At 34.3% G+C, this 284,928-nt stretch overlaps 31 protein-coding genes, 4 long non-coding RNA genes and 3 pseudogenes across 49 annotated transcripts; 10 read left to right on the top strand and 28 right to left on the bottom strand.

The window, feature by feature from the left end:
- Positions 1 to 742: 742 nt before the first annotated feature.
- On the bottom strand, positions 743 to 2,191 carry LOC135142275 (farnesol dehydrogenase-like). The gene is made up of 4 exons (XM_064073960.1): positions 2,006 to 2,191; positions 1,496 to 1,957; positions 1,272 to 1,427; positions 743 to 1,215 (listed from the first exon to the last, which is right to left on the bottom strand). The coding sequence occupies exons 1-4, from the start codon at positions 2,111 to 2,113 to the stop codon at positions 1,180 to 1,182; spliced, it is 762 nt and encodes a 253-aa protein (XP_063930030.1). The 5' UTR covers positions 2,114 to 2,191; the 3' UTR covers positions 743 to 1,179.
- Positions 2,192 to 7,586: 5,395 nt separating this feature from the next.
- On the bottom strand, positions 7,587 to 8,728 carry LOC135142204 (farnesol dehydrogenase-like). Its single transcript, XM_064073878.1, has 4 exons — positions 8,490 to 8,728; positions 7,979 to 8,440; positions 7,775 to 7,930; positions 7,587 to 7,724 (listed from the first exon to the last, which is right to left on the bottom strand). The coding sequence occupies exons 1-4, from the start codon at positions 8,595 to 8,597 to the stop codon at positions 7,683 to 7,685; spliced, it is 768 nt and encodes a 255-aa protein (XP_063929948.1). The 5' UTR covers positions 8,598 to 8,728; the 3' UTR covers positions 7,587 to 7,682.
- Positions 8,729 to 17,498: 8,770 nt separating this feature from the next.
- On the bottom strand, positions 17,499 to 18,836 carry LOC135142068 (farnesol dehydrogenase-like). The gene is made up of 4 exons (XM_064073725.1): positions 18,570 to 18,836; positions 18,059 to 18,523; positions 17,853 to 18,008; positions 17,499 to 17,802 (listed from the first exon to the last, which is right to left on the bottom strand). The coding sequence occupies exons 1-4, from the start codon at positions 18,675 to 18,677 to the stop codon at positions 17,761 to 17,763; spliced, it is 771 nt and encodes a 256-aa protein (XP_063929795.1). The 5' UTR covers positions 18,678 to 18,836; the 3' UTR covers positions 17,499 to 17,760.
- Positions 18,837 to 22,477: 3,641 nt separating this feature from the next.
- LOC135142401 (farnesol dehydrogenase-like) lies at positions 22,478 to 23,437 on the bottom strand. Its single transcript, XM_064074113.1, has 4 exons — positions 23,330 to 23,437; positions 22,821 to 23,282; positions 22,616 to 22,771; positions 22,478 to 22,567 (listed from the first exon to the last, which is right to left on the bottom strand). Exons 1-4 carry the CDS (start codon positions 23,435 to 23,437, stop codon positions 22,526 to 22,528), a joined length of 768 nt encoding a protein of 255 aa, XP_063930183.1. The 3' UTR covers positions 22,478 to 22,525.
- A 1,286-nt stretch (positions 23,438 to 24,723) lies between these two features.
- Positions 24,724 to 26,504, bottom strand: LOC135142085 (cytochrome P450 6a2-like). The gene is made up of 3 exons (XM_064073746.1): positions 25,391 to 26,504; positions 25,089 to 25,340; positions 24,724 to 25,038 (listed from the first exon to the last, which is right to left on the bottom strand). Exons 1-3 carry the CDS (start codon positions 26,502 to 26,504, stop codon positions 24,875 to 24,877), a joined length of 1,530 nt encoding a protein of 509 aa, XP_063929816.1. The 3' UTR covers positions 24,724 to 24,874.
- Positions 26,505 to 31,201: 4,697 nt separating this feature from the next.
- Positions 31,202 to 33,933, bottom strand: LOC135142047 (cytochrome P450 6a2-like). Of its 5 annotated transcripts, none has more exons than XM_064073696.1 (5): positions 33,798 to 33,933; positions 33,086 to 33,740; positions 31,897 to 33,034; positions 31,599 to 31,850; positions 31,202 to 31,544 (listed from the first exon to the last, which is right to left on the bottom strand). In XM_064073696.1, exons 3-5 carry the CDS (start codon positions 33,008 to 33,010, stop codon positions 31,381 to 31,383), a joined length of 1,530 nt encoding a protein of 509 aa, XP_063929766.1. In that variant the 5' UTR covers positions 33,011 to 33,034; positions 33,086 to 33,740; positions 33,798 to 33,933; the 3' UTR covers positions 31,202 to 31,380. The 5 variants fall into 5 exon arrangements, with proteins under 5 accessions (XP_063929766.1, XP_063929765.1, XP_063929763.1 ...); XM_064073695.1 differs by having other exon boundaries at positions 31,897 to 33,029; XM_064073693.1 differs by having other exon boundaries at positions 31,897 to 33,250; positions 33,594 to 33,740.
- Positions 33,934 to 36,394: 2,461 nt separating this feature from the next.
- LOC135141984 (uncharacterized) lies at positions 36,395 to 37,835 on the top strand. Its single transcript, XR_010282454.1, has 3 exons — positions 36,395 to 36,708; positions 36,849 to 37,229; positions 37,288 to 37,835. It is a non-coding gene; the product is annotated as an uncharacterized LOC135141984 (long non-coding RNA).
- A 1,259-nt stretch (positions 37,836 to 39,094) lies between these two features.
- On the bottom strand, positions 39,095 to 40,877 carry LOC135142078 (probable cytochrome P450 6a21). The gene is made up of 3 exons (XM_064073738.1): positions 39,740 to 40,877; positions 39,437 to 39,688; positions 39,095 to 39,385 (listed from the first exon to the last, which is right to left on the bottom strand). Exons 1-3 carry the CDS (start codon positions 40,848 to 40,850, stop codon positions 39,213 to 39,215), a joined length of 1,536 nt encoding a protein of 511 aa, XP_063929808.1. The 5' UTR covers positions 40,851 to 40,877; the 3' UTR covers positions 39,095 to 39,212.
- Positions 40,878 to 49,517: 8,640 nt separating this feature from the next.
- On the bottom strand, positions 49,518 to 51,296 carry LOC135142289 (probable cytochrome P450 6a13). Its single transcript, XM_064073975.1, has 3 exons — positions 50,170 to 51,296; positions 49,871 to 50,122; positions 49,518 to 49,823 (listed from the first exon to the last, which is right to left on the bottom strand). Exons 1-3 carry the CDS (start codon positions 51,266 to 51,268, stop codon positions 49,660 to 49,662), a joined length of 1,515 nt encoding a protein of 504 aa, XP_063930045.1. The 5' UTR covers positions 51,269 to 51,296; the 3' UTR covers positions 49,518 to 49,659.
- A 10,116-nt stretch (positions 51,297 to 61,412) lies between these two features.
- On the bottom strand, positions 61,413 to 63,098 carry LOC135142290 (probable cytochrome P450 6a21; annotated as a pseudogene).
- Positions 63,099 to 68,655: 5,557 nt separating this feature from the next.
- LOC135142261 (probable cytochrome P450 6a13) lies at positions 68,656 to 70,492 on the bottom strand. The gene is made up of 3 exons (XM_064073944.1): positions 69,286 to 70,492; positions 68,987 to 69,238; positions 68,656 to 68,936 (listed from the first exon to the last, which is right to left on the bottom strand). Exons 1-3 carry the CDS (start codon positions 70,472 to 70,474, stop codon positions 68,773 to 68,775), a joined length of 1,605 nt encoding a protein of 534 aa, XP_063930014.1. The 5' UTR covers positions 70,475 to 70,492; the 3' UTR covers positions 68,656 to 68,772.
- A 6,323-nt stretch (positions 70,493 to 76,815) lies between these two features.
- Positions 76,816 to 78,625, bottom strand: LOC135142035 (cytochrome P450 6a8-like). The gene is made up of 3 exons (XM_064073683.1): positions 77,410 to 78,625; positions 77,112 to 77,363; positions 76,816 to 77,059 (listed from the first exon to the last, which is right to left on the bottom strand). Exons 1-3 carry the CDS (start codon positions 78,518 to 78,520, stop codon positions 76,893 to 76,895), a joined length of 1,530 nt encoding a protein of 509 aa, XP_063929753.1. The 5' UTR covers positions 78,521 to 78,625; the 3' UTR covers positions 76,816 to 76,892.
- A 1,571-nt stretch (positions 78,626 to 80,196) lies between these two features.
- Positions 80,197 to 81,945, bottom strand: LOC135142351 (cytochrome P450 6a8-like). Its single transcript, XM_064074040.1, has 3 exons — positions 80,793 to 81,945; positions 80,485 to 80,736; positions 80,197 to 80,434 (listed from the first exon to the last, which is right to left on the bottom strand). The coding sequence occupies exons 1-3, from the start codon at positions 81,901 to 81,903 to the stop codon at positions 80,271 to 80,273; spliced, it is 1,527 nt and encodes a 508-aa protein (XP_063930110.1). The 5' UTR covers positions 81,904 to 81,945; the 3' UTR covers positions 80,197 to 80,270.
- A 293-nt stretch (positions 81,946 to 82,238) lies between these two features.
- LOC135142362 (uncharacterized) lies at positions 82,239 to 83,185 on the top strand. The gene is made up of 4 exons (XR_010282509.1): positions 82,239 to 82,429; positions 82,474 to 82,575; positions 82,745 to 82,799; positions 82,887 to 83,185. It is a non-coding gene; the product is annotated as an uncharacterized LOC135142362 (long non-coding RNA).
- A 4,551-nt stretch (positions 83,186 to 87,736) lies between these two features.
- Positions 87,737 to 96,422, bottom strand: LOC135142254 (probable cytochrome P450 6a23). Of its 4 annotated transcripts, XM_064073935.1 has the most exons (4): positions 96,252 to 96,422; positions 96,107 to 96,199; positions 88,280 to 89,373; positions 87,737 to 88,228 (listed from the first exon to the last, which is right to left on the bottom strand). In XM_064073935.1, exons 2-4 carry the CDS (start codon positions 96,178 to 96,180, stop codon positions 87,801 to 87,803), a joined length of 1,596 nt encoding a protein of 531 aa, XP_063930005.1. In that variant the 5' UTR covers positions 96,181 to 96,199; positions 96,252 to 96,422; the 3' UTR covers positions 87,737 to 87,800. The 4 variants fall into 4 exon arrangements, with proteins under 4 accessions (XP_063930005.1, XP_063930008.1, XP_063930006.1 ...); XM_064073938.1 differs by lacking the exon at positions 96,107 to 96,199; XM_064073936.1 differs by lacking the exons at positions 96,107 to 96,199; positions 96,252 to 96,422 and adding an exon at positions 95,737 to 95,825.
- Positions 96,423 to 96,702: 280 nt separating this feature from the next.
- LOC135142255 (probable cytochrome P450 6a14) lies at positions 96,703 to 98,388 on the bottom strand. The gene is made up of 2 exons (XM_064073939.1): positions 97,242 to 98,388; positions 96,703 to 97,190 (listed from the first exon to the last, which is right to left on the bottom strand). The coding sequence occupies exons 1-2, from the start codon at positions 98,293 to 98,295 to the stop codon at positions 96,775 to 96,777; spliced, it is 1,470 nt and encodes a 489-aa protein (XP_063930009.1). The 5' UTR covers positions 98,296 to 98,388; the 3' UTR covers positions 96,703 to 96,774.
- Positions 98,389 to 104,172: 5,784 nt separating this feature from the next.
- LOC135142353 (cytochrome P450 6a2-like) lies at positions 104,173 to 106,152 on the bottom strand. Its single transcript, XM_064074041.1, has 2 exons — positions 104,740 to 106,152; positions 104,173 to 104,690 (listed from the first exon to the last, which is right to left on the bottom strand). Exons 1-2 carry the CDS (start codon positions 105,833 to 105,835, stop codon positions 104,272 to 104,274), a joined length of 1,515 nt encoding a protein of 504 aa, XP_063930111.1. The 5' UTR covers positions 105,836 to 106,152; the 3' UTR covers positions 104,173 to 104,271.
- A 51-nt stretch (positions 106,153 to 106,203) lies between these two features.
- LOC135142360 (probable cytochrome P450 6a23) lies at positions 106,204 to 108,394 on the bottom strand (annotated as a pseudogene).
- Positions 108,395 to 115,155: 6,761 nt separating this feature from the next.
- LOC135142355 (probable cytochrome P450 6a23) lies at positions 115,156 to 116,781 on the bottom strand. The gene is made up of 3 exons (XM_064074042.1): positions 115,860 to 116,781; positions 115,559 to 115,810; positions 115,156 to 115,507 (listed from the first exon to the last, which is right to left on the bottom strand). The coding sequence occupies exons 1-3, from the start codon at positions 116,677 to 116,679 to the stop codon at positions 115,344 to 115,346; spliced, it is 1,236 nt and encodes a 411-aa protein (XP_063930112.1). The 5' UTR covers positions 116,680 to 116,781; the 3' UTR covers positions 115,156 to 115,343.
- Positions 116,782 to 118,955: 2,174 nt separating this feature from the next.
- On the bottom strand, positions 118,956 to 136,472 carry LOC135142356 (uncharacterized). 2 transcript variants are annotated; one of them, XM_064074045.1, is made up of 3 exons: positions 136,384 to 136,472; positions 119,956 to 120,203; positions 118,956 to 119,901 (listed from the first exon to the last, which is right to left on the bottom strand). In XM_064074045.1, the coding sequence occupies exons 2-3, from the start codon at positions 120,182 to 120,184 to the stop codon at positions 119,129 to 119,131; spliced, it is 1,002 nt and encodes a 333-aa protein (XP_063930115.1). In that variant the 5' UTR covers positions 120,185 to 120,203; positions 136,384 to 136,472; the 3' UTR covers positions 118,956 to 119,128. The 2 variants fall into 2 exon arrangements, with proteins under 2 accessions (XP_063930115.1, XP_063930114.1); XM_064074044.1 differs by having other exon boundaries at positions 118,956 to 120,203.
- LOC135142427 (uncharacterized) lies at positions 121,120 to 122,565 on the top strand. Its single transcript, XM_064074142.1, has 2 exons — positions 121,120 to 121,161; positions 121,464 to 122,565. The coding sequence occupies exon 2, from the start codon at positions 121,465 to 121,467 to the stop codon at positions 122,563 to 122,565; it is 1,101 nt and encodes a 366-aa protein (XP_063930212.1). The 5' UTR covers positions 121,120 to 121,161; position 121,464.
- On the top strand, positions 136,400 to 138,051 carry LOC135142354 (cytochrome P450 6A1-like; annotated as a pseudogene).
- Positions 138,052 to 142,042: 3,991 nt separating this feature from the next.
- Positions 142,043 to 144,090, top strand: LOC135142093 (cytochrome P450 6A1-like). Its single transcript, XM_064073755.1, has 4 exons — positions 142,043 to 142,163; positions 142,219 to 142,263; positions 142,322 to 143,671; positions 143,720 to 144,090. Exons 3-4 carry the CDS (start codon positions 142,330 to 142,332, stop codon positions 143,881 to 143,883), a joined length of 1,506 nt encoding a protein of 501 aa, XP_063929825.1. The 5' UTR covers positions 142,043 to 142,163; positions 142,219 to 142,263; positions 142,322 to 142,329; the 3' UTR covers positions 143,884 to 144,090.
- A 5,329-nt stretch (positions 144,091 to 149,419) lies between these two features.
- On the top strand, positions 149,420 to 152,063 carry LOC135142344 (cytochrome P450 6A1-like). The gene is made up of 3 exons (XM_064074031.1): positions 149,420 to 149,587; positions 149,641 to 150,989; positions 151,043 to 152,063. The coding sequence occupies exons 2-3, from the start codon at positions 149,648 to 149,650 to the stop codon at positions 151,234 to 151,236; spliced, it is 1,536 nt and encodes a 511-aa protein (XP_063930101.1). The 5' UTR covers positions 149,420 to 149,587; positions 149,641 to 149,647; the 3' UTR covers positions 151,237 to 152,063.
- Positions 152,064 to 159,651: 7,588 nt separating this feature from the next.
- LOC135142050 (probable cytochrome P450 6a19) lies at positions 159,652 to 161,668 on the top strand. The gene is made up of 3 exons (XM_064073703.1): positions 159,652 to 159,820; positions 159,877 to 161,226; positions 161,276 to 161,668. Exons 2-3 carry the CDS (start codon positions 159,885 to 159,887, stop codon positions 161,437 to 161,439), a joined length of 1,506 nt encoding a protein of 501 aa, XP_063929773.1. The 5' UTR covers positions 159,652 to 159,820; positions 159,877 to 159,884; the 3' UTR covers positions 161,440 to 161,668.
- Positions 161,669 to 168,648: 6,980 nt separating this feature from the next.
- On the top strand, positions 168,649 to 170,547 carry LOC135142033 (probable cytochrome P450 6a13). Its single transcript, XM_064073680.1, has 3 exons — positions 168,649 to 168,821; positions 168,883 to 170,229; positions 170,279 to 170,547. Exons 2-3 carry the CDS (start codon positions 168,891 to 168,893, stop codon positions 170,446 to 170,448), a joined length of 1,509 nt encoding a protein of 502 aa, XP_063929750.1. The 5' UTR covers positions 168,649 to 168,821; positions 168,883 to 168,890; the 3' UTR covers positions 170,449 to 170,547.
- LOC135142034 (farnesol dehydrogenase-like) lies at positions 170,247 to 171,766 on the bottom strand. 2 transcript variants are annotated; one of them, XM_064073682.1, is made up of 5 exons: positions 171,545 to 171,766; positions 171,037 to 171,498; positions 170,822 to 170,977; positions 170,693 to 170,775; positions 170,247 to 170,428 (listed from the first exon to the last, which is right to left on the bottom strand). In XM_064073682.1, exons 1-4 carry the CDS (start codon positions 171,650 to 171,652, stop codon positions 170,734 to 170,736), a joined length of 768 nt encoding a protein of 255 aa, XP_063929752.1. In that variant the 5' UTR covers positions 171,653 to 171,766; the 3' UTR covers positions 170,247 to 170,428; positions 170,693 to 170,733. The 2 variants fall into 2 exon arrangements, with proteins under 2 accessions (XP_063929752.1, XP_063929751.1); XM_064073681.1 differs by having other exon boundaries at positions 170,247 to 170,775.
- A 10,376-nt stretch (positions 171,767 to 182,142) lies between these two features.
- Positions 182,143 to 183,998, bottom strand: LOC135142343 (probable cytochrome P450 6a14). The gene is made up of 3 exons (XM_064074030.1): positions 183,892 to 183,998; positions 182,466 to 183,839; positions 182,143 to 182,416 (listed from the first exon to the last, which is right to left on the bottom strand). The coding sequence occupies exons 2-3, from the start codon at positions 183,835 to 183,837 to the stop codon at positions 182,253 to 182,255; spliced, it is 1,536 nt and encodes a 511-aa protein (XP_063930100.1). The 5' UTR covers positions 183,838 to 183,839; positions 183,892 to 183,998; the 3' UTR covers positions 182,143 to 182,252.
- A 6,571-nt stretch (positions 183,999 to 190,569) lies between these two features.
- LOC135142363 (uncharacterized) lies at positions 190,570 to 192,867 on the top strand. The gene is made up of 3 exons (XR_010282510.1): positions 190,570 to 191,544; positions 191,638 to 191,829; positions 191,877 to 192,867. It is a non-coding gene; the product is annotated as an uncharacterized LOC135142363 (long non-coding RNA).
- A 1,033-nt stretch (positions 192,868 to 193,900) lies between these two features.
- Positions 193,901 to 195,969, bottom strand: LOC135142345 (probable cytochrome P450 6a23). Of its 2 annotated transcripts, XM_064074034.1 has the most exons (4): positions 195,760 to 195,969; positions 194,328 to 195,698; positions 194,063 to 194,267; positions 193,901 to 194,022 (listed from the first exon to the last, which is right to left on the bottom strand). In XM_064074034.1, exons 2-3 carry the CDS (start codon positions 195,694 to 195,696, stop codon positions 194,104 to 194,106), a joined length of 1,533 nt encoding a protein of 510 aa, XP_063930104.1. In that variant the 5' UTR covers positions 195,697 to 195,698; positions 195,760 to 195,969; the 3' UTR covers positions 193,901 to 194,022; positions 194,063 to 194,103. The 2 variants fall into 2 exon arrangements, with proteins under 2 accessions (XP_063930104.1, XP_063930103.1); XM_064074033.1 differs by having other exon boundaries at positions 193,901 to 194,267.
- Positions 195,970 to 196,927: 958 nt separating this feature from the next.
- Positions 196,928 to 198,509, top strand: LOC135142361 (uncharacterized). Of its 3 annotated transcripts, none has more exons than XR_010282507.1 (4): positions 196,928 to 196,979; positions 197,047 to 197,136; positions 197,374 to 197,606; positions 197,667 to 198,509. It is a non-coding gene; the product is annotated as an uncharacterized LOC135142361 (long non-coding RNA). The 3 variants fall into 3 exon arrangements; XR_010282508.1 differs by having other exon boundaries at positions 196,930 to 196,961; XR_010282506.1 differs by having other exon boundaries at positions 196,938 to 197,136.
- A 22,583-nt stretch (positions 198,510 to 221,092) lies between these two features.
- On the bottom strand, positions 221,093 to 221,721 carry LOC135141957 (uncharacterized). The gene is made up of 2 exons (XM_064073572.1): positions 221,442 to 221,721; positions 221,093 to 221,391 (listed from the first exon to the last, which is right to left on the bottom strand). The coding sequence occupies exons 1-2, from the start codon at positions 221,543 to 221,545 to the stop codon at positions 221,193 to 221,195; spliced, it is 303 nt and encodes a 100-aa protein (XP_063929642.1). The 5' UTR covers positions 221,546 to 221,721; the 3' UTR covers positions 221,093 to 221,192.
- An 8,173-nt stretch (positions 221,722 to 229,894) lies between these two features.
- On the bottom strand, positions 229,895 to 230,416 carry LOC135141961 (uncharacterized). The gene is made up of 2 exons (XM_064073577.1): positions 230,170 to 230,416; positions 229,895 to 230,119 (listed from the first exon to the last, which is right to left on the bottom strand). Exons 1-2 carry the CDS (start codon positions 230,280 to 230,282, stop codon positions 229,921 to 229,923), a joined length of 312 nt encoding a protein of 103 aa, XP_063929647.1. The 5' UTR covers positions 230,283 to 230,416; the 3' UTR covers positions 229,895 to 229,920.
- An 11,649-nt stretch (positions 230,417 to 242,065) lies between these two features.
- LOC135141948 (uncharacterized) lies at positions 242,066 to 242,557 on the bottom strand. Of its 2 annotated transcripts, none has more exons than XM_064073561.1 (2): positions 242,340 to 242,557; positions 242,066 to 242,289 (listed from the first exon to the last, which is right to left on the bottom strand). In XM_064073561.1, the coding sequence occupies exons 1-2, from the start codon at positions 242,531 to 242,533 to the stop codon at positions 242,091 to 242,093; spliced, it is 393 nt and encodes a 130-aa protein (XP_063929631.1). In that variant the 5' UTR covers positions 242,534 to 242,557; the 3' UTR covers positions 242,066 to 242,090. The 2 variants fall into 2 exon arrangements, with proteins under 2 accessions (XP_063929631.1, XP_063929632.1); XM_064073562.1 differs by having other exon boundaries at positions 242,066 to 242,283.
- A 16,168-nt stretch (positions 242,558 to 258,725) lies between these two features.
- LOC135142358 (uncharacterized) lies at positions 258,726 to 259,307 on the bottom strand. Its single transcript, XM_064074047.1, has 2 exons — positions 259,004 to 259,307; positions 258,726 to 258,953 (listed from the first exon to the last, which is right to left on the bottom strand). The coding sequence occupies exons 1-2, from the start codon at positions 259,114 to 259,116 to the stop codon at positions 258,755 to 258,757; spliced, it is 312 nt and encodes a 103-aa protein (XP_063930117.1). The 5' UTR covers positions 259,117 to 259,307; the 3' UTR covers positions 258,726 to 258,754.
- Positions 259,308 to 270,039: 10,732 nt separating this feature from the next.
- LOC135141955 (uncharacterized) lies at positions 270,040 to 270,664 on the bottom strand. 2 transcript variants are annotated; one of them, XM_064073568.1, is made up of 2 exons: positions 270,314 to 270,664; positions 270,040 to 270,263 (listed from the first exon to the last, which is right to left on the bottom strand). In XM_064073568.1, exons 1-2 carry the CDS (start codon positions 270,505 to 270,507, stop codon positions 270,065 to 270,067), a joined length of 393 nt encoding a protein of 130 aa, XP_063929638.1. In that variant the 5' UTR covers positions 270,508 to 270,664; the 3' UTR covers positions 270,040 to 270,064. The 2 variants fall into 2 exon arrangements, with proteins under 2 accessions (XP_063929638.1, XP_063929639.1); XM_064073569.1 differs by having other exon boundaries at positions 270,040 to 270,257.
- Positions 270,665 to 280,914: 10,250 nt separating this feature from the next.
- Positions 280,915 to 281,301, bottom strand: LOC135142359 (uncharacterized). The gene is made up of 2 exons (XM_064074048.1): positions 281,175 to 281,301; positions 280,915 to 281,124 (listed from the first exon to the last, which is right to left on the bottom strand). Exons 1-2 carry the CDS (start codon positions 281,276 to 281,278, stop codon positions 280,926 to 280,928), a joined length of 303 nt encoding a protein of 100 aa, XP_063930118.1. The 5' UTR covers positions 281,279 to 281,301; the 3' UTR covers positions 280,915 to 280,925.
- A 1,967-nt stretch (positions 281,302 to 283,268) lies between these two features.
- LOC135142139 (leucine-rich repeats and immunoglobulin-like domains protein 2) lies at positions 283,269 to 284,072 on the bottom strand. The gene has a single exon (XM_064073808.1). The coding sequence runs from the start codon at positions 284,070 to 284,072 to the stop codon at positions 283,269 to 283,271; it is 804 nt and encodes a 267-aa protein (XP_063929878.1).
- Between the last annotated feature and the right edge of the window lie 856 nt (positions 284,073 to 284,928).

Here is a 284,928-nt window from a genome sequence, read left to right as displayed (position 1 = left end):
TGCCTGAATGGCGGTCATTTCCGGGTCAGTGGTGGGTCTTAATAATAAAAAAAAGTATATTTTATAATAAATAACAATTGACAATATTTGGATATTTACATTAATTATTTTGGGTTTTTATTATTTTTTAAGAGAGAATTAACGACTTCCCCGCGTGCACGTGTTTAATTTATACAAATTGACAACGCAGAGTTAAAACTCCATCTGTGCGTCCCTGGGTCGAGGCACTCTTTTTTTTGGAAACATTGTTTCGTTGTCATATGGCTAACTAACATAAGATAGCATGATGATGCCTTTTAGTTGTTGTAGAATTTTATTTAAGCCTCCAATAAAACTGGTGCATTATACCCACAACTGTAGAAAAAATGTTGTATGCAACACGTGCAGAATAAACTTTCTAGAGTTTCTTTTATAGTTTGAAATTGTTTTCTGTTTGGTCTTAGATTGATTTCTAACCTGAGAAGCAGATACGATAGAAGGCTTAATTACGCAGATAATAATTAGCTTCCTTGGAGTGCATGTTTGTTAGAAGGAATTATTTAAAGCGAAAATTTGTAGAGTTTTCATAGAAAATTTAGCTACTAAATTTAGCCCTTCGTACCTGTTTCACTTCACTGTTTCAACTTCTCAGAAGTGCTAGGAAAGACATATGATTATGTAAATTAGGTTGCCCCCTTATGTCAAAATGACAGAAAAAGGTTAGAAAGATCTAGGGGCTAATTTAGAGTTTTTTTCTGTCAAAGAAATTGGGTGGACGAAATTCACTGTCCCCGACCCTATTTTATAATGAAATCTACTTTTTCATATTCTAGCTCACGTTCAAGAAGTAAAAGTGTCTAAAAGCTTACATATACATTTTTACTAAAAATTATGTCCTAGGGTGTACATTGTTAGTAAGATTTTCGAAAACTTAACATGACAGAATATGTGTGGAAAATCAAATTTTGATTTTTGTTGCGCTGTAATTGAAGTGATGAACAAATTAATTATTTCATTATTGTTAGTGCTATAAATATTGTACTAAAAAAAAATTACAAGCAATAGTTTTACGATTTTAGAAACATTTCACCACAGTATGGCACTACGTAAGTGCAATACATCCAAGTACATATGTAGTTAAATACATATTGGGGTGATATATGTATATATGTATAATATAGGCAGCTGGTGAACTTAAAATTATTCTCCAAGCGGGGTGATGGTTAACTCATTAATCTGCAAAACAAAAATTTCGGACAACAATACGATAATTAACAACATAGTACGAGCACCTGAACATTTTCAGCAGTAGATAAGACATATCCCACAGCTTCCGCGATATCTTCTGCCTTTAGTATTGGCATAGATTTAAATATATTTTTACGTTCTTCACTAAACCCGGTATTAAGAACTGTTATCTCGCTGGTAACTAATCCAGGGCTGATGCTCTACAAAAATAATAAATAAATAAATAAATAAACAAGAAAACAAAAAAAATAAACAAAGCAAAACTTACAGTGGTTTTAATTTTAGAATCAATGGCACTCAATTCTTGCCGCAGAGTCTCTGTTAAAGCGGTCACTGCATATTTACTCGCAATATAAACGTTAATTCCTGGAAAAGGCACCACTTTATGACCAAGCACACTATTGATATGGATAATATGCCCATTGATGTTATTAGCAGACATTATTTTAATAGCCTCTCGAGTCGCAATGCACAGTCCCATAACATTAACATCGAAAGTTTGCTTCCAATCCGCTGTATCACCATTCCTCAAAAAATTTTCCTTAGCCACACCAGCATTGTTGATAAGGATATGCACATGGCCCAAATTTTCCTCAATCCATTTAAAAGCATTCAGAATGTCTTCTTCTTTGCTGATGTCAGCTTTAATAGCATACAGTTTTCCTGGTTTCCCAGAAAGCTGTTTGGCGTTTTCTTCGACGAGTTCGGACCGACGAGCTAGACCAGCGACCTGAAGAAGAGTAATTACTTCGTTGTAATTTGGTGTTTGAGGACTGACTGTTATTCCATTGTCGACGAGGAACTCAGCAATGGCTGCGCCTATTCCAGAACTTGCACCTGTCACTACGGCTATTTTTCCGACCCACCGATCTAGCGAAAGCACCATATTTGATGTTTTTCTGAAAGAGGCAGAGTAATGACTGGTTGTTTAAACTAAATTATTGAACAATATAGCACGGCCTTGGTATTGATTTACTAGTTGTTTAGTTTCTAAATAAAATCCTATTGTTAGAACTTGGCAATTTATACGGCTCCTTTGGAAGGAAGTAGTAACATTAGTTGTTTTGAATGGCTGTTTTCTTGTTGGAATAGATTTCGTGGTGGGTAACACTAACAAGAGACAATGATTTTACTTTTTATGGATATTTAATTTTTGTTTATACATTGTATGTGACGGGTAAACAACACAAGGTCACGAAGGAGTATGTATTGTTAGACGATTCTTGACCAGACAACGAATTTGGCCTAAATTATCAACAAATGTTCATTTTCATTTATCAATGACGGTCAAACAGCTGCAGCCAACTGCAATCTACAGATTCACAAGACAGTCTATTAAATTTTGGTAGTACATTAACACTGCATTATTAGAAATAACATAAACTAGACGTATTTATTCATGCTATACAAAATATTGATGATTACCTCGACGTTGCACATTTATTAGTATCGAAAAATGTGGGTCTCCCGTTTGTGTCTCTCCTTCATTTTATTATTGCCGTCCAGACAAATTACAATGCACCGTTTCTTTTTATTTTCCTTGCATAAAATAAGGAAGTATTGTAATAGAGCCCATTGAGCGGCCCACTATTTTTATGTTTTCTCGACGTTTCATGACCCTTAGAATATCAAAACGAAGGTTTCTGCTTTCCGTCTGTCTGTCTGTCGCCTGTCGTCTGTTGTCAAATTTTGAAGGTATATTAGGAATATCGTGTAGATGGTAAGACGCTAACCAACATTTGTTAGATCATCCCCACCAAATTTTACATTAGTGAATGTTATTTAAATTGTATACAGTAACATACTCCTCCATTTGTAGTTCATGAATCAGCTTTGGGTTTTTACCCTAGGCATCCAGATTTTTGTAAAAAAAAAATATAATAATTTGACTTTGAAATTTCAAAACCGAATGCCCTGAAACCTTGACAACGTTTTGAACTTGTCGGAAACATGGTAAACGGTCAATTAAAATTTATCCATTTACGCCCGCCATAAAAACAGATGATCTTATTTTATAAAATAACAAATTCCTACATCTGTGATTTTGAGTTATTATATTACGTATTTGTAACGATGTTTCGCAATTTTACTTTGAAACTGTAAAACCAAATGCTCTGAAATCTTGTAAACTTTTACGGTTATCATAAGTATAGTAAATATTGTAAAAATTGATCCGTTTATCCACTCCCAAAGAAACTTGACGTGATCTCTAAAATTTTACCGAATAAATGTAAAATATGCACAGTTTTAAGATTCCTTACTTGTGTTTATCAATACATTATTTTTTTTTTTGAAATACTTATCCAAGGTGACTCAAAAATTTAATGAATGAGGTAACATGTTTTATTACCCATCCAATCTTTCTGAAAATTTGAGGATACAGGACTGTAATTAATAGTATTGCACTGCCTGCCAATTAACAGTCGAGTTAGTTAAAATACTTTTATGGTGATCGTCATTTTATTAAATTACTGAAAATTCAAAATATGAGTTATGCAACTAAACATGGAAGTGAAAATTGTTATTAATAAACATTATTAGTTTATTAAATTCGGATATGTCCAGATCATGATGGATGCTTAAAGTGGACCGAAGCATAGAATACTTCGCTAACAAACTTGTTATTAAGCCTTTTGGAAAATTTTGGAGAGGTATGCAAATAATACATATTCCGAATAGCTTATACCTCTGATTTCTGGCACAACGTGCAGCAAACTAATCACAGTTTTCTTGCTAAATCACTGTGCTTTTTTCTGGAAGTAAATTTAGTGAAGCTATATTGGCTTCCTTTTCTAATTCCGGCGACGTTAAATAATCCATTTCTAAACAATTCTCCATTTTGAATCTTGATTCAGGAAATTTTTGACCTTTTGAACTATGACGTTTCAGGTAAAGAGGTATATATCTGGTTGCCCAAAATCATGCAATAATAGCCCTTATTAATAAACCATTTTCGTACATAAATCATGCATTGCTAATTTTGATAAGGCTTCAGGTAACTTGAGAGCTCCAAGTTCAAAATAAATTGTATTCGTAGATATGTTTTTTTGTCTGACTCAAATATTGTTACACAATGTTGATTTTTTTCCAAAAATCTGGATGCTAAGGGTAAAAACTCAACACGGATACATAAAGCACACATGCAAGAATGTTATTTATAAAAGTATGTCATCATTTTTTAGGAGAACATAAACGAAAAAATTTTGATTAACAATTTACCATGCCTACAATATTTTTTTTTTTATTTTTTTATTTTACTTCAAAACAGTGCCCACCGGGCTTAGGTCCCCATAACAGGACAAGGTAATCATACATACACAAAAGTACAATATTACAAAACAAAAATTGACTAAGTATAACATAATACATCCCTATGTTAAGGCCGAAATTGTCTTTTTATATCTTTTGAGGTAGAATTAAAAATGTCGATATTATCTTGGATACTGGTCCAGTTGGTGAGCATGAAGATGAGAAGTGAGTTGAACATAATATTTATCCTAGTAGTCTTGATGTAAAAAGTATCGTTGCTTCGGATGTTGTACACAGGAATCTTGAAATTTAACAGTGATGTAGAATATAAACGCATTCTTATCGCCCATGTATGAGATTAAAAAGAAATAGGATGGAGTGCTCAATTTCTAGTAATTAGAGAATTTAAACTAAATTTGCTCAGTAACAATTCTTGCGGATAGCTTCATGGGGGTAAACCTTTTCAGATAAATACGAAGCTATTTTAAGAAACCTGCGCTGGACCCTCTCTAATTCTGATATGTAAATGTTATACAAAGGTGACCACACCAGGGATGCATACTCAAGATGTGATCAGACATATGTAGTATACACTAATTTTAAAGTGTCGACATCATTAAAATGGCGGCCGTTTCGTAGTATGAACCCTAAAGATTTAAAAGCAGAGCTGATGGAATCGATATGATATTTAAAACTGAGTTTTGGATCATAGATAACTCCAAGATCACGCATGACATTGGGTCTCACAAGCTGAATGCCGTTAAGTTCATAAACATAAATGAATGGCATTAATTTATGTGTGAATGACATTACAAGACATTTTTCTTTAACAGTTTTACAATTTCAAACTTAAATTGTAAAATGTTACACACTTTTGATTTTGTCCGCAGACATCTGGATGTTTAGGGTGAAAACTCGACACGGATTCATGAACCACACATGCAGGAGTATGCAATCCTCTAAAATTAAATTGTAACAACGCGGCCGAAAAGGCTATTCTTCTGAAAGGCTTGGAAGGGAGTAGAGATGCCGAAGTGCCATAGCCGCTTTTTTTTGAAGTGGGTAGTTTTTAGAAAAGTGCAGAGCCCTGAAAGAATCGACCACCGTAAGTACCGTTATTGGTTTTTCTGTGTGTGTGCGTACCGTTGTTAAATCGCCGTCCCCAAGCGAAAAAAATCCTAGCACCGTCACCGTTGTTGTCGTCACCGTCAAAACTTGAGCACGCGTCGTGTTCCCTCCCGGATCGCCGTATGCTTCCCACACGATTTCCTGTTTCAGGGTCGCTGCCCCCAGGTTCAGGAGGAGCCTGTCCTGAAGGAAGTCGCCATCCAGGAGGAACGACCGTGCCGGACGTTTTAATCGTTTTGTTTATTTTGATAGGCTGGCTTGTAGTTTAATTATTTAAGACTTAGCCGTAAGATTTATTCTTTTAGATTTGGTGGTAGGGAATAAACCCTATTTATTGTAAAATATTTCTTTCCGTTTTATTTTATTTTCTTGTTTTCGCGGGCGCTCACCACCAAAAGATCCGTGTCTACGACTTGAGGCGCAACTCCGGTGCTCCCTCCCCCGGAGAGAGAGTTGGCCCCCTAGCGACCGCCGCTCCTGAGCGAAGGCGCCACCCCTGGCGGCGTGAAGGTGTCCGCATAAGCCTAGGTCGGCCAGACGTGTTTCAATTTCAGCGGCACTAGTCGGCCCAAGGCTTGGCACCGAGGCAAGCCGCCCCCATCGGAATTTCGTCGCAAAATATATAATACCAAAAAAAGGGACAAATTAGTACTTTATTATTATTTTTTTTAAACAGTCCAATTTTGACATTAAACTGTTTTTTTTTTATTTTTTTTTTTTTGTAAAAATCTCAAAGTCCGCGGTTTCTATATGAATCCGTTGCAATCATGATCAAAATCTTTAGAAATCCACAACTTTGTGAAAAATAACCTTAAAAATGGGGTGAAATGTTAAACAAATGCATTGAAAAAACTTCACGAAAAAAATTGACTTTTTCATTTTATTAAAAAAGCAATAAAAAACTTCAACGTCAAAACTGGACTGTTTGTTTTAAAACATGATAAAGTACCATAAATAGATGAAAGAACAGGTAAGAAAACCTTAAATAGATGAAAAAAAAAAACTGGGGTGAAACGTATCATTTTACTTTCTACTGATTTCTGTATAGAAATTTCATCTACAACGTCCAATAATCCAATCCTCAAACCCGAGTCGTTCAGATGAGAATTGAATTTGAAATAATAAACAATGCTTTTGGAATCACCAAAAATTATATTGGATAAATATGTATAAATGAAATCGGCAAAATTGTAAAATTGTCATTACTGTTCTAGAGGGGCATAAACGAAAAAAAATTAATTAACGATTTACCATGCTTTTGATAACCTTAAAACGTTTGCAAACTTTCAGAGCATTCGGTTTTACAGTTTCAAAGTTAAATTGTTGCAGTACTGATTTTTTTCTCTAAAAATCTGGATGTCTAAAATAAAAATTCAACAAAGGCTTATAAATCACACGTGCAGGAGTATCTTATTTTTTTTAATTTAAATAATACTTACTACTGTAAATTTGGACATGACGCCAACAAATTGTTGCTAGGGATTATTAGCCAAATTTTGATCATCTACACGATATTCGTAAAACACGTTTATAATTTGACAACTGGTTCAGTAGTTTCGGAGATGATCTGTCTAATAGAATCGGAACAGACGGTAGACAGACAGACAGAAACGGGTGACCTATTGTTTCGTACTGAGTTTACGCTCTGAAAATAAAAAAATGCTCTTATTTAATACATATTTACATATATCGTTTCTTATGGGTCTGTTATCTTTTTAGGAGTATTATTGTATTTGTAATTGTATAAGTGGAACCTGCATATGCGGAAAATGTAAATAATTGTATAAAAAAAGATTTAGACTGTTTCGGGGCCCGCCGGGAAATTTCCCGGTGTCCAGGCGGCACAATCCGGCACTGACTTACGGTAGAAATATTACCACTGTACAAGTGTAACTACTACAGCAAAACTTCATCTTTTGTCACCGTAACCGATAATCATCAATATTTAATTATCCTAGCAACCCTGTATAGTTAAACACACATTGCGTTAAGCATTATAGCAAATTTTTATTAGAAATAAAAGTAATGTTTTATAAATGTGACGATGTATGTATATATAATATAGGGAGCTGGTGAAATTAAATTTTTTCTCCAACAGGGGTGATAGTCAACTCATTAATCTGCAAAACAAAAATTTCAGACAACAGTAGGATAATTGACAACACAATACCTGAACATTTTCAGCAGTCGATAAGACGTATCCCACAGCTTCCGCAATATCTTCAGCCTTTAGTATTGGCATAGATTTTAATACATTCTTACGATCCTCACTAAACTCGGTATTAAGAATTGTCATCTCGCTAGTAACTAATCCAGGGCTGATACTCTACAAAACAATTTAAGTAAACAAAAAAAAAAACAAAGCAAAACTTACAGTGGTTTTAATTTTAGAATCAATGGCATTCAACTCTTGCCGCAGAGTCTCAGTCAAAGCGGTCACTGCATATTTACTCGCAATATAAACGTTAATCCCTGGAAAAGGCACCACTTTATGACCAACCACACTATTGATATGAATAATGTGCCCATTGATGTTATTAGCAGACATTATCTTAATAGCTTCCCGAGTCGCAATGCACAATCCCATAACATTCACATCGAAAGTTTGCTTCCAATCCGCTGTCTCTCCATTCCTCAAAAAATTTTCTTTAGCCACACCAGCATTGTTGATAAGGATATGCACATGGCCCAAATTTTCCTCAATCCATTTAAACGCATTCAAGATGTCTTCTTCTTTGGTGATGTCAGCTTTAATCGCATGCAGTTTTCCTGGTTTACCAGAAAGCTGTTTAGCCTTTTCCTCGACGAGTTCGGACCGACGAGCTAACCCAGCGACCTGAAGAAGAGTAATTAATTCGTTGCAATTTGGTGGTTGGGGACTTGACTATTATTCCGTTGTCGACGAGGAACTCAACAATAGCTGCGCCTATTCCAGAACTTGCACCTGTCACTACGGCTACTTTTCCGACCCACCGATCTAGCGACAGCACCATTTTTGATGTTTTTGTGAAAGAGGCAGAGTAACGACTGGGTGTTTAAACTAAATTACCGAATAATGTGGCACGGCCTTGGTAGTGCTTTACTAGTTGTCCGATTTCTAAATAAAATCCTATTATTAGAACTTGGCAATTTACGTTCACACTATACGGTTCGCTTGGAAGTGGTAACATTAGTTTTGAATGATTGTTTTCTTGTTGGAATAGATTACATGATGAGTAAGGAAAGATAATAATTTTATGCAGGTATGTATGTAATCCGTAAAGAAATTATAGGTCACGTATGAGTATGTGTGTATGCAACATACATATAAGTGTTATAGAGTCTTTCAGGGTTTTTTTGAATAGAATACTCAATTCGGAAACGGAGACGAGGTATTATTTCTTTTTCAGCAAATTCCTGTTTTTCCGTGAATTGCGTATTTTTCTTATTATTTCAGATAGGGTAAAACTGATTTTTTGGAAATTCTGTGAAGTCTTTAAATTGTACATATTTAAATTAAGATATTATTATTTCTATTAAATATTTTTCCTATACAAAACATTGATGATTGAAGGTGATTGAAAATTTCTCAATTTTCTAAATAGTATAAAGTTACCTGGAAAATAATCCACCCTGTCGTGAAGACAAGCTTCTGTGAAAACCGTAATATGGTAGTCATACACAGAAACAAACTGGTTTTTGTATTGAATCCTCGTCTATTTTGATATTAAAATTAGCACTTAAATTTGATTGTTCATTATACTGGTTTAATATTGTTATTGACTACTTATTATCAATACAATGCTAAAAGTCTTGCATTAAAAACATTTTTGTAATATTTCAATAGGAAATTAAAATTTTCGTGAAATATTTTTTCGCTATTAAAACTATAAGTAGGAAAATTACCAGTTTTTTAAACAATGCTGTATTTGCAGTTATGCAATGCATTAAAAGTGTAATAATTATTGCTTGCTCATAATGCGGAGTATGGAAAAATACAACACCCATTGTGGTAATAAACAAATAATTGGTAATAAATAATTTGTCCAACTTTGCTAAACATGATCCTGTGTAGATAAGCTCTGTAAACAAAATGATCAGTTGAGCGAAAATCGGATTTACGTTGAAAAAAATATTGATATACATATTAGATAATACTCTGTGATGTAAAGAAATTTAATGTTGATGGTCTGATTGGGTTTAACCCCTATTCGAGACAATTAAGAAAAAAACTTGGTTACTTCTCTAAAATGAATTTTGGTTCAGTAGTAATTGGAGCATTTTCTAGAGATAGCGTGCTTACTTTTGCATTTCCATCTATAAAAGTATACTGAAGAAAATACATTGATGTTTTAATTGACCATTTGCTCGCAGTTTTTAAAAACCGCCAGACAGCAAAAATTCACGCAAATTGGTAAACAGTAGAAAGTGAAAGTTATGTTGTGTCCACTCAGATCGCCAGTGCTAAACCCTATAGAAAATCTTTTGGGTAGGGGAGCTTAATGCTGATAATTATTATTATTATTATTAGTAGAAAATATTCCACAGGGCAAGCCCCAATTATAGAATATTTAAAAACACAATTAAAAAACAAGTTATGGTTTATTACCTTAGATTCTACTATAATCCAGACACTTCACCGCATGAAGCGATGCACAAAAGAAATCAACTAAACGTTGGGCGTTATTGGAATATCTGCACATATTAAAAAGAGGTGAAAATTTGCATACATTAGTTCTAGGAGTTGGCAAATAAAATATATATGTTATAATGACGAGATGCACAAGAGTTGGTATTAAAGCACAATTTAGAAAGTATAAATGGACAATCAGTAGAGCCATTTAATATTGCGACGAAATTCCGGATGGGAGGGAGGGACGGACGGTCCGGTGACGGTCCGGAATCTCGCCGATAACGTATGGGGTGGCGGCGTACTTGGGTGCCAAGCTTTGGGTCGACTAGTATCGCTGATATCAGAAACACGTCTGGTCGACCAAGCTTATGCGGCTACCTTCACGCCGCCGGGGGTGGCGCCTTCGGTCAGGAGCGGCGGTCGCTCGGGCGCCAGCTCCCTCTCCGGGGGGAGGGAGCGCCGGGGTGCTCTAAAGCCGGAGACACGGAATTCAGGTGATGAGCCGCCGCGAAAACTCGAGAATAAATAAAATAAAACGGCAAGAGATATTTTACAATAAAATAGGGTTTATTCCCTGCCACCAGCTACACGGCCTAAGATAATAAATCTTACGGCTAAATAACTTAAATAACTAAACAACGGTTTTACAACAAAAAGAATTAACTGTCCGGCACGGTCGTTCCTCCTGGGCGGCGACTTCCTTCAGGCCGGGCTCCTCTTGGCTCTGGGGGCGGCGACCTTGAACCTGGAAGTCGCGCGAAGACGGTACGGCGACCCGGGAGGGTCAACTGCGGACTTCTTACTTCTCAAAAACACTCTTCACCAGGACAGCAGCCACACACTTCCGCACTCTCTGGAGTTGCAGGGAAGAATCCTCTTCTTCCGCCGCGGCGGCGCGGCGAGCGCGGATTTACCCCCGGCTCTCGCGGTACGCGTCACGGTTTCCGGCCCGCGAAAATTCGCTTCGTTACAATATCTTATATACAAATAAAACGTGAGCTCTTTTAACATTTAGCCCTTTTTATGAAACCTACATTTCTCTGTTGGAAAAAATGCAGCGTCGATTCTTAAAATTCCTGTCTTATATCTGTGATGGTGTTTACCCTACAAGAGGAATTCCAAATGATATACTGTTACGTAGATTTGGCTATCAGAGTTTGGTCTGCAGGCGAAAAGCAGCTTCTATCTTAATGTTACATAATATTTTAAATTATCGTATCAAATGTGAAGATCTTCTTAAGATCCTAAAGCTACGTGTGCTAAAACCAGGTTTAAGATCATATTCTTTGTTGCATATGCCTGTCCCAAGAACAAACATATTGAAATCGCCTCCAGTATATCAAATGCTTCAAAACTATAGAGAGGTGGAATCGGAAATTGATATATTTAGTACTTCGCCAGCAAAAATTAAGCAGTTTTTCAGTGTCTAATTCTATATTAACTTAGTTGTTTTTGCCTTTATTTTCTAGTTTTTATTCCTCAGTAATTGGGCTCTCAGCCTGTTGAGGGATTACTCGTAATAATAATAATAATAATAATTAGTAAGTGTTTATTTTTTACCCTACGGGCTTAAAAAGATTCTTGACACTACAATTTGTTCCCTAGTTAACAAAAACCAAATAAATACATTTTATAAACTAAATAACTAATTTTTCTTTCCTTTAGCCCATCCCCCTTGCCAAATCCTTACTCTTGTCCTCTCCACCCCTCTTCCGTCTTCATTCAATATCTCTGTCACACTCTCCTCTCTTTCTTTGCTCTCCTCACAGTCATGCAGCATGTGCTCTATCGTCTCTCGCCCTTCTCCACACATCCTACACATTCTCTCATCTTCGCTTACCCAAAACTTATTATTTCTTTCTTCATTTCCACACCTAAATCTCGCAATTATTTTTTTTTCTTTCGCGCTTTCTCTGTCTAGGTACTTTGGTATTGTTTCTGTTATTATCTTTCTATAGTCTGCATTGTACCTAGAATTACTTACACTCGCTCTTCTCTCTTGTTTATCTATGTCTCTATCACGCATACACAACTCTTCTCTCATACACACCCCCATTTCTCTCTTTCACTCTATTTCCATCCATGCGTATCCCAGCCTTTCATAATATCCTTGTCTACCCTTGTGATGTTCTTTCCCTGCTTCCTTTTTTTTTCCTTCCAGCATGCATACAATATCCTACATTCCTCTCTTTCTTTCAACCTTCCATCATACTTTACAGCTCTTTTCCCAGTATATACTCTTAGTTTCTCTCGTTTACATTCTTCTCTACTATATAGCCTGGCGTCTCTTTCCGTAGCCCTAACATCCACCTCAAATATTTTTCATGTACTGCTTCAATCTCTGCATATTTCTTCCATCCCCATATCTCCACACCATACATTAATACACTCCTAACTAAACTATCAAACATTTTCATCCTTCTTCTTACGTCATGTCCAAATATTCTCTCACCTATACTCCACACCATTCCCATTATCTGCATTGCTTTGACCCTTCTTTCTCTTATGTGTGCTTTTACCGTGTTAGTTGTTGTAAACTTAAATCCTAAATATTTAAACTCCTTTACTGTGTCTATGATTCGATCTTCCCAATGCCACACTTTTTCCTCCCCTTTTCTCCCTTTTTTTCTAAACACCATCATTTTTGTTTTTTCTACATTTACCTCCAGTATCTTTCTTTTTAAGTATCTTTGCAGATTTTTTTCATCTCATTCATTCCACATTCATCCTTCGCCAATATTACCAAATCTTCTGCAAATGCCAAACACCATACCTTTTCTCTCCCCACCAGAATTCCTCCCGCTTGTGCTCCTCTAAACATTTCCTCGATATCGCTTATGTAACAAGCAAACAGACTGGAACTTAATGGGCATCCCTGTCTCAATTCTTTCGTCGTCCAAAACATTTCGCTTTCTATTCCTCGCACTCTCACACTAGTCACTGTCTCTCTATAAATCTCTCTTGCTGCTACAATTAACTTTTCACTCAGTCCTCTTCTTTCCATGCATTCCCACAAACACTCTCTGTCCACCGTATCAAACGCGGCTTTTAGGTCTACAAACAGTGCATATACCCGACCTCCTTCCTTTAGCAACTCTGTTTCTATTAGATGATGCAGGATATATACATTGTCCATAGCCCCTCTACCTCTTCTAAATCCCGCTTGACTTTCCGCTAATATACTCTTTTCGTTCATCTCTGTCACCAACCTTTCATTTAACACCATTGCGTACAGATTATGTGCCGTATTTAGAAGAGTTATTTCGCGATAATTCTCTACTTTTTCTTTACTATCCTTTTTATGAATTGGGCATATTTGTCCTACTCTCCATTCCCTGGGAAAACCTTTACCCGTCCACACATCATTGATTAACTCGCTCAATCTTTCAATCATCCCATCCGTCCCAAATATCCACACTTCGTTTACCAACCCATCCCTCCCCGGTGCTTTTCCCCTTTTCAGTCTTCCTACTTGTTTTCCTACTTCCTCTACTCGAATCTCCGCTTCCCTTTCTCTACCACCAATCCCGGTTTTACTATCTTGCACTACAATTCTCTCTTCCTTTCCATTCAACAGTTTCATAAAATGCTTCTTCCACTGTATTATAGGTATGTCTTCACTAATCGTGATTTTGTTCTTCCGTTCTTTATTTATATACTGCCACACCTCTTGCTCAGTTCTTATGGCTTTAATTTTTTCTTCTTCTTCTTGCTGTATCTCTTCTTTATTTTCTTTGCATCGTTTTATATAATTATTTTTTGCTTGCCAGTACTCTTCTTTTATACCTTTCCCCTTTTTCCACCTTCGTAAACATTTCCTTGCTTCTGTTTTTAAATCTCTGCATCTGCTATCCCACCATCTGTTTCTCTTTTCTGAATTTGTCGTTACAATTTCTTTTCTTATGGCTGCTTTTTCAATTTCTCTTTTTAATTCTTCCATTTTCTTTTCAGTTTTTCTTTAAATTCCACTTCCAACATTTTTTTTTATAATGCTCAATTCCTTTTTCATTCCATACCCATATCTTCTTCTCTTTTCCTACTTCATTCCTTAAGCATCCGCTCCCTCTACTTATGCCCCTCACTTTTACTTTTAGTGGCATGTGATCGGAGTCCACTTTTTCTCCTATCTTGAATGTTTCTACCTCTTCTTCTGCTAATCCGTTTACTATTACGTAGTACATTTAAGATTTCCCAACCTCTTTCTTCAATTAATTCCCATAGCAATTTTCCGTCTTTATTTTCTACTTTATCTTTCGATTTTCGTGTGTTTTCCCCCTCTTTTTTCCTGCTTTTGTTCCCTATTCTGGCATTAAAGTCCCCTCCTAACAATAGAAATTCTTCTTCGGACTGCTAGTAGGTAAGTTAGTGCCACCTCGTTTGTGTTTAACGAACTGAAAGAATTTTTTAGGATTTAACTTAACATTATTTTCAGCATCACGAACAAATTGCCTATATGCCTCCGATATCTCTAATTTAATTGATCTGTTTAAAAGCGCTGTTTAAAAGCGTCTAAATCACAAGGATTGCCATATTTATTGTATCTTTTTCTTATATAATTTTTTTAGTAATATCACGAATGATTTGAGGCGTGAACCGCACAGGAAAATTATACTTTTTTTTCTTGTATTTGGGAACAAAAGTATCCATCAGATCATAATATTTTATTTATAGAAAAAATCACAAGCAACATTGACGTCAGAACAATCAATAAGAAAAGACCAATCAACTAATGAAATTCGGTGAGATACAAGATCCGCTTTACCAAAATTATAGGAAGTAGTATCAGAACGTCCCATCATGGACTCATTATCATAGATATTATATGAAACAGAAATACACAGAGAATGATGATGAATATCCTCTTTTACAAATGGGTCTAGACATTTTACGACACTACATTTATTATTTGACAGCACTAAATCGAGTACTCCATTGTTTACATTTAACACTTTATTGTATTGCTTCAAATTCATAAAATTCATGAAATCTAACAAAGGTAATGCTTTGCCAGAAACGCATTTAGAATCAGCCATGTATATAAAATCAGTTACATTAAAATCACCTTCAATAATTACATCAGAATTGAATATTAATTGAAAAGAAGAGAAAGCATCAAAAACAGAACGAAAATAATCATCAGCCAAGACATCAATAAAGTGAACAGCCTTAAAAGGAGATTGAAGTAAATTAATTTTAGAAGAAATGAGTGAATTTTTTTACTGCTAATATATCACCACCCCCTTTAGTAGTATTAGTTTTAAGAAAACTCCTATCTTTCCTGTATACCACATAAGTATGATTAAATAATTCGCAATCATTAACACCTTTATGGAGCCATGTTTCAGAAAGAGCTATCAAATCAAAATCTGTAGTATAAGAGGAATGAAGAAATTCAGTAGTTTTGGAATTTCAACCGCGCACATTTTGATAATATAAAGATAGAAACTTAGCATCAGTATTTGATTGCTAGAACACTCGCCCGAAAACATCTATTTTGACTTTATCAACGGCCTGTTTATAAGCAGTACCTACACTAATGATAACTTCAGAATCCCACCACTAACTACAACCAAAACCAAATATTAGTCCCTCAGGGGGAAAAACCCGATGAACAAACCCCGAAAACCACCCACCAACAACCTTGTAATGTAGTTGCCACAAAATTCAATAATTAAATAGGTAGAACTCACCAGAATTTGGCCAAAAAACTGAGCAGCGCAAAACACAGGTAGCACCTCTATGGATGGTTAATTAATTAATCGCCAATATGTCACAATGCGAAGAATTAATTCTCTTTGGCTACACCAGCATTGTTAATAATGGTATGAACATGGTTCAAATTTTTTTCAATCCATTTAAACGCATTTGAGATGCCTTTTTTATTAATAAAGTCGTATTTAACAAACAAAATTTAAGCAAATTTTTGTATTCTTTTCCTCTCGAAAGATAATTATATCCGGTATACCAGAAAGTTGAGTTTTAGGACTAGTTTTATTCCTTCTATACATTAACGACTTACCTGCATATTCCACTATATGGTTAATACATCTCATTTCCAAAAGAAACGACAATAATTACAAATATCGATTATTTCATCGCACTCTTACTTTAATAGTTTTACCACACTTTCTGCTGCCCGGTTATCATTCTCATTTATCCTCATTTTGACTATCTCGGCAAAATCTGCATTTTCTTTTTTCCACCTTCCAGGCGAATATTGTCTTAGTTTTTTACCTGTGATTTAATAATTCGCCTTCATTTTTACTTTTCGAGCACAAGGTAAGAAAAGTCGGTCTGTCGAACGGCTACTTTCATGTTCTCTTAATTTTTTATGACCACTAGCTAATGAAAAAATACGTCTCCTGTTTCCGTCTGCCTGCCTGCGATCTGCTGTCTATGTCGATGTTTATTAGACAGACACTCTCCGAGACTACAAAACGAACTGGTATAGTGTTTTAGCAATATCATGTAAGACGATAAAAGGAAAAAAAATGTCTAATCAACCCCACCAACAATTTTTGCTTGGTAATTGCCATTTAAATATTATAAAATAACAAACTGGTCTGCTTGTGGTTTATAAATCCGCCTTGAATTTTTATCCTAGGCATCCAGATTTTACAGTTTAACTTAGAAGCTGCAAAACCGAATGCTCTGAAATCTTACAATCATAAACAATCGAAGTTAAGCATTTAGTGATAATATATAAATGGCTCCCGTTGGTTTTAAACGCTTTATTAAATATATTTAATATTGCCGGTACCTGTGCGGATTGCGCCCTCCCTAGTCAGATGCTGCGTGAGTGTTATTTGTGCCAATGCTTAACATACTTTTATTTTAAATTATAGAGGTTTTCATTGTAAATAAATAAAATTCGCAAAATTAACTTTTAGAGAAGCTGTATTTACTTATTTCTTCGACCATATGTATTACGCATACAATTTTTGGTGTTCCAACAAATGAATGAATGAAAGTTTGTTTAAAAATACGTTCTAACCTAAATATGTTTCTAAATTATTGTCCACGGTGAGTAATATCATATAACTATGAAACCTTGACTCATGTTGGTACGATGATAAAGTACTATTTGTATTCCTGTTTTAGTGGGATTATTTTGGATGACTTAACAGTTTGCGGAAATTCAAGGGCAATTTTTTTTATGTTATGCGTATGCATCCTGTTATATAATAAAATCTACGATTTGTAAAGATACTTAAATTATGAACCAATACAGAGACCTGTATAGAACGATAAAAATAATGGGATAAAAATAAAATGGCACTGATTTAAATATCACATATCTTTAATTAAAGGTAATTTTACATACAGTTAAGTTCCGTCAGCTTACCTAAAACAAACTCATTTTAAAAATCTTGCCTACACGAATTCTGTTAAAGTAATATTAAAGTTATTGACGGTTTATTTCTATATTTACAGCCAATAAAAAAGCGTAACTAATTAGAAATTGCTTTATAAAAATAAAAATATTGTAGAAGTATACATTATCGTGCTTCCAAACATATGATGTGGTCAAGGGGTAGGTCAGTTTAAATTTTCTCTCCAACCGGAGTGATGGTTAATTCATTAATCTGCAAATTAAGAATTTTAAAAAATAGCACCACAATACACAGTACAATACCTGAACATGCTCAGGAGTTGATAAAATGTATCCTATAGCTTCCGCAATATCCTGTGCCTTTAATATTGGCAAAGTTTTCATGAAATCTTGACGTTCGTCGCTTAAACCAGGATTCAAAATTGTCATTTCGCTGGTGACTAATCCAGGACTAATACTCTACAAAATAAATCTAAAAAAACAATAAAAATAATTTAACCAAAACATACAGTAGTTTTAATTTTAGAATCAACGGCGTTCAATTCGTGCCTCAGGGTCTCGGTTAACGCAGTCACTGCGTATTTACTAGCCGTATAAACGTTAATTCCGGGAAAATTCGGCACTCTGTGACCGGCCACACTATTGATATGAATAATGTGTCCATTAATATTATTAGCCGACATTATCTTCACAGCCTCCCGAGTCGCAATGCACAAACCCATGACATTCACATCGAAAGTTTGCCTCCAAGCTGCCGCGTCTCCATTTCTTAACAAATTATTGTCTTTGGAAACACCAGCATTGTTGATCAAAATGTGAACATGACCCAAATTTTTGTCAATCCATTTGAACGCTTTTACGATGTCTTCCTCGCTGGTGATGTCAGTTTTAACAGCATGCAGTTTTCCTGACTTGCCACAAAGTTGTTTCGCCTTCTCCTCTACCTGTTCTGCGCGACGGGCTAGCCCAACAACCTGAAAAAATAAGTTAATTTTTGTAAGTTTGTAATTGGAGACTAACTATTATTCCTTTGTCGACAAGGAACTCAGCGATGGCTGCACCTATGCCAGAACTGGCACCTGTCACTACAGCGATTTTTCCAACCCATCGGTTTAAGGACAGAACCATTTTCGATGTTCGTTATGTAAGAGTAAGTTCACAACTGGATTCATACCGGATTTGTGTTATTGTGTTGTATTCTGCATCGTCCTTGAATGAAAGAAGTTTCGCTTGAAGAGAGGTCACGAATGTCAATTAAAAGTGGTAGGGCAAATAATGCATGTTGCATTTAATGATTCGCTGGTGAGGAGGGAAATTATTAGTTTGAATCATGTCGCAAACTGTATATTAACATGATGTTGTGTGAAAAGGATGCAAGATGCTTCACAAAGAGTGGCTCGAAGTATACAGAAAAGATCACTGCTGGCTTGCAGTGGCCTTGGTGTAATAAATTGATCTACTAGTAGAGTGATTATTAGGATTCGGATTTTAGGTCGTTGAAAAATGAATAAAAGGAGACATTTGTAGGTCATAAAATTGACGAATTAGATTATAAAAATCTTAGTTTAGGTTAAAAATCTAGAGGAAAAAATATTTGGTCAACGAAAAAGCATACATCAAAAAAATATATATATTTAAAAAAAAAAACATTAAACAAAACATTATAGAAACAAATATTTTGTGTAACGAACAAAAAAATGATTAAATAAATAAAGGATCTATAGTTACGTCTACTAATTCTAAGTTATCGCAAAAAAATGGTGATCAAATTAAAGCAAGTCGCATTTAACAAAAAGTAAAATATTAATTCAGGTATTTAAAATGAGTTACAAAAGCAAACTATATATTTCTCTAAATTTTCGATTGTAAATTTACACCTTTGATTGCTTAAAACACTTTTTTGCGCTGCCATAGTTGTAATTGACATTTTACGTTGACACGTGGCGTGTCGTAATGGCAATGAAAAAGGATCTAGCGCCGCAAAATACAAACGAGGAATTTAAGCTTTGAAAAAATAAATTGATTATCACAAAGTAATTACTACTAATTGATAATCATGTATCTAAAGTTATTATAACAAAAAGTGGCTCGAAATTTTAAAAAAGCGCAATTTAAGTTGTAATCTTAAATAGGGGAATTTGTTGATCAAAATTTGGGTTTGTAGTAATTTGACAGTTGACACTATTCGATGGTTTGGTTTATGTTGTTGACAACTATTATGTTATTACTATTTGTTAGTAGTTCTTGTTAATTAAAAAAACCGTTTAAACTTGACGTTATTCGCAACCTCACGCTGAATCATAATCACAAGATTCTCTCTGATCTGGAGCCGTAAATAAAAATGTTTCCACTGGTAAGTATTTCAGACTTATTGGGCTTGTGTCATTCTGCCGCTTTAAAAACGCTGTTAACTTATAAAATTTCGAATGATTTATATTATGTTTGATGCCAAGAGTGCTTTTCAGAACTGAATATATTGTCCACAGTGTGGAGGCTTTCATGATTTCCGACTTAATTTGGAAATAAACCAAGAGCGTCGTTTCAGAAAATTCGCGTATTTTATTTTCTTCGCACCACTTGATGAATTTTTGATATTCGGCTTCATATGGACCTGCGGATTTTGCAGGCAACAAATTTGCAGTTGCTTTATCTGCAATTTTCTGAATACGTGCACGATTTTCCATTTCAACTTTGAAATTCAAAATCTAGACCGGACAAATTGACAGATTGGTATTTGACGTATTTGGTAATAAATTCAATACCAACATAATTTCGGTTCAGAATATTTATTCTTTTAGCGATTGAAAAATGTTATTTTTTCAAAAAGGCAGCGCAAAAAATATTGTATGATACTCGTGTGAAAACTCCATTGCATTACTCACTTACATACAGCGCTCGACTGCGTCTCGCGCCGTATTCCCGTTCGTAATGCAATGGACCGTTTTCAACACTTGTAACATAAATAACTATTAAGTTTTGAAAACGTGCGTTCCACATCACAAGAAGTGATGGGTGCAAAATTAAATATTGAACAATCTACGTTTCCGTTTATGTATGTATTGTTGGTACCATTTCCATTACCGCAAATTACGTTATTTACTCAACATATAAAATCGTATCCTAGATTCTTTTTTAATAGAGAACATAATTTTTGGAACGCCATTTCCCGCACCTTTCCTGGTGTGTTTTTTAAAGATGCAACACCTTTTTCACAATTTCCATACTGTGGTTTAATTTTAAACCTATAGTTTCTAATTGTTCCATTGCATCAGCAATAATTTTAAAGTCAGTTTTAATGTACAAGAGTTCATTTGGGAGAGGTGTATTTGGTAAACTGTTTTTATAAAACTCTACTCTTATTGGTGCTTTTAAAAAGATTTTTTTAACATTGCTAATTATCCCATTGACATCTGGATAATTCAGCCTAATTGTTTTAGACACTAAATGTAACCCATGTGCCATACATGTTAAGTGTCTTATATTTTCATAAAACACCTTCAAATTAATACCAGTTTTGATCATGTATGAAGCACCATCTGATACAAACCATTTAACTTTTTTGTGTTCAGTTCCTTTTGGCCACAATAAAGTTACAAATTAACAATTAAATAAATTATAATAATTTCAATGCTTAAATTATCAATAGCACACCCAATGATTCGTTTATAAATCTTGAGATTGTGTTGCTATTAGTTTTATCAAGCTGCTTCAAAGCTAGTAGAAATGGACGGCCAGCTTCTTCAGAAGATAACTTTCCAATTACTAAATGGGCTATGTATCTTCCTAATCTGTCCGTCGTCTCATCGACGCCAATAGAATTTCTAATTTGTTTAATTTAAATTTATTCCATGAAATATTTGCTGCGGTAAATGCCCTACATAAATCCGTGCAAAATTGCGTAAAATCATTGTCGGAACTAATGTTTAATAAAGTCTGTTTACTGGATTTATTCTTGTTCTTTTTATGTGCATCGCCACTGCAGTGTTGTTTAAAGTGTGATTTTTTTTCGCACTTAAACTAGGAAACAAAAATATGAACATAATACAAGCTTCAGTATTTTAAATGTTTACTTACAACTTTTCCACACACTTTGCAGAATAACTCATTGTCTTTGGTTGAAGAAGGAAATTGAAAATTAGTGTCCAAATTATTCCCTAACCATAATTTGATTTTATCTTTCATGGATGATTTTACCTTAGGGATTTTGAGGATTCTTTACTGTATGCACAAAAATCAAAACCGGTCCCAGCACACTCACTAACACGCAAAGACACTCAGTATCACTAACAATAATCTTCTAAAATACAATGCTTTTTCAGAGATTCACCTCCGCCACGCTTCGTTGGTCGTGGAATCCTATTTTAAGCCTTTTAAAATTTACAATTAGGTCGTTTAATTAACACTTTCGGTCTTTAACGGTAAATTAGGCATTTTAGGTAGTAATAAATGGGCGTTAAATTGACAGAATCTTTTTTAAATTCGGATAAATATATAAATTTCGCTGCAATGCCTGAAGTCGATATAAAAAGACAAAAAACCTAAGATCCGAAGCCTACTGATGAAATATGATTTGTTGTCTTCTAAATTAAATTTGTTTTCCTATGGAGCAAATATTCTATTTCTCTCCCTAGAGAGCAAATGTTCTATTTCTCTCCCGAATTGGCGGTCATAAAAACCGACTTTTACTCCAGCGAGAGCAAAAAATGTATTCATTTTTTACCAATATAACTGGAACGATAAAAGCTCAAAGAAGAGGCTGAGACGCATAAAAAGGATATCAAAGAGATAGGTAGTTATTATACTTTCATAAACTTGATTTTTGTTGTGTTTTTTCTATAGCGTCGGAATGAATTAAACTTAAAAATTTCATAAGTAATAATGTAACAATATTAGTAACGAATAATAATAATTAATGATATTAACATGATTAATTTCAAAAACATACATAAGACATGTAAAAATACAGACCGGGTTTCTCACAACTTCTCACCAATAGGAGTTATAATCAGTTCTTGAATCTAAAATTGTTTGTCAATTATCATTCAAATTTTTATTTTAACACTTACTTGTACGTTTTCTGGAGTAGATAATACGTAATCCACAGCATCTGCAATGTCATCAGCTTTGATCATCGGAAGGCTGTTTAGCAAGTGGATCCTCTCAGCACTGTTCTCTGGATTAAGGTCAGTCATCTCAGTGGAAACTAATCCAGGGCTCAAACTCTATAACATTTCTCTAAAACTAAAACACAACACACTTACAAAAACACACCGTAACTTTAATCTTCGAATTCAAGTTATCCAGCTCTTGCCTTAGAATACCAGACAACGCCCCAACGGCGTACTTACTAGCAGAATAAACGTTGAAAATGGGTATGTTAGCCAATTTATGACCAATGAGGCTGTTGATGTTTATAATGTGTCCACTAATTCCATTTGCACGCATTATTTTAAACGCTTCTCTTGTGGCAGTGCATAGTCCTAGAACATTCACGTCTAAAGTGGCTCTCCAATCTTCTGTCTTCCCTTCGTGAAGATAACTTTCTTTCAGTACCGCCGCGTTATTTATCAAAATGTGCACATGTCCTAGATTGCTTTCAACCCACTGGAATGCTCGTAAAATTTCTTCTTCTTTACTCATGTCGGTTCTGACTGCATACAGTTTCCCTTTTTTCCCATCTAGTGCTTTCGATCTTTTTTCGATTCGTTCGGACCGCCGTGCTAAACCCACCACCTAAAAAGTCTGTCAAAAATTGTGCTATATTGTATTTGGGGTCTTACAATCAATCCTTTTTCAACAAGGTGGTCAGCAATGGCCGCCCCAATCCCGGAACTAGCACCCGTGACGATTGCTATTTTGCCGATCCATCTTTGCATTGAAAGCACCATTGTGGTTTTCTGATAATCTTTTCTTCTCTGAGTTTTTATATCGTCGTAAGATGTAGGCGAGCCTACTTGGTGACCTTTACTACGAGTAATTTACATATTTTTTGCATTTTTTGTGCGCTTTGACGCTAAGATTTGTTTTCAATGTACATAATGGTGGTGGTTAGACAGATATTGAAATAAAACTTTTCAGTTATTGGATATTAGTGAAATTAGTTACACAAGGCCGACAGGTTCCTCGAAACCGTATCATGTAAGAGGACTATTTAAATTAAAATACTGAAAACCACTACTAAACCATTTCAAATCTGTCAACGACTAATGCATATGGATAAATGTAGCACTTTGTAATTTTTTATTCAACGTGTACCAAAGTATAAGTGAGTTTTTTCCTGACGTGTGTAGTGAACCGAGTCGTTGAAAAATGCCACTGGCTAGTAAATTATTCGAACCTGAAGCTATTGAAAGTACAATTACTGCTACAGAGTATTCGGTTTTGCAATTTCTAAAATGTAAATTGATGTTGCACAATTTAGAATTTTTTCCAAAAATTTTAATGTCAAAGGTAAAAAACGAAAGCCCATTCATCAACCACAAGTATAGGAAGTAATTTGTTTTATAAAATTTAATTAAAAGTGGTAGGATATCCTTTAAAAAAATTTGAAATGACGTTATCAAATTGTTGGTGAAGACGATCAGAAAGGGAACCGTTATAAGTAACAAAGAAAATAAATTTAATACTTACATACACGTGTATGTTCAGTCAGTAGGTAAGTAGACTTTGGAACGTAGTATATAATTCAAATGATACTAGGTGGATAGGGTTACATATAAACATAAAGCTGACTAGTATTTATCAAAACTAATGACATACGTCAATTTAATGTTATCATTCTTACAGTTTAATTACTTGCGATAAATATACTTATTTTGCAAAATGAGAAGTCATTAGTGCGACTCAAACGAGTTTTCGTTTTTTTATGTTTTATCGTTTTTATCGTTTCTATGTCATCATAATTCTTTTGTATTTGTTCGTTACAATGTGCGAACCATTGTACTAGTTGAAATAGGGCTTGTCTAGGAAATGGCCACTTTCATGTTTTCTCGACGTTTCATGACCCTTAGAGTCTTAAAAGTATATCTGGCAGTTTTGTCTGTCTGTCCTCTGTGCTTGCAAATATTTTAAGGTTATGATTAACTATTTACCATGAGTAAGATTATGGTAAAACGCTAATCAAAATGCATCCGTTTATCAATTATTCCAACCATTTTACTGGTTAATAAGATTCACTTTAGAATAAATGAATATACTATGAAAACCTGTACATGTATTAGTATTTTAAACATACAAAATTAGTGTAGATTTTATCCCTTTCCAGTACATATTTTAACAAACTTTTGTGCATACATATCCGTCTTTTTATAGATTTATAATAGCGCTCACAATTTATGGGCATTTAGCCAAACTTCACCTTCTGCTGCCAAAACAAATGAATGTACCTGCATCGCAAGTGGCTCCTTTGTTTTTTCATTCACAGTAAAATTGTACTTCCTCAAGAGCGCCGTTAGACCTACTTTAGTCTGCATCAGACCGAAACGCATACCTAAAAATAAATTTGTCTCCAAAGTTGAAAAACTCTATATATTTATGTACCTATACAAATCCTTGGACCCTCTCCGAAAGGAATATATGCATAATGATGTCTTAATTTTTTATTTTCTTCCGTAAATCTATCAGGATCGAACTTCTCCGGATCTGGATAGTATTCCTCATCGTGATGAATACCAAGAATTGGAATTATAACCGTGGTATCTTTTTCAATTGTGATATTTTCGTCTGGTATGTTATAATCGCTAATGCATTTTCGTGTGAGGAACGGTAGAGGAGGGTACTTCCTCAAAGTCTCTGTAAAACTTTGAGTCTTTACACATTTTTAACTTTAACAGACCTACTACCTTCAATCACTTGATTCATGTACTTCATATCTTGAATCGATTGGTAAGTGACCTTGCCGTCATGCTTTGCCAAAACGCTTTCAATTTCATCTCTGAGCCTCTGCTGCAAGTCTTGATTTTTGGAGAGCTCGTACAGGGCGAAAGTCATTGTAGTAGACGAAGTTTCATACCCCGCTAAAAAGAAGACGAAACACTGTGCGGCAATCTCCTCCATAGTCAAAGTTTTGCCATCGTGTGTATAACCCGCATCTTCTGGTACGTTATTTTTCAAATCGATCAGTAGCTGCATGAAGTCTTTCCTGATGTAGTTGTTTTTCTCCCTATATTCAACCGTGTCTTTCACAACCTTCATAAAGAAATTTGCGATATCTCGGGGAACCATCTTTACTCCAAGAGCTCGAGCAAATTCTGGAAAACTCGTACACAAAGCTCGCCGCAGAGCTCTCAGTTTTGTTGTATTGAAAATTCGTTTTCCATATTCACGGAAAGGCGAATCTTCTTGATCGAATATTTTAAGTTCCAGGCCAAAAGCGCAGGAACCGATAATCTCAGTACCGAAACATCCCAGTACTTCTTTAATATCAATAGGATTTTTTTTCTCGGAGTCTAATCGAATTTTTTTTAATAGTCCGTTTAGGCAGTCGACAACGGTTTGGAACATCATCTTCATTTTTCCAGACGTGAAAGTTGGAGTTAGTTTCATACGGAGGTTTCTCCATTTTTGACCCCCAAAAGTGAAGAGATGGGCACTCAGAGGGTCGTCTTTCTCGTTGTAGTACATACCGCGGTCCACAAAATGGTGGAAGTCTTTAGTAAGGACGTTCTTGACGTAATCTAAGTCGACAACAAAGTAAGTGGGAGAAACTAGAAAATACACTCCTCCGTGTTTCCAATTTTTCTTCTTCATTTCGTTATAAATTTTTTGCATTGCCAGTCCTAAATGTTCTTCACGTTGGATGGGACTGGTCAAATTTCCGTAGGGAATTTTGGGTTTCAGATATGGCAAGTTCTTGCGTTTCCAGTACTGGTACTTCCATTTGAAATAAACGAATAATATACTGTTTAATACGAGGAATATGCCGACTATATTTTGTGCTACGTTGTCAGAGAGCATTTCGAACCTTTTTGACTACTGCTTTGATATCAAAGAGATTATGTTCCTATAAAAGTGCAACTGCAAGTATATTGTTCGTGTTTAATTATTTCTTATGACGTAAATGAGACACTGACGTTGAAATTGAAAGTCACTGCGAAGACACATTTGTGGACGCACATATTAGAAAAAATACAGCGTTATTCTAAATGTTTTTAGGTCGTAGGGTCTTGTGGAATTTGTTGCCTACATTTCTGAGTGTACCTATTTTATTTGAACATTAATTGATATATTTATTTAGTTTAAATTAAACAGTGCTATAATACAAAATTTTCAAATGAAAAGCTCTAATTGTCCAGCATTCTGTTCCAAAAATTATGACCATAGTCTTCTGAGCTGTTTGATTTCCGCTGCTCTTCTCCATGTCTCTCCTCATATCCTGTCCTGTGTGGTTGAGCGACATTCTGTCAAAGATTTGACAGGTCGTTAGATACCTAATGAAGCAAAAATTTGTCTATTAATCCATTAAAAACATTAGTTCAATTATTTCACATAAGTTCATCTGAGACATTACGTATCTGACTTCTATAAAAATCGGTGGTAATTGTGGTAGAAACGCAAATTTGTGGATTTTCTTTGCACAAAAATTCAAATCTAATCTGAATAAGATGATAACCATCGCTAACAGTAAGTTAATATTTCAAGGTAGAACTTGTTGTTAGTTGTGTTGACATTATAACATAGGAATGTTATATCATACATAAAATGCTCCATAGTTTGAGAACCACTGTATTACTGTGTTTAATTATAGCTCTGTAATGCTTTATGAAACTTAAATACAACGTTATATATAATTATACCTGTAGCTGGAATTTCAAAGTCTACATACCTCACCTGTCTCTTTTGTCTGTTTAGTAAAATTATTGTGTTCATGGTTTCAAATCACTGCAAAGACATTTTGCGGTAATCGAAATTATTATAAAATTTATTATAAGGTTTTATAGATTCTGTGTGTAGCTGTTTTATTTGAATACCAGTTTCTTGCTGTCATAAAAAGAGGGAACATTCTGAGTTATAAGTTCTTAAAATTAAGGTAATTGTAAACTTTTGAGCATTTAATAAGCTTGTATGCAAAGAATAAATGCAAACTTTGCATTTAAAAGCTACGCAATGACATTTATCGCAAGTGATAATAATTTATCACTTCGATCGAGAAACAAAATTCCACCCCTGTTTCGATATCGTCTACGTCGTAAAACTCAGAAATCTTGGAGCGCACTATACTGTAATTTTATTTTCGAGTGCGTTTTGTTCGGTGTTAGATAATCAGATCCAGTAACAATGGCTTAAATATGATTTTATTGGTAGCGACAAAATTGATGCCTGTGATTCCGGGTAAATAAGGACTCTGTGGTCATAATTACTTGTTTGTTTTCTATTCTGACATGGCTCTCAAGTTCTGTTGTTGTATACTCTTCAGAATCTAGACATCGTTGGTCTACGGTGATGGGGCTAACTGAATCTTTTATGTGAACCTCTACATATCTCATTCCAACTTTTTCGTTCGTGCGTAATTAACTGAACCTCTTCTATTCATATCCCCTTTGTCGACCTTTCGTTCTTCTTTTTATTGTTTTGGTTTCGAACAGTTTTCTCACTATGTTATTGCTTCTATTTTCTCTTCTACTGCTTTTATTTTTAAATTCTCTCTATGCATGTTGTGTTTCTGATTATATTTCTTAGTTTCTATTTTTCTTATAAATCACATTTCCAAAGCTGCCGTTTTCGCTTTTTTTGCTTCTTTCATTGCTTCTAGAGTTTTTCAAATAACTTGCTTATTATTCTCTCAAAATTCTTCTCTATGTTTAAAAAATCACTTCATGCTTTTTCCACCGTTTTCTTTATTTGTCTCTTTAGAAATGCTACGTCGTTTATTCCTTTTATGTTTCTAACTATACCTCGCCTAGAGCCTCCTTCATCATTCCTCGTAATGTCTTATCTGCAATTCTCGTCTTAATTTTTCCTGTTGTACTGATTAATGTGATTCTTCTCTTGGTATAATATGATTTGTTATTACTTTTTTTTAATGTACTTAAGTGTTATAATCCAGGGGCGGCTGGTGGCAGGAGGCACAAGGGCACGTGTCGTCCCAAAATTACAACGTTTACGAACACACTGGACATCTCAAAATAGTAGTTTCATTATATAAAAAATTATCCTGAAATTTGTGTCATAACTCATAATTACCAAAATTAATTTTTTAATCTCGCTTCATTTATATAAAATCTATCAAAACTTACATCTGCAGATGTTGTGTCTTGGATATATATGTTGTTGGTGAAATGCTGATAAAAGCGGAGACCAAATCACGACTCATTTAGGCGTTTTGTTTACTCAGTTGCCTTGGAAACCGTGCGTCTAGTCGTTGTATTTGCTAGAAACAGGTCCTGCTTGAACAGTGACCACTGGCAGTAACTCAATTGCGGGATTTCATTTTCATTCTGTGCGAGTGAAATTGTTTGATGTTTTAAATAAAAATAATGAATTCAGTTGAATATTTAATAAAAAGTAGTCCTCTGCCTTACGACGGTAAAATTTCAGGGAAAAATTTAGGGAGAACCACACCCGATTTATTAATAAAAAAAAGTGTTCATGGCAAAACGAGAGACTTTCGTATGATAAATTTTCGTGGATGTGCGGTTGTGAAAAAAAAATTGTATTGTTTTGTATGTCTCCTCACTAATGACTTAAAACCATCGCCCAGGATTAATTATAGCATTATAGAAGTGCGAATTATTTGCGTCATTTAGTAATACAGACATTCGGAAACAACTAGACACCGCCTATACTAACAATAAAAGAGTCGACAAAAATTGCCATATATTTATTAGTATTACACCGGTTGATAATGTGGATAAAATTTTGTGGAGTGTTCGACTTTGGTTTACGTGGACAAAACGAAAGTAGAGAATCACAAAATCCAGGTATGACTTGTATTTTTATGAATTCTTAAATTATGTGAAAAAATCAGATGTTTCAACATCACACCATCAGTGTAAAATTTTGACAGAAGCCGAAAAGGTATGTGGACAAGTACTTTTTTACTTCCATTGTATATATTTTTGTATTTATTTCCTCTACACAATTTCGTTTATTAATTGGTAATAACAGCCCGTTTTATATCTTCATATAACTCATCAATCAAATTGTGTCCTCCCATTTCAACAGGTCACGCGCCGCCACTGTTATAATCCCAGTTTGCCAACCGCTGGTTACTATTTTCTTTCATTCTCCATTTACTATCGTTTTGAATATGGCAGTTTTTAACAGGACTTTTATCATGTCGGTTGTTATTGTGTCTCATATCTTAGCAAGCAAATTGTTTCCTCTTGTGGTACTTTTCCTCTCATTTCATCTATTTTCTCGCACATTACATCTTTTGCTTCTAATAACTCCAACTTTCCATGATCTTATCTTCTTTTGTATTACCTTTCGTTTTCTTATCTTTGATATTTGTTAGAGAAGTCTTCTGTGGCATGTTTTTTAGGATTGCAAAGAACAGTTTTTGACTGTTATTATTATGAACTGCATTTTCATCTTTTCGCCGAAGTTTTGTTTCATATTTCTGCTTGTAATTTTTGCAATTTTGTAATTTCTCTCACCGATAATTAACTTGAGATTTCCCCATTTGTTTTCCATGTTCCTTTCCTAGCCTTTATTTTTCAGTAGCTTTTCAATATTTGTTTTTAATTTCCCTTGTTTGTTTGTTCCTCAGCTTTCGCATTTGATTTTTTCTTTATTACCCTTCTCTTTTCTTCTAAATTTCTGCTGTGCTGCTTAAACCTCATTATCAGAAGAAAATGATTGCTTGCTATATATGTCCCCTTTCTCACTTTTAATTTTTTACTTTTTCCCAAGCTCCTTTGTTTACAAGGAAATAATCGATCACTGATTTTTCGTTTCTGCTAGTTACTTGTCTTATTACTTTATTTGTCTCTTTTTTAGTAGAATATGTATTTCTGACTTTTTTCCCATTTTTGTCTAAGCATCTTTCAATTCCTTCGTTCTTATTCGCAACCCTACCGGTTGGTTTCCACATCACAGTTTTTTGTTACTTCTAATTACTCCTTCGCGTAGTTTTTCGAAGAAACAATTGTTACATTCTTTTCTTGAGTCTTCGTTTAGTCTATAGGTGACTATTATTGTTTGTGTATTGTATATGTCCATTGTTCACGTTTCAGTATTTTCCCACTCTCAGCATTATTCTTTCATTTATAAAGTTTTTTTTCACATATTTCATTTTGTCTTCATTGACTGTCATTACTGTATCCAGTATCCATTTGGTAACTTCTTTAGTCCTTTGTTTTTCTTTTTCGTTTTCGTAATCACAACATAATGCATTTTCGCATTTTGTAGCACTGGCTCTTTTCTTATATGATTTTTCGTGTTCCAAGTTCTAAATTGAATGTATTATGACGTTTCTGTGCTCAGCTTTGTGTTCTCATTTTTTATTATCATTGAGATAATAACCTTGAGCCAATCACGACGAAGATTATTTATGAGTGTTTTTCTGTTAATATATTTAGTCCATCAATTTGATGAAGTCTTTTTACTATGTTGTTAAATACATTACATTATATTTTTAAATATACGTTATGATATACTTCAATTTTTGACATTGCTTATAAACTTTAATTTTTTTTTTTTAACTCGCTATGTACAATAATTGAACTTCTTTTATTTTCTATAAAAAGGTACAAAGAAGAACTTTGATTTTCTGGTACCTATACCTACTACAACAGCCACTATGTATAATCCATATTATAACATTATTTTAACATAGCACGTAAAGATTATCTTAAACATAACGACATTACAAACGATTATTTAGTAACATTTATAACTTGTGAGCATTTAACCAAACTTCACCCTCTGCCGCCAAAACAAAAGAATGCACTTGCATGGTCAGCGGCTCCTTCGTTTTTTCATTTACAGTAAACTTGTAATTCTTCAACAGAGCCGTCAAACCTACTTTAGTCTGCATCAAACCGAAGCGCATACCTTAAAATTAATTCGTTTCATTAAAAAAAAAATTGAAAACTTGGTAATGTATACCTATACAAAGCCTTGGCCCTTCCCCAAACGGAATGTGAGCATAATGATGCCTCAATTTTTTATTCTCTTCAGTAAATCTGTCAGGATCGAACTTGTCCGGATCCGGGTAGTACTGCTCGTCGCGGTGAATACCAAGAACTGGAATTATAACCGCCGTCCCTTTTTCAATGGTAATATTTTGATCCGGTATCTTATAGTCGTTAACGCATTTTCTTGTAAGGAAAGGTACTGGAGGGTACTTCCTCAAAGTTTCTGCAAAACTTGGATTTTTAAACGTTTTTAAATTTGACAGACCTACCTTCAGTCACTTGATTCATGTACTTCATGTCTTGAATTGCTTCGTATGTGATTTTACCGTTATGTTTGGCCAAAATGCTATTAATTTCATCTCTGAGCTTCTGCTGCAAGTCTTGATTTTTGGAAAGCTCATATAGGACGAAAGTCATTGTGGTAGACGAGGTTTCGAACCCAGCTAAAAAGAAGACGAAACACTGTGCAGCAACTTCCTCTAGCGTCAGGGTTTTGCCATCATGCTTATAACCGTCGTCTTCCAATCTGTTATTTTTCAAATCGATCAACAGCTGCATAAAATCTTTCCTGGTATAGTTGTTTTTCTCCCTATATTCAACCGTGTCTTTCACAACCTTCATAAAGAAAGTCGCAATGTCCTTGGGGACGGTCTTTACTCCAATAGCTCGAGCAAACTCGGGGAAACTCGTCGATATGGCTCGCCGCAAAGCTCTCAGTTTGGTGGTACTGAAAATCCGTTTGCCGTATTCACGGAACGGTGAATTCTCTTGCTCGAACGTCTTAAGTTCGAGACCAAAAGCACAAGAACCGATAATGTCCGTAGTGAAACATCCCAGTACCTCTTTAATGTCAATAGGACTTTTCGTCTCACAGTCTGACTGAATTTTATTTAACAGTCTGTCTTCACAGTCCACAAGAGTTTGGAACATCATCTTCATCTTTCCGGACGTGAAAGTCGGAGTTAGTTTCGTACGCAGGTTTTTCCATTTTGGGCCTCCAATAGCGAATAGGTGGGCACTCAGAGGGTCGTCTTTCTCATTGTAGTACATACCACGGTCCACAAAATGGTGAAAGTCTTTAGTCATGATGTTTCTGACGTAGTCTAAATCAACAACGAAGTACGCCGGAGACACCAGAAAGTAAATTCCCCCGTGTTTCCAGCTTTTCTTCTTCATTTCGTTGTAGATTTTTTGAATTGTCACTCCAAGGTGTTCTTTGCGTCGAACGGGGCTGGATAAGTTGCCATAAGGAATTCTTGGCTTCAAGTATGACAAGTTTCTTCGTTTCCAATACTGGTACGACCATTTGTAGTAACCGATCAAGATCACGGTTAATGCGACGAATACACCGACTAAGTTTTGCACTACATTGTCTGAGAGCATTTCGAAGTCTGGCTCACTACTGCTCTAGGTCAAAGAGATTATGTTCTTATAACTTTACAACTGCTAAATCATTACCTTGTGTAATTATGACTCGCTAATTGTTTCGTGGGAAGTAAAGAAGACGAAATTTACGTATGAATACATTTGCAAATTGAAACTCAAACTTTGTTGGTTTTGTCTTCTCAGTACGTATCGTATTCGCGGCTTAAAATCACTGCTAAATCTAATAGCGAGTTGAGACTGTAATAAAGAATAATGTCTGGTTAAGTGAAGCAGTTGGTAAATAATGACCCCCTCTTTGACCTTGTTTTTTAACCAGTACTACTTTTAATTAAGTACTTATATAATAAATGGTTTAGCGTTTCAACGAATTTTAAAATTTTTCTTTCTTATAAACTAGTTATTTTTTTTTTGTGGAATTGAGTGTTAGGAGTACTATTTCTGGATTTACTTCAGACAGTTCCATCTGTCCGTATCTGACAAACAATTTTGTACTATACTAGGGCATTCTGAACACGGCGATATCAAAAACTTGTTACATTCGTCTCAAAAGATTATTAAGAAAATATTATTTGAAATATACCGTATTCGTCGTTTTTTTGAGTTCTTACTTCTACAATATCGAGAAAATCGCGGACTCTTCTGTTGAAGGGAGCAATTTCGGTACTGTTTGAAGCTTTGTTCTATTAATAACTTTCCTTATGTATTTATAATATCTTAATCAGAGTATCTAGAATGTTTCCTTGTTCACTAACCTCACAGTGGATTAATTTAGATGGTTACTTACTTTTTGTCGATTTTAGATATTTTACAGTAATATTTTCGGGATCATGTCCACCACATCATATTTTAGAAAACACTGGAATAATATTGCCCACAATATCTATCTTCACGTTACAGTTCTGGTTTACACACGGATAACCAATGACGCCCCTTATCTTAAGTTGTTTGTGTCTATAGAATTTAAAATGTTGATAATATATTAACTTCTTTCCCATTTGATCAAACACTTCTTGTAAGGGGCCAGCACGAAATAATTCACTGCGTGCAATGATGTAATGCTACAATTTGATTGCTACCTGCAAAATGTCCTGTATTCGTTCCCCAAGTGATGGGCTGCTTATGTTTCATTTTTGCTATAACCTTATCGTGTTTAACTTGCATTAGTTGAATTTCGTTTTCCTTTAATTCCAATTGCTACTGGTGAATTTTTCGCAGTTGCAAGAGCTGATTGTCTCTATTGGATAATTTTAATTCTAATAATTGGTTTCCCCGCACTTGCGTGCGTAATTTGAATAATACTAATTCCTCTGTCATCTGAGTCAAATTACATGTATTATTTTTACTCACTTATTTAATTACTTACGTTAAATTTCTCTCATCAGCAGAATCGTGGAGGCGGCTAACATCATGGTCGATAGCCCGCAAGATTAATTAGAAAAAAAAAACAAGACAAAAAATTACGCCATTAAGTCGTCAAATTAAGTTATATGAAATTAAAATAATACTCCTATACATTAATAGTTTGTGATGTTGGGTGCCTACCATTCAAACCAATAATATTCTTAAATAATTATGGAATCCATAGATTTTAAATCTGAAAATTATTTTGTATCAATGGGTTTCTATATTCTAAAAATGTATATTTTTTTGTCTGAATGACGGGTCCCGAAAATTATGAAGTATCAAATAATTTTTATTATTAGCTACTGAATTTTTTACTAGAATTCGTTTAATATACCTCTAAAAACAGGGCAAAGCTTTTTAAAAATGTTACTTTTTAAAAACTAGCTTAAAAATGGGGCAAAATCCTTGAAATATTTGCTTTAAAACAGTCAAACATTTTTGAAAATACTTTTAAATATACCTTTGCAAACAGGAGAAAGTGTTTTTTTATAGAAATTTGCTTGTTAAATATATCTTTAAAAACAGGGCAAAATCTTTGAAATACTCATTCAAATCAAACTAATTTCTGCGTGACATTCTTTCGATGTATGAACATAAATAAACAATGGAGATTTAGATTGCTATTACCTAGTGCTGAAGGACATTTTATCCCGTTACTTATGTGCTTTTAATACATTCTACATTGTCCGTACGGCACAGGGGCTGCTGGGGTGTTATTTATGGCGCCGAAAAACGTCAAATCAAATTTTATAGTAAGTATATAAAAAAATATAAATATATATTATATATTGTCCACTTCATATGCTCCCAAATTAACGCTGCAAATAAAATTCACTCAGCTCTTGAAATATCGGGTGCAATTTTAGTAATATTACCAGTCCAATGTTTGTATTTTTCGTACAAAAATGCATTTTACCATTGTAAACTGAAATTTCCGAGCTACAACATTAAGACAATATTGCGGCTCTAGATCTTGCAAGCAAAATTGCGGCTTGCTAATGTCATATGGTATTTGTCATTTTCAGATACAGCAGTACAAAAAAATATTTCAATTAGTTTAGGAACATCAACCAAAATGACAACAATAAATTCAACTTTTTTTCTTCACATCGGACTTATTATCCTGTCATAAGATTCATAATCAATAGAAATGCACCTTACGCCCATAATAATACAGTGTTTCTCTAAATGATTCTAGGGTCGAAGGAGATCATGGAAGCGTGCCGTCTGTCACTTTATAAGTATTTTACTAAATGCCAATGAACTCACAACAAATACCACACGCATCTGTATAACTGGTTGCCGAAATACTTCATACCTTATGTTATTAAAGAATAAAACTTAAGTACAATAAAAATAAACAAACTTATTGCGAGTAAACATCACAGTAAATGTTTCTTATTTTCAAAAATGTTCTGCAACATCCCTTCCTCAAAACTTTGGATCCATTGTTCAATTCATGGTGCAACAGGAACTCCTGACGGCTGAGACAATCTTGACAAATCTGTCGATTACATCTCTAATGTAGGCCTTTAACAATAACAACACGGAAATTTTCCGTTACAGGAAACTATATACAGGGCTTTTATAAATGATTCTAAGGGCGTAGTTGGCCATGGATTTCAAAAATCCCGCTTCGCGGACATTTGTAACATGTCATTTCAAGTCGTCGTTTTAATTGTCTTAATGTTTTTCAAGTGCGAATTACACTCATTCTCGTTGATCTAAGCTCAAAACAACACAACGGTCATTTTCAGAACTCTTGGTGGTTGCGTACGAAAATTTTCTTTTTTGCCAGGAAGCGAAGACTGTGAAAATGGTCTATTCTGTTGAACAAAACACTTTCATCGTAATGTCTTGTTATCACAATGGGACTTCGTAAACGAAGAGTGAGTATATTCTGTAACCGCTTGTAGGCAAGAATATCTGGCCAAATACCGTGATTTAATAATTCAAAAAACATGGTTACAGCAGAGATAACAGAGATATGACAGCTTTTGAATGCTCCATAAGAAATGCATGGGAGCGAAGTGAACACAGAATTTGACGTAAAGGACGGTTGGGGGCGCAACATTTGTGGTGGTAAACCTGATGTCCTAACATGTATGTTAAATGTTACTAAATATATTACTAGTAAAAGTGACATAACGAACGAACAACACGAACTCTGAGATAACCTCAATTAAATATGATGCGATGGTTTCAAATTATAAAAGAAAAGTCATGTTAACTGCATATGTATGTATGTATTTATTACAGTTACATACATTTTAACAAACAATATACTATTGGTAAGTACAGGAATAGTTCTATAAAAATAACATCGATAAGTAAACCGATGATTTTCTACACCTATAATTAATTATTAATCGATGGAACTGGCAAATGCTCTATAAATGGGAAAAAATGATTAATTTCCTCTGTTTTTTAGGTTGCTTTTGTAGTTCCCTATTATGGAATTTCAATGTATAAAATATACGTAATCGCACAAATAATGACAAAAGGTAATCAAGGGGGAGATTACTACATGGATGCTATTAAGGCCAGCTGATTTTTAAGTTGTCTAGGAACTTGAAGCAAAAGTGTATTATGTTCAAATGAACTACTGAAGGCATTTTCTAATTGTTCAATGTAATATGAAAACTGTTCATACGGAACATTAAGATTGCCATAAGATAAAGTTTCAGAATTGTGGGCTTGGAAACGACAATAATGTAGTCTCTAGAATTTCTGCCACATGCATTTGTATATTCATAGCATATCTGAGAAGAGTGTTTTAAGCATGCATCCACTGAGTATCCACATATTTATCGTAAGATATTTTGTTCAGCTAAATCAAACTCTTTGTACTCTATCCTATCTATTTTTAGGGCATTATGAGGTGGTTGGGAATTATTAATTATGGTGGGGATGTTGTACCTCTCACTTAAATTGGAAATATCTTGATTAGCAGATAAGAATTGTGGTGTGATCAAATGATTAAAACAGGACTTGCGTTCGTGGTGTATTTATTTTTTATGTTGTCGGTTCAGTAGATAAGGGAAGAGTGTTAGAGTCTGTGATTTTGAAAATGAAAAGACAGGTTGGTAGAGAGCGGTGAAACGGTTGTGTCGAAAGAGTTCTTAGAAGGTACTCGAAATCTTCGAAGGATAAGAATTATTGGGAAGGGTGAACAAAAGATAAGTTTTACGACATGCAGGTGGACGAAGAGAAAGTTTCAGGGTGATAGTGGTTGGAAGTCAATAAATACAGACTATATACAAATATTACATGTTGCACAATTTTGTGGGATTTGTTAGCCCCCACAAAATGTTGCTAAATCAAAAGCACAATTACCAGTTGGGTTGTGCTGCATATATTTTATACAGAACAATAGCTTGTATTTGCTTATATTCTAATAAAGTGTGATGTAAATAACTATTAATAATATGAGGAAAAAAATAATTTTATTAACACCCGCACAGAACTAAAAGTGACTAAAGTCATCTTCGCAATGGAAAGGTAACATTCAATATTACAACTGTATCTGTACCCCTTAAAGTGTCGTCCTTGAATTTCAACGTTAGATTGTAATAACAATCGTCTAATGGGCTAGAGGGTGCTTTTATTATTATCCTCGCTATAAAATTGTACAGTTTGTGTTGTGTATGCACATTTTAGAGTTTTAAAGGATAAGAAAAGTTAATACAAGCATTTTGAGTAATTTAATGTTTTTTTTTTTATCCATTTACTATTAATCAGGATGTAAACATTACAAAAGCACCAACAAATGTTAGATATAATACAATCATTTTTCGAATAAACTTAATGATTGTAATTTTTTTAATCTTGTCTTTTTCCATTTATGAGGAACCTAGTATTTTTGGAAGAAAGATTAACCACATTTGGTATATTCTTACGATTGGTAATATCCCTGGTAATCAAATAGCCGCGCTACGAAAGTTTCACTCAAATTTAAATAGCGCGCCCGAAAGTGACGGTTTGGGGCGCAGTACATAAGGACTATTGTCGCTTAATTTTGCGAGCTGTCATATCTCTATTATCTCTGGTTACAGGCTCACATTAGAGATGTAATCAACAGATTTGTTCGAACTGGCAGTATCAACAAAAAGGAAGCTCGTGGAAGATTTCATCTGAGGAAATTGTTGATGATTTGAGACGATTTGAGCAGAATTGAACAGTTGAACAACGGTTCCAAAGGATAGACCAAAGGATGTTACAGAACATTTTTGAAATTAAAAAGAGAGTGAACATGTACCTTGAACAAAATGATGAACATTTTCAACATTTACTGTGATGTTTAACCGAAATAAATTTGTTTATTTTTATCGTAATGAATTAGTTTTATTTTTTAAAAACATATGAAGCGTTTAGGCAACCAGTTATACACATGTATGATCTTTGTCATGCGTCCTTGGGCACTTAGTACGGATCTCCGTACAGTTAAATCTGAGAGACAAGACCTACTGCGACCCTATAATCATTTATAGAAAGCCTGTATTAAAAAATATGTAAGCGGTACATAAGACTTCGCCCAGGAAATTGTGTAGCTCTTTCTTTTTTATCAACTATGTCAACGGGAATTGCACTTAAAACAAGGTGATGTTCAAACCAACCAAAAAAGTATCGATTAAAATAAAAATTAAGCAAAACCGGAGCCATTAAACTACAGCAAGGAAGCGTTAAAAATCAATTTATTTCAACTTAAAACAAACAAAAAAAACAAATTATACATATTATTTAGTGATAGCCATGAGTTCATAATCCATATTTCTTGTTGCTACAAAATTCTTTCTTACATTGTGTTTATTCTTTCTGCATTAAGCCAAACTTCTCCTTCCACTGACAAAACAAGACTGTTTGGTTTATAAATAAGCGGCTGCTTTGTCTTTTCGTTAAGACTAAATTTGAAATTTCTGATCAACGAAACTAATCCCATCTTTGACTGTAACAGACCAAACCGCATTCCTACAAAAAAAGTACACAATATTAATTTCTTAACACATGTATATTTCTTACCGATACAATTGCGAGGCCCGTCTCCGAAAGGAAGATGGGCATAGTGGTGTCTTGACTTTCTATTTTCATCACTAAACCTTTCAGGATCAAATTTTTCAGGATTCGGGTAGTAGTCTTTATCATAATGTATCCCCAGCACTGATATCAAAACAGGAGTACCTTCTTCGATGACAGCATCTTGATTTTCCACTTTGTAGTCTTTAGTACATTTGCGATTGAGTGTTGGTACTGGTGGGTGCATTCGAAATGTTTCTGAAGCAAGGTATATATGTAATTCGATGTTTGTGATTATTCAACACTTACCATCAATGACTTGAGTCAGGTATTTTATATCCTGAATGGAATCGTAAGTGATGTTGTTTTGATGTTTGGCCAGAACTTCATTGATTTCACTTCTGAGTTTTTCTTGAATGTTTGGGTTCTTGGATAACTCGTACAAAGCGAAAGTCATCAATGTGGAAGACGTTTCAAATCCTGCTGCAAAGAAAACGATAGCTTGGGAAGCAATTTCGTTCATTGTTAAAGGTTTTCCGTCATGAGCGCCAGATTCTGGGGGTGCTTTGTTCTTTAAATTTATTAACAGTTGCATGAAGTCGTTCCTGGTGTAGTTATTTTTTTCTCTATACCCAACAGTATCTTCAACTATATTCATAATGAACTTCGACGTCTCTTTTCTACCAGCAGAAATATTTAAAGAAGTCGCCAATTTTGGAAACGTTCTGATGAACATGATTTTGAACATTTGTAGCTTGCTCACTGTAAACAGTTGTCGCCCAAATTCTCGGAAAGCCGAATCTTCATCCTCCAGCGCTTTAAACTCCAAACCAAAGGCGCAAGTCCCGATGATGTTTGTGGTGAAACAAGCTAAAACTTCCTTTATGTCTATGGGTTGGTTTTTGAGACTTTCTTTCTCCAATCGTTTTTGTAAACCCTCTTGACACTCTGCCATTACGCTGAACATCATCTTCATCTTTCCAGAAGTAAAAGTCGGTGTCAACTTGGCCCTCAAATTTCTCCATTTGGCCCCCTTGAGGTTAAGAAGATGTTCATGCAGTGGTTCTTTCTCATTAGCGAAGGTATTTCGGTCTACGAAGTGCTGGAAGTCCTTGGTCATCACGTTTTTGACAAGATCCAAATCTATGGGAAAATAGTTCGGTTTGTTGAAGACGTACAGGCCACCGTGTTTCCAGCCTCTGGTTTTCATTTCATCATAGATTTTTTTTATTGTGACGCCGGAAAATTCTTTACTGCGTAGAGGGTTTTTGATGTTGCCAAACGGAATCTGAGGCTGTAGGTAGGGGACGTTGCGCTTGTGCCAGTACTGGTACGACCATTTGAAGTAACCTATTAGAATCACTAAGAAGGTGATCACTAAGGATATACAGTCACCGGTTATTGACTTTGTGATAAACATCGTTGTTGCAATAATTTTGGTATACTAAAGAGAAGTAAATTAAGATCACACAGTTTTATAACATTGATAACAATCGCAATCTCTTATTGGAATTATTTCTTACGTATTATGTATACTGAATAAACAATGAGAACTCTATTTTTTTGTTTGTAATCTAATCTTAAATAATGAAAGTAAAGTCAAGAGCATTTAGCGATTAGGTTTTAATTTGTAGCCAGATTTTTAGTAGCTCCATACTTCCGCCATAGTCGACAAAATTGTTTCAAAGGGACTAAAAAACATATCCTTTGCCTTGTGAAGCGTTACAAGCGTCACGTGTATAGCAGGTGGTGTTTGTTTGTTTAGTAAAGGTTTGCCGGCAAAAAATCTTTACGAGAAAACTCATGATAACATTTTCGTTATGTAATTCATGTTTTTGGAAAACTTAATTTTGTTGTTTTTAATACAGCATTCTTAATTGGAAGGTTACTCAGCCCTAGAACTTGAGGTGCCTACAGATCTTGCTACGAAGTTTTGAATATTTGTTCTAAAACGGAAAGTTGTTTAACCCATCACATATACTATTTAAAAACATGCGCAATAATTTGATAAACAAACAGTTTCTCTTAAATATTCAGACCTTCATCATTCCTTTACGAAAGATACAGTTTGTTTTCAATATTTGAGACAGCTACTTGAAACTAATAAAAAAGAATTTAAGGTAAATTATGAATCACTGTAATTATCAAACTTAGAAAGATAAGATTTTACACTTGTGATTGTGAAGAATGTCGAGATTTTTACGCACGTTGTTGATTTCTTTACTCTTTACTACTAAAATTTAAAATTTGTCACCACACCATCGTAATAACTTGTGTATTACCATGCAGTTACTTTAAATAAAATACCTGTTTTTTTTGTGACATGTCTATAATGCAGTCATTTTAATTATTTAAGTTCTTCAAGTTACAATATTTTGGAATACAAGGTAAACTGGAGAGCCATGGATTTTTGAAGATTTGTCTTGTTAGTTTACCGTCAATTTGAAAATTTGAGTTGAAAGTGCAACGATAAAGGGCAAACTTCATATCTATCTTACTGCTTTCTCGGCATACATAGATTCAATTAAAAAAAACACACTGATTGTGCGTTGCGATTTAAAAACAGAACATTTTTTATTACACAACTTAAAAATCTGTAGAACTCTGGTATTCGATAACTAATGTTATAGTTATTTATTATTTAGATAGAACTTCCCTCGCTCCTGAAGTACCGTCAAATAAACATCTTCGAAAAATTATAAAATTTTATTTTGAGAATTTTATTTTTTACGGTAATTCACATTAAAACAAAGTTATGTGTGGACTGTTAAAGTACAGATAAATAAGCACGATATGCGTAATTGCGTATGGTTCAAGTGAGCTTTTCCATAATAAAATTTTGTATGATGTCACCAACATTTTAGGAAAGATACATATTCATATTACATATCTGAAGGACTCCAAAAAAATGGTAAAAGAAATCCCTGAAGCAAATTTTTGAAAACATTAAACTTCAAAATTGAAAAACTGACTTGGTAATTTTGATATGTTTTAATGTGAATTTAATAGACAGTCTAAAATTCGGATAAATATTGGATGATGTTGTGGATCGTATTATTATCAAATGAAAGAGTAATTAGTTAACTGTCTATTAGATATGCAGTTCATTAAAATAAATTAGAATTGGGAAACTACTTCTTCAACTGTGAAATTTTTATTTTCGAAAGTTTGGTGCGAGTTTTTCAGGACCTTCTTAGAAACGAACCATCCAGCATATACGTTCTTGATTTGATCAATAAAATATGTTGTCTCATTCATTTTTTGTGAATCACCCTGTATAAGTAACTTTAAAAAATACGAATGCACTATAAACCATAAGTATACAGTTATATTTTATTATTATTAATACAAAAATAAGGATAGCGGTAAAACAAATACAACTAAGTGACATTTTTAATAATAAAAGAAAAAAAGCTGCACTCCTAAATAACACTAAACTTATAAGTTGAATGCGTCGAATCTGTTCAAGCAGTTAATACTAGGAGAATTAACAATTGTACCAGGAAGGCTGTTCCATTGGTTCACCACATGGTTTACAAGAAAATTTGAGCGAGACCTGGAAGAAGTTCTTTCTTTGATCAAATTTAACTCATATCTCCTGAGTCTATCACTGATATTCAAATGATACATGTACGCTAAGTTCGTTCCTATGATATTATGCAGTACTTTGAAAGTGAAAATTTCGTCGCCACGAGATCTTCTGTTGGCTATGGTATCCAATCCATACATTTCAAGCTGTTCATCTCCATACTGGACTGCAGTACTCTAAAATTGGTCGAACATAAGTTATATAGAACTTTTTCATTAGTGCAATATTTAATAAGACAAATGTTCAGCTTATCAAATACAGTTGAAGGTTGGCTTTGTTACAAATGTTTGCAATATAAGAAGACCATTCTAACTTGTTTGTAACAGTTACACCTTGGTCACAGTGTGACGTTTCTTCCTTTAGGCGATGGTTACCTAACCAGGTTTTGCACCATTGATGGATTTTATTTATATCTTCCTGAATGTTGTCGTGATTACTTGAGTGATCGTAGATTTTTCAATCGTCAGCGAAAAAGGAAGATTTGGAAGAGATGAGTTTGAGAAGGTCGGCAATGTATATGATAAAAAGAAGCGGTCCTAGGACACTACCCTGGGGAACCCCACTTGTGACAGGCCTTAAAATAGAAAAAGTCTGTCCCACACGTACTTTAAATGATCTTGTTGACAGATAAGCCTCGATCCAACTTAAAAGTGTTCCGGTTACTCCGTATGATCTAAGTTTGAGAAGTCTTCTTTTGGGAATTCTGTCGAATGCCCTCGAAAAGTCTAAGTATATGACGTCAACAGGGATACGACTTTCGAAGGCTTTAGGTGGGAGTTATTCGGCAAAATTTTGAGATGGCGTCATTAATTTGTTAGAAGAGAATAAACGGATAAATTTTGATCAACGATTTTTCATGGTTACTGTAAAACGTTTTTAAGATTTCAGAGTGTTTGGTTTTACAAGTTTCAAAGTTAAATTGCAACATTTTACAAAATTTTTTTTTTTTGACAAACGTCTGGCTGTTTAGAATAAAAACTCAATACGGGTTCATAAACCGCAAGAGCAGGAGTAGGTTATTTCATAAAACTTAAAAACGTTTACTCTTGTAACTTTCTGAAATGACGTCATTCCATTGTTGGTGGGAATGGCTAGACAAATTTTGGTTAGCGTTTTACTATCTGCACGATTTTTTTAACATAGATGTAGAATTTGATAATAATCGGTTTAGTAGTTTCGAAAATTATATGGCTAATAAAATTCGAGAGTGGGAGACGGAAACGCGAGACATACTTTTTCGTACTCTAGGGGTCAAGAAACGTGAAGAAAACATTAAAGTACCCACTCGTTGGATGAACATTCGCTTAAGCTCGAAAAGTAAAAAGTCAATGTAAAATGGAAATTTCGGTAATCTGCAGAACGGCACTTCCTAATATTTCTGCTAAAAGTGATTCTTTTCTTTTCTATATAAAATATGCTTTGTGCGAACATATTATTGCTATTGGAAGACGCCTTTTTATTAGCAATAAAGCTCAAACATATATATTCTGGTAGAATTAGCAATAATTAATTATTAATTCTCTTTGACATTGTTGTTCCTAACACGCACAACATAATACAAACATACCACACCAAAATTTCAATTACACCTTTAGTTATCTCGCCAATTTACGTGTAGTACCAAGTAGTTTAGTTGAGAATTTGAAATACTTATTTAGACTTAAATGATGAATTGTCAAAATGGAACAAGTTTTCGTTAGGAACATGTCATATTGGTCGTAAGTTTCTCAAACAGTCTGATAATGTTAGTCAAAATAGGTTAGCACCAGTAGGTCTGAGTAGTGTGGGTCACTTTTGCAGTGATGCGCCAATAAATGAACGGTAGTTACTATAAGCTCTTGGAGATTAATCTAATCAATGCATATCATTACATGGTCTTAGTACCCGTCATGAGAGAAGTCTTGCCTAAATGCCGGTCATTTTCGAGTCAGTGGTGTGTCCTAATTGTAAGCTCAGATTTTTATGAATTGTTCACGATTTTGATGATGCTTATTTAAATGGAATAAATTTAAAACATATTTTTGTATTATACCTGCATCATAATCCTTGATTAAAACACGCAAGATGCGTGCGCAATCGGGCATTTAAAGCACTAGTGTTTTAAAGTCGTCTAGGCAACAATAAATATTATCAATAAGAGAGTGGGTACTAATTATTCAAATAAATATAAAAATTACAATTATTATTGTTTGAAACTTGAAACCTTGCCGTTTTAAGCTGATTACTATTTGTTAATTGAAACCTAATAATAACTTCTGCATTTTCACTGTTTGGTTGAAAGTCCAGGTGTTGATGAAGTTGATTTATCAAAGTAACAGATGTGTTAAGAACACCAGCAATGCGTTTGGAAACAACTATTTTGTTTGAAGTGGATTCTTCAATATAGCCACTAACCACGCTCGAAAATTTCCACCCTACTTGACGTTTCAGTTCATCCACGCTCATTCCATTGTTTGCCATGATCGTAGCCGAACTTCGTCTAAAAGCTTGACCGGTGTATTTCCTAGCGTCTGGGAGATTCAGAAAACAGGCTACATGAAAAGGACATTTTCCAAAAGTATTAATTCCAACGACTTGCTTCATGCATTTTCCATTGGCATACTTCAACAACAATAGCATTGATTAACATATTTAAATGTGTTTTAAGTTGGTACTGACTTTCAAAAACAAGAACGTATCATCTGGGGCTTCGGTAAAAAATGTACGTAACTTTTCTTCTGGAGATATTAACGATTTTTTGCTCATAGCCTTTGTTAATTCCTTTCATAAACGCATGAAGTCATTCCGCAAAAATCATAACATTTTGTAGAATACTGGAGTTTTTTTATTATTTTAATCATTGTAATTTCATCAATGTTTTTTTTTAATCTATCTTACTAGCTTGTAAAAACCTGAAGATGACTTCAATATGTAATAAAGTCGAAACATGTCGTTATCAATCAGCCTCCTAATGAAAAACTTCGCACGTTCAAGAGGCGGAAAACAAACTCAAATCATCAGAATTTTATGTAATGATGAGCATACTGATGCCTTGACTTTCTATTTTCTTCACAAAGTCTTTCAGGATTCGAAGAGTACTCTTTGTCATAGTGTATCTTCGGCACTAACATGAAAACAATGGTACATTCTTCGATGATAACATCTTGATTTTCTAATCCTTAAAACATTTGCGATTGTGTTGGTATTGGTGGGTGCATTTGCAATATTTCTGAAACAGACAATGTAATTCCTGTGTTTGTGATTATTAGAGAGCAGATTTCTAGGTTTAATGCTTTTTGTGAAAAATGTAAGCACTTCAAAATTTTTTTATATGTGTAACTATGATACAATTTGGAGTCATTTGACACATTTTCTTTTATGCTTATTTGCTTTTTTTTCAATTTTATGCATATAAAACTTATATGCTTATTTAATGCTTTTTTCGACGAATATGAGTTTTAATGCATATTTTGTTGAAATGCCGGCCTTGTCGGGATGACAAATACTTATTAGTTAGCCGTATCGTAGCGTATGCATTTTACCTGGACTTGACCATTGAAGTACACTTACTCAAGACCCTTTCTGTGAATAGGTTTCGGTCTTTTGGGTAATAAAATTTTATTATAAGATTTGAAAAATACTCCATAGATTTTATGACTTTAAATCCTTACTTCCGTTGATAATGAATTAAAGCTTTTAACCAGATGTTCTTTTTCGGCATTTTGCGGCAAGACCGTTGAAGATTTTCTAGAAAAAAGGATTATTGTACCCAACTACCTACCTTAAAATTTTTCTAATGGAAACTTTTAAGTAAATGAACCGTTTATTTCACAACCATCAGTCTATCGCATCTGTCGCAGTACAGTGTTATACGTGGTACTCCCTTGTAACATGTTGAGTTCTTTTTGGTAATATTACTAATATTTTAAAAGAATGCCGAAAGTAAAATCGACGCCGGATGAGTGGGTAAGGGATTTTCCAGAATTAAAATTAGAAAACAACAAAATATTCTGCAGAGCTTGTGTGAAAACCGTAAGCCCACTATTTTTTTTTATCTATTTTCCTTTGTTAATCCTGTTTATCTACGTTGTTTTAGATTCAAAGTGATAAAAATATAACGTGACGCAACATGTCAGAACGACTCTTCATGTAGAAAGGAAGAAAATGTTTGAAGTTTCTAAAATTAAACAGCAGACCATACATGAATCTGTTCCATCTACTTCCACAAAAGATGAGCAGTTTCAGTTTAATTTCGATTTGTGTAAAATGATGATCCAGTCCAATATACCTTTAAAAAAATTGGAGAAAGGCCCTCTTCAAGAATTCGTTGAAAAACACTGCAATCGAAATATTCCGGTTGAAAGTACTCTGCGAAAAAATTATGTAGGGCCAGTGTTTCAGCAAGTTTACAACGAAATTAAACATCGCATTGGAGATAATTATTAATGGTTCGCTGTCGATGAAACAACCGATAGTCGTTGAAGATACGTGTCAAGTTTAATTGTTACTAAATTAGTGGCAAATGGTAAAAAGAATTTTGTTAAAGCCCCGCTAAGAGTGCAACATTTTAAGGAAAAATTTCCAAACATACCATTGCCCCCGAGCCGATTATAACAAGGTGGGAAACATGGTTAGCGAAGATTCTTCTCAGTCGATTAAAGATTGCATAAATATTTTGGAAAACAAAGATTTGCGACAAGATATAGCTTATCTAAGAAGCAATTATCAATTCGTATGTGAGGTAATAGAAAAGTTAGAAAAACCCAACATGTTGTTAGTAGATGCCATAAACTTAGTGAAAGAATTTAAACAACAAGCAAACGCAGTAAGGGGTGATATTGGTACTAGAGTATCTCAAAAACTTGACGAAGTGTTAAATAAAAATGCAGGTTTCGGTGTTCTTTCCGACGTTGCTCGTGTTTTACAAGGCCAGAAGGTGGAAAATTTGGAGTTAGATTCAACATTAGTTGCAAAATTCAAATTTGCGCCAACAACCAGTATGGATGTTGAACGCACATTCTCCAATTTTAAACACATTTTAAATGATCGGCGAAAAAATTTTACAGTGGACAACTTGGAACATATTAGCATGTTTGCGCAAAACAGTTTCTTATGCAGTTTACCTTATGCTTACACTTATAATTTATAATTATAGTTATAAGCATAATTGTAACAGTTATGCTGACGGTTTAGGACCTTACATTGGCAAGCAGAACTGACTTTCTGACACGTAAATTAATTAATTTTGCACATGAATTATTTAGAAATTTTGGCAACTTGTGGCAATATAGAAGATGTTCAGAACTACTCAGTGTATCAGTTAATACAAAAAGAGTTTCTTTTTCAGTTGCGACATAATTAGAGTTCTAAATGACACTGATTGACATTGTAAAAAAATTATGTTGTTGTCAATATAAGATGTAACGATTATGAGTGTTATAATTGTAAGACATAAGTTATAAGGGTAAGTGTAAGCATAAGAAAAAAATTATAAGAAAATGTTTTGCGCAAACACGCTATTACAATCATAAATTGTTTTAAAGAAAAGTGAAGTACGTGTGTAAAATATAAAGTCTAGGATTATTGTAATAATATTTTATCCAAAGTTCTAAGAAGTGTTCTTTGATTTGTAATATGATTATGTTTTTAATGCTTTTTTGCTTAAAATAAAACTTTTTTATTGAAAATGTGCTTATTTAAGCGCTTATTCTTAATTTTTTTGTGCTTATAAATCCGCTCTCTAGTGAATATTGAACACTTGCCGTCAATAACTTGCGTTTAGATACTTTATATCTTGCATGGAAGTGATGTTATTTGATGTTTGGTACCATTTCGCTAATTTCTTTAATTTTTGGGTTTTTTGCTAACTCGTCAGAACAAAAGTCATCAAAGTTGAAGATGTTTCAAACCCTGTTGCAAAGAAAACGAGAGCTTTTTGAGAGCGATCTCATTCATTGTTAGCCGTTTTTCGTCATGGTGTAAAAAAAAAACTTAAAAACATCAGCTGATTAAAATTGCTAATTGTCTCTATATTCTATAATATTTTCGAACGCATTTGTGAGCAAGAATTCTTTTGATACTAAGTTGGTTGAGATTTCTCATAATCTTGAAACTGTTGTAGAAACCAAGTGTCGCGTTTGAAAAATGTAGAGAAGATTGACAACTCTATGTAAATTTATTCACCCTACATAAATAATATAAAATACTCTTCATATTTTTGTAAGACCTGTATCAAGCCACGGTAACTAAAAAGTCTTCGACAACCTTCCAAATCTCCATCTTTAAATATAGCCAACCTGTTACAATATATAGGCTATTACGTTTAAACAAAATACAAATAAATTTGTGTCTAACTTTCAAACAAAATCCCTCACAGATTATTTTGAGATTTCTATTTAGTTTCTAAACTAGTGACCGTAAGCAACCAAATATTAGGCATCGCAGTCTTATCCTCGTACTATATATTCAGGTCAAGAAATATACTAAATTTTGCAACTGTATTTTCAAATAAGTGTAAAAACACAATAATAACCAGCAGTTTGGAGGAAAAACGGCAGAAAAACCACATTACCTCCAAAAGTAATAATTTATAAAATTATTCAAATGTCATGAAAATATAAACAAAAGGAACAATTATATTAAACCATTCAGTGCAAAAATGTTAAATTTTTTGAGCGTTCAACCATATTTCGCCTTCTGCCGCCAGCACAATACTATTTTGTTTATATCTTAGAGGTTCTTGCGTTTTCTTGTTAATAGTGAATTTATAATTCTGTATTAAACAAACCAAACCCAGTTTTGACTGAAGCAAGCCAAAACGCATTCCTAAAAAAAATTGTTAAATACAAAATAACATTTTTACATAATCGTACCAATGCAATTCCTGGGACCTTCACCGAAAGGCAGATAAGCAAAGTTATGTCTTGAATTCTTATTTTCATCATTGAAACGTTCGGGATCAAACTGACTAGCATTCGGATAATATTCTTCATCGTAATGTATTCCCAGTACTGGAATCATGATGCCTTTACCCTTCTCGATCACGAGATCTTCACCCGGAACTTTATAATCCTTCACGCATGTCCTGTTAAGAAAAGCTGCCGGGGGATGTTTTCTTAAAGTTTCTAGAACGAGGTGTGTATTTTTGGAAATTGTCACAACTGGTATTTACCATCAATCACCTGACTTAAGTACTTCATGTCTTGGATTGAGTCATAGATGATTTGTTTATCATGGTTATCCAACACCGAATTAATCTCGGCTCTCAATTTTTCTTGTATGTCTTGATGGTTGGCAAGCTCATAGAGCGCGAAAGACATCAGAGTTGACGAGGTTTCAAAGCCTGCTCCAAAGAAAACGAAACACTGGGACGCCACTTCGTCCATTGTTAGAGGTTTCTCATCAGGGTCCGATGGGTTATTCTTTAATTTCATCATCAGTTGCAAAAAATCGTTCCTATTGTAGTTATTTTTCTCTCGGTACTCTATGGTGTCCTCAACTGTTTTTAGTATAAAGTCAGCCACGTCCATACGTATCGTTGAAAGGTTCAAAAATTTAGCAACCTTAGGAAACGCCATACCAAAAATTCGCTTAAACATGACAAACTTAGTTTCGACAAATATTTGCTTCCCATACTTTCTGAACTCGGAATCTTCGTCTTCTAGGGCTTTGCATTCCAAACCAAAGGCACAAGACCCGATGATGTTTGTAGTAAATCTTGCTAAAACGTCTTTAATGTCGATAGGTTTGTTCTTCAAACATTCTTCCTGCATTTTCATTAGTAGATCGTTTTGGCACTCTGCCATCACCTGGAACATCATCTTCATTTTCCCCGAAGTGAAAGTCGGTGTCAGTTTCGTCCTCATACTTTTCCATTCGCTGCCCGTTAGATTGGCGAGATGCGCTTGCAGAGGGTCTCTTCTGTTTACGTAAAAGTCGCGGTCGACGAAGTAGTGGAAATCCTTCGTCATGATGTTCCTTATGTAGTCTAAATCGATCGGAAAGTAGACGCATCTGTTGAACATGTAGATACCAGCATGTTTCGAACGATTTCGTTTCATTTTATCGTAGATCTTTTTCATGGCGACGCCTAAGTTTTCATTACCTATGACGGAACTGGTTATGTTGCCAAAAGGAATTTGCGGCGGCAGATATGGGATGTTGTGTCTTTGCCAATATTGGTATGTCCATTTCCAGTAGGTGATAAATAGGGCTGCAAGAGTTACGAACAGAGCGATTAAATCTGTGATTATAGAGTTGGTGATAAACATGTTTAAGCCGAGAATATTTTCACTTGACTGAGCGATAACCATGATACTGCGCTGCTTTTTATTTGGTAGAGTGGCAAAAATTGATACGTCGTCACTAAGATTACGCAGCACAATTTTTAAGTTAACGCAACGTAATTTTCGGCAGCAGTCTCTTTTTTCCATTCAACTAGTTCGCGTCTCACGCGTTGATTTAATTTTATTTTATTTTATTTATTGCAGTTAATTTATTCGTGCTTGTGTGTTCTACGGTGTTAGATTTATGCTAATGCTTTGTTCTCACAGTGTAATCCTATTACGAATTAGAAATGGAACTGAAAGAAGACACTACTGTTTTCAAGCGAAATTTATAATTATATTTTTCTCATACGTGTTATTGTAATATGTGTTTAAAAAAGAGACAAAAACTTTCAAACAAAGCTCGTGAACTAAAAGAAGTTTCCTAGGTAGTCTGATATTATGTAAAACAATTAGGACTACAATTTAAACTTATTTTCAAATAAACGTTGTTTTTTTTTCATAATTAGATTTTAAAAACGAAACACCGAGCGATGAAATCCGTGAATGAACTTAATGAACGTGATTACGCGGAGAAATTTCGTATTCGGCACATGGAGAGGCGTGACGCTGCAGAACGATTTATATGATAGAGTAGCAAAAGTACGCCACTGAGATTACCTGGCATAATTTTTAAATACACGCAACTCAATTTCCTGCACCAGTATATTTTTCTCTGTTTAACTAGTTCAAATCTAGCTGTGTCTCTACCCATTATGCTCCTCTTTTTTCCGTTTTTCCATTTGGCCTCTCCATGTACTTGTTTTTAAATGTTCTCGACCTCAAACGTTTGTCTTACATGTTGTTTTTCCATATTCATGTTCACGAATATCATGTAGACACTAAAACGCTAATCAAAATTTGGCTTATCATCCCCACCAACAATTTGATAACATCCCCCCAATAACCAACTGTATAAAAATTAACATTTTCACCAATTACCACGCAAAATGCAGCAAAAATTTTAAAACTTGCATTAAAATACACTTAACATAAAATAATTTTGCATATTATCCCAGCTTTACTAATAATACAGGTTATCTCTATCTGTACTCCAGATTACACATTCCTCGTGAACTAAAAAAAATTGTTTTCAAATAATCATAGTATTCGTGAATATGGAGCTCGTAATGAATGTGTCTACGCGGAGAAAGTTTGCCCTCGACTGATGGATCAGCATGACGCTGCAGTGGACAGTGATAGACTAGCAAAAGTTCGCCACTACGATTACTCAGCATTATTTTTAAATAAATCATGATCATTTTATATTTATATTTTTCAAAGCACAGAACCCTACTATGGTGCTACCAAATTTTTAACACCTGAACAATTGCCTAAAAGCAAAGTATGCAAATTAATACATATTACATACAAAAAAAAAATGGGATTCGTAACGCGCATGGACTTTTCAAACGAGTTCCATAGTATCTACATACTATAAAATCAAATTTAGTGGTTGTGTTAAAAATTTCCTGCACTACAAAATTCTGGGCCCAATAGATTCCACATTCCTCGTGAACTGGAAAAATTGTCCAACGTAGTCTGACTTGCGTAACTGATTGAGGATTACAATTTAAACTTGTTCCATATAAACGCATTGTTTTTCTCAGAGTTAGATTTTGAATATTTGAAAACGGAACATCAATGTATTTATACGAAATGAGCGATGAAGTACATGAATATGGAGCTGGTAATGAACGTACTTACACGCCGAATCATTTTACTCGACTGATGGATAAGGATGACAGCACGATTTATCTGGTACAGTGGCAAAAGTGCGCCAGTAAGATTACGCAGCATGATCTTTAAATGAACGCAATTACTTTGCTACAGTAGTATGCTTTCCTCGTTTAACCAGTTCACATCTACGTGAGTTTCTCCCCATGATGATCCTCTTTTTACTTCCGGAGCGTGGGTACCTAAGCAGCGAATGGCTGCTTTAATTAACCAACGGAAAAACATTTTTTGCCACTGTCTCAGTACATACGTAACTTGAACTGTTTATTATATTTATACTTTGACAGAATTCCACTATTAGCATATTCCTATAACAAGAATCTGCGTTAAAAAAAATTAAACTTCATTGATTTTGTCTCGTCCAAACAGAGGAGAGGACTAATTTAATTAAGTCGCAAAATTATTATTTTTGAATTATTAAATGTAGGTATGCGCGACTTTCCTGCATTCTTACATTTTTTGAGACAATAAGACGAATCCTTCTTGATTGAAACAAAAAAGCTGTGAACCTGCCTGCGTTGAGTATTGAACCCGAGACCTCCCACCAATGAAGCTAATGCACTACCACTATAACAAAGCTGAGCGAGCTGATCATTCTTTTACGTGTTAAAAGTTTTCCGTTTTATTTCATTTTTTTTTATGAGCTTTGTAGCACGGATTGTTCTGGTGAAGAAATCTACAACTGCTGAAATTAAAAATTATTCTTAAATGCCAAAATCTATTTATAAGAGAAAATAAAAATTCTGTATTCGACAGCCACTTGAAGAATGATCATTGGACGAATGTTCCTTGGGGGACAGTCGCGGTACGACCTGGTGATGGTGCGATGTGTCTCGGATGACAGGGAACGGTGTCTAAATAATCTTGTCTCAACAGAGGAGCAGGTGACGAGTTCTTCGCACGTCGAAACAATGGATTTGTCGCGACATGAGTTCAAGGAGCGAACGGAATAACCAATCTCAATTAGATGGGCGGAGTCTCACTTAAACACATGTAGAGAGGTAGTTGGCCTCCAGACACAACTCGCCCGTCCGCTGGGTCTATGAGGTCTGAATTTCTTTCTAAAAGTGCCTTTACACTGCATGATTTGTCATATGACTTCTCATATGACTTCTCCTAGTGCAGCTTTTTTCGTGTTTACACTGTATGATTTCTCATATTACTTGACCCATAACACAAATCATAAGAGCGGTCATAAGCAAATCATAGCAGATTTCCAGAATAGGACGGGGTCTATTTTGAAGAGAGTTCTCGTACGATAATTTTAAATTTCGCGCTTTTTTCAAGAAATTAAAATAAATTGGCAGTTGAAAGTGAGGTTATTATAGATCGACCGAGCCTCTGATCCTAGCCCGTGAAACTGTTTATTTTACTCGAGATCTTTATTACGTCTCGATTGCTTTCTTTTTAATAACCCCACAATCAAGCACAGTAAACCACTTTGATATTTTGCCACTTGTTCACTATTCATTGTATAAAATTTTCACTACTACACACAATTCTTAAATTTAATGTGAGGCTAATACAAAAAATATCCAAAGTCAAGCAAACGTGTTTCGCTTCCCCCAAATGTTAGGTTAGGTTAGAGTCGTTTGACAGTGACACTTTGCTCTCACCCCACCACGCTTCAAGTCGAACGAAAAAATCATATGAGAAAGCACAGCAGTCTAAACTCAAAATCTGCAAATGGTATGATTCCTTGAAATCATACAACTTATCATACGATTTGTATTAGCAAAAGTCATATGACAAATCATGCAGTGTAAAGGCACTTTAATATTACAAGTAATGTAGGGATAATGGATCCCTATCTAGTTCTTTTGAACACCAGTGATGAATCACCCAGTGTAGGTATTTGGTGTACTTTTATAACTCATGAAGCCAAAAAATTCCCGGTCGCAACGATATTGACAAGTAGAATGCCAGAAAAAATTCATATCTAAAATGTTTCGAAAGATATTTGGAAACAGAGTTAAATACTTTTTCCCGAAATCGTCATACAAACAACATTTAATAATAATAATAATAATAATAATTAAATATAACAGAAATTACATTCCATTTAAAGGACAAACATAACAAATATATAAATAATTAAATATATGTGTGTGTAAATGATATATATATACCTATTAAAACTAAATCTAACACTTCATCACCCCTTAACTTAAAATTAAAAAAATAAAAAAATAAAAAAATAAAACCATATCTCTTAATGATCATAACTTATTACTATTTGACGCAGTTGGGTTATAGAACTACAAAATATATCCCATAATTTAATTAATTCCAGTTTATTTAAATAATGCGAAAATAAATACAATGGATCCTTTCGACCAATGTTTGTACGAGGTGTAGGACAGTACAAGGTAGTGGCATATATGGAATTTATTCTTGGCACATAGAAATTTAATTTGGATAGTAATTTAGAGCAATCAATGGAGGCGTTAGTTAATTTGAAGAGGAAGATTAGAAGTAACGTCATTCTTCTAGTACTTAATGTATCCAAATTAAACCTTTGCAGTAAAAGGTTTTGCGGGATGCCTCTCTCCGGCCAGATTCCGGTGTCTTTATGATAGAGGTGTTTTAAAAATTTACGTTGCACATATTCCAGTGTGTTAATTTGTTTATTGTAATATGGGTACCATGCTATGCAACAGTACTCTACATTTGAACGTACTAACGCACAATCAGTGAGTATAGAGTTAATAAATACATAGTCACTGGCACAATAAAGAGTAATAAGGGACTGCACATTACAGAAATCTTTGCAGTTTCGTAGTATGAAACCCAACATTTTTGTACACTTTGCACTTAAGTAGTCAATATGCTGATTAAATGTAAAATTGGTGTCATACAGTAGTCCCAAATGTCTAATAGTCGTACATCTTGCTATACTCGTGTTATTATTGCATAATCAAAACATATATTATTTTTACAATTACTGTACGTCACAACCTTGCATTTGTCAGTGCTCAACGCAAGGTGATTAATTCCACAAAAATTAAAAAAATTGTTAGCATCATCTTGCAAAAGCATACAATCAAGTCGATTGGAGATTTTGTGAAACAATTTTACATCGTCCGCAAACATAAGTATGTGCGAATGTTCAATTACGTTAACGACGTCATAAATATATAATATGAATAAAAGTGGCCCTAGTGTGGAGCCTTGAGGAATACCTGACGTTGCAACGTAGAAAGTCGAGGTGTAGCCTTTGTGATATACAAAGTTGGTGCGAAAAGACAGATAAAAAATGAAAAGGTTTAACATACAATTTGACAATCCAAACATAGACAATTTATTGAGGAGAATTAGATGGTCTACCTTATCAAATGCTTTGCTGAGGTCAGTATATATAACGTCAAGTTGACCTTTATTATCCAGTGTTTCAGCGATATGCTGAGACATGCAAACTAAATTCGTGTTTGTAGATCTACCTACTGAAAATCCATGTTGGAAGGGAGACAAATTACATTTGACTTGAAAATAGAGTTGATGATAGATAATATATTCCAAGACTTTTGAAAAGTTGCATAATAAAGAAATAGGACGATAATTGCTAATATTGGAGCTGTCTCACGATTTGAACATTGGTATAATTTTTAAAGTTTTCCACATTTCCGGCCAGTAGGTATATTGAATGATTAGATTTATAATATGACAAAGGGGTTTTACTAGAACACCAGAACAATCCTTTACCAAAAAAATAGGAACCTGGTCTACATCTGCGGGTTTGTTGTTCTTGAGCCTTTTTATGCCTTCCAAAACATCACTTTCTGTGACATTATTAGCTAGATAAATGCAACTGGATGTTGCTCGATCGTCAGGAGAATGAAGAGATTGGCTTTGCTGACCGTTACTGAAAGTGCTTTTAAAAAAATCAGCAAAAGCATTTACGATGTCAAGAGGCCTATCGTAATAAGTGTCATGAAGATAAACTTTACCAGGTAACGTTGGATGGCCTTTCTTGCCCCTAATATATGTCCAAAAATATTTCGGATCATTTTTACCGCATCTTGAACCTTTTTAAGATATAAGTTATAATCCCTTCGAATAATTTGCTTAAACTTACGTCTTATAACAGAAAATTCATCATAGCTACGTTTATCATGTTTGCACCTTTTGTATTTGACAAAAAGGATCTGCTTTAATTTTATTAGTGCATGAAGTTCAGCTGAATACCAAACAGGAAACTTATACTTACTATATATGAATGTAGGTACATTTTTATCAAAAACTTTGTACAGCATTGAATACATGAGTTCACAAGCTTCATTTACATTACGAATTTTATATAATAATGACCAATCAGTGTTTGATATATCCTCGTAGAGGGTTGGATAATTAGCTTTTTTAAAATTATAAACTTTTGACATACTGTTAACAGAAAAATTCTCCCGAATACCTTGTTTAAGACTTAATGTTACCTTAAGACTAGGGTGAAATCTATCTTCTTTAACAATGGGTTGCTCGTCATGTTGTACTATACAGTCGCTTACGTTACTAAATATTAAATCTAAACAGCCATTATTGGAGTTAGTAATATGATTAAACTGACTTGAATCTAAGAATGACGCCATATTATGAAGATGTTGGCTTTTCGAATCTTGTACCAAACTCACGAAGTTAGGCGCATTGAAGTCACCAATAAGTAAAACACGTAAAAAGTTGTGAATATAATTTCCGAAAGAATCTGTAAAGTGTTCATAGTCGCCAACTGAAATGTCTGGAGGTATGTAAACCACAAAAATATAAAGATCTTCAGGATGAAAAGAAATTTTGCATGCAACTAAATCTATTAAGTTAGATGTCTGTCGAGATGGTAGATTAATTCGCGAAACAACAAGTTCATTTTTAATACCCAAGAGCACTCCCTCTCCCCGTTTGCGACCAGTGGCTTCATGATTCCGATCTCCACGAAAGACTTGATAAGTAGAGGGAAAAAGCTCCGCACTGTTAACTGCTTCATCAAGCCAAGTTTCGGTAATACATATTAGATCGTACTCACTGTCCGATAGGGATGCGTACACTTCATGGACTTTATATTTTAAACTAGGTGCGTTTCCCTCCGTATCTACGTGCATGAAAATTGAATTTTCCTGACTGTACTGTAAAGACTTTACAAGACGCAAAATAAAAAAGATACTTTAAAAAGAAAAAATTTATTCAAAACTATTAATTAGAAATATTAATATAAATTGTCGAATTTGTTATGTATGATTGATTCCCGATAGCGATTTATGACGGAGCTTCAAATTTTCAGTGAAAATCCCAGTCGAAATCTCATTGCCCGCAAGATCGTAGCAGATTGCGGATAAATTATTACTTGTAGAGGGATTATTGCCCATACTAGTAGTCGTGTTTTTTGCTGGCCCTGATTGTATTTTTCTTGGTATATCTAGCTTATTTTGGATTGACTCCTTGATATTGCCGTATTGCCCTCAGCCACCGTTGTACCATACCATCTTCCATGTCTTTTTAAAATGGTATTAGCGCCTCCAGCGTCTACTAATACAGTCGCTGAACTGCGGCGCATACAGTGCCCCGTGTATGCCAGAGGTGTAGGTAACTCAAGATACGTTGCAACTTTAGAAGGGAATTTTCTAAATGAATGTAGCCCCCCTGGTTGGACAGTACATTTCACTTGCTTGTAATTTAGAAATAGTGTACAAAGCAAGATTTCCTTCATCAACAATTACAAAGCGACGAGTTTTTTTTTTAGAATCAGGAATGTGTACTATTAGAACGTTATCTTGATCTTCAGTGTCATCCAGTAACATCTTTGATAATTCATCGCATCGACAAGCTCTCGAAATGCGACCTGTAAATACATACTTCTTCGGTAAGTGAAGTAACTTTTTTTTTTCGACGCCAATCTTCGAAAATTTGGAATGCTCTTTCATACAGGTCTTTTGATTTACACGGTAATAGATCGTTAGTAGTAGCAGCCGCAGCTTCACTCACATCAAATGGAATGCCCTCACAATGATTTTCGTCTTCTTTCATCATCATTTTATGAATTAACACTGTTTTCACAACACACGCACAAAATTGATGAAATTTTTTCGATGTTGTTTACCGACTTTTTAACTATAGTTGTCAACAAAATTGACAAACTTGATTTTTGTGGAATTTGACTCCCTTATCAACTCTTTCCTTTCTTATTACAAAAACCCGATGTTACAATTCACCAAAGAGATATGTAGGGAACTTTTGTCTCTGGAGAAAGAAAAAGTCGTTTGGAGCAAGCACCTCCGTTGTTAATTTCGAAATTCTCTTCTTGATATTCCTATATTCAAAATACACTGCTGCGTCGTGTATGAAATTAATTTCTTCATTTTCAAAATTTACGGCTGCAATTTGTTCAGCTCTTGCTTCATTCCACGGTCTCCAGTGTTTACTTATTTTGACCACCTTTGACTCATCACAGCGAAATACTCGTATCAACTGGAAGTTGCCGAGAGGTAGGAGCGATTCTTTTATTTGGAAATTTAAGGTGATTAGTAAGAGTTACTTGAATCATTTTCAGAACAACAAACAAAATCAAATTCTTATTTAATCAATAAGTACTACGAAATATAAAAATACGGTTCTGGAAACCAACCCTAAAAAAGCAAATTACTCGTGTACTTTTATAAGGATTAAGTACAATAGCAGGCAGTTGAATGTTGACCACGGATTAATGACAATCATAAAATGATTAACTCTGTTTCCAAATATCTTTAGAAATACTTTAAGGCTTGCGTCTGGTTCGGTTTAGCCCTATACTAAATACATTGAAAACATCGTCGCGGTTTCCGGAGTTGCATTTTAAAAATATGAGATATATCGCTTTAAAAAAATTATATTTCGAATTAACAAACTTCAGTCCAGGGGAGCTCCATATTTATTTTCATATCTAGTATGCAGTTTTTACAAAAAAAAATTATAAAGTTGAACAACTTTTACATCACATTTTAACCGGCACATTGATGCATTTTTTGACGAAGTGCTGAAGTTTTTTGCATTCTGAGATAGGAGGTCCCCTGGGGAAAATTGTCAGCTTTCTTTTGATACCATTTATAATATTAAAAAATCCACGACTGAGGTAACTAACTCGCGAAAAGTCAAAATCTATTGAAACGAGAAATCGACATTAAACGAGCTGTGATGCGGTAGCAGAATACAGGTTTACTTAGATTCTGACTTGGTTGGAGATTTCAGTATTTTAAAAATGCAATTCCGGAAACTACGACGATGTTTTCAAAGTATTTAGTATTGGGCGAAACCGAACCAGACGCCACCCTTAATGAAGAATTTTTGCAAAATTTACCAGAAGAAAAGTAGTACATAGTGGTACTCAAGCTAAACATAGCGAACCTTAAATCAGAAAATTGTGGATTTAACGGCTTTGTGGAAACATAAATAAGGGAGATAATAACTTGAAGTTTTCTGATTTTCACCCACAATAGTAAAACCTCCGGAAACAATCCGGAAAGCCTCTAGGAGTTATAGGTTGTGAAGTCCTTAATTTGGGAGGTTTTTCCCAGATAGCTGTGGAAAATAATTTTCTATCTTGTCTGAATCGCAAATCTTTTGTAGTCCAAGAAAAACCAAATTGGCAAACATAAATAATAATAAAGGTGTATGAATTTGTCTAACATTTAACTCCAAGATCGAAAAGTCAGACAAATAGAACAAAATAAGTCATTTTAAATAACTTTAATAAATGTCAAACAAAAATTAAATTTTCAAAGTGACGTTCCCGGATCGTCTCCGAATTTATACATCAACCCTTTCAGTTTGATTTGTTGATCTGTATTAACCGGGGATTGGTACTAACTGTTTCATGTGGACTCCACAAGAAAAATCAAAAGGGTTAAGATCAGGGGAGTGAGGCGGTCAGGCGATAGGTCAACAACGAAGAAGGGTCAGAAGTATTGCCGTTTGGTTTCAAATGGATTCAAAGGTAGTAAAAGGATCTTCTTTTACTTAATTATGGAATTAAAGCATTTTTATTTATAGCAACATAAAAACTCAAGTAAATTTCACTGCCACTGCGATTAATCTATTCTAGGTATTTCATTACATTAATTTTTGTATTCGGCAAGGTTTTTTCAGCACGCAGCTGTCAAACTGCCTCCTCTCATCCTAATTCCATGTAAGTTGGTGGCGGTGGCCGCTAGATATAGGCAACCAAATATTACGTACGTATCGCAGTTAGATCCTATCACGTATACACTATATATTTAAATTAAGTTCAGCAGTACCAATGAATTTTGATTTCTAGATTTTCTTGAGAAATATGCAAAATTTCAAATAATTGCCAAAAAACGCCATATGAATCAGGAGAATGTACAAAAGAAATGTATATAAAATTATCTTTTATTCAATCAGTTAAACATGCACTAAATGTGGTGACAACATATATGAAACAATTATATTAAATCAATGTAGAATTAAGTACTAAATTTTTTGAGCGTTCAGCCATATCTCGCCCTCTGCCGCCAGCACGCGACTGTTTTGTTTATATCTAAGAGGTTCCAGCGTTTTTTTGTTAATAGTGAACTTATAATTCTTTATTAAACAAGCCAGACCCAGTTTTGACTGAAGCAAGCCAAAACGCATTCCTAAAAGAACTTATTAACACAAAATAATCATCTTATATAGTCGTACCAATGCAGTTCCTGGGACCTTCACCGAAAGGCAAATATGCAAAGTTATGTCTTGAGTTCTTATTCTCATCACTGAAGTGCTCAGGATTGAACTGGGTAGAATTCGGATAATTATCTTCATCGTAATGTATTCCCAATACTGAAATCATGACACCAACACCCTTCTCGATCACCAAATCTTCACCCGGAACTTTGTACTCCTTCACACATTTTCTGTTAAGAAAAGGCGCCGGGGGGTGTTTTCTTAGAGTTTCTAAAACGAAATACTTATTTTCGAAAATTGTCAAAAATAGTACTTACCGTCAACAACTTGACCTAAATACTTCATGTCTTGGATCGACTCATACGTGACTTGTTTGTCATGCTTATCCAAAACTGAATTAATTTCAACTCTCAACTTTTCTTGTATGTCTTGATGTTTAGCGAGCTCATAAAGCGCGAAAGACATTAGAGTTGATGAGGTTTCAAAGCCCGCTGCAAAGAACACGAAACACTGGGACGCCACTTCGCCCAGTGTTAGAGGTTTCCCGTCATGCTCACCAGGATTTGTGGGTGGATTGTTCTTCAATTTTATCATCAGTTGCAAAAAATCGTTCCTATTGGTGTTATTTTTCTCTCGGTATGCTTACGTATCGTCCAAATATTAAAAAACGTGGTAATGTTAGGAAACGTCATCGCAAAATGTCGCTTAAACGTCTCAAATTTGGTTTCGTCAAATATTTGCTTCCCACAATCTCTGAACTCCGAATTATCGTCTTCCAGAGCTTTACAGTCCAGGCCAAAAGCGCATGACCCGATGATGTTTGTAGTAAACCTCGCCAAAACGTCTTTAATATCGATAGGCTTGTTCTTCAACCATTCTTCGTGCATCTTCTTTAACAGATCGTTTTGGCACTCTGCCATCACCTGGAACATCATCTTCATTTTCCCTGAAGTGAAAGTCGGTGTTAGTTTCGTCCTCATGTTTCTCCATTCGGTTCCCTTTAGATTGGCGAGATGGCCCTGCAGAGGTTCTTTTTTGTTTGAGTGAAAGTCGCGATCGACGAAATGGTCAAAATCCTTCGTGATGATGTTTCTTACGAAGTCTAAATCGATCGGGAAGTAGATGCATTTGTTGAACATATAGATACCGGCATGTTTCGAGCCTTCTTGTTTCATTTTATCGTAGATATTTTTCAGGCTGACTCCCATGTGTTCTTTGCCTCTGAAGGAATTGTTGAGGTTCCCGAATGGGATTTGGGGTTGCACGTATGGGACGTTGCGTTTTTGCCAATATTGGTATGTCCATTTCCAGTAGCTGACGAACACAACTGCAAGAGTTACGAAAAGACCGATGAGATCTGTGGTGATAGAGTTAGTAATGAACATGTTTACGCGGTGAATTGTTTTACCCGACTGATCGATAAGCATGATGCTGCGGTGCCTTTTATTTGCGTGAGCAGCGAAAATTTTTACGTCACCAAGATTACATAGCATAATTTTTATACGAATACAACTATAATTTTCTGCCGTAGTGTATTTTTTCCGTTCAACTCGTGTACACCTTATGCGTTGATCAAATTTTATTTTATTATGAATTAGAAATAGGACCCAACAAAAACCTTGATACTTTTTTAGGCCAGTTGTCAAAAAGCTTTTATTTTATTATTGATTCTTAAAAGCAAACGCCAAATGCCGAACATATAATACAAAAACAAAATGTCTCCAGCTCGTTTCGACTTTTCAAAAAAATTTCATATGGCATGTTATCCCAAATTGGTCACAGAAGATTACGCATTTTCTAGTGAACTGAAAAATGTTCCATAGTAGTCTGATACTTATATGCAACTCATGTAAGACTACAATTGAAACTTGTCATGACATGCATACTCTGTTTTCTTTCAAAATTAGGTTTGGTCTTTTTAACCGAACACCGATATATTTCAACGAAAACAGCGATGAAATCTGTAATTATCGAGCTGGTAATGTATATCTTTTCACGGTGAATGTGTGAACTCGACTGAACGATAAGCATGATGCTGCAGTACGATGTAGGAGTATTTGGTAGAGTGGCAAAACCGTTGCGCCAATAAGATTACGCAGCATGTTTTAAATGAACGCAGCATAATTTTCTACAGCAGTATAATTTTTCTTTTTAAACGGTTCACACCTTGTGCGTTGATTTAATTTTATTTTATATGTCTTAATTTTTGTGCGAGATTTGTGTGTTAAATTTGTGCTAATACTACCGTTTAAACATACAGGGTGAATTAGCTAAAAAGGGACACTTGGAATAACTTTTTTAATTATGAAAATACGTTAGAATTGTCACAATTTTTTTTATTTTTTTTTATTTCAGTATTAAATTTTACGTGAGGTTGCACCAGCGAACGTTACAGTCCCTAGTTAAAATACAATTTTTGAAGTGGTTTTGCGAAATATTTCAGGGTGGCCGTTTTTTTGCCGGTCAGTGTATAATTGTTGGAATAAATCAACAGATTTAACATAGCAGAAGGCTTACCTAGAAAAAAGTTCGATAATGTTATCAAATACAAATGCATTTAAAAATCGTAAGAAAACGAATGTAATCACTAATCACATTGGATAAAAGTACCAAACCTGCATCATTAAGGATGATCACATTGTGAATTTTTAAATATTTATGATTATGACCATTTCTGCAGAAACATTTTTTGATTTTGCCATTTTTTTAAGGGCGAGGGAAGTTTAGTCGAAGTAACCATTTTTTAACCAAGGATGTCATAGTTGCAATGATTTTACATCAACCAAAATTTGCACATTTTGCAGAAAGTGTGTAATATACTAAACACCTGTTCTTATATGTTAGTATTTAAAATTTAGGCTCACTGTGAATAATAATTAACATTCAAGTTAATTATTATTTCTAAATGATCAAAAACGAAAGTCACACATAATGATTAGAAAATTTATATTATCACTAAGAATTAAACAACGTATCTTTTGATAGCGAACGGCATATAAATACAAATACTCAGTTTTCAAGTTGATTTTATAAAAACTGCTGATAAGTGATCCTCTGTGAGTATAACATAAAAAGCTTTAGTTCACATGATGAAGCTTTCTCCGGTTGTCACGTCAGGAAAAATGAAGCGGATGTTGCAGCTAATAAAAGAATGTTCTTCCCTTTATCAGTCTTTTGGACAGAAGACGCCAAGACACTTATACTTGTGAAGGATATTGGATTGACTATTTACAAAAATGTTTCGGTGCCAATTCCAATTGCTAGACAACACTACGACCCGCAATATTTTCCTAATCCGGAAAAAGCTGATCCTGAGAGATTTAGTTTGGAAAATAGGCATAAAATAGTACCTTATACGTTTTTACCTTTTGGTGATGGACCAAGAAGTTGTATGGGTATGTATTAAAAATAAAGAAAAATGTCTTAGTACTTTGTAACTGTGGTTGTAGGACAAAGGTTTGCAATTTTGGTGAACAAAGTTTGAAGGATTTTTCTTTTGATATAGCAGAGACCACAAAAGTACCCCTTGGATTAGATTATGGTGTACCCTTTGTAACGAACACAGGTAAACTTCAACCAAATGTTACAAAATTATAGTCTCTGACTTGCAGAAAAATAGTTTTTTTTCTGTCGAAATGGATGTTTTCTAACATAAAGTGACACTAATAGTAATATATCTTTAATGTTAGTACTGCTCATATGTATAATTTTTATAAATAAAGATTTTCATCCAACGTATGCATGTTCTCGTAAAAGATCAATAAATATAGTGACTTTTAATAATAATAAGTAAAGTGGTTTATAATTCACTAACGTATATACTTTGACCAGAACTCTTGTGCGGGATCCTGCCTCAGGCAGCTATTGACTTCTACTAATTTTTAAGAGGGCTTATCTAAAGATCATTGTAAACTTGCCGTAGTCGAGATGGCTGAGAGGGGGTTTGTTGAGATGGACCGTAATAAAAATTTTACTGCCACCTGTATTACTCAAGACAGTGGTCGAGGTAAGTAGACAAGTTTATACTAGTCCAAAAGCTATAAGGTAATATTATCATCATAAAAGTAGTTGACCGCAAATAAATACCCCCTTTGTGTGGTTCGCACTAAGCTTACCGGTTGGCAATAAATCGTCTTCTAAACATTTCTTGCTCACATTTAACAGGGCCGGCTTTCAAAGCGAGTGGTTATTTCGGAACCCTCAGCAGCTGCAGGTAGTAAAGAAATAGTGGAGTGGTGGGTTTACATATTTAGTGAAAGCCGCCCCTGAACGAAACCGCAACAGCCGGTTGAGCTACAATGGACACGGTTATTTACATTTTCTATTGTAAACAACCTAACTTCAACACAATGGGATGATTTTATGATGGCCATATAACCTTATAGCTTTTGGTCTACTATACAACGGTGATTTATGCGCGTGAGAAAAGTGTATCGCACACTTTTAAAATTACTGCATTTGCATTCATATTTTTTCGATTTTATTATATACAGGGTGATAGAAAAAAATTAATGACTCAATTTATTTTATTGATTCATTCAAAAACTGCAAAACTGAATAGCTTGAAATCTTGCAGACGTTTTGGAGTTATTGCAGGCATGGTAAATTTTTAATCAAAATATATTTCCTTATCTCCTAAAAACCTGATGACGTCATGTCATCAGCCGAATAAATACTATCTAAAATGTAGGTCACTCCATTTTTCCGAAAATTTGGGGGAAGGTGAATACAATACTACTGTTGTTATTAGTATTACACTGTACCAATCTAAGTTGAAATATGTGTTCATGCAAAAATGATGATTGAATTGATTGACGTCATCACACAACTTTTCTTATAAAAAATATAAAATCCGCAAAATCAAATGTTACAATTTTTTGAAAATGCCGGATATGTTTCAACGAAACAGCTTTAGACCAATTGTTTTTTGGTAAAAATCTGTTTATTATATTTTTCTCCACTGCTACTTCTGACCTTTTCTCCATTTTTTCCTAAGCATGTCTCGATGTTTGTGTTTTTGTTCCCAACCCTTTCCATTAAGTTGCTTGTTACAGTATTTGTCCTTTTCAAAACTCTTGGTGGTTACGTACGAACATTTTTTGTGCTAGGAAGCAAAGACTGTGAGAATGATTTATACTGTTGAATAAGACACTTTCATCTTTATGTTTTGTTATCGCAATGGCATTTCGTAAACGAAGAGTTTGTGTATACTGTAACCGCTTGTAAGCAATAATATCTGGCCAAATACCGTGATTTAATAATTTAAGAAACATCATTTAAGACTCACATTAGAGATGTAATCAACAGATTTGTTTGAACTGGCAGTGTCAATAAAGAGAAATCTCGTATAAGACCTTCAGTATCTAAGGAAGTTGTTGATGATTTGAGACGACTTGAGCAGAATCCGCAAACGTCTTTGACAAAATGTCCTCAGCAGACAGGAATTCCTCTTGCAACATAAAATTGAACAATAGGCATTGACGAAAGGATTACAGAACATTTTTGAAATTAAAAGGAGAGTAACAATGTACCTTGAACAAAGGGTAAACATTTTCAACATTTACTGTGATGTTTAACTGCAATAGATTTGCTTTTTTTTATTGTAATGAATTAGTTTTATTTTTTAAAAAGGTATGAAGCATTTAGGCAACCAGTTACACAGATGCGTTTGTCTTTGTCATGCGGCATTTAGTACAGTTAAATCTGAGAAGCGACACGTTTACATGACCTACTGCGAACCTATAATCTTTTATAGAAACCCTATATTACCCTTGATATCTAGTATTTATTTGGTGATTTCGTTATTCCATGGTTTTTCCACTTCTTTATTATCCAGAGATTTCTTAGTAACCTAGATACGGCTATGGGCAGCAAAGTGTGGAACAACATGCATGAAAATAGTGTCGACATACTTTCAGTTCTCTGTCTTTCTCTTACTCGTTGTAATGTGCACTACATACTAGTGTTATCTTCTTCTAATTTTAGCGACTGTTAACATTGGTTGATAATTTGGCGCACTGATTTAAAATGGTATAAAAGAGAATCATAACTCGAGTTTTTTAACAAGTGGCAAGTTCCTCGGATCTTCACCGAACGGCAGATATGAAAAGTTATATCTTGAGTTCTTATTTTCATCAGTGATCAAACTGCGTAGGATTCGGATAATATTCTTTATCGTAATGAATTCCCAGTACCGAAATCATGACGGTTTTACCCTTTTCAATCACGAGGTTTCCAGTACTCTAAACTCAAATTTTCGGGTAAATGGGATAAACCATTATTTTTTATGTTTTGGATAGAAATTATATGACAAAATTTTTAGATGACGTTATCAGTTTTTTGGGAGGGAATAAATGGATAAATTTTGATTAACAATTTACCATTTTTGGAAACCTTAAAACGTTTCAGAGCATTCGGTTTTGCAGCTTCAAAATTAAATTACAAAATGTTGTATACAGTTTGACTTATTATATATATTTTTTTAATCTGAATGTCTAAGGTAAAAATTTTATTATTGTAAATTTTGGAGATGACGTCATCCTATTAGTGGTAGAGATGATCAACCAAATTTTGGTTTGCATTTTACCTTCTTCTACAATATTTCTAACATAGACCTTTCCATTTAATTTCTTGTAATAATTATTTTTTTTTGTCATAACATAAGTAGTATATTTTTAAAGTCAACTAAAATTAATGTGAGTTCTATTGTAAATGTATGTGCCTACCTACATATAATGATTGTCACATAACATGCCTTGTATATTTGGAAAAAAGTTAATTCACTTTTGTGGAGCCCTAACTGTAATCAGATTGAGTATTTTTTTTTTATTTCTAAATTTAGATTCTCAGGAGCTACAGCAATGATTGCTTCCTTCTTTGTAGGACGAAGATTATGAAAAACTCTGTTTAGATTCTAAGTTAGTGACTATATAGGCAACCAAAAATACGCATTGCAATAAGATCGTTACACTTTAATGACGACGAGAATGAAAACACACAGGTGCTTAAATGATATGAAAACAAATGGAACAATTATCTCAAAAAACGAGAAGCTAATATTTAACACAAAAATTTTAAATTTTTTGAGCATTCAACCAAATTTCGCCTTGTGCTGCTAGTACAATGTTATTTTGCTTATATTTTAGGGGTTCCTGCGTTTTCTTGTTAACAGTGAATTTATAATTCTTTATTAAACAAGCCAGACCCAGTTTTGACTGAAGCAAACCAAAACGCATTCCTAAAAAATATTGTTAATCATAGAAAATAATCTTTCGTAGGTAGTCGTACCAATGCAGTTCCTAGGACCTTCACCGAAAGGCATATAAGCAAAGTTATGTCTTGAGTTCTTATTTTCATCATTGAAACGTTCAGGGTCAAACTGAGTAGGATTCGGATAATATTCTTCATCGTAATGTATTCCAAGTACCGAAATCATAACGCTTTTACCTTTCTCGATTACGAGATCTTCCCCCGGAACTTTATAATCCTTCACACACTTCCTGTTAAGAAGAGCTCCCGGAGGGTGTTTTCTCAAGGTTTCTAGAAAGATATAGTTATTTTGTAAAATTTTCAAAAATGGTACCTACCATCAACTACTTGATTTAAGTACTTCATGTCCTGGATCGAGTCATATGTGATTTTTTTTTCATGCTTATCCAAAACCGAATTAATTTCAGCTCGCAGTTTCTCTTGTATGTCTTGATGTTTGGCTAGCTCATAAAGCGCGAAAGACATCAAAGTTGACGAGGTTTCAAAACCTGCTGCAAAGAAAACCAAACACTGAGACGCCACTTCGTCCATTGTTAGAGGTTTCCCGTCATGATCATCAATATCTGTGGGTGGATTTTTCTTCAAATTCATCATCAGTTGCAAAAAGTCGTTCCTAGAACAGTTATTTTTCTCTCGGTACTCTATAGTGTCTTCAACTATTTTCAGTATAAAGTCGGCTACGTCCTTATGTATCAAAGAAACGTTAAACAACCTAGCAATGTTAGGAAACGTCATCGCAAAAAGTCTCTTAAACATCCCAAACTTTGTTTCGCTAAACATTTTCTTCCCATACTCTCTGAATTCCGAGTCTTCGTCTTCCAGGGCTTTACATTCCAAACCAAAGGCACAAGACCCGATGATGTTGGTAGTAAACCTTGCCAAAACTTCTTTAATATCGATCGGTTTGTTCTTCAAACATTCTTCGTGCATCTTCGTTAACAGATCGTTTTGGCACTCTGCCATCACCTGGAACATCATCTTCATTTTGCCCGAAGTGAAAGTCGGCGTTAGTTTCGCTCTCATATTTTTCCATTCGTTGCCCTTTAGATTGACGAGATGGGCTTGCAAAGGGTCTTTTTTGTTTACGTAAAAGTCGCGGTCGACAAAATGGTGAAAATCCTTCGTCATGATGTTTCTTATGTAATCTAAATCTATCGGAAAGTAGATGCACTTGTTGAACATGTATATGCCGGCGTGTTTCGAGCCCTTGCGTTTCATTTCGTCGTAGATTTTTTTTAAGGTCACGCTGGTGTGTTCTTTACCTTTGATGGAGTTGGTTAGGTTTCCAAAGGGTATTTGGGGTTGCACGTATGGGACGTTCCGTCTTTGCCAATATTGATAAGTCCATTTCCAGTAGCTGATGAACAGTACTGCAAGAGTTACGAAAAGTGCGATTAAGTCTGTGGTTATGGAGCTGGTAATTAGCATGTTTGCGCACGGAATGTTTACACTCGACTGAACTGATCCACAAGCGTGATGTTTGATGCTGTAGTGCGATTTATTCATGACAGAGCGGTTACATGATCATATTTTACTCGACAAAGATAAAACTATTATTAACTCAATTATTGTTTTGTATTTTATTATAATCAATTATTTATCACCAGTTATGTCATAACTGGTTTGTGTTATTGAATATTAACGTATGTAAATATATGCTGATGTTAATAGAGTCATAGACCAGCTAATTTCGTTTTTATTTAACACATTTGCAACTCATGCGTTGATCTTCCTCGCGCTGATCGGATTGTTTTTTCGTTTTGTATATCATGCAGTGTTAGTTTATGTCAATATTCTTGTTTAAATGTCTTAGCACGTAATCTTTTGATGTCCTTAGGAATTACAAATGAAAAGTAACAAAACCGCTTCTTAGATTATATGTAGTACACAAGATAATTTTTACGTTTATGGAGCACAATTGACATCACTGCTTAAAAATTCATCAAGAGAATACCTGATGCTTTCTACTAAATTTCTTGCGGTAGTGGAACAATATAATTTGATAGTTGTAATATAATTAAACATTTTAGATCCGTAGTACAAAACTCAGGCGTCTATTGACTTCCACTAATTTTTGTGAGGGCTTCATTAAAGACTCTTGTAAACTTGCCGCAGTCCAGATGGCTGGGAGAGGGTTTGTCGAGATGGACCGTAATGAAAATTTTGATGCCCGATAAGATTTGTTTCTTTAGTTCTCGGAATGGTTCCCGATTAGAAAATCAGCCGGAAATAATACAATATACTAAACTCACTTGACATACACCTAGTAAAACTTTAATGACAAACCTTAACTTACCTCAGTTGACATATACCTATAACAGTAATAATCCTTGCGGTTTGGGTCTATAAAGCTTACAATAGCCAGTTTGACTTGTAATATAAGGATGGTTTGGCCTAAGCCATTTAAGTCGAAAGTTTTACTAGGTGTATGTCAAGTGAGTTTAGTATAATGCATTACCTGAAGAAGAGATTGTGATAACCCAAACTTCCCGTCTTAAATTGACACTTGAAAAAAAAGTTTGAAAGGCCCACGAAAAATTCAAAAATTCAAATTTGGCCTTGGCTGTGATCGTCTAACAAAAAGGAACCTACGTTGTGTTTTGTTTTTTGAAAAATGGCGGAAACACGTTTTTTCATACAAGTGAGTATACACTTCGTGCGAGTAGAGAGCGCCAAAAATAATAGACAAAATTTTTGGGAGGGGACTAAAAATCGCACCCCTTTCTAGGAGGAAAAGGAGCTGCGAACGAGAGCGATACGTGGCTTGCCATTTCGTATTCACTCCTCAAGCCCATAAACCCTCTATTTATTCACCCACATATAATACATCGCAAATGAAACACAAAAATATAAAAGAAAGAGACAACCGCGAGTTGACAGACGTACACATATGGGAAACCGAACAAGTGCAAAAATCCTACGTTTATGTTTTGAATGAATGCAAATATTTGACTATCACAAATTTAATAAAATAAAGCAAAATCTGAACTAAAGTAAGTTATTACGGGGGTGTGGCGTCAAATTTAAAATTATGGCAATTAACAAGAGCACAACAAAAATATCCATAGGGCGTTCTAGCGGAGTTTGGGGCTCCCAACTGTGGCTGTTCTCCCCCCCGAAGATGATTCTATCTATTGCAAGCCTACCGCACAGCACCTCTCCATTACGAACATGCCGTCCTAACCAGGCCGTTACGGTCGAAAACTAAGGGTTGGAAGTCACGGCTATAAATAAGCTGACAAGATCTCATCGTCCAGACCGTTCCCACTGAATCTATTCAAAGCCTGCATCCCTTGTGCAGATGGAGCGGCAAATCCCGCTAGCCCCCACTAGGAGCCGTTTCTGCTACGTGTTTCGGTGTTATTTAACCTCAATTCTATTTTAAATATTCAATTTCTATGACTGTGATATTATCGACAACTGAACAAGTGTTAAAGTTTCAAAAGACGAATAAACAAAATTTAAATTCGCCATACAATCTTGTGAAATTTTAAACAAAAAATAATTCTTATGTGAGATTAAAATTGGACATCAGATAATTTATACGATGGAAACATTCATCGTCAAAATGCTTACAAACAAAACTTAGCAAAGATTTATAAAACAAAAAATCTGGTGTGAAATAAACTTGTGCAAATAAAAATATTATGTTAGGTTAAAACTGCAGAGCATGAAAATTTACGTTCAATTAAAATTATACAGCAAAGAAAACTACTGAGATTGAAATTGTGAGATCGAGAAATATTGTATGAGGTGAAAAATTGCAAAGTTAACAAAATTTACATGAGATTAATACTTGCCACACTTTATCAACGATTCAAACAAAGAGTTTACATTATGTTAAATTGTTGTCATGATCCAAGTGATTGGTTACTTAAAAACAATTAGCTTTGAGACTTTATAATACCGCCAACTGGTTACCCCAACCAAACGCATAATAAATAAACACAAAGATATCCAGTCATCGTTGCGAGGAAAATGCGTCTCGGTGATGTAAATTTTAGAGTTGCGAGAAAATGCCTCGATGATGTAAATTTTACCGTTGCGAGGAAATACCTCCATGACATAAATTTTAACGTTGCGAGGAAATACCTCGTTAATGTTATCAATCTCTAGCGTTGCGAGGACATGTCTCAGTGATGTAATCAATCTTTAGCGTTGTGAGGACATGCCTTAGTGATGTAATCAATCTTTAGCGTTGTGATGACATGCCTCAGTGATGTAATGATGATAACGATGATAATAACGACGATCACTGCTTAAGGGAAGAAATAATTTTAACCCCCCGCCAGTTTACGGTACGACTTAGTTAATTTAACTGTCGTAAATGGAGTATTAGCAATTTTGTGTGAAGAATTAAGAAGTGTTATAATGTAACACTTACATATTAGCATCCAGAAACTTATTTATAATTTGTAAACACAGGTTGTTATCCTGACTAAGTGAATTTCATGAAATCTTCTAGCAAGTGGTTTATTGAAATAATCCGGATTGTTAAAATGTGTTAGCACTAGTTGACGTTTAAAAAAAAACTAACCTGATCGGTGAATTTACAAACAATAAAACAAATTTACACCACTTGGTCCGCATTGGATGAAAGTCCGCACTTTTTGCGATTAAAAGACCGCAAGAATTAGCTGCGCTTATTAGGGAAACGGTGATGTTGTCGTTAAACGAAGGCTTCCTCCCTTTTATTAACTACCAAACCAACTAATTTAACCTAGCTACTTACAGCGTCCTTTCACCATTCACCGGCACGTCACCGAACCAAACAACAATGACCTTCCCCATGCTTTCAACATGCCGCTCTCTTCTACCCAGCCGACCACCCTCTAACTAAACATGCAGAACTACCCCCAAGCGCTAACGTGCTCATGGTTGCCAATATTTAACGATCTTTTTTATTGAAATTTTTTTGTTTCAAATTAAAATTATTCAAATGTGATTTCGGGCCGCTGTTAATTAATTTCAGCGCGAAAATTTGATTCAAATTCGGTCACCACAAGATGATTAATAAATTTTATCAATTTGATTTTTAAGAGAGTTAACGGAGAGTGCCGAAACAGTGGTTGAAGGTAGGTTATTCCAGGAATTGAAAACACGATTAGTTAAAAAACCTTGGCGACATTATGTTCTATATAATGATTCTTTCAAGAGTTTATAATTGTGGCAACGAAGTCGGGTAAAAGTATTGAACTAAAGAAGAGGTTCCAAATTACAAGCAAATAATTTATGAACAATACGATAAATATGATTAGTCATCACGTGGACGTTGGCGATCAAAGTGGTTAAATTGGATAAGTTTAACCTGTCATTGTAAGACGGCCGATGCTGGCCATAGGGCAGACGAATTGCCAGGCGTTGTACAGATTCCAGAAGAGCTCAGTCGTGTTCCCAGTCCACACTCCACACATAACCCGCGAACTCCAGGACAGGTGGACAGTAAATTTTATATAATGTAGCAAGAACCTCAGGAGATGCGTCTTTAAAAGCTCTATATATGAGAAATAAGGTAGACCTGGCTTTACTACAAATTTTTACAATGTGTGGAGACCAGGACAAGGTGTCCCATAGATCAACATGTGAATCAACTACTATTAGTTTTAAGTTGTTGATAAAATAACTAAATGTAGGATTATTTTTCCAAGGTGTAATACAACACATTTATGAATATTTAATGACAGTAAACAATTGTCACACCACTGAGCTAGGGAGTCAAGATCATTTTGTATTGCTGAGATGAGGTGCAGGGATTACAGTATAGTTTCATCTCGTCTGAGACAAAAGATTTCCGCAATTTTATGCAAAGAGACAGATCGGGTACATATAGTAGGAAAAATAAATGACCGATAAACGAACCTTGAGGGACACCGCTATACACCTCGGCTTCGTCAGACAGATGACTACTGACTTGAAAAATGCGACCTCTTAAATAAGAGGATAGCCAGTCCGACAGTGGTCTCCTCACTCCGAGGTGCTCGAGTTTATACAGAAGTCTGCGATCAAAAGCCTTGGCAAAGTCAAAGTAGATCATGTCAACAGGCAGTTTATTGTCTAACATTTTAGTGCAGTCGTCGACGCAAAGCAATAAATTAGTGATTACAGATCTTCCACGAGTAAATCCATGTTGTTCTTTGGGAATAATATTGTGCTCAAAACAGAATGCTTTTAACTGGGTGACAATTATACGTTCCATAATTTTAACAACAATGGGAGTAAAATTAATTGGTCTATAGTTGCTAGCACTGTACTTGTCACCTTTTTTAAAAATAGGAGTCACTGCAAAAGTCTTCCAGACCTTGGGCAGCACACCCGTAGTAAAAGAACGTTGCATCAAAAGGGCCATAGGCAAAGAAAGAGATTTGGAACATTTTTTAAGTAAAACAGCGAAAGACCGCAAGACCAGGAGAACAAGAATTATCCGAAGAATTTAGACTTTTCTCGATCAACGATAGTAAGTATTTGCTAAGATAAGACTGATTTTGGCCAATGGTATACCCTCCATGAAAACGGAAGGCGGGTGGGCGGAGCCAGTACTTCCTAAGATACGACTGATTTTGGCAAATGACATACCATCTAAGAAAATAAAAGGCGGATGGGTGGGGCTAGTATTTGTAGAGAAAAGACTGATTTTGGCCAATGATATAATACCCTCTATGAAAATAAGGGGGTGGGGAGTGGGCTGGGCTAGTACTTGCTAAGATAAGACTGATTTAATGATATACCCTCCATGAAAACGGAGGGCGGGTGAGCGGGACTAGTACTTCCTAAGATACGACTGATTTTGGCAAATCATATACCCTCAAAGCAAGAAAGGGCGGGTGGGTGGGGCCAGTACTTCCTAAGGTACAACTGATTTTGGTAAATGACATACCATCTAAGAAAATAAAAGACGGATGGGTGGGGCTAGTATTTGTGAAGAAATACGAAAGTAATGTGGGTAATTTAGTCGGAGATTCGGAGAGTCAAAATAATTGGGTAAGTATTTGTGGACGGTGCTTTAGTAAATGCACTTTAAAAAACATAGTAGTAACCTGGGAGTGAGCGTCGATTTATTTTGGAGTTGCTACTGTCTTTTAAAACTGGCGTAGATTTTTTAATGAAAATGTAACATATTTGAATAATTTTTTGTGATTAGCACCATTAACAAACTGTTCGATATAAGTTTTTTTTTTGTTTTTAATCAAAAGCGACAAATGATTAGAAACGGCTCGATGCTCAGTGAAGTCGACACGGTTTCTAGTTGATCTGAATTTGTGCCATAAGTGTCGTTTATTTATGATCGGTGTTTGAACATCGCCATCAGTCCATCGCTTGAGAGGGAAAATAGTTAGTTTTTTATAGGAGGGTAGGTGGGCGGGGCTAGTGCTTGTTAAAACATGGCCGACTAGTATAAAGATTATGGCCTGTCCAAGAGGTACGATACGTGTTGCCATCTATTAATAATTACACTTAATAATTTAGCAAAATTTTAATTTGACTTGACATTATGGGACTTCAAAACGTGTAATGGTGGTTTGTTTCGGTATGAATGCCTTTGTGCCTTTCAAAAAGTGTAAATAATTCTTTTGTCGTTTTTGAATTATTAATAGATGGCAGCACGTATGGTACCTTTGGCATTCCTTTAGACAGGCCATAATCTTTATACTAGTCGGCCATGGTTAAAATAAGATCGATTTTAGCAAATGACATACCCTCTAAGAAACGAGAGGCTGGGTGGATGGGGGTTGTAGCTGCTAAGATAAAACTGATTTTAGCGTGTACTAACCCCGCCCACCCCCCTCTATTGTTTGTTGAAAACTGCCATGGTGGAGAATTACCAAAAAATTCAATATTTAGTTATACCATTTTGTGTAACATAAACTACTATTTATTACATTTTCACTTGTCAAATCACCTTATTCTAAATCAATTCATGCAATTATTATGCTACTTTCTCTGCATTCAACCAAACTTCACCATCGACGGCCAAAACAATGCTGCTCGATTTATAAACTAGAGGCTCCTTGGTCTTCTTATTGACAGTAAATCTATAGTCCTTAATCAGAGATACCAAACCCACCTTTGCTTGAAGGAGACCAAATCGCATCCCTGAAAAAATGTATTAAGACTCCGTCACCCTATCACCAATATTGATACACACCAATGCAATTCCTGGGTCCTTCTCCGAAAGGAATATGCGCGTAATTGTGTCTAGATTTCCTATTTTCATCACTAAACCTGTCAGGCTCAAATTTATCAGGATCAGGATATATGTCCTTGTCGTGATGAATCCCAAGCACCGATATTAACACAGATGTACCCTTTTTGATAACAACATCTTCGTTAGGAATTTTGTAGTCTTTAACACACAGGCGATTAAGAGCAGATGCTGGCGGATGCAGCCTCAAACTTTCTACAAAGAGTCTTCTGTAATTCAGAAGAGTAACATTTTAACTTACCATCAAGAACTTGCGACAAATATTTTATATCTTGAACCGAATCATACGTGATGGCGTTGTCATGCCTGGCAAGCCCTTGACGAATTTCTTTTCTTAGACGGTCTTGTATCTCCTGGTTCTTCGACAACTCATACAGAGCGAACGTCATCAAAGTTGAAGATGTTTCAAACCCTGCTGCAAAGAAAACAAGAGCTTGGGAAGCCACTTCATCCATGGTCAGAGGTTTTCCATCGTGATCCCCAGAAATCGAAGGTGCGTTGTTTTTCAAATTGATCAATAACTGCATAAAGTCGTTTCTGGTGTAGTTATTCTTTTCTCTGTACTTTACCGTATCGTCAACCATGTTTATGACAAAGTCAGCGATGTCTTTTCGAGCTATAGATACATTCAACAATTTTGAAAATTTCGGAAACGTTGTGACAAACACTCGCTTAAAGCTAGACCACTTCGAGGACTGAAACATTTTCCTTCCAAAAACACGGAAAGAAGAATCTTCGTCTTCTAACGCTTTGAACTCCAAACCGAAAGCACAAGAACCGATGATGTTGGTGGTAAAGCAAGCTAAGATCTCCTTAATGTCAATAGGTTCGTTCTTAAGGCATTCTTTGTCTAGTCTTTTTTGGAGATCGTTTTGGCATTCCTCCATCACGCTAAACATCATCTTCATCTTTCCAGAAGTGAACGTTGGTGACAGTTTGGATCTCAAATTCCTCCATTTGTCGCCTTTGAGATTCAACAAGTGCGCTTGCAGGGGCTGCTTCTCATTCACAAAAATGTCTCTATCGACGAAATGTTGGAAATCTTTTGTGACGACGTTCCTCACTAGCTCTAAATCGGTGGGGAAAAACTGTGGTTTAGTGAAAATGTAAATACCTCCGTATTTCCAGCCTTTGTGTTTCATTTCATTGTAGATTCTCTTGAACGTGACACCTGAGTGTTCTTTGCCTCGTATTGCATTGGATAGGTTGCCAAATGGTATTTCTGGTTCTAGATATGGAATACCACATCTTTTCCAATATTGGAATGACCATTTGAAGTAGCATATTAGGATAACGAGAAATGTTACCGCTAACGTTACTAAGTCGCTGGTTAAACTGGTAGTAATGAACATTTTGAGCTTGTAGAGACTGCACTAAACTGTAGTGAGCTGATTAGATATAAAACGGTTTTATAATGGCAGAATCAATTGCAATCTCATGATGAAAACACTCTTATCAAATGACATTGTTAAAACATGAGTGTCAAAACGACAAGTGTAAATATAAGCTTTCCAATAAAGTGTTTCATGTATGGTGTTTATTTATATGTTTATCTTGACTCAGCAAAACTTATTATTTGTACTGTTTACTTAATCTATGTAATGTAGGATTACGCATTAGGACAATGATTTCAAAATTTGTCAGTTATATCATTTGATAAGATTAATTTTAGCATGAAACTACAATTGAGATCTTGCTTAGCAAATCATTCGACACATACCAGGGTATTTAGGCATGAAGGAATACGCCGAGCATGCAAGACGATATTTTTAACACGAGTTCTAGAGGTAACGAAAGTGAGGAATACAAATTGAGGAATACAAATATAAGAGGAAAAGTATTAGGGATGGAATGATAGAAAAGAAATTAGAGAGCAAACAACTTTGATTGTAGGGTTATATGAGGTCATATGATAAGAATACCAAATGAAAGAATAGAAAGATGACGTCATCAAGTTGTTGGTGGGGATGATTAGCCAAATTTTGGCTAGCATTTAACTATCTACATGATATTTCTCACATACGTAATAAATTTGACAACAATCGGTCCAGCAGTTTCGCAGATTACGTATCTAATAAAAATGGATACAGACAGACAGACAGACGGGAGACTACATTTTTTGTACTGTAGGGGTCATGAGATGTCGAGAAAACATAAAAGTGGCAATTCGTCCGATGGACTCAATTACTCTACTTCCTTAGCTCACGCTCGGGAAGTAAAAAAGGCATGGTACTGCAATTTTTACAAAAAGCAAAACTAAGATTATTCGTTGTCAAACACATACAACTTCAGTGCACCCGTAGTTTTCAATTTCTTTGAGAATAAGTAAAAAAATCTTCCCACAATATTTTTTTATGGGGCAATCAAAATTAAAGTAAAAAAGTACAGAACTTTCCTCGCACCTAAATTACGATGAAACATATTCAGCATTTTTGTGATAACGTTATCAACATTTTTTTCAGTGTTGTAGCATGCTACTTTTAATTGCCGGTGTGTGGGGCGTATTGTAGAGACCACGCAAATGACAACAATCGGCCCAGTACTTTCGCAGATTATGTCTAATAATAATCGGGACAAGAGACGGAAATGGGAGACCTATTTCTTCGTACTCTTGGGATCATGAAAAGTCGAGAAAACGTAAAAGTAGAGAGTTGGCCGACCGACTCGATTACAATACTTGCTTGGGAAGTAAAAATTTAACAATAAATTAAATAGTCTCTGATGATATTTACACAAATTTTTAGAAGACCCATACAGTTTTGACCTAACGCAACATAAATTTCTTGTAAGTTAATTCAAAATATTTGTAGAGTATTTAACTCAAAACTGTAAAGCTACATTTTTTCTGTTTTTATCTAAGTAAACGTTTTTTGAGAGACTGCGATTACATTTTCAAAGTTCATTCACTTTGCACATTATTAAAAGAACAAACACTAGGCGGCAGGTCTCAGAACATTGGAATCTGCTGAAATCCCAACCCAAAAATTGTACTTTATTTAATCTGAATGAAAAAAATAAAACAACGAAATGTGAAAAATGACCTTTATTTCTTACTTTAAGAATAGATGTTACTACACCAATAAATAATACACAAAATACAATCTATATTTTTTGAGCATTCAACCAAACGTCCCCTTGCACTGTAAGTACAATACTGGGTGGACTATAGAACAAAGGTTCCTGTGTTTTTTTGTTCACCGTAAATTTATAGTTCTGCAACAAAGAAACCAAGCCAACTTTAGCTTGTAACAATCCAAATCTCATCCCTGCAAGCATCATCATTAGTAATTTTAACAAATCTAAGACTTTTTCTTACCAATACAATTGCGAGGACCTTCTCCGAAAGGTATGTGGGCATAATTGTGTCTTGTTTTCCTATTTTCATCACTAAACCGATCCGGATCAAACTTCTTAGGTTCAGGATAAACTTCTTCATCGTGGTGAATCCCAAGAACCGATATTGTAACATTGGTACCTGCCTCAATCACCACATCATGGTCTGGAACGTTGTAGTCTTTGACGCATTTTCTATTCAAGAGGGCTGCTGGTGGATGAAGTCTTAATGTTTCTACAAAAATGTATGATAATAATAATTTGTAATCAACAATTTAGTAATTTACTCACCATCAATAACCTGATTTAGATAACCTATATCTTGGATCGAGTCATACGTAATCTGATTGTCGTACTTCTTTAAGGCGGAGTTAATCTCATTTCTGACCCTTTCTTGAATATCTTCATTCTTTGCAAGTTCGTATAAAGCGAAAGTCATTAAAGTAGATGAAGTTTCAAACCCAGCCCCAAAGAAAACAACACATTGGGATGCAACTTCGTCCATGGTTAGAGGCTTCCCATCGTGGTCACCAGGATTCGTGGGCTTGTTGTTCTTGAGGTTAATCATCAACTGCATGAAGTCGTTCCTAGTTACTTTATTCTTCTCTCTATAATCTATCGTCTTTTCCACCATGTTCATCACAAAACCTGCAATCTCCGGTCGTGACATAGATAAATCTAAAACCTTAGCCACTTTAGGAAATGTTGTAGAGAAGGTCCTCTTCCAACGCAGCCACCGCGAAGACGTAAACATTTTTCTCCCTATTTTTCTAAACTCAGAATTTTCATCTTCCAGGGCTTTAAATTCCAAACCGAAGGCACAAGATCCGATGATGTTCGTGGTGAAACAGGCCAGAATTTCTTTAATGTTGATGGGTTCTCTCTTCTCGCACTCTTTATCCATTCGTTTGTACAAATCTCTTTGACATTCGGCCATTACATTGAACATCATCTTCATCTTACCAGAAGTGAACGTCGGTGTTAGTTTAGCTCTCAGATTCCTCCATTTCGTGCCACTTAGGTTAAGTAGGTGAGCCTGAAGGGGATCTTTTTCGTTGTAAAACACATCGCGGTCGACGAAGTGGTGAAAATCTTTCGTCATTATATTCCTGATGATGTCTAGGTCGGTAGGGAAGAAACTGGGTTTGGTGAAGATATAAATACCTCCGTACTTCCATCCTTTGTGCTTCATGTCGCTGTAGATTTTTGCTAAAGACACACCGATGTGTTCTTTACCCCGGAGGGTCTTCTTGTGGTTCCCATATGGTATTTGGGGTTGGAAATATGGTACGTTGCGTCTGGCCCAATATTGGTATGTCCATTTACAATAAACAATTACGATAGTTACGAGGGCTACCGCTACCGCGATTAAATCTCCGGTTAAGGAACTAGCGACTAACATCTTCGCTGTGTGGGTGTCTAGACTAACTGAATTAAACCATCAAGGAGAAAATATTTTATAGTGATGTGATGCAGCCTCATTGTACAATTAAATAAACAAACAACTGGACAATTGTGTTGTTAAAGATGATAAAGAAGTTTTGTGTTTTGTAGACAGTAAGATTTAATCTGTCATTCACCGAGATAAGGAATGACTTTGTGAATGTTACAAGTAAGGTAAGTACATAACGTGTATGATTCATGGCGAATCATCACATTGTAAAAACGATAACAGCGGTTATTTTTATTTTTTAACGCTTCATGTAATCATGATTCGTTCAGTTTTCAAGTGTTCTTTTTATCTAAATCTTGGTCAGGGGATTGATGTATAAAGTTAGTATTGTTTGAACTGACACACACAGGCAAATAAACATGCTCATAAATTTTGTGTGTGTGTTCTCTAATATTATCCGATATTATATTTTATATTTTAATTTTTATTATAAGAAATACTTTTACACATTTCAGTCATATTCGAATCTTGAAAGGTAAGTTTTAATAAACTTTTTTATTATATTACATATATTCCCAGCCCAGGAACGAATTGAAGAAAGGGATGTCAAATTTATCAACTAGTTATCAACGAGTTGATGACCAAAAAAAGTGGGTTTCTGCTTAAAAATGATGTTTTCAGGTAATATAATCCACATTTAAACAAAAAATCTTGTTTGAACGTTTGAGGATCGCTTGTGAGTTGAAAAAAGTGTACACCATTCAACTCACATAGAAACAATAAGACTGAAGAATATTAGTAATTCTTAAAGTGTTACCCAAATTGTTTAATTTTTTTTTTAAATTTGCAGGCGATAATAGTGAAACCCCAGGCTTTTTTAAATAATAATCATTCATTCTACCAAGGTTAGTTCATTTTAAATTTAATTTATTCAGTACTGATAGGTGACTGATTGTGACTCATAAAGTGGAGGTTAATGTTTACTGTTGCAGGCAAAACTAAACTTAAACAAGTCGTAAAATAAAAAATATTTCTGCTACGATTGTCAGTGAGAACAATTTTCACTAGTCAAAAAATTTTCCGAAAGAATATATTCCAGATTTGAGATCGAAAAAATCTATGACATATTTGCCCATTGTTGTTTCCCCAAGTTAAATACTTTGAAGACTCCCACAAATTGTTAATTTTTGCTGAAAATATATTGGTACTTGTATTTTGAATTTTGCTGAAAGCAACAGAATGGTAGCGTGCGTTATCCACAACAATAACACTAATTAGTTGTAAGATTTTTGTAGAACATTTTCAATAAACCATTTACAAAAACTTCGTTTATAACTTCGGGGGTATTGAGCAATTCAAATAAAATTCCAGGAACTCTACAATTTTGAGAACTATCATGAAGTACAACGAGTCTCTTTCTTTCTGAAAATGCACTTATGTAGTGCGGGTTTTAGTCCATTTTGACCGTAGTTGACCCCTAGGGTAGAGGAAATGATGTGAGGATTCTAGAATAGGTCAACTGAGATCAAAATGGGCTAGAATCCTCACCACATAATTACTAATAATTACTAATGTTTCACAGGTTATGTTGTCATCTTCTTAGATAAAACAGAAAATATATGTGAGTTGTAAAAGAAGTTAAGTTCGTATATCTTATGCTGGATTCTACTTTAGATCTTTTCAAAGATACAATAAGAAGGGTATGTGACTCCCTAAGCAATCTTAACTTTTCACTTGCTACTTTTCTCTAAAGCATTCCACAACAAAACAAAAATGATCCCAGTAGTTTTAAAATTTCGCCAAAAAAAGGGCATTTTCTCGATTCTTACTGCTCGTAAAATAAAAATAAGCACATATTCGTGATCCCGAGACAATTTTTGAAAATTGTTCGCACTGACAATAGTGGCAAATAGTATATTATTAACTAAGGTTGTGAAGACAGACATTCTAGACCGAGCGCAAATTAGAACCTGAGACGCGCAGCGTCGAGGGCTCTAAAGCGCGAGGTCTAGAATTGGCTTCACAAACGTGGTTAATATACTATTTTTTCCACTAGTAGCCCATTTCCCGTTTTTAATAAATTTTTGTGTGAAAAATGTTGTAAAGTGAACCATCATGTACCCCTCCTCATTCCGTCGTACTTACGCGACCGCGACAAATTTGGCTGAAAAAGGTATGGACCTTTTATCGTTAAAGCGACACGGGGAATGGAAATCCTCCAGCATAGCAGAAGGATACAACGACGGCTCGATCTTCAATAAAAAAAAAATCGCCGAAATCGTCCAAAGCTCATCTACGGCAAATCAAGTCAAACCAAATCGGAACCATGATTCAGTTTCAGTCCCGTAAACTTCATTTTCACTCCCATCAACTTCATCAACTTTGTTTCACCAATTTATCCTCAATTTATAATCAATTCAGGGTTTGGAAATCATTCCAGGGCATAATTTAAAAGCAAATTTTCCAAAATGATCGTTTTCAGGTTATGTCTCAGTTTTTCTGACAGTTGTGGACAGTTGTCACATTAGGTGGCCAACTTCACGTTTACATTATTGACCAAGGTTCACAATTTTCCAAATTACAGACCTCTAGACAAGTCGACAATTAGCCATTGTAATGCTACTAGTGGAAAAATATTTTTTTATTTTACGACTTGTGATTCGGACCACTTTGAAAAGTTTTAAAATTTTATCAAAAAGGAAGGATTTTCTGATATTACTGCCCCAAGAACAAAAGTATGCACAGATTCGTGATCCTGAGAAATTTTCGGATAAAATAGGTATCTCCGGACTGATGTAGAAGAATATAGACGAATCTAGAAGGATATAGAAGGATTTAGAAGGACAGAGAAAGATGTAGAAGGATATAGACGGATATAGAAGGATACAGACGTATATAAACGAATACAGAAGGATGTGGAAAAATATTGACCTAAACACAAGAAAATAGGAAGATGTGGACGGATATGGAAAGATATGGAAAAGCTATGGACGAGCAGTGAAGTACCTGGGGGATATGGACGGAAATAGAAGGACATAGATGGATAATTACAGATATAGACGGATATAGACAGATGTAGATGGATACCGACGAATATAAAATGACACAGAAAGATATAGAAGCACAAATTTTTCATTTTGGAAACATTTCCCATAAGATAGGTCTCTCCGGACTGATGTAAAATGTTATAGTATGATATAGAAGGGTACAGATGGATATTGAAGAAATATAAAAGGATACAGAAGTACATAAACAGACATAGGTGTGTTTAGAAGGATATAGATGTACATAAACGTATATAGAAGGATGTGGAAGAATATAGACCTAAATCCGGGTAGTGAAGTATTTGAAAGGATATAGTCCGAAATAGAACAATATAAAGCGATATAGACAGATATATGCGGATATAGACAGGTATACTTAGTTGGATATAGACGGATATAAAAGGATACAGAAAGATATAGAAGCACAGATTTTTGATCTTGGGAAAATTTCTTTCCGAATCTATTTGAGTATTTCTGAAAATTTATCAAAAAGGGGGTTTTTCTCCGTTATTACTGCCCATAAAGTCAAAATAGGCACAGATTCGTAATCCTGAACAAATTTACCATATGATAAATTTCTCCGGACCGATATAGACGGATATAAAAGAATGTGGAAGGATATAGACCGAAACAGAAGGATATAGAAAGATATAGACAAACAGAGACGTATATACTTAGAATGATGTAAGCGGGATATAGAAGAATATAGAAAGATATAGACGGATATAGAAAAATAGATAAAAGGTATGGACTTAGAAATTTGGGAGAATATACACAGAAATAGAAAGATTTAGAAGGATATATACAGCTGTACGTTGATACAGACGGATGTGGCAATATATAGATGAATATAGAAGGGTATAGACGAATTTGGAAGATAGAAGTTACACACGGATATTAATGGATATAGACGGATACAGATGGATATGTTATAGAAGGTTATTAGAAGAAATATAGTAGGATACAGAGGGATATACAGAGGATATAGAAGGATCTAGACCGATATAGAATTGTACAGACAGTTTAAACTGATATACAAAGGTACAGAGAGATTTAAAAGAAGATAGCATGATCCCGACGGATATTAATAGGTATAGAAGGATTTGGAAGGATCTAGTAGAACAGATTTTTGATCCTGAGAAAATTTCCTATAATATAGACGTCTTTCCCGGCAGATTTAAGAAGTCATTAGGAAGATATTCGTGATCTTGACTCAGTTATTTTTCTTGATATTGTTACGTTGAACGGGTATTTAAAAATCGGTGTGGGTAAAACTCAACAATTTGTTTTTTAGTAACTCAAATTTACACGACTAATTACACACAGCGATTATGTACAAAATAACTCCGGCGCAATTTGCCTGGATTCTCAACATTGACTGGACTCCGCTATTTAAACCCACACTTCTTTTCTAGATGTTCCGTGGTCGAGGTTTTCCTAGAGTACCCACCACGACTTCCGCTTCCAGGCTTTCCTTTAGCGAACGCCGCACATACTAAAAAACCCATAGGCGTGGTACCGGGGCAGCGTATGGGTTTATTTCGTAACAATATAGAGATAGAGATTCAGTTTTAGCATAGTTCGGTTTTCTCCAAAATTTTTTTGTTCTTGTTCCTAGTCCTAACGATTCCTCTTACGAAATTGGACTTTTCAAAACTTTGACAGGGCCTAAACCTAGAAAACGCCTTTTTATTTGTCCTTATCAATGAAGATTAAGTCGAGTTCTCGTATTGTCTTTGCTTAAATTATAAGTATTATTTCTAACGGCTACACTTGTGAAGAGAAGCGTAAACAGTAAAAAACATAAAACAACTTTGCTTTTAAATATATATTCTATTCCTTTTTCGAAAAATCTCTAGTCTTTTTAGAGTATCTAGAAATTTATAATTCATATACAGACATATGAAACAGTGACCAAATATAGATCGATTTTCATTTAAATTTTGATAAGGAAATAAAAATGAGTCCTGAAATTCTGATAAATGATCTACTCTTTTTACAATCTTCAAATCTGTAGAGCCGTCGATTTTTTGAAATTTTAATTACACTCATCTTCAAAGTATTAACGAAATTCAAAAATTATTTTCATTCATTGAAAAATTCTTCTAAGGTTATCTAAACCAACTTCTCCCATCTCCGAAATAGTGGCCAACAAATCAAACTTCTTGGAAAAACTGTAAAATTTGACTTTGCGTCAGTTTATGCATTTTAACTGCAATCATTAAAAATATAGATTATACCAAACAGCGTAAGACAGTAAGAAAAAAGTGCTTCGTAATATGAAGTTCTTTCAGCTGAGCCATGTGGCCCACCTTATAGCGTTCTTCTTATAATGGTGTAAAATGTTATTATGCAAGTTGAGAGTAAAGAACAAGACGAATTCATAAACCACAAGCACAGAACAATGTTATTTTAAAAAAATTAGAAACCATTTACTATGAAAAAATTTGACCTGAAGGCATCAAATTGATGATGGGGATCATTTCACAAAATTTTATTAGCGTTTTACCATCTATAGGATATTCCACACATATCTATAAAATTTGACAGCAGTCGGTCTGATAGTTTCGAAGACTCATTCTTTAATAAAACAGACAGGCAGTCGGAACTAGGAGACTTATTTTTTCATACTCTAGGGGTCATGAAATGACTAGAAAGTATGAAAGTAACCATTCACCGGATGAACACAATACAATACTTCCTTTTACGTCATTTCTGGCCGTGCTGGTCAACAATAGCACTAGTCGGCCTAACCTACGGTTAGACCCATACTTCGAATAGAAAATAATAGGTTTAACTTCTACTCGAACGTATATATTTATTAATAATAATAATGATACTTTTAACATAAACATTTTATAACTAAATGGGTATTTGAAGTTTCTCTGCATTCAACCAAATTTCCCCCTGTGGTGCCACAACGAAAGAATTCACTTTCATCTTTAAAGGGTCTTCGGTTTTCTGGTTAACAGTAAATTTATACTCTTTCAGCAAAGAAATGAATCCAATTTTTGCTTCCATAACCCCAAACCGCATCCCTATACATCTTCTAGGGCCTCCACCAAACGCAAGATGGGCATATTGATGTCTACTCTTCTTATTTTCTTCAGAAAACCGTTCAGGATCAAACTTCTGAGGGTCCGGATAATATTCTTCATCGTAATGGATACCAAGAGCAGAAATGACCACTGTTGTACCTTTCTCAATAATAATATTTTCATCTGGAATTTTGTAGTCTTTAATGCACCGTCGAGTTATGGAGAAAAGCGTTGGATATTTTCTCAGTGTTTCTGGAAACGGCTAATCAAGGTTTTGCTATTTATTAATGAGAAATAACTCACCGTCTAGGACTTGGTCCATGTATTTCAGTTCTTGTAGCGAACTGTAGGAAATTTTTCCATCATGTCTTTTCATAACCGTTTGAATTTCGTCTCTAAGTTTGTCCTGAACATCCTGATGACGAGCAAGTTCGTAAAACGCATAAGCCATAGTATTGGATGAGGTTTCAAAACCTGCCAAAAAGAAGACAAAACACTGGGCTGCTATTTCTTCAACGGTTAAGTTGTCTGTTTCATCGCACTTGCGTTTGTTCTTTATTTCGGTCAGTAGTTGTATAAAGTCGTTACGAAAATACGAATTTTTTTCTCTGTAGCTGACATTCTCCTTAACAACATTGAGAAAAAATTCTGTTGCATCGTTAGGACTTAAAATAAGTCTCAACTTACGCGAAAAATCAGGAAAAGTTGTTGCGAAAGTCATCTTAATAGCATTTGTCTCAGCGAAAACTTTCCTCCCGTACACTCTAAACGGGGAATTGGAATCTTTGAAAGATTTAATATCTAAACCAAAAGCGCAGCTACCTATAATATCGGTCGTATAGCAAGCCAGAACCTCTCTGATGTCTATTGGTTCGTTTTTCTCGAATTCTACACGAAGTCTTTCTTCCAGATTTTTTGCACATTCCACCATACTTGGAAACATGAGCTTCATTTTCCCAGAAGTGAAAGTGGGGCTAATTTTGTGTCTCAAATTTCGCCATTTTGAGCCACCGAGAGCAAAAAGGTGGGCACTAAGGGGGTCATCTTTCTCGTTATAGTAAAACCCACGATCTATGAAGTGATCAAAATCTTTCGTTAGTATGTTTTTGACGTACTCTAAATCAAGGACAACATAAACAGGAGACGTAAATTGGTATATCCCTCCGTGCTTCCATTTCCGCTTTTTCATTTCATTGTAGATCGTGTGAATCGTTTCGCCAACATTTTCTTTGAGGTTGAAAGGATTCTTCAGGTTACCAAATGGTATGCTTGGTGTCAAAAAAGGTACGTTTTTTCGTCTCCAGTACTGGTGTCTCCATTTGTAGTATACCAAGATGAGGGTTAAAGACAACACCCCGAATGTTACAATTAACATTTTATAAGAACTGCTTCTTTGTCTAAAAACACGATAAATACGGAATGACAAAAAATATTATCAACTGAGTCAAAAACACAAAAAAAAGTTGACACTAAAGGCGGATTATCAGCTCTGCTATCGTTGTTTAACCGTTCAAATTATATTGTTTTTATGATTCGTTGCTACAATAAAAAGTAAGTCATTAAAAATAATTTATTGGCATAATGTTAGAATAAAAGGAAAAATAAATCAAACTTGCTCACAAATGACTAATTATACCGCAGATAATAGTTCTTTTAAACAAAATGTAAAAAGACTTCAAACGACGCTTACTCCGAGAGCGGGGAGTCAAAGAGGTAATGGTGATGACTCATAACGCTCGTGATACGAAAGTTGCAAAAAGAGACACTATGGAACAAAGTAAAATAATTTGTTTGTAGAATCTCGACCACCATCCTTTGGGTCATATGTATGTTGAGCGAGAATTAACTGAACAATGCAAATTAATATTGCTGCAGATTGTAAAAGATGGGAAATAACGAGAGAAGAAGACTACCAGAAGAATTATATTTGGGACAGGTGGTGAAAGTCTAGTCACCATTCAACGTTAAGGGTCAGTGCGAAAGAATAGTAGTTCTAGAAACAAATGGTAGTCCTGAGAAGGACCGATTTTTGGTAATGCGTTTTGATTGAGAACGGGTGAACGCGGAGACTAAGCTAATGGGCCGTTTCTACTGACCCAATAGTTAGGAAAATGGTATCTTAACCAGTTGTGTCCTAACAAAATGTGCGGTCATTAAAATCACCCTTGAAACACACTTCTTGACGAGCGCCTGGATTTTCATTGGACCAAATGTGAGTGTTGTGGCTGTTGAAAATAGCATTGCGAGTAAATCCTGCTTGATCTGTAAACAGAATGGAATTTAAAAAGTTAGAGCGTTCATGACATTGCTGTAACAACCATTTGCAGTAAATTACAAGACTTGGAAAATCACCGGGCTTGCACTTTTTGAACGGGGTATGGATATAGGTTTTATTTTTTTTAATGTACTAGAAACTATGAAACTTCAACTTCAGGTGCAAGTCGGCGAGTGCTGATGTCGGGCTCGTCTTTGACGCGTTCCAAAATTTGTTCTTCAGCTTGCAATATTCTTTCTATCCTATCACGTCATAAAGATTTTTTTCATTATTTTTAGGACTCCCGAAACCCCCGCACATAACCTACTGAAGAGTTAATCAGCCATTTTCCAAGTAGCTAGTACTCGTATAGGGGAGGAAAAATTAAAAGAAGCTGGCTAAATCCACAAACAGCTTGTCTCTGTAGTAAATTGTTCTTGGAAGATATTAATAAGTTCCTAACAGATTTTAACGATTGGAAAAATGTTTCTAGTTCTTTAGTTAAATATACTTACATGAAAGAAATATCAAATATGTCAAAGCTTTCAGACTGGATGGAATTAACTAAAAGAAAAAATTGAACACCACTATAGATCCTGAACTTGAAAATACTACAAATGTTGAAAAATTTTATTGGCATAAATATAATAATGCAAAACGTTGGTAGAATTACATCTTCCGTATAGATGGTCTTCACATAAAGTCTATAGGTACCCGAAATAATGGTGAATTTTCCGTAATTAAAGCACACATTAATAGAATGAAGAATCCAGAAGCAACAATTGTTTATTGTCGTGGTAAAGATGTTCATAATTAATTCATTTTTCTTTTTGTACAACGAACAAGAGACATTGTAATAAAAGGAAATATATGGAACATCGCTTCAATTTTCCTGGTGTGAAAGCAGAAGTCGAAGTTTGGTCTTAAGAATATTTGCACTTGGGGCCTCCAGTAGCGACCAAGTGGACACTAATAGGGTCGTCTTTTTCGTTATAGTACACTTCACCATCCACGAAATACTTGAAATCTGTTGTTATCGTGTTTTAGACAAAGTACAAATTTACAATTTTTCCTCATTCCATTTTCTTTTCTTCATTTCTTTGTAAACTTTTTTCATCGTTATGCCGGTCTTCCTTACATCTGAATGACTTCGGGAGCTTTTGAAGATTTTTATTCTTATGACTTAATCAAAGATTGTACAATAATATGTGTATCTGAAGTATTATTTAGATATATATTTCAAACATACAATATTGGTTTAAATTTACCACATATATGTGAACAAAGACATGACAGTTAAACATATTTGTACGATACTTAAACATACTGCGAACGCCATGAAAGCAAGAACTAACTGGAAATTAAAAAATTGTTAATGACAATGTACATAGCGTGGGATTATTTAAATTTTACATACTTTTTCACAAGATACTGGTACATATACTTTGAAAATAAACAACGCTATAATGAAAATGACTAAGTAAGTAACAAGTAAAAGAGTCATTTTACAATTTCTTTTTTCACAAAACGACCACTACACTAGCAGCAACACGTGACACCAAAACTTACGTTCGTTAGACTTAACACAGGACAGGTTATTTTTTCTGAAAATGTTCCAAAAATGTGAAAAATGATCGATCCACATACTAACCATATAATTCTTACAAACATTTTCTAAAAAATTCTTAAAACCATTCCCAAAGACCTAGATAAATCATTTAAAAGTGACCACGAGGTAGGAGCATTTACAGCGCTTAACAAACTTTTGTCGCTTAACGTTTTATTCGACCTTGTACCCCTTTATTTTGGAAATTTATTCACATAGTAAATTTGACTAGCTATCATTTTGTTTATTTTTAGTTTGTTTTTTGACTATGTTGTTGTTACTTACTTTGCACTGGTCTTAGCATATTGCTTTTAGAATATTATAGGCAAAGATTCTCTGGATCATAGTCAACAACAGCAATTGGTTGTTGATTTTCACTTAAAGAAAAACATATACATGTACAACTCTGTGGCGTCAGCATAATGATATTGTTCAGATTATAAGAAAAGAGCAGGGAAGGTAGATGTGTAGACTATACACAATATAAAGCCCCAAAGGGATTCCTGGGTATCTGACTGTGTAACTCGTGGTTTTTCCTGAAACTATAAAACTTCGGTTCCAGCGAATAAAATACTTGGAACCATAACGAGCAAGACTTGAAAAATTCCTTGCTATTTAGTAAATACTAACAATTTGGCTGTTGTTTTTTTTCTAATTTTGCTTATCTTTAAACATTATGACCCGGTTTACAGAAGCTCAATTAAATATACGTCTCCAATAATAGGATATCCATGTTTTTGGAAAGAAAAATAAAAATTATATAACATTTTGCAAGCGACTTTGAAACCGCAAAACTGAATGATCTGAAATCTTGCATCGTGATTAAAAAGCGTTAATCAAAATTTTTTCGTTAAATATTAGGATCAAAAACCAGCTTGAATCATATAAAGTGTTACCAACTGCCAAAAGTGTGAATTAACTGAACAGTGAAACTGATACACGTGGTATCAAAAGAAGTGAATTAGTACTGATGTAAATTTGAAGAGTAGAGAAATATTGGGAAGAAAGAGGTTATACAAAAGATATGGAGAACTTGCTTGTAAATGGCAAATTGTGTCACAAAAAATGCGTTCTTTTGAGAAGATGTAATATTAATTAAAACTAACAAAGTGAATTGGATTCGAACAGTTGAAAACTAACGAGATGAGAAGCGGACCAAAAGAATTCTATTCCAGAAAAGATCTTTTTGGAAAGCTTACCTAAAAATTTCCGGACTGAATTGAAAGACAAATGTTAAATAAGGAGATTTCTACAAGATTTTGTCATGAGAAACGACTGCCGTCCCGATTTTTATTAGACAGATAATCTCCAAAAGTACTGGGCCGATTCCAGATTTTTGGAAAAGAAAACATAAAACAACATTTTACAATTTAATTTTGATTCTTACAGCTGTTTTAAAGTTATGATAAGCATAATAAATTTTTAATCAAAATATATTTACTTATCCCCTCCAAAAAATTGATAACGTCAGTTCAAAATTTTGCCGAATAAATTCCACCCGAAATGTGCAAAATATATATGATCAGTTTAATACTTGTAATTTATTATTGTGTTCATATTTTTTAGATGTGCTTATAGAGGGTGACTCAAAAAAAATGAATGCGTGAATTTATTTTACTGAATAACACAAAAATTGCAAAACTGAATACTTTGAAATCTTCCAGACGTTTTAAGGTTATTGTAAGCGTGGTAAATTGTTAATCAAAATATATATGTTTATTCCCAACAAAAGCTTGATGACGTCATCTCAAAATTTTTGAGAATAAATTCTATCCAAAGTGTGCAAAATATGTTGAGTTTTTAATTGTGGTTTATAACTGCATTCATATTCATATTCATCTATTGTTATTTTTAGTATTATACTGCACCAATCCAAGTTGATATACGTGACTTTGCAAAAATGTTGATGACGTCATCACAAAATTGTGTAGAGAAAAAACTCAACTCGAAAATGTTACATATGTTTCATTGTTCTTTCGGTGCGAGGGAAGTTCTGTCGAAACAACTTTCGACCAATTTTTTACATTTTTAAGAGATATGTGGAAAGAAGATTTTACATAATATTAAATAAGAGTAATAATGGCAATGTTGATTTAATCAAAATCAACTCTACATTAAAATTATATGACATTATAATAGAGGGTGGGATCATATAAATGTGACAACCTGTGACACAGAAAAAAAGGGTCCAAAATCCCCAAAATGTGCGTGACATAACTTATGGAGAACACCTTATTTTGTTCGATGATTTACATAATACTTTTACATATGTACCTGATACAAAAAAATGTAATGTTACTATTACTCTTTCATGAATAGAAATAACATCGTGCATTTGCGTATTTCTTAGCACAATTTTAGGTCCACATAATAATTTATGTCCTCTTACTACCTGTTTTCACAGCTGCAATATTTTACCGCATTTCTTGAAAAATAAATTAACAAAAGGCTCGTAAAATCATAAATTCTTTGTCGGTTCGAGTAAAGAGGGTCCATTTTCCTCGCAAGTGCAACTGTGTAGTGGATCGGGTTTTGAGAGCTTTGTTTGATCGACATCTATCGGCGAGCAAAATTTGCCAAATTATCCTCTCAAATCGACAAGCCCTTGAAAGTAACTCTCGCGAATTCTCGCCAAGTCACTCTCTAGTGGACACGTACCTTAAGATCACATAAGATTCATTATAATGAGGAGTAGGCGATGTCAACGATGACATTTACAGTAAATTTTTTGACGAAATTGTTTTAAAAAGTTCACTAACGTAAATTTTCTATTCTTTAAACTTGTACTTATTACAATACCTTAACATAAAGAGAGTAGTGCCAAATGTCAATGGCAATATCTTTGACATATCCTAAATCTCGACTAGATTTTATGTTCACTTTTAAAAAGTCAATCCATTACAAGCAGGTATGCAACCAACTTAACATTAATTATCCTATGTTCAGAAAAGAAAAAAACCTCACGGTACCCATTACAGCAACTAAAATGGTTCTCAACCAATAAACATTTATATTTTTCCTCTGTGACAAACTAATAGACGTATTGAATATTTTTTTAATGAAGCTTAAGTCACGTTGAATTTTCACTTACGTCTTGATTAGAAAACTGAAACATGTAATTGTTGCACTACTTCGACCTTATTTGTTTAAAATTTACATAAAGCGATATTTGTTTAATTTATGTGCAAGAATGCAAATATAAAAATTAAATGGATTGTAGTGTGTATAGAGCGAGGAGGGTAGAATAAGAACGGAGGGATAATACGGTCGAAAAATGTGGCACCGACCGTCCGAAATCTAGACACCGTTTATGACGGTGTTTGGAATACGCGCTCAGCTAAACCACGCCCCCAGTTTCGAGAGAATCGCTAAACAGTGGCGGGCAAAGTTACTCAAGTTATACATTTATTACTTACTTATGAAAACTAAGTCTGTCTTTCACACATTGTTTACTACCATTCCACGACTTACAAAGTTTGCAGTTCACCATGTGGAATTTATTAAAAACAAAACGGCTCAAAGTATAAAGATACACAGCACGTGATGGAACAAAATAACTGAGATGTACGCCCATGGAGTACGATGGGCTTTTCTCGAGTTTGTAGCCAGCTCGCACATGCGCACAGTCGACAGACCGATCGTAAACGGTGTTTGCGGTAGTTGATTTTGGGCCAAAACCGTACCATTGAAAGCATACGACATGCTCCCTCCGTTCTTATTCTACCCTCCTCGGTATAGAGGCATTAATTTTTGTTTTAAAAATGTATTATCAACAAAAAATATACCGTGGGGTTATTTAATAATTCATACGTTTTTCTCTGGATTACTGGTACATACACTTTAAAAAAAAACACCATTATATCAGTAATGACAAAAAACCATTTAACGTAGTTATCTTACCTTTTAATTTTCTCAAAAGAATCAGGACCCCAGCGGCACCAAAACTCACGTCAGTTGAACTCAAAACGATAAAAATTATTGTCTGTCAAAAAATATGAAGAACAACCGAAATACTGACTATATCAGTTTTGTAAATATTGCTAAAATAATTTAGAACTACAAACCTCGATTAATTAATTTAAACGGAACAATGTAACAAATATGTAGGTTTACTGTGCTTAATAAATTCATGTCGTTCAAAATTTTGACCTTCGTCAATTCTTTTTTTGTTGGCGATATTATTGTTACTATCTTTGTACTACTCTTACCATAAATTTTATCCTCAACAAATTTTTTAATGTGAACAACTTTGTATAAAAGTTTTACATACGTCTTGTAGCTAACTATAGGGCTCGGATGATCCACAAAAAGTTTAATTGAAAATAAATCCTTATTTTTTATCATTGGCTACTCCTGCATGTACCTAAGTTAAGAGAAATCACATAAATTCAATGGATTATACAATTTATACTTACTCGTAGCGTTACTGACTAACACATTTCCTCCCTTTTCAAATTACCAGCATATTATCCGGATTTAGATACTCCAGAAATGGCATAGGCTACAGTGAAAAGTGACATTGCAAAAGAAAACACAACTTTTAAACTAAATGATGTATGGAAACTGACGGAAAACGAGTTCTCTTTAATTACAACGCCGGACTGTATTAAACTTTGTAATCATATGATAAATGCAGAGGAGAATTACTGGAAAAATGAAACGATTATTGACGTCAGAACCTATAATAATAAATAATAGAGTAATTAGTTTTGATGACACTTGTGATCCATGGAATGATTTTGATAATGAAATAAATATTTAAAGATATGTAATATGTTGTATATGTAGCTTTCATTGTTATAAAGTTGTCAGGTAACTTCAAAAAAAAAACTAAGTGAAATTCTCAAACTTTAATTACCAATCACCAAACACCAATGCAGCGTGTTTAAAATCCATTAATTCCCAAATAAACTGAAAAATTTTACAAAACCACCAGAACTATATCTTTTCGACATTCAACCAAATGTCACCTTCGGCAGCTGTTACAAAACTATTCACTATCATTCTCAAAGGTTCCATCGTTCTTGCATCGACAGTAAATTTATAATGCTTTAATAAAGAAACCAAACCTAATTTTACATTGAGCATTCCAAAACGTTTCGCTATACAAATCCTCGGGCCCTCCCCAAATGGTATATGCGAATATTGATGTCTCAACTTCTTATTTTCTTCGGTGAAACGTTCAGGATCAAATTTCTCGGGATTGGGGTAATATTCTTCGTCATAATGGATAGCAAGAACTGGAATCACTACACAAGTACCTTTCTCAATAATAACGTCTTCACCTGGAACTTTATAATTTTGGACACATTTTCTTGGAATTTGCAGCAAAGGTGGATATTTTCTCATACTTTCTGTAAAATAATAAAAATAACAACAGTATAGTCAAGAAAAAAGAAAGTCACCATCAATGATTTGACTAACGAATTTCAAATCTTGGAGGGATTCATACGTGATTTTACCACCAGATTTGATTAAAACCGTTTCAATTTCTGCTCTCGCCTTCTCTTGTATGTCTTGATTTTTGGAAAGTTCATATAAAACAAAAGTTGTCAAATTTGCAGAAGTTTCGAACCCAGCCAAAAAGAAAACAAAAATTTGGGCTGCTATTTGTTCGAGGGTCAAAACATTGTTATTCTTCATGTCCACCAAAAGTTGCAAGAAGTCGTTATGACCACGATTATTATTTTCTCTATAGGCAACACACTTTTGCGCAACTTGAAGAAAAAAGTCGCTTGCTGCCTTCGGTGTCAAACGAACACCTAATCGTCTAGCCAAATCAGGACAGGTCGAAGCGAATACGATTTTGACGAAACTAGCCGAACTAAATAGATGCTCTCCGTACATCTTAAAGGGAGAAGTTTCGTCTTTGTCGGTCTTACAAGCTAGACCAAAAACACAAGAAACAATTATTTCGATGGTGAAGCAGTTTAGAACGTCTTTGATGTTTATAGGTTGCTTCTTGTTGTATTCTAGTAACATTTTTTCTTGTAGTTTGGCTTCACACTCTAGTAAAATTTGGAACATCGCTTTAATTTTTCCCGGTGTGAAAGAAGGAGTCAATTTGGTCCTTAAATTTTTCCATTTAGAGCCCGCCATAGCAAACAAGTGGGCACTAACAGGGTCGTCTTTTTCGTTATAGTACGTTCCACGATCCCCGAAGTATTCGAAATCTTTAGCCATTATGTTTTTGACAAAGTCCAAATCTACGACAACGTATATTGGAGTTGTCAGTTGATATACTCCTCCGTGCTTCCATTTTCTTTTCTTCATTTCTTTGTAAACTTTTTGCATTGTTATACCCATATGTTCTTTGCACGTGAAAGGATTTGGAACGTTTCCAAAGGGTATTTGTGGTTGCAAAAACGGCAGGTTTCTTCGTTTCCAGTATTGAAAAGCCCATATATAATACACTATTACAGTAACTGAAATGGTTCCCAGCGCAGTCCAAATAAACATTTTTATTTTTTTAATCAAAATTTAGTCTCGTTGAATTTTCGCTTAGGCGTTGATTCGAAGACTGAAATAATATAGCAATACTTGGACCTTATGTGTTCAAAATTTACATAAAGTGATATTTTTTTAGTTTATGTACAATAATACAAGTAAAAAAATTAAATAGGTAATTGTAGTTGGTACTTAAGTCAAGTGCAAATAAAACAAGCATTAGTTATTGTTTTAAAAATGTATTACCAACAATAAATGTACCGTGGGGTTATTTAATAATTCATACATTTTCCTTTGGGTTAATAGTACATACCTATACTTTGAAAATAAATAACATCATACCTGTAATGATTTTAATTTTCACGATGACGACCCCAGCGGCACCAAAACTCACATAAGTTGAACTTAAGGCGGTAAATATTAAATATGAGGAACCACCGAGACACTAACTATATCATTTTTGTACACATTACTAACGAAATTTACAACTAAAGACCTCGCTAAATCAATTTAAACGAAACACTGTAAAAAATATGTAGGTGTTTACTGTGCTTAACAAATTTATGTCATTTAATTTTTTTTGACCTCGCTCAATTATATTTTTCACATTTGTTTAAGTACTTACTATTTGTTTGTTGGTGATATTATTGTTACTATCTTTGCATTGCTCTTACCATAAATTTTATCCTCAACAAAATAAATGTGTTTTACTTGAATTTAATTATTGAAAGTAGTCACCAATTCTCATGTGTCATAAAATTTAATCCTATTGGCTCTTTCTTATCACGTAATACACAAATAAGATTTTCCTTGGAAGCAAATGTTTAATAATAAAAATAAATTTGATAAATTGTACAACTGTGTAAAGTTTTACATACCTACGTTTTGTAGCTAACTATAGGGTTTGGATGTTCCACACAAAGTTTAATTGAAAGTAAATCCTTGTTTCTATGCAATGGATCATAGAATTTGTATTTATTCACAACGTTACTGACTAACATATTACCTCCAAAATTTGTAAGTCTTACTTGTGTTTGTGTTTGGTATCTATTTATCATTTCCTTTGAATATTCAATTTCTCGTTGCATGTCCGTATAACTATCAAATAATTCATTCGCAAATACGTAGTAAGTTAGCTTACCTATTCATATTAGCTAACGCACAGAATTTTTCTTGACCCAGTTATTTCTAAAACGGTTTTTAATCGTTTCAAATTAGAAAAGCATTTTCATTTTCCACGTCAGAACAGCTCTTCATTTAAAAAATTCATCAAGCTGCCATTGATTTTCTTTTAAGTCTGTCTGCGCTGAAATTCAAATGTATGAGCGATGACAACTGTCATAGATCGTCTAACCTAACCTCACTTTTTCCAATGTAGTAAGTGAGGAGAATAAATAAGACTAATTTTTAATTGCATCGTAAACTCCTCCTCTCAAAATTACTCTAATGTATGATGTGCAAATAAATCATAGACTTAACAGCAACTCTAGAAAGGCTGCCTAGCTGACTGAAAAATATTTACACATCTCACCAAAAATGTTGAAGTCACGGATCTTTGAGTGAAATTGGCAGGGGTGGCTGGTGCCAGTGGGGAAGGGTACACATTGGACATATACTGGCAAAACATGAATTTTCAATATTTAGAAAATTATCCGAAAATTTGGGGCATAATTATCATATCGCTATATTTAGCTGGAATCGAGTCCTGCTCGAACAGTGACTCAGTTACGGAATTTCATTTTCATTCTGCGCGGGTGAAATTGTTTGATTTTAAATAAAAATAATAAATTCAGTTGAATATTTGATAAAAAAATCGTCCTCTGTCTTACAACGGTAAAATTTTAGTGAAAAATTTAGACCCAATTTATTGATAAAAAAAATGTTCATGACAAAACGGGAGACAAAATATTAGATGGTTTTACATATTTAGCATTGAGAGAAACATAATAAAAAAAACTGTTGCATACTCAAAATGTTTTAATATGTTATCTAATTATTATTAGATAACTGTTACGCCTAATAAAACTGCCAATTTTGATTTTTACTTTTACAGTCAATAATGATGTACAAGCAAGTACATACCTATTTGATCCAGACGGAAACACGAACCAATTAGTAACTGTGACCCTCTATGAAATTTTTACAAATGGGATTGGGAAGATGAAAATTGAATCGTGTTATAACGTCAATATATTTTTCCAGTTTTTAAATTTCTGCAATTTTTGAATCAATTGTTTTTGGAATCAATTTTTCCTCTGCATTTGTCAGTGTTCTTTCTTCACTAATAACTCTACCAATCACCAATAGGACTTCCGAATTGTGTTTTACTTTGATTTTCACAAGTAAACAAAGTACCATACAAATTACAAATAAACAATATGTTTTGTTAACTGTCAGACCCATCATGCACTGCCAACGTAAAAATGAACTCCTTAAATTGAGCTCCTGAAATAAAATAAGAAGAGATATTTTTCTAGTAATTTTCTGTTTAACTAAAATTACTGTTACGTTTTGCGGGCAAATAAATTCGGCGTGGATGAAACTCAATAATTTATTTCTTACTAATTCGAATTTACACAACTAATAATAATTATTACAGTGATTATAAAATAATTCTGGCGCAACGTCTCTTGACTCAACTAGCTGAATAATCCGTTCCCGAAGGTGGACAGCACGCGGTCCATCTCGAAACGCCTACGTCACCGCTTCTAGAATTCTCCGGAACTCCCATTCGCGACTCCGTTTCCAGGCGTTTCTTTAGCGCTCCGTCGCTCCGTCGCATTGAGGATGAATCATCAACGGCGTAAGACCAGAGAGTTCTCGACGGTCCATAAGCGTCGTACCAAGGCGGCGTATGAATTTATTTCGTTACATTACTTTGATCCTGCACTGCGCTACCTTTCTTTAGCTAAAAATGTAAAATTTTTGACGAACGACTTTTTTTAAAAAATTAAAATACTCCAACACTGCTATGTAATACAGCCTGCTATTGAAAAGTACGTACAAAATAAAATCGGTAATTGGTCTCGAAGTGTGGGTGCTAAAAGTTAAAAAAAGTTGAGGTAAAAGTGTTCTCCTTTTAGAGATAAAAATTATTAAAATTTATGTCCAAATTCGTTGTACGCCTCTGATAAAAAAAATCATATTTCGTTTCTATAGCAACATTTAGTCTTGACAAAAGTTTTATTGTTACAGTTTCTAGGATTTACTAAAATAAATTAATTTTACCTATTTATCCTTCAGTAGCGTCTAAAAGGTTGGATAAGGGTTAATTTTTCCCTTATAATTTTGATAACACAAAATAAGTTTTTTCGGCTTCTTAGATTTTGCGAAGAACTGTCCATTTTGTTGTACGTACCTTTCAATAACACCCTGTATATAACGTGCTAGTACGGTTTCATAACGCAAGGGTATTCGTAACTAAGGGCCGATTTCATAATCAAGTTTAAGGAGCTTTAAAATTAAAGGTGGATTTTTACCATGGAAACACATTGTTAAGACAATGGTTTAAAGCTCCCATTAGATAAAGGTCCTTTAACTTTTGATTATGAAACTAGCCCTTGAGTATTTAGAGTACGATTAACAGCGTCGTTATGGACCTGATAACGCGATGGGAGTCGAAAAAAGTAATGATTTAAAACCAAAGGTATGTGGACAAGTACTTTTTTACTTTTATTCAATGTAGTTTTGTATTTATTTCCGTGACACAATTTCGTCTATTAATTGGTAATAACAACTTAACAACTTGTTTTATAAATTCATATTTAACTAATCAATCAAATTGTGTCCCCCCATTTCAAAAGGTCACGAGCCGCCACTGGAAATTGGGCATACCGTTTTGAAATTACCACCATATCATCCGAATTTACATAGTATAGAAATTATATTGCAAAAGCAAACACTATATTTAAACTAAATAATGCATGGAAAGTGAAATGTAATAATGTGATAAATGCATAGGAGAATTACTGGAAAAACGAAACGATTATTATCGAGGTCAGAACTGAAGAACCAATAATACTTAATAATCAGTTTTGATGACACTTGTTATCCATTTATTAGTGATTTTGATGATAATGACTTTTATAATTAAATAAATGTTTAGATATACTTATATAATTTAAAACTGTGTAATAATACATATGTATAAACCTTTATTTGTGATTTTTAAATCATCTTTAAGCGTTTTTATTTTACTTTAATACCTTGAGAGAGCGTTTTTTTTTTTAAATGGATATGTACAGCATTCTATGTTAGACTATGTTATAATATAACATAACGAATAGACAGTTCAGTCAGACCCTCAGAAATTTTCGAAGAGAGGACGCTAAACTCAGCTAATATAAATATTGATCAATGATCATGCATTACTTGCATGTAAAATAAAATTGAAATATTGCATACCAGGCAGAACAAGGATGAACATAAAAAAAATTGAACATAGAATCACTAGAGAATCACAGCATAAGAGATTTCAAAACACGACTCAAGAAGCAATACGGAAAAGAAGTGTACAAATACAGTCCAAATACAATAAAACACTATGGTTCACGAAAGAGGTAAAAGAGATTACATAATATAAAAAGAGAAAAACATTTCTAAGATACAAAACAACACAAACGCCTCAAGATAAGCAACTATACATAGATGAGACAAACATCGCCAACTGAAAAATAAGAGAAATTAAGGAGTCATACTGGGAAAAATTTAGAAGTGGCATGGCAAGAGATATGTATGGATCTCAGAAGAAAATCTGGAGAATGCTCAGAAATAGGAAAGCAGAAATTAACGAAACCGTTAAAGTTAACTTCATTACTACAGCTTGATGGGAAGCATATTTCTAACAATTACACCAAAATGAAGAAGAATTATCGACATCCTTAACAGAAACTGAATGAATATGATGAAGATAAAAAGATACAATAAATAACAGAAGAAAGGCAGAACACTGAATACGTTGAGAAACAGAAAGATCCCTGGACAAGATTACCTAATGACAAAAATAATACTGAAAAAACTTCAACCATACTTAGAAATAAATGGAGGATTTCGCCTGAATCGATCCACCACTGACGCCATATTTATAATTCGCCAAACAGTAGAGAAAGCGATCGAATACAACGTTCCGGTCTTTGATCGAGTAAGACTATCTGACGTCATCATAGAAGACATCTATACAAATAGAAGAACACAAACTCAGATTGGAAGCCAAACTACACGACACATTGAATGCAAAGGGGGTATACGTCAGGGGGATTCACTAAGCCCAATCATGTTCAACTTGATAATGGACAATCTGATAAATATCACAAAAATGTTGGAAGGTTATAGGATGAACAACAACAAAATAAACATAATATACTATGCGGATGATGCGATATTAATAGCTGACACTGAAGATAATCTATAAATGCTACTCCACCGAAGGCTAACAACAGCCAAAAACATATATGACAGTATCAACAAATAAAAGAGAGTCCATGGTAATATCAAGAGAACTTATTAGATGCAAATTGGAAATAGAAAAACGGAAGATTGAACAAGTCATGGAATTCCAATATCTATAAACGCCAATCAAAATTTGTCAGATCATCCGCATCAATAACCTGTGACGTCATCACAAAATTTTGTGTAGTAAACACTATTTAAATTTTGATCAAATAACATATTTCTAAACTTGTGTTAATTATAAATCCGTATTATTGCATTCATATTATTTTTTTTTATTTTTTGTTTATCTTATAAGTCTTGTCATTAGAAAAATAAGTTAACAAAATGAAATTTTAAAATTTTTGTAAGAAACTAGTTGTCGTGTTGTACTCGTAACTTTTGCTTGGAAGATAACACAAAAATAGAAAATTATACAACGGTAACAGTACAGAACTTGGACACCAACTAATATTTTTATTAATGAACAAAATAAAACAGGCATAACAATTTCTACAACTTGATTCACAAAATTAACTATATCCATTACATCATCACCAACTACGCTACTTTTTGCGCATCCAACCAAATCTCTCCTTCTGCAGCCAAAACGAACGATTTCGGTTGCGCTTTTAAAGGTTCTTGCGTCTTAGAACTAACACTAAACTCATATTTGCTTAGCAAAGAAGCCAAACCAACTTTTGTTTGCATGAGCCCGAATCGCATTCCTATACATATTCTTGGACCTTCACCAAATGGAATGTGCGCGTACTGGTGCCTCAATCTCTTATTTTCTTCAGTGAAACGTTCAGGATCGAACTTCTCAGGATCGGGATAAAATTCCTTGTCGTAGTGGATGCCAAGTACCGGAATTATAACCATTGTACCTTTTTCGATGACAACATCCTCGTCTGGAACCTTGTAGTCCTTGACGCACTTGCGTGTTAAGAAAGGTATCGGTGGGTACTTTCTCAAGGTTTCTGGAAAATTTGTATTAGAATTGCAGTTTTATTATCAAAGAGGACTTACCATCGATGACTTGATTCATGTATTTCATGTCTTGGATTGACTCGTAGGTGATTTTTCCGTTATGTTTTGCCAAAACGGTTGTAATTTCGTCTCTAAGTTTGTCTTGGATGTGTTTGTGTTTTGACAATTCGTATAAAGCGAAAGTCATTGTTGTAGATGAAGTTTCAAAGCCCGCCAAGAAAAACACAAAGCACTGGGCTGCCACTTCTTCTATAGTTAACGTTTTGCCATCAAATTTGTACCCATCTTCTTCAACAAGTTTATTATTTTTGATGTCGATCAGCAGCTGCATGAAGTCTTTTCTCGTATAACTATTTTTTTCTCTGTAATTAACTGTGTCTTTAACAACTTTCATAAAAAAAGCGGTGATATCTTTTGGGGTTACTACAATTCCTAAGCTTCTAGACAAGTCAGGAAAAGTATTGGCAAAGGTGGCTTTCACAATTCTGTACGTTGTCGAAGCGAAAACTTCCTTACCGTAGACTCTAAATGGAGAATTTTCATGTTGGAAAGTCTTGCAGTCGAGACCAAAAGCACACGAGCCAATAATATCAGTAGTAAAGCACCCAAGAATTTCCTTAACATCTATAGGCTGCTTCTTCTCGTATTCTAAAGCCATTTTTTCTTCAAGATTCGCTTCACAGTCGACCAAAGTTTGAAACATCATTTTCATTTTCCCAGACGTGAACGTAGGAGTCAATTTCGTTCTCAAATTTCTCCATTTCGGGCCACCAATAGCAAATAAATACGCACTCAAAGCATCAGTTTTCTCGTTGTAATAGAACCCGCGATCCACAAAATGCTGGAAATCTTTCGCCATCACATTTTTTACGTAATCGACGTCAGCAACAAAGTACACCGGTGAAGTAATAAAAAAAAGTCCCCCGTGTTTCCACTTTTTCTCTTTCATATCGTTGTAGATTTTTTGCATTGACACACCGACATGCTCTTTTCGTCTGAAAGGACTCGTTAAGTTCCCGTACGGTATCTGCGGCGGCACAAAGGGGAGATTTTTTCGTTGCCAGTACTGGTAAATCCACTTGTAGTACCCGAAGAGAATGGAAAGGAAAGTAGCCAAAAGCACGACTACGAACATTGCACGATTGTTTTTAACACCGAGTCAGTCGAAATGCAAGCAGGTTTTGCTTTCGAGGTATGTTTTGTTGGTTTTATGTCAATAAAAAGTTGCTATCTCATGGCATCCGATGAATATAATGGGAAGATAATGATGTGTTATTACGAAACCGCGGTAATTGTTGGGTTAATGTTAGCGATCAACTTTGTTGCGGTTTGATGCGATATTTCTTTGGTAGAGCCGGTTTGAACTATTATTGCGTCACTCTGTCTATGTTTTCATGATTTGAAATAAAAAATTGTTGTGGGTTATGTTGAGTCACGGAAATATGTCAAAATTAATGGACTGTTGACAAAAAGTAGACACATTGTGTAACTATTTACTATTTACATTTGTGTTCTAAAGGTTCGGACTGCAATGGCCTGCAAAGATTCAAGTAGTAAAGATGTAATACCTCGAAACTGGAGGAAGTATTTTAATTGGGGGCATGGATTTACCAGTTTTATGAATTTTGGCAAACAATACAGTTTGGGCGCTACAGGGTTAGATTAATAATTTATGCTCTTATTCTCAGAGGAATTTTCATTTATTTTTACTTTCTGAATTGGACTACGGTGACGGCTAATTTCAACCAATATACTGGAAACTTCCTGCATGCCACAGTTCCAAAATAAAGTCACACTTTTTGCCCATTCAACCAAATGTCGCCCTCCACCGCCAAAACAAACGAATCTGGTCTCCATTTGAAAGGCTCCTGCGTCTTCGCGTTCAGTGTAAATCTGTGACTTCTTAACAAAGCCGCCAATCCTACTTTTGACTGCATAATACCAAAACGCATCCCTATAAAAACAGTTTCATTCCCACTTCCAAACCTGTCTCCACACTTCCCTACCTATACACATCCTAGGTCCTTCACCAAACGGAATGTACACATAAAGATGCCTGGAATTCTTATTCTCCTCACTGAACCTTTCAGGATCAAATTTCTCAGCTTCAGGGAAGTAGTCCTCGTCGTAATGTAACCCAAGAGTCGGAATAACAACCATCGTACCTTTCTCAATAACGATGTCATTGTCTGGAAGTTTATAGAGGACCCGGGTGGGTTAGGTAGCTTCGTGCTTGCCCGCTACACCCTGGGTCGTGGGTTCGATTCCCGCCCGGCTCTGGGTGTTGTGTATGTCCCCCGTTCCCCTGTAATTGGGCCTCCGGCCTGTTGGGGAACGTAATCAAAAAAATAAAAATAAATAAAATAAATAAATAAAATAAATAAATAATCTCTGACACCCACGTGTAAGGAAAGACACTGGTGGATACTTCCTGAGAGTTTCTGAAAAACAATTGATAATAAAGGCTTCGTAGTGTAGCTTGAAACTCACCATCAATCACTTGGTCCATGTACTTCATTTCTTGGATTGCTTCATATGTTATCTTGTTGTCGTGCTTCGCCAAAACCGTGTTAATTTCGTACCTAACCTTGTCTTGAATGTATTGATGTTTCGAAAGTTCGTACAAAGCAAACGCCATTGTGGTGGAGGACGTTTCAAATCCGGCCACAAAAAAAACAGCACTCTGTGCCGTAATTTCTTCAAGAGTTAAAGTTTTGCCATCGTGTTTGTAACCGTCTTCTTCCGCGAGTTTGTTATTTTTTAAATCAATCAACAACTGCATGAAATCTTTCCTAGTAACGTTATTCTTCTCCCTATGGTTGACAGTGTCAGTTACCATTTTTCTGAAGAATTTGTCCACATCTTTAGGGGTCACAGTTAGAGCTAGAAAGTGTGCAAAACCTGGGAAGTTCAAAGCAATTAATCTCTTCAATGTTTCTGCACCCGAAGCGGCGAGAATTCTTTGACCGTACACTCTAAACGGTGAGTTTTCGTCACTAAAAGTGTCGCAGTTGAGACCGAAAGCACAAGAACCGATCACATCTGTGGTGAACCGTGCCAAAAGCTCTTTAATATTGATTGGTTCATTCTTTAAACTTTCTTCCTCTATGCGTTTTTGTAATCCCCCTTCGCACTCTACCACTGTCGGGAACATCATTTTCATCTTTGCAGATGTGAAAGTCGGGGTTAATTTCATCCTTAGATTCCTCCATTTTTGACCACCAATGGCAAACAAATGTGCACTTAAAGGGTCATCTTCTTCATTGTAGTAAGACCCACGGTTTACGAAATGTTGAAAGTCTTTACTCATCACGTTCCTAACGTAATCGGGTTCAATAACAAAATACACAGGTCTGGTCAAAAAAAAATTCCTCCGTGTTTCCACCCCTTCCCTTTGATTTCTTTGTACAGTTGGAACAAGGTAATACCTAAATTCTCTCGTTTATAGAAAGGGTTAGGCAAATTACCGAATGGAATGCTGGGTCGTACGTACGGTAAATTCTTTCTCTTCCAGTACTGGTGACGCCATTTGGAGTAAGCAAACACCACGACAACCAGGGTCACCACCACACCAAGTAGGTCTTTGATTAACGATTCTGTGACCAACATTGTGATATTATTAACACGCTAGTCCACAGGATTTCATATTATACTTAGTTTGATTTTGCATCAAGGTTACGCCTTCGTGACTTACTTATCGTTTAGGAGTGGTGATTATGGCTAAAAAAATTGATAGATTACGAGATAGTGGGACATACATAGTGTAGGAATATAAAGAAATGATAAATCTACGCTACGCAAAGGTGTTTGTTGATGCAATTATTGAGAAGTATAATTAAATTTTGTGAAATGTTTGTAACACGATGATTTAATTTTTTTTTTGTTTAATATTTCTGTCTCTTACACTGTTAAAATTAGTTGACATATTTGTAAAGGAATATCATATTTACAATGACGCGTTCATCAATGAAAATTCAAACAAATGTGAGGGAAAATTGCATTAGAACTGAGAGAGTCAAACACTGCATTATGTGAGCTACTTAATAAATCAGGAAATCGTATACACAAGACCAAGGTGATAGCGACCCAAACACATCTACAGACTCTGTGAATACAGTTATCTGTTCTTCACTTTGACCAAAAGTACTGGACAGAAAAACACGTCGGAAACAAGATCAAGCGATACAGAAAAATATTTAAAAAATTGGTCGAAAGTTATTTCGATAGAACTTCCCTTGCTTCTGAAGTACAATGAAACATATCTAGCATTTTCGAATGGGCGCACCCTCAGAGGCGTCCGTCATCTTTTCTCTGTCATAGTGTACCTATTTAGATTAGTGCCTCATAGATTCATCCGCACTCGTCCTAGCGTGTTAACCAGTCCACTTAAGTTTATGTTCCGTGTGTAATTGTTTGCGATTCAAAAAAATTAATTTAAGAACCAACCCCTTCTGAAGTGTGCATGTTACGCTTCTGACTGACAGTCCGTTGTTAGATTTTGATGACTCACCATGTTGAACTTAAAATAATCGATCTCTAACAGATAAATTAATAAGCCTCTTCCCTAAAAAAAATGTTATTTTTTTCATTTTACTCTAAATAACACTAGTTCAACAATCACCTAAAAAATATAAAAAATTCTCTGAGTGCATAATTAGCTACATCTCTAAGGAACACCTACAGAAGTGCAATTTTTAAAACAAAAAGGCAGTGCTACAGCAACATCATTCAAAATTCTGATAATAAACAAAAATCAATTTGGAAAATTTTAAACGAAAGTAGAAACAAAAAAATTCTAAATAACTAATGATATCATTCCTACTGTTTCTGCCATCTTCTTCCAGGAATCAACTAAGCAAATTTATGCTCAATTTGATAACAATAATTTGATGATTTGCTTAGTCTTAACAAAATGACAGACACTGTAAATACTTACTATCCATTTGAAATCAGTAAGTAAGGAAGGAGTTTTGAAATACATCTCTAGTTTGAAAAATTCCAATAGTGGTTGTGTTTATGATTTGAATACAACTGACTTATTGTGGTCACCGAATTTGAATCAAAATTTTCGCGCTGAAATTAATTAACAGCGGCGCGAAATCACATTTGAATAATTTGAATTTGAAAGAAAAAAAAATTCATTAAATCAAAAAATCGTTCAACATAGGCAACCAAATATGCACGGAGGGGTTAGTTCTGCGTGTTTAGTTAGAGGGCGGCTTGGTAGAGACAGAGAGCGACATGGCGGAGCGTCAGTCTGAATCTTAGATCATATAATAAATAGATACCAATACTCAAACTGAAAGCTGTGACTAGACATGAAGCTATCTGTTGTCGTTTTCTACGTCAAGGGGGGTAGTATAACGCTATCCTTGTGTGATCACCACATCTTCATCTTTGTTATATGCATTTCATCTGCATATGTCTATTTCACTTCCATCCTTGTACCGCACCAGCGCAACAAATCGCTTTTGACAGATGTTTCTTATAACCTCTCTTTCGAGTTGTTGTACAAAAAACAATTTTAGAATTTAGAACAAAGATCCTATTTTAAGTTATGTAGTCATAAAGGATCACAATTGCTGCCCAATAATTTACTATTCCTTTCGTTATCTACTGTGAATTATTTATAAAATCAAGCTGTCAACATCGTTCTTCCGCAGTTAGTTCAGACATACTTCCTAAAATTTAGGCGCGCAAAATTCAAATAGTGATCAGGCAAGGATAGCTTCATTGTAATCCCTCCATGCACGAGAGAGATGTGTGACAGGAGGATGTCGTCACAGACTGTCCTAGGGAAAGAATACGGCATGGTGGTATCTATTTATTATGTGATCTAAGGTCTGAATATGTTTTTGTAAATGTAAACACGTGGTAAAAGCTAATTTAAATTAGTTGGTTTGGTAGTTGACAAAAAGGGAGAAAGCCTTTGTTTAACGAAAATTAATCGTAACGATGACGACATCGTTTTTCCCCAACACGTGTCGCTAATTCTTGCGGCCCTTTAATCGGAAAAAACTGCGGACTTTCGTTCAACGCGGAACACGTACTGAAAATTTGTTTTATTGTTTGTAAATTCACCAATCAAGTTAGTTTTTCTCAATGGTCAGCTAGTGTTAACACAATTTAACAATTAGGATTATTTAAATAAACCACTTGCTAGAAGATTTCATGAAATTCACTTAGTCAGGAAAACTTCTTTGTTGTTTAATTACGAATAGGTTTCTGCATGCATATACGTAAGTGTTGCATTATAACACTTCATAATTCTTCACACAAGATTGCTAATAGTTTATTTACGGCAGTTAAATTAACAAAATTTATACTGCGAACTGGCGCGGGGTTAAAATAATTTCTTCACTTAGGCGGTGCGAGTGATCATAGTTATTATCATCGTATATTGATTGCATCACTGAGGCATGTCCTCGCAGCGCTAAAGATTGATTACATTATCGAGGCTTGTCGTCGCAACGCTAAAGATTGATTACATCATCGAGGCTTGTCCTCACAACGCTACAAATTGATTACTTCTTCGAGGCATATCCTCGCAACGCTAGAGATTGATAACATCAACGAGCCTTATCCCTCGCAACGCTAAAATATACATCATCGAGGTATTCCCTCGCAACAATAAAATTGCATCACCGAGACGCTTTTTCCTCGCAACGATGTTTGGATATTTTTTGTGTCTGTTTATTATGTGTTTTGTTGGGGTAATAACCAGTTCGCAGTATTCTAAACTCTAAAATTTTTTTTGTTTTGAGTAATCGATCACTTAGATCATGATATAATTTAACATAATGTAAACCATTTATTTGAATCGTTGATAAAGTATGACAAGCATTAATATTAATTATTATTATTATTATTATTATTATTATTATTAAAATGAAGCACTCGGGCAGAGACCGAAGTCTCTTATGCCCGCGCAAGACGACAATTGATGCAATCACAAATTATTTTAAATATAATAAATTATGGATATAACTACAACTATCTACGACTTCGAAAGGTGTCGTAATCTCATGTAAATTTTATTAACTTTGCAATTTTTCACCTCATACATCATTTCTCAATCTCACAGTGTTAACCTCAGTACATTTTCTTTGTTGTATAATTTTAATTGAACGTAAATTTCATGCTCTTCAGTTTTAACATCACATAATTTTTATTTGAACAAGTTTATTTCACATCAGACCTTTTGTTTCATAAATCTTTGCTAAGTTTTGTTTTGTAAATATTTTGTTGATGAATGTTTCCATCGTATAAATTATTTGATGTCTAATTTTAATCTCACATAAGAATTATTTGTTGTTTAAAATTTCACAAGATTGTATGGCGAATTTAAATGCTGTTTATTGCTCCTTTGAAACTTTACCACTTGTTCAGTTGTTGTTAATATCAGAGTTATAAGAGATTGAACATTTCAAATGGAATTGAGGTTAAATAACACAGAAAATATGCCAGAAGCGGGTGCGGTTCTTAGTAGAGCTGGCGAGATCTCATCCCGTCACCTGCACTACTCCGCAGTCGCCGATGTTGTAACGTTCTCGGTTTCGTGCTAGCCTAAATCCAACTGCGGGTCTGGTGACCGTAACGGCCTAGTTTCGGACGGCATGTTCGTCCTGGGGATATGTAATGTGCTGTGCGGATAGGCTTGTAACATATAGAATCATCGTCGTGGGAGAACAGCCCCGACCGGGAGCCCCAAACTCCGCTTGTGCTAGAACGCCCCAGGGCTGCTTTTGTTGTGCTCCTATTAACTGCCGTAACTTCAAAATCTGACGCTATACGCCCATAATAACTTGTGTATTTGCATTGATTCCAAACAGATGTATAGGATTTTGCGTTTGTTCGTCTTTTCTTTCATATTTTTAAGGTGTTTCGTTTGAAATGTAATATGTCAGTGAATGTACGATACGGGGTTTTGGGGCTGGGAAGTGAATGCGAGATGGCAAGTCCGTGTCGCCTTCGCTCGCAGCTTCTTTCCTCCTAGCGAGGGGGTGCAATTTTTTTGCCCCCTCCTAAAAATTGTATCTATTATTTCTTGCGCCCTCTACTAGCAAGCAGTGTATGCTTACTTGTATGAAAGAACGTCTTCCCGCCATTAAAAAAAAAAAACACAACGTAGGTTCCCTGTTGTTAGACGATCACAGCCAAAGCCAAATTTTGAATTTTTCGCGGGCCTTTCAAACTTATCAAGGTCAATTTAAAGGCGGGAAGTTTGGGTTATCACATTATATTAATTGGTTTAGAAGTAGCTGACAAACTTAAATCACTCACACATTGTTGTTTTGAGACGTGACCTGACCTGGCCTGAGTGCCCCAAACACACTCAAGTAACACCGGTGCATAAAAAAGATAGCTACTGCGACCTAAATAATTCTAGACCTATTTCGATAGTACCTATCTGTATTGTCCTGAGTGTTTGTTAAACTTGATTGTAGGGATAATAAAAACAGGTCTCTATTTCAACCATTCCATAACTCAACTCTCTATTCTTATGCAACACATAATGCATCTACATATAGTACTTTTAAAGTTCCTTTCTCGTAAAATGGACCAACGTTTAAATTAGTTTAATCAGTGGCGGCTCGTGACTGTCTGATGTGGTGAGGCGATGATAGAAGTTTGACAATAATAGTAATATTACTTGGTCTTACTAGTTTGTAATGATAGAAGTCTTGCCTGAATACCGGTCATTCCCGGGTCAGTGGTAGGTCCTAATAATAATAATACTAATAATAACACCCATAACACATTGAATCAACAATGTTTTTGCAAGTCAAAATTTTGTTGAAACTTTCTTGGAGGGATTCGGAAATAGTTGTTGAGTTCTTTTTTAAACGTTTTAAGCCCATGAAATTTTTAATGTGTACTTTGGAACTTTCATGTAACTTTGCACTTCGGATGAAATTCTTTAAATCGTTATACCTATCCCGGGATGTTGTGTAAATATTACGGCAGAGCCATTTATATGTTTCGTAGGTACCAAGTTGATTTAAAAGACTTGCGAGTACTGACGATTCTGTCGCTTATCAATGGAAGTTAAATGAATTAACAGTTTTGACTGGTCGATATTTAGCAAAATTTGCCGACGTTCTAGTTCGGTTCGCCGTAAAAACGGCGTTTCAAGAAGCAACATGACGATGTCGTACTCGGGATTCATTTTTCACTCACCTGTACCTATGAAAGAGACAAAAACACGAAACATCAACACGTGGGTTTTTATTCACATTCATACAAATTACCCACGCACCCCGCAGCCCTACCGTTCTGTAAAATAAATGGAAAAATGGTTTAATGAGTACGCCGAAATTGGCCGAGAAGCACCGAAGATATCGCCTCAGTTCCGAGCGAACGCATGTATAGGAGTATAGGAACTGAGCCATGGAAATCCGTGTCTGTGATTGGGCTTCGCTGGTTCAAGTGAACCGACGTTCTGGCCGCTTCAGTTAAATAACGAGGGGCATAAATCGTACGGTATTCAACGGAAAATGTCAGCAGGAAGCGTAAAAAATAAAAAATCATATACAGATTTACCATTTCAACATATTTTTGTAACTAAAAATGCATTGAAAACTCTTTTTTAATTATAAAGTCAATCTGTTCTTAAGACATATGCTGTGAGGCGCCGCCTCACTTGCCTCATCTGACGAGCCGCCACTGAGTTTAATAAATATCATAAATGAACTATTAGCAATCTCGAGTGAGAAACTAAAAATCTGTTATAATGTAATACGTAAGTAGAAACATCCAGAAACCATAGTTATAACTTGATAAACAAAAAATGACGCCTAAATAAGTGAATCTCCTAGCACATTTCATGACTGTTGAATTGTGTTTAGAACCGGGAACAGTTAAAAATCCTAACATGAAATTACGAATTTCCAAACAATAACTAAAAATTTATAATATCGGCAAAAATTCACACATTTCCCATTAGAAAAATATGAAGTAATAATTAATTCCGCTCTTTGAAGAGAAACTGTGGCATCGGTACGATTTAATTTTCGGTTAAGCAATTGCTGTTCTATGAAATTACAAACTAATTTAACCTACCCTTACTTTCACCACATGTTTACACAAGCACTTTTACACCAGAAGTGACGCAACACGTCCAAAAGGGAAGTGAGTCGGTCAACTGATCCCCAAATTTTCTATCTGCTATTTCGCATTGTCAAAAGTGTGGCCTTTCAAATGCGATTTCGCGTGTTTTTTTTCTCGACACGAAATTTCAATTCAAACTGGGACACCACAGCATTAACACTTGCTAATTTTAGTTTCCAGTTTCTAATACAGATTAATAATATTTTAATATACTTTTTGACGCCTAAGATCATTCGTTTCTCTTAGGAAAATTCCAATGTTGTTCACGTAATGTTGTATCCACTGACCGAACGTAATTATATTTTTAATCTTTGTAATTCTGTAAACAAATGAAATCCTTTGAACCACACATAAATTATTTTTAATTTTAATTTATAAATCGGAGTATCGTAACATCTAATTTAAAAAATATATATTGAAAGCCTCATGTATGCCACAGGTTTGAACTGGTGGCTCAAAGTTCCCGAACAAAATAGTAAATATCTACTTCCTCTTAAGTTTATAATGGAATTTATGGAAAAAAAGTGGTAAAATCACACTTTCTGCGCATTCAACCAAATGTCGCCCTCCACGGCTAAAACAAACGAATCTGCTCTCCATTCAAAAGGCTCCTGCGTCTTTGCGTTCAGTGTAAATATGTGACTTCTTAACAAAGCCGCCAATCCAACTTTCGACTGCATTATACCAAAACGCATCCCTACAAGAACATTTTCATTCCCACTTCCAACACTGCTCTGCACTTTCTTACCTATACACATCCTGGGTCCTTCACCGAACGGAATATACACATAACGATGCCTGGAATTCTTATTCTCTTCACTGAACCTCTCAGGATCAAACTTTTCAGCATCAGGGAAATAGTCCTCATCATAATGTAACCCAAGAGTCGGAATAACAACTGTCGTACCCTTCTCAATAACAATGTCATCATCTGGATGTTTATAATCTCTGACACACTCACGTGTGAGAAAAGACACTGGGGGATACTTCCTGAGAGTTTCTGAAAAATAATCGATAATAAAGCGTTGGTATTGTAGCTTGAATCTCACCATCAATCACTTGGTCCATGTACTTCATTTCTTGGATTGCTTCATAGGTTATCTTGTTGTCATGCTTCGCCAAAACCGTGTTAATTTCGTGCCTAACCTTGTCTTGAATGTATTGATGTTTCGAAAGTTCGTACAAAGCAAACGCCATTGTGGTGGAGGATGTTTCAAACCCCGCCACAAAGAAAACAACACTCTGTGCTGCAATTTCTTCAAGAGTTAAAGTTTTGCCATCGTGTTTGTAACCGTCCTCTTCAGCAAGTTTGTTATTTTTTAAATCTATCAACAACTGCATGAAATCTTTTCTAATAACGTCATTCTTCTCTCTGTGGTTGACAGTGTCAGTCACCATTTTTCTGAAGAACTTGTCCACATCTTTGGGGGTCACGGTTAGGGATAGAAAGTGCGCAATATCTGGGAAGTTAAAAGCAATTAATCTCTTCAACGTTTCTACAGCTGAAGCGGTGAGAATTTTTTGACCATATACCCTAAACGGTGAGTTTTCATCACTAAAAGTGTCGCAGTTGAGACCAAAAGCACAAGAACCGATCACATCTGTGGTGAACCGTGCCAAAAGCTCTTTAATATTGATTGGTTCATTCTTTAAGCTTTCTTCCTCTATGCGTTTTTGTAATCCACCTTCGCACTCTACCACTGTAGGGAACATCATTTTCATCTTCCCAGAGGTGAAAGTCGGGGTTAATTTCGTCCTCAGATTCCTCCATTTCTGACCACCAATGCTAAATAAATGTGCACTTAGTGGATCATCTTTTTCATTGTAGTAAAACCCACGGTCGACGAAATGTTGAAAATCTTTGCTCATCACGTTCCTAACGTAATCGGGTTCGATAACAAAGTACGCAGGTCTAGTCAAAAAGAAAATTCCTCCGTGTTTCCACCCCTATCCTTTCATTTCTTTGTACAGTTGGAACATGGTAACGCCGAAATTCTCTCGTTTATAGAAAGGGTTAGACAAATTACCGAATGGAACTATGGGTTGTACGTACGGCAAATTCTTTTTCTTCCAGTACTGGTACCGCCATTTGGAGTAGGCAACCACCACCACAACCAAGGCCACCACCACACCAAGTAGGTCTTTGATTAACGATTCTGTAACCAACATTGTGATACTGATACTAAGAACACCGGTCCGCAGACATTCATATTATAGTTTGTTATTGTGGCAAGGTTACGCCATCGTGATTCACTTATCGTGCAGGAGTGCTGATTATCGCTAAAAATATCGACAGATTAGCGTATACTGGTACATGCGTAATTCAGGAATGTAAAGAAACGGGTTTGAAAGTGAAGTGTAGGTTTATAATTATCATTATCTACAGTGCTTAAGGCTGTACTTTGCTTTGAATGATGCAATAATTGGGAAGTAGGATTAAATTTTGTGAAATGTTTCATGAATAACGCGGGTTTCATCAGGGTACTACCACGATGATTTTTAGTTGCGCCATATATTCAAATTAGGATTTATGTTAGAGATAGTGTCTGTCGATAAATTATTGAACATATTTTGTAAAAATAATAATCAGGTAAATTTTGTTGTTTCTGCTCAATATTATTATTCCAAACATGTTGTACACATACCTACATGGAGAAAATGGTAATGGCATACATTAGTGGTTAAAGAAGTAAAAACTCTCAAAATTTGTAATTTTGAGAGTTTTTTTTTCTATTATAAAAAAAGTGGTAGAGAAAGAATTTAGTAATAAAGTACCCTATAAATTATAATGTTGTATTCCTATCTTGATAAAGGGATTGTGTAAAGGGGATATAAAGGTTGCCTATCTATTTCATTATTATCTTATTATATGTTACATCATCTACAGATAAAAATCTTTAGTTCACCTGGTATAAAACACAGTTTACCTTGTACTTGAATCTCTAGACCTTACAGTACTTATCATTAAATAATTAATAGCAGCCTAATGATTACCCTCGGTAACTAATTGTAGCTAGTACAATTAAACTAAGTAGTAGTATGTAGATTATACCTAGTTTTTTTTAAAGCCGGGCTAAATCGATCGTTTTTGTAGGTCCATGTAAAAACGCATACATTATTGGTTGCTTCCATTCTCTAGACACACCTTTAACCATAAGAACCAGATCAGCAATTTTTGCTTTCTTGGCGTCACCTAAATCTTCAAATCTCTCAAATTCCTTGGTAAGAATATTTAAAGTAAAACGAGGCTCAGTACTTATTTCATCGAACATAAGAAAGCAGTACCTACTCTTCTTTGGGACCCAGACATTTAAGTTTGGCGTTTAAATACTCAAATAAGATTACAGTAATTCCAGTCGTTATCCAGTGGAAAAATTTGACAACTTGTAAGCATCACTACTCTGTTAATGTAAAACAAGTCCCATAATTAATTTATTATCTGTTTAATTTCATATAAGAAACCTTGACGCAACCCACAATACACTTACGTGTTAGGAACGAAACTGTTATCAATGATGCCAATTATTACTAATGTTCAGAATTTTGAGTAAAGCTGTTTTCTTAATATATAGATGGTTAGTTTTTGCTCTGGATAAGTTTTTTCTTGGCTAATAATGAAATATTTAAAGTTGTAGTTACTACTAAAAATTAGGAATATCATTTTAACAAATAGATGCATGCAATGTATGTATTGGATTTGGATGGTATACTAAATTGTTTGGATGTGGTTGATCTTTAACGTTAGAAATAGAGTCGAGTCAAACTCCTGCATGGTAAGATAATCTTCTTCCGCTGATGCTTATTTCTTCTATAACGATGTCCAAAATTTCTGTTGCTGCAAACGTCAATTTCATTTGTCAACATTTTACTGTTGTTAAGCAACGAAAAAAACTTTTACCAAGACTAATTGTTGCTAAAGAACCAAAAAATTACCTTTTTGTCAGAAGCGTACAGCAAATTTGGAACCAAAATTTTATCTCTAAAAGCAGACCATTTTTGTCTCTACTTTTTTTTTTACTTTTAGCACACATATTTCGAGACCATTTACTGATTTTATTTTGTACTTACCTTTCCATAACAGCCTGTATAAAGTATTTATGTATTTACTGTTGATTTTCTATTTAAATAACTACCATCTGCCTAAGTGTTATTTAACTATTTTATATTTCATTTACTTAAACAATTATTTTTTTGACAAAAACAAAGTGTTAGACGTATTAGACCGATAAGATATGTTTATCGAATGTATATATCTTTTCTATTTAAAACAACACACAAATATATGACAGGTAAGTAACTTTTTAAGAACAGTACCCCTTTAAATTAAAGTCACATCAATTCGGTCTTCGTCCTCTGTTGTCATTTCATCATTTTCAGCTTCTTGTCCACTGAAATCATTCAACCCAACTCTCTCAATATCATCAATCATTTTGTTCACCTCTTCAATGTGCCCTCTAGCAATGCTCACACAATCTTCAAACTTGTCTGGATCAAGCTGCATTGCTTCCTCAAACTTCTTTAACGCTTCTTGAAATTTTACCAAAGCCTCTTGGTAGTTATTCCGCGCAGCGACACTGTCACCACCGCCATTGTCAAACATTCCAAATGCTTCTTTCTCCAGATCGTTCGCCTCATTAAAAATACGAGTGCCTTCAATCTTCAAACTAACGAGAGTCAAGTTTTGCCGATATTTCGGTGAATTCGATAAAGCTTCCGCATCCTGGAATAACTTTAGCGCTTGGTTTAACTTATCTTGAATTTCTTGAGACTTATCTTCAGTAATATCAGCTTCCAAATCCCAAACTTTTTGTAAAAGTTCCTCTCCAAATTGATTAAAAGCTTGACTTTTGCTACTTTTGATTTTGCTGCTAACTGAATCTTGAGTGGCCAAATTCAAAGCTTCGTCAAACTTCTTAATAGCAGTTTCATAGTTCTTCGCTTCCAAAGCAACTTCACCTTCTCGATTTTTCTCTTCGGCTTCCTCATTCTGGGCCTGTTGATCCGTATTTGCAATTTTGATAATGAGTGTTGGTTTGTTCTCATTAGAAACGGAGTAAGTAATATCGTGGGCACGTTCCATGTGGTTAAAACCTGGACAACACCCAAAGGCATGTTTTTGATGAATACGAAATTTATCGGCCGTACCATCAGCGAAGGTTAAAACCATGTTGAAAGGGCAGTGACTTGCGGTTTTGTTAAGTTCAAGTCTTTGAGAGACTGAACCGCCTTGCGCTGGGATTTTTTGATGTTGAAAGTTTTTATCTGGTCTGCAATTTGCGTCCCAATCGTGGTCATCGCATGAGGAAACTAACGTGTCTATGATGTCTTGGTTGGTGTTATTCACGACTTTTAAATAAGATTCGATTGTACCCATTTTGACACATTACTTCGACCTGAAAGATAAAACGTAATAGATATAACTTTACAGTTTTTAAGGTGTTTTTAGACGTTCTAGTAATAAAAAGCGATAATACGGATTCATTTTATCAATGTTATCAATGCATGTTGCAACCGTTTGATAAGCTCTGTTTTTTTGCTGTGTATACTGCAAAGTAAGCCTTATTTAGATTCTGCACTGAAAATGTTTTCACTTAGTTTATTGATTATGTTTTTTTTAAGAATAGCCTATCGAATAACAATAACGTACTAGTTCAAGGTCAGGGTCATTATAAATGTTACAACATGACAAAAATTATGTATTTTGTCTGGTCCTGGTGATTTCCAGTTTTGTGGTCTATTGATGGCATTTATCAATTCGTCGTTATCTGACTATTGTTCATTGGTGTAACTGTGGATAGTTTATTGGATATCTGACGAATCCATAAACTCTAATTACTAAATCGTCAGAAACAACTTCCGTAAATGCACACAGATTCGCAGAAATAGAGCTGCCAATTAGAAAGCCATGCTGAAATTCTGCAATCCTGTTATGAAGATTAAATAGGAGGAATAATAGGGCGATATGCTAGTATTTTATATTATAAATGAGGGAAATGCTATATTATAAGCAAGTGAGAATGGCATTTCGCTCACGTATGATATAAGAATACGCACAAACTCGCATTCATAAAAATCGCAAATCCTAATAAATTTCATCCAAGGAATGACGAGGGCTAAAATTTCGTAACCCTTATACAACCTCCAAATATGGTTCAAACTGCAAGTAGGGGAATTGTGCTTAATACGGCATACTAGATAAAATGGCATATCATGTGTACTGTGGAAACTAAAAAGAAAATTTAAACTTGGCGCCAATAACTATAACGAATTTTTGTTTGCGTGAAGATGTATCCAACAGTCATGGCTGTGATCGGTGTTGGAAGCAGGTGGCATGTGATTCTTTTCTCGAAGGTAAATATAAATTTTTCTTGAAACGGATCTAATTTGCTATAACTTTCGTTAAACGGATTTTTACTTTATCAAATTTAAACGTAGAGCAGTTTAAAATGTGTATTTTTTAACCCATATTCAGTTTTGTAAATAAACGTAACCTAAAAAAATATCAGCTTTAACTTTCCATAACCTACGGTAGGGGCAATATGGCACACAGGGAATCAGGGTAAAATGACATATTATGCCGTATTCCCCGAATATGTTCCCGACAATAACTAAATTCTTACTAAAATAACAATAATGTGACTTTTATGTTGCAGTATGGGAAATAATTATATTCGTAAAACAAACCGACAGAAATGGTCTGAGGCCGACATGCTTCAAGCTATAGATGCGGTGCGAGCTAAACGCATGGGATGGCTTAAAGCCACTAAAATGTACAATGTCCCATTTGGGACTTTAAGACGCCGGGTAAATAATATGAATAAACGTGTTAAAGGTACCCAAAAAGGAATGGGAACGAGCACGACAATACCACTTGAAGCTGAGCAAGAAATTGTTAATCATATTCTTGATTTAGAATCAAGATTATTTGGTGTTACAGCTCTTGAATTAAGACAGCTGGCCTTTAAAATTGCAACTGAGAGAGGCTATTCTCATAAATTTAATACAGAAAAACAATTGGCGGGGTGGGACTGGTTAAGTGGGTTTCGCCGAAGACATCCGGAAATATCACTTAGAGCTCCAGAAGCGACGTCAGCAGCAAGAGCCAAAGGTTTTAATAAAGTCCAGGTGAAGAAATTTTTTGACTTACTCACTGACACCATAACTAATGAAAATATTCCTACTAGTAGAATTTATAACATGGATGAGTCTGCCTTGACAACAGTACATAAGCCTCCAAGGGTATTTGCCCGCAAAGGAAAAAAACAAGTAGGCGCTCTTACTAGTGGCGAAAGAGGCCAACATGTAACAGTAGTGGCTTGTATGAGTTCTGGTGGTCGTTTTATTCCTCCAGCATTAATATTTCCCAGGAAAAACTATAAAGCTGAGTATTTTGATGGATGCCCGCCTGAAACGTTAGGATTGTGTTATGAAACTGGATATATGGTCTCAGATCTTTTCAGTAAATGGATGGATCATTTCATTAACCACGTGAAACCATCAAAAGAAGAAAAAGTTCTACTAATCGTGGATGGACACAGCAGCCACAAATCATTAAATGCTCTTGAAAAAGCCAAGGAACACGGCATTGTTTTGTTATGTTTACCAGCTCATTGTACACATCGGCTCCAACCGCTAGATGTCCCATTTTTTGGCCCTTTGGAAACTTATTTCAATGCAGCATGTGCCCTTTGGATGAAAAATCATGTGGGAAGAACAATAACTTTATACCAGATAAGTGGATTATTTTGTGTTTAATTCTTTTTAAGAATTCGTTTGTGTGGAAATTAAACGCTGTTTGGTTTAACAGAACTACATTTATTTCCCGAAACACGTCTGTTCGTCCAGACGACTGCAGTACAACTCTTAGTGCCGTTTACACATGTTCGGCACTGCTAAGATACAAGCCGCCCCTTTCGGCACTGTCGGCCGGCACCTCAAATGGTGCCGCCGCAGCTGGCCTAGGCGGCGGATACATATAATAAACTCAAACATCCCGACAATATTTATTGGCGTTAACATTGCTCCCCGGGTTGAAATGTTCACTGTTTCAACGAATATGTATGTTACAATAGTATTGTTCTAATGTCTATGAATAAGAGAAAAACAACAATAACAGTTACAAGGTGTTCAAAATGGTTTGAAATACTGTCACTCACGCACTCCACCTTCGATAGGAATCGCACATATTTTTGTAACAGGCCTTTTAAATGCACCGCGCACTGTTCGCACAGTCACCACCCGGGTTAAACCATCTTTCCCAGGATGAAGTTCTTCAATGCGACCCAATGGCCACTGGAGTGGTGGCGCGTCGTCTTCTTTCAGGAGTACTAGGGCTCCCAATTTGGGTTGATCGGAGATGGTAGCCCATTTATAACGTTGTTGCAAATTATTGCGATATTCGGCAGCCCACCGTTTCCAAAAATGTTGCCTCATTTGCTCCAACCTCTGGTACTGAGACAACCTTGTTGGCGCCACTTCCGTTAAATCTGCTTCCGCTGATGCCAATAACGAGTCGCCAACCAAAAAGTGACCTGGTGTTAATGCTTGTAGGTCTGTTGGATCGGAGGAAAGGGGAGACAAGGGTCTGGAATTCATGCAAGCTTCCACCATCGTTAACAGCGTGTACATGCTTTCAAAATCAAGTACGGCATTTTTTACCACCCTTCGTAAATGGTTTTTGGCCGATTTGACCGCGGCTTCGTGTAAACCGCCAAAATGTGGAGCTCGTGGTGGCATAAATTTCCAACAAATTTTTTGGTTTATTAAATGATCTATTACCTTTTTCTGAAAATTTGGTGATTGTAATAAATTGTACAGCGATTTTAATTCTCGGTCAGCTCCTACAAAATTTTTAGCATTATCCGAGTAAATTGTGTCAACCTTCCCCCGGCGCGCGACGAATCTCTTAAGTGCGTTTAGAAACGATTCGGTGGTGCAATCACACACCAATTCAATATGAGTGGCCTTAGTTGCGAAACAAACAAAAATTGCAATGTAACCCTTAATTCTTTTAGTGGTTCTACCACGACCATTCTTTAATAATATTGGGCCTGCATAATCGATACTTGAGTACTGAAATGGTCTTGATGGTCGGACCCGTGACTCAGGCAAATCTCCCATAAGTTGTTGGTAAGACTTAGGTTTAGCTCTAAAACAAATTATGCATTGATGTATAATTTTTCGCACCGCGTTTCGTCCTGAAATTAGCCAATAACGTTGACGTATTGCGTAAAGTGTTGCAAGACACCCGGCATGCAAATGTGTGATATGTGTCAATGTAATTATCAATTTTGTTACATTGTGATTTTTTGCTAATATTAATTGATGTTTTTGATCGTACTGAATGGGTGCATGTCTCAATCTTCCTCCTACCCTCAATAGTCCTTTTTGGTCTAAAAACGGGTTTAAGTTTATTATTTTACTGTGATGTGATAATGGTTTACCTTTTTTCAAAGATTCAATATCATTGTGAAACGATTCTCGCTGACTTAATTTGATTATAATGTCGTGTGCATTATTGAGTTCGTTACGGGATAAAGTTAAACTACTGGGCGCTTTACGCGAGGAATCAGAAGTTGAATCGTTGTTTTTGTATTTCGAACTATAACGTAATTGAAATGAATGAATGAATCGTAGGCAATAAGCGGTTACTCTTATTAATTTTGTAAATGACGAAAATCGTGATAAAAAATCGAAAGTTGCATCAATATGTGTTACACAACATAACGGCTTTATTTCTGGCAAATTTTCGTCTTGAATGATATTTTTGTATGGCCATTTACTAGCAGGTTGTAATAAAAACTCTGGTCCATGCCACCATAGAAACGATTTCTGCAGCTGTTTGACCGCCATACCGCGTGATAAAATATCAGCTGGGTTTTGTTTGGACTTGACATACGACCAATCTGTAATTTTGCTTAATTCTTGTATTTTAGTTACTCTGTTCGCGACATAAATTTTAAGTTTAGCTGGATCAGTCTTAAGCCATGCTAAAACAACTTCCGAGTCCGTCCAGTAGAAATATTTTTCAACGTTAATATCTAAAACTGTTCGTAATTTGTTCATTAATTCTGCCAATAAAACTGCAGCACACAATTCCAGTTTCGGTATTGTTGTGGCACGTAAAGGCGCTACCCGATGTTTCGAACAAAGTAGATGTGATGTATATGTTTCGTTTTCATTCTTACACCGAACATAGACACATGCACCGTATGAAGATTGACTGGCGTCACTAAAGCCGTGAATTTGAACTGTGGTGGGATGTTGAGGTATTGTTTTTCTAGGTATGGTAATTTGTTCCATCATTTTAAATTCTTGTAAGAATTTTGCCCACATTGTATATAAATTTTCGGGAATAGATTCATCCCAGTTTAACTTTAAAGACCACAATTTCTGTAAAAGAATCTTTACGGTGACCATGGTGGGAGAAATTATACCCACTGGATCGTAAACATGCGCTAAAGTGCTAAGTATTGTGCGTTTTGTTGCTTTGTTACTGAACGGAATATCACTGGGAATAAATTTAATTGTGTCCGATTCGCTGTTCCAACACAAACCTAACGTTTTTTTCTCTGGTTGAGAAATAAGATGTACTGTTTTTGACTGTGTGCAGTTTTTTGGAAGTAGTTCTTTAATGTTTGACGACCACTTTCGTAATTCAAATCCACCTTTTCTGAGAATTTCAGTTACTTCGTCGCGAATTTTGTATGCACTCTCCATAGAGTCACAACCAGTTAATAAATCGTCAACATAAAAGTCTCTTAAAATGATTTTATACGAGTCTGGAAAATTAACGGCTTCCGTTTTAGCTAATTCTTGCAAACATCGTATAGCTAAAAATGGTGAAGATGCAAATCCGTAAGTAACCGTATTAAGCTGATATGTTTGAATTTTTTCTGTTGAATTAAATCTCCACAAAATTCTTTGAAATCTTTTGCAGTGTTCCGGATCAACCAAGATCATTCTGTACATTTTAGCGCAATCTGCACTCAAGATAAATTGATGAACTCTAAACCTAACTAAAATTGAAAATAACTCTTGTTGTAATGATTCTCCCACATATAAGTTGTCATTTAGCGATTTCCCGTTTGAGGATTTGACTGATGCGTCAAATACAATTCGTATTTTTGAGGTTTCGGAGTCTGGTTTCACAACATGATGGTGTGGAATGTAACAACAAACCTGTGTTCCATCATCATCTTCCTTTAATTTTTGCATGTGACCCATTTCTAAATATTCTCGCATAAATGCAGTGTAATCGGATTTAAGTTGGGGATCTCTCAAGAATTTGCGCTCTATACTTTTTAAACGACTTATTGCAGCGTGTTTTGTGAAACCCACTGAAGGTGGATCGCTTTTAAATGGTAATTTTACGACAAACAAACCACTTGAATTTCTAGTTACTGATTGTTTAAATAATCGTTCACATTCAACATGCTCTTGCAATAAACATTTATTCTCCCTGTTATCAAATTCGTCAAAAGCAGCGACTGAGAAATTGCAAACGGATGTGGGTGGTTGGGTTACTGGAATATTTCCCGAGATTACCCACCCCAAGTAAGTTTTTTGAAAAACTGGTCCCTTGTCAGAATTTTGGATTTGCCCTATGCATAATAATTTCCAGAATAGAGATGCACCGATTAATATATCAATCTCAGATGAAACATTGAACTGAGGGTCTGCTAATTTAATGTTTTTTGGAACACTGAGAGCAGTTTTATCGAATGTAATGGCAGGCAAGTCTGATGTTATTCGTGAAATTATTAGACACGATAAAGTGTCACTGAATCGGTTATAGTTGGAATGTATTTTAAGAGAAGTAGATTTCCTAATATTTGTCGAATTATTTCCAATTCCGACCACAGGTAACGTAATGTTGTTTGTTTGTAGACCTAACTTTCGCGCTGCGTTTTCGCTAATAAAGTGAGAAGTTGATGCGCTATCAAGCAATGCCCTTAACTGATGCTCTTTACCGTTTTTATCAAAAACTTTTATTAATGCTGTGGAGAGAATGACAGTTTGAGATATCAGAGATACACAATGACTACTAATGGGCGTTAAGCCTTCAACATTTTCCGGAGTATTTTCAATATGGAGTAACGTGTTGTGTTTTCTATTACACTTACGACACTGACTGTGGGTACAAGTGTCTGCTTTATGATTAGCTTTAAAACAATTCTGGCATAGTTTATGTTTTTTAATTTCATTGATACGTTGTGCGACTGTCATTTCTAAAAAGTTTTTACAACGAAATAATTGATGATTTTGATTGCAAATACTACATTGTATTGAACTTGTGGAGACATGAGTTGCAGGTCGTGTCATGTAACCTTTCTGAATAGGTTTTGCACTTTGGTTCACATTTGTATTAAACTTATTATTGGTAGAAATTGATACCGATTCAAGAGATTCTAAGGTTTGACAACGTTGAACGACAAATTTCTCTAATTGTTCATAAGTAGGAATTTCATGACCAAGTGAAGATTCCCATGCAATAAGCGTGTTATGATCTAGTTTTGACGAAATTATATGTATTAATAAATCGTCCCATTGTTTGACTGGTCTTTGAAGCGATTCTAACACTTTCAGATGTGTTGTTGTGGTTTGAATCATTTGCCGCAATGATTTTGAATCTTTCGTTACATGTGCTAACGAAAAAATGGCACGAACATGATGTTGTACGATTAGACGGTTGTTGTCAAATCTGTCTTCCAATAGACTCCAAGCTGTTTTGTAACTGGCAATTGACGGGGTTAAATGATCTATGGTTTGCAATGCTTCGTCTTTTAAGCTACTTTTAAGGTAGTGAAATTTTTGGATTTCATTTAATAATTTATTGTTATGGATTAGCGATTTGAACGAGTCACGAAATCCTACCCAATCCACAAATGACCCACTGAATGAAGGTAAATTTATGTCTGGTAGTTTGACATTGCAATTTTCACCGTCCGGCAAACTAACCGCTTCATCGGTTTTTTCTAAAAGTTTTTCGGCGTCGGTAATAATTTTGTAATAATCGTTTTCAAACGCAATCAAATCCGTGTCCCGCACCTGAGAAGGGTCTAATTCTGCAATTTGAAAATGATAATCTTCATATTCACGCATACACGGTTCGACATCCTTTAATCGCCTACTAATTTCTAGTTTTTGATCAACATTTCTAGGATTAGTGATGAATGTCTGAAATCGCGTAAGACGTTGTTTTACACCTGCTCGTTTGCTTTTTAAACTTTTAACCGTATTTGGCATGGTAGTTGTTTTGTAATTTATCGAAAGTTATAAAGATTTTGAACAAAATAACACCGACCTGATAATTAAAACATGCAACGCCACATAGATACGAAAGCTTGCAAAATTCACAGGAATACGTGATTAGGAGTAATTGGAACGACCTGACCTTTCGATGTGTTCATTCTTGGAGGAATTGTTGTAATTTGTTGTGTCGTGAAGGGTGGCGAATCCGTGCGCGGGAATCTTCTACCACAGCTGCATCACGTCACTTTTTGCGATATGCTCAGTGTTGAGCTCGTAATCACTATCACGGTTCGAAGGACCAAAATGTTTAATTCTTTTTAAGAATTCGTTTGTGTGGAAATTAAACGCTGTTTGGTTTAACAGAACTACATTTATTTCCCGAAACACGTCTGTTCGTCCAGACGACTGCAGTACAACTCTTAGTGCCGTTTACACATGTTCGGCACTGCTAAGATACAAGCCGCCCCTTTCGGCACTGTCGGCCGGCACCTCAAATGGTGCCGCCGCAGCTGGCCTAGGCGGCGGATACATATAATAAACTCAAACATCCCGACAATATTTATTGGCGTTAACATTTTGTGCTGCTTATTCAAAATCTGCTACTGTTGAAAATGCTTTAAGTGGTTTTCGAAGTTCGGGTATATCACCATTAAATCCAGACATTTTCCCCGACCATTTGTACGCACCAAGTGAAGTTACTGACAATCAAAATTGGTATGATGAAAACACCAACAAAGCTAACTTTACTGTGGAGGAAAATGTTGACAATAGTAATAATAATGAGAAAGTAAACAGTGAAAGGGCAGAAATTATAGAAAATGTCGGACTTGATAAACAAGAAACAGCTAGTAAAAAAAAAGAAATAGTTGAAATTAACCAGAAAACTGATAAAAGTGATAATATAAACCAAGCTAGTTCCTCATCACTCGAAAATAATTATCAAATTCACATTGGAAAAGATAGGAGTAGTGAGGGCAAGTCTAATCTCGATATTTCCATAAAAGAGTGTCTAAATTTACTGTCTCCTATACCTGTAATTGAGAAGACGGTTTCTGGAAAAAAAAGCAAAAAACGGCAATCACAGGGAACTGCAGTTTTAACAAAAAGTCCTTATATTGCGGAACTGAAAGATAAAGAAGCGAATAAAAAGAAAAAAACGTTGAGAGCGTCAGCTAGAATAATCAAACATAAACTGTTCCAACCTACGTGTGATACAAGTAGTGAAGAAAATGATCATTGGGAAGATTTCGAAGACGATGAAGATGATGCGTGTTGTCTTTATTGCAATGATAGTTACAAGAGATCTAGAGCCGGTGAGAAGTGGATAAGGTGCATTAGCTGCAAAAAATGGTCCCATGTCGAATGCTCAGGAGTTAGTCCCAAAACGAAGCTGTTTATCTGCGAAATTTGCGAAGAATGAATAAGTTCGTCGGTAGAACCTATGTTTTGTTATTTTTTTATATTTTGTATATTATTTACATTTTTAGTTCATATTTTTGTTGTGTTGTTCTCTAATTATTGAAGTAATGTTTTGGTTTTAATATTTTTATTGTTATAATTAATAAATATATACGAATTTCTTCTTAAAATTCCTATTCCTATTCCTATGCCATTTTACACCGTACATCAGGGTAATATAGATTCTGTCACTTCCAAAATTTTGAAGTGTTGCAAAAATGTGGTGCTTGATTAAATATATGTTATAACTGAACTTCAAACTTAATTGATAAAGCTAACATGTGCCACAAATCAGAAAGAGATTATGTTTTTTTTTATACGTGAAAATGATTTTTTTAAAAAAGTATGCCGTATTAGACATATCTCCCCTACCTCTAAGTCATAAATCAAGCGCGAGATGGCATTAATGGAACGGTTGATACTAAAGTCCCTAGATTACTAAAGTAACGCGAATAGGCGCCATTTTGGCTCAATAAAACAACCGCCAACTTTGAAAATGAGGACAATAATTGCTGGTATAATCAGTTATGACTACGAGAAATTACGAGTGTCTAACAATATGAATGTATTCTACGTGTTTTGGGTGCCTAAACTTTTATCTTAAAATAAAGTCAAGATTTCAGTTTTTAATCATTCTATTTATACACTAACTAAAAACAAAATTAAAAATTAATTGACCATGTCAACAAGGTTTCGCATTGCAAGACTACGACTACTTTTATTGCTTTTATTTTTTGTCTCCAGAGACTTATTTTTTAAAGAAAAATGAAGCCTACACTTCAAAAAAAATGTTGTCATCTTGTGTATAATATTGTGACATGTAGGGATGCGTAATTTGAGATTTTTCAAACAGATGATCAGAACAATTTGATGCAACACCCAGGCATTTTAATTGATTTTTGTAGAGCAAACACTTTGACACACTTGTTCACAAACGTCAGAATCAATTGTCAAACGGCCATTTTGGCTCAATTTGTGTCTGTCTTTGTCTAACACACGGGCCTAATGAATCGCGTTACTTTAGTAATCTAGGGACTTTAGGTTGATACCATTAAAATGTCATCTGAGTCAAAATAAATAGGCTATAAAAGCGGAAGCACTGTTGTATATTATAGGGTATTCGGTGTGTCAGGTTGGCAAGAGACGGCAGTTGCAACGTGGCCCCGGAGACACAGTATAGATATCTTTGAGAATTAATGTTATTTTTGTGTTATCCAGGATCATCAATAAACATCCTTTGTTATAATCGAGTTTCTTACAATGTACAATATATAACATGGTGTCAGGTGTGAAAATTTTCAAGTGAAAGAAAATATTGGACAAGTTTGGAAACCAAGTTTAAACATAACCCCCAGAATGGGCGATCTCTACAATAAACCTGGAAAATTGATCATAAAGGTTAATCCAAACATAGATTGGAAAACTTAGAAGAAACGTTTCCAAAATTATTTAGTTGCATCTGGGATGGATGGTGTCAAGGACGAAAGAAAAATTGCCATAATGATAAATCTCATAGGAGAAGATGGGCAACAGATGTATGACAATTTCAAGTACGAAGCGGAAGAGGATAAGAAAAAATTCGACGTAGTAATGAAGAAGTGTGTGAACTGAAACTGAATCTAACCTTAGAAAGATTCAATTTCTTCAATACCAGCCAAAGAGAGGGTGAGCCTTTTGAGACATTTCTAATAGAGTTAAGAAACAAAGCAGCAACATGTGAGTTTGGAGAACAAAGAGACAGTCTTATTAGAGACAGGATTGTGTGCAGCATACAAGACAGGACATTTCAGAAGAGGTTACTAAAAGAGAGTGATCTCAGTTTGAGTACAGCAATTCAGTTTTGTTAAGCCAACGAGCTAAGCGAGAAACAAGCCAGAGCCATACAGGAAGTTGCAACTCAACAAGTAGATGCAATCAAATCAAATTATAAGGGACCAGGACTAGGACCGAGACGATGACTATCGGCAGGAAAGCCCAGAAAATTACAAGAGAGAAGATTGATACAAGCGGTACAAGTGGACAAGTGATTCAGTGTTCAAAGTGTAATAAAGTGCATGAAAGAAAATGGTGTCCTGCGTTTTGAAAATAATGTTTTAAATGTAAAGGTAGAAATCATTTTACTGTAGCATGTAAGTATCCTAGTAATAATCCAAACAAAATGTACAAATCGTTAATGAGCAGAAAGAGCCGTTTGTAATTTCTGAAATTTGGAGGAGTGACAACAAATCAAAGGATGTATGGTTGTCAATGATAAATGTGGAGAACAATATGTTACAATTTAAGCTAGATTGCTGTGCTGATTGTAATATTTTGCCTCTAAATGTTTATAATAACTTAAATGTAAAAGAGAAATCCGAAACATTTTTTTAATGTAATACAATAGTTACATTTGGCGGATTTAAAATTAAAACATACGGAAAGATAGAATTAAACTGTACTGTAAATAATAACAGTGAAACATGTTTATTTTATGTAGCAGATGTAAATGCTGAACCAATTTTAGGTTCAAGTAGTTGTACTAAGTTAAATTTACTTAAGAAAGTAGAAACTATTTCAGAAAAAATTGAGAATAAGGGTGAATTTTTAAAGAAATATGAATCACTGTTGACAGGTTTAGGTTGTTTCGAAGGGGAGCATCACATTGTGATAAATAAAAATGTAACACCTGTAATACATGCATCCAGAAAAATACCCTTGTCGATCCAGCCACTCCTTAAAGAAACGCTAGAAACTTGGGAAGAACAGGAAATTATTGCCAAAGTAGAATATCCAATCGATTGGGTGAACAGTCTAGTCACAGTGGAAAAAAAAGATGGAACCCTGAGATTGTGTCTAGACCCCAAGCATCTCAATGAAGCAATCAAGAGAGAACATTACACAATACCGACCGCTCAAGCTGTACTTTCAAAGTTATGTGGAAAAAAGATTTTCACCGTGATAGATATGAACAGCGGTTTTTCGCAAATTAAGTTGGACAAAGAAAGCTCAGACCTATGTTGCTTCAACACGCCATATGGAAGATATAAATTTATCCGGCTATCATTTGGAATAAAGAGGGCACCAGAAGTATTTCAGAAGAAAGTAGTACAGATATTTGGATATATTGAAGGAGTTAACATAATATTTGACGATTTAATAATAGCAGCAAGTACAGAAGAAGAACACGATAGAATTTTAGGAAAAGTAATGAAAAGAGCTGAGAAAAATAAAGTGAAATTTAACAAGAATAAACTTCAATTTAAGGTGAAAGCGGTAAAATTTTTAGGTAACATAGTAAGTGAAAAAGGATTAGTCACAGATCCAGAAAAAGTTAAAGCAATTGTAGCAGTAGAGACACCAAAGAGCAAAGAAGAATTTAAGAGATTTTTGGGAATGATCAATTACCTTTCAACATTCATACCAAACTTAGCTGAGTTAAACGCACCATTAAGACAGTTGTTAAAACAAGATATAGAATGGGTTTGGAATGAGAAGCATCAAGAGAGTTTAGAAAAGCTGAAGCAATTGTTATGTAAAGCACCAGTATTATAGTATTATGACCAGAAAGTTCCAATAATTATTCAAACGGATGCCTCAGGAAATGGTTTAGGAGCGTGCTTATTGCAAAATCAACATCCAGTTGCTTACGCTTCTAGAACACTAAAAGAAAGTGAGATGGCACAGATAGACTGTTAGCGATTGTGTATGCTATAGAAAAGTTTCATTATTATGTTTATGGAAAGAAGTTTACGGTACAGAGTGATCGTGAACCCCTGGAAGCGATACTGAAGAAAGAGATAACGAAAGTCACTTGTAGATTACAGCGAATGATACTGAAATTAATCAAATATGACTTCAAAGTGACTTATACACCAGGAAAACAAATGTACGTAGCGGATACTCTTTTTAGAGCATATTTAAAAGATCCGGTATCAGATGATCCAGAGCTTGAAAGCGTCGTTCATTCAGTATCCAAGCATTTAGCGATAACTGCAGAAAAAAGAAAAGTATTCCAAGAAGAAACCAAGGAAGACAAAGTATCAAAACTCATAATGAAATACCACCTTAATGGTTGGCCAGACAGTAAAAAGACACTCGAAGAAGAAATAAAAGAGTATTGGAAATATAAGAATGACGTGGATATTCACTGAATTTTTATTGGAGATCAACTACTTATATCGAAGAAAATGAGACAAGAAGTTTTACAACAAATTCACCATGGAAAAATGCAAGATGAGAGCAAGATCGGTTGTCGTCTGGCCAGGAATAACGAAACAAATAGAAAATATCGTTTCAAGATGTCGGATATGTGAGAAATATCAACACAACAGGAAAGAAACACTTATCACATATCCAGTTTCGAATAGAGCTTGGGAGAAAATAGCAGCCGATATACTGACATTTCAAAGAGTTGACTATTTACTAGTCATATATTATTTATCGAATTGGATAGAACTGGTTAGATTGAGCGGAAAGACTGCCACAGACGTGATAATGAAACTAAAAGAAAATTTTTCACGCAACGGGATACCTGAGATATTGATTTCAAACAATATGCCATTCAACAGTGTGCTGTTCAAAGAGTTTGCAAAAGAATGGGACTTCAAGGTTGTTACATCAAGACCCAGGTATGCACAGTCTAATGGATTAGCGGAAAGAGGTGTGAAAATTGGCAAGAACATACTCAGAAAAGCATGGGAACAGAAGATAGATATATATATATATATATACATTTCTGATGGAATATAGAAACACAACGATAAAAGGATTACTGAGTACCTACATATTTATATACAATAGTTTTCATTTGAGAATACCAAACGTACCTATATGTCAATGTAAATTCAATTGGAATTTAAACACATGTCGTGTTCTTCTGGTCACATCATTTTCTTCGTCAACAAAGGAAAGAAAAAAATTCAAAAAAAGAAATTGGCAAGATCATTACTGACATTTTTGCATCAGCACAAGCGGGAATACAGGGAACTTGAGGAACTCGTCCTGGCAACGACAAGCAATACTCCCGACCAGCAGGTTAACAAGGAATTATCGTCACAAATTCCAGATTCTTTTTCACAAAGGGAGGATGGAGAAGTTGGGTTAACATCACAATCACCGGTCTTTCTTCAGAGAGTGAACTTTCTTATTTAGAAAAAGACTCTGATGATGATATGGAAATTTCTTCGGAGACCAAATTTACCTACTGATATCCGATTTGTGACCTGAAATAATTAATAGCGATCTTGCCAGAAATAATTATAATTTCCCAATAAGTGAGGGAAGAAAATTTTCCGAAAATTATTACCATCGTAACCTAGCTATGATTGTATGTTTGAGATTAGCAGAGACTGGCTTATCTATTCACTTTCGAAAGATTCGATATATTGTTTTTACATATTTGGAAAATCTGTGAGTTGTTTATTAAAAATTTGAATGGGTTTTTAGATTGGCAACATTTGTCTTCAATGTTAAAAATACATGAAACGAGCATTAGCCATAATGAAAATGTGAAATTGTAGATTAGTTTAAAATGCAATTGCAACTTTTAGAATCAGAGAAAAAACACTGGCAAGAAGTAATTGGGGTAGTAAAGTTTTTATCACGTCAGTGTTTCGTCTTAAGAGGTTCATCCAAAAAATTATAAGAACACAACAATGTCAATTTTCTCAAAGCTATTGAGATGATTTCGTCATTTGATTCAGTTATGCAGGAGCATAGTTATTCACAGAATCGAACAACATAAATTAAAAAATCATTGCATGATACGATATTCAAAATCAAATAATTTCATTGCTCGGCACTATGATTAAAAATCGTATTTTAAATAGGGTTAGGCAATAAAAATATTTTTCCATTATACTAAATTGTACGCTTGACCGTAGCCATACACAACAAATTACAATTAATATTAGATTTGTCGTTTTAAATGATAATAATATGAAAGTAGAGTTACGAGAACATTTTATTGGTTTTTGCCCCAATACAATCCACGGGTGAGGGTTTGTGCTCCTTTGTAACAAATTTATTTTTAGAACTAAAGCAGAATTTGCCAGGATGAAATTTAGAAAAATTCATCTAGTTTAGCTAAAAAATGTATTTAGTTTTTTTAGTTTTTTTTTTTAATCAGTTATATGGATATCTATGTATTTATGTTTTTATTAGCAAAATATATAGATTTGTGTTCAACAAAGGGATTTGTTTGTTCGTTTGTTTTGAAATACATTTTAATTTTAACGCTTTAATGACTGGTCCTTAATTTTCTACTTATTTTAACGGCCCCATGCAGAATAGTGTATATTATTTTCGGACGAATAAACAGTACAACAATATAATAAAATTAGAGGTCAAAACTGGGCAAGTTCATTGAGTTGAATACGTTAGAAAAATTGACATTTACATTAATGTTTGTTAAAAAATATCCTTCAAGATGCAATGTTGTGTGCGCTTTTTACATTAATAAATTTTTGTCTGCCAAAATTGTTTACACAGAATGTTTAAATAATAAATTAAGTAATTAATTATTTCTGCAGACGAACCAGAAACGAAATTGACGTTATCCGTGTTATCACAAAATCAAATAATATTTGGAAAAACAATTTTTAACAACTGGTAGTCAATAAAAGTCGTTTAATAAAAACAAGCTTTACCTGCGCGCAACACCATCGACATCTATTACAGCATTAAATTTAACCTTCAACGTTACCCCATCCAAACAACTCGAACTTGTTTACACAAGAAACATAAAAATAGTGTGGCATCGTTCTGCGCGAGGTATGTGTGACGTTTCAAGCTCCCAAAGATTAATTGTGTATTATTAAACAAAAGAAAAAAACGCAGTAAGTCAAGAACCACATTGTTATTTACCCTATTATTAAGTCTTACCTGTATAGAAATCAAAATGCTTGGGTGTAGCTGCAATTTTAGTAACTTCCTGGCCGTATTAGCAACACTAACAGTTATCGTAATCGCATACTTCAAATGGAGCTTTCAGTACTGGCAACGCCGCAACTTGCCTTATTTAAAACCCACAATTCCCTGGGGAACATCCTCCAATCTACTCAAACCTGATGTGTACATTGGTGTGCAGGTGAAGCGCCAATATCATACAATGAAAGCCAAGGGATGGAAACACGGTGGACTTTTTTCTGTCACAACCCCTATATACCTTGTGGTCGACTTGGAGTACGTTAAAAATATTATGACAAGAGATTTTCAGTACTTTATCGACCGTGGACTCTATTATAACGAAAAAGATGATCCTCTTAGTGCCCATCTTTTTGCCATAGGTGGTCAAAAATGGAGAAATTTGAGAACTAAACTAACACCAACGTTTACGTCTGGGAAGATGAAGATGATGTTCTAGACGCTAGTAGACTGCGTACCCAATCTTATCGAAAAAATTGAATCAAGTTGTGGCTCCCAAACACCTATAGATATCAAAGAGGCTCTAGGATGTTTTACTACGGACGTTATTGGTTCTTGTGCTTTCGGTTTAGACTATAATACGTTTAAAGAAGAGAATTCGCCCTTCAGAGAATATGGTCGTAAAGCTCTGCTAACGTCGCCACTACTAATGTTAAGATTAATATTTGGTATGCTTTTTCCCAACGTGGCTAGACGTTTGGGTGTAACAGCAGTACGCAAAGATGTGTCCGCTTTCTTCATGAAAGTAGTCAAAGATACGATCCATTACAGAGAAACTAATAATGTCACTCGTAAAGATTTCATGCAAATACTAATAGACTTAAAAAATCAAAACAGTGACGCTTTGACAGTCGAAGAAGCCGCAGCTCAGTGTTACATTTTCTTTTTAGGTGGTTTCGAAACGTCTTCCACTGTTATGACTTTTATTTACACTATACGAATTAGCAAGAAACCCCCACTTACAAGAAAAATTGAGACATGAAATTAACACCGTTTTGGATAAACATGATGACAAAATCACGTACGAAGCTATCCAAGACTTGAAATATATGGATCAAGTAATCAACGAAGCATTAAGAATGTACCCTCCAGTTTCACTTGTTACTAGAAAGTGCGTGAAGGATTATAAAGTTCCTGATGCAGATGTTACTATCGAGGAAGGTGTCGTTGTGATGATACCAATCATGGGTATCCATTATGATGAAGATTACTATCCTGAGCCTGAGACGTTTGATCCTGAACGATTTAACGAAGAAAACAAGAAATCGAGACCGCAGTATACTCATCTTCCCTTTGGTGAAGGTCCTAGAAATTGTATAGGTAAGGAGACGAAACTAAGTGTCGTACTGGTTAAATTTTGAGATTGTAGGTTTGAGATTTGGACTCATGCAAACAAAGGTGGGGTTAACAGCCGCCTTAAAACGCTATAGGTTTACGGTGAACAAGAAAACTCAAGAACCACTGAAACTGAATGTAAAGTCGATGCTGACATCTGCTGAGGGTGAAATTTGGTTGAATGCCGAAAAAATATAGAGCTGAGGAAGAAAATTAACATGCCAAAGTGTACATTTTTACACGTGATAAAACCAAAAATTTTAAAATACATAAGTATATTATTTAGTTAAATGTTAGCTGTGATTATTGCCTTAACAATTGTAAAGTCTGTTATACACTCATATAAAATTATTTGTCATAAATTTCAAATAAGTATAAAAAAATACGAGATTGTTGGAGATTGTAAGTTATTAATTAAGGGAAATAATTATTTAAGCGGTTTTTCAACTATCCCGGTGGTTGTAATGATTCATATAGGTAATATTATTTTTTGCATTAATTAAATTGTCAGCCGTAAAATGTTGAATGGGCAGTTGGATAAATTATTGGTCAGTCCTCGGCATTCGCTAAAAGTTAAACCTTACTTTATCTCTCTTATACAATAAGTTTTAACATATTTTTTAACATATCTACGGGCATATTTGAAATTATTTTATTTTAATTTAGATTTAAAAATAAAAAAATATATTTTCGTAGCAAACTGTGTTCTAACAAAAAAAAAGTCGAAAGGATGTCATCTAATTGTTGGTTGAGATGATTATCCAACTTTTGGTTAGCGTTTTACCATCTTCACGATTTACACAGTGAACACAAAACTTCCATTAGTTCTCGATAACACTGTATCATGCGTTAAAATTGTTTCAACATTTTCAGTTTCGTTTTTTTGATCTTCTAAATTAGGCAAAGGATGCAAATACGCCAAATATACTGAGTGACAAAAAACCGGTGGCCCTGAAATTTTTGAAAACCATTGCCAAAATTATTAATTTCACTAGTGACTGTTATTGCATTAGAGAACCATCCACTGGTTGACATAGACGTATAAATACAGAATTAAATTTAATTTAAGAAAGTAACACAAACGGTGTAATATTTTAGTGTCGCCACAACAATAAATCTAAGTACCTTAAATCTGGGCTGCGAGCTGAACTTTAAGTAAGGCTTGTATTACCGATTCAATTTTCATAAATAAATGTTTTTTGGATTACAAAAACATTGGTCTAAGGCTATCCATTCAGACAGAACTTCCCTCGTACCTACCTTATGTTTAAGGTACGAGGCAAGTTCTGTCTTTGTATTAAGGCCAACAAAATTGATTGAGAAAGTCGGTAGGTACTCTTCCTTTTTGCCATCAAGTTTGTCAACCTTATGCCAGACTTGTGCAAGGTTATGTCGGAATTAATCTATAGGAGAACTGTTCGATCAATCTACACCCACGCGTAAACTTGAGAAATTGTTTTATTTTACAGATAGCATATTAAGAAACGCAACCGAATGTGTAAAAATGACAAATCTAAAATTCGAAAAAAAAGAAATACATTTTGAACAAAAATTTACCACGCTTATCACAACTTTAGAATATTTCCAAGATTTCAAAGCATTCTTTTTTGCAGTTCCTGATTAAATCAGTAAAATAAATTCACGTATTCATTAATTTTTTTTAGCAGCCTTGTATAAGCAAATCCAAAAAATATGAATTGAATGATAAATCACAAGTACAGACTCATCATATTTTGGACATTTGAGATAGGATTTATTCATCCAAATTTTGAGTTGACGTCATCAACTTTTTGGAGGGGATAAGCAAACATATTTTGAATAAAAAATTATTTATACATAAATTGATTCTATTTCAAATCTAACAGTTGATATACTTCGACAATTTAATAAACAAACTTAACAACTGTCAAAATTTTGACGATCCTAAACAACCTAACAGATCGAGTTTTTTTTAATTATAAAATTTCATTATCCAAAATTTTATATATTCCCAGACAATTATTTTATTACATTTTTGTAGCGGGGTATTGAGTATTATTTTTTTCAATTTTGTCATTATTTGGCATTGAAATCTTTGTCATTTTTTTTGTGATTGCTTATTAAAAAGTTAAATTGGATGAAGTCGTCTCTGGGGTGTATAATATGTTGCCTATGCAAAAATTGTCAGGCGTAAACAGATAAAAGGAACACCCTGTATAGTACTTGTAATTTAAGGCAAATACGTCTGCAAGATTTCAAAGTATTGAGTTTTGCAATTCTTGATTTAATCAATAAAATTAATTGACTCAGTCACCTATTTTTTTCAGACACCCCGTATAGGCAAATCTAAAAAATCACTAGTATAGACATAATTATTTACACATATAAGATAGTATTTTTTTAGCAAAATTTTTACCATGCTTATAAATATAAAACATCTCCAAGATTTCAAAGCATTCGGTTTTGCAGTTCCTGATTAAATCAAGAAAATAAATTCACCTGATTAAATCAATAAGATACATTCACGCATTTATTAATTGTTTTGAGTCACCCTGTATATGCAAATCCAAAAAATATGAATGGAATGATAAATCACAACTACAGACTAATCATATTTTGCACATTTAAGCATTAAGTATTTATTCAGCAAAATTTTGAGGTTACGTCATCAATTTTTTAGGGGGGGATGAGCAAATACATTTTGACTAAAAATTTACCATGCCTATGATGACTTTAAAACATCTGCAAGATTTCAAAGCATGTGGTTTTGTAGTTCCTGATTAAATCAATAATTCACACATTCATTAATTTTTTTGAGTCACGTTGATTCAAAATTAAATTGCAAAATGTTGTTTCATGATTTTGATTTTTTTCCAAAAATCTGGACGTTTCGGGTAAAAACTCAATTCGGAGTCATAAATAAAATGTGTAGGACTATGTTCAAAATTTCACAACAATCGGTCCAGTACTTTCGGAGATTATCTGTCTAATAAAAATCCGGGACGGCAGACAGACAGACAGATGGACAGACAGACGGAAACGGGAGACCTATTTCTTTGTACTCTAGGGGTCATGAAAGATCGAGAAAACGTAAAAGGAGAGAGTCAGCCGACGGGCTCGATTGCAATACTTCCTTTGCTTACGCTCAGGAAGTAAAAAAATGGTCCAAAGCTGTTTCGACAGAACTTCCCTCGCGCCTAAAATACCTACAATGAAACATATCCAGCATTTTCGAGTTGAGTTTTTACTTTACACAATTTTGTGACGACGTCATCAACATTTTTGCAAGGACACGTAGGTATATCAACTTGGATTGGTGCAGTGTAATACTAAAATTAACAGTATTGTATTCTCAAAATTTTCTGGGAAAATAATCAATAAAATAAATTGACTCATTCATTAATTTTTTTGAGCCACCTGTATAAGCAAATCTAAAAAAATTACTGCAACGATAAATCACATGTAAAGCCTCAGTTTTACAATTCTTGATTTGTTCAACAAAATAAATTGACTGATTCATTTTTTTTTTATCACCTTTGTAAGCAAATATTAAAAATATGAATGCACTGAAAAATTACAAGTATAGATTGATCATATTTTGCACAATTTAGGATTTATTTGTCAAAATTTTAAATGACGTCATCAATTTTTTGGGGTTGATAACCAGATACATTTTACATAAAAAGTTATCATGCTTACAATAACTTCAAAATGTCTGCAAAATTTCAAAGTTTTGCAATTCTTATTTAATCAATCAAATAAATTGACTCAGTCATTAATTTTTTTGAGATAGCCTGCACACGCAAATCTAAAAAATATTAATGCAGTGATAAATCACAAGTATAGACTTACCTTCAGACTCATCACTTTTTACACATTTTAACATAGGATTTATTCAGTAAAATTTTGAGCTGAGGTCGTCAATTTTTTGGAGGGAATAAGCAAATATATTTTGATTAAAAGTGTATCATGCTTATTATAAATTAAAAATATCTGCAAGATTTCAAAGCATTCGGTTTTGCAGATTCAAAATTAAATAGCAAAATGTTGTTATTGTTTTTGATTTTTTTTTCCAAAAATCTGGACAGTACAGTTATTCAAACACCTACGAAGATATTTTCTCCCACGTAGGCTCTCACTGCTTCGCAAGAGAAGAATGCGATTTTAAATTACGCGTCGTGTCTATCTCATGAAATGAAACTTCAAAACGCCGAACGAATCTGTAAATTATAATGAGTACACAATTAATATTCCCAGCGGAATTTTTATGTAAACATGAACACGGCGCATGTGCTAACTTTATTCTGATATTTCTGGTACACAGTACAATGTGAGTGCTACACGAGTTACGACGTCATATTTGGAGATAATATTACTTGTTATCAGTATCCTATCAATAATCAGATGGATACATTTTCTTAAAAGTAAGTGCATATACGGAAGATCCACCTACGCTTCTTAAATCATTTTTTCTTAAAGAATTATGCAGCCTGTGTGACATCGCAAATCCCCAGTATTATTTAGGTATTCATGCACATCCGTTATTTGCTTTGTTATTGTTAGGTATTTTCTATATGTGCAGACGTCATAATGGTTGTATTCAGCTGTAGTTTTAGTAATTTTTTGGCCCTTATTGCAACACTGACTGTTGTCGTGATCGCATACTTCAAATGGAGCTTTCAGTACTGGAAACGCCGAAACCTACCTCACTTAAAACCTACAATCCCCTGGGGGACATCCACCAATCCATTTAACCCAGATGTATACGTCGGTTTACAGCTGAAGCGACAATATGACGAAATGAAAGCCAGAGGTTGGAAACATGGTGGACTTTTCTCCATCATAAGTCCTGCGTACCTAGTGACTGATTTAAACTACCTCAAAAATATTATGGCAAAAGATTTTCAGTACTTTGTCGACCGTGGATTCTACTACAACGAAAAAGACGATCCTCTTAGTGCCCATCTTTTTGCTATCGGTGGCCAAAAGTGGCGGAATTTAAGAACTAAATTCACACCAACTTTTACTTCTGGAAAGATGAAGATGATGTTCCAGACGCTAATAGACTGCTTACCCAACCTTCGAGAAAAAATGGAAACAGGTTGTGACTCTCAAGCACCTATTGACATTAAGGAAATTCTAGGATGTTTCACTACAGATGTTATTGGTACTTGTGCTTTCGGTTTAGACTGCAATACAATTAAAGAAGAGAACTCACCTTTTAGAGAATATGGTCGTAAAGCTCTGCTTATGTCGCCAATGCTAATGTTAGGAATAATATTTGGTATGCTTTTTCCCAACGCGGCCAGACGGTTAGGAGTGATAGCAGTACCCAGCGATGTATCAGCTTTCTTTATGAAAGTAGTCAAAGAAACTGTTCAATACAGAGAAACAAACAAAATCACGCGTAACGACTTCATGCAAATAGTCATAGATTTAAAAAATCAAGGCGATCATGTTTTAACGATCGAAGAAGTCGCAGCTCAGTGTTTCGTTTTCTTTTTGGCTGGATTTGAAACATCTTCCACTGTTATGACTTTCACGCTATACGAATTGGCACGAAATCCTCACTTACAAGAAAAAGTGAGAAATGAAATTAACACCGTTTTGGATAAACATGATGACAAAATCACGTACGAAGCTATCCAAGAGATGAAATATATGGACCAAGTGATTAACGAAGCTTTAAGAATGTATCCTCCTCTTTCTTTTCTTACTAGAAAGTGCGTCAAAAACTATAAAATTCCTGATGAAGATGTTATTATCGAAAAAGGTGTCAATGTTGTAATACCAGTTCTCGCTATACACTACGATGAGGAGTACTACCCTGAGCCCGAGAAATTTGATCCTGAACGATTTAGTGAAGAAAACAAAAAATCGAGACATCCGTATGCTCATATTCCTTTTGGTGAAGGTCCTAGAGTTTGTATAGGTAAGAAGGGAAAAAATATTGTTGGTTGCTAAAATTTTGTCACTGTAGGGCTGCGTTTTGGGTTGATGCAAACAAAGGTTGGGTTAACGACGTTGTTAAAAGACTATAGATTCACGGTTAATAAGAAAACTCCAGAACCATTGAAAATGAAAGTAAACTCGTTGGTAACAGCTGTTGACGGCGAAATTTGGTTGAATGCCGAGAAAATATAAATCCAGTAAAAAGCTTATATCTCAGAGCGACCAATATATTTAAAAATGGATTTGGGTCTCTACAGAAGCTTTTATGACGTTCAGGCTGAAAAATAATGCCTAAGTTTTGCTACTGTAATGCATATATAGGATAAATATTTTTATAAATTTTACCATTTGTTTGTATATATTTTAAAGTTTGTTCAAATATATCTTAATTTGCCCAGATCTTTATATACTGCAGTATCCCTACTCGAAATCCTGTTATTTCCTCAAGAGCTCTAATTGACAATACATAGTTGTTTTAAGATTCTCGTAGATTGTTCTTACTACGTGAACACTTTCAATGTTCGGAAAATACTTTTGTCATTTCTTACTTTTAATGGCACATTTCCGTGGTCTTACCTTTGTGAGAAGAATTTTCGTTAAGAGGATTCTCTAAGTTTGGCTCATGAGATTTTAAATAAAATTTTAGAATGTAATATTTCCATTAGTAACAGACTTTTTCTTTTGAAATTTTAAATATAACCTGTATATATATATTTTTTTTAACAATTTATCATCATGTTTTAAATTTTGGTGATATATTTCTTCACGTAGCTCTAGACGAAAACGGGAGACCCATCATTTTGTACTCTTATGATCATCACACATCGACAAAATATGAAACTAGCCGGTCGCCCTATAGACTAGATTATAATAGTTCCTTAGCTTTGGTCGGGAAGTACAAAACACATATTCAGTACCATCAAAGACACGATCTGCTGGCCTCCAGAACGCTACATTCTAAAGCAGCGCCATCGAAAATATATGTTCAATCAATCCAAAAAATATTATAGAGCCTGTAAGAAAATAACGAGTGATCAAAAAGTTTTCAGGTGTGGTCAGGTCTGGTCAAGTCAGGTCAGGTCATGAAAATATTTGTCATGTCTTTGATTAAACTGTAAAAGTCATGCATAACTTTTTTTTATTGACATGAAAGGTTATTCATGACTTTTATAGTTTAATCAAAGTCATCACAAACATATATTTCAATGGTCAACTCTAATCTGAAAAATTTTGATCACTCTGAAACAAACTATCAAAGCTGCAATATTGTTACGTTTTCATATCATTCTTTCAGGTTCAGTGAAGGAATTATATTATGTTTTAAATATTATTTTTCTGTAACTGGGTTTTTTAAACCCGTAGAAAATTATTGTCAATTATTATTATTACCAGCAATTTGAGACGTTCCGAAGTATGTTATAGTGTAACACTTAAGTAAAAACATCCACAAGTTTTAGTTATAACGTGATAAACAAAAGGATGAAGCCTAACTAAGTTTGTATGTGACTTAAGAATATGAGAAGCACTTTTGCTCTGAGTATTTGCCGAATTATCCTGTAAAGTAGGGACAGTCATAAAGGCCGCGAAGTATCTTATAAAGAAAAATGACAGAATGTTGAGTACGTCTTAACTGCAAATATGGCACACTGGCCTTTTGTAAAAAGAGTTCCTGAGGAAATCCTCTAGCCGGATACGACCCATCAATGGTATAAGTGAGTGATTTAAGAAATCGGCGCTGTATTGTCTCTAATGCCGTAGTGTCAATATTATACATTGGGGACCAAACAAGGGAAGCATATTCAAGCTTTGACCTGACATATGTGGTAAAAAGGACTTTTAAAGTATTTGGGTCAGAGAATTCTCGACAGCTGCGAATGACAAAACTTAGTGTCTTGTAGGCCGAATCTACTATCTGATTTACGTGGTAATTGAAAGAAAGTTTTGGGTCAAAGAAAACGCCCAGGTCGTAAATAACATCAGGTTTAACAACAACGACGCCGCGTATGTGGTAGTCATAGTATATAGTTTTACTTTTGCGGGTGAATGACATCACTTCACATTTGTCAGAACTGAGACAAAAGTTGTTTTCAGAGCACCAGTTATCCACAGCGTCTAAGTTTCTTTGTAATTTCAACGAGTCAGCAGTCGAATTGATTATACTATAGATCTTAAGATCATCTGCAAACAGGAGATAAGAAACGTCGAGAACATCTGCAACATCATCAATAAAGATGTTAAGTTAAAGAGCAGGGGACCCAATATGGCTCCCTGAGGGACACCGGTCTCCTGTTTGAAACTTTTGGATTTGCAACCTCTGATATAGACAAATGAGTACCTATAATGTAAATATGACCTAAGTAACTTGCTTATAGTGTCTGAAAAACCGAAATGTTCCAGTTTGCTCAACAAGAGGCTATGATCGATACGGTCGAACGCTTTTGAAAAGTCGGTATAGATAACGTCAAGCTGCTTACAGGTATCTATTGGCTCGCAAAGGGTCTAAGTTATTGAAACTAAATTAGTTTCAGTTGATCGTCCTTTCATGAACCCATGCTGATGTTGACTCCATGCTTGCATTGTATGGCGGTAAAGAGCAACGGGGAATTTTTCAAATTCGTTTTATTACCTTTTTTATATACAGGACAGACCTGAGAAAACTTCCATTGATTGGAAAATGCATTGGTTTTTAGGATTAAATTATATATAATGCATAGCGGCTGGCAAAAGAAATACATGCAATCCCTGATAATAAAGACAGATCAGGTCCACATGTCATAGTAGGTTTTAACTCTTTAATAGCGATTAAAACTTCCGATTCGGACACAGACTTGATGTAAAGGGTATTTCTGATCAAATTTGGGGAGGAATAGATTCGCTGCCCATTGCTCGGAGTGAAAGATTTTGAAAAGTAGTCAGCGAAACCGTCAACAATAGCCTGTGGTTTATTAAGTTCAGAGCCATCGTAAATCATGTCAGAAGGAATCGTACCCGAGTCAGTTTTTGATTTTATAAGAGACCAAAATTTCTTAGGGTCTGATTTTAGATTAATATTGGTGATATTTACATAGGATTAAGGAGCATGATATATTTCTGATTTAGTATGGGCCCGTAAAGATTTAAATAAGTCATGATCATCTCTTGATCCCGTCGTAATATAACATTTCCAAACATTATGTTTCCACTTTAAATTCTTGATTATACTTCCATTGAACCACGGAGGGTATTGATATTTGGTAGCTTTCTTCTTAGGCACGTACATTTCAAAGACACGATTCAAGGTTTTATATATAATGGAGACAGCATCATTTATGTCAGAACATTGCGAAAGATAAGCCCATTAATATCAGACAGAGCAACATATAAAAGGTGGAAATTACTATTGCGAAAGTTGTATTTTGTATCAATGGCACTGAGAGATGTTTTACATTCACTTCTAAGAATAAAGAACTCTATGTGGAGGGCAGGATGATAATCATCTTCTGCAACAAGCGGAACTGGCGATCTACTAACGAAACAATTAAGATTTCTGTTGGTGAAGACAAAATCCAAGAGTCCATCTTTGGAGTTCAATATTTTATTACATTTCTGAAAATCAAAGAAGTTCATAAATTGTTTTATTAGAACGCATCGGGAGGAAGATATACTGTTGAAGGAAAAAAGAACAAATTCTGAGACATTAAAGTCACCCATTACGAGAATATTGAAGTTATATGAAAGATCTAATGACAGTAGCCAATCAAAAAATATGTTCACAGTGTTTAAGTCACAAGATGGTGGTATATAGTTAACAACTATATACGTGGTTCTCAGATTATTGGTAGATATTTTATCAAGCACAACATCGATAAAAGGTGCAACTTTACTTATCGCAGTAGTGTCTACAAGTGTCGCATCGACGTTGCTATCAATTGCTAATAAAACTCCACCACCCCTTTTACGTCCCGTAGCCAAATAGTCCCTATCTTTACGAAAAACAATAAACAAAGCTAAATTAAACAATTCGGCGTCATAAATTCCTTTATGTAACCATGTTTCAGACAGAGCAATCACCTTATAATTAGAGTCTAAAGCACATGCCAAGTAAAAATCTTTTGATTTAGTACACAAACCTCGAACATTTTGATTCTAGCACAGCACTGAAGAACGATTATCTGAAACAGAGCTAGGATCAATAGGCAAATAATTTGACTGCTATATGGAGATACCAAAAACATCCAGTTTGACAAAAGTAAACTTGGTCACAATATTTAGCGAATTTATTTAAATCTAAATTTATAATAACAAATTCACCTTGGACGACGTGAATACGTAAAACCCAACAACAATTAATTTTTGATAAGTTTATTTAAAAAATAGGAACACCTAAGATCCATAAAACAGGTTAAGTAAAAGTGAATTCTAGAGTACACAAAAATATAAAAGTAAACAAATAAACAAACAAAATTAAGCGAAATTTATAAGTAAATTAAATTATCAAAAATTAGGTTTAAATGTAGAAAGAGAAGCAATAATTTGTTGGTTTTGTGCACATTAATATTTATTGTCACAACTAGTATGACGATTCATTAACTCCGGTTTTGTATGGAGGAACGAGGACAGCACCCATCCCATTTTATTGACTGGTACAATGTACTGTGAACACTTCATTGACCTACAGCAACACAGGTTGAGATAACTTTCGTTATCAAGGTTGTCACATAAAACACGAAGATATAAACAGATCTGTAAAAATTAGTCTACCCGCAAGACCTAATCATTTTGATTATTTGATTACATCACAGCTGGCGTAAATAAACATATACAAAGTTAACCTTTAGCGTTAGTATCTTTATACAAGTAACAAAGCACACATATCGAACAGCTGTTTACCCTAAAAAAATGGTTCAATTCATCGTAAGCTTCCAAATTTAAAGTTAACATGAATCGTTTTGACAATGTTTATGAAAATATTATAGAAAAAGCAATTAAATAGTGCCATCCCAAAAACCACAATATCAATCAATAGCAGTATTTGCTGAGTTAGCAATCCTCCTGAGAGACTGGGGATTCTATATGAAAAAGGCTTATAAAGAGTATGTCATCAAAACCATGTAGAACTCTACCGCGAAAATGTTGCAAGAAAAATATTTCTGTGAATATGGTGTCGTTTTTTATTCTTTAAATTTAATACCAAATTTAAGATACCAGCAGGGATTCCCCGTCAATTCATCAGTAACTTAGAATAATACTTTAACAATTCCTTTCAGTTCCTGTTCAAGTGCTAAAATAATTTATAGTAGGTAATTGTATTTTCAATAATTGTTCTTTTTAATTGTTAAAAATATTTATTTTGTGTTTAATTAAAAAAATGTTTTGAATTTTGCATTTTTCACGTCTATTGTCATGAAATTAGCTCACTGAAATACTTACTCTCGAGCTATTAATTTCTAGTCGGATAAATTTCTATTTTTCGTTAAAAATAAAAGTTTATCCGACTAAATGAGTAACTTTTGTGTAATTAGTAATTACAGTCAAATAAAATTCTGTATGATGGAATGTCGACGGCACATATGTTATTTTATTAAGTAGTAAAACGCACTGTCAACGCTTCACTGACCTACGGTACCACACTTTGAGATACCTTATAAAATGCTATCGGAGAAAATGGGTAGACATAAACGAATATCCAAAAATAAGTCTACGCGCAAGACCTAACCATATTGATTACATCATGGCTGATGTAAATAAACAGACACAAAGTTAACCTTCAGCGTTAGTCTCTCTATACAAATACCAGAACACACATCGAGCGCTATTCGTTTACTTTACTTCGCATAAATTCGCAGCACGGCAACAATCTGGGTAATGGGTTTGTTACATCGCAAGCTCCCAACTGTTAAATAAGTAACAAAACACAGTAAGTAACGAACACATTACTGTTTATTTCCTATAATTATATTATCTGCATAGACCCGAAATGGTTTTGTTTAACTGTGGTTGCTGTAACATTGTGGCTGCATTAATAACACTGGTCGTCGTCGTAGTTGCGTACTTCAAATGGAGTTTCCAGTATTGGAAACGTCGAAACCTCCCCAACTTAAAACCCACAATTCCCTGGGGAACATCCACTGATCCCTTTAAACCAGATGTTTATGTCGGCTTACAAGTAAAGCGCCTATATGACGAAATGAAAGTCAAAGGATGGAAACATGGCGGACTTTTCTCCATTACAAGTCCCACATACCTAGTGGTTGATTTAGACTACCTGAAAAATATTATGGCAAAAGATTTTCAGTACTTTGTCGACCGTGGATTCTACTATAACGAAAAAGACGATCCCCTTAGTGCCCATCTTTTTGCAATAGGTGGTCAAAAATGGAGAAATTTGAGGACTAAATTTACACCAACTTTTACTTCTGGAAAGATGAAGATGATGTTCCAGACACTAGTAGATTGCCTACCCAACCTTCTCGGAAAAATTGAATCAGGTTGTGACACTCAAACACCTATTGACATCAAGGAAGTTCTAGGATGTTTTACTACGGATGTTATTGGTTCTTGTGCTTTTGGTTTGGATTGTAACACATTTAAAGAAGAGAACTCGCCTTTTAGAGAATACGGTCGTAAAGCTCTCCAAGTACAACCATTGCTGATGTTACGACTAGTGTTTGCTATGCTTTGTCCCAATGTGGCCAAACGTTTAGGAGTAACAGCAGTACCTAAAGACGTATCAGGGTTCTTTATGAAAGTAGTCAAAGACACGATTCACTATAGAGAAACCAACAAAGTCAGTCGTAACGACTTCTTACAAATACTCATAGATTTAAAAAATCAAGACAGTAACGCTTTAACAATCGAAGAAGCTGCAGCTCAATGTTTCGTCTTCTTTTTAGGTGGATTTGAAACGTCTTCCACCGTTATGACTTTTGCACTTTACGAATTAGCACGAAATCCTCACTTACAAGAAAAAGTGAGACATGAAATTAACACCGTTTTGGATAAACATGATGGCAAAATTACATACGAAGCTATTCAAGAGATGAAATACATGGACCAAGTGATCAACGAGGCCTTAAGAATGTATCCTCCACTTTCAATTCTTACTAGAAAATGTGTCAAAAACTATAAAGTTCCAGATGAAGATGTTATTATCGAAGAAGGTGTCCTCGTTATAATACCAGTCTTAGCTATCCACTACGACGAGAACTACTACCCTGAGCCTGAGAAATTTGATCCGGAACGATTTTGTGACGACAACAAGAAGGCGAGGCACCAGTATGCGCATCTTCCCTTTGGTGAAGGTCCTAGGCTTTGTATAGGTAAAGAACGAATAAAATGTGTTAGTTATGCTGACGAAATTTTGATGTTGCAGGTGTACGTTTTGGAATGATGCAGACAAAAGTTGGATTAACGACTCTTCTAAAACACTATAGGTTTACAGTTAACGGGAAAACTCAAGAGCCATTGAAAATGAAAGTAGACTCGATGATAACAGCTGCTGAAGGTGAAATTTGGTTGAATGCCGAGAAAGTAAAAATTGGAGAAGAAATTATCGCGTCGGAATGAACAGTATTTAAAACAAGAAAGTCGAAGACACCCTTATTCTGCTAACAAGTAAATGTTGCTAAATCCATTTGTTGTAGCTTATGTCTATAGTAACGATGAGCCTTTGAAATGTTGCCTTATGTGTACGATTGTAAAAACCGTGGCACTAACCAAAGTTCTTTCAGAAAATTTTCAATTTATATATATGACAAATATTTTTATAAACTAACTATAAGTTACCAACTACTTAATATGTGTTTAAAAACAGTACAGTCATGAGAAATCTTTTGCAAATGGCATGCATCTGCTTCTCTTCAGAAATTATTTGCAGATGATGTTTAGACAAAATTAAACAATTTGTATACTGTGCTCATACTTTTTTTTTTATTTAGGATGCAAATGTCTAACAGTTTTGCAAGTATATTATCTTTTGTGTAGTGTTTACATTTTTTATAACAGTATTTTAATCTTGAATTTCTTGTTGCATATGTTTTAACTTACAACAAATTCAGTTTTATGAGGCGACCGAGAAAAATTTCCCGCTCTCAGTTACCTTTGGCTAAAACAAGTAAATTTTTGCTGCTATAAATTTAAGGCCCGAATTATATGCAAAGTGTATATAACTTCTGTTTTTAAACAATAGGCTTTAAAAGAATGCATTTTTTTTCAGTCTTACTGCATATTCATGCATATTTTTGTAAAATTTTCAAATTGTACCTTTATTCACCAAATGTCGCGATTTTCGGTAGAATCTTAACCTGGAAAAACCAGTAGTAAAGACATCCTAATTCAAAGTGAGACATTCTGTTTATTGGTACAAGATTGAATATACCCGTTTCATTCTTAAATTTGTTAGTCCTTATTTTAGTATTGATAAGTGAACTTCGAGTCCAAGATACACAAAGCTTCTGCAAATGTGCACGGTTGGATAAAAAGTATCCCGAGCTAGTGTTAGATGAAAATTCTCAATCTGTTATTTGTAGAGTGTGCTGTAAAAAGGTAAGTAAGTTATCCAAATTTTTATCATTGCTATATTTTTGAATTTGTCACATTTATTTTTATTAGTTCCAATTTCAAACAGTTGTTTTAATTTATTAATATAAGTATTATTGCTTTCAATTAAACGCGGGAAGTAAAACATGCACAGTACTTATGAATTAATTTTATCATTCAGGTCGCCTGTGAAAATAAGTTTTCGATAATTCATATTGGGGCAAGTTCATAAAAGTAAGCTGAAGAATTCTATTAATGTGAAATCACAAAGTCTGCTCGCCGAATCTTTCTCCAACACCCATAAGATGACAGATCAACAAAAATATTATTTCGAATTGTGTGAAGCATTCCTCAGTGTCGATATTGCTTTATCAAAACTGAATAACCCCAAGCGATGATCATTTATTAAAAAGCATACCATGAAGTCAGCTCCCGATGAGAGTATCTTAAGAAAAAATTAAGTGGACAAATTGTTTCAAAAAAACAAAGCAGGCTGGCTAATCGTCAAATTATAGGCGATAATCTAATTTATTTTCATGTCGATCAAACAACTGATTCATGTGGACGTTATATCACAAATTTGTTGATTGGAACTTTGACCAGTGAAAAATTTACCAGTTCGTATTTGATACGCAAAAAAGCTTTTGACAAGACAAATAATTCCAGTTGAAAAAAGCATATTAATATCAGCTGCTACATAACATACATGTGTAAAACTTCGTCCAACCTAAAAGTATTTTTTCCTCGCTTAATCTATGTTACATGGTGTAAATAGAGTGGCTGAGGAAATCAGAAATTTATTTCCAATAGTAAATGATTTAGTCGATATTGTTAAAAAACGTTTTCGTAAAACACCTTTGAGAGTACAATTTTATCGCACTACATTGCCCAGTTTACCATTACTTGCACAACCTGTTGTAACTAGGTGAGATTCTACTCGATCCACAGTTTGTATACTGAAGGTGATGAAAGAACTGAGATCTAAAGATGTTAAGGCTTAGGGAATAGTCAGTAAGGTCTACCTTACATGACCAATTACATTTAAATAAAGTGGGTTGGTATCTGTCGTCAACTTTTAACTTATTCTGTACTGTTACGAAATAAACTCATACGCCACCCCGGTACGACGCCAATGGGTTTTTAGTATGTTCGGCGCGGTGACTCATCATCGGTGACGGCGGCGCCCGGATAAAGAAAAGCGGTCCACCGGAAGTGCGAGAAGTCTGAATGGTGGACTTTAGAACAACCTTGAAGGCGGCATTCACGATCTTTCAAGAAGAAGAGTATGGCTGTTTAAATAGGGACCACTCGTGAACAAGCTGGTCAAGCTCAGTCAAGGAGAGAATAATTAGAGTGTAGTTAAACCCATTCCTGTCGAGTCGGAATTATGCTGTACATAATCGCTCCATAGTTAGTCGTACAAATTAGTACTGCTGAGAAATACATTGCTGAGCTTTACCCACGCCGATTTTAAACACTCGTAAAACGTAACATTACAATGGGTGAAAGCTGTGTTCATCAATATAAGTCGGAGACAAAACATTTACAAGTTACGAACGAAAGCTATGTTGCTCCAACGTGAAAATGCATCGTTTCACACTTGTCTCGAAGCGTCTGAAAAAGCGTCTCAATTAGGGTGCCAAATATTGCCGCATACTCCCCCGATTTGGAACCCTCTGATTTCTATTTATTCAACAATTTGAGGAGTATAAGTTTCGTAGCCATGTAGTACTAGGTCTTATCACCGTTTTGTATACTTGTTTCTTCGTCTGTCGTATTACATTTTTGCTTCTAAGGAACTTGTTTAGTCTTCCTAAGTTCATACTGCCTTTAATAATGCATTCTTCTATCTCTTCTTTCATTTCGCTCTTATTTGTGATTACTACTCCTCGCTTATTGTTCTCGTTACGAACGTTAAGTCATCTGCAAATGCTAGATTCTGGTGTCTTTTATCATACATATATGGTGCCTGATCTATGGATCCGCTTCTTCTAATTATTACCTCCAGTGCTAGATTGAAGAGTGGTTGACATGGGGTCTCCTTGTTGTAAACCGGGGGTTACTTAGAATGGCTGGGATAGTATTCCATTACTTCTTACACGGTTTCTTGTGTTTTCTATCGTCATTTCAATAAGTCTAATCATCTTATTTGGTATTTCTAGCTTTTGTATGGCTGTCAGTAATTCTTTCCTATTGATTGTATCATAGGCTTTCTTGTAGGTACATGTTAATCTCTTGCTCGTAATGCACTGCTTGGAGTTCTTTTAGTATGAACATTTGATCAATGGTTGACCTGTTCTTTCTAAATCCTGCCTGGTATTCTCCTACAGCTGATTCCTTCTATTTATGCATGTAGCTAGTATCTTGTAGGTTACGTCTAGTAGGGCTATTCCGCCGTAATTTTCGCATTTTGTGTTGTCACCTTTCTTTAACAGCGGGCACAGTACCGCTTGTTCCCATTGTTCCGGTATTTTTTTGCTTTCCCAACATTCTACTATCAGTCGCCGTATTTCTTGTACTAATTCTTCTCCTCCATACTTCAACATCTCAGGTCTTATTCCATTGCTGCCTGGAGTTTTGTTGTTCTTCATTTGCTTTAGTATTTTTCGGATTTCTTGTACAACTGGCTCGCTTATTTCGTTCTGGTGTTTTCGCTATCGTTATTGAATTCGCTTATGTATTGTCTGTGTTCTGTTCGTTTAATAGTTCTTCGAAGTATTCTGCCAATGGTTTTACACTTGCTTGCCCGTCTCCTATTAAATTTCCTTCTTTATCTTCGCAATAGATTACTTTTGGTTGATAACCTTTCCTCTCTCGTTTGACATCTTGGTTCTTACAGAAGTTTTCTTAAATCTGTCTTATCTGTCTATGTTCGTACGTTTTTTATTTCTGCATATTTTCTTGTAATTTCTTCTTTCTTGTTGGTACTGCTTTTGATGTTCTTCTTTTCTTGTTCTCATGTACGTCTCTCTTGCTTTTCTTCCACTTTCTAATGCTGTTTTACATTCGTCATTAAACCATTTGGCTTTGTTCGTGTGCCTTGTCTTGAATCCTATCACGTCTTTTGTGGTAGTCCATATATTGTTTTGTAGCATTTCCCATTTTTCTTCTAGCGAGTTTGTCTTTCTGTTTTTCTTTATGCTGTCTGTAAGTTTTTGTACGTACTGTTGTTGTATGGCCTCTTCTTTGAATTTTCTTAAATCTATGTCTCGTTGTGCCCTGTAACTCGCTTTTAACTAGTGTACTCACCGTATGTCTGAATGTTCCGGAGTTTGTTTCACTTTCCCAATTCTAGGACTATAATAATTTTCCTTATACTCGTAGACTATAAAGAAAATCATCACTCAAATATGTAGTTGCAAGTAAAGTCAATCAAAATTTCAGTTTTTATTAAACTTTGTACAAACGTTATTTATGAATATTTAAAACAAAATTACAGCAGTTAGAAACATGATGAACCATTAGACGCAGACCATTGTACAGAAAATGTTGCCTACATTTTCTGATACTATTTGAAACTGTTTTCTGTTTTCCACATTCTGAATTTGCTTACTTTTTTCTCCAAGAATTGCTGAGAAAATGTTTCTTTTATGTGCATTTGATCTTTCTATGTATCTTACTGCAACGCTATGTTTTTCCAACCCCCGTGACGTTTTAACTGTGAGGAGATCTGCACCACAATCTGATAATATGGTGGCAGAAAACCTCCTGAAACAATAACCAGTATATTCCTCTGGATGAGCAAAAGTTGCATTAGTTTTCCGCACATTTCTAATAGGCTTCCGCATATTTTCAAACGTATCAGATCATATTCGGCTGTTTGGGGCATTTTTTATTTTGGAATGAGACGAAAAACCTACTGGTTAATACTAGTGGGGCGCAATGCAATGTATTTTTGTACAAGTTGTGCCACATTTAGGCCTAGAATATTTCCAGATGTGACAAAAAAATTTTCGTGCAATTTTCGTTTTTGTGTTCAGTAATAATGCTCGAAAGACTTGGACTTCGTCAGTTATATTTTCTGTAAGTAAACTGTCAAATTCTTCCATTCTGTAGGCACTTTCAGTTTCACTTATAAGTAAAACCGACTTTTTGCTGGTTATAATTCATGTATTCATTCATCGTTAATGGCCAGTGCGATTATTAGTGGAAGAAATAAATGGTGGTCCTGAGAAGGACCTGGTAATGCTTGATGGTGATCCACTTTTTATTCTCACGGATGTTTGGTCCTTGCCACAACGATCCCACATTGTTTATTGGAACAAAAATAACAGCAACTTAGAATGCTACTACCTTTTTACGATAAATGTCGAAAACCTTGTCCTTGACTAACAATACAGACTTCAACACGTCGCAACATGTTTGCACGGATACGTAAAACTCCAGGAGTTCCACAAACTGCAGCCACTTCCACTCGTTGTTGAAGCTCTTCCATACTTTCTGGACACTGTTGATTTCCATAAACTAACTGTTTCATCCAACCCCACAGACACAAATCAAACGGAATGAGATCGAGTAAAGGCGGGAGCCAAGCTACTGAGGCGTTTCTACCGACCCACTGGTTAGGAAAATGGTTATTTAACCATTCAGTTATACTATCCTCAAACGTATTTGGCGTTTATGACTTCACACCAATTTGACTCCCATTATAATTCAATAGGCCGTCACAACCGGAAGTCTTAAACCCGCTCACTGATACCTACCTGAAAAGACCTTTTCTGGTAAAAGCACAGGGCAGGACTGAGTTTTGCATTTACCGACAACTGCGCCTTTCGAGTTTTTTATTTTAAGTAAAAACAAAGTAACTTTGTACTCAATCATTTTTTATTACAGCACAACTATTTACTTATTAACTACTACTGCTTATTTATTGATCGAAATAGTCACTGTCATCATCACTCGACTCTTCTAACTTAATAATTAACGGTGTTATCAACCGTGCCCTGTACTGGTCTTCTTCTTTTGTGGAATGTCGTACACAATTGGCCCACATTTCGGCAGTTATTTTGGAAGCTTCTTCCCTAATTATGTCAATTGTTGCACTACTAAATTTTGGTGCCGTATTATTCCTTCTTATATTATTTTTCATTTGCGACCAGATTAGTTCGATGGGGTTAAATATACAATGGTACGGCGGAAGTCTAATCACCCTAAATCCACGATCTCGCGCCATAGCATCTATTTTACATTGTTTCTCAAATTTTCGAGTGTGTAACACTTCTAATAATTGTGTCAAATTCGCTCCGAAGCCAGGTAGGTACAAGCATTAAGGATTATATTGTTTGAGAAGTATTTCTTGGAAGTGGTTAACGACTTAAATCCGGTCCCTTATTATTTTCGGAAATTCCGTTATTTAAGTGTATTAAAAGTATGTTTGAGACGTTATCCTGTTACTTTTCAACTTGAGTTTGCTTTGAAAGCATTTAAAACAGTACACGTGTGTCAATATGTCGAAGATAACTCAAATTAATTTATAGATTAAATCTTTTCCTGAATTTATTCTTCAAGAAGGCACTGTGTTTTGTAGCTTCTGCTACAAACCGCATTTCTACTTACAAATATATGTTTTTGGGATCACCGGCAAAATTTTTTGCTACAATATTTCGAAAAGTATTTAAAAATAAATTGTTACAAAAATACTAATTAAATGGCCTGTTATTATTTTTTTTTATTTATTTGTCACTATTTAATGTAAGACAATAATTTTTAAAAATTTTAACAAACAAAATTACTCTGAGTCCGGTCCTTCGCGTCTCGACCGTCCCTGGCACGTGGCATGGTTTACATTTACTAAGTTTTATGAAGGGTCGGCTGTAAAGTACTTTAAACGTCAAAGCCATAAACGCCAAATATCTTTGAGGATAGTATACTAACCTAGCAAAATGTAGTGGTGCTTTATCATACAAGTATACTATCCTCAAACATATTTGGCGTTTATGACTTCACACCAATTTGACTCCCATTATAATTCAATAGGCCATCACAACCGGATGTCTTAAACCCGCTCAGCGATACCTAAGACCTTTTCGACGTGCCAGGGACGGTCGAGACGCGAAGGACCGGACTCAGAGTAATTTTGTTTGTTAAAATTTTCAAATTTCAAAATTTCCTTACAGAACATGATTTATACTTTGAAGAAAATTACACAAAGACACAATTATTAGAAGTGTTACACACTCGAAAATTTGAGAAACAATATAAAATAGATGCTATGGCGCGAGATCGTGGATTTAGGGTGATTAGACTTCCGCCGTACCATTGTATATTTAACCCCATCGAACTAATCTGGTCGCAAATGAAAAATAATATAAGAAGGAATAATACGGCACCAAAATTTAGTAGTGCAACAATTGACATAATTAGGGAAGAAGCTTCCAAAATAACTGCCGAAATGTGGGCCAATTGTGTACGACATTCCACAAAAGAAGAAGACCAGTACAGGGCACGGTTGATAACACCGTTAATTATTAAGTTAGAAGAGTCGAGTGATGATGACAGTGACTATTTCGATCAATAAATAAGCAGTAGTAGTTAATAAGTAAATAGTTGTGCTGTAATAAAAAATGATTGAGTACAAAGTTACTTTGTTTTTACTTAAAATAAAAAACTCGAAAGGCGCAGTTGTCGGTAAATGCAAAACTCAGTCCTGCCCTGTGCTTTTACCAGAAAAGGTCTTTTCAGGTAGGTATCGGTGAGCGTGTTTAAGACATCCGGTTGTGACGGCCTATTGAATTATAATGGGAGTCAAATTGGTGTGAACTCATAAACGCCAAATATGTTTGAGGATAGTATACCATATGCGAACTCGTTCACCTAGAGAATAGAAGTTATGGTAGGTCAAGAAACACTACCAGTGGCGTACATAACACTTTATATTTAACGTCTAGACATTTGTACCACTTATGAACGTAAACTTTACACGATGCAATAAATGTTATTGTGAGCAGTTCCCAATTTTTTTATTGCACACATTTCGAAATCTCCCTGTATAAAAACAATCTAGCATAATCAAAACACAACAGATTAACACAATTTACGTATAACGTCGTTGGTCACATCATTAAATGTAATATTATTATTACTATTATTATCATCTTCAGTTAAATAGATTAGCCGGATAAACCCAATTTTTACTTAAAAAATTCTGTAGTCTTCAACAGTTTTTGTTTCTTTTTCTCCATTTTTTTCACGTTCTTTGCGCTTTTCTGCACCAGATTTATGTTTATAATAAGTACTCACTTTATAATAATTATAATTTCCTTTTATATTTTCATGGACTTCAATATTACTAAAGATGACTCTTTTACCATTTTGTGACTATAAAAACAACAACAACGTACGTATAAGTCCCTAAATATAATTCTCAATGCGCAGGTATTCGGTACACCACAGCTGATGTAAATAACACCACACACAAATGAAATTAACCTTGAACGTTACTCTCTTTACACAATTACAAGATCACCCACCGTTGTGGATGTGCTCGTTAGCAAGTGGCCATTCAACCGTACTTATGTTTTAAATAAAAAAAACTAATACTCCCGTATGTTTCTGCATGAGGTGCCAGTGGTACTGCAAATTCCCTATAAATAACCAAATACTAAAAAACGTAGTAAGTAAAGAATCACATCATTATTCACTATAATTCATTGCTTGTTATCAATGCAGAATCTGAAATGGCCCTCGTTAGCTGCGGCTTCTGTAATTTTCTGGCCGCAGTAACAACACTGACGATCATCATAATCACATACTATAAATGGAGCTTCCAGTACTGGCGACGCCGAAACATACCCTATTTAAAGCCTAAAATTCCCTGGGGAACATCATCCAATCCACTGAAACCAAAAGAATTCATCGGTTTGCGTCTGAAGCGTCAATATGATGCAATGAAAGCCAGAGGGTGGAAACACGGAGGACTTTTCTCCCTCACGCGTCCCATGTATCTAGTGCTTGATTTGGACTACGTCAAAAATATTTTGGCGAAGGATTTTCAGTACTTTCTTAATCGTGGATTCTATTACAATGAAAAAGATGATCCCCTAAGTGCCCACCTCTTCGCCATAGGTGGACAAAAATGGAGAAACTTGAGGACCAAACTAACACCAACTTTCACGTCTGGGAAGATGAAGATGATGTTTCAAACGCTGGTAGACACTGTACCGAATCTTATAAAAACAATTGAGTCAGATTGTGCTTCACAAACACCTATTGACATCAAAGAAGTTCTAGGATGTTTTACTACCGATGTTATTGGTTCTTGTGCTTTTGGTTTGGATTGTAACACGTTTAAAGAAGAGAATTCGCCGTTCAGAGAATATGGCCGTAAAGCTCTGCTTATGTCGCCATTACTAATGTTAAAATTAATATTTGGTATGCGTTTTCCTAACGTGGCTAAAAGTTTAGGAGTAACGACAGTACCTAAAAATGTGTCAGCTTTTTTCATGAAAGTAGTCAAAGATACGATCGACTACAGAGAAGCGAACAAAGTCACTCGTAAAGATTTCATGCAGATACTTATAGACTTAAAAAATCAAACCAGTGATGCTTTAACAGCTGAAGAAGTCGCAGCTCAGTGTTACGTATTCTTTTTAGCTGGCTTTGAAACATCTTCCACTGTTATGACTTTTACACTTTACGAATTAGCACGAAATCCCCATTTACAAGAAAAATTGAGACATGAAATTAACACCGTTTTGGAAAAACATGATACCAAAATCACGTATGAAGCTATTCAAGAGATGAAATATATGGAGCAAGTGATTAACGAAGCTTTAAGAATGTACCCTCCACTTTCCCTTCTTAACAGAAAATGCCTCAAAGACTATAAAGTTCCTGATGAAGATGTTATTATCGAAGAAGGTATGTCTGTTACAATATCGGTCCTGGCCATACACTACGACAGGGAGTACTACCCGGAGCCTGAGAAATTCGATCCTGAACGATTCAGTGAAGAAAACAAGAAATCGAGACATCCCTATGCTCATATTCCTTTTGGTGAAGGTCCTAGAAATTGTATAGGTAAACAAATGAAATACTGTGTTGTGTTGGTTGAATTTTGAAATTGTAGGTATGCGGTTTGGTTTGATGCAAACCAAGGTTGGGTTAGCAACTCTGTTAAGACACTATAAGTTTACGGTTAACGAGAAAACTCTGGAACCGTTGAAAATGAAAGTAAACACGATTATAACTTCTGCGGAAGGTGAAATTTGGTTGAGTGCTGAGAAAATATAAATTTCTGAAGAAATACGAAATACTGAAGGGAACAATATTATTTACAACTGTATTTTCTACATGTTGTTGATACATAAACTTTGAGAGTGATAAGTTTAATGAGCATTAGCTTATCTTTATAGTATATAAAGCTGTTATAAGTAAGTACTAAAAATTTCTCAGACGGAAGCTTTAAATACAATTGAAACAGATATTTTTGTAAAAGGGGATTATAATGCTAGTTGCATTACATAATTATAACAAAATTATATAGCACTCTTATATAATATCATTGTTTATAATATTTTTACCTTGTTATAATGCACTGTGTTACAGTGTTAAGTAAATAATTACTAGAGAGCGGATTTATAAACACAAAAAAATTAAGAATAAGCGCTTAAATAAGCACATCATTTTCAATAAAAAAGTTTTATTTTAAGCCAAGAAGCATTAAAAACATAATCTATATTAATAAAAATGAATCGCCGAAATGTATGTACGCTCATAACTTCAGAACGACTGCACCGAATTCGACGATTCTTTTTTTTACATGTACCTTATTGTCAGGACAAGGTTTATATGTAAGAAAATTTATAAAAAATAAGACGGCTAAAAGATAAAAAAAAAATTAAAACTTTTGCATGGGAATCACCACTTCGAATGAATTTGAATAGTTGGCGTTCCTGACGGACCTGTCGCCTAACTGACGTGTTATACAAAACTATTTCTTCCGTGCGATTGTGAAAAAAGTATTATTGCATTTCAAATCGTTCTTTGTTTTTTCGTAAAAAAAAACGTCGTTTATTTTAAGAAAAGTCTTAGTTAAAGTGAATTTAGTTACACATTGCGAAAGTGTCTTATTAATTTTGATCTGCCATTCTATTTACCTATGTTCACTTTGTTGGTTTCGACAAAACTTCAAACTTTACCGTTATTCGAGGATTTAATTTGAAGTTTTCAATATTTTAAAATTCTCAAGACAAAATTTACAGATTTGATTGACTGTGAAAATAATTCTGTGTCGTTTTATGAAGTTCATTACAATGCCGAGAAGACGACAAGCTGACATAAGTCCACGAAGTCAATCAAATGTGCAACGAACTACCTAAGGTGCAAATCGCGATGATTTATTTCAAGGGTAATTCGGATATGGAAGTTGATCAGCGTTGTGCTCATAATCAACATCATAATCAAACATTGAAGCGAGACATTGGACGGTATGAATAAAACTGAGCAGATACTCATATTCGAAGTACGAAGTACCTACTTCATTATTACTCTTATATACCTGAGCATCTACCCGATATACTGTGTATCTCCCCCGACACAAATTGAACATTTACGCGTTTTGTGAGCATTTAATCTAAAAATGAGCATCGGCGTGGCAAATGACTATTTGTCCTTATAAATGATAAATTAAATGTAATATATTTTTTTTTCCTTAAGAATATAGAGTTAACAAAGTTAGTTGAGTTACAAAACTCTCTTTTGCTCCACGTTGGCCACCAACGAGCGATTTTCATGATTTTTGTGAAACTTTGCTGGTTTTGAATTTGAATTTTCTGTCCTCGATAGTTGATGCTCAGCAAGAACCACGGGAAGGTCTGGAGCAGATCTCGCTAGGAAAGGAGAGGGCTAGGAATTGTTAATGAGGGATAGAACGTTATACAGTACAATACAACGGAAATACAATACAGGTACCTACAATCTAGCTACAATACAGAATACACTACAGATACAGATACAATTCAGATACAATACAAATGCAAAGTTAGTACCCAATACACCACTGGAAGAAATTGCACCAAAAATTGAGAATGTTGCAAAATGAAAACCCAAGCAAGCACACCGATGGAACTCGGGACGAAATCTATTGGTCGCAGCGCTCACACGCCCAAGGGAGAACGCAGCCGCATAAATCCAAGGTCGTCTTACCTCATTCTCAAAGAACGATGCAACCCAGCGTCTAAGGGCCAAAAGAACCCCCCCAGGCCAAAGCGTCTGACGACATGGAGAATTCAAACCCGGAACCAAAGAATGCACTGTTGCAAAATTAATACCCAAGCAAGCACACCGATGGAACTCGAAACGAAATCTATAGGTCGCAGCGCTCACACGCCAAAGGGAGAACGCAGCCGCATAGATACAGGGCCGACTGACCTCATCCGTTTAGGATGATGAACCTCATCCGTTTAGGATGATGACCCAGCGTCTAAGGGCCAACGAACCCCCCCAGGCCAGAGCGTCTGACGACATGGAGAATTCAGTCTCGGAACCTAAGAATGCACTGTTGCAAAATTAAAACCCAAGCAAATGCACCGTGAAAACAAAGCATTTGCACCACTGGAGCTAAATTGGCAAGACCCAAGTTAAGTTAGTAACACATACAATATACAGTACAAAATGCTTCAATTACAAAAGTTACAATATACAAATTTCTCCACGTTTGCCAACAAAGAGCGATGACTCTGCTCGCTCGTCGCTGTTGCCCAGCAAGAACCAAACAATACGAGGAGGTCTGGAGTGCGTCTTGCCATTAAAAGAGAGGACTAGGGTTTGATAGCATGGGTGAAGGACACCGTATTTTGTAAATTTGGACGCCGTAGTTTAAAAATGATGCATACGGTATTTTGTGAATTATGAACGCTGCACTTTGTATATTCCAAAGCCGTACTTTATCAGTCCTGAATGCATGTTATTAACAACATATTTCAAAAAAAATCGGGCATTTTTGGAAAAATATCCACTTTTCTTCGTGTTCACAGCACGTAACACAAAACATTTTCGCTAATATTTATTAACAATAAATTAGAAATTCGCGAACACGTGCTACTTTTAAGCCAAAACGGAGCTCCAGTGTTGCTGCTACCATACCGGAATCAAAACTAAACACAGAGGATGGAAAAATTGACCTTTTATCAGGTAGCTCACGTGACAGAGACGTCATCGTACGTCACGATGAGATTGCAAAAATTATTTTTCATATTTTAGATCAGAAACTGTACATTTTCGGGGTTAATTTAACAATGTTTAAACAAACTAATTTGTTTTTGCTAACCTCGTGTTCTTAGGAAGATGGATTTCGGTTTAATTATCATATATTGATTGTTATCATATTTAACATTATGAATTCTATTAATTATGTTTAAATTTTATTTAATTATATCGCAAAAATGTATAGCTTTGACCCACCAACTTCAATCGTTTCGAAAATTTATCCAAAATGTAAACATTGTCGACCAAACGAATCACGGAATCCGATAAATTAAAACTGAAGTCGTACTTACCCTGTTTTCGATCCTTTTCGGAAAAATATTCATTTTCGTCCGTGTTCACAGCATTAACACAACAAATTTTCCTTAATATGTATTAATAATAAAATTGAAATTCGCTAAAACGCTCCACTTTTACGCCAAAATGACGCGACGGTCTTGCGGCCATCCAACAGAAATTAATACTGAACACAAAGGACCGTAAAACGTGACCTTTATACAGGTAGCTCACGTGACATTGACGTCAAGGTACGTCACCATGAGACTGCAAAAATTATTTTTCATATTTTGGCCGGGAAAATGCACATTTTCGGGGAGAATTTAACATTGTTTAAACAAATTGATTTGTTTTTAATAATTTCGGGTTTGTAGGAAAACGAGTTTCGGTTTAATTATCGTATATTGATGCTTATCATATTTAAACACTATAAATGATATTAATTATGTTTAAAATTTATTTATTTATATCGTTAAAATGTATAGCTTTGATCAACCGATTTCAATCGTTTCGAAAATGTCCCCAAAATTTACACAAAGTCGAGTGAACGAATCACGGAATCCGATAAATTGAAACTGAAGTCGTACTTACCCTGTTTTCCGTCTTTTTCGGAAAAATATCCATTTTCGTTCGTGTTCACAGCACTAACACAACATATTTTCCGTAATATGTATTAATAATAAACTAGAAATTCACTAAAATGTTCCACTTTTACGCCAAAATGAAGCGACGATCTTGCCGCCATCAAACAGAAATTAATACTGAACACAAAGGACCGAAAAACGTGACATTTATACAGGTAGCTCAGGTGACAGTGACGTCATCGAACGTCACGATGAGATTGCAAAAATTATTTTTCATATTTTGGCCGGGAAAATGCACATTTTCCGGGATAATTTAACATTATCTGCATCCGAGATCATCAATAAAATTTTATTCGCCGGTACGGCATTTGGCAAAAAGAGTGACGTAAGTCTGTCATTTACAAATCTGGTAATCGTATTGCCATTTGTTTTATCTAACATTTTCAAACTTACTACATACCCTCGACTAGGGAAATTTTCATTTAAGATTCCAACAATTAAACTTTCCACGTATCTTCCACAACTATCGGTTGTTTCATCGACAGCCAACCACTGCTGAAACACTGCTGAAACACTGGGCCTACATAATTTTTTCGGAGAGTCCTTTCAACCGGAATATGTCGATTGCAGTGTTTTTCAAAGAATTCTTGAAGAGGGCCTTTCTCCAATTTTTTTAAAGGTATATTGGACTGGATCTTCATTTTACATAAATCGAAATTAAACTGAAATTGCTCATCTTTTGTGGAAGTAGATGCAATAGATTCATGTATGGTCTGCTATTTAATTTTAGAAACTTCAAACATTTTCTTCCTTTCTACATGAAGAGTCGTTCTGACATGTTGCGTCACGTTATATTTTTTATCACTTTGAATCTAAAACAACGTACATATACAGAATTAACAAAGGAAAATAGATAAAAAAAAATTAGTGGGCTTGCGGTTTTCACACAAGCTCTGCAGAATATTTTGTTGTTTTCTAATTTTAATTCTGGAAAATCCCTTATCCACTCATCCGGCGTCGATTTTACCTTCGGCATTCTTTTAAAATATTAGTAATATTACCAAAAAGAACTCAACATGTAACAAGGGAGAACCACGTATAACACTGTACTACGACAGATGCGATAGACTGATGGTTGTGAAATAAACGGTTCATTTACTTAAAAGTTTCCATTAGAAAAATTTTAAGGTAGGTAGTTGGGTACAATAATCATTTTTTCTAGAAAATCTTCAACGGTCTTGCCGCAAAATGCCGAAAAAGAACATCTGGTTAAAAGCTTCAATTCATTATCAACGGAACTAAGGATTTAAAGTCATAAAATCTATGGAGTATTTTTCCAATCCTATAATAAAATTTTATTACCCAAACGACCGGAACCTATTCACAGAAAGGGTCTTGAGTAAGTGAACTTCAATGGTCAAGTCCAGGTAAAATGCATACGCTACGATACGGCTAAGTCACAAGTATTTGTCATCCCGACAAGGCCGGCATTTCAACAAAATAAGCATTAAAACTCATATTCGTCGAAAAAAGCATTAAATAAGCATATAAGTTTTAATATGCATAAAATTGAAAAAAAGCAAATAAGCATAAAAAAAATGTGTCAAATGACTCCAAATTGTATCATAGTTACAGATATAAAAAAGTTTTGAAGTGCTTACATTTTTCACAAAAAGCATTAAACCTAGAAATCCGCTCTCTAATAATTACAATTATGGTTTTGCTGTTATACCGGCTGTCTGGAAAATGGCGGATTAACTCTTCAGTACGTTATATACAGGGGTTTCGGGAGTCCCAAAAAAATAATAAAAAAATTCTTTATAACGTAGATAACGAAAAAAACGTGGTTTTATAAAAGTAAAATTGGCAACACTGTACACACCTAATGCGTGAATACCTCCGGCTTACTTTTTGGTTTCTTAGTAACGATGCTGACTGAAATCCACCTTCCCTTTATATCAGGCAAACATTGTTGTCAAATGGAATTTTATCAAATTATTACCAAAGCAACACAGCCATATCTTTGTGCATTCTAACGGAAATGGTAATTAAACATGGTCATGGGCGAGGAAAATATTAACTAAAAGTTTTTGTTTAGTTGTTAAACGTAGCAAAAGAACCAATTTTAAAATCATTATAACTCCACCAAAATGTGAGAAGGATTTTTTTTTACTATTTTTCCCAGACTCACCAGTTGATTGTTAAGAGCGTGGCGGAGAGTTAATCCGCCATTTTCCAGACACCCGGTATATCTAACAACTTTATGATGACGCACTTATCGTGATGTTAGACCGCAGTTATACAATAATGCAAGGTATAAAACGTGTTAATACTGGTATATACTTAAAAACCCTTGACAGAAAAATTAACCCTTAAAATGTCTGAACTTAGTTCAAATTCGTTGCGATGGTTAAGGCGCTATTCCCATCTTCGCGCGAACTAAGATGAGTCCCACACCAACTGTGTTAACGGTGTTAACTGTGTTATGTCTTCAGACAAATAAAAAACTTGAAATCGGTTTCTCCCTTTGTATTGGATCGTCATAAATCATGCTTTTTACTTTCTTAGCGTAAGCTAAAGAAATATTGTAATCATTCCACCGGGCGGCTCACTACTTTCATGTTATCTGACGTTTCATGACATCTAGAGTCCGAAAAGATAGGTATCTCGTTTCCGTCTGTCTGTCTGTCCTCTTCCGCCTGCCGTCTGTTTGCGTCTGTGTGGCTTTTCATTAGACAGATAATCTCCGAAACTACCGAACAGATTGTTGTCAAATTTTATATGTACGTTATAGATATCGTGTAGAGGGTAAAACGCTGACCAAAATTTGTCTGGTCATCCTCTCCAATAATAATGTGACGCCATCTCCAACTTTTACAATAGTAAAGGCTATTTAAATTTCATAAAATATCATAACTAGGTACTCCTCTACTTGTTGTTTATGAATCCGTGTTGAATTTTTATCCTAAGCATACAGATTTTTGGAAGAAATTAATTAAAGTATATTGTCTTAAGATCCAAAATACGTATAAAAAGTATTGTTTCCACCGAAAAGGCAAAACTTGTAGAAAACATCAAAAAGTGCAAATTATTAACCAAGCGAACTAGTTTTCATTCATTCATTAATTCATTCTTCCTCGAACAAACTCTTGATAGAGTAATAAACTTATAAATAACTGTAATGTATTCTTTCAAAACAGAAGTATTTTTTAAGCACGACAAAACCACTTTGCGGTGTAAGTCCTTGAACGTAACCTACAACTATGCTGGTGACCTCAGAGCTTAGCCAAATAAATGAATACAAACAAAATTAACCTTGACCGTTGCTTCCCAGCATTACAATTGGTACATAGATTATCACGCCCCGCTTGAGTGAATTATTCATTAAAAAAAAATCTAATACTCTCTTTTAATAGAATTGTGCTTTATCATCTTTTCTATATATGTTATCAGTTTAGATATTTTTGTTTAAATAGCGCCTACGTGATTTTCTGTCAGTGTTATCAACAGCGGTGCAATGAATAACTGACGAAGATAAATAAAAACACAGTAAGTCATAAATGTCATAACATAACAAAATTAATTGCCTCATATTTACCAAACTTTACAGAAACAAATATGTTATGTAACTGTGACTTGAGTCACTTGCTCGCCGTAAGTGCGACACTGATCGCCATAGTGTTTGCATACTTCAAGTGGAGCTTCCAGTACTGGCAACGTCGCAATTTAAACTACCTAAAACCGAAATTCCCTTTTGGGAATGCAGAAAGTCCGCTACGACCCAAGGAGTACATGGGTCTTCGCATAAAGCGCTACTATGACAACATGAAAGCTAAAGGCTGGAAACATGGAGGGCTTTATCTTATCACAAGTCCACGATACATGGTGGTTGATTTAGACTACCTCAAAAACATCATGTCGAAGGATTTTGACCACTTTGTCGACCGCGGGCTTTATTATAACGAAAAAGACGATCCTTTGAGTGCCCACCTTTTTGCACTAAGCGGCCAAAAATGGCGAAAGTTGAGGGCCAAACTTACACCGACTTTTACCTCCGGTAAGATGAAAATGATGTTCCAGACTCTAGTAGACTGTTTACCTAATCTTCTGCAAAAAATCGAAGCAGACTGTGTGCCTAAAGCACCAATTGATATTAAAGAAACTCTAGGATGCTTCACTACGGACATAATTGGCTCTTGTGCTTTTGGTTTAGATTGTAACACGTTTAAAGAGGAGAATTCTCCTTTCAGGGAATATGGTCGGAAGGGTTTGGAGCTGACACCATCGCAGGTTTTCCGACTGGTGCTTTCCACAGTTTGGCCCAATATGTGTAAATTTTTCAGACTAACCCTGACTTCTAAAGACGTATCTGCTTTCTTTTTGAAACTAATCAAAGACACTGTTGACTATAGAGAAACTAACACGGTCACTCGTAACGACTTTTTGCAAATACTCATTGACTTAAAAAACAAATCAAGTGAGGGTTTAAGTTTTGAGGAAATCGCGGCTCAGTGCTTCGTTTTCTTCTTGGCTGGATTTGAAACTTCTTCCACGACCATGACTTTCTTGCTTTATGAGTTAGCACGAAGACCTGATCTACAACAAAAAGTGAGAGATGAAATCAACACTGTTTTAAAAAATCACGACGGGATTGTCACGTATGAAGCTATCCAGGAAATGAAATATATGGACCAAGTGATCAATGAAACGCTCAGAATGTATCCTCCTCTTGCATTTCTCAATAGAGAGTGTGTCAAGGACTATAAAGTACCAGGAGAAGATGTGATTATCGAAAAAGGTACAGCTGTTACGATATCAGTACTGGGAATACATTACGATGAAGAGTACTACCCTGAACCTGAGAAATTCGATCCTGAACGATTTAACGACGAAAATAAGAGATCGAGGCATCAATATGCCCACATTCCATTTGGGGAAGGTCCTAGGATTTGTATAGGTAAGGAAATTATAAAAGATGTGTTAGAGTTACTAATAATGAGTTACAGGTATGCGTTTTGGGTTGATGCAATCGAAGGTTGGGTTAACTGCATTGTTGAGGCAGTATAAGTTTACAGTTAATAAGAAAACCCAAGAACCGTTGAAGATGAAACCAGGCGGCTTTATAATGAGTGTTCAGGGTGAAATTTGGTTGACTGCTGAAAAAATAGAAAATTAGAGATGGACATAACATGTAATGTAATATTTTTCGTCATGCTTAACCTAAGAGTGTGTAAAAAATGTAAATAAAATATGAAGCGTCGTCAACTTGTTAAAAGACCGTATTTTTCACCTTCGTAAATTACTACAACTTTTATAACAAAAAAAATCAGAGACCGAATTTAGTTCACTTTAAATGACATAAAAGATCAAATAAATTTCTATCTACCATAGATCCCAACAGTTATTTGCAATAAACTAACCATGCCTCTTCTTATTTTGTAACCCATCACAGTATAGCACCTTATATAGGTTCACCAACCGGTTTGATGGTCAATTCGTGCACCTACGAAATAAAGGGAGACATCACAAAATAAAAGAATCTTTTTTACCTGAACATGCTCTGGAGTAGACAGCGCATATACAAGACCATCCGCAATATCTTCGGCCTTTAGTATAGGCCTACTCCCAAGAAATTTCCTTCTTTCTTCGCTATATTCTTTGTTAAGAATAGTCATTTCACTGTACGTCAGACCTGGACTAATACTCTAGAAAAAAATCCCTCTTGATATCTTGAATATATAATTACTTAGTTAAAGGTACTCACCGTAACTTTGATTTTGCTCTGAAGATGATTTAACTCCTGACGTAACGTCTCAGTGAGTGCCGAAATCGCATGCTTAGAAGCAGAATACACATTCATTCTTGGTACATTGGGCACAAAATGTCCTGCGATGCTATTCAAATGTATAATATGCCCTTTAATATCCTGAGCCTTCATTATTTTCATAGCTTCCCTTGTGGCAATACACACCCCCAGAACATTAACATCAAAAACACTCTTCCAGACCTCAGTTTTTCCATCTGTAAGCAGACCTTCCTTCAGTAATCCCGCACTGTTAACAAGAACATGAACAGGCCCCAAATTTTGCGAAACCCACTTAAAGGCTGCCAAAATATCTTCTTCTTTCGTTACATCGGCTTTGATAGCATGGAGCTGTCCTTTTTTTCCAGCAAGTTGTTTGGCGTTTTCTTGTATAGCTTCTACTCGACGCGCAATTCCTGCAACCTGTGTTGATGTTACGTAAGTTTTGACTTGATGTAAAAAGACTTACGATTAAGCCGTGGTCTACGAGGGACTTGACGATGGCAGCGCCTATTCCAGAGCTGGCACCAGTTACGATGGCAACTTTGCCAGCCCATCTAGCCATGGAGAGTACCATCGCGTTGAATATAGTTGGTATTGTGTAGTTAAAATGTTAATGGTGATATAAGATTTGTGCGGACTTATCGCACGAGTGTTATTTGTTGCAGTGATAACAGATAAAATGCTAACTGAGAATGTGTGATTTAATTTGTAAAAATTTAATGTGGTTTATCAAAGATGTTTACTTGCTTTATATAATTCTCAGAATCTTAAAATATGATATAAATACAAAAATTCAGGTTGTTGATTACCATGCTAATAATATGGGAGTTTCAGAATATATTTATTTCAATCTTGATAAATATCTGTCAATGAGCACAGCATCATGGAATTATAGTTATGGTTATCCAGTCAAGTACCTACAAGTGCTTTGAAAAAATTTGAACTGAAATGAATGTTTCATTGTTAAATGTTCAGGTCTCAACATTTTTACAAGGACACGTATATCGATTTGGATTGATGCAGTGTACTAGTAACAATAACAGTTTTTGAATCTGATTTAATCAATAAAATAACGAAACAATAAAAGCATTTATAAATAAACATAGCGATAAAATGGTTGTCGAGACTGTACACGTGAGATTGAAACAAAGAAATTAAACTAAACGACATTTTCTAAGAATTATAATAACCGGTTTACAATGCGATGGTTCAAAATTTTTTGTTGCTTCGACTCCACTTATATTTAAATAAAACATTGCATTTAATTTTGATTTTCGATGTTGTAAATCACATTTTTCTACTCCCTCATAGTAATCCATGAATTACGAACTGTCTAGCCTCATAGTAAAACCATAGTTACACCCACTGGCATGTAATGAATGAACAGGCATGTAATATATATATTACGTGCCTGTTTGGGTAGTTTCCATAGCAACTATAAATATTTGCTTTCCCAAAAAAATTTCTTCTGAAAGTGATTCTTCATTATAGATCGTAGAAAAAGTATATGACACAACTCTGGTGGTAAGCTAATTACGAACTCATATTACATCACTCGCTCGCTACGCTCGCTCGTGTATAAACTTCGTTCGTAATTAGCTTCTTACCACCCTCGATATGTAATATACTATTTTGGCCTCGACAACTGTAAAACTGATATTTTTACGTATCATAGATAGCCATGGTATTTTGATTTTTACACATTGAACTGTCATTTACCAAATTAAGTGCGGTAATAAACACAGAAATTTTCAGAGTTTTAAAACCCTTAAAAAAATTGACATGTCATCATTAACAAAGCTTGTGTTCACCAAAATAACATACCGCATAAATGCATCTGTTAAATGTTTTAAAATAATAGCAATTGATTTTTTTTATCGAGTTTGGAGAGCACCATCTGGTGGTATAAGCAGCAGTCATATCGAACTATCTGTCACGATTATAATTTTATCTGACTTTTGACGCAGGGAAAGCCTACTTACAAATTCCACACAATTTAAAAAAATGTAAAAATTGACGAAAACAAGCACCACTAAGTCGTCGGCCAAAAAGTTGCATACATTATACATGCGGTAGGCATTTTACAACGCTCAGAGATATTAAAACACTCGGCTTTGCCTCGTGTTTCAATATTAAATCTTCGCGTTGTAAAATGTAACCTACCGCATTTATAATGTAAATAACTATTGATTAATTATAACTTGTTTAGTCCTCATGAAACGTCGAAAAAATATGAAAGTACCAAGTCCCCTGATGGACTTAGCTTACGTTCAATAAGTAAAAATGACCTCTCAGCAATAACTTGAATTGTTTATGTTCATACATCGGATGAATGCCAAGTAGAAAATAGTTTGATGTGGATGAGTTTGCCGCTACAAAACGATGGATTAAAACTTTTAATTAAGCCACAATAAAAAAATGTTCTATTTATATTATAATGCCAAATGAAAAATTTCCAATAATATCTAAAATAAATGGTTAGTGCAGTAGTTAATAAATAAGCCTGCTGGCATAAAAGAAATTATTTCACATTTCATACATCGAATGGAATGCCGTGAATACCATCACAATCGTTTTTGTCCTCTTTCATTAGTAATTTATGAATTATCAACCAACAATTATTACACATAAACAAAATTGTGGCAATTTTGTTTGTTATAAGTGTGGAGTGAGTAAATTGACACACTTGACTTTTGCACAATTAAAAAAAATTGTTTTAAAATTTCGACCCTTAATGATTTCCGAAAACTTTTAATACAAAACATGTCAATAGATTGTTTATACTTGACTCTGAGCTTAGCTCCACTTGAGTAGAGTGCCATTTGCCTGACTCTTATGTAAATAACTATTATCTACGTTTTACCATCGCAAAAATCGTCGGTAAAATAACAAAATGACTAAGTATAAGATAATAGTTATTTATTAGACTAGTGTCTTATGTAGCGTATAAACCACGCAAGAAAAAGTTTAGTCACGAGCGAAGAAGGAGCGAGTTGTTTTTGTTTTTTTTTTTTACAAAAGGCATAATAGATATATAAAAATTATGTAAAGGAAAAGCATTTTATAGCAACCCATTTATTGACAATTCAGAGTACAATAACTTTATATTGACTTCGTCGTTTTATTTTTTTTTTCACGCTCTTGTATACAGCTTCTAATATGTATGGAGGATCTTTGCAGCGTTTTTCTTGGCCTATATTGTCTTCGATTATCTCTGGAGGTATACAATATTTAAAAAAAGTTATTAATTTTGGTAACATGTGTTCTTGCCAAAATTTTTGATCTCTTTCGATTTCTTCTACAAAGAGCTCGATTTTGTCACTGTGTATACAATAAAGTAGCATTTGCGTGTGATGTTGACCTGTCCCTGTACCTAGTAAGACAAATTTTCAACGTTTTAAATTATTCACTGTTAATACTTAAGTTATCTTTAAATTTTTTTTCTCAAAAAAAATATTTTTTTTTTACTTATCACGTCATCTATGCGGATTGCCTTAAGATCCCGAGCTGAGTACAAAGACTTCATGTCCACAATTGCATCGTCTCCTACGATTCCTGAAATTGTTGTAAGTACATTTTTACATCACAATTTCAATGCCAAGTTAATAAAATATTATATAAACACTAAGTATACGAAAAAACAAAAAATTACCATCAGGAGAAGCGCCAAGAAGAGATGAGAGGTATACGCTCTTCTCTTTATCACACGTCCAAACATCGACGCTGTTAGCCTTAGTTTCCTTTCGGACTCGTTAATTTTGTTTCCAAATTGTCCTTTGGAAATTTTCGATCCCTTTCTTCTTGACTGACCTATAAATTTATATTGGATGACATAACAAATTTTTTGTTAAACCAATTTTATTACCTTCAGTTTCTCCTTCAGTTTCTCCAGAAGGAGTTCGCATTCCATTTTAATAATATCTGGATCCATTTCAGGCTTTTCTGCGTTCGGCCCATATTCTTATTTCCTCTCTGTGTTCTTATTATTTTTTTTTTATTGATACTTTGTTCTCCATTAGAAAACAATATTTTCCTTGAAAATAAATTTGACGAAGGGGGACTGGCTGATCGTTAGATTGAGTGCACTAGTAAGATAAACATAGGGGCAGAAACCGGCTGCACGGGCTCTTGCTGTCCGGGACGGAAACCCAAATCAAGCAGGAAGAAGCCCATTTGAAAAGGACTCAATCACTAGTCGGGCGAGGTTCATAATGACGACGCATTAAAGTCCCAGGGCATGCAGTAACTGGGTCAGTGGGACTTCATACCATCGAGTCAACAGCTCGATGGGACGTTGGAAGGAGAAGCTCGGCGATGTGCTGCTGCATGAAGACGGACGGCTTTATTTACCGAAAGACTGAATCTGACTAGAATGAATTACCCTCCTTTTCAAAGGGGTTTTTCAGCGTGAGAACATCATGGAAAATAGGAAAAAAATCCATTTCTTGTCATTTCGTCCCCGAAAATATGTTGCAATTCACGATATTCGAGGAAAGATAATGAGACGGTTCGACGTGAATTGCTACTGAAGTGATTTGATTGGTCAGAAGGTTCTCTTCGTACGTGGGCATAAACTGCTTTTTGGCAATTATTCCCGGGAGAAAGTATAACTATGCGGAAGTAATCGATGGCTTTTAATCAATTGACGGTAACTCAGAAATTCAGATTTTGGTCCCTCCGATAAAGACGGGTGGGCTTGGTTATTAACATTTTTACGCAACCTGCTAGTAGATGACTTGATTTGCTAGTTAAATGAATCTGGAGTATATGCTCAACAATGCTAATGACACAGTAATTATTGTAAAAAGCAAATGTCTCACTGCAGCTAAGCTTACCGCAGATGGTCCTCGGACTCGTTGAAAAATGATGTCGATTGAATCGAGATAAGACTAACTATGTAGTTTTTGGAAGGACACATTGAACAATTCTGGGGTAGAATTGTGGGAGTGAGTAAAATACCAATAAAACTTAATACTGATTTTATTCGAAACAACCTAACTTATTTATACAAATCTAACTATTTACAGCGTATGAGTGGTTCTAAACTAAAGGTAATGAGAGATATGAAATTGTTTCTTGTATGTTCTTTTGTTTCATTACCGCTGTCTTATGTTGCGATATTCACCCGCGCCCAGCAATGCATCAATTGGGCCCTTATCTTGGAAGGCTGGATCCGCGATGATATGATTCTGCCACACCTGAAAATCTGTTTCGATGTCTTCTTCTGGTAGAGATTCTGTAATTTTTTATATTACCAGTAGGTCTGTTGTGAGTGTGAAATCACTCGAAAATCGTGGAGCGCACTCGACTCTAATTTTGGAGTTTGATTTGTTCGGTATTTCTCCTCCAAGTCCAGTTATATCGGCTTGAATGTGTTCTCTGGGTAGTGACAAGAGCGTTGCTGCTTTCTCTGTTATGAGCGATGCCTGCGATCCCGGGTCAATAAGGGCTCGTAAATATTCGTATGTTCCACTTGCTGTTCGTACTCTTATTAGCGCTGTGGCCAGAAGTACCTGTTTGTTTTCAATGCCTACATGGCTTTGAATTTTCTTCGTTGAGTTTTCTCCAGAGTTTGGAGTTTGTTTGTTTGTTGAGTTGAATGTTTTTTGCTGGTTGATATTCGGGTTGCTTCTTCGGTCGTTGTGTAATAATGTATGGTACCTTCTTTTGCATTTATGGCATGATGCTGTGATGAAGCATTGTTTGCCTGCATCGTGGCTTAGGCAGTTCGTACACAGCTGTTCGTTGTTTATGAATCTCCATCTGTCTTCTGGCGATTCGGCTTGAAAGTCAGGACATTCGTAAATTGAACGGCTTCTATCTCGAAAGATAGAAATCTTGTCTGCAGGAACTCCATCATCTTCTTGAATTCTTGCATATCGTGTGGGTTTGTCAATGACTGCTCATACAGCCTATTTGTTTCTGTGTCCCATTTTTGAGAGACTATTTTGGTGAGTATTGGTCCCATGTGTCGGTCTGAATGTCTAAATTGTTTAATGCTTTTAGACATTCTTTTGTCGTGTCATGCAATTTTTTCAGCTTTTCTGCTGATTCTTCCTGTATTCTTGGCTGATCCAAAATTTTGTCTACTAACTCACTTACGGTAAGCCTTATATTGCTGAATCTTTTTGCCAACAGCTCCCATGCAGTTTCGTAATTATTTTCCGTTATCTGAAGATGTTGGATGACTCTGCTGGGCTCATCTCTGATGTACGTCTTCAAATACTGCATCTTTTCAATGTTGGAGAGCGATGTATTTTTGTGAATGACTTTGCTGAATAGATAGTGAAAAGTGCAAGCTGGATTTAGGATAATTGGTTTCTCCTGTTGATAGCCGGACGGTGACTGGATTTTTCCTTTCAGTTTTTCGACCACAACCGCGTATTTTACTTCAGTCTTCTCGTACATTTCGTCGGCAAAATATTTGTCTTCGAATTCCCTTTCATCGACGTAGATTTCTTCATGCAGTTCCATGAAGCTTCTCCACTGACCTTGGATTTTTTCGGGTAAAAGTTCATACCTGATCTAAATCGCTCTTTATCTTGGTCAGTTCGGTGGAGATTTTTTGCAATCCGAACAATTGTGTCGACGTCGGGCAACGTCTGAACTAATTCGAGGTATTTCTTCTCATCTTCGTGCAACGCTTTTAGCTGATCAAAATACTTCACTTCAAAATAATCGTGGGTAGTTCTGAGGGTGGGCCCCAGTATCTTCAATTCTTCATGATTTCGCTGAATCTCATTCCAAAATTCTTGGAGTTGCTCTGCTCTTTTGGATCGCCAATTCTGGGTTTTTCTTTTTGCGGGGTCTTTCCTCTCGTTGGTTAGGAGAGTTTGAATTTTTTTCCCCAAATCCTCTTGCTCTCTGGCTTTCTTGTTGAATTCTTCAATGACGAATTTTTTCTTGCACTCTTAATTTTGCGAAGGCGTGCTGGGGATAAAGGGCACCGGTAACCGAAAATTCTCTCGGAAGTGGTGCTTGTATAAGGACGGTACCACCGAACTCCAGTCTCACAGCCCGAAATTGTAGACTTGGAAATGGTACCGGATTAGGAGATGAACACCACGGAACTGCAGTCTCACGGCCCGAAAATTGTAGGCTTGGAAATGGTGCTATATTAAAAAAGGAGTGGTGCCACTGGACTGCAGTTTCACAGCTCGAGTTTGTAGACTTGGGAGGTGGCACCGAGTAAAAAGGAATAGACACCACCGAACCACAGTCTCACGGTCCGAAAATTGTAGACTTGGAAATGGTGCCTATGTTAAGGAAGGTGCCACTAAACTGCAGTCTCACAGCCCTAGTTTTTAGACTTGGAAGGTGGCACTTGGTTCAGTAATGGCTCGAAGGACCATGAACAGTTCTGAAGTAGAATTGTGGGAGTGAGTAAAAAGCCAATAAAGCTTAATATTGATTTTATTCAAAACAACCTAGCTTATTTATACAAATCTAACTATTTACAGCGTATGAGTGGTTCTAAACTAAAGGTAATGAGAGATATGAAATTGTATTGCGACCCAGTTTCTTGTATGTTCTTTTGTTTCATTACCGCTGCCTTCTTCTTAACGCTGACGATGGTGCTTGTGCGGTGGTCAGCATTTCGTAGTTCTGGTGCTTGCAATTCCATGTTTCAGCGTTCTACACTCCTGTCGTTGATCCTGACCTCCTTATTGGTGACGTAAAGAGGAAATTTAAATTTGAAGAAATTATTGTTTAAATTTTAAGATTTAAACACACATTGAGATTACTATGTGAGCCCTACATTCTTTGCAAAAACATTGCAGGTACACAGAGAAGTCAAGTATCTAGGCACTTATTTAGAATATCGGTTTTTCTTGAGGACTTGCCTGACAAACCAGACCAAGAATACTAAGGCAGCTTTTTGGGTACGTGAACATCCGTGGAAAAATCTTGGGGCTAAACACCCAAAATAATGCATTAGCTATACACCAGTCTGAAAAGTTCTACGGTACCGTTATTTGGTGAAAGTCGGTTTTCATGGTAACACTGACCGGGGTGTCTCCTCTTCACCTGCTGGCCCTGGAGCCTAGATACTAGATCCGGATTCCTAAGAATCAAGTAGCTCTGGTTTTTCGTTTCGGGAAACTACCCGTCGTTTCGCACCGACATTAAAACACTGTTATCCGAGCTTAGCGGGTGAAGTGAAGAGGTACCACAGAGACTTATGGCTATTAAGGACCGATTTTCCACAAGTCGGCAGATTGGAGACCATTGGTTCACGGAACAGGGTATACTACTTAATATGCGAACTCTCTAGGATCATGCATCAGGTCTTTTGGGCTCAATTCGTACCGTTCGCAGTTAGTCTTGCCTTTAACTCCTGCAGACCGGCCCCAAAAGTTGAAGTGGTGCAAAGCATACCAAAGGTGGAGGGAAGAATGGAACAAAGTCGTCTTCAGCGATGAATCGTGATTCTGTTGAGGGGATGTATGATGGCTGTAGGCGAATAAGAAGGCATCGTGATGAAAGATCTAATATTGAGTTTTCTGTTGAAAAACATGTCTACCGCACTATGAGAGTAATGATGGGGAGTGATTATCAGTGGCAACCGGTTAGCTCCAGTATTCATCCGAAGTAGCATGACAGCGGTTCGTTATATTGATGACACCCTACAACGCTATTTTGTACCGAATCTAGAAAGGCTCGGAAACAATCATGTTGTTTCAGCAAGATAACTCACGACCTTACATTGCACAGAGTCCCCAGATCTCCGGATTTAAATCACATCGAACTTATATGGGATATGATAGGAAGGAGACTAAAGGCATTACAAAATCCTTCACAAACCTTAAGTTAACTATAACAGCATTATTTTTTTTTCTTTTGTTTGTTGTTTCTTATGGTTGAAAATTAAATTGTACTGACTAACAAATAATAAGACTAATAAGTGATAATAAAACCAACTTCAAAAAATTATTTGTTGATGTTGTTTTTGTAATATCATATTTAACCATTTTAACACTATTAATAAACACGTGCCAAGCATTACTGCATTACTGGGCTTTATATTTTTAATGGTATTTATTAAATACTCATATTTACATAATACATCAAGTGCTTTTCCTTTATTAGTTGGATTTAATAAAATCCTTAGTTCATGTATAAGTAGTTACAGAAACCTACGTCATGTTCATAGGGGAATTTTTAACTTAACCTAGAACAGAGTTATCCACAATTCAATGAATTATGACATGCTCAACTGAGTAAAAGTTATGGTATTTTCCATTATAACCAAAATAATGTTTGTTTGAACCTGATACATTGCGACGAAATTCCTGTTAGACGGTCCGGTGACGGTCCGAAATCTCGCCGATAACGTATGGTGGGGGCGTACTTAGGTGCCAAGCTTTGGGTCGACTAGTATCGCTGATATCAGAAACACGTCTGGTCGACCAAGCTTATGCGGCGACCTTCACGCCGCCGGGGGTGGCGCCTCCGGTCAGGAGCGCCGGGGTGCTCTAAAGCCGGAGACACGGAATTCAGGTGGTGAGCGCCCGCGAAAACACGAGAATAATAAATAAAACGGCAAGGATATTTTATAACAATAAATAGGGTTTATTCCCTGCCACTAGCTACACGGTCTAAAATAATAATAATCTTACGGCTGGTATTAAATTAAATAATTACAAAACAAAAATAAACAAGAAAAGTAATAATACGTCCGGCACGGTTGTTCCTCTTGGGCGGCGACTTCCTTCAGGCCGGGCTCCTCCTGGACTTGGGGGCGGCGACCTTGAACCTGAAAATCGCGCGAAGACGGCACGGCGACCCGAGAGGAGAGCGCGGTGACGGTAACGACACGTGCACGACGGTTTCGACTTCTGACGGTCACAAAAAAAACCCGGTGACGGTGATACGGTTTTTCGCTCGGGGGCGGCGATTCAAAAACCGGTACTAAGACGGGCAGACAACCCAAAAGGTACTTACGGTGGTCGGAGGGTCGAACTGCACTCTTCTCTCTTCTCAAAATCGCAAAACAGTCACAGCACTTCCTGACACCCTGAAGCTTCAGGCAAGACTTCCTTTCCTTTCGCCGCGGCGGCGCGGCGATCGCGGTTTTACCCCCGGCTCGGGCGGTACGCGTCACGGTTTCCGGCCCGCGAAAATTCGCTTCGTTACAACATATGGGAATTAACTTGATTTTACACGAAATATACCTATAAATTAATATTAAGACTAAAGGTAAAAAACGTTTCTGCAATAAAGTGAAGGTAATAAACGTATCCATCACAAAATGAATCCTAATTCATCATCATTTAGGTGTATAAAACTTGTTGTTATATCATACTAGAAGATAGCGCGCCTAAAGTAATTACCTGTAACTCATATATTTTCCTCAAAACGTCATTCAAATTTATTTTTTTATTTTTTTTCATTTAATCAGATGTTGCTTTTAAGAAGACGACCTCCTTCTGCTGTTCTATTTATATTATGTTCAACTATTTTTGTTCACATTGAAGAACAAGCATAACTTCTTCAGAATTGACGAACTACTCTATGAACTTGAATACAGCAGGCTCAAAATTAACAATACTTGCAAATTCTACATTACCTTTTGCGCAAAATAAGAAAAAATATTAAATGAAAGGAAGGACTTCAGTACACAAAATTGGAAACCCATAATTAATTCTGACCAAAGAGAAAGATCTAAAATAATGTACTAAATGGATCAATCAAAGCACAACTTTTCCAAAATGTAAATATCACAATAATTTTCGTCTTTTGTTAAGTGAAAAAATATAAAAACAGACTTCGTAAAAACTTAAATATGCTAAAGATTCTAATTTAATGGAAAATAAATAATGTTATATACAGGTAAGAAAGAGAGAGTGAGAAAAAGAGAGAGAGGAAAAAAATACATTTTTATAGTATCTAGTTTTGGCAGATAACATGCGGAAATTTTTTAAATAATTGCAAAAGTTAATACACACTTTTGAAACAAATAAGCACTTGACGGGATGTTATCTCTAATTGTTGCTGATAAGCTTAAACCTGCTAATTTAATCTTGCCTCAACACGGTACTTAAATTCATTATAAACCTCATGTTAGATAAAATATTTAATGTGTTTGTTAATACAATTAGTTTACATAACAAAACAAAAACATTTTATATCAGATTCCGAACCACTGGAGTTCAATCAATACCAAACCTAAATCATACTTTCTCAGCATCCAACCACACGTCACCTTCGACAGCTGGAATAAACGCATGTACTTTGAGTTTAAGCGGTTGTATTGTCTTCTTATTCACAGTGAATTTATAATTCTTCAACAAGTAAGTGAGCCCAACCTTGGATTGCATCAAGCCAAATCGCATACCTACGAGTACTAAATCAAAACCTGTCAACTAAAAGCGACTCTAACATACCAATACAATTTCTCGGTCCTTCACCAAAGGGAAGATGTGCATAATTATGTCTTTTACTTTTATTCACGTCGTTGAATCTCTCCGGATCAAATTTCTCAGGGTTAGGATAATGATCTTTGTCGTAATGAATCCCAAGAATTGGTATCAGAATTTTAACACCTTTCTTTATGACGACGTCTTGATCGGGGACCTTATAATCTTTGACACACTTCCTGAACAACACTGGCACAGGGGGATACATTCTCAAGGTTTCGTTGATCACTGTGTCCATATACTTCATTTCTTGAATAGCGTCGTATGTAACTTTACCTCCATGCTTGGCTAAAACAGTATTGATTTCTTCGCGGAGTCTCTCCTGGATTTCGGGTTGTCGTGCCAGTTCATACATGGCAAACGTCATGGTTGTAGAAGAAGTTTCAAACCCAGCAACGAAGAAAACGAAGCTTTGGGCAGCGAGTTCTCTCATAGTCAAAGTAGTACCGTCTTGTTTCACACCTTCTTCAGCAACAAGTTTGTTGTTTTTGATATCGATGAGGAGCTGCATGAAGTCTTTGCGGACTATGTTGTTGCTTTCTCTATACTTGACAGTGTCTTCTACCACCTTCATGAAGAACTCGGTAACATCTGGTGGAGTTATACCGAAGCCCAAAAATTTTCCAACAGCAGGAAAGTTTGACGAAATCATCGACTTAATTATTCTAGATTTGGTAAAGTCGAAGAACTTGCGTCCGTTTTCTCTAAACGGGGCATTTTCTTCTTTGAAGCTGTTACATTCTAGGCCAAAGGCGCACGAGCCGATAATGTCTGTAGTAAGACATCCTAAGACCTCCTTAATGTCGATGGGATTTTTATTCACGCGATCTGATTCGATCTTGACTAGGAAACTAGGAACACATTCTAACAAAGTGTTGAACATCATTTTCATTTTCCCGGATGTGAAAGTCGGACTGAGTTTCATTCTCATGTTTCTCCATTTTTGGCCTTCTATGTTGAACAGATGCCCACTCAGAGGGTCGTCTTTTTCGTTGACGTACATCCCTCGGTCGACGAAATGTTGGAAATCTTTGGTGAGGATGTTGCGGACATAATCTAGATCTGTAACGAAGTATGTAGGAGTGAGCCACGTGAACAATCCTCCATGTTTCCATCCTTTCGCTTTCATTTCTTCATAGTGTTGTTTCGCCAAGAGACCGGCGCCGATTTTGCGTTTACTGAATGGTGGAATAGAGGTTCCGAAGGGAATTGTGGGTTCAAAGTATGGAACATTGTGTCGTTTCCAGAATTGGTACCTCCACTTGAAGTAGGCGATGGTAATGGTGACTAGAGCCACCACCACGCCCACTATGTTGCCAAGAATGGAATCGAAGAGCATTTCTAAGCATGGAAAAGTTATGAATACCGGAGTTAAATTTGTGTGTTTACTCACCAGCTGAGCACCTTACAGCACTAAGTCTACTTGACGACGGGTTACTGATAATACTTTTATATTGTTTTAAATTGCATTATCATTGTGCTGATTGTATCTGTTTTGTTTTGGATTCGTCATTAACGTAAAATAAATAAAAGTCAGCAAAAAATTTTCTGGGAATGTACGATTAAAGCAGAAGTTGGTTTGCGCACAATTGTTAGCATAATGGGAAGAAATGTCCATGAACAGAATGGACAAAAGCACGGGAAGTTACCTAGAAAAGAATATAAACCGAATTTTTGAAATATTGCTGTAGGACCAACAACAAGAATTTTATTACCTTTATCTGTGGGTTTGGTAATGTATAATTGACATCAGTTACATATGTACCTAGCATGAACAACATAATCGATTTTGTTCTTATCTTATCACTAAAAAAACAATTACTTTATTAAGAATTAAAAATTTTATGGAAAAATGTTAACAATCGTCAGTTGTAGTGTACCCTTTGGGATTTGGAACCAGCGTTGTGTTACTAAATAATAACGGAAAAATATAATAAAATAAAAAGTAGAAAACTCTTCGATTTATTTATATTTAGATAATAAAATTTATTTTATTCCATTGTTCGATATTTATACGGATTTCATATCCAGTTCATCTTGTTCAGTATATCTACAATTTTTTTTTTGTCAATAAAGGAGTCAAAATAAACGTCTTATCTTGGTAAACTCGTCTCTAAGATATTTTAATCTAATCTTTTTCTTACATTTGAATGTCTCGGAATGATAGATTAGTGAGTTAGAACGTTATTAAATACAAAATACAGTGCTTATTAATTTTATAGTCTCCGTTTTTGGAAAGTTCTTCTTCTTTGAGGTCACGTTTGTTTTTCTTTTCTTCTTTCTCCTTCTGCTTTCAAAAATAGTGCAAGAACTGCTGTTTCAGCTATTGTGAGGATTAAATCTTGGGGCTTATAAAACATTTTTCAAGTGTTCATTTTAAATATTCATTAAGTTAACTTCGACATCTTGGTAGAAGCGAACGTAGCGAAAAACGCATGTGCATACTTAATTCCATAATTGACAAGATGAATTATTGTTTACACTAATAGGTTTTATCCGATTTTTCGTTTGGGTTACAGTTTAGAAAAAACAACGAACACCGAAGCTTATTGCTCATACTGGAGAAATACATTCTAGGTTTGACGTCAATTACTCCAACTATAGGCCAGTGCCGAAGCCTTTGGAAATGGTAAAAAGTGAAAACAAATCAGAACAGAATGATATCCATTGGAAAAGGAAGAAAATATAACAAAAATAAAAGGAAAAATAGTGGAAGAGGGTGAGCTTTTAAGGGTAGAAAACGGTTTATCACGATTTCCGGCAAAACTACAAGTCCTCTCGCAAAAAGTTGAATGGCAAAGTTGTAGATAATAAAAAAATCTACAACTTTTATATTTACACATTTTTACCTAACCTCAAAATTTATGCGAAAAATGCAAATAACCGAGTTTTTGGTTTTGTATTTTTATCTCCCATTTTTTCTCATATTTTTTCATACTTTTCATATTTTTTCACGAAATTTGGTGAAAACTCCTATTTATGTTCTAAACTCACTGTAATTTTTTTATTCAAAATATTTATTTTTTCCTATTATTTTGATTTAATATCGAAAAACCACCCTAATTTTCAATTGAAAATTCTCACGTCAAAATATTTGCTTTTTTAAAAAAATCGGTAGGCTGAAATCTTTACTTTCTAATGGTGTAAAAATAATAATTATACATTACTATGGCAATTTTTCACAGGAAATTCAAAAAAACGAAAAAACTTGAATTAAAAAATTTGTTTTTTAATTATTATGTAAAATTTGGAAAAGAAACTTTTGGAATCTACAGTCACAAGGATATTCCTGTAAACAAGCAGAAGAAGATGCTGATGCTGACATAATTAAGACCTCGATAGAAACTGCCAGAGATACTAATAAAACTGTCATAGTTGTGGGTCAAGATAATGATCTCTTGGTCCTTTATAATCAATTGAATTCAACTACTTATGACATTGATTTTCTCAAACCAGGTTTTGGAAATGTTAAAGATCTATTTTTCACATCCAATAGTTTCAAATATGAATCCTTCAAAAATATCGTTGCATTTCTGCATTGTTTTTCTGGTTTCGATAAAACATCTGGGTTTGCCGGAAAAGGAAAGAAAAACATTGTAAATTCATTGTCTTCTATTGAATAAGTATATAAAATTCTCGTGTCACAGTGTGTGTAACCAAACTCCTCCGAAACGGCTTGACTGATTTTTATGAAATTTTATATCTATATTCGGTAGGTCTGAGAATAGGTCGTTTTTTATACCTCTGGGTGATAATTTTTTTTTAATTTTTTGACAACATTCTTTATTTTTATTTTTTTAGATTTGGCATCAAAAAATACATATAACCCTAAATTTTCACTTCTCTACCACCAACCCCCATTTTGTAGTAACGATATTATATCTTTACTTTCATCCACAGATGAGCAGTAGGGTTGCAAGATGGTTGTTGAATATAATCATTGTCGTACGATAAATTTTCATGTATAATTTATAATTTAATTGAATTATAATTTATTTATTTTAATTTATTTTTTATTTAACTACTAAAATATTCACTAGAAATAATTTATATGGCAAAACAACGTTTGCTGGGTCGGCTAGTTAGACGATAAAAATTTTTTCAAATTTGGCCAAAATTTTTTATAAAAAACATGCAAACAAAGAAAATATCACAAAAAATGGATTACAATTAATCAATCAGTAGGGAAAAGAATATAATAGTAACTATTATTAAAAGAAGATTCCCATTCGAAATTCGAAATAAACGAAATATTTAAATATCATAGATAGCGAGTATTATTTGGCATGTTTGGCATAACTGTCGTGGTGTGCTAGAACTTGAATAACCATCTATGCCATACCAACAGTATAAATGTTTATAAAATTAGACGTCGTTACGTGTTCAACTGGTGTAATCGTTGTATTCACTAGTTTCATTACACTGGCTAATTGTCGACTTGTCTAGAGGTCTGTAATTTGGAAAATTGCAACCTTGATCAATAATGTAAACGTGAAGTTGGCCACCTAATATGACAACTGTCCATAACTGTCAGAAAAAATGAGACAACCTGGAATGATTTTCAAACCCTGAATTGATTATTCTCGCTGTAATTGAGAATAAATTAGTGATACTAAAATAATTTAATAACTGAAATATTACAACAATATGAACAATAAGGAAAAACTTACTTCTTACTAAAATAATAATTGATGGTACAACTGTGCCACGTCATATTCATAGCAGCAGTCCCTGTATTTGCATTTGAATTAGAAAAACCGGCTGCAAATATCTACCGTGAAGTTATTAAATGTGACGAGCCGTCACTAAATTCGTTCACGAGAAAATCGTAACAAAAAGACGTATAACAAATCCCCAGAACATAACAACAAAATTCGAAAATTTGCAAATCTTAATTACTTAACACGCATACTATCTGCATATAGTACCATTCAAACAGATAATCAAACTCAACCACCAATCCCCGAACGTAGGAACAAAATTCGCATATTCGCAAATTGCAAATATCATTGCGCTTGTCAGACATTGCAAACATCAGGCACAGAACCGTACACCATAAAAATCGCTAATTCCAATTACTTTCATTCGAATTTGTGCCCAAACTAAAATAGCTGCCGACGAAACGCAGAGGTATAAAAAACATCAAAGAACGCCCCAGTTTCAAACAGATGCAACAGGATGACGAAAATGTGGCGATGACGATATGGGAACCATAACGCAAGTTAAAAAACCCGATGAATTATTACACAGTAGTTTCATAAAAACGTCAGAAACAAAACTATATTAAAATCCTATAAAACAGCGAAATAAGACCCAAGGTCGCATTCCGAGTAACACATAAATCACGAAGAAATATGGCTTACTAACGTCGCGGGAGACAAGATAAATGGGTAAAAATCCTTATAAAAGCAGTAGCGCTGAAGTGATTTTCATTCAAGTTCCGAGTTGCAGTCGAAGACTTTGTCCATTTCCGTACCGAGTTTTTTTTTGCTATTTTTGTTGAATTTTGAAGAAATCCGAACTTAGAAAAATTTGCTGAGACCGAGAAGAAGATAGAAAAATTTCGATGCTGCATCTGTGTAAGTCTACCTCCCAGTCATACTTAACTTATCTTGTTTTTTTTTCCATGATGTGTTCTAGAGTTCGGTCGTACATATGAACCGTTTAATTTATGTGTTTTAGTCGGGGGGTCTTCGATACGTTTGGTGTGAGCAGGAATTTTTAGCGTTAACAGATGTTCTCGTTTGCGGGTGGCATTTTTGGGCTTTCGTCGGCTTTTGGTCGTCGGGGAGGAATTTTCGATAATTTACCGATTGTTTTTTATGAAAAGTAATCCAACGTTTCCTTAATTGGCGGATTCGTCCCCTTCGTTCGCGACAAGGATATTTTAGATGAGTTTTTGGGAAGTTTCCGAATGGAAACCATTTTAATTTGATTTTCTTGCAATCGATATTTTTTTTTTTTTGAACTTATTGTCGTTTAAACATGATTCCGTTCTCTGATTATTATTTTACCATAGATTTTGGAAACCTCGCATTTCATTTTAACTTAATAATCTCACCGTATTTTAGCGCATTTATGGTACTAATTTCTCAACGTTTAGCTGTACTTAAAGACTGCGACTATTCATTTTTGCGCTCGGCGTTTTTATTTCATTAATTAAAGAAAGTAAATTTATTTATCTCTTTCTTTACCTGTTTAATTTCACAAGTTAGCGTAGGTTTAAGTGCATGTTCTTAATTCGTAATTCTAGTTGTCTTCTTTATTCTCAGTGGAAGATTTCTTTGAGTTCCACTGAACTATTAGTTTTTAATTGTTGTAGTTATTTTAATAGTACTTGGGTCTACACCTAAATAAATAATTTGGTTAGTGTCCAAATGCTCGACCACAGTCAAAAACAATTTGGGTACGACATAAAATTTTCACTGTGTCACTTTAACGATAGTAAAACATCCAAGAGTGTCTTTAATATCAATTGGTGCGTTCACCATACGATCTGCTTTAATTTTTGTCGAGAAATTAGAAACGCAGTCCCCCAAGGTTTCGAACACCATTTTAATTTTCCCGGAAATTCATCCAGTTAATTTTGAAATTTTAGTAGAAGAACGTGTAGCGAAAAACGTATATGCATGATTAATTCTATAATTGACAATTGACAGTGGTTTGACATTTTTGACAAGCAGAATTGTTTACTCTAATCATCGCCAACTCCATTGATATAAAGCCGTTTCAATTTGTCCCTTTTCATTGTTAAAATTGTTCCGATGACAGTACTCGCAGTGGTGACCTCCATAGAGCACAATTTTTACTAATAATGAATTTGGAGGTTAATTAGTGAAATATAAAACTGTCACACAAATATCAACCAAATGAAATGCTAACACAAGAAACGGTAGTTTATTAAAAAATAAAAATTTTAAAAGGTAAGCAATATTGAATGGGAAATAGATCTAATTTTATTATAGCTTTAAAACTTTTCTTCGATGTTTGCTAAAAGAAAACTGTCGGATTTTTAATTTTGCCGTGTTATTGTCTTCATAAGAAGTTTGTGTGTAGAAAAATAAAGACGAGAAGTAGTGGTAAGCTGGTTGAACCTCAGGAAAGCTGGGGTGTAATTTATGACACCCCTAATCTCTGGTAACAATTCGGCACCCGCTTGTCGTGTATTATTGTTCGATTTTCGTTCGTCAACAGTTCAATTTTCATAAACGAATTTATAAAAATGACCACAAGAAATTAATAAGAAATAAAAATCTGAATGTGTACAAAAGTGAACTTCGAAAAATTAAGACAACAAATAGTAAGTCCAAGCAATTATAATCTAATTGGGAAACTGATTGAGTTACAACAAAAAAAGCACTCAGCCGAAAAATTATAAATGCAGTTATTTTTCGGACCCAAAATAATCACTTTCGCAACACTTACAAAGATTTGTGGCAAGTAAAACAAAATTAATTTTAAGTGTCCAAATGGTTCTACTGAGTGTGTCCCTATACTGAAATGCAACGAGAAAATCACCAATTTCTGCATCAGTACGTATCTATATGTCATGATGTAATGGAAATAATAAAATAAACTAGAGACCAATAATTTGTTTCGTTTTTATTTATGCGTATTTATAAATGTACCCAATTGTTTTACTTAAAACTAAGTACTTCAATTACTTATTTGGTTTACATATTTCAATTATACCTGTTTCCCTATCTGGTTAGTATCGGCTAAGTTCAAACTAAAGAGGTATAGAAACTAACTGAATGGTTATCCGGCTAATTATAAGGTTTATATATATAAATAAAATTCTTTCAGGTAATACACTTTGATCTTTGACAAAAAGCCGAGAAGCAATAGAATTGGTGATCATATTAAGTAACAATAATAAAATTTCTATTAGTAACATTGACTTACACTTTATGTAAGTGTATAAAAACAGCGGCGGGTCTAAAAAACAATAATATTTATATGTGCACAAATTAGGCAGTAAAAGCATAATAATAGTAAAATTAATGAAATGATAATTAAACTGAATTTTTTGTCTGTAGTTTTAGTACGTTTTTGACATAATAATTCTGATAAAAGTTTTTTCCACTTTTTCGTGGCTTTGAAAGAAAAGATGTCGGAAGTAATAAATTATCCCATCGGTCCAAGAACGTTCGGTAGGTGTTATACACCGATCCGAGAGAGACAGCAAATGGAAGGGATAAAATAAAGCTTCAAACATGATCACTTTTAAACCAAAATTATGAAGTATTATAAATCGAGAATTTTTTTTCTTTTTTGAAATATCATAGTAAACACTTCAAAGAATGTCCATGACTTACTTTAATGTAAATTTTATACCTATGGTCGGCACAGTCAGACCTAATATGAGTGTGATTTTGAGCATATTTGCGATTTTATTAGAGCAAAACAAGTCATCTTTTCTCCAATTTTATAAGTTCCGGACACTAATAGCATATCAAAGATATTGTAAAAAAAAAATTGGGTTCAGATTCCAACTAGTTGTCTAGTATTTGTGAAACAAAATCTACTGTAAATTCACTGAAAACTAAACCGATAACATCACCTTAACGGTTTGTTACGAACAGAAGTCTTTTTTAGCAAATCCGTCTGCTCTTGGCAAATATTATCGAGGACAGGTTTAATTGCCATTTGAATGAACATGCAACACACATTGTCATGATCAGAGCAAGGAAAAATTGGATTTCTCTTCACGTAAGGGTAAATAGCGTGCAAAATTGTTTGCAGGCGTTCTCACATTTTAAGAAGGGTAACATTTCTTGAGCTATGTCCGCAAGTCTTTTAACAAGTCCCACGAAAACTTCATTTGGATATACCAGACCTCATCGATCTTGAAGTAGAATTAATTTGAGAAGAGGTCCGGGAATTGTGTTGGAAAGTAGTGGTTGAAGGCATACATCACAGTGAGTTCTATCATCTATTTTTTTGAGTATATACCCCGCCAAGAAAGCCACTGAAGCAGAGTAAATACTACTTTCCGGTATAATGTTTGAGCATAATGCATGAATTTTGACCTGTAGTTCAAAAGGTAATATTAATAAATTTTCTGTCTTTTCAATATCTCTTGACCTGGAAAGTTCGGCAGAACTAACAAAGCTAATTGCCTGGTGTATATTGGCAGAGTCAGCACATTTAACAAGCCCACATCGCAAGATCTGACGCAAAGCATATTCTGCGGTTCTCGCATCTGTTGCATCATTTGAACCACCTCTGAGACGTACATGAGAAAACATTGCTTCCACTGCATCTGAGCGAATGATCTGGTTAATACATAGTAAAATCCCACTTGTTCAAGTAGAAATTTGACACAGAGGTAAGTGCTTCTTGCTGTGAACTTAAGCGCATGAGCAGTCTCTTTAGATAATCCGTGCAGGCCAGCCTTTAAAGAACTGTTTTGTACGTCATCAATGAAATTTTGAAACGTTACATTTAACCAGTGAAGTCGCTCGTCTGAAATATGTACATATGGTGCTACTGTACTATCCAATGAATGTATGTAGTGGGACGTACTTGAAACATTATGGAATTGAAAAAAATGGTACATATGTTTCATGTACGAAATGGTACTCTCAACATTCATGAATCGTTCGTCCCCAGTGTCCTTTAAAAATTTCAAAGATGAGGTAACTGCTGGAGAAAATATCTGTATAGCTCTCAGTACGTTCATCTTCTCGAAACTGAAAAAAAAGGATGGGGAATTAAATTTTGAAGAGAACCATGGCATATTTTTTTTTAAAGGGCGGTATTTGACGACATGTTGTCAGTTACAAGCCTCAAAACGATGAATCCACAGTTCGTCAAAGTTCTTAAAACGTCCATTGTTAAGGTATAAAAATCACTCGTTGTTAGCGAAGCATGGAAGTAGTACCCTGCTGGTATTGTGAATTTTGTTGACAACCCATGTATAACGAAACATAGCATTTTATTGGCTAACATCATCTAGTCCATAGATATGATCCTCTGATCTGCTATATATCATTTTCTCCTTGATTGACATGTCGTCAACAATGAGTGAACAGATTCGCTCAATGGGTGTTTTAAAGTATGGCAATTTCAGCACACAGACGTTGTTGAATAAGGGCGTTTTGTCCTTGATATTCACCGAGATACCGCGACAAGGTACTTTTGCTCGGAAGTTTAACCAGATTATTATGGCAGAATCGATACCCTTTTGGTGAACAGAACCTCCAAACAGTACACAATCGAATGGACATTTCAGACCACCTTGGAGTCTTTTTCGAAAAATTTTTGATAATGTCGGTCAAAAAAATAGCTCTGTCGTCTCCACTTTCGGCTTTGTTAAATATTTTGTTAACCATTTGCACTTTGTTTTTATTTTTATTTTTTTCTTGTTCAAGGTCCTGAAGTTTAGAAACGCATTTCAAATATTTTTGTTGTGTCCGTTTCAATTTTTGGGTGAGGACTTTGCAGTGGTACCGAAGATTCTCAATTTCATCTGCTGAAACTAAATCAACTTGAACTAATTTTGAATTAATTTCGTACTTTTGGGAATGGTCAGGAAGCGGACCAATTTCTTGGGTACCAAAAACATTCTTAAAGACAACTATTATTATTGATAAAAGTAAGAAGACTGGACTTACAGATATAAGGGGCACAGCATTTTTATTTAAACGACATATTTGATTATTACTTGTAAAATAAAATGAATTTTGACTAAAATGGCTTTTACATATTACAGAGTAATCTCTAACTTTTGTAATGTCTGGAATAAATATTTTTATACATCTTATTTTAATGAATTTAGCTTTGTTCAAATTACCACAAAATCTTCCAATTGCTTCAAACCATTTGGATCTTAAAGTAGTGTCACTGGGAAACTGGAACAGCGAATATGCCTTATCACCGCAGATGAAACACTTTTTCCCCATATTACTCAAATTGTGAACAAATTTTTTAAATTTCCCGCCGAAAATAGTTACTTTAACAATGCTAGAGGGCGATAATAGGAGTACCACCACGGCCAGCTTGTGAGAAACACTTCAAATCGAAACTGAGACGGCTTTATATACGCGTTAGCGGATATAAATGGAGTTGGCGATGCTCTAATAGACTTCCGATTTTCCGTTTGTTTCTCGTTGTTCAGTTTATTTTTACATGTTTTCTGTTTTCCGAATTAAAAAAATGTGTTGTTTTCACAACTAACCAACGTTCAGTTCTTGGTGCCATGGCTTACAATTTAATTCACAGTTATTATCGGAATGGAGTCAAAGTTGATGGTGAGAGAAATTTCAAATTGAATTCCCGAATATTGCTATTGACTACATGCAATATAAAAAACCTTTGAGCGAACGATGAAACTCTTCGCAGAAACTGGTAGCCGTTTGCGATAAGTAGGGAGTGGGGTGCCCAAAAAAACGATCAACTAAGGTTATTGTTCATGTTGCAGAAATAGATTTTAGGTTAGAGATTAATTACTCCAACTAAAAGAACAATACAGAAAGAAAAACATGTTATATAAGTCACAACAACGCTATTATTAACCTAAGTACAACAAAGTTACTAAAATGAAATAACACATGTGGAAGTAACAACATTTGTGCCAAACTGTATAAAATAAGAGTCCTATTTATACTTTTTCCGCATTTAACCAAACTTCTCCTTCTGCTGCTAGCACAACAGAGGTGACTTTCATTTTTAGTGGTTCTAATGTTTTCTTGTTGACTGTAAATTTGTAATTTTTCAAGAGAGTAGTTAGCCCCACTTTTGACTGCATTAGACCAAAACGTGCACCTGAAACAACACAATTTCAGTTCTAAGTTACCTAGCGCATGTTTGTCCATTTGTTCATACCTATACAAATCCTGGGTCCCTCGCCAAACGGAATGTGCGAATAATGGTGCCTTTTACTCTTATTCTCCTCGGTAAATCGATCGGGATCGAATTTCTCAGGATCCGGGAAGAATTCCTTATCGTGATGAATACCCAAAACTGGAATGAAAATCATAGTACCTTTCTCTATCACTACATCTGCGTCTGGAACTTTATAATCTTTGACGCACTTTCTGGTCAGGAAAGGCACCGGGGGGTATTTCCTTAAGGCTTCGTTTATCACTTGATCCATATATTTCATGTCTTGGATAGCTTCATAAGTAATCTCCCCATTGTGTTTAGCCAAAACACTATTAATCTCGTCTCTGAGTTTATCTTGGACATCTTGGTGTTTCGCAAGCTCGTAAAGAGCGAAAGTCATGGTCGTGGACGAGGTTTCAAATCCCGCGATAAAGAAAACGAAACTTTGAGCAGCTATTTCATCAAGAGTTAATGTTTTGCCGTCATGTTTGTTACCACCTTCGCTATCAAGTTTGTTACTTTTGATATCAATCAGTAGTTGCATGAAGTCTTTGCGGGTGTAATTATTTTTCTCTCTGTAGTTAACAGTATCTTTGACAAGCTTAATGAAGAACTTAGAAATGTCCGTAGGAATCAATGCCATACCTAACCTTTTAGCAGCGTTAGGAAAATTTATAAGGAAGAGACTTCTCATCATTCTGAGTTTGTTACTCTGAAAAAATTGCCTGCCGTATTTCCTAAACGGGGAATTTTCTTCTTTGAATGTGTTAAATTCTAGACCAAAGGCACAAGACCCAATTATGTCAGTGGTGAAGCATCCAAGTGTCTCCTTAATATCAATCGGTGCATTGGCCACACGATCTGATTCAATTTTTGCCAAGAAATTAGGAACACAGTCCACCAGGGTTTGGAACATCATCTTCATTTTCCCGGAAGTGAAAGTTGGAGTGACTTTAGTTCTCAAATTTCGCCACTTTTCGCCACCTATAGCAAACAAATGGGCACTTAGAGGATCAGCGTCTTCGTTATAGTACAGCCCACGGTCTACGAAATAGTGAAAGTCCTTTGTCATAATATTCTTCAGGTAGTCCAAATCTACAACCATGTACGTAGGATTTAAAACTGAGAAAAGTCCTCCATGTTTCCATCCCTTGGACTTCATTTCTTCATAGAAATGTGCTAGTTCTATAGCACTATTTTCCTTGCGTCGAAGTGGACTGCTGGTGTTGCCATATGGAATCTTTGGTTTAAGGTAGGGGAATTTTTTTCGTTCCCAGTACTGATATGTCCATTTAAAGTAGGCTATGAGGGCCGTAACTGCCACGACAAGAATGGCGACGGCATAACCAAAGAAGGAACCGCAAAGCATTTCTGCAAACAATAAAATAAGGGATAGCATAAGCAAGCTAATTGTTACTAAGTTTAAACATACCTGACGAATAATTCTCGCTATTTAGACACGCTGTTCACGTAAACACAAATTAAATATTAGTGTGTGCACATACATATATATCGTTTTAAGTTGCTAGATCATCGTACTCGTTATATCACCTGATCGCACAGATAAGCTATTACTCACTTAGTCTTTTTTCTTTTATTTTGAAAAAAACATCAAACTAATACACTAAAATAGGAAAAAGTACTACAGAAAATGTAACAATAGTAGTCTGAGAAAACAAAGCCAATTGTATGCGTTATTAGGATATTAAAGCGACATATTTATATTCGTTATTTAAGCAAATAAGGAACATGAGTCGAGAATATCGGAACAAATACTGATAGTGACGTAATGATTAAAGAAATCGTTTCTCTAAAATAATCGGATCTATTTTGCACTATTTTAATATTCCCGGAAACAACAATACGTTGCGGATCCGTTAGTCAGAAATGCATGACAAGGCAAATACGAATACTTATATTAACGTCATAATTACACGAGTTGATGTACGCAGTTCTGGAGATTAATTTCTACTTTATCAATGCGGAAATTGTCCTTTTCTTTTAAATATCGACACCGCCAGTCCTTAATTTTGTTGACTTTTTGAAAATCTTTCGCTTATAAATAAAACACTGCATGACCAAAACAATTCCTTCTAAAAAATTTCGAGAGTACCTGGACAACACTGAATGTCTGTTATTTTCGTAAATTCAAAGACAATATTCTGGGTTGACTGGTTATAATCACCCGTTTTTTTTTTTACCCTCGTGCATAAAGCTAAATAATATAACGTAGTTATTAGTCTTTTTGGAACATGGGACAATTTTCTGACTTCGTTTCCAAACTTTTCTAAAGTGGACTGATACGGCATTACAAAATTTTTATATTGCAAGTTATATTTATTGATGCAACAAATGCAAAAAGTGACCTTTAAGCTGATGAAACGCTTAATTTTCTTTAGATCGTTGTACATGCACATTATGTTATTATAAAAATAATATTAGTCTATTAGCGATAAACAGAGTATTTACACACGTGAAAAATATCTATTATTAAAACTTAACTAAGATAAGAACCGTGTGATTATTTTTATTTGAGATCCAGTTTTCGCTGCCCATTGTTTTAATGATAATAATAATAGATTTATTTCATTATTTCCTACGTGTCAAACACTCGATTACAAGAGAACCAAAATGGTTTGTAGTACATATTAGGTATTGGTTATTTCATACATTACATATATACATATATATATACAATACATAAAATCAAGTCAATTAGTTTTCTAGATAATGTACCATAACATTGGAAATTGTTTTACAAGAGTCCTTATTGATGTCCCACATTCCACCAATCAAATTAAAATTACACGTAAGTACTATTGGCGATCTTATCAAAATCTTAGTTCTGCAAGCGCTTAATCTAGGTACTAAAAATATAATTTTTTCCCGCAAAAAAGGACACTCAATTATATTATTCACTAAGCCATACACTAATTTCATACTGTTACGTTGTTCGATAATTAAAATCGGCGTGGGTAAAACTCAACACTTTATTTCACAGTAATAAAACTACACGACTAACTATACAGCAATTATTTATATTCAGAATAATTCCAACTCGACTGGAATGGATTTGACTAGACCCAAATTCCCTCAACATTGAATGGACTTGACTCGTTGACTGAATGAATCGTTCCCCAAGGTGATTCTATTTAAACCTATGCGTTACCTTCTAGATGAGTAGCGATCGAGGTATTTCTGGAGTACATACTAGAACACCCAAAGACGTCGTACCGGGGGGGTGTATGGGTTTATTTCGTAACAATATTCTTGTTGAAGGTATGTACCAAATGGTAGATATATCTATATAATAGACATTACGTATAACAAAAATTTTAGAAATTTGCGTTCAACTGACTCAAGTTGCTGTACACAGATCGAATAAATAGGGTACCACATCACCGCTGCATATTCAATTTTTTATCGAACCAACGAGTGATTTAAAGTTAATAACTGTTTGAAAATTCCCAGTTCTGTCCAAAAGTTTCTCCTCTGGTATGGTAGACATACTGAGTTACCGTGCTCTTTTGCTTTATTCCTAATTTCTCAACCCTGCTCCTGAAGATGTCACTTACAAAAGTGTGCGAAACCTTGAGCCCAAAAACTCAATTAACACGGTCCCAACCCGGAAAACGATCATATAATATATAAACATTATTTGAATATTTATTTTTCTGTTTATTTTTAATTTCATATAATTTTACTGTTTTGTCTTGTTCATGCTGTTTTGAACTAATGACAATATGGATCATGTCCAGGATAATCAACTAGGGAGGGAGAAGAATTCTGGCCTGAGGTCTTCAGCAGTCAAGAAGTGCTGTGGCGATTGTGGGTATTTTTTTTAGAAGTGAGAAGTGAGTAGTAGTTCGACCGTTCGACTACCGTAAGTACCTTTTGGGTCGCCTGCCTGTTTTGTACCGGTCTTGGAATCGCCGCCCCCGGGCGAGAAACCGTGTCACCGCCACCGCGTTTTTTTTGACACCGTCTTCGCGCGATTTCCAGATCTCAAGGTCGCCGCCTCCAGAGCCAGGAGGAGCCCGTCTTGAGGGAAGTCGCCGCCCAGGAGGAACGACCGTGCCAGACATTTAATTTAATTTTGTTTGTAAAACCGTTTTGTTAGATATTTAAGCTGTTTAGCCGTAAGTTTTATTATTTTTGTTATAAAATATCCTTGCCGTTTTATTTCTTATTCTCTTGTTTTCGGGGAGGCTCACCACCTGAATTCCGTGTCTCCGGCTTTAGAGCACCCCGGCGCTCCCTCCCCCGGAGAGGGAGCTGGCGCCCGAGCGACCGCCGCTCCTGACCGAAGGCGCCACCCCCGGCGGTGTGAAGGTCGCCGTATAAGCGTGGTCGGCCAGACGTGTTACTGATATCAGCGATACTAGTCGACCCAAAACTTAGCACCCAAGTACGCCGCCACCCCATACGTTATCGGCGAGATTCCGGACCGTCCGTCCCATCCGGAATTTCGTCGCACAACAAAGCAAATCTAGTTGCACAGTGTTGCTAAAAAATTACCCATTACTGCAGTAGACTACAATACGATTTTGTATAAATAAGCAGCACAAAAATATAATTCTACCAGAGGCACCTTTGGTTATAGTTTTGTTATGATGATTCTCTATTTACATATATTTTGATAATCATTGTGAGAAGTTTAGAAAAACGATCGTGCGATTTAAGAATAAGTCGTTTTAGAAATTGTGAAATAGATAGTATATGAAAAAATTATTGTATTATAAAGGTAAACACTTTTAAGAGGTATAAAGGAGCAGTAAAACTGAATGCAACTAGAATCCGCTGATAGCAGCAAGGCATTAATGATTTTAGAAATAATCTCTTTATCTAATCAACTTCAAGGTTTTCGCATGCATTTTTAGAATTCAGCACTATTAAAGATTGAATTTTATTTTATTGGCAGGGAACAGTGATTTAGAATCACACGTGCCCTACATTCAATATGATAACTAAAACTCGGAATCGTATGCAGAAAATATAAAAAGGCATACAAGGAGTTCGAGAACTGGCGCTTGGAGAAAAGAGTACAAGATGTGAAAGAAGAGGTATTATCACCATACTTCGAACAGAAATCACGAATTTTAAAAGATTCTACTTTATGGAGTAATTTATTCAATGTTACAAGCAACACTTGATGTGAATAAGAAGATCGCAATTAGAAATTATGCAAGTTTGATAGTCTTCATCAAAAGAAAATCAGTGGGTGAAGTCGCAAAGAAATCGAGCGTATTTACAAAACTGGACATCGAAAAATTTTTGAAAGGAGCTAATAATGACACTTATTTGTTGATGAAGATACGGTTTACCTAAAATTTGATATTTCTGTAATACATTTTTTCCTTTAAGTTTACAGGTTCTGTTAATATATCACCCTGTATAGTTGTGGTTGGGGTTCAAATTAATTGTATTATTTTCATTTATTATCAATAATTAATGATTCTATTTTTAATAGCTGTACTTATACACTTACAATATTTTTGGTTTTATTTTAATAAATAATGTTAAAGTGCTAAAAATTGTACTTAAGGACAATTACAAATATCAATGTTTTCCGAGTAGAAATTAAAGGATGGTGAGGTGGTCATAAGTATAGACCTTCTGTCGTTTGAGAGGCGGGGTCAGGCCTCAATTTATATAAGACCCCTTCGATCATTAAATATTATAATAACAATAACTTGTTCGTTATCTTTGCTATAATTATAAACTTTTCACAGTTGTGATCAATGCAATAAAAATAAATTAATGTGTAAAACAAAGAAATACTTCTTTTTAATTTTTGGGTATTTATTTACAAAAAAATATATCTAAGTAAATAAATAATAATTAAACAAAATTTTATGATACAAAAACAAACACTATAGACATGGGACATTTCCAATAATAATAATCGGCAACAATTATTGACGTCCGATCCACTTGCACTCTTCCCACAACTCCCAGATATTTTTGTAGCAGCGGCGGCAAAGAGGTCCGTACTTTGGACACTCCAGGGTTGCGCGTTGAGGGACCTCGGCGTCGCAACACAGTGAGCACCACCTTTTGTCGTCGGTGAGTTTCCTAGGAGTGGGTAACTCCACGTAATTTTCCATTCTAGAACTAAACGAAAGGAATTAGATCGGAAACTAGAAAACCCAAAATTTTACTTACCGATGATGTGGTTGTGTGTTGGGTGCATCAGTGGCTGCTGCTTGAAGATGTATTTTTTTGCAACAGTCGTGGCAAATGGGTCCCCAATACAATGTTGCCCGACGAGGGACCTGGACGTGGCAGCAAACCAAACACCAGGAGTCCGTGGGTTTTGTCGGAGTGTATAACTGCGAAGAATTTTCCATCCTGAACTGTCTGAAGAAACTGTGTTCTCGACGACTATGGAACTATGAATTTTACGTACAAATTTTTCCGTTTTTATAGGGGTTGTAGACGGAGAGTAGGGGTTGGTACAAGGAAAGTAGGAGTGACAGAACAAGGGTAGGGGTTGTACAGGTGCAGAATGTTTGCAAAAGTGTTTATTGGTAACCCTCAATCGCTTAGGATTATGATAATGGTAATTTACAACCCTGAAGACCCGATTGCTTATCACAAAGAAACGAAGGTTCTAAGAATCAAATGTGCATTATGATGTTTTAGATTATTTTGTTTTTATAAATGGCATATTTAAGCTTACTTATTCACTTTCGTTGCCAAAGGGGTTCCACATTTTTGTTATTAACACTAGTTTTTATAGGGGTTGTATAGGTAAAGTAGGAGTGATAGGAAAAGAGTAGGGGTTCTACAGGTGCAGAATGTTACAATGTTACTAATAAAAATTTGGTAAATAACTTGGACATACTATTTATATCAATTTTCAAATAACTTCACTTCCTTTACTTTTTGTTCTTTTTAAATATTTATTGAAAAACGACATATATATTACATACTTACATAGATTTGTATAATCACTAGTTAATACTTATTAGTTGGTAAATTTGTGAGGGCTGGCAAGTCCCACAAAATTGTATAGGATTTGTATATTTGTATATAATGTGTATTTAATTACTCCCAGTATCACTCCGAAACTTTCTCTTCGTCCACCTGCATGTTGTAAAACCTATCTTTTGTTCACCCTTCTCAGTATTACTTATCGTTTCCCAGATTTCGAATACCTTCCAAGAACCCTTTAGACACAATGTTCCCACCGGAGAAGCAACATTTTTCTTCGCTTACCTACAAATTAAAACAATTTTAGTTTTATTTGTTATTGATCTATGCGGCTCCGAATGATATAATTTCTGAAGTTGTGAAATAAAATCACCGTAAACTAAACTAAAAAATTCAAATCAACATTATCTTATTATCTACAATTAAGACATAATATTAGCAAATTTGTAGCTGACACATTCCACAAAATTATCCCTCGAAATTTCATTCTTTTTGAATTAAACAATTTTAGATTTTATAAGCAAATGTCTACCAAATACATCTTTTGCAATATATTGTTTTTCGTTTTTATACACAGGATTTATTTCAATATAGAAATCAGTTTGAATATTTTTCAAAGCGTCCAAAAAGAAAGAAAATTAAACCAAATAGATTCCGACTAGGTATTTTTGTATTCCACGCTAAGTCCCACACTTATTATTTTACTGCACCTGTTTCTAAAGTCAAATATGATGTAATTAACTCAATAACATCAACCCAAAATACACAACTTAGTATCCCTGTGCCTTTCTACGAAAGAATTGTTGGCAAATGAACCCATTTTTTAATAATGTCAAAAAATGAATTTGTTTATATGATCCCAACTTTTGTTTGTCAGGTTGAAAACACGGTTTTTTGACCCAATGGAAATGCGAGTTACTGTGGTTTGCCGCGAAAAGCCCACGATCAGAAAATTTATTAAATTTTTTCCATTTACAAAATGTAGTTGTAAGATAAGCTGGGATGTATTTTTCGTTGTTGATTTTTCTTGAAAACGTTTCAATTTACTCATTTCTTAAGCCCAGTGAACTTTAAATTTCTAACTAAATATTTTTTTCTTATGAAATTTATTGTCGAAGAATTTATTAAGAGGATTTTATCATCGGCGGCACACCTACTTTGAGCGGTGCCCGATGCTCTAGTGCTTAGGGATTAACTGACCCTTATAATTACCAAGATTATACAGGTACTACTGGCGCAGTTGTGCCCTGCTCCCTAACCCCAGACGAAAATATACCGCAATTCGGTCAACTGTACCTGGTTACTTGATACTTAAGGCTCCACCACACCTCAAGGAAATTTCCCAACCCATTTTGCGCCTTTATTTTAACAGTTGAAGAGCAGGGCGATACATGTGCGTGCTCATGACATAAAAATCTTTAAGGAAGCGTCTTGTATTTTTTAAAAAACGTAGCAGTTTTTAAAATAAAAAATAAAGTGCGTAAAACCCCAGCGGATTTTTAGCGAAAACTATAACTCGGTGTGCTTTTAAAAAATATCGAGGTGATGGAGAATTTTTTTCTACTTTAGGCGCCATTCTTCGTTTTCTGTTAAAATTTTACTTCTTTTAGTTATTGTAAAAAAACTGCAAAGCATTTTGGGCAAATTTTAGTAAGTTAGGCAACCCAAAATATTAGCTGAGGCGGTAAGCTGTAATTTATGGCCCACACAATAGAGCACCTTTTAAATACCTTAAGCTTATTTGACCACCCTTTGAAGTACCTGACAATAGCATTAAGAAGGATATATATATATCTTTTAGTTATATGCATTGGACCCTGTTATACCTGATACATATACTTGTCCAAAAGGTATAAGGTTATATGACCATCATAAAAGTAATTGACCGCAAATAAATGCCCCTTTTGTGTGGTTCGCACTAAGCTACCGGTTGGCAATAAATCGTCTTCTAAACATTTCTTGCTCACATTTAACAGGGCCGGCTTTCAAAGCGAATGGTTATTTCGACACCCTCAGCGGCTGCAGGTAGTAAAGAAATAGTGGAGTGGTGGATTTTCATATTTAGTGAAAGCCGCCCCTGAACGAAACCACAGCAGCCGGTCGAGCTGCAGTGGACACGTTATTTACGACCCTAAAACCCTTTCTAGTAAACAGCTTAACTTCGGCACAATGGGATGATTTTATGATGGCCATATAACCTTATAGCTCTTCGTCCACTATACCTATAGTTGTGGTTCGGGTTCAAACTAGGTAATTGTAATAACTGGATTTATTGAACAATAAATTAATGATTTTATTTTTAATAGCTCTTTAATATTTTTACTTCAAGCCGCATATGAACATTTAATCTCTGCAATTGAATTAGAATTTATTAACCCATCTGGAGAAGCTCCTAAAATTTTTTTTCAAATTTGTTAGAGCTTCAAATTTTTCTTTGGCCTTTTCTTCATTGTCAATACCAAATTGTATAGACTTTTTTCATAAAGTTTTATCGGAATACACAATACTTTTAGCGGTATTTGCGGTGTTAATTCCGTCTCTCATTTTGTCCTTTCTTTACTCCATTCCCTACACATTCGCTGACCACAAGTACCTTTTTCAATAACGTTTACGTTACTCTGTGACAGCTTTATTAATAAATCCGATTTTTTTCTTTCATTCACTTCAGGTAATATATCTGCAGTTTTCGTTTGTTCATCGTTGACGATATTATTTTTACCGGAATCCAGACTTCGGATACGCAATTTTTTAATAGAGGTTTTAGTTTTATTAATCGTTTTAATTTTTTTCAATTTTTGTTCCACAAACGCCTCCGTATACTAACATTGGCCTCCCCAATTTTTTTTTTTTTTTTGAATAACGGAATTAGGAACGTACCCTTATTATTATTACTTATTGCCGCAGCAAAGCATCACCCTTGATAGGATCCTCGTGCAGAAAAACTTAAAAACTTGTTCTTTTTCCTCCCACAAATTTATTAACGACAGAATTGTAGCATTCCACAGCATTGTTCTCAATATCAAAAAGTAAACTAGACGACAAAGTTGCAATTCTATTTAAAACTTGTTTGTAAGGTTCGTATAAAACACCATTTGCGAAAGTAGGAAATAAAATATCATTTGACTGTCCACTTTTATAACAAAAATAACTTGCACAATGTTCGTGATTGCCAAATATATGCTAGAAAAGAAGGAAGAGGCTCATTTTTGTTAAATTTAATAGCACTTATAATAGCTGTTCTAAATTTTAGAATACTATTTTTAAAAACATTTTTAACAGTGATATCTGCTTTCGTTGTTTTAACTATTTCTCTAAATTTGGAACAATAATTACGAAGTATGTGATTTCTACATTCCAATTATACGTCCTACCCCAGACAGTGCATTGTAACGGTAGTATATGGGACGCAATCATTATCTACCTCCCTCGCCTTCACAGCTAATCGGTACTTTTCTTTACCTGCGTTTTGGTTTGTTCTTCGAAAAGTGCTTCGATGCTCTTTAGAACTCTAGCCTCGGCGTTACGATATGTCGCCTGGGGTATTTGAGGGATATCTAGAGCTGAACAAAATTCTGAAATTTGAGAATAACCTACGACCATTGATCTAGCTCCACAAATAGCTGCATAATTGACTTTGTATATAGTTATGATTTTCAGGTTCAGTACAAAGATTACCGAATATTCCGTACATATGAAATTTGTAGTAGAAAACAATTTTTAAACGATAACAATTTTCATGAGTTATTTCAATATTATCTAAAGTACTGATTGATTTCAGTGTTGTTAATAAGTGGCCTATGTCAACAATTCTACGTCCAGTACTAATTTCTCGACGTGTCATGACCTCTAGAATACGAAAAAAGTGGTCTCCCGTTTCCGTATGTCCGTCCGTCGGTCTGTCTGTCTGTCTGTCTGTCTGTCTGTCCGTCCGTCCGTCCGTCGGTCTGTCTGTCCGTCCGTCCGTCCGTCCGTCCGTCCGTCCGTCCGTCCGTCCACCAATGGGATGACGTCATCTCCAAAATTTATAATACAAAGTTTTTTTTCTTCAAACGTCAGAAATACGGGTCATTGCATACCTCAATTGATAAATACAAAGTCCCACTTCACTGCCTTGACAGGAAAAAAAATTTCTGCTTAGGCTGCAAAAATTTTTTGCTGCCGCTGAATCAACCAATGAAATTTAAGCCTAGCCGTCTTATGTGTTGATGTTGATGTTCTCACTGTTACTAGTGTTTTGTGCTGCCAATGTCAATCACAGACAACTGTCATATGTCATTTGTCACAATTCAGTCGGTCAGAGTCGAAGATTTGAATTATAACTGTCACCTAAATTAACCAATCATCATGCACAATCAAGAATAGTCATAATAATATAAAAAGGTAAAATTTTACAAAGGGCACTTCACGATTTCGCACAAACTGTTTGCACACAACTCTTCTACAGCACCCCCTGAACACGTTCCTCACCTTCAAATGTTGTAGAAATGCTTACTTTTGCCACAAAAAATTGTTAAATTTCCCACACTCTTCAATGGGAAGCCGTTTCCAACATAACCTAACTTTTTATAGTCAACAACACGCGTACATGTAACGTCGGGTATTTAGTGAAGGCAGGGCGCTTCGCGCCCTGCGCCCCATTGCAAACATACCCCTAAACGTGGCATTTCTTGCTCCGTGGATCATTGTCATTGGAATTCGTGCGAATTCAACTATGTGTGTAGTTGGTTGCCTACATGTGGCGCAACTAATAGGATGCAAACCATAGGGCGAAAGGGGCGAACACTATATATTTTTTTGTGATACAAGGAAGCATTTCCACAAGTTTTGAAGGTGAGGAACGTGATCAGGGGGTGATGTACAAGAGTTTTGCATAAACAGTTTGTGCGAAATCGTGAAGTGCCCTTTGTAAAATTTCACCGAAGTAACAACATTTAAAATATTGTAAAATGATAGTATTTGTCGGAGTACGTGATGGAATCAAAGGTATTTTGATTGCTAGAACTTGTCCTCTACAGATTTTAAAGGTGGCATATTTAGGTGAAGGTTGTTTTAAATAGCTGAAATTGGAATATTAAACAAGAAGAAAAGGCCTCTCGGTGAGTAAATTTGCCACTGACCTATTTTCACATCAAAGTGAAAAACTATATCGATACTGAAAGAAAAAAATCACACAGTTATAGAGTATAGTGACTCCAATTTTTCTGCCTAGGCTGTTTTCGCATTTTTTCTGCCGGTCATCAGCGGCAGAAAAAGTGAGGGGTAGGTACCTACCTGTTTGGTGATTATAATTTATGATCAAGTGTCTGAATGTTTTAGACCTTAGAATACAAGTTGGTTATCGTATTAGTGCTTTAAGAATCAGTTCTAAGTGATTTTTGTCACAATTTCTTAGATTTCAACATTTTCATGTCCAATAAATTGGATCCAATTTCACGTTTGAAGAAAAAATAGCATGTTTTATACGGAGAAAAATGACTTTTCGTGGCTCATCTGTAATTGCCGGCCTCGCGCGCTCGGCCGTCAAACGTACAGATTCGCCACGAAAAGTCTCATTTTTGCTCCTTATAAAACAATATACTATTAAATTTGATAAAATTAGATACTCCTGCACTTGTGGTGTGTAAATCCGTGCAGAATTTTCACCCTAGACATCTAGAATTTTTGGAAAAAATTTTAACTTATCCGGGTTCTCATAAAAAAAATAAAATTCGCATAATCAAATTTTATAATTTTTCGAAAAAGCTAGGTTTGTTTTATTGTATTTCAGAGGCGAGAGAAGTTCTGTCGAAATAACCTTCGACCAATTTGCTTCATTCAAAATACATTCCGAGAGGTAACTAGGTATGTTGGTATGTACCTACCTAAATTTCTAAGATTTTGGGTTGAAAAATTCCACGATTATTAAGAAATACTCACAATAACGTACCTTCGTACCTACAATAAAATATTCTTGGAAATTTAATTTTACTTTTCTACCTACTTACAGAATATGCCCAACACGTACTAATTTTTATGGAAACAGGAATTTAAAAATAAGAGAAAGAATTATGGTCGAAATTATATAGGTATATGAACAAGCATTTTTTTGTTGTGTGTATTGCGAGTAAAGATCTCAACAGTCTTTGACAATGATTTTATTAATTTATTTTAAAACACACATTTGGCTTTTTTCATTTCTTATAACAGTAAATTAGGTTAAACCGCATATCAAAAATTCTCTTTCAAGGGACTTTATGCTAAAAAAAGGTAGGAGGTGCTATTTAAAAAATTATCGATGACGTCATACACCTCTATATCGCTCAAAACTTTTGAAACTAATATTACAAAATGGCAATTTTTATATACCAGTAGACGTCTTTTTGCGTTTTTACTTCTCGAACGTAAGCTAAGAAATATTGTTTGTTTTCTTTCATAGTAGATAAATATTTTAGTTCCTTACTCTGCTCTACCTGCAAGCTGGGATACACTTCCCCCGCTGACAATAGCAGTAATAAAACTAGCTATTGTAAACGAAGTGAACGATTTTAACCCTTAGAGATGATTGGCAGCTGTCATAACGAGGTAGCATGGGTGTTTTACAAGTTGCATATCTTTTAAAATAGAAATTTTCTTGAGGTGTGGTAGAGCCTTAAGAAATATGCAACTTGTTACTTGTAGTAAAGCCTGGCTACTGATATTTGGAGGTGACTTCACTGCGGGTGATGCGCTTAGGATGATTTATTGTTTAACCCCGCTGTAAATGTATTCATCAAAACTGTGTTTAAAGAAGTTTAGAAATTTTTCGCGTACGGCACCGAGTTCCTCACATGTAAAGAAACATTGATGTATCCGACCGTTTATTGCAGTGGGCGGTTATCCCGCTGGTAAAAGCCCTTAAGACGAATAGAGATTAGTAGAGTCGCCTTCAAATATCGGTAGCCATGCTAATACCTAACGACCCTGTCAGACGAACCCTGCTGTATATTTCTCAAAACTCAACATGAGATTATATTTATCCTTTTACAACAGCTGGTGCTAGGTACAGACTTTTGCATTCTCCCGTTCCTCACAGAATTTTAAAATAATTTTTAAATCGGTAACTTTACAGGTTAACTTTCTTTATCACGTTTGGCACTTGTTTATTTCTAATTTTTCTCTTTTTTCATTATACATTCTTCCGGCATCTAAACTTAGTTTGCTATTAGACTTTCTCACATTACACTGTTTTAAAATATGTAACCTAAAGATTGTCCAGAATTATATGAATTTTATGGACTCCCAAAGTTAATTTGTTTTTACAGCCTTGTTGTCAGTTTTACTGTTTAGCTGAAGAGCGGGGCGAACTCAGGTACAGAAAAGATCGGCTTTCCTCTGACAGGCTCTTTACCTGTACAATAGAATTGACGCCTGAGCTGTGAAACAAATTAACATTGGGAGTCCATAAAATTCATATAATTCTGGACAATCTTTACCTATTAAGTTGCATGCATCATTCAACACACACATTAAAAATATGTAACTGTTGAAAAACAATGATTTTAAAAATTACACCAATCACTACTTGAGGCTCATTATTTGTTGCCGTACAACAATTTATTACATTGCCTCGCTCATTACATCGTCCCAACGTTTTCCAATATGAAAATTTGACATTATAACAAATGATTTTACAAAGTTAGTGGAATTCGTGACTAGAGAACGGATTTGATGAAATTTGCATATCCGTTATTTTTTGCATCAACCTAAGTCTTGATATTTAATATGTGGACGAATCATGCTAATTAAAGATGAATACAGCTATAAAAAAAATTGCATTTTTGCATATATTTGCCTTCCGCTGCACATTTCACGTTACAGGTGCATATTTTGCAATTTTATCAATTTTTGTGCTACTTTGAAAAAAATATTATTGTCAATCTATCGGCATTTATCTAGAAAGACGAAATTTCATGAATCATATCGCAAATATTGTCCTGAGCTTCAAATAACTAGGAAAGGTTTTATGGTAGTTTGGAGAAACCACTTCCTTTCGAGTAAATTCGGGCCCTAATTTTGAAAATACCGTTGTTTGCCAATATTTTTGTTGGTTACAAGTGTATTAAGGTCTAAGAGACGTTATCCTATTATTTTTCATCGTGAGTTTGCATTGAAAACATTTCAAGCGATACAGGTGTGTCACGATGTGGAAGATAACTCAAATTAATTTATGGATTAAATCCTTTCCTGAACTTATTCCTCAAGGAGGAATAGTTTTTCTATTTACAGATATATAGTTTAGAATCACCGGAAAAACTTTTTGTTAAAATATTTCAAAAATATTTAAAAAGAAATTGTTACCACAATAGTAATTAAATAGTCGATTACTACTATTTTTTAATTTGTTCTGTTTATATTTATTTTTTACTATAAGAATATTATCTTTAAAAATGTGATTTATGTGTTAGCGAAATGTATTTACCCACTTTTTAATGTGATTTATGTATTTTTTATAATAAAACGTAAGCTCGGGAAACTTGTTTTTGTAATTTGTAAATAAATTTATTTCGGTTATTACGCTTTTTTTTAATTTTTGGAGCATATGCAACTGTATATTTCTGCATATATTAAGAAAGTTATATTTCCTAAAATTTTTCTGCATATTTTCCGCTCTCTACACTTAGACAAATACACCCCTACGAAATATTGTAAGAATAATAAATTTGATAATTACCTAAGCTTTCGCAGAAGCTATACCGGGTGTTTCTTTTATTTGATACAACCCCTGTAACTTTTTTGTTCTTAAAGATAAACGTATGGTTCTTTGAGCAAACTGGTATCATTTTAAAAGATCTATGTGATGGCAACCTCACATTTTTATTATCGCTTCCGGTAGAAACGGAAATGACGTCAACACTTGATATATTTTTGAAAGATGGAAAGATTGATTTTTTGTAAAAAATATAAAGCAACCAATATTCTAAAATCAATACTTGAAAAGTCATTCAATAAAATAAACGAAAAATTCGTATCTATTGATGACAATCTAGTAGCTTGAAAAATTTACACTCATGCCATTTATTCACATAAGTGATCTTTTCAAATGATATAATTTTGCTCAAAAAACTATATGTGTATCTTTAAAAATAAAAAAAATATAAGGGCTGTATCAAATAAAAGAAATATTAGGCATTCCCTGAATTCATTGGATTACGAGTACTTCGTTACTAATGTCATTAATCCTTTGGGTTTTTAGGTGAAAATAAAAAAGAAGTTTTACAATAGGTATATAATACCAGCTTAAAATCTAAAATGTAAAGAAAAATTCTAGAAAGTATTGTGTAAGTCTGAGGAAATTCACAATTTACGTTATAGGAGAATCATAGACAACGGAGCTAGTAGCATATAAAAAAAGTTCGGGCTGCAAAACAATATGGTGAACATCATTTTAAAGAAAAAATTGAATATAGAAATCACATACTTCGTAATTATTGTTCTAAAATTAGAGAAATAATTCAAACCACCAAAGCAGATATCACTCGTAAAACGATTCTTAAAAATTGTATCAAATTTCGCAAAAATGGGCCTAGTCTATTATATAAACGAATTTGCAATTCCTAAAAAGGATATAAAACTGGACAGTCAAGTGATATCTTATTTTCTACTTTCGCAAATAGTGTTTTATACGAACCTTACAAACAAGTCTATACAATTACCAAATTGCAAATTTTTTGGAGCTTCTCCAGATGGGTTCATAAATTCTGATTCAATTGCAGAGAGTAAATGTTCATATGCGGCTTGCGACAAAAATATTATAGAAGTTACTAAAAATAAGAACATTAAATATTGTACAATAAATGAAGAAATATTATTATTTTTTATTATTTTTATTTTATTATTAAGACCCACCACTGACCCGGAAATGACCGGCATTCAGGCAAGACTTCTATCATTACGGGTACTAAGACCAAGTAATGATATGCATTAATTAGATTAACAAAACAACTTTCGAGATTCTAGAATTACAGCATACAAATTAGTCTGCTATTATTCTCTAATCTCACCCCATCCCCAAAAGTCTAGCGTAACTACCGACCATTTATCCGCGCATTACTTGGCAAGTGACCTACACTACTCTGACCTACTGGTGCTGATCTAATCTGACTGACATGATCAGACTGTTCGCGAAACTTACGAACGATATGACATGTTCCTAACAAAACAGCTTTTTGAATTTTGACAATTACTGAATCATTCAAATGCAAATACTTTAAATTCTCAACTAAGCTATTTGGAACTACACCTACATTAGAGATCACTAGGGGTAGAATTGAAATTTTTTTAAGATTTATTATTATTATCAATATGATTTTATTGATTGCTCCGTTTTTATTATCCATGCTTTTGATTAATAAGTATTTACATATTACAGTATTTACATTTATACTTTCCTGTGTAACTGTTTAATCTTTAAATGTAGAAGTTCAGTGTACAGAGGCAGAGATATCGGCACTGTTTACCAAACACATAAAACGCAAAATAAAAAGGTACTCTATTGTGTGGGCTATAAATTACAGCTTATCGCCTTAGCTACTATATTGGGTTGCCTAACTTACCAAAATTCGCCCGAAATTCATTACAGTTTTTGTACTAAAAGAAGTAAAATTTTAGAAGAAAACTAAGATCGGAGCCTAAAGTATAAAAAAATTCTCTGTCACCTCGATATTTTTTAAAAGCACACCGAGTTACAGTTTTCGCTGAAAATGGACTCTTGTTTTACGCAATTTAGTTTTTATTGCAAAACACTTCCTTAAACATTTTTATGTCATAAGCATGTACATGTATGGCCCTGCTCTTCAACTATTAAAATGAAGGCACAAAATGATTCAGTGTTTTGCCTTATTTTGACATCTTTTAATGACTGTGTGGAGCAAAATTTTTACCGAAATTCGGTCACATGCTCTCTAGGGTGCTTTGATCATTAAATATTACGAGTATAATAACAAAAACTTGTTCGTTATCTTTCTTATAATCCTAAACTACCTTATTCACAGTAGTGATCATTGCATTAAAAATAAAATAAATGTGTAAGACAAAGAAATATTTTTTTTGTTTTTGGCTATTTATTTACAAAAAAATATATGTAATAATAAATAATAATTTAATTAAACAAAATTTTATGATAAAAAAAACACAATAGACATGGGACATTTCCAATAATAATAATCGGCAACAGTTATCGACGTCCGATCCACTTGCACTCTTCCCACAACTCCCAGATATTTTTGTAGCACCGGCGGCAAAGGGGCCCGTATCTTGGACACTCCAGGGTTGCTCGTTGAGGAACCTCGGCGTCGCAGCACAGTGAGCACCACCTTTTGTCGTCGGTGAGTTTCCTAGGAGTGGGCAACTCCAGGGAATTTTCCATTCTAGAACTAAACCAAAGTAATTAGATCGAAAACTAGAAAACCTAAATTTTACTTACCGATGATATGGTTGTGTGTTGTGTGCTGCTGCTTGAAGATGTATTTTTTTGCAACAGTCGTGGCAGTAACTTGTCGGAGTGTATAACTGCGGAGAATTTTCCATGCTGAACTGTGTGAAGAAGCTGTGCTCTCGACGACTAATGGAACTATGAATTTTACGTGCAAATTTTTCCGTTTTTATAGGGGTTGTAGAAGGAGAGTAGGGGTTGTACAGGTAAAGTAGGAGTGATAGGAAAACAGGAGGGGTTGTACAGATGTAGAATGTTTGCAAGAGTGTTTATTGGAAACCCTTAATCGTTTAGGATTATGATAATGGTAATTTACAACCCTGAACACCCGATTGCTTATCTCAAAATAACGAAGGTTCTAAGAATTAGATGTGCATTATAGTGTTTTAGATTATTTTGTTTTTATAAATGGCATATTTAAGCTTACTAAGGGGCTCCACATTTTTGTTATTAACACTAGCAGAATTTGAAATTTTTAGAAATAGATATGATATGTTTTTTTAAAAGAAAGATAAGGATCAAAGGGGCCCCTGAGATTTTTTTAAATTCTTGAAAAAAACATACAATGAACCTCTGAAATTTTTTTAACTTTTGTAAAAAGAGACAAATGGGTAGCCTGAAATTCTTTAAGATTCATAAAAAAAAACAGAAGGGGCCTCTGAGAGGCTCTACAAATCTTTGAAAATACACACACAACAACAGCGCCTGGTATTCTTTCAAAATTGTAGAAACGAAAAATTTAAAAATCCAAAAGTTGAAGAACGCAACGGAAAATTGCAAAACTGAATCATCCAAAATTGAAATTCAAAAAATTGTAAAATTGAAAAACTGAAAAAACGAAAAATTATACAATCAAAACTGGAAACAAATTGAAAAATTAAGGAAACAAGAAATAGAAAAATCGAAAAATAATTGGAACAATAAAATACCGAAAAAATCAAAAATTAAAAACGAGAAACTGAATGATTAAAAATCGGAAAATTAAAAAATTGGCAAATCTAAAAATAGAAAAATTGATAAATTAAAGCTGGGACCATTGAAGAATCTGAAGTTACAAAATTGTAAAATTCAAAAATCAAAAAATTGAAAAATCAAGAAATTGGAAAATCACAAAATCCACACAACGAAAAATTGTAAATTGATACAGTGAAAAATTTAACAATTTAAAGAAAATTGGAAATTTTGAGAAAATGATGAATTTAAAATGGAAAACTAGGAAAAGTGCAAATGAAAAACTAAAAAAACGAAAAATTGAAAAACATAGGAAAAAACGAGACATGAAAAACTGATAATTTGAAACATCAAAAAGCTGAAAATTCAAAAGTTGAAAAATGGCAAAATTGAAAAAACAACAAAGTGTAAAATGGAAGTGCTGAAAAGTTCACACACGTTGTCAAATCTAAAAATTGAAAAAATGATAAATGTAAAATTGAAAACTAGGAAAAATGCAAATCGACTAATTGAAAGAGTGAAAAATTGAAAAATCGTAGAACAAATTGTGGAACGATTGCGAAATCTAAAAGTTACAAAACCGTAAAATTCAAAAATCAAAAAATCCAAAAATCAAAATGTGGAAAAATTCCAAATAAAAAAATTGAAGAAAAGGAAAAATTGAAAAATCAGATAGTTAAGGATGCGAATGACAACTTGCAAAATCGAAAAATTGGTAATTTAACATGCATTTTTATACAATCTTAACATCAACCCACAATACACAACTTAGCAACCCTGTGCCTTTCTACAAAGAACTGTAGGCAAATGAACCCATTTTTTAATAATGTCAAAAAATAAATTTGTTTATATGATCCCAACTATGGTTTGTCAGGTTGAAAACACGGTTTTTTCACCCAATGGAAATGCGAGTTACTGTGGTTTGCCGCGAAAAGCCCACGCTCAGAAAATTGAGAATAAATTAAATTTTTTGCATTTAAAAAATGTACTTGCAAGATACGCTGGGATGTATTTTTCGTTGTTGATTTTATATATCGCAATTCGGTCAACTGTACCTGGTTATTTGATACTTAAGGCTCCACCACACCTCAAGGAAATTTCTATTTTAAGAGATATGCAACTTGTTACTTGTAGTAAAGGCTGGCTACTGTTATTTGGAGGTGACTTCACTGCGGATGATGCGCTTAGGATGATTTATTGTTTAACCCCGCTATAAATGTATTCATCAAGACTGTGTTTAAAGAAGTTTAGAAATTTTTGGCGTACGGCACCGATTCCCTCGCATGTAAAAGAAACATTGATGTCTCCGACCGTTTATTGCAGTGGGCGGTTATCCCGCTGGTAAAAGCCCTTAAGACGTTTTAATAGAAATTAGTAGAGTCGCCTTCAAATATCGGTAGCCATGCTATACCTAACGACCCAAATACCTGTCAGACGAACCCTGCTGTATATTTCTCAAAACTCAACATGAGATTATATTTATCCCTTTACAACAGCTGGTGCTAGGCACAGACTTTCGCATTCTCCCGTTCCTCACAGAATTTTGACATAATTTTTAAATCGGTAACTTTACGGTTTAACTTTCTTTATCGCGTTTGGCACTTGTTTATTTCTAATTTCCCTCTTTTTTTATTATACATTCTTCCGGCATCTAAACTTAGTTCGCTATTAGACTTTCTCACATTACACTGTTTTAAAATATGTAACTGTTGAAAAACATTGATTTTAAAAATTACACTAATCATTACTTTAGTATGCGAGTGTTTGTTACTTATTTGACAGATTTTATTTATTGTCGTAAAACAATTTATTACATTCCCTCGCTTATTACATAATCCCAAAGTTTTCCAATAAGAAGATTTGACATTATCACAAATAGTTTTACAAAGTTAGTGAAATTCGTTACTCGAGAGCGGATTTGATGAAATTTGCACATCCTTTATTTTTTGCATCAACCTAAGTCTTGATATTTAATGTGAACGAATCATGCTAATTAAAAATGAATACAGCTATAAAAAATTTGCATATTTGCATATATTTGCCTTCCGCTGCACATTTCACGTAACAGGTGCATATTGTGCACTTTTATCAATTTTTGTGCTACTTTGAAAAAAAAAAATATTGTCAATCTATCGGCATTTATCTAGAAAGACCAAATTTCATTAATCATATCGCAAACATTGTCCTGAGCTTCAAATAACTATTAAAGGTTTGGGTTTTATGGTAGAGTGGAGAAGCCACTGGGTGTTAAGCCATCCTTCCAGGTAAATTCGGGCCCTAATTACTTTCCAAATTCCATTGAGAGCATTTAAAGCGATACAGGTGTGTCAACATGTCAAAGATAACTCTAATTAATTTATGGATTGAATCCTTTCCTGAACTTATTCCTCAAGGAGGAATAGTTTTTCTATGTACAAATATATACTTTAGAATCACCGGAAAAACTTTTTGTTAAAATATTTCAAAAATATTTACAAAGAAATTGTTACCACAATATTATAGTGAACCAAGAGCTATATTGCCATCATAAAATCATCCCATTGTGTCGAAGTTAAGTTGTTTACAATAGAAAAGGTTTTAGGGTCGTAAATAACGTGTCCACTGCAGCTCAACCGGCTCTTGTGGTTTCGTTCAGGGGCGGCTTTCACTAAATATGAAAATCCACCACTCCACTATTTCTTTACTACCTGCAGCCGCTGAGGGTTCCGAAATAACCAATCGCTTTGAAAGCCGGCCCTGTTAAATATGAGCAAGAAATGTTTAGAAGATGATTTATTGCCAACCGGTAAGCTAAGTGCGAACCACACAAAGGGGGTATTTATTTGCGGTCAACTACTTCTATGATAGCCATATAACCTTATAGCTCTTGGTTCACTATAATTAAATAGTCGATTACTATCTACTATTTTTTAATTTGTTCTGTTTATATTTATTTTTTACTATAAGAATATTATCTTTAAAAATGTGATTTATGTAAGGTCGGGAAACTTGTTTTTGTAATTTGTAAATAAATTTATTTCGGTGTTTACACTTTTTTTTTTAATTTTTGGAGCATATGCAACTGCATATATTAAGAAAGTTATATTTCCCAAAATTTTTGTGGATATTTTCCGCTCTCTACTCCTAGACAAATACACCCCTACGAAATATTGTAAGAATAATAAATTTGATAATTACTAGAGATGTACCGACTGTAGGTCTGACCGACTAACCGACTAGCCGATTGTTCGGCCAGTAAAAACCGACTAGTCGGCCGACTGTTCGGCTTTGCTAAAACCGGTTTATAAATGCGACAGACAGTGTGTTTTTTTTTCTGTTTCTATGACTACCGTAAAAATTTGTTTTATTTTAATAAAAGGAATAAATAAAGTGCCTTTATTTTCAAAAGTCATATAACTGACATTTATATGACGCTTTTACCGGGGTTTAAGTGTCATTTCTATGACACCGTGTTTGAGCGGCGTATAAGTACTACTTATATTCCGCCGGCGTATAAATGAATTGCTAACTGCAGAAAGGGGATATATCACATTTTTCAAAATGTTGAGGAAATGAATAAAACGTCTCAGATTTTTACAACTACTTGTTTCCGATCCCCGTTTTCAATTGTCGGTTCTCTATGTTCTCAGTTATCAACGAGTGTTGGTTAAATGCATGTTTTCTTTTTTGGGTCAATTTGGCTGTCAAATTTGACACTTGGACATATCCCCTTTTTGCAGTAAAATGAAAAAAAAGGTAAAAAAAAAAACACAAAAAACAGCTTTATTTCAGTTATAATTTTACACAAACATGTTATATGTATATCTGACTAAAAAACTTAATCATTATCGCGCTCCTGTTCTACAGTTGGCCAAGTAGCAATCTCCTGCCAAAATGCGTTATAAGCGTCTGGGGTAAATCATAAAGTGTTTGTTATATCTGTCATTTTCTTCTGGCTGATGGCTAGTTATTATACTAATTTTGCACTTAATACACGTAGTCATCTTCTCACAACAAAAATTTAAAACATGTTTAAAACGGTAAATTTTTGTAGGAACTACGAATTTTGCAATTCTGCTCCGCCCCCCAGTCTGGCAACAAATGAAAATTTCACCACTATTGAGTTCGCGGCAGGTGTGGGTGGGGCCTAGTTTAATGATGAATTTTTCATTCATTTCCAGGCCGAAGAGTGAAGCGTCACTGAAAAATCTATATTTCCCTAGAAAAATTTACCATTTCAAACATGTTTTAAATTTTTGTTGTGAAAAGATGGCTGCGGAGATTAAGAAAAATTGGCAAAATATAAGCCCCGCCCACCCACCCTATCTCAATTGTGATGATTTTTTTTATTCGTCGTGAGCCAAGGGCGTAGCTTAATTGAAAAATTCTTATTTCTTTACAAGAAATTACTATGTAAGACATGTTTTTGAGCGTCGTGTTGGATAAGAATAATAATTAAAAAAAATAGAATTTTGCAGTTAAGCTCCGCCCTCTTGGCTCACGACGAATATAAAAATCATCACAATCGAGATAGGGTGCGTGGGCGGGGCTTATACTAATTTTGCACTTGATATACGTAGTCATCTTCTCACAGCAAAAATTTAAAACATGTTTAAAATGGTAAATTTTTGTAGGGAACTACAAATTTTGCAATTATGCTCCGCCCCCCAGTCTGGCAACGAATGAAAATTTCTCCACTATTGAGTTCGCGGCAGGTGTGGGTGGGGCTTAGTTTAATGATGAATTTTTCATTCGTTTCCAGGCCGAGGAGTGAAGCGTCACTGAAAAATCTATATTTCCCTACAAAACTTTACCATTTTAAACATGTTTTAAATTTTTGTTGTGAAAAGATGACTGCGGAGATTAAGAAAAAAGGGCAAAATATAAGCCCCGCCCACCCACCCTATCTCAATTGTGATGATTTTTTTATTCGTCGTGAGCCAAGAGGGCGTAGCTTAATTGCAAAATTCTTACTTCTCTACAAGAAATTATCATGTAAGACATGTTTTTCAGTGTCGTGTTGGATAAGAATAACGCAAGACGTTGAGACCACGGTGTTTACTGCAGAAAGTCGATATCTCCTGGACATATCCCTTTTCTGCTGTAACCGTAAATTTCATCCGCTTGTAGCCCCGAGCTAAATCATTAAACATGGCCCGTTTTTGCAGTAAAGATGTGTTTAGACCTCTAGAACACGATTATGTACGAATGTTATTGTGGTAAAAAATGGGACATGTCCCCTTTCTGCAGTTAGCAATTCAAATACAACATTTATACTCCGCCGGAGTATAAATATGTGAAAATCATAGTGGTTGTCAACCATAGTAACCATGGTAAGTGAAATCAAGGCAATTCCTTAGTGAAGCAAGAAGACAGGAAATAATAATTTTAAAAGAAGATTAACCGTTTGAAAATAAAATATTGTATTTCATTCGGAGTTTAAGTGACTTCATGTGACTCGTATGGACTTAATTCGCCTCGCTATCGCTCGGCGTTTAATCGTCCATACTCCGTCACATAAAGTATCACTTAAACTCCTAATAAAATAAATATCTATTGTTTTCCAAAAAATATGTTAAATTTGTTTGGATAATTCTAACATTTAATTTTTTTGTAGTAACTCAGTACAAAAATAAAGAATAACACCATTTAGGGCCAGTTTATTCAATATTTTAACTGAGATTAAGTTGATCGCGCATTTAATAAGGCCATTAGCGACGTCTGATTGGCGTAGAGTCGATCACATGGTACTTTGACGCGGTGTTAAAAATTAAATCGCAATTAAATATTTAATTGAGGTTCTGTAAACCGGGTTTAATTGTTTTATATACTATTTCAATTTTAATAAAAAAAAGCCGACCGATCGGCTGTTTAGCCGACCAGTCGCCGACTGCCAGCCGACGATGAAAAACGGCCGAATAGTCGGCTTATCCGACCGGTCGGCCACTAGTCGGTACATCCCTAATAATTACCTAAGCTTTCACAGAAGTTATACCAATATTAGGCATTCCCTGAATTCATTGGATTACGAGTACTTAGTTACTAATGTCTTTAATCCTCTGGGTTTTTAGGTGAAAATAAAGAAGAAATTTTACAATAGGTATATAATGCCAGCTTAAAATCCAAAATGTAAAGAAAAATTCTAGAAAGTATTGTGTAAGGCTGAGGAACTTCACAATTTACGTTATAGGAGAATCATAGACAACGGGGCTAGTAGCATATAAAAAAAGTTCGGGCTGCAAAACAATATGGTGAATATTATTTTAAAGAAAAAATTTAATATAGAAATCACATACTTCGTAATTATTGTTCTAAAATTAGAGAAATAATTGAAACAACCAAAGCAGATATCACTCGTAAAAATATTCTTAAAAATGGTATCAAATTTCGCAAAAATGAGCCTGGTCTTTTGTATAAAAGAATTTGCAATTCTTAAAAAGGATATTACACTGGACAGTCAAGTGATATCTTATTTTCTACTTTCGCAAATAGTGTTTTATACGAACCTTACAAACAAGTCTGTACAAAAACCAAATTGCAAATTTTTAGGAGCTTCTCCAGATGGGTTAATAAATTCTGATTCAATTGCAGAGATTGAATGTTCATATGCGGCTTGCGACAAAAATATTATAGAAGCTATTAAAAATAAGAACATTAAATACTGTACAATAAATATTATTTATATTTTATTATTATTAATATGATTTAATTGATTGCTCCGTTCTTATTATCCATACTTTTAATTAATATTTACATTTATACATTCCTGGGTAACTGTTTAATATTTAAATGTAGAACTTCAATGTATTGAGGCAGGGATATCGGCACTCTGTTTACCAAACACATAAAACGCAAAATAAAAAGGTGCTCTATTGTGTGGGCTATAAATTAGAGTTTATCGCCTAAGCTACTATATTGGGTTGCCTAACTTACCAAAATTCGCCCGAAATTCATTGCAGTTTTTGTACTAAAAGAAGTAAAATTTTGGAAGAAAACTAAGAACGGAGCCTAAAGTATAAAAAATTCTCTATCACCTCGATATTTTTTAAAAGCACACCGAGTTATAGTTTTCGCTGAAAATGGACTCTTGTTTTACGCACTTTAGTTTTTATTTCAAAACACTTCCTTAAACATTTTTATGTCATAAGCATGTACATGTATGGCCCTGCTCTTCAACTATTAAAATGAAGGCGCAAAATGATTCAGTGTTTTGCCTTATTTTGACATCTTTTAATGACTGTGTGGAGCAAAATTTTTACCGCAATTCGGTCACATGCTCTCTAGGGTGCTTTGATCATTAAATATTACGAGTATAAAAACAAAAACTTGTTCGTTATCTTTCTTATAATCCTAAACTGTTCCCAGTTGTGATCATTGCATTAAAAATAAAATAAATGTGTAAGGCAAAGAAATAGTTTTTTTTTGTTTTTGGCTATTTATTTACAAAAAAAAATACATAATAATAAATAATAATTAATTAAACAAAATTTTATGATAAAAAAAAAACACAATAGACATGGGACATTTCCAATAATAATAATCGGTAACAGTTATCGACGTCCGTTCCACTTGCACTCTTCCCACAACTCCCAGATATTTTTGTAGCACCGGCGGCAAAGGGGCCCGTATCTTGGACACTCCAGGATTGCTCGTTGAGGAACCTCGGCGTCGCAGCACAGTGAGCACCACCTTTTGTCGTCGGTGAGTTTCCTAGGAGTGGGCAACTCCAGGGAATTTTCCATTCTAGAACTAAACCAAAGGAACTAGATCGAAAACTAGAAAACCTAAATTTTACTTACCGATGATATGGTTGTGTGTTGTGTGCTGCTGCTTGAAGATGTATTTTTTTGCAACAGTCGTGGCAGTGACTTGTCGGAGTGTATAACTGCGAAGAATTTTCCATGCTGAACTGTGTGAAGAAGCTGTGCTCTCGACGACTAATGGAACTATGAATTTTACGTGCAAATTTTTCCGTTTTTATAGGGTTTGTAGAAGGAGAGTAGGGGTTGTACAGGTAAAGTAGGAGTGATAGGAAAAGAGGAGGGGTTGTACAGGTGTAGAATGTTTGCAAGAGTGTTTATTGGAAACCCTTAATCGTTTAGGATTATGATAATGGTAATTTACAACCCTGAACACCCGATTGCTTATCTCAAAGTAACGAAGGTTCGAAGAATCAGATGTGCATTATGGTGTTTTAGATTATTTTGTTTTTATAAATGGCATATTTAAGCTTACTAAGAGGCTCCACATTTTTATTATTAACAGTAGCTGAAATTGAAATTTTTAGAAATAGATAGATATATATAGATAGATATAATAGATAGAATTATATGTTTTTTTAAAAGAAAGATAAGGACTGTAAAATTCAAAAATCAAGAAATCTAAAAATCAAGAAATGGAGAAATCTCAAATAAAAAAATTGAAGAAAAAGAAAAATTTGAAAAATCAGATAGTTAAGGATGCGAATGACAATTTGCAAAACCGAAAAATCCGAAAATTGAAACATTAAAACATCGATAATATTCAAAAATTTAAAATTGAAAACTAAGGAAATTACAAATGGAAGAATTTAAGAACCGAAAAATTGAAAATTCAAAAAGATGAAGAATGTGAAACGGAAAATTGCAAAACTGATACATGATCTAAAATTGAAAATCGAAAAACTGCAATAACAAAAAATTGTAAAACTGAAAAATTCAAAAATAAAAAATTGAGAAACTGAACACTTAATTAAAAATCGGGAAATTAAAAATTTCAGAAATATAAAAACAGAAAAATTGATAAATTTAAAATTGAAAACTAGGCACATTGCAAATCGAGTTACTGAAGAAACGAAAAACAAAAGATGGAGCTATAGAAAAATCTAAAAGTTACAAAATTGTAAAATTCAAAATCAAAAAATTCAAAAATCAAGAAATTGTAAAATCGAAAATTTCAAAAAACGAAAAATTGTATATTGATACATTGAAAAATTTCACAATTAAAAAAAAATCGAAAATTTGAGAAAGTGATCAATTTTAAATTGAAAACTTGAAAAAGAGAAAATGAATAAATTAAAGAAATGAAAAATTGAAAAATCGGAAAGTTGAAAAATGAGAAACGAAAATTTGCAAGACTAAAAACTCTAAAAATTGAAAAAAACAAATATTATAAAATCGAAATACTTGAAAAATTGAAAAAAAAAAAGTTTTTTTTCAGTTACCTATTAACAAATTTAGCATTAACTTAAGTTTTAAATATTCGTGTGTAAAAGCAATCCCAAGCACCGAAACATAAATAACATAAAAACCATCAAAAAGTTTTGCTGAAAACAACCACTTTGCCCAGACTTTGAAAAATTCAAGAAATCCACCTCAATCTTGTTTAGCAGCGCCCAGACAGCAAACTTTTTCAAATTTTTCGAATCAAAGTTATTTCGAATTTATAACAACTCGATCTTAAAGTTTTGTGCAGTAAAATCACCACTTAAACTCTTCAATTTGTTGTTTCTAAGATCCACCTCTTGAAAGTGATGCGTGCGAAAAATATTTACCGAAAATGACGTCAGTAAATTGGAACTAAGCTCGATTACAAAACTGCTTCTGTTCAGTCCCTCAAAAACATCTTCATCTATAAACGCAATTCTGTTCATTCCTAAGCTCACACTGAAGTGATCTTTTTGCAGGAAGCTAAAAGACCGTTTCCCTAAATGAGTGATTTTGTTATTGGACAAACGCAAATTTTCCAGCAGAGGTACCATCGAAAACGTTTCAGTGTTGAAGACGGACAAGTTGTTATAACTTAAGTCTACATCATGTAATCCAGACATGTTAAAAAATGCTTCGTTTTCTAGTTCTTCAGTTGGGTTTTCTGTTAGTGTCACGGTCTTGAGCTTATCATTTGTAAATGTGTGTGCTTTTATTGTTTTTATGCTGGTTGTTAAAATCATCAAATTAGATACTTCTTGGTCGAGTAAAAAATCTTGTCCTAAATCGGTCACACTAGGACTATCTATTACTGCTAAATATTCCACAGGGTGCGAAATATTAAATAATCTTCGACTCAGTTTTGCTGCTTGAATCTCGCTAATGTGGACGTAATTTGTCTCAAATGGTATTGAAATGACGCAATTACTTTTTTCTATGTCATGTTTCTGACCATTAACGTAGATGGAGATTGTGTAATTTATCAAAGGAGATGTCGATTGGTTACACATCAAGGCAAGTGTTTGGAGTGATAAAACACTTAGAACCATCGACACGAACATCGTGAAACACACTTGAAAGGGAAGGAAGTGCTTTTGTTATTGCTCTCGTAGAAAGAGAATTTTTTCCCATCAGACTATCTAACACATTAAGTCCTCATATTCCGTTGCAACCTTTAATAATGCTTTTATTGGAGAAAAGAAATTTGGTAATTTAACAAGCATTTTTATACAAAAAATTGGGCGAAGGTTATATCCCTTATGCTAAAAATGGAAGATTTTACAGCCCGGTCGTATTTCTCGAGAGGTCAAGGAAAAGGCTGATAAATTTATAAAAAGTTATAAAAACTGGGCTAAAGCCACTTGGGGGTCATTAAAAATAAAAAAAAACAACTCTAATGTAACTTTAGCTTCAACAAACCTAATCTAAGCAAATATTACTTAAAATATTGGAAAAAGTTTATAGAAGGAGAGCAGGGGTTGTACAGGTAAAGTAGTAGTGATAGGAAAAAAGTAGGGGTTCTACAGGTGCAGAATGTTACAATGTTACTAATAAAAATTTGGTAAATAACTTGGACATTTTATTTATATAAATTTTCAAATAATTCACCTATTTTACTTTTTGTTCTTTTTAAATATTTATTGAAAAACGACCTATATATCACATACTTACATAGCTTTGTATAATCACTAGTTAATACTTATTAGTTGGTAAATTTGTGGGGGGTGGCAAGCCCAAAATTGTATAGGATTTGTATATTTGTATATAATGTGTATTTAATTACACCCAATATCACCCCGAAACTTTTTTTTCATCCTCTTGCATTTCGTAAAATCTATCTTTTGTTCACTCTTCCCAATAATACTTATCCTTTCCCAGAATTCGAATACCTTCCAAGAATCCGTTAGACACAACTGTTCCCACCGGAGAAGCAACATTTTTCTGCGCTTACCTACAAATTAAAACAATTTTAGCTTTATTTGTTATTGATCTATGCGGCTCCGAATGATATAATTTCTGAAGTTGTGAAATAAAATCACCGTAAACTAAACTTAAATATTCACATTAACATTATCTTATTATCTACAATTAAGGCATAATATCAGCAAATTTGTAGCTGACACATTCCACAAAATTATACCTTGAAATTTCATTCCTTTTGAATTGAACAATTTTAGATTTTATAAGCTATATCTGCCAAACACATCTTTTGCAATATTACGTTTTTCGTTTCTATACATCGAATTTATTTTTATATAGAAATCAGTCTAAATATTTTTCAAAGCGTTCAAAAAGAAAGAAAATTAAACCAAATTGATTTCGTATCCATCTCCCAACTTCCGACCAGGTATTTTTGTATTCCACGCTAAGTCCCACATTTTTTATTTTACCGCACCTGTTTCTAAAGTCAAATATGATGTAATTAACTCAATAACATCAACCCAAAATACACAACTTAGCATGCCTGTGCCTTTCTACGAAAGAATTGTTGGCAAATGAACCCATTTTTTAATAATGTCAATAAATGAATTTGTTTATATGATCCCAACTATGATTTGTCGGGTTGAAAACACGGTGTTTTGACAATGGAAATGCGAATTATTGTGGCTTATCGCTAAAAACCCACGCTCAGAAAATTGAGAATAAATTAATTTTTTTTGCATTTACAAAATGTACTTGCAAGATAAGCTGGGATGTATTTTTCGTAGTTGATTTTTCTTGAAAAAATTTCAATTTACTCATTTCTTAAGGGGATGTTTGCTAAAAGAAAACTGTCGGATTTTTAATTTTGCCGTGTTATTGTCTTCACAAAAAGTTTGCGTGTAGAAAAATAAAGACGAGAAGTAGTGGTAAGCTGGTTGAAACGCAGGAAAGCTGGGGTGTAATTTATGATACCCATAATCTCTGGTAACAGTTCGGCACCCGCTTGTCGTGTATTATTGTTTGATTTTCGTTCGTCAATTTTCATATACGAATTTATAAAAATGACCACAAGAAATTAATAAGAAATAAAAATCTGAATGTGTACAAAAATGAACTTCGAAAAATTAAGACAACAAATAGTAAGTCCAAGCAAGGTATAATCTAATTGGGAAACTGATTGATTTACAACAAAAAAACACTCAGCCGAATAATTATAAATGCAGTTATTTTTCGGACACAGAACAATCACTTTCGCAACACTTAAAAAGATTTGTGGCAAGTAAAACAAAATTAATTTTAAGTGTCCAAATCGTTCCTACTGAGTGTGTCCCTATACTGAAATGCAACGAGAAAATCACCAATTTCTGCATCAGTACGTACGTATATGTCATGTTGTAATGCAAATTATAAAATAAACTAGAGACCAATAATTTGTTTCGTTTTTATTTATGCGTATTTACAAATATACCCAATTGTTTTACTTAAAACTAAGTACTTCAATTATTTGGTTTACATATTTCAATTATAACTGGTTCCCTAGCTGGTTAGTATCGGCTAAGTTCAAACTAAAGAGGTATAGAAAGTACCTGTGTATACTGAATGGTTATCCGGCTAATTATAAGGTTTATAGTAATATTTTATTCAAGAAAATAAAATTCTTTCAGGTAATACACTTTGATCTTTGACAAAAAGCCGAGAAGCAATAGGATTGGTGATCATATAAAGTAACAATAATAAAATTTCTATTAGTAACATTGGCTTACACTTGATGTAAGTTTATAAAAACAGCGGCGGGTCTAAAAAACAATAATATTTATATGTACAGAAATTAGGGAAAGCATAATAATAGCAAAACTAATCGAATGATGATTAAACTGCATTTTTTGTCTGTAGTTTTAGTAGGTTTTTGACATAACAATTCTGATAAAAGTTTTTTCCACTTTTTCGTGGCTTTGAAAGTGGAATCTTAGACTTTCGTCCCATTTCAAAATATACTCTTTATATATTTCAGTGGTCACAACGAGTTTGCTAACTACACTGAAGTAAATTTATGCAAAGATTAAATTTGTCACCGAGAAGATGTCGGAAGTAATAAATTATTATCCCATCGGTCCAACAACGTTCGGTGGGTGTTATACCCCGATCCGAGAGAGACCGCAGTAAGAGACAGCAAATGGAACGGATAAAATAAAGCTTCAAACATGATCAGTTTTAAACCAAAATTATGACGTTTTATAAATCGAGTTTTTTTTTTTTTGAAATATCATAGTAAACACTTCAAAGAATGTCCATGACTTACTTTAATGTGAATTATGTAACTATGGTCGGCACAGTCGGACCTATTATTAGTGTGATTTTGAGCATATTTGCGATTTTATTAGAGCAGAACAGGTCATTTTTTCTCCAATTTTATAAGTTCCGGACACTAATAGCATATCAAAGATATTGTAAAAAAAATTGGGTTCAGATTCCAACTAGTTGTCTAGTATTTGTGAAACAAAATCTACTGTAAATTCACTGAAAACAAAACCGATAACATCACCTTAAGTCTAGTGAACCTACTTTGAGCGGTGCCCGGTGCCCTAGTGCTTAGGGATTAACTCACTCTTATAATTACCAAGATTATACAGGTACTACTGGCGTAGTTGTTCCCTGCGCCCCATCCCCGAACGAAAATATACCGCAATTCGGTCAACTGTATGTATAGTAGCTGTCAGAATAAGCTTAACGCCTCAAGCGCACAATAAACCCCTAACCACAGCTTATAGATGCCATAAATTTGGGCCGAATGCCGCGTACCATTCAGTTGGTACTTAAATAAGAGATATGCTATGCCCAAATAGTGGAGAGTAATAAAAATTACAACCATCCTAATCACCTCAATGACTGGCAGCACGACCATGCCCCAGGCAGCATTCGGTCTAATTTCACGGCCACTTTACCTGGTTACTTGATACTTAAGGCTCCACCACACCTCAAGGAAATTTCTATTTTAAGAGATATGCAACTTGTTAAAGTTCAACTATCGCTATTTGAAGGTGACTTTACTGGCGATTAAAGACTAATTAGCACTTGGTTTCAGTTATTGCTTAGACCCTGTTGTAAATGTCTCCATCAAGACGACGATCTGCAGGGTAGGACCGGACCAGCGTGGCCTGCAGCCTACCGGAAAAACTTTTTGTTAAAATATTTCAAAAATATTTAAGAAGAAATTGTTACCACAATAGTAATTAAATAGTCGATTACTACTATTTTTTAATTTGTTCTGTTTATATTTATTTTTTAGTATAAGAATATTATCTTTAAAAATGTGACTTATGTGTTAGTGAAATATAATTAACCGCTTTGCAATGTGATTTATTATGTATTTTTTATAATAAAATGTAAGCTCGGGAAACTTGTTTTTATAATTTGTAAATAAATTTAGTTCGGTTATTACGCTTTGTTTTTAATTTTTGGAGCATATGCAACTGCATATCTCTGCATATATTAAGAAAGTTATATTTCGCAAAATTTTTCTGCATATTTTCCGCTCTCTACACTTAGACAAATACACCCCTACGAGATATTGTAAGAATAATAAATTTGATAATTACCTAAACTTTCGCAGAAGTTATACAATATTGGGCATTCCCTGAATTCATTGGATTACGAGTACTTAGTTAATAATGTCGTTAATCCTTTGGGTTTTTAGGTGAAAATAAAGAAGAAGTTTTACAATAGGTATAAGTATAATACCAGGTTAAAATCTAAATGTAAAGAAAAATTCTAGAAAGCACTGTGTAAGTCTGAGGAACTTCACAATTTACGTTATAGGAGAATCATAGACAATGGGGTTAGTAGTATATAAAAATTTCGGGCTGTAAAACAATATGGTGAACATCATTTTAAAGAAAAAATTGAATATAGAAATCACATACTTCGTAATTATTGTTCTAAAATTAGAGAAATAATTCAAACAACTAAAGCAGATATCACTCGTAAAAATCTTCTTAAAAATTGTATCAAATTTCGCAAAAATGGGCCTAGTCTTTTGTCTAAAAAAATTCGCAATTCTTAAAAAGGATACAAAACTGGACAGTCAAGCGATATCTTATTTTCTACTTTCGCAAATAGTGTTTTATACGAACCTTACAAACAAGTCTACAAATAACAAATTGCAAATTTTTAGGAGCTTCTCCAGATGGGTTAATAAATTCTGATTTAATTGCAGAGATTAAATGTATATATGCGGCTTGCGACAAAAATATTATAGAAGCTATTAAAAATAAGACCATAAAAAAATATTGTACAATAAATGAAGAAATATTATTATATTTTATTATTTTTATTTTATTATAATTAATATGATTTTATTGATTGCTCCGTTTTTATTATCCATGCTTTCGATTAATATTTACATATTACAGTATTTACATTTATACTTTCCTGTGTAACTGTAAATGTAGAAGTTCAGTGTATAGAGGCAGGGATATCGGCACTCTGTTTACCAAACACATAAAACGCAAAATAAAAAGGTACTGTATTGTGTGGACCATAAATTACAGCTTACCGCCTTAGCTACTATACTGGGTTGCCTAACTTACCAAAATTCGCCCGAAATTCATTTCAGTTTTTGTACTAAAAGAAGTAAAATTTTAGAAGAAAACTAAGAACGGAGCCTAAAGTATAAAAAATTCTCTATCACCTCGATATTTTTTAAAAGAACACCGAGTTATAGTTTTCGCTGAAAATGGACTCTTGTTTTACGCACTTTAGTTTTTATTTCAAAACACTTCCTTAAACATTTTTATGTCATGAGCTTGTACATCTATGGCCCTGCTCTTCAACTGTTAAAATGAAGGTACAAAATGATTCAGTGTTTTGCCTTATTTTGACATCTTTTAATGTGGAGCAAAATTTTTACCGCAATTCGGTCAAATATTACAAGTATAATAACAAGAACTTGTTCGTTATCTTTCTTATAATCCTAAACTGTTCACAGTTGTGATCATTGCATTAAAAATAAAATAAATGTGTAAGACAAAGAAATAGTTTTTTTTTTGTTTTTGGCTATTTATTTACAAAAAAAAAAATATATAATAATAAATAATAATTAATTAAACAAAATTTTATGATAAAAAAAACACAATAGACATGGGACATTTCCAATAATAATAATCGGCAACAGTTATCGACGTCCGATCCACTTGCACTCTTCCCATAACTCCCAGATATTTTTGTAGCACCGGCGGCAAAGGGGCCCGTATCTTGGACACTCCAGGGTTGCTCGTTGTGGAACCTCGGCGTCGCAGCACAGTGAGCACCACCTTTTGTCGTCGGTGAGTTTCCTAGGAGTGGGCAACTCCAGGGAATTTTCCATTCTAGAACTAAACCAAAGGAATTAGATCGAAAACTAGAAAACCTAAATTTTACTTACCGATGATGTGATTGTGTGTTGTGTGCATCAGTGGCTGCTGCTTGAAGATGTATTTTTTTGCAACAGTCGTGGCAGTGAGTTGTCGGAGTGTATAACTGCGGAGAATTTTCCATGCTGAACTGTGTGAAGAAGCTGTGTTCTCGACGACTAATGCAACTATGAATTTTACGTGCAAATTTTTCCGTTTTTATAGGGGTTGTAGAAGGAGAGTAGGGGTTGTACAGGTAAAGTAGGAGTGATAGGAAAAGAGTAGGGGTTGTACAGGTGTCGAATGTTTGCAAGAGTGTTTATTGGAAATCCTTAATCGTTTAGGATTATGATAATGGTAATTTACAACCCTGAACACCCGATTGCTTATCTCAAAGTAACGAAGGTTCCAAGAATCAGATGTGCATTATGGTGTTTTAGATTATTTTGTTTTTATAAATGGCATATTTAAGCTTACTAAGGGGCTCCACATTTTTGTTATTAGCACTAGCAGAATTTGAAATTTTAGAAATAGATATATGTTTTTTTAAAAGAAAGATAAGGATCAAAGGGGCCGCTGAGATTTTTTAAAATTCTTGAAAAAAACATACAATGAACATCTGAATTTTTTTTAACTTTTGTAAAAAAAGACAAATGGGTAGCCTGAGATTCTTTAAGATTCATAAAAGAAGGGACCTCTGAGATGAGCTACAAATCTTTGAAAATACCACGGAGGTAGAAGAGACCGGAGGGAGCGTACCGTATGCTAACAATGTAACGATTCTGGCATCGTTCAAGACCCGGTCAGACACCGGTTATGATCTTATTTGAACAAGGCGCCAATATTTGCCAGCCCGACGCAAACGCGCTCCTACACTCAACAGCTGACAGAGTTTGGATTTCCAGTGGCGTACTATCACGTAACACGTGCTGTTTATATGCAATTGTTCGTTCTTGAGTTTCGAGTTTAGTTGTGCTGTTTTAGTTTTGGACGTGTTGTTGGTGTTTTTAATTTGAATAGATTTTGATTATAATTAAAGATCATAATAACATTTAGAGACTTATATATAAGGTTGTCAACATAAAATATGTTGCCCCGCCACTGGTTATGACTGCTAAACATTTAGAGGGTGGAGCTTAGCACAGCGCGCATTTCAAGTAGGGTCATAAACGGTGCCTGAGTCTGTGTCACAAAATTCACGACACCTTCCCTCCGGTCTTTTCTACCTCCGTGGAAAATACACACACAACAACAGCGCCTGATATTCTTTCAAAATTGTAGAAACGAAAAATTTAAAAATCCAAAAGTTGAAGAACGCAGCGGAAAATTGCAAAACTGAATCATCCAAAATTGAAATTCAAATAATTGTAAAATTGAAAAACTGAAAAAACAAAAAAATTTCAAAAAACGAAAAATTGTATATTGATACATTGAAAAATTTCACAATTGAAAAAAAAAATCGAAAATTGGGAAAGGTGATTAATTTTAAATTGAAAACTTGAAAAAGAGCAAACGAATAAATTAAAGAAATGAAAAATTGAAAAATCGGAGAGCGCATCTGTGGATGAAAGAAAAGATATTCATATCGTTATTAAAAAATGGGGGTTGGTGGTAGAAGGGTGAAAATTTAGGGTTATATATATTTTTTGATGCCAAATCTTGAAAAAATAAAAAATGTCGAAAAATTAAAAAAAAAAATTGGTGGGCCACCCTTATCACTTAGGGGTATAAAAAATAGTTTACTAGATCTACCGAATATACACAAAAAATTTCATACAAATCGGTCAAGCCGTTTCGGAGGAGCTTGGTTACAAACATTGTGACACCAGAATTTTATATTAGATTATTTTAGAACAAACTTCATTACCATAAAAAAGATTATACTGAGTCGACTTTAAAAGATAGACATATGCTCTCGCGGACTTTTTTTTTAGAACTTTTAGAAAGGAACAATTACAAGTTACATGATTTTTATGTAACTTTAATAACTGTTCAAGCAGCGTAAGCAACGGAAGCTGTCAAAGTAGGAATAATTTTCCCGTTTTTCCGATATTTTTCATTGCTGCTCCGCTCCTATTGATCGTAGTGTGATGTTATATAGCGTATAACCTTCCTCGATAAATGGACTATCCAACACAAGAAGATTTTTTGAATTCGAACTAGCAGTTTCTGAGATTAGCGCGTTCAACCAAACAAACTCTTCAGCTTTATAATATAAGTCAGTATAGAAGTATAGATTAAAATGGCCATTTTTTTTTATCTCAAAATTGTTTTCTTCTTACTTTCCAATGGGCACAAGTTGATACAAAATTTGACACATCTAAGCTTCTGGCAATTTGAATTCCAATTGAGAGATTTATTGAAGATAATCTGCATTGGCTCATTGTCTTTCTTAAAAAATGTTTAGTCATTTTTAATTTCGCAAAAGATCTTTCCGCTGAAGCCACCGAAAGTGGTATTGTAAGAAAAGTGAAACATGCTGTGATAATTTCAGTGACACTAGTTCAGGTAGGTCATTCTGTAATAATTTCCCACTAGTTGTAACATATATCAGATGTATTTTATTATTCCAAAAAAGCACCACAAATACAAAATTAAATAGTTTTTAAAATACGAAAATTTTCATAAATCACAACTGAAACTGAATTTTTTTCACCTCTTATTACAGCATGAAATTTCACTGTAGATCTGATGACAAAATTTAAATATTTTGTTGTTTTGCATCATAAATTAGTCATACTTTTGTCGGATAAAGTTTGGTAATTTACTACATGGGGTGTTAGATCTGCCACAATGGGATTGCGACACTGCGACAGGTTTATTAGAAACAGATGCTGCTGCATTTTCGACCGCCGGTGCCGGTCGCTAAAACCCGAGTTTATCGAGTCTATGATATTGAGATGCCGCCAAAAGTCCAGCCCTTTGTAGCAAAAAATTCGTAAATAACAATGAACGATCGATCTTGGGATTACCGCACATTTTCGAATTTTTTATTTCGGGATGTAATTTGGGCAATAATATGAAAAATCTAATCGAAAAAGTGTTCGTGTGACCGGACGGGGCCGCTTGAAGCGGCGGGCCCGTGTTCCGGCGAACACATGGAACAACAGTAGTTACGCCACTGATCTTACTATCTACAACTAAGACATAATATTAGCAAATTTGTAGCTGACACATTCCACAAAATTATACCTTGAAATTTCATTCCTTTTGAATTGAACAATTTTATATTTTATAAGCATATATCTACCAAATACATCTTTTGCAATATACCGTTTTTCGTTTTTATACACGTATATTTTAATATAGAAATCAGTTTGAATATTTTTCAAAGCACCCAAAAAGAAAGAAAATTAAACCAAATAGATTTCGTATCCATCTGCCACCTTCCAACTAAGTATTTATTGTTTAATCCCGCTGTAAATGTATTCATCAAGACTGTGTTTAAAGAATTTTAGAAATTTTTCGCGTACGGCACCGATTCCCTCGCACGTAAAGAAACATTGATGTATCCGACCGTTTATTGCAGTGGGCGGTTATCCCGTTGTTAAAAGCCCTTAAGACGAATAGAGATTAGTAGAGTCGTCGTCAAATATCGGTAGGTATGCTATACCTAACGACCCAACTACCTGTCAGACGAACCCTGCTGTATATTTCTCAGAACTCGACAAGAGATTATATTTATCCCTTTACAACAACTGGTGCTAAGTACAGACTTTTGCATTCTCCCGTTCCTCACAGAATTTTAACATAATTTTTAACTTTACAGTTTAACTTTCTTTATCACGTTTGGCACTTGTTTATTTCTAATTTCTCTTTTTTTTTATTATATGTTTTTCCGGCATCTACACATTACACTGTTTTAAAATATGTAACCTACCTATTAAGCTGCATGCATCATTCAACACCCACATATTAAAAATATGTAACTGTTGAAAAACAAAGATTTTAAAAATTACACTAATCACTAATTTAGGCCCAATGCGAGTGTTTGTTACTTATTTAATAGATTTTATTTATTGTCGCACAACAATTTTATACATTGCCTCGCTTATTATGTAGTCCCAACGTTTTCCAATATGAAAATTTGACATTGTAACAAATAGTTTTACAAAGTTAGTGAAATTCGTGACTAGAGAGCGGATTTTATGAAATTTATTTTTTGCATTAACCTAAGTCTTGATATTTAATATGTGAACGAATCATGCTAATTAAAAATGAATACAGCTATAAAAAAATTGGTCTAAAGAGTTTAGACAGTACTTCCCTCGCTGTCGGAAACGTGACGACTGCATGTCTATTATGTTTTTTTTCGCAGTAGATTTCAAAGCATTCGGTTTTGTACTTAGTTCCTGAGTAAAACCAATTAAATAAATTTACGCATTCATTTCTTTTGAGTCATCCGGTATATGCAAATTAAAAAAATATGAATGGAATGATGAATTGCAAGTACAGACTCATCATATTTTGTACATTCTAGATAGGATTTATTCGGCAAACTTTTGAGCTGACGTCATCAGTTTTTTGGAGAAGATAACCAAATATATTTTGACTAAAAATTTATTATGCTCTTTATAACCTTAAAACATGTGCAAGATTTCAAAACATTCGCTTCTGTAGTTCCTGATTAAATCAATAAAATACGTTTACGCATTCATTAATTTTTTTGGGTCACCCTGTATATGCAAATCCAAAAAATATGAATGGAATGATAAATCACAAGAAGAGGCTCATCATATTTTGTACATTTTAGATCGGATTTATTCAGCAAAATTTTGAGCTGGCGTCATCAAGTTTTTGGAGGGGATGACCAAATATATTTTGACTAAAAATTTATGATGCTCTTCATAGCCTTAAAACATCTGCAACATTTCAAAACATTCGGGTTAGCAGATTCAAAATTAAATTGCAAAATGTTGTTTTACAATTTTGATTTTTTTTCCAAAAATTTGCACGTTTCGGGTAAAAACTCAATTCGGAATCGTAAAGTACATGTATAGGACTATGTTATTTTATACAATTTAAAACCCATTTACATTGTACAATTTTGAATGACGTCATCACATTGGTGGTGGGGTTGATTAGACAAATTTTTGGTTAGCGTTTTACCATCTACATGATATTCCTAATATAAGTACACAACTTCACAACAATCGGTCCAGTACTTTCGGAGATTATCTGTTTAATAAAAATCCGGGACGGCAGACAGACGGCCAGACGGACACACGGACGAACAGACGGAAAAGGGAGACCCATTTCTTCGTTTTCTAGGGGTCATGAAAGATCGAGAAAATGTAAAAGTAGAGAGTCGGCCGTCGGACTCGATTACAATACTTCCTTTGCTTACGCTCGGGAAGTAAAAATGATTGTCATTCTATCGGCATTTATCTAGAAAAACGAAATTTCATGAATCATATCGCAAATATTGTCCTGAGATTCAAATAACTAGAAAAGGTTTGGGTTTTATGGTAGTTTGGAGAAACCAATGGGTGTTAAGCCATCCTTCCAGGTAAATTTGGGCCCTAATTACTTTTGAAAATACAGTTCATTCCCATTATTTTTGTTCGTTCAAGTGTATTAAGGTCTAAGAGACGTTATCCTATTATTTTTCTTGGTGAGTTAGCATTTAAAGCGATACAGGTGTGTCAACATGTCGAAGATAACTCAAATTATAGTGAGAGGTATAAGGTGTGTGGTTCGCACTAAGCTTACCGGTTGGCAATAAATCATCTTCTAAACATTTCTTGCTCATATTTAACAGGGCCGGCTTTCAAAGCGAGTGGTTATTTCGGTACCCTCAGCGGCTGCAGGTAGCAAAGAAATAGTGGAGTGGTGGATTTTCATATTTAGTGAAAGCCGCCCCTGAACGAAACCGCAAGAGCCGGTCGAGCTGTAGTGGACTCGTTATTTACGACCCTAAAACCTTTTCTATTGTAAACAACTTAACTTCGACACAATGGGATGATTTTATGATGGCCATATAACCTTATAGCTCTTGGTTCACTATAATTTATGGATTAAATCTTTTCCTGAACTTATTTTTCAAGGAGGAACAGTTTTTCTATTTACAAATACATACTTTAAAATCACCGGAAAAACTTTTTGTCTAAATTTTTCAAAAATACACTGCGTTTCATATAAAATGCACCACCTAGAAGGAGTAGGCGTAGAATGTAGAAATTTGGTGGAGAAGACTGTTGCATATAGACAAACAATTGATTAAAATTTGAAAGAAAAACTACTACTTGTTTAGATAATATACCGAGTGTTATTCGATTTTTATTAATTTTTTGATTATGTTTTAAAGATACTTGAGTAAGATTCTTTTGCAATTTTACTTGACATTTGTCATTATTGTGCTTGCAAAAATGCTACGAGTCCACACACGAGGTAATTTTCAACAGATAACACCTATTGAAAGAGGGCGAATGATTGGGATGCATGAGGCTAGTTTACCATTTCGGGAAATCACCAGAAGACTCGGCCCAACGGATTCTACGATATTAAGAACAAGTCGAGAATGGAACAACGAAGAGCTACAAATGCGTCGCAAGGGTACCGACCGTTTCAGAGTCACCCAAGAACGCGAAGATCATTTGCTAAGAAGAAGTGTTATTCAGTACCCTTGGTAACCATAACGATCAGTCGGGATGGACTGGATGACAGCAATTGGGCACAGAATCCGAGGAGTACCATCTACCGCCAAATTCGTTCCTTTGGCTTGAGATCTTATCGTCCAAACTGCAAACTTCCCTTACCACAAGAACACAAAACTACCAGGCTTCACTGGTACCAAGACAGGCAGCAATGGCTGTAATAGTGGAATGTCATAATGTTTAGGAACAAGTCTAGGTCTTGTTTGTGGCACTCTGATGGACGCATACGTGTTCGAAGGCCTTGAGGCCAAAGGTAAAATCTGGAATTTGTACAGAGATGTCATATCGCTCTAACACCTGGAGTAATGATATGGGATGGTATACACATCTGTTGAAGTACTCCCTTAGTGTTCATTCCAGGCACGCTAAATGCCCGGCATTACATCGTTAACGTGTTAAATCAATTTCTTTTTCCTTATCTCTCGAACCGTCGAAGAACATCTTTTGAACAAGATAATGCGTGGCCTCATGTGGCCATATTAACTTAAAGAGTGTTTGACGAAAATAACGTCAACTTCTTACCCTGGCCTGCCCTATCACCAGATTTATCAACAATCGAAAATGTTTAGGATTTAATGCATAGAAGGCTGCGCAATTTACCACATCCTCCAAAGACTTTGGAAGAATGTCTACAACAAATTCAAAATGCCTGGAATGAGATACCCCAGCAGGCAATAGATCATCTCATTTTAAGCATGCCTAGAAGAATACAGTCTTGTATTCGTGCACGTGGAATTTTAACACATTATTAACATTTCTTGTGTTAGACATTTTATTTTTTCTTTGAAATTTTAATCAAATGTTTGTCTACGTGCAATAGTCTTCTCCACCAAATTTCAACATTCTACGCCTACTCCTTCTAGGTGGTGCATTTTATTTGAAACGCAGTGTATTTAAAAAGAAATTGTTACCACAGTGGTAATTAAACAGTCGATTACTAGTAATTTTTAATTTGTTCTGTTTATACAGGGTGTCTCAGAAATAAGTACATTAATTTTAACCAGTAACAGAACTCGTGAAACGGAACAACTTTTTTATCTAGCATTTTTTCGAAAACTCAAGTCGAATTTCGAATTTTCCCACACATATAATCACGAGCCGAGTATGTTCACCTTAAATAATAACTCAATTAATAACAACACTACAACAATGAAGAAGGTACCCTAGCAACTGTTTTGACACTGATAATCATTTTTATGTTAATGTTTTTATTAAACCATGGCCGACTAGTATAAAGAGTATGGCCTGTCCAAGAGGTACCATAGGTGTTGCCATCTATTAATAATTACACTTAATAATTTAGCATAATTTTAATTTGACTTGACATTATGAGACTTCAAAACGTGTAATGGTGGTTTGTTTCGGTATGAATGCCTTTGTGCCTTTCAAAAAGTGTTAATATTTCTTTTGTCGTTTTTGAATTATTAATAGATGGCAGCACGTATGGTACCTCTGGACATGGTAGAAGGAGACATGGTATAGGCATACGCATCGGGTGTGACGTCAAGTGGGGTGAAATTAGCGCGAAATTTAAAATACAAACTTTCGTTATCCGACAACTAATTGATGTATTGGACAGAGCAATGACAACTCAAGCTGAAATTCCCTAGACTTCCCTAGTGAAGCTCACAAGAGTCACAAGGACGTTGATGCCACCTAACGTCACAAATGGATGCGCAGACCATTTTTAAATTGGTACATCGGATGCCTATACCATGTCTCCTTCTACCATGCCTCTGGATAGGCCATAATCTTTATACTAGGCGGCCATGATTAAACGTTGTCTCTTTAAAGTTTGTTTGGCACAGATTTCTAATTTATAGACGAAATGTGTTGAAATGGCTTTGTTTTCAAATCTGGAATGCACCGATATCGTTTTAACGTACGGTGAAGCTCGGGGAAACGGCACTCGCGCCCAACGAATTTTTTCAGATAACCTCCCAAATCGTCGTCTGCCAAATGTGCGCAGTTTTAAGAACGTTGAAGCATTTTCGAGAGTACGGATCTTGTAAACCTGCACGTCAGGATTGGGGTAAGTTACGTAGTAATAGAATTGCTAATATTGAAGAGGCCGTTTTGAAAAGTGTCGAAGCTCGACCGGGCACTAGCACGTATCACTGTCTAGTGTGATGTATCGGAGAGTAGTATTTGGAGGATACTCAGAGAACTAATGTACCCCTTTCAGGACCAGAAAGTTCAGTTATTGAAACTAACAGACTTACCACGTAGGCAAAACTTTTGTAAGTGGGTTAATAGAAAAATAAACGAACAAGCAAATTTTGTATCTCTTATACCATCAACTGATGAGGTCGGTTACACGAGGGAAGGTGTTCAACACCCACATTTGGGCCGATGAAATTCCGTACGCCATTAGGGAGCAGGATTTTCAATTTCTCTCTAAATGTTTGTCACATTGACACGATTAGGAAAATACGTATCCTAGTAACTGTTTTTGACATTAGTAATACATTATTAATTATAATAATTTATTAGTGTCCATGGGTGACTAAGGATCCATGGGCGGGTAACCTTAATTGGGATATAACTTTAACAATTTTTAACTTGACAATTAAAAAGTTCTTGACAAAACTCTACTTAAAAAAGTTGTTGAGTTCAATGAGCTCTATAACTGATTAAAATTAATGTACTTATTTCTGAGACACCCTGTATTTATTTTTTAGTATAAGAATATTATCTGAAAAAACCTGATATATGTGTTATTGAGATGCAATTAACCACTTTGCAATGTGATTTATGTATTTTTTGTAATAAAATGTAAGCTCGGGAAACCTGTTTTTGTAATTTGTAAATAAATTTAGTTCGGTTATTAGTTATTACGCTTTTTTTTATTTTTGGAGCATATGCAACTGCATATCTCTGCATATATTAAGAATGTTACTGCATATTTGCTTAAATTTGATGCATAACATATGATCATATTTGCCAAAATTTTGCTGCATATTTTCCAGTCTCTACACTTAGACAAACACACCCTTACGAAATATTGTAACAATAATAAATTTGATAATTACCTCAGCTTTCGCAAAAGTCATTATACAATATCAAGCATTCCCTGATCATTGGATTACGAGTACTTAGTTATTAGTGTCGTCAATCCTTTGGGTTTTCCGGTAAAAATAAAGAATAAGTTTTACAATATATAATGCCAGCTTAAAATCTAAAATGTAAAGAAATATTCTAGAAAGTAATGAAAATATTGTGTAAGTATGAGGAAATTATAAACGACGGGGCTAGTAGTGTATAAAAAAGTTCGGGCTGCAAAACAATATGGTGAACATTATTTTAAAGAAAAAATGGAATATAGATATTTCGTAATTATTGTTCTAAAATTAGAAAAACAATTCAGCTTAGTCTTTTGTATAAAAAAAAAAATGAAAATCTTAAAAGGGATACCAAACTGGGCAGTTAGGTGGGATTTTATTTTCTACTTTGGCAAATAGTGTTTTAACCGAACCTTACAAACAAGTCTATACAAATATCTAATTGCCAATTTTTAAGAGCTTCTCCAGATGGGTCAATAAATTCTGGTTCAATTGCAGAGATTAAATATTCATATGCGGCTTGCGAATATTAAAGAAGCTATTAAAAATAAAATCATTAATTATTGTACAATAAATGAAGATAATACAATTCATTTGAACCCTAACCACAACTAAGTATATGTATCAGGTGCTGGGTTAACTGTTAACTGGGGAAAACGGTGTTATTTTATCAATTATCATCTACACTGACGTAGATTTAGATTATATTTTGATTGAAAGAGATGATGACTTCCGATATAAACATATGGCAATTGAATTAGAAAAACTTTATTTAAATGCCATGCTATTCACTCGCCGTGGAGTCGAAATCAACAACTCCGAAATATGTTGAAAAAAGGTTTATAGAAAAATTTTAAGTTTTTTTGACAATAAGTATGAACTGTTGAATTTTCTGCGTTGAGGGAGTCTTTGCTTTTTTTATAATTTTTATAATTTTTATTTTATTATTATTAAAATGATTTTATTGATTGCTTCGTTTTCATTATATATACTTTTGATTATTATTTACATATTACAGTATTTACATTTATATTTTCTTTTGTAACTGTTTAATACAGGGTGTTATTGAAAGGTACGTACAACAAAATGGACAGTTCGTTGCGAAACCTAAGAAGTCTGAAAAACTTATTTTGTGTTATCAAAATTATAAGGAGAATATTAACCCTTATCCAACCTTTTTAGACGCTACTGAAGGATAAAAAGGTAACATTAATTTATTTGAGTAAATCCTAGCAACTGTAACTATGAAACTTTTATCAAGACTAAATGTTGCTATAGAAACGAGATATGATCTTTTTATCAGAGGCGTACAACGAATTTGGGCCTAAATTTTAATAATTTTTATCTCTAGAAGGAGAACACTTTTACCTGAACTTTGTTTAAGTTTTAGCACCCATACTTCGAGACCAATTGCCGATTTTATTTTGTACGTACCTTTCAATAACACGCTGTATGTAAATGTAGAAGTTCAGTGTACAGAGGCAGGAATATCAGCACTCTCTTTACCAAACACACAAAACGTAAAGTGAGGTATTTAAAAGATGCTCCATTGTGTGGGCCATAAATTACAGCTTACCGCCTAAGCTAATATTTTGGGTTATCTAACTTACCAAAATTCGCCCCAAATGCATTGCAGTTTTTGTACTAAAAGAAGTAAAATTTTAGAAGAAAACTAAGAACGGAGCCTAAAGCATAAAAAAATTCTCTGTCAACTCGATATTTTTTAAAAGCAGACCGAGTTACAGTTTTCGCTGAAAATGGACTCTTGTTTTACGCACTTTAGTTTTTAATTCAAAACACTTCCTTAAACGTTTTTATGTCATGAGCATGTACATGTATGGCCTTGCTCTTCAACTGTTAAAATGAAGGCGCAAAATGATTCAGTGTTTTGCCTTATTTTGACATCTTTTAACGACTGTGTGGAGAGAGCTTAAACAAAATTTTTACCGCAAATCGGTCACATGCTTTCTAGGGTTCTTTGATCATTAAATATTACGAGTATAATAACAATAACTTGTTCGTTATCTTTCTTATAATCCTAAACTGTTCACACATGTGATCATTGCATTAAAAATAAAATAAATGTGTAAGACAAAGAAATAGTTTTTTTTTTGTTTTTGGCTATTTATTTACAAAAAAAATATATAATAATAAATAATAATTAACTAAACAAAATTTTATGATAAAAAAACACAATAGACATAGGACATTTCCAATAATAATAATCGGCAACAGTTATCGACGTCCGATCCACTTGCACTCTTCCCACAACTCCCAGATATTTTTGTAGCAGCGGCGGCAAAGAGGTCCGTATTTTGGACACTCCAGGGTTGCGCGTTGAGGGACCTCGGCGTCGCAGCACAGTGAGCACCACCTTTTGTCGTCGGTGAGTTTCCTAGGAGTGGGTAACTCCAGGGAATTTTCCATTCTAGAACTAAACCAAAGGAATTAGATCGGAAACTAGGAAACTTAAATTTTACTTACCGATGATGTGGTTGTGTGTTGTGTGCATCAGTGGCTGCTGCTTGAAGATGTATTTTTTTGTAGCAGCCGTCGCAAATGGGTCCTTGATTTCCCCAATACAACGTTGCCCGACGAGAGACCTCGGCGTGGCAGCAAACCAAACACCAGGAGTCCGTGATTTTTGCCGGAGTAAACAACTGCAGCGAATTTGCCATTCTGAACTGTCTGAAGAAGCTGTGTTCTCGACGACTAATGGAACTATGAATTTTACATGTAAATTTTTCCGTTTTTATAGGGGTTGTAGAAGGAGAGTAGGGGTTGTACAAGGAAAGTATGAGTGATAGAAAAAGAGTAGGGGTAGGTACAGGTGCAGAATGTTTGCAAAAGTGTCTATTGGAAATCCTCAATCGTTTAGGATTATGATAATGGTAATTTACAACCCTGAACACCCGATTGCTTATCTCAAAGTAACGAAGGTTCTAAGAATCAGATGTGCATTATGGTGTTTTAGATTATTTTGTTTTTATAAACGGCAAATTTAAGCTTACTAAGGGACTCCACATTTTTGTTATTAACACTAGCAGAATTTGAAATTTTTAGAAATAACTTTGTTATGTTTTTTTAAAAGAAAGATAAAGATCAAAGGGGCCCCTGAGATTTTTTAAAATTCTTGAAAAAAACATACAATGAACCTCTGAAATTTTTTTAACATTTGTAAAAAGAGACAAATGGGTAGCCTGATATTCTTTAAGATTCATAAAAAAACAGAAGGGGCCTCTGAGATGCTCTACAAATCTTTGAAAATACACACACAACAACAGCGCCTGGTATTCTTTCAAAATTGTAGAAACTAAAAATTTAAAAATCCAAAAGTTGAAGAACGCAAAGGAAAATTGCAGAACTGAATCATCAAAAATAAAAAAATCAAAAAATTGAAAAATCAAGAAATTGGAAAATCACAAAATTCACACAACGAAAAATTGTAAATTGATACATTGAAAAATTTAACAATTCAAAGAAAATTGGAAAATTTGAGAAAATGATCAATTTAAAATGGAAAACTAGGAAAAGTGCGAATGAAAAAACTAAAAAAACGAAAAATTGAAAAACATAGGAAAAAACGAGACATGAAAAACTGATAAATTGGAACATCAAAAAGCTGAAAATTCAAAAGTTGAAAAATGGCAAAATTGAAAAAATCACAAATTGTAAAATGGAAAGGCTGAAAAGTTCACACACTACTTTCAAAATCGAGGAATTGAAAAATTTTCAAATCTAAAATTTGAAAAATTGATAAATTTAAAGTTGAAAACTAGCAAAAATGCAAATCGAATAATTGAAGGAGTGAAAAATTGAAATATCGTAGAACAAATTGTAGAATAATTGCGAAATTTAAAATTTACAAAACTGTAAAATTCAAAAATCAAAAAATCCAAAAATCAAAAAATGGAAAAATCTCAAATAAAAAAATTGAAGAAAAAGAAAAATTTTAAAAATCAGATAGTTAAGGATGCGAATGACAATTTGCAAAACCGAAAAATCCGAAAATTGAAAACTGAAAAAGTAACTACCAAATAATTAATGAACCTTTGAATAGAGATTTTTAAAAATCCAAAAATTAGAAACCAGGCAATCGAAAAATTATAAATCTAGAATTTGAAAAATCGAAATATTGAAAACCCCAACAATTGAAATACATTTTGATAAACTTAAAAGAACAATTGAAAAATTGAAAAATTGCTAACATTAAAACATCGATAATATTCAAAAATTTAAAATTTAAAATTGAAAACTAAGGAAATTACAAATGGAAAAATTAAAGAAACGAAAAATTGAAAATTCCAAAAGATGAAGAATGCGAAACGGAAAATTGCAATACTGAATACATGATCTAAAATTGAAGATCGAAAAACTGCAAAAACAAAAAATTGTAAAATTGAAAAATTCAAAAATTAAAAGCCGAGAAACTAAACACTTAATTAAAAATCGAGAAATTAAAAACTTCAGAAATCTAAAAACAGAAAAATTGATAAATTTAAAATTGAAAACTAGGCACATTGCAAATCGAGTTGCTGAAGAAACGAAAAACAAAAGATAGAACTATAGAAAAATCTAAAAGTTACAAAATTGTAAAATTCAAATTCAAAAAATTCAAAAATCAAGAAACTGGAAAATCGAAAATTTCAAAAAACGAAAAATTGTATATTGATCCATTAAAAAATTTCACAATTGAAAAAAAAATCGAAAATTTGGGAAAGTGATCAATTTTAAATTGAAAAAGAGAAAATGAATAAATTAAAGAAATGAAAAATTGAAAAATCGGAAAGTTGAAGAATGAGAAACGAAAACTTGCAAGACTAAAAAATCTAAAAATTGAAAAAAACAAATATTGTAAAATCGAAACACTTGAAAAATTGAAAAAAAAAAGTTTTTTTTCAGTTACCTATTAACAAATTTAACATTAACTTAAGTTTTAAATATTCGTGTGTAAAAGCAATCCCAAGCACCGAAACATAAATAACATAAAAACCATCAAAAAGTTTTGCTGAAAACAACCACTTTGCCCAGACTTTGAAAAATTCAAGAAATCCACCTCAATCTTGTTTAGCAGCGCCCAAACAGCAAACTTTTTCAAATTTTTCGAATCAAAGTTATTTCGAATTTGTAACAACTCGATCTTAAAGTTATGTGCAGTAAAATCACCACTTAAACTCTTCAATTTGTTGCTTCTAAGATCCACCTCTTGAAAGTGATGCGTGCGAAAAATATTTACCGAAAATGACGTCAGTAAATTGGAACTAAGGTCGATTACAAAACTGCTTCTGTTCAGTCCCTCAAAAACATCTTCATCTATAAACGCAATTCTGTTCATTCCTAAGCTCACACTGAAGTGATCTTTTTGCACGAAGCTAAAAGACCGTTTCACTAAATGAGTGATTTTGTTATTGGACAAACGCAAATTTTCCAGCAGAGGTACCATCGAAAATGTTTCAGTGTTGAAGACGGACAAGTTGTTATAACTTAAGTCTACATCATGTAATCCAGACATGTTAAAAAATGCTTCGTTTTCTAGTTCTTCAGTTGGGTTTTCTGTTAGTGTCACGGTCTTGAGCTTATCATTTGTAAATGTGTGTGCTTTTATTGTTTTTATGCTGGTTGTTAAAATCATCAAATTAGATACATCTTGGTCGTGTAAGAAATCTTGTCCTAAATCGGTCACACTAGGACTATCTATTACTGCTAAATATTCCACAGGGTGCGAAATATTAAATGATCTTCGACTCAGTTTTGCTGCATGAATCTCGCTAATGTGGACGTAATTAGTCTCAAACGGTATTGAAATGACGCAATTACTTTTTTCTATGCCATGTTTCTGACCATTAACATATATGGAGATTGTGTAATTTATCAAAGGAGATGTTGATTGGTTACACATCAAGGCAAGTGTTTGGAGTGATAAAACTTAGAACTATCGACACGAACATCGTGAAACACACTTGAAAGGGAATGAAGTGCTTTTGTTATTGTTTTCGTAGAAAGAGAATTTTTTCCCATCAAACTATCTAACACATTAAGTCCTCATATTCTGTTGCAACCTTGAATAATGCTTTTAATGGAGAAAACAAATTTGGTAATTTAACACTCATTTTTACACAAATTAAATTAAATTAAATAATAAAAAGTTATAAAAACTGGGCTAAAGCCACTTGGGAGTCATTAAAAATAAAAAAAAAACAATTCTAATGTAACTTTGGCTTCAACAAATCTAATCTAAGCAAATAGTACTTAAAATATTGGAAAAAGTTTATAGAAGGAGAGTAGGGGTTGTTTGTACAAGTAAAGTGGGGGTGCTAGGAAAAGAGTAGGGGTTCTACAGGTGCAGAATGTTACAATGTTACTAATACAAATTTGGTAAATAACTTGGACATGCTATTTATATCAATTTTCAAATAACTTCATCTACTTTACTTTTTGTTCTTTTTACATATTTATTGAAAAACGACCTATATATCACATATTTCCATAGATTTGTATAATCACTAGTTAATACTTATTACTTAGTTGGTAAATTTGTGCGGGCTGGCAAGTCCCACGAAATTGTATAGGATTTGTAAATTTGTATGTGATGTGTATTTAATTACTCCCAGTATCACCCCGAAACTTTCTCTTCGTCCACATGCATGTCGCAAAACCTATCTTTTGTTCACCATTCTCAGTAATACTTATCCTTTCCCAGATTTCGAATGAATACCTTCCAAGAACCCTTTAGACACAACTGTTCCCACCGGAGAAGCAACATTTTTCTGCGCTTACCTACAAATTAAAACAATTTTAGCTTTATTTGTTATTGATCTATGCGGCTCCGAATGATATAATTTCTGAAGTTGTGAAATGAAATCACCGTAAACTAAACTAAAATATTCACATTAGCATTATCTTATTATCTACAATTAAGACATAATATTAGCAAATTTGTAGCTGACACATTCCACAAAATTATACCTTGAAATTTCATTCCTTTTGAATTGAACAATTTTAGATTTTATAATCTATATCTACCAAATACATATTTTGCAATATATCGTTTTCCGTTTTTATACACGGAATTTATTTTTATATAGAAATCAGTTTGAATATTTTTCAAAGCGTCCAAAAAGAAAGAAAATTAAACCAAATAGATTTCGTATCCATCTGCCAACTTCCGACTGGGTATTTTTGTATTCCACGCCAAGTCCCACACATTTTATTTTATCGCACCTGTTTCTAAAGTCAAATATGATGTAATTAACTCAATAACATCAACCCAAAATACACAACTTAGCATGCCTGTGCCTTTCTACGAAAGAATTGTTGGCAAATGAACCCATTTTTTTATAATGTCAAAAAATGAATTGGTTTATATGATCCCAACTATGATTTGTCAGGTTGAAAACACGGTTTTTCGACCCAATGGAAATGCGAGTTACTATGGTTTGTCGCCAAAAGCCCACGCTCAGAAAATTGAGAATAAATTAAATTTTTTGCATTTACAAAATGTACTTGCAAGATAAGCTGGGATGTATTTTTCGTAGTTGATTTTTCTTGAAAAAATTTCAATTTACTCATTTCTTAAGTCTAGTGAACCTACTTTGAGCGGTGCCCGGTGCCTTAGTGCTTAGGGATTAACTGACCCTTATAATTACCAAGATTATACAGGTACTACTGGCGTATTTGTGCCCTGCGCCCCATCCCCGAACGAAAATATACCGCAATTCGGTCAACTGTATGTATAGTAGCTGTCAGAATAAGCTTAACGCCTCAAGCGCACAATAAACCCCTAACCACAGCTTATAGATGCCATAAATTTGGGCCGAATGCCGCGTACAATTCAGTTGGTACTTAAATAAGAGATATGCTATGCCCAAATAGTGGAGAGTAATAAAAATTACAACCATCCTAATCACTTCAATGACTGGCAGCACGACCATGCCCCAGGCAGCATTCGGTCTAATTTGACGGCCACTTTACCTGGTTACTTGATACTTAAGGCTCCACCACACCTCAAGGAAATTTCTATTTTAAGAGATATGCAACTTGTTAAAGTTCAACTATCGGTATTTGAAGGTGACTTCACTGGCGATTAACGACTAATTAGCACTTGGTTTGAGTTATTGCTTAGACCCTGTTGTAAATGTCTCCATCAAGACGACGATCTGCAGGGTAGGACCGGACCAGCGTGGCCCGCAGCTTACCGTTTCTTTTCATTGAAATAGTAATCCGGACAATGGCCATGTCTTGATGGACACATTTACAACAGGGTCTAAGTAATAAATCATTCCAAGTGCTAACTAAGCTTTAATCCCCAATGAAGTCACCTCCAAATAGCGATAGTCGAACTTTACTTGTAGTAAAGCCTGGCTACTGTTATTTGGAGGTGACTTCACTGCGGATGATGCACTTAGGATGATCTATTGTTTAACCCCGCTGTAAATGGATTCATCAAGACTGTGTTTAAAGAAGTTTAGAAATTTTTCGCGTACGGCACCGAGTCCCTCGCATGTAAAGAAACATTGATGTCTCCGACCGTTTATTGCAGTGGGCGGTTATCCCGCTAGTAAAAGCCCTTAAGGCGAATAGAGATTGGTAGAGTCGCCTTCAAATATCGGTAGCCATGCTGTACCTAACTACCCAACCCTGCTGTATATTTCCCACAACTCAACATGAGATTATATTTATCCCTTTAGAACAGCTGGTGCTAGGTACAGACTTTTGCATTCTCCCGTTCCTCACAGAATTTTAACATAATTTTTAAATCGGTAACTTTACAGTTTAACTTTCTTTATCACGTTTGGGTTTGGCACTTGTTTATTTCTAATTTCTCTCTTTTCTTATTATACATTCTTCCGGCATCTAAACTTTGTTCGCTATTACACTTTCTCACATTACACTGTTTTAAAATATGTAACCAACCTATTAAGTTGCATGCATCATTCAATACCCACATATTAAAAATATGTAACTGTTGAAAAACAATGATTTTAAAAATCACACTAATCACTACTTTAGGCCCAATGCGAGTGTTTGTTACTTATTTAACAGATTTTATGTATTGTCGTACAACAATTTATTACATTGCCTCGCTTATTACATAGTCCCAACGTTTTCCAATATGAAGGTTTGACATTATCACAAATAGTTTTACAAAGTTAGTGAAATTCGTGACTAGAGAGCGGATTTTATGAAATTTGCATATCCGTTATTTTTTGCATTAAGGGGATGTTTACTAAAAGAAAACTATCTGATTTTTAATTTTGCCGTGTTATTGTCTTCACAAGAAGTTTGCGTGTAGAAAAATAAAAACGAGAAGTAGTGGTAAGCTGGTTGAAACTCAGGAAAGCTGGGGTGTAATTTATGACACCCATAATCTCTGGTAACAATTCGGCACCCGCTTGTCGTGTATTATTGTTCGATTTTCGTTGGTCAACATTTCAATTTTCATATACTAATTTATAAAAATGACCACAAGAAATGAATAAGAAATAAAAATCTGAATGTGTACAAAAAGGAACTTCTAAAAATTAAGACAACAAATAGTAAGTCCAAGCAATTATAATCGAATTGGGAAACTGATTGATTTACGACAAAAAAAGCACTCAGCCGAAAAATTATAAATGCAGTTATTTTTCGGACACAAAATAATCCCTTTCGCAACACTTAAAAAGATTTGTGGCAAGTAAAACAAAATCAATTTTAAGTGTCCAAATGGTTCTACTGAGTGTGTCCCTATACTGAAATGCAACAAGAAAATCACCAATTTCTGCATCAGTTGGTACCTATATGTCATGATGTAATGCAAATAATAAAATAAACTAGAAACCAATAATTTGTTTCGTTTTTATTTATGCGTATTTATAAATGTACCCAATTGTTTTACTTAAAACTAAGTACTTCAATTATTTGGTTTACATATTTCAATTATAACTGGTTCCCTATCTGGTTAGTATCGGCTAAGTTCAAACTAAAGAGGTATAGAAACTACCTGTGTATACTGAATGGTTATCCGGCTAATTATAAGGTTTATGGTAATATTTTATTCAACAAAATAAAATTCTTTCAAGTAATACACTTTCACAAAAAGCCGAGAAGCAATAGGATTGGTGATCATATAAAGTAACAATAATAAAATTTCTATTAGTAACATTGGCTTACACTTGATGTAAGTTTATAAAAACAGCGGCGGGTCTAAAAAACAATAATATTTATATGTACAGAAATTAGGGAATAAAAGCATAATAATAGCAAAACTAATCGAATGATGATTAAACTGCATTTTTTGTCTGTAGTTTTAGTACGTTTTTGACATAACAATTCTGATAAAAGTTTTTTCCACTTTTTCGTGGCTTTGAAAGTGGAATCTTAGACTTTCGTCCCATTTCAAAATGTACTCTTTATATATTTCAGTGGTCACAACGAGTTTGCTAACTACACTGAAGTAAATTTATGCAAAGATTAAATTTGTCACCGAAAAGATGTCGGAAGTAATAAATTATTATCCCATCGGTCCAACAACGTTCGGTGGGTGTTATACCCCGATCCGAGAGAGACCGCAGTAAGAGACAGCAATTGGAACGGATAAAATAAAGCTTCAAACATGATCAGTTTTAAACCAAAATTATGACGTTTTATAAATCTAGTTTTTTTTTTTTTTGAAATATCATAGTAAACACTTCAAAGAATGTCCATGACTTACTTTAATGTGAATTTTAAAACTATAGTCGGCACAGTCAGGCCTAATATATACAGGGTTAGTCACGAGAAAATTACTTCTGAAAATTATTTTTACGCAACCCAAAATACTAATACCCTGTACCACTTGATATTATCTAAATTTAAAAAGAAATGCCTAATCCATGATTGCTTTGACTTTGGCAGTGTCACTTTGACGTTAATTAATTTTTAACATTTTTTTTCATCGTTGACTCGGCTCTAGAGCCCCATTGGATCGACGACATACGGTCAGATCAATCTGGGCTATACTGAAGCCGTAAGTGCTCTACCAATGTTGTTCGTCGCTAATGTGAATGTGTTAATTCGCCATTTCTGCGTCAGGAATTTGAAGAAATAATTTTCTCGTGATTAATCGGTTGCAAAAGATCAAGAGGCACACTGACAAATTTATTAGCGGCGCCGGAGGAGATTTCCGACTGGCTGCGGTACCACCATGGACACTCGCGTAACCTCCTTTTCCACAATTGTCAAAATGAGATTGCCAAACTCAAAGCAATCATGGATTAAGCATTTCATTTTAAATTCAGTTAGTATCAAGTGGTACACGGTATTCGTATTTTGGTTGCGTAAAAATAATTTTCAGAAGTAATTCTCTCGTGACTAACACTGTATTAGTGTGATTTTGAGCATATTTGCGATTTTATTAGAGCAAAATAAGTCATTTTTTCTACAATTTTATAAGTTCCAGACACTAATAGCATATCAAAGTAATTGTAAAAAAATTGGTCTAAAGAGTTTAGACAGTACTTCCCTCGCTGTCGGAAACTTGACGACTGCATGCCTATTGTGTTTTTTTTTCTCATTACATTTTTGTAGTGGGAATTTAAAAAAAAATTGCGATGACGTCATCAACATTTTTGCAAGGACACGTATATCAGTTGGGATAGATGTAGTGATACTAAGAATAAAATTATTGTATTCCCAAATTTTCGGGAAAATGAATTGGGTCGTTTTGAATATTGATTTCTTATAATCAATAAAATAACGAAACAATTTACTCAGGTATACGGCGCCGGTGTGTAATATCTAGAGAGCGGATTTTTGTCGGGCTAGGCAAGGCCAAACTCGGTACGGCTCGTACGGGATGCGAATTTATTGCGATTGCGGACTGCACTTCGTTTATTTGAGATTAGAATAAAGCTGTTTCGTTGCACTCTGCTGTTAATTCCCGTTCTCATTTACTTAGCCGTTTGATTAATAAATCGTTAATTATATTTATGGAATTAGCACCGATTAAACGTGACGTGGCCCGACAAAAATCCGCTGTCTAGTAATATGAAAGGCAACTGAAAATCGTTTATGTATAAACATTCTTAATTTAAGATGACAAGCGTAACAGCATACGTGAGAGTCAAACAGAGAAACTGTAAACAAAACGACCATCGGTTTTATTGCTTCGACTTCCGCTTATTATATAAAACATTGGGTTTTATTTTAATTCTTGACGGTGAAATTCACAATTGGTTGATTATAAACATGTCTATTTCACATTCGCGGAACCAAGTGAGCGCATAAAACAAATGCAGGTCTGTAATGTTAAAGTCGATGTAAATAATCGTGCTACCCTTATGTTTCAACCGAGTTTTTCCTTTAACAAATTTTGTGTCTACCAAATTGGGTTGGTTGGGGTGTAATACTAATAATAAGTGTTGCCATTAATTTAATCAATAAAATAAATTGACTTCATTAATTTTTTTGAACCACCTCTTAAGAAAATCTAAAAAATATGAATGGAATGATAAATCACAAGTACAAACTCATCATATTTTTTGCATTTTAGATAGGATTTATTCAACAAAATTTAAGGGTGATGTCATCAATTTTTTTAGGAGGGATGAACAAATACATTTTGAACAAAAGTTTACCATGCTTATAATAACTTTAAAATATTCCCAAGATTTCAAAGCATTCGGTTTTGTAATTCCTGATTAAATCGATAAAATAAATTCACGCCTTCATTAATTTTTTGAGTCACCTTGCATATGCAAATCCAAAAATATGAATGGAATGATAAATCACAAGTACAGACTCATCATATTTTGTACATTTTAGATACGATTTATTCGGCAAACTTTTGAGCTGACGTCATCAGTTTTTTGTAGAAGATAACCAAATATATTTTGACTAAAAATTTATTATGCTCTTTATAACCTTAAAACATCTGCAAGATTTCAAAGCATTCGGTTTTGTAGTTCCTGATTAAATCAATAAAATAAATTTACGCATTCACTAATTTTTTTGAGTCACCCTGTATATGCAAATCGAAAAAAATTGAATGGAATGATAAATCACAAGAAGAGACTCACCATATTTTGTACATTTTAGATAGGATTTATTCAACAAAATTTTGTGGTGACGTCATAAATTTTTTAGGGGGGACGACCAAATACATTTTGATCAAAAATTTACCATGCTTATGATAATTTTAAAATATCTTCAAGATTTCGAAGCATTCGGTTTTGTAGTTCCTGAGTAAATCAGTAAAATAAATTTACGCTTTCATTTATTTTCTTGAATCACCCTGTATATGCAAATCCAAAAAATATTAATGGAGTGATAGATCACAAGTACAGACTGATCATATTTTGTACATTTTAGATATGAAATATTCGGCAAATTTTCGAGCTGACGTCATCAAGTTTTTGGAGGGGATAAGCAAATATATTTTGACTAAACATTTATTATGCTCTTTATAACTTTAAAACATCTGCAAGATGTCAGAGCATTCCGTTTTGTAGTTCCTGATTAAATCAATAAAATATATTTACGCATTCATTAATTTTTTTGAGTCACTCTGTATATGCAAATCCAAAAAATATGAATGGAATGATAAATGACAAGTACAGACTCATCATATTTTGTACATTTTAGATATGATTTATTCGGCAAACTTTCGAGCTGACGCCATCAATTTTTTGGAGGGGATAAGCAAATATATTTTGACTAAACATTTATTATGCTCTTTATAGCCTTAAAACATCTGCGACATTTCAAAGCATTCTGGTTAGCAGATTAAAAATTAAATTTCAAAATGTTGTTTTATAATTTTGATTTTTTTTCCAAAAATCTGGACGTTTCGGGTGAAAAGTCGATTCAGAGTTGTAAACTACATGTGTAGGACTATGTTATTTTATACAATTGAAAACCCATTTACTATGTACAATTTTGAAGTGACGTCATCGCATTACTGGTGGGGATGACTAGATAAATTTTGGTTAGCGTTTTACCATCTACATGATATTCTTAATATAAGTACAAAATTTTACAACAATCGGTCGAGTACTTTCGGAGATTATCTGTCTAATAAAAATCCGGGACGGCAGACGGACGGACAGACGGACGGACAGACGGACAGACGGACAGACGGACAGACGGACAGACGGACAGACGGACAGACAGACGGAAATGGGAGACCTATTTCTTCGTCTTCTAGGGGTCATGAAAGATCGAGAAAACGTAAAAGAAGAGAGTCGGCCGACGGACTCGATTACAATACTTCCTTTGCTTACGCTCGGGAAGTAAAAAAAAAATGGGTTCAGATTCCAACTAGTTGTCTAGTCTTTGTGAAACAAAATCTACTGTAAATTAACTGAAAACTAAACCGATAACATCACCTTAACCTAAGTCTTGATATTTAATATGCGAACGAATCATGCTATTGCATATATTTGCCTTCTGCTGCACCTTTCACATAACAGGTGCATATTTTGCACTTTTATCAATTTTTGTGCTACTTTGAAAAAAAATTGGTCTAAAGAGTTTAGACAGTACTTCCCTCGCTGTCGGAAACTTGACGACTGCATGCCTATTGTGTGTGTGAGTAAAGTAAATTTACGCTTTCATTTATTTTCTTGAATCACCCTGTATATGCAAATCCAAAAAATATGAATGGAGTGATAGATCACAAGTACAGACTGATCATATTTTGTACATTTTAGATATGATTTATTCGGCAAATTTTCGAGCTGACGTCATCAAGTTTTTGGAGGGGATAAGCAAATATATTTTGACTAAACATTTATTATGCTCTTTATAACCTTAAAACATCTGCAAGATGTCAGAGCATTCCGTTTTGTAGTTCCTGATTAAATCAATAAAATATATTTACGCGTTCATTAATTTTTTTGAGTCACTCTGTATATGCAAATCCAAAAAATATGAATGGAGTGATAAATGACAAGTACAGCCTCATCATATTTTGTACATTTTAGATATGATTTATTCGGCAAACTTTCGAGCTGACGTCATCAAGTTTTTGGAGGGGATAAGCAAATATATTTTGACTAAACATTTATTATGCTCTTTATGACCTTAAAACATCTGCAAGATTTCAGAGCATTCGGTTTTGTAGTTCCTGATTAAATCAATAAAATATATTTACGCATTCATTAATTTTTTTGAGTCACCCTGTATATGCAAATCCAAAAAATATGAATGGAGTGATAGATCACAAGTACAGACTCATCATATTTTGTACATTTTAGATATGATTTATTCCACAAACTTTTGAGCTGACGTCATCAAGTTTTTGGAGGGGATAAGCAAATATTTTTTGACTAAAGATTTATGATGCTCTTTATAGCCTTAAAACATCTGCAACATTTCAAAGCATTCTGGTTAGTAGATTAAAAATTAAATTTCAAAATGTTGTTTTATAATTTTGATTTTTTTTTCAAAAATCTGGACGTTTCGGGTGAAAAGTCGATTCGGAGTTGTAAACTACATGTGTAGGACTATGTTATTTTATACAATTGAAAACCCATTTACTATGTACAATTTTGAAGTGACGTCATCGCATTAGTGGTGGGGATGATTAGACAAATTTTGGTTAGCGTTTTACCATCTACATGATATTCTTAATATAAGTACAAAATTTCACAACAATCGGTCGAGTACTTTCGGAGATTATCTGTCTAATAAAAATCCGGGACAACAGACGGACAGACGGACGGACAGACGGACAGACGGACAGACGGACGGACAGACGGACAGACAGACGGAAATGGGAGACCTATTTCTTCGTCTTCTAGGGGTCATGAAAGATCGAGAAAACGTAAAAGTAGAGAGTCGGCCGACGGACTCGATTACAATACTTCCTTTGCTTACGCTCGGGAAGTAAAAAATGATTGTCATTCTATCGGCATTTATCTAGAAAGACGAAATTTCATTAATCATATCGCAAATATTGTTCTGAGCTTCAAATAACTCGGAAGGTTTGGGGTTTATGGTCGTTTGGAGAAACCACTGGGTGTTAAGCCATCCTTCCAGGTAAATTCCGGCACTAATTACTTTTGAAAAGACCGTTCATTTCCAATGTTTTTGTTCGTTACTTAAGTGTATTAAGTCTAGGAGACGTTATCCTATTATTTTTCATCGTGAGCTTGCATTGAAAGCGTTTAAAGCGATACATGTCAACATGTCGAAGATAACTCAAATTAATTTATGGATTAAATCCTTTCCTGAACTTATTCTTCAAGGAGGAACAGTTTTTCTATTTACAAATACATACTTTAGAATCACCGGAAAAACTTTTTGTTAAAATATTTCAAAAATATTTAAGAAGAAATTGTTACCACAATAGTAATTAAATAGTCGATTACTACTATTTTTTAATTTGTTCTGTTTATATTTATTTTTTAGTATAAGAATATTATCTTTAAAAATGTGACTTATGTGTTAGTGAAATGTAATTAACCGCTTTGCAATGTGATTTAAGTATTATGTATTTTTTATAATAAAATGTAAGCTCGGGAAACTTGTTTTTATAATTTGTAAATAAATTTAGTTCGGTTATTACGCTTTGTTTTTAATTTTTGGAGCATATGCAACTGCATATCTCTGCATATATTAAGAAAGTTATATTTCGCAAAATTTTTCTGCATATTTTCCGCTCTCTACACTTAGACAAATACACCCCTACGAAATATTGTAAGAATAATTACTAGGGATGTACCGACTAGTGGTCGACCAGTCGGATAAGCCGACTATTCGGCCATTTTTCATCGTCGGCTGCAGTCGGCGACTAGTCGGCTACACAGCCGATCGGTCGGCTCTTCTAATTAAAATCAAAGTAGTATATAAAACAATTAAACCTGGTTTACAGAACCGCAATTAAATATTTAATTGCGATTTAATTTTTAACCCCGCGTTGAAGTACCATGTGACCGACTCTACGCCAATCAGACGTCGCTAATGGCCTTGTTAAATGTGCGATCAACTTAATCTCAGTTAAAATATTGTATAAACTGGCCTTAAATTGTGTTATTCTTTATTTTTGTACTGAGTTACTAAAAAAAATTAAATGTTAAAATTATCCAAACAAATTTAACACATTTTCTGGGAAACAAAGGAATTTCAGTTATTCCTTTTATTAAAATAAAACAAATTTTTAAGGTAATCAAAGAAATAGAAAAAAAAACACACTGTCTGTCGCATTTATAAACCGGTTTTAGCAAAGCCGAACAGTCGGCCGACTAGTCGGTTTTTACTGGCCGAACAATCGGCTAGTCGGTTAGTCGGCCAGACCTACAGTCGGTACATCTCTAATAATTACCTAAACTTTCGCAGCAGTTATACAAAATTAGGCATTCCCTGAATTCATTGGATTACGAGTACTTAGTTAATAATGTCGTTAATCCTTTGGGTTTTTAGGTGAAAATAAAGAACAAGTTTTACAATAGGTATAAGTATAATACCAGCTTAAAATCTAAATGTAAAGAAAAATTCTAGAAAGCACCGTGTAAGTCTGAGGAACTTCACAATTTACGTTATAGGAGAATCATAGACAATGGGCCTAGTAGTATATAAAAATTTCGGGCTGTAAAACAATATGGTGAACATCATTTTAAAGAAAAAATTGAATATAGAAATCACATACCTACTTCGTAATTATTGTTCTAAAATTAGAGAAATAATTCAAACAACTAAAGCAGATATGTATCACTCTTAAAAATATTCTTAAAAATTGTATCAAATTTCGCAAAAATGGGCCTAGTCTTTTGTATAAAAGAATTCGCAATTCTTAAAAAGGATATAAAACTGGACAGTCAAGCCATATCTTATTTTCTACTTTCGCAAATAGTGTTTTATACGAACCTTACAAACAAGTCTATACAAATAACAAATTGCAAATTTTTAGGAGCTTCTCCAGATGGGTTAATAAATTCTGATTTAATTGCAGAGATTAAATGTTTATAGGCGGCTTGCGACAAAAATATTATAGAAGCTATTAAAAATAAGACCATTAAAAAATATTGTACAATAAATGAAGAAATATTATTATATTTTATTATTTTTATTTTATTATAATTAATATGATTTTATTGATTGCTCCGTTTTTATTATCCATGCTTTCGATTAATTTTTACATATTACAGTATTTACATTTATACTTTCATGTGTAACTGTAAATGTAGAAGTTCAGTGTATAGAGGCAGGGATATCAGCACTCTGTTTACCAAACACATAAAACGCAAAATAAAAAGGTACTCTATTGTGTGGGCCATAAATTACAGCTTATCGCCTTAGCTACTATATTGGGTTGCCTAACTTACCAAAATTCGCCCGAAATTCATTTCAGTTTTTGTACTTAAAGAAGTAAAATTTTAGAAGAAAACTAAGAACGGAGGCTAAAGTATAAAAAATTCTCTATCACCTCGATATTTTTTAAAAGCACACCGAGTTATAGTTTTCGCTGAAAATGGACTCTTGTTTTGCGCACTTTAGTTTTTATTTCAAAACACTTCCTTAAACATTTTTATGTCATGAGTATGTACATCTATGGCCCTGCTCTTCAACTGTTAAAATGAAGGCACAAAATGATTCAGTGTTTTGCCTTATTTTGACATGTTTTAATGACTGTGTGGAGCAAAATTTTTACCTCAATTCGGTCACATGCTCTCTAGGGTGCTTTGATCATTAAATATTACGAGTATAATAACAAAAACTTGTTCGTTATCTTTCTTATAATCCTAAAGTGTTCACAGTTGTGATCATTGCATTAAAAATAAAATAAATGTGTAAGACAAAGAAATAGTTTTTTTTTGTTTTTGGCTATTTATTTACAAAAAAAAATATATAATAATAAATAATAATTAATTAAACAAAATTTTATGATAAAAAAAACACAATAGACATGAGACATTTCCAATAGTAATAATCGGCAACAGTTATCGACGTCCGATCCACTTGCACTCTTCCCACAACTCCCAGATATTTTTGTAGCACCGGCGGCAAAGGGGCCCATATCTTGGACACTCCAGGGTTGCTCGTTGAGGAACCTCGGCGTCGCAGCACAGTGAGCACCACCTTTTGTCGTCAGTGAGTTTCCTAGGAGTGGGCAACTCCAGGGAATTTTCCATTCTAGAACTAAACCAAAGGAATTAGATCGAAAACTAGAAAACCTAAATTTTACTTACCGATGATGTGGTTGTGTGTTGTGTGCATCAGTGGCTGCTGCTTGAAGATGTATTTTTTTGCAACAGTCGTGGCAGTGAGTTGTCGGAGTGTATAACTGCGGAGAATTTTCCATGCTGAACTGTGTGAAGAAGCTGTGTTCTCGACGACTAATGCAACTATGAATTTTACGTGCAAATTTTTCCGTTTTTATAGGGGTTGTAGAAGGAGAGTAGGGGTTGTACAGGTAAAGTAGGAGTGATAGGAAAAGAGTAGGGGTTGTACAGGTGTCGAATGTTTGCAAGAGAGTTTATTGGAAACCCTTAATCGTTTAGGATTATGATAATGGTAATTTACAACCCTGAACACCCGATTGCTTATCTCAAAGTAATGAAGGTTCTAAGAATCAGATGTGCATTATGGTGTTTTAGATTATTTTGTTTCTATAAATGGCATATTTAAGCTTACTAAGGGGCTCCACATTTTTGTTATTAACACTAGCAGAATTTGAAATTTTTAGAAATAGATATATGTTTTTTTAAAAGAAATATAAGGATCAAAGGGGGCCCTGAAAATTTTTAAAATTCTTGAAAAAAACATACAATGAACATCTGAATTTTTTTTAACTTTTGTAAAAAAAGACAAATTGGTAGCCTGAGATTCTTTAAGATTCATAAAAGAAGGGACCTCTGAGATGCTCTACAAATCTTTGAAAATACACACACAACAACAGCACCTGATATTCTTTCAAAATTGTAGAAACGAAAAATTTAAAAATCCAAAAGTTGAAGAACGCAAGGGAAAATTGCAAAACTGAATCATCCAAAATTGAAATTCAAAAAATTGTAAAATTGAAAAACTGAAAAAACAAAAAAATTTCAAAAAACGAAAAATTGTATATTGATACATTGAAAAATTTCACAATTGAAAAAAAAAAATCGAAAATTTGGAAAGGTGATTAATTTTAAATTGAAAACTTGAAAAAGAGCAAACGAATAAATTAAAGAAATGAAAAATTAAAAAATCGGGGAGCGCATCTGTGGATGAAAGAAAAGATACTCATATCGTTATTAAAAAATGGGGATTGGTGGTAGAAGGGTGAAAATTTAGGGTTATATATATTTTTTGATGCCAAATCTTGAAAAAATAAAAATATCTAAAAATTAAAAAAAAAATTGGTTTGCCACCCTTATCACTTAGGGGTATAAAAAATAGTTTACTAGATCTACCGAATATACACAAAAAATTTCATACAAATGGATCAAGCCGTTTTGGAGGAGCTTGGTTACAAACATTGTGACACCAGAATTTTATATTAGATTATTTTAGAACAAACTTCATTACCATAAAAAAGATTATACTGAGTCGACTTTAAAAGATAGACATATGCTCTCGCGGACCTTTTTTTTAGAACTTTTGGAAAGGAACAATTACAAGTTACATGATTTTTATGTAACTTTAATAACTGTTCAAGCAGCGTAAGCAACGGAAGCTGTCCAAGTAGGAATAATTTTCCCGTTTTTCCAATATTTTTCATTGCTGCTCCGCTCCTATTGATCGTAGTGTGATGTTATATAGCGTATAACCTTCCTCGATAAATGGACTATCCAACACAAGAAGATTTTTTGAATTCGAACTAGCAGTTTCTGAGATTAGCGCGTTCAACCAAACAAACTCTTCAGCTTTATAATAAAAGTCAGTATAGAAGTATAGATAAAAATGGCCATTTTTTTTATCTCAAAATTGTTTTCTTCTTGCTTTCCAATGGGCACAAGTTGATACAAAATTTGACACATCTAAGCTTCTGGCAATTTGAATTCCAATTGACAGATTTATTGAAGATAATCTGCATTGGCTGATTGTCTTTCTTAAAAAATGTTTAGTCATTTTTAATTTCGCAAAAGATCTTTCCGCTGAAGCCACCGAAAGAGGTATTGTAAGAAAAGTGAAACATGCTGTGATAATTTCAGTGACACTAGTTCAGGTAGGTCATTCTGTAATAATTTCCCACTAGTTGTAACATATATCAGATGTATTTTATTATTCCAAAAAAGCACCAGAAGTACAAAATTAAAATAGTTTTTAAAATACGAAAATTTTCATAAATCACAACTGAAACTGAATTTTTTTCACCTCTTATTACAGCATGAAATTTCACTGTAGATCTGATGACAAAATTTAAGTATTTTGTTGTTTTGCATCATAAATTAGTCATACTTTTGTCGGATAAAGTTTGGTAATTTACTACATGGGGTGTTAGATTTGCCATAATGGGATTGCGACACTGCGACAGGTTTATTAGAAACGGATGCTGCTGCATTTTCGACCGCCGGTGCCGGTCGCTAAAACCCAAGTTTATCTAGTCTATGATATTGAGATGCCGCCAAAAGTCCAGCCCTTTGTAGAAAAAAATTCGTAAATAACAATGAACTATCGATCTTGGGATTACCGCACATTTTCGAATTTTTTATTTCGGGATGTAATTTGGGCAATAATATGAAAAATCTAACCGAAAAAGTGTTCGTGTGACCGGACCGGGCCGCTTGAAGCGGCGGGCCCGTGTTCCGGCGAACACATGGAACACCAGTAGTTACGCCACTGATTTTACTATCTACAACTAAGACATAATATTAGCAAATTTGTAGCTGACACATTCCACAAAATTATACCTTGAAATTTCATTCCTTTTGAATTGAACAATTTTATATTTTATAAGCATATATCTACCAAATACATCTTTTGCAATATACCGTTTTTCGTTTTTATACACGTATATTTTAATATAGAAATCAGTTTGAATATTTTTCAAAGCATCCAAAAAGAAAGAAAATTAAACCAAATAGATTTCGCATCCATCTGCCATCTTCCGACTAATTAGCAGTGGCGGCTCGTGACTGTCTGATGTGGTGAGGCGATGATAGAAATTTGACAATAATAGTAATATTACCTGGTCTTACTAGTTAGTAATGATAGAAGTCTTGCCTGAATACCGGTCATTCCCGGGTCAGTGGTAGGTCCTAATAATAATAATAATAACACCCATAACACATTCAATCAACGATGTTTTTACAAGTCAAAATTTTGTTGAAAGTAGCACTTTCTTGGAGGGATTCGGGAATAGTTGTTGTGTCCTTTTCTAAACGTTTTAAGCCCATGAAATTTTTAATGTGTACTTTGGAACTTGCATGTAACTTTCCACTTCGGATGAAATTCTTTAAATCGTTATATCCCCGGATGTTATGTAAATATTACGGCAGAGCCATTTATATGTTTCGTAGGTACCAAGTTGATTTAAAAGACTTGGAGTACTGACGATCTGTCGCTTATCAATGGAAGTTAAATGAATTAACGGTTTTGATTGCTCGATATTTAGCAAAATTTGCCCACGTTCTAGCTCGGTTCGCCGTGAAAACGGCGTTTCAAGAAGCAACATGACGATATCGTACTCGGGATTCATTTTTCACTCACCTGTACCTATGAAAGAGACAATAACACAAAACACCAACACGTGGGTTTTTATTCACGTTCATGCTAATTACCCACGCACCCCGCAACCCTACCGTTCTGTAAAATAAATGGAAAAATGGTTTAATGAGTACGCCGAAATTGGCCGAGAAGCACCGAATATATCGCCTCAGTTCCGAGCGAACGCATGTATAGGAGTATAGGAGCTGAGCCATGGAAATCCGTGTCTGTGATTGGGCTTCGCTGGTTCAAGTGAACCGACGTTCTGGGCGCTTCAGTTAAAGAACTAGGGGCTTAATCGTACGGTATTCAACGGAAAATGTCAGCAGGAAGCGTAAAAAATAAAAAATCATGTACAGATTTGCTATTTCAACATATTTTTGTAACTAAAAATACATTGAAAGCTCTTTTTTAATTATAAATTAAGTCAATCTGTTCTTAAGATATATGCTGTGAGGCGCCGCCTCACTTGCCTCATCTGACGAGCCGCCACTGCTAATTAGTATTTATTGTTTAATCCCGCTGTAAATGTATTCATCAAGACTGTGTTTAAAGAATTTTAGAAATTTTTCGCGTACGGCACCGATTCCATGTAAAGAAACATTGATGTATCCGACCGTTTATTGCAGTGGGTGGTTATCCCGTTGGTAAAAGCCCTTAAGACGAATAGAGATTAGTAGAGTCGCCGTCAAATATCGGTAGCCATGCTAATACCTAACGACCCAACTACCTGTCAGACGAACCCTGCTGTATATTTCTCAGAACTCGACAAGAGATTATATTTATCCCTTTACAACAACTGGTGCTAAGTACAGACTTTTGCATTCTCCCGTTCCTCACAGAATTTTAACATAATTTTTAACTTTACAGTTTAACTTTCTTTATCACGTTTGGCACTTGTTTATTTCTAATTTCTCTTTTTTTTTATTATATGTTCTTCCGGCATCTACACATTACACTGTTTTAAAATATGTAACCGACCTATTAAGCTGCATGCATCATTCAACACCCACATATTAAAAATGTGTAACTGTTGAAAAACAATGATTTTAAAAATTACACTAATCACTAATTTAGGCCCAATGCGAGTGTTTGTTACTTATTTAATAGATTTTATTTATTGTCGCACAACAATTTTATACATTGCCTCGCTTATTATGTAGTCCCAACGTTTTCCAATATGAAAATTTGACATTATAACAAATAGTTTTACAAAGTTAGTGAAATTCGTGAGTAGAGAGCGGATTTTATGAAATTTATTTTTTGTATTAATCTAAGTCTTGATATTTAATATGTGAACGAATCATGCTAATTAAAAATGAATACAGCTATAAAAAAATTGGTCTAAAGAGTTTAGACAGTACTTCCCTCGCTGTCGGAAACGTGACGACTGCATGTCTATTATGTTTTTTTTCGCAGTAGATTTCAAAGCATTCGGTTTTGTACTTAGTTCCTGAGTAAACCAATTAAATAAATTTACGCATTCATTTCTTTTGAGTCATCCGGTATATGCAAATTAAAAAAATATGAATGGAATGATGAATTGCAAGTACAGACTCATCGTATTTTGTACATTCTAGATAGGATTTATTCGGCAAACTTTTGAGCTGACGTCATCAGTTTTTTGGAGAAGATAACCAAATATATTTTGACTAAAAATGTATTATGCTCATTATAACCTTAAAACATTTGCAAGATTTCAAAACATTCGCTTCTGTAGTTCCTGATTAAATCAATAAAATACGTTTACGCATTCATTAATTTTTTTGGGTCACCCTGTATATGCAATTCCAAAAAATATGAATGGAATGATAAATCACAAGAAGAGGCTCATCATATTTTGTACATTTTAGATCGGATTTATTCAGCAAAATTTTGAGCTGACGTCATCAAGTTTTTGGAGGGGATGACCAAATATATTTTGACTAAAAATTTATGATGCTCTTCATAGCCTTAAAACATCTGCAACATTTCAAAACATTCGGGTTAGCAGATTCAAAATTAAATTGCAATATGTTGTTTTACAATTTTGATTTTTTTTTCCAAAAATTTGCACGTTTCGGGTAAAAACTCAATTCGGAATCGTAAACTACATGTATAGGACTATGTTATTTTATACAATTTAAAACCCATTTACTATGTACAATTTTGAATGACGTCATCACATTGGTGGTGGGGTTGATTAGACAAATTTTGGTTAGCGTTTTACCATCTACATGATATTCCTAATATAAGTACACAACTTCACAACAATCGGTCCAGTACTTTCGGAGATTATCTGTTTAATAAAAATCCGGGACGGCAGACAGACGGCCAGACGGACACACGGACGAACAGACGGAAAAGGGAGACCCATTTATTAGTTTTCTAGGGGTCAAGAAAGATCGAGAAAATGTAAAAGTAGAGAGTCGGCCGTCGGACTCGATTACAATACTTCCTTTGCTTACGCTCGGGAAGTAAAAATAATTGTCATTCTATCGGCATTGATCTAGAAAAACGAAATTTCATGAATCATATCGCAAATATTGTCCTGAAATAACTAGAAATGGTTTGGGTTTTATGGTAGTTTGGAGAAACCAATGGGTGTTAAGCCATCCTTCCAGGTAAATTTGGGCTCTAATTACTTTTGAAAATACAGTTCATTCCCATTATTTTTGTTCGTTCAAGTGTATTAAGGTCTAAGAGACGTTATCCCATTATTTTTCTTGGTGAGTTAGCATTTAAAGCGATACAGGTGTGTCAACATATCGAAGATAACTCAAATTGTAGTGAACCAAGAGGTATAAGGTGTGTGGTTCGCACTAAGCTTACCGGTTGGCAATAAATCATCTTCTAAACATTTCTTGCTCATATTTAACAGGGCCGGCTTTCAAAGCGAGTGGTTATTTCGGAACCCTCAGCGGCTGCAGGTAGCAAAGAAATAGTGGAGTGGTGGATTTTCATATTTAGTGAAAGCCGCCCCTGAACGAAACCGCAAGAGTCGGTCGAGCTGTCGTGGACTCGTTATTTACGACCCTAAAACCTTTTCTATTGTAAACAACTTAACTTCGACACAATGGGATGATTTTATGATGGCCATATAACCTTATAGCTCTTGGTTCACTATAATTTATGGATTAAATCTTTTCCTGAACTTATTTTTCAAGGAGGAACAGTTTTTCTATTTACAAATACATACTTTAAAATCACCGGAAAAACTTTTTGTCTAAATTTTTCAAAAATATTTAAAAAGAAATTGTTACCACAGTGGTAATTAAACAGTCGATTACTAGTAATTTTTAATTTGTTCTGTTTATACAGGGTGTCTCAGAAATAAGTACATTAATTTTAACCAGTAACAGAACTCGTGAAACGGAACAACTTTTTTATCTAGCATTTTTTCGAAAACTCAAGTCGAATTTCGAATTTTCCCACACATATAATCACGAGCCGTCTATGTTCACCTTAAATAATAACTCAATTAATAACAACACTACAACAATGAAGAAGGTACCCTAGCAACTGTTTTGACACTGATAATCATTTTTATGTTAATGTTTTTATTAAACCATGGCCGACTAGTATAAAGAGTATGGCCTGTCCAAGAGGTACCATAGGTGTTGCCATCTATTAATAATTACACTTAATAATTTAGCATAATTTTAATTTGACTTGACATTATGAGACTTCAAAACGTGTAATGGTGGTTTGTTTCGGTATGAATGCCTTTGTGCCTTTCAAAAAGTGTTAATAATTCTTTTGTCGTTTTTGAATTATTAATAGATGGCAGCACGTATGGTACCTCTGGACATGGTAGAAGGAGACATGGTATAGGCATACGCATCGGGTGTGACGTCAAGTGGGGTGAAATTAGCGCGAAATTTAAAATACAAACTTTCGTTATCCGACAACTAATTGATGTATTGGACAGAGCAATGACAACTCAAGCTGAAATTCCCTAGACTTCCCTAGTGAAGCTCACAAGAGTCACAAGGACGTTGATGCCACCTAACGTCACAAATGGATGCGCAGACCATTTTTAAATTGGTACATCGGATGCCTATACCATGTCTCCTTCTACCATGCCTCTGGATAGGCCATAATCTTTATACTAGGCGGCCATGATTAAACGTTGTCTCTTTAAAGTTTGTTTGGCACAGATTTCTAATTTATAGACGAAATGTGTTGAAATGGCTTTGTTTTCAAATCTGGAATGCACCGATATCGTTTTAACGTACGGTGAAACTCGGGGAAACGGCACTCGCGCCCAACGAATTTTTTCAGAAAACCTCCCAAATCGTCGTCTGCCAAATGTGCGCAGTTTTAAGAACGTTGCAGCATTTTCGAGAGTACGGATCTTGTAAACCTGCACCTCAGGATTGGGGTAAGTTACGTAGTAATAGAATTGCTAATATTGAAGAGGCTGTTTTGAAGAGTGGCGAAGTTCGACCGGGCACTAGCACGTATCACTGTCTAGTGTGATGTATCGGAGAGTAGTATTTGGAGGATACTCAGAGAACAAATGTACCCCTTTCAGGACCAGAAAGTTCAGTTATTGAAACTAACAGACTTACCACGTAGGCAAAACTTTTGTAAGTGGGTTAATAGAAAAATAAACGAACAAGCAAATTTTGTATCTCTTATACCATCAACTGATGAGGTCGGTTACACGAGGGAAGGTGTTCAACACCCACATTTGGGCCGATGAAATTCCGTACGCCATTAGGGAGCAGGATTTTCAATTTCTCTCTAAATGTTTGTCACATTGACACGATTAGGAAAATACGTATCCTAGTAACTGTTTTTGACCATACATTATTAATTATAATAATTATTAGTGCCCATGGGTGACTAAGGATCCATGGGCGGGTAACCTTAATTGGGATATAACTTTAACAATTTTTAACTTGATAATTAAAAAGTTCGTGACAAAACTCTACTAAAAAAAGTTGTTGAGTTCAATGAGCTCTATAACTGATTAAAATTAATGTACTTATTTCTGAGACACCTGTATTTATTTTTTAGTATAAGAATATTATCTTTAAAAACCTGATTTATGTGTTATTGAGATGTAATTAACCACTCTGCAATGTGATTTATGTATTTTTTGTAATAAAATGTAAGCTCGGGAAACCTGTTTTTGTAATTTGTAAATAAATTTAGTTCGGTTATTAGTTATTACGCTTTTTTTTTATTTTTGGAGCATATGCAACTGCATATCTCTGCATATATTAAGAAAGTTACTGCATATTTGCTTAAATTTGATGCATAACATATGATCATATTTGCCAAAATTTTGCTGCATATTTTCCAATCTCTACACTTAGACAAATACACCCTTACGAAATATTGTAACAATAATAAATTTGATAATTACCTCAGCTTTCGCAGAAGTCATTATACAATATTAAGCATTCCCTGATCATCGGATTACGAGTACTTAGTTATTAGTGTCGTTAATCCTTTGGGTTTTCCGGTAAAAATAAAGAATAAGTTTTACAATATATAATGCCAGCTTAAAATCTAAAATGTAAAGAAAAATTCTAGAAAGTAATGAAAATATTGTGTAAGTATGAGGAAATTATAAACGACGGGGCTAGTAGTGTATAAAAAAAGTTCGGGCTGCAAAACAATATGGTGAACATTATTTTAAAGAAAAAATGGAATATAGATATTTCGTAATTATTGTTCTAAAATTAGAAAAATAATTCAGCTTAGTCTTTTATATAAAAAAAATTGAAAATCTTAAAAGGGATACCAAACTGGGCAGTTAGGTGGGATTTTATTTTCTACTTTGGCAAATAGTGTTTTATACGAACCTTACAAACAAGTCTATACAAATATCTAATTGCCAATTTTTAAGAGCTTCTCCAGATGGGTCAATAAATTCTGGTTCAATTGCAGAGATTAAATATTCATATGCGGCTTGCGAATATTAAAGAAGCTATTAAAAATAAAATCATTAATTATTATACAATAAATGAAGATAATACAATTCATTTGAACCCTAACCACAACTAAGTATATGTATCAGGTGCTGGGTTAACTGTTAACTGGGGAAAACGGTGTTATTTTATCAATTATCATCTACACGGACGTAGATTTAGATTATATTTTGATTGAAAGAGATGATGACTTCCGATATAAACATATGGCAATTGAATTAGAAAAACTTTATTTAAATGCCATGCTATTGACTCGCCGTGGAGTCGAAATCAACAACTCCGAAATATGTTGAAAAAAGGTTTATAGAAAAATTTTAAGTTTTTTTGCCAATAAGTATGAACTGTTGAATTTTCTGCGTTGAGGGAGTCTTTGCTTTTTTTATAATTTTTATAATTTTTATTTTATTATTATTAAAATGATTTTATTGATTGCTTCGTTTTCATTATATATACTTTTGATTATTATTTACATATTACAGTATTTACATTTATATTTTCTTTTGTAACTGTTTAATACAGGGTGTTATTGAAAGGTACGTACAACAAAATGGACAGTTCGTCGCGAAACCTAAGAAGTCTGAAAAACTTATTTTGTGTTATCAAAATTTTAAGGAGAATATTAACCCTTATCCAACCTTTTTAGACGCTACTGAAGGATAAATAGGTAAAATTAATTTATTTGAGTAAATCCTAGCAACTGTAACAATGAAACTTTTATCAAGACTCAATGTTGCTATTGAAACGAGAGATGATCTTTTTATCAGAGGCGTACAACGAATTTGACATAAATTTTAATAATTTTTATCTCTAGAAGGAGAACACTTTTACCTGAACTTTGTTTAAGTTTTAGCACCCATACTTCGAGACCAATTGCCGATTTTATTTTGTACGTACCTTTCAATAACACGCTGTATATAAATGTAGAAGTTCAGTGTACAGAGGCAGGAATATCAGCACTCTCTTTACCAAACACACAAAACGTAAAGTGAGGTATTTAAAAGATGCTCCATTGTGTGGGCCATAAATTACAGCTTACCGCATAAGCTAATATTTTGGGTTATCTAACTTACCAAAATTCGCCCCAAATGCATTGCAGTTTTTGTACTAACAGAAGTAAAATTTTAGAAGAAAACTAAGAACGGAGCCTAAAGTATAAAAAAAATCTCTGTCACCTCGATATTTTTTAAAAGCACACCGAGTTACAGTTTTCGCTGAAAATGGACTCTTGTTTTACGCACTTTAGTTTTTATTTCAAAACACTTCCTTAAACGTTTTTATGTCATGAGCATGTACATGTATGGCCTTGCTCTTCAACTGTTAAAATAAAGGCGCAAAATGATTCAGTGTTTTGCCTTATTTTGACATCTTTTAACGACTGTGTGGAGAGAGCTTTAAGCAAAATCTTTACCGCAATTCGGTCACATGCTTTCTAGGGTTCTTTGATCATTAAATATTACGAGTATAATAAGAATAACTTGTTCGTTATCTTTCTTAAAATCCTAAACTGTTCACAGTTGTGATCATTGCATTAAAAATAAAATAAATGTGTAAGACAAAGAAATAGTTTTTTTTTTGTTTTTGGCTATTTATTTACAAAAAAATATATAATAATAAATAATAATTAACTAAACAAAATTTTATGATAAAAAAACACAATAGACATAGGACATTTCCAATAATAATAATCGGCAACAGTTATCGACGTCCGATCCACTTGCACTCTTCCCACAACTCCCAGATATTTTTGTAGCAGCGGCGGCAAAGAGGTCCGTATTTTGGACACTCCAGGGTTGCGCGTTGAGGGACCTCGGCGTCGCAGCACAGTGAGCACCACCTTTTGTCGTCGGTGAGTTTCCTAGGAGTGGGTAACTCCAGGGAATTTTCCATTCTAGAACTAAACCAAAGGAATTAGATCGGAAACAAGGAAACTTAAATTTTACTTACCGATGATGTGGTTGTGTGTTGTGTGCATCAGTGGCTGCTGCTTGAAGATGTATTTTTTTGTAGCAGCCGTCGCAAATGGGTCCTTGATTTCCCCAATACAACGTTGTCCGACGAGAGACCTCGGCGTGGCAGCAAACCAAACACCAGGAGTCCGTGATTTTTGCCGGAGTAAACAACTGCAGAGAATTTGCCATTCTGAACTGTCTGAAGAAGCTGTGTTCTCGACGACTAATGGAACTATGAATTTTACGTGCAAATTTTTCCGTTTTTATAGGGGTTGTACAAGGAGAGTAGGGGTTGTACAAGGAAAGTATGAGTGATAGAAAAAGAGTAGGGGTTGTACAGGTGCAGAATGTTTGCAAAAGTGTCTATTGGAAATCCTCAATCGTTTAGGATTATGATAATGGTAATTTACAACCCTGAACACCCGATTGCTTATCTCAAAGTAACGAAGGTTCTAAGAATCAGATGTGCATTATGGTGTTTTAGATTATTTTGTTTTTATAAAGGGCAAATTTAAGCTTACTAAGGGACTCCACATTTTTGTTATTAACACTAGCAGAATTTGAAATTTTTAGAAATAGCTTTGTTATGTTTTTTTAAAAGAAAGATAAAGATCAAAGGGGCCCCTGAGATTTTTTAAAATTCTTGAAAAAAACATACAATGAACCTCTGAAATTTTTTTAACATTTGTAAAAAGAGACAAATGGGTAGCCTGATATTCTTTAAGATTCATAAAAAAACAGAAGGGGCCTCTGAGATGCTCTACAAATCTTTGAAAATACACACACAACAACAGCGCCTGGTATTCTTTCAAAATTGTAGAAACTAAAAATTTAAAAATCCAAAAGTTGAAGAACGCAAAGGAAAATTGCAAAACTGAATCATCAAAAATAAAAAATCAAAAAATTGAAAAATCAAGAAATTGGAAAATCACAAAATTCACACAACGAAAAATTGTAAATTGATACATTGAAAAATTTAACAATTTAAAGAAATATGGAAAATTTGAGAAAATGATCAATTTAAAATGGAAAACTAGGAAAAGTGCAAATGAAAAAACTAAAAAAACGAAAAATTGAAAAACATAGGAAAAAACGAGACATGAAAAACTGATAAATTGGAACATCAAAAAGCTGAAAATTCAAAAGTTGAAAAATGGCAAAATTGAAAAAATCACAAATTGTAAAATGGAAAGGCTGAAAAGTTCACACACTACTTTCAAAATCGAGGAATTGAAAAATTTTCAAATCTAAAAATTGAAAAATTGATAAATTTAAAGTTGAAAACTAGCAAAAATGCAAATCGAATAATTGAAAGAGTGAAAAATTGAAATATCGTAGAACAAATTGTGGAATAATTGCGAAATCTAAAAGTTACAAAACTGTAAAATTCAAAAATCAAAAAATCCAAAAATCAAGAAATGGAAAAATCTCAAATAAAAAAAATTGAAGAAAAAGAAAAATTTGAAAAATCAGATAGTTAAGGATACGAATGACAATTTGCAAAACCGAAAAATCCGAAAATTGAAAACTGAAAAAGTAACTACCATATAATTAATGCACCTTTGAATAGAGATTTTTAAAAATTCAAAAATTAGAAACCAGGCAATCGAAAAATTATAAATCTAGAATTTGAAAAATCGAAATATTGAAAACCCCAACAATTGAAATACATTTTGATAAATTTAAAAGAACAATTCAAAAATTGAAAAATTGAAAAATTGCTAACATTAAAACATCGATAATATTCAAAAATTTAAAATTTAAAATTGAAAACTAAGGAAATTACAAATGGAAAAATTAAAGAAACGAAAAATTGAAAATTCCAAAAGATGAAGAATGCGAAACGGAAAATTGCAAAACTGAATACATGATCTAAAATTGAAAATCGAAAAACTGCAAAAACAAAAAATTGTAAAATTGAAAAATTCAAAAATTAAAAGCCGAGAAACTAAACACTTAATTAAAAATCGAGAAATTAAAAACTTCAGAAATCTAAAAACAGAAAAATTGATAAATTTAAAATTGAAAACTAGGCACATTGCAAATCGAGTTACTGAAGAAACGAAAAACAAAAGATAGAACTATAGAAAAATCTAAAAGTTACAAAATTGTAAAATTCAAATTCAAAAAATTCAAAAATCAAGAAACCGGAAAATTGAAAATTTCAAAAAACGAAAAATTGTATATTGTTCCATTGAAAAATTTCACAATTGAAAAAAAAATCGAAAATTTGGGAAAGTGATCAATTTTAAATTGAAAACTTGAAAAAGAGAAAATGAATAAATTAAAGAAATGAAAAATTGAAAAATCGGAAAGTTGAAGAATGAGAAACGAAAATTTGCAAGACTAAAAAATCTAAAAATTGAAAAAAACTAATATTGTAAAATCGAAACACTTGAAAAATTGAAAAAAAAAGTTTTTTTTCAGTTACCTTTTAACAAATTTAACATTAACTTAAGTTTTAAATATTCGTGTGTAAAAGCAATCCCAAGCACCGAAACATAAATAACATAAAAACCATCAAAAAGTTTTGCTGAAAACAACCACTTTGCCCAGACTTTGAAAAATTCAAGAAATCCACCTCAATCTTGTTTAGCAGCGCCCAAACAGCAAACTTTTTCAAATTTTTCGAATTAAAGTTATTTCGAATTTGTAACAACTCGATCTTAAAGTTTTGTGCAGTAAAATCACCACTTAAACTCTTCAATTTGTTGTTTCTAAGATCCACCTCTTGAAAGTGATGCGTGCGAAAAATATTTACCGAAAATGACGTCAGTAAATTGGAACTAAGGTCGATTACAAAACTGCTTCTGTTCAGTCCCTCAAAAACATCTTCATCTATAAACGCAATTCTGTTCATTCCTAAGCTCACACTGAAGTGATCTTTTTGCACGAAGCTAAAAGACCGTTTCCCTAAATGAGTGATTTTGTTATTGGACAAACGCAAATTTTCCAGCAGAGGTACCATCGAAAACGTTTCAGTGTTGAAGACGGACAAGTTGTTATAACTTAAGTCTACATCATGTAATCCAGACATGTTAAAAAATGCTTCGTTTTCTAGTTCTTCAGTTGGGTTTTCTGTTAGTGTCACGGTCTTGAACTTATCATTTGTAAATGTGTGTGCTTTTATTGTTTTTATGCTGGTTGTTAAAATCATCAAATTAGATATATCTTGGTCGAGTAAAAAATCTTGTCCTAAATCGGTCACACTAGGACTATCTATTACTGCTAAATATTCCACAGGGTGCGAAATATTAAATGATCTTCGACTCAGTTTTGCTGCATGAATCTCGCTAATGTGGACGTAATTAGTCTCAAACGGTATTGAAATGACGCAATTACTTTTTTCTATGCCATGTTTCTGACCATTAACATATATGGAGATTGTGTAATTTATCAAAGGAGATGTTGATTGGTTACACATCAAGGCAAGTGTTTGGAGTGATAAAACTCTTAGAACTATCGACACGAACATCGTGAAACACACTTGAAGGGGAATGAAGTGCTTTTGTTATTGTTTTCGTAGAAAGAGAATTTTTTCCCATCAAACTATCTAACACATTAAGTCCTCATATTCTGTTGCAACCTTGAATAATGCTTTTAATGGAGAAAACAAATTTGGTAATTTAACACTCATTTTTATACAAAAAATTGGGAGAAGGTTATATCCCTTATGCTAAAAATGGAAGATTTTACAGCCCGGTCGTATTTTTCGATAGGTCAAGGAAAAGGCTGATAAATTTATAAAAAGTTATAAAAACTGGGCTAAAGCCACCTGGGAGTCATTAAAAATAAAAAAAAACAATTCTAATGTAACTTTGGCTTCAACAAACCTAATCTAAGCAAATAGTACTTAAAATATTGGAAAAAGGTTATAAAAGGAGAGTAGGGGTTGTTTGTACAAGTAAAATGGGGGTGATAGGAAAAAAGTAGGGGTTCTACAGGTGCAGAATGTTACAATGTTACTAATAAAAATTTGGTAAATAACTTGGACATGCTATTTATATCAATTTTCAAATAACTTCATCTACTTTACTTTTTGTTCTTTTTACATATTTATTGAAAAACGAACTATATATCACATATTTCCATAGATTTGTATAATCACTAGTTAATACTTATTACTTAGTTGGTAAATTTGTGCGGGCTGGCAAGTCCTACAAAATTGTATAGGATTTGTAAATTTGTATATAATGTGTATTTAATTACACCCAGTATCACCCCGAAACTTTTTTTCATCCACCTGCATTTCGTAAAACCTATCTTTTGTTCACTCTTCCCAATAACACTTATCCTTTCCCAGATTTCGAATACCTTCCAAGAACCCTTTAGACACAACTGTTCCCACCGGAGAAGTAACATTTTTCTGCGCTTACCTACACATTAAAACAATTTTAGCTTTATTTGTTATTGATCTATGCGGCTCCGAATGATATAATTTCTGAAGTTGTGAAATAAAATCACCGTAAACTAAACTAAAATATTCACATTAGCATTATCTTATTATCTACAATTAAGACATATTAGCAAATTTGTAGCTGACACATTCCACAAAATTATACCTTGAAATTTCATTCCTTTTGAATTGAACAATTTTAGATTCTATAAGCTATATCTACCAAATACATATTTTGCTATATATCGTTTTCCGTTTTTATACACGGAATTTATTTTTATATAGAAATCAGTTTGAATATTTCTCAAAGCGTCCAAAAAGAAAGAAAATTAAACCAAATAGATTTCGTATCCATCTGCCAACTTCCGACTAGGTATTTTTGTATTCCACGCTAAGTCCCACATTTTTTATTTTACCGCACCTGTTTCTAAAGTCAAATATGATGTAATTAACTCAATAACATAAACTCAAAATACACAACTTAGCATGCCTGTGCCTTTCTACGAAAGAATTGTTGGCAAATGAACCCATTTTTTAATAATGTCAAAAAATGAATTTGTTTATATGATCCCAACTATGGTTTGTCGGGTTGAAAACACGGTTTTTTGACAATGGAAATGCGAGTTAGTGTGGCTTACCTCGAAAAACCCACGCTCAGAAAATTGGGAATAAATTAAATTTTTTTACATTTACAAAATGTACTTGCAAGATAAGCTGGGATTAACTGACCTTTATAATTACCAAGATTATACAGGTACTACTGGCGTAGTTGTGCCCTGCGCCCCATCCCCGAACGAAAATATACCGCAATTCGGTCAACTGTATGTATAGTAGCTGTCAGAATAAGCTTAACGCCTCAAGCGCACAATAAACCCCTAACCACAGCTTATAGATGCCATAAATTTGGGCTGAATGCCGCGTACCATTCAGTTGGTACTTAAATAAAGATATGCTATGCCCAAATTGGAGAGTAATAAAAATTACAACCATCCTAATCACTTCAATGACTGGCAGCACGACCATGCCCCAGGCAGCATTCGGTCTAATTTGACGGCCACTTTACCTGGTTACTTGATACTTAAGGCTCTACCACACCTCAAGAAAATTTCTATTTTAAAAGATATGCAACTTGTTAAACACCCATGCTACCTCGTTATGACAGCTGCCACTCATCTCTAAGGGTTAAAATCGTTCACCTTCGTTTACAATAACTAGTTTTATTACTGCTATTGTCAGCGGGGGAAGTGTATCCCGGCTTGCAGGTAGAGCAGAGTAAGGAACTAAAATATTTATCTACTATGAAAGAAAACAAACAATATTTCGTAGCTTACGTTCGAGAGTAAAAACGCAAAAACACGTCTACTGGTATATAAAAATTGCCATTTTGTAATATTAGTTTCAAAAGTTTTGAGCGACATTTGACAGGTGTATGACGTCATCGATAATTTTTTAAATAGCACCTCCTACTTTTATTTTAGCATAAAGTCCCTTGAAAGAGAATTTTTGATATGCGGTTTAACCTAATTTACTGTCATAAGAAATGAAAAAAGCCAAATGTGTGTTTTAAAATAAATTAATATAATCATTGTCAGAGACTGTTGAGATCTTTACTCGCAATACACACAACAAAAAAAATGCTTGTTCATATACAGCCTGTTATTGAAAGGTACGTACAAAATAAAGTCGGTAATTGGTCTCGACGTATGGGTGCTAAAAGTTAAAAAAAAGTTCAGGTAAAAGTGTTCTCCTTTTAGAGATAAAAATTATTAAAATATATGTCCAAATTCGTTCTACGCCTCTGATAAAAAGATCATCTTTCGTTTCTATAGCAACATTTAGTCTTGACAAAAGTTTTATTGTTACAGTTGCTAGGATTTACTAAAATAAATTAATTTTACCTATTTATCCTTGAGTAGCGTCTAAAAAGGTTGGATAAGGGTTAATTTTCCCCTTATAATTTTGATAACACAAAATAAGTTTTTCCGACTTCTTAGACTTTGAGAAGAACTGTCCATTTTGTTGTACGTACCTTTCAATAACACCCTGTATATAATTCCGACCATAATTCTTACTCTTATTTTTAAATTCCTGTTTCCATAAAAATTCGTACGCATTGGGCATATTCTGTAAGTAGGTAGAAAAGTAAAATTAAATTTCCAAGAATATTTTATTGTAGGTACGAAGGTACGTTATTGTGAGTATTTCTTAGTAATCTTGGAATTTTTCAACCCAAAATCTTAGAAATTTAGGTAGGTACATACCTAGTTACCTCTCGGAATGTATTTTGAATGAAGCAAATTGGTCGAAGTTTATTTCGACAGAACTTCTCTCGCCTCTGAAATACAATAAAACAAACCCAGCTTTTTCGAAGAATTATAAAATTTGATTATGCAAATTTTATTTTTTTGTGAGAACCCGGATAAGTTAAAAATTTTTCCAAAAATTCTAGATGTCTAGGGTGAAAATTCTACACGGATTTACACACCACAAGTGCAGGAGTATCTAATTTTATAAAATTTAAAAAACTTTGTATTATAAATTTTGGAGATGACGTCATCCCATTGGTGGTGGAGATGATTTGCCAAGTTTTAGTTAGCGTTTAATCATCTGCATGATATTTCTAATATACATATAAAATATGGCAAATCCAGTAGTTTCGAAGAACACTTGTCTAATAAAAAATGGATACAGACTCCAGACAGACAGATAGACAGATAGACAGACGGACAGACAGACATACGGAAACGGGAGACCACTTCTTTCGTACTCTAGAGGTCATGACACGTCGAGAAATTAGTACTGGACGTAGAATTGTTGACATAGACCACTTATTAACAACACTGAAATCAATCAGTCATAATATGTTGGGCTGTACTTTAGACAATATTGATATAATAGCTTACGAAAATTGTTATGATTTAAAACGTGTTTTCTACTACAAATGTAATATGTACGGAATATTCGGTAATTTTTGTACAGAACCTGAAAATCATATATACAAAGTCAATTATGCAGCTATTTGTGGAGTTAGATCAACGGGCTTGGGTTATTCTCAAATTTCAAAATTTTGTTCAGCTCAAATACCCCAGGCGACATATCGTAAAGCCGAAGTTAGAGTTCCAAAGAGCATCGAAGCACTTTTCGAAGAACAAACCAAAACGCAGGTAAAGAAGAGTACCGATTAGCTGTGAAGGCGAGGGAGGTAGATAATGATTGCGTCCCATATACAGGGTGTTATTGAAAGGTACGTACAACAAAATTGACAGTTCTTCGCGGAGTCTAAGAAGTCTGAAAAACTTATTTTGTGTTATCAAAATTTTAAGAGAAAAATGAACCCTTATCCAATCTTTTTAGACGCTACTGTATGATAAATAGGTAAAATTAATTTAATTTAGTAAATCCTAACAACTGTAACAATAATAAAAAATAACAGACCCTTTTGTTGCTATAGAAACGAAAGATGACCTTTTTATCAAAGGCGTATAACGAATTTGGACATAAATTTTAATAATTTTTATCTCTAAAAGGAGAACACTTTTACCTGAAATTGTTTTTACTTTTAGCACCCATACTTCGAAATCAATTGCCGATTTTATTTTGTACGTACCTTTCAATAACACGCTGTATTACCGTTATTGTCGATGGAGCTTGGAACAAATGCTCTTACAAATCCAATTACAATGCACTGGCTGGGGTAGGACGCATAATTGGTGCCAGAACTAAAAAAATACTTTATGTTGGAGTCAAAACAAACTTTGTAGTTTCTGTAAAATCTGTATGAAACAGAAAAAAGAAATTCCAACACATAACTGTTTTAAAAACTGGGAGCAAACATCTATGTCCATGGAAGCTTCAATTATCTTAGAGGGATTTACTTTAGATACTTTATAGGAGAATTATAGGCGACGAGGATAGTAGCGTATTAAAAAAAGTTCGGGCTGCAAAACCATATGGTGCATATTATTTTATAGAAAAAATTGAATGTAGAAATCACATACTTCGTAATTATTGTTCCAAAATTAGAGAAATAGTTAAAACAACGAAAGCAGATATCACTATTAAAAAAATCGGATTTATTAATAAAGCTGTCACAAAGTAACGTAAATGCTATTGAAAAAGGTACTTGTGGTCAGCGAATGTGTAGGGAATGGAGTAAAGAAAGGACAAAATGAGAGACGGAATTATACTATCCTCAAACGTATTTGGCGTTTATGACTTCACACCAATTTGACTCCCATTATAATTCAATAGGCCGTCACAACCGGATGTCTTAAACCCGCTCACCGATACCTACCTGAAAAGACCTTTTCTGGTAAAAGCACAGGGCAGGACTGAGTTTTGCATTTACCGACAACTGCGCCTTTCGAGTTTTTTATTTTAAGTAAAAACAAAGTAACTTTGTACTCAATCATTTTTTATTACAGCACAACTATTTACTTATTAACTACTACTGCTTATTTATTGATCGAAATAGTCACTGTCATCATCACTCGACTCTTCTAAATTAATAATTAACGGTGTTATCAACCGTGCCCTGTACTGGTCTTCTTCTTTTGTGGAATGTCGTACACAATTGTATTAAAAGTATGTTTGAGACGTTATCCTGTTACTTTTCAACTTGAGTTTGCTTTGAAAGCATTTAAAACAGTACACGTGTGTCAATATGTCGAAGATAACTCAAATTAATTAATAGATTAAATCTTTTCCTGAATTTATTCTTCAAGAAAGCACTGTGTTTTGTAGCTTCTGCTACAAACCGCATTTCTACTTACAAATATATGTTTTTGGGATCACCGGCAAAATTTTTTGCTACAATATTTCGAAAAGTATTTAAAAATAAATTGTTACAAAAATACTAATTAAATGGCCTGTTATTATTTTTTTTTTATTTATTTGTCACTATTTAATGTAAGACAATAATTTTTAAAAATTTTAACAAACAAAATTACTCTGAGTCCGGTCCTTCGCGTCTCGACCGTCCCTGGCACGTGGCATGGTTTACATTTACTAAGTTTTATGAAGGGTCGGCTGTAAAGTACTTTAAACGTCAAAGCCATAAACGCCAAATATCTTTGAGGACAGTATAACATCGCAAATACCGTGAAAAGCATTGTGCATTCCGATAAAACTTTATGAAAAAATTGCCCAAGTCTATACAATTTGCTATTGACAATGAAGAAAAGGCCAAAGAAAAATTTGAAGCTCTAACAAATTTGAAAAAAAATTTTAGAAGCTTCTCCAGATGGGTTAATAAATTATAATTCAATTGCAGAGATTAAATGTTCATATGCGGCTTGCAGTACAAATATTAAAGAGCTATTTAAAATAAAATCATTAATTTATTGTTCAATAAATGCAGTTATTACAATTACCTAGTTTGAACCCGAACCACAACTATAGGTATGTATCAGGTATAACAGGGTCCAGTGCATATAACTAAAAGATATATACCTATATCCTTCTTAATGCTATTGTCAGGTACTTCAAAGGGTGGTCAAATAAGCTTAAGATATTTAAAAGGTGCTCTATTGTGTGGGCCATAAATTACAGCTTACCACTTCAGGTAATATTTTGGGTTGCCTAACTTACCAAAATTTGCCCAAAATGCTTTGCAGTTTTTTTTACAATAACTAAAAGAAGTAAAATTTTAACAGAGAACGAAGACTGGCGCCTAAAGTAGAAAAAAATTCTCTATCACCTCGATATTTTCTAAAAGCACACCGAGTTATAGTTTTCGCTGAAAATGGACTCTTGTTTTACGCACTTTAGTTTTTATTTCAAAACACTTCCTTAAACATTTTTATGTCATGAACATGTACATGTATGGCCCTGCTCTTCAACTGTTAAAATGAAGGCGCAAAATGATTCACTGTTTTGCCTTATTTTGACATCTTTTAATGACTGTGTGGAGCAAAATTTTTACCGCAATTCGGTCACATGCTCTCTAGGGTGCTTTGATCATTAAATATTACGAGTATAATAACAAAAACTTGTTCGTTATCTTTCTTATAATCCTAAACTGTTCACAGTTGTGATCATTACATTAAAAATAAAATAAATGTGTAAGACAAAGAAATAGTTTTTTTTTGTTTTTGGCTATTTATTTACAAAAAAAATATATAATAATAAATAATAATTAATTAAACAAAATTTTATGATAAAAAAAACACAATAGACATGAGACATTTCCAATAATAATAATCGGCAACAGTTATCGACGTCCGATCCACTTGCACTCTTCCCACAACTCCCAGATATTTTTGTAGCACCGGCGGCAAAGGGGCCCGTATCTTGGACACTCCAGGGTTGCTCGTTGAGGAACCTCGGCGTCGCAGCACAGTGAGCACCACCTTCTGTCGTCGGTGAGGTTCCTAGGAGTGGGCAACTCCAGGGAATTTTCCATTCTAGAACTAAACCAAAGGAATTAGATCGAAAACTAGAAAACCTAAATTTTACTTACCGATGATATGGTTGTGTGTTGTGTGCTGCTGCTTGAAGATGTATTTTTTTGCAACAGTCGTGGCAGTGACTTGTCGGAGTGTATAACTGCGGAGAATTTTCCATGCTGAACTGCGTGAAGAAGCTGTGCTCTCGATGACTAATGGAACTATGAATTTTACGTGCAAATTTTTCCGTTTTTATAGGGTTTGTAGAAGGAGAGTAGGGGTTGTACAGGTAAAGTAGGAGTGATACGAAAAGAGGAGGGGTTGTACAGGTGTAGAATGTTTGCAAGAGTGTTTATTGGAAACCCTTAATCGTTTAGGATTATGATAATGGTAATTTACAACCCTGAACACCCGATTGCTTATCTCAAAGTAACGAAGGTTCTAAGAATCAGATGTACATTATGGTGTTTTAGATTATTTTGTTTTTATAAATGGCATATTTAAGCTTACTAAGGGGCTCCACATTTTTGTTATTAACCCTAGCAGAATTTGAAATTTTTAGAAATAGATAGATATATATATATAGATGATATAATAGATAGAATGATATGTTTTTTTAAAAGAAAGATAAGGATCAAAGGGGCCCCTGAGATTTTTTTAAATTCTTGAAAAAAACATACAATGAACCTCTGAAATTTTTTTAACTTTTGTAAAAAGTTACAAACTTGTAAAATTCAAAAATCAAAAAATTGAAAAATCAAGAAATTGGAAAATCACAAAATTCACACAACGAAAAATTGTAAATTGATACATTGAAAAATTTAACAATTTTTTTTTAAGAAAATTGGAAAATTTGAGAAAATGATCAATTTAAAATGGAAAACTAGGAAAAGTGCAAATGAAAAAACTAAAAAAACGAAAAATTGAAAAACATAGGAAAAAACGAGACATGAAAAACTGATAATTTGAAACATCAAAAAGTTGAAAATTCAAAAGTTGAAAAATGCTTTCAAAATCGAGGAATTGAAAAATTGTCAAATCCAAAAATTGAAAAATTGGTAAATTTAAAATTGAAAACTAGGAAAAATGCAAATCGAATAATTGAAAGAGTAAAAAATTGAAAAATCGTACAACAAATTGTGGAACGATTGCGAAATCTAAAAGTTACAAAACTGTAAAATTCAAAAATCAAAAAATCCAAAAATCAAGAAATGGAAAAATCTCAAATAAAAAAAATGAAGAAAAGGAAAAATTGAAAAATCAGATAGTTAAGGATGCGAATGACAATTTGCAAAACCGAAAAATCCGAAAATTGAAACATTAAAACATCGATAATATTCAAAAATTTAAAATTGAAAACTAAGGAAATTACAAATGGAAAAATTAAAGAAACGAAAAATTGAAAATTCCAAAAGATGAAGAATGTGAAACGGAAAATTGCAAAACTAATACATGATCTAAAATTGAAAATCGAAAAACTGCAAAAACAAAAAATTGTAAAATTGAAAAATTCAAAAATTAAAAATTGAGTAACTGAACACTTAATTAAAAATCGAGAAATTAAAAACTTCAGAAATCTAAAAACAGAAAAATTGATAAATTTAAAATTGAAAACTAGACATTGCAAATCGAGTTACTGAAGAAACGAAAAACAAAAGATGGAACTATAGAAAAATCTAAAAGTTACAAAATTGTAACATTCAAAATCAAAAAATTCAAAAATCAAGAAATTGTAAAATCGAAATTAATTTGACAATTAAAAAAAAAATCGAAAATTTGGGAAAGTGATCAATTTTAAATTGAAAAATTGAAAAAGAGAAAATGAATAAATTAAAGAAATGAAAAATTGAAAAATCGGAAAGTTGAAGAATGAGAAACGAAAATTTGCAAGACTAAAAAATCTAAAAATTGAAAAAAAAACAAATATTATAAAATCGAAACACTTGAAAAATTGAAAAAAAAAAGTTTTTTTTCAGTTACCTATTAACAAATTTAGCATTAACTTAAGTTTTAAATATTCGTGTGTAAAAGCAATCCCAAGCACCGAAACATAAATAACATAAAAACCATCAAAAAGTTTTGCTGAAAACAACCACTTTGCCCAGACTTTGAAAAATTCAAGAAATCCACATCAATCTTGTTTAGCAGCGCCCAGACAGCAAACTTTTTCAAATTTTTCGAATCAAAGTTATTTCGAATTGTAACAACTCGATCTTAAAGTTATGTGCAGTAAAATCACCACTTAAACTCTTCAATTTGTTGTTTCTAAGATCCACCTCTTGAAAGTGATGCGTGCGAAAAATATTTACCGAAAATGACGTCAGTAAATTGGAACTAAGGTCGATTACAAAACTGCTTCTGTTCAGTCCCTCAAAAACATCTTCATCTATAAACGCAATTCTGTTCATTCCTAAGCTCACACTGAAGTGATCTTTTTGCACGAAGCTAAAAGACCGTTTCCCTAAATGAGTGATTTTGTTATTGGACAAACGCAAATTTTCCAGCAGAGGTACCATCGAAAACGTTTCAGTGTTGAAGACGGACAAGTTGTTATAACTTAAGTCTACATCATGTAATCCAGACATGTTAAAAAATGCTTCGTTTTCTAGTTCTTCAGTTGGGTTTTCTGTTAGTGTCACGGTCTTGAACTTATCATTTGTAAATGTGTGTGCTTTTATTGTTTTTATGCTGGTTGTTAAAATCATCAAATTAGATATATCTTGGTCGAGTAAAAAATCTTGTCCTAAATCGGTCACACTAGGACTATCTATTACTGCTAAATATTCCACAGGGTGCGAAATATTAAATAATCTTCGACTCAGTTTTGCTGCTTGAATCTCGCTAATGTGGACGTAATTTGTCTCAAATGGTATTGAAATGACGCAATTACTTTTTTCTATGCCATGTTTCTGACCATTAACGTAGATGGAGATTGTGTAATTTATCAAAGGAGATGTTGATTGGTTACACATCAAGGCAAGTGTTTGGAGTGATAAAACACTTAGAACTATCGACACGAACATCGTGAAACACACTTGAAAGGGAATGAAGTGCTTTTGTTATTGCTTTCGTAGAAAGAGAATTTTTTCCCATCAAACTATCTAACACATTAAGTCTTCATAATCTGTTGCAACCTTTAATAATGCTTTTAATGGAGAAAAGAAATTTGGTAATTTAACAAGCATTTTTATACAAAAAAATTGGCGAAGGTTATATCCCTTATGCTAAAAATGGAAGATTTTACAGCCCGGTCGTATTTCTCGAGAGGTCAAGGAAAAGGCTGATAAATTTATAAAAAGTTATAAAAACTGGGCTAAAGCCACTTGGGAGTCATTAAAAATAAAAAAAAAACAATTCTAATGTAACTTTGGCTTCAACAAACCTAATCTAAGCAAATATTACTTAAAATATTGGAAAAAGTTTATAGAAGGAGAGTAGGGGTTGTTTGTACAAGTAAAGTGGGGGTGATAGGAAAAGAGTAGGGGTTCTACAGGTGCAGAATGTTACAATGTTACTATTAAAAATTTGGTAAATAACTTGGACATGCTATTTATATCAATTTTCAAATAACTTCATCTACTTTACTTTTTGTTCTTTTTACATATTTATTGAAAAGCGACCTGTATATCACATATTTCCATAGATTTGTATAATCACTAGTTAATACTTATTACTTAGTTGGTAAATTTGTGCGGGCTGGCAAGTCCCACAAAATTGTATAGGATTTGTAAATTTGTATATAATGTGTATTTAATTACTCCCAGTATCACCCCGAAACTTTCTCTTCGTCCACATGCATGTCGCAAAACCTATCTTTTGTTCACCATT

The sequence above is a fragment of the Zophobas morio genome, unplaced genomic scaffold, assembly GCF_036711695.1.
Source record: "Zophobas morio isolate AGI-343-1 ecotype UQ-CSIRO unplaced genomic scaffold, CSIRO_AGI_Zmor_V1 ptg000046l, whole genome shotgun sequence".
NCBI classification, from domain to species: domain Eukaryota; kingdom Metazoa; phylum Arthropoda; class Insecta; order Coleoptera; family Tenebrionidae; genus Zophobas; species Zophobas morio.
This window is presented reverse-complemented; position numbering and strand designations above follow the sequence as displayed.

Coding starts and splice junctions, on each gene's coding strand:
- LOC135142358 (XM_064074047.1), bottom strand. CDS start 259,116: ATGGAAAATTCTCCGCAGTTATACACTCCGACAACTCACTGCCACGAC. Junction 258,954..259,003: donor AACACACAACCACATCATCG/GTAAGTAAAATT, acceptor CCTTTGGTTTAG/TTCTAGAATGGAAAATTCCC.
- LOC135142351 (XM_064074040.1), bottom strand. CDS start 81,903: ATGTTAGTCGCTAGTTCCTTAACCGGAGATTTAATCGCGGTAGCGGTA. Junction 80,737..80,792: donor TCTAAATCAGGTTATTGATG/GTGAGTAAATTA, acceptor ACATTTTTGTAG/AAACATTAAGACTTCATCCA. Junction 80,435..80,484: donor AGGTCCTCGCAATTGTATTG/GTAAGAAAAAGT, acceptor TGATGCTTGCAG/GGATGAGATTTGGATTGTTA.
- LOC135142355 (XM_064074042.1), bottom strand. CDS start 116,679: ATGAGCAAAGATTTTCAACATTTCGTCGACCGTGGGTTTTACTACAAT. Junction 115,811..115,859: donor CATGGACCAAGTGATTGATG/GTGAGATTCAAG, acceptor ATTATTTTTCAG/AAACTCTCAGGAAGTATCCC. Junction 115,508..115,558: donor AGGACCCAGGATGTGTATAG/GTAAGAAAGTGC, acceptor ATGTTCTTGTAG/GGATGCGTTTTGGTATAATG.
- LOC135142359 (XM_064074048.1), bottom strand. CDS start 281,278: ATGGAAAATTCTCCGCAGTTATACACTCCGACAAGTCACTGCCACGAC. Junction 281,125..281,174: donor AACACACAACCATATCATCG/GTAAGTAAAATT, acceptor CCTTTGGTTTAG/TTCTAGAATGGAAAATTCCC.
- LOC135142050 (XM_064073703.1), top strand. CDS start 159,885: ATGGCCCTCGTTAGCTGCGGCTTCTGTAATTTTCTGGCCGCAGTAACA. Junction 161,227..161,275: donor AGGTCCTAGAAATTGTATAG/GTAAACAAATGA, acceptor TTGAAATTGTAG/GTATGCGGTTTGGTTTGATG.
- LOC135142353 (XM_064074041.1), bottom strand. CDS start 105,835: ATGTTCGTAGTCGTGCTTTTGGCTACTTTCCTTTCCATTCTCTTCGGG. Junction 104,691..104,739: donor CATGAATCAAGTCATCGATG/GTAAGTCCTCTT, acceptor CAAATTTTCCAG/AAACCTTGAGAAAGTACCCA.
- LOC135142139 (XM_064073808.1), bottom strand. CDS start 284,072: ATGTGTAACCAATCAACATCTCCTTTGATAAATTACACAATCTCCATC.
- LOC135142068 (XM_064073725.1), bottom strand. CDS start 18,677: ATGGTTCTGTCCTTAAACCGATGGGTTGGAAAAATCGCTGTAGTGACA. Junction 18,524..18,569: donor TTGTCGACAAAGGAATAATA/GTTAGTCTCCAA, acceptor TTATTTTTTCAG/GTTGTTGGGCTAGCCCGTCG. Junction 18,009..18,058: donor ATTCTAAAATTAAAACTACT/GTATGTTTTGGT, acceptor TTTATTTTGTAG/AGTATTAGTCCTGGATTAGT.
- LOC135142356 (XM_064074044.1), bottom strand. CDS start 120,184: ATGGGTACAATCGAATCTTATTTAAAAGTCGTGAATAACACCAACCAA.
- LOC135142254 (XM_064073934.1), bottom strand. CDS start 95,410: ATGGGCGTACATCTCAGTTATTTTGTTCCATCACGTGCTGTGTATCTT. Junction 89,374..95,252: donor GACAGACTTAGTTTTCATAA/GTAAGTAATAAA, acceptor TCGTGTTTTTAG/ACAAAGAAGCAGTTCTTATA. Junction 88,229..88,279: donor CATGGACCAAGTCCTAGACG/GTGAGTTATTTC, acceptor AGCCGTTTCCAG/AAACACTGAGAAAATATCCA.
- LOC135142035 (XM_064073683.1), bottom strand. CDS start 78,520: ATGTTCATTACTACCAGTTTAACCAGCGACTTAGTAACGTTAGCGGTA. Junction 77,364..77,409: donor TTTGTCGCAAGTTCTTGATG/GTAAGTTAAAAT, acceptor GACTCTTTGTAG/AAAGTTTGAGGCTGCATCCG. Junction 77,060..77,111: donor AGGACCCAGGAATTGCATTG/GTGTGTATCAAT, acceptor ACATTTTTTCAG/GGATGCGATTTGGTCTCCTT.
- LOC135141948 (XM_064073561.1), bottom strand. CDS start 242,533: ATGGCAAATTCGCTGCAGTTGTTTACTCCGGCAAAAATCACGGACTCC. Junction 242,290..242,339: donor AACACACAACCACATCATCG/GTAAGTAAAATT, acceptor CCTTTGGTTTAG/TTCTAGAATGGAAAATTCCC.
- LOC135141957 (XM_064073572.1), bottom strand. CDS start 221,545: ATGGAAAATTCTTCGCAGTTATACACTCCGACAAGTCACTGCCACGAC. Junction 221,392..221,441: donor AACACACAACCATATCATCG/GTAAGTAAAATT, acceptor CCTTTGGTTTAG/TTCTAGAATGGAAAATTCCC.
- LOC135142289 (XM_064073975.1), bottom strand. CDS start 51,268: ATGTTTATCACCAACTCTATAATCACAGATTTAATCGCTCTGTTCGTA. Junction 50,123..50,169: donor CTTAAGTCAGGTGATTGATG/GTAAATACCAGT, acceptor ACCTCGTTCTAG/AAACTTTAAGAAAACATCCC. Junction 49,824..49,870: donor AGGTCCCAGGAATTGCATTG/GTACGATTATGT, acceptor AATTTTTTTTAG/GAATGCGTTTTGGCTTGCTT.
- LOC135142344 (XM_064074031.1), top strand. CDS start 149,648: ATGGTTTTGTTTAACTGTGGTTGCTGTAACATTGTGGCTGCATTAATA. Junction 150,990..151,042: donor AGGTCCTAGGCTTTGTATAG/GTAAAGAACGAA, acceptor TTGATGTTGCAG/GTGTACGTTTTGGAATGATG.
- LOC135142093 (XM_064073755.1), top strand. CDS start 142,330: ATGGTTGTATTCAGCTGTAGTTTTAGTAATTTTTTGGCCCTTATTGCA. Junction 143,672..143,719: donor AGGTCCTAGAGTTTGTATAG/GTAAGAAGGGAA, acceptor TTGTCACTGTAG/GGCTGCGTTTTGGGTTGATG.
- LOC135142401 (XM_064074113.1), bottom strand. CDS start 23,437: ATGGTGCTTTCAATGCAAAGATGGATCGGCAAAATAGCAATCGTCACG. Junction 22,772..22,820: donor ATTCGAAGATTAAAGTTACG/GTGTGTTTTTGT, acceptor GAAATGTTATAG/AGTTTGAGCCCTGGATTAGT. Junction 22,568..22,615: donor CTACTCCAGAAAACGTACAA/GTAAGTGTTAAA, acceptor AAACAATTTTAG/ATTCAAGAACTGATTATAAC.
- LOC135142255 (XM_064073939.1), bottom strand. CDS start 98,295: ATGTTTATTTGGACTGCGCTGGGAACCATTTCAGTTACTGTAATAGTG. Junction 97,191..97,241: donor CGTTAGTCAAATCATTGATG/GTGACTTTCTTT, acceptor ATTATTTTACAG/AAAGTATGAGAAAATATCCA.
- LOC135142085 (XM_064073746.1), bottom strand. CDS start 26,504: ATGCTCTCTGACAACGTAGCACAAAATATAGTCGGCATATTCCTCGTA. Junction 25,341..25,390: donor CATGAATCAAGTGATTGAAG/GTAGTAGGTCTG, acceptor AAAGTTTTACAG/AGACTTTGAGGAAGTACCCT. Junction 25,039..25,088: donor GGGTCCAAGGATTTGTATAG/GTACATAAATAT, acceptor ATTTATTTTTAG/GTATGCGTTTCGGTCTGATG.
- LOC135142034 (XM_064073681.1), bottom strand. CDS start 171,652: ATGGTACTCTCCATGGCTAGATGGGCTGGCAAAGTTGCCATCGTAACT. Junction 170,978..171,036: donor AGAGCAAAATCAAAGTTACG/GTGAGTACCTTT, acceptor ATTTTTTTCTAG/AGTATTAGTCCAGGTCTGAC. Junction 170,776..170,821: donor CTACTCCAGAGCATGTTCAG/GTAAAAAAGATT, acceptor TTTATTTCGTAG/GTGCACGAATTGACCATCAA.
- LOC135142275 (XM_064073960.1), bottom strand. CDS start 2,113: ATGGTGCTTTCGCTAGATCGGTGGGTCGGAAAAATAGCCGTAGTGACA. Junction 1,958..2,005: donor TCGTCGACAATGGAATAACA/GTCAGTCCTCAA, acceptor ACTCTTCTTCAG/GTCGCTGGTCTAGCTCGTCG. Junction 1,428..1,495: donor ATTCTAAAATTAAAACCACT/GTAAGTTTTGCT, acceptor TTATTTTTGTAG/AGCATCAGCCCTGGATTAGT.
- LOC135141955 (XM_064073568.1), bottom strand. CDS start 270,507: ATGGCAAATTCTCTGCAGTTGTTTACTCCGGCAAAAATCACGGACTCC. Junction 270,264..270,313: donor AACACACAACCACATCATCG/GTAAGTAAAATT, acceptor CCTTTGGTTTAG/TTCTAGAATGGAAAATTCCC.
- LOC135141961 (XM_064073577.1), bottom strand. CDS start 230,282: ATGGAAAATTCTCCGCAGTTATACACTCCGACAACTCACTGCCACGAC. Junction 230,120..230,169: donor AACACACAATCACATCATCG/GTAAGTAAAATT, acceptor CCTTTGGTTTAG/TTCTAGAATGGAAAATTCCC.
- LOC135142204 (XM_064073878.1), bottom strand. CDS start 8,597: ATGGTGCTGTCGCTAGATCGGTGGGTCGGAAAAGTAGCCGTAGTGACA. Junction 8,441..8,489: donor TCGTCGACAACGGAATAATA/GTCAAGTCCCCA, acceptor ACTCTTCTTCAG/GTCGCTGGGTTAGCTCGTCG. Junction 7,725..7,774: donor CGACTGCTGAAAATGTTCAG/GTATTGTGTTGT, acceptor TTTGTTTTGCAG/ATTAATGAGTTGACTATCAC.
- LOC135142047 (XM_064073696.1), bottom strand. CDS start 33,010: ATGCTCTCAGACAATGTAGTGCAAAACTTAGTCGGTGTATTCGTCGCA. Junction 31,851..31,896: donor CATGAATCAAGTGACTGAAG/GTAGGTCTGTCA, acceptor CAAGTTTTGCAG/AAACTTTGAGGAAGTACCCT. Junction 31,545..31,598: donor AGGGCCAAGGCTTTGTATAG/GTATACATTACC, acceptor ATTAATTTTAAG/GTATGCGCTTCGGTTTGATG.
- LOC135142343 (XM_064074030.1), bottom strand. CDS start 183,837: ATGCTCTTCGATTCCATTCTTGGCAACATAGTGGGCGTGGTGGTGGCT. Junction 182,417..182,465: donor AGGACCGAGAAATTGTATTG/GTATGTTAGAGT, acceptor TAGTACTCGTAG/GTATGCGATTTGGCTTGATG.
- LOC135142427 (XM_064074142.1), top strand. CDS start 121,465: ATGGGAAATAATTATATTCGTAAAACAAACCGACAGAAATGGTCTGAG.
- LOC135142261 (XM_064073944.1), bottom strand. CDS start 70,474: ATGAATAAATCGCACTACAGCATCAAACATCACGCTTGTGGATCAGTT. Junction 69,239..69,285: donor CTTAAATCAAGTAGTTGATG/GTAGGTACCATT, acceptor ATATCTTTCTAG/AAACCTTGAGAAAACACCCT. Junction 68,937..68,986: donor AGGTCCTAGGAACTGCATTG/GTACGACTACCT, acceptor AATATTTTTTAG/GAATGCGTTTTGGTTTGCTT.
- LOC135142345 (XM_064074033.1), bottom strand. CDS start 195,696: ATGCTTTGCGGTTCCTTCTTTGGTTATGCCGTCGCCATTCTTGTCGTG. Junction 194,268..194,327: donor GGGACCCAGGATTTGTATAG/GTATGAACAAAT, acceptor GTGTTGTTTCAG/GTGCACGTTTTGGTCTAATG.
- LOC135142033 (XM_064073680.1), top strand. CDS start 168,891: ATGTTATGTAACTGTGACTTGAGTCACTTGCTCGCCGTAAGTGCGACA. Junction 170,230..170,278: donor AGGTCCTAGGATTTGTATAG/GTAAGGAAATTA, acceptor AATGAGTTACAG/GTATGCGTTTTGGGTTGATG.
- LOC135142078 (XM_064073738.1), bottom strand. CDS start 40,850: ATGTTTATCACAAAGTCAATAACCGGTGACTGTATATCCTTAGTGATC. Junction 39,689..39,739: donor CCTGACTCAAGTCATTGATG/GTAAGTGTTGAA, acceptor ACCTTGCTTCAG/AAACATTTCGAATGCACCCA. Junction 39,386..39,436: donor CGGGCCTCGCAATTGTATCG/GTAAGAAATATA, acceptor CTTTTTTTGTAG/GAATGCGGTTTGGTCTGTTA.